Source organism: Cuculus canorus, chromosome 11, assembly GCF_017976375.1.
Source record: "Cuculus canorus isolate bCucCan1 chromosome 11, bCucCan1.pri, whole genome shotgun sequence".
In the NCBI taxonomy this organism is placed as follows: domain Eukaryota; kingdom Metazoa; phylum Chordata; class Aves; order Cuculiformes; family Cuculidae; genus Cuculus; species Cuculus canorus.
Window position 1 is genome coordinate 6628395 of NC_071411.1, and position 236007 is coordinate 6864401.

The 236007-nt window shown below is 44.2% G+C and overlaps 5 protein-coding genes across 28 annotated transcripts; 1 reads left to right on the top strand and 4 right to left on the bottom strand.

The window, feature by feature from the left end:
- Positions 1 to 18837: 18837 nt before the first annotated feature.
- Positions 18838 to 30757, bottom strand: SEC61A1 (SEC61 translocon subunit alpha 1). Its single transcript, XM_054076915.1, has 12 exons — positions 30641 to 30757; positions 28912 to 28979; positions 28186 to 28251; positions 28016 to 28094; positions 26964 to 27095; positions 26081 to 26190; positions 25711 to 25864; positions 25312 to 25472; positions 24475 to 24672; positions 23865 to 24056; positions 22160 to 22236; positions 18838 to 21222 (listed from the first exon to the last, which is right to left on the bottom strand). The coding sequence occupies exons 1-12, from the start codon at positions 30645 to 30647 to the stop codon at positions 21036 to 21038; spliced, it is 1431 nt and encodes a 476-aa protein (XP_053932890.1). The 5' UTR covers positions 30648 to 30757; the 3' UTR covers positions 18838 to 21035.
- A 1341-nt stretch (positions 30758 to 32098) lies between these two features.
- On the bottom strand, positions 32099 to 98032 carry KBTBD12 (kelch repeat and BTB domain containing 12). Of its 14 annotated transcripts, none has more exons than XR_008451602.1 (10): positions 97909 to 98032; positions 92549 to 92635; positions 91097 to 91267; positions 73570 to 74704; positions 72393 to 72663; positions 69032 to 69182; positions 58761 to 58958; positions 43386 to 47519; positions 41868 to 42060; positions 32100 to 33339 (listed from the first exon to the last, which is right to left on the bottom strand). XR_008451602.1 is itself a non-coding variant. In XM_054076143.1 (6 exons), exons 2-6 carry the CDS (start codon positions 74637 to 74639, stop codon positions 47350 to 47352), a joined length of 1860 nt encoding a protein of 619 aa, XP_053932118.1. In that variant the 5' UTR covers positions 74640 to 74704; positions 91097 to 96888; the 3' UTR covers positions 42131 to 47349. The 14 variants fall into 14 exon arrangements, 3 of the variants coding, with proteins under 3 accessions (XP_053932118.1, XP_053932120.1, XP_053932122.1); XR_008451601.1 differs by having other exon boundaries at positions 91097 to 92364; XR_008451597.1 differs by having other exon boundaries at positions 91097 to 92635.
- Positions 59090 to 161164, top strand: MGLL (monoglyceride lipase). 8 transcript variants are annotated; one of them, XM_054076152.1, is made up of 8 exons: positions 59090 to 59208; positions 98980 to 99118; positions 119779 to 119885; positions 144962 to 145098; positions 146596 to 146706; positions 151215 to 151304; positions 157022 to 157237; positions 158211 to 161164. In XM_054076152.1, the coding sequence occupies exons 1-8, from the start codon at positions 59190 to 59192 to the stop codon at positions 158334 to 158336; spliced, it is 945 nt and encodes a 314-aa protein (XP_053932127.1). In that variant the 5' UTR covers positions 59090 to 59189; the 3' UTR covers positions 158337 to 161164. The 8 variants fall into 8 exon arrangements, with proteins under 8 accessions (XP_053932127.1, XP_053932129.1, XP_053932131.1 ...); XM_054076154.1 differs by lacking the exon at positions 59090 to 59208 and adding an exon at positions 97332 to 97465; XM_054076156.1 differs by lacking the exon at positions 59090 to 59208 and adding an exon at positions 97664 to 97806.
- Positions 161165 to 168518: 7354 nt separating this feature from the next.
- ABTB1 (ankyrin repeat and BTB domain containing 1) lies at positions 168519 to 196513 on the bottom strand. Of its 3 annotated transcripts, none has more exons than XM_054076148.1 (12): positions 196342 to 196512; positions 194591 to 194653; positions 193442 to 193497; positions 192371 to 192515; positions 190294 to 190453; positions 189328 to 189373; positions 188192 to 188308; positions 183123 to 183280; positions 177754 to 177852; positions 177100 to 177267; positions 173872 to 174072; positions 168519 to 172045 (listed from the first exon to the last, which is right to left on the bottom strand). In XM_054076148.1, the coding sequence occupies exons 1-12, from the start codon at positions 196395 to 196397 to the stop codon at positions 171839 to 171841; spliced, it is 1476 nt and encodes a 491-aa protein (XP_053932123.1). In that variant the 5' UTR covers positions 196398 to 196512; the 3' UTR covers positions 168519 to 171838. The 3 variants fall into 3 exon arrangements, with proteins under 3 accessions (XP_053932123.1, XP_053932125.1, XP_053932124.1); XM_054076149.1 differs by having other exon boundaries at positions 168520 to 172045; positions 183165 to 183280; positions 196342 to 196511; XM_054076150.1 differs by lacking the exon at positions 173872 to 174072 and having other exon boundaries at positions 196342 to 196513.
- Positions 196514 to 196998: 485 nt separating this feature from the next.
- PODXL2 (podocalyxin like 2) lies at positions 196999 to 229275 on the bottom strand. 2 transcript variants are annotated; one of them, XM_054076142.1, is made up of 8 exons: positions 229055 to 229275; positions 217933 to 218226; positions 209204 to 210096; positions 208277 to 208351; positions 205168 to 205324; positions 203541 to 203602; positions 201695 to 201874; positions 196999 to 201343 (listed from the first exon to the last, which is right to left on the bottom strand). In XM_054076142.1, exons 1-8 carry the CDS (start codon positions 229104 to 229106, stop codon positions 201134 to 201136), a joined length of 1923 nt encoding a protein of 640 aa, XP_053932117.1. In that variant the 5' UTR covers positions 229107 to 229275; the 3' UTR covers positions 196999 to 201133. The 2 variants fall into 2 exon arrangements, with proteins under 2 accessions (XP_053932117.1, XP_053932116.1); XM_054076141.1 differs by lacking the exon at positions 229055 to 229275 and adding an exon at positions 221683 to 221779.
- Between the last annotated feature and the right edge of the window lie 6732 nt (positions 229276 to 236007).

The window sequence follows — 236007 nt, forward strand, 5'->3', positions numbered from 1 at the left end:
CTTCTAAAACTAATGTGTAAGCTCAGTCATCGTCTTTCTGGGGGAAGGAATCCAGCTGCCAAAAACCTCTGTCCTCACCCCATATGCTCTAGAGACTGTCTCTTCCTTGTGCTGACATGCTGTTTGCGGAAATTGCTAATGATTTTTCAGCTCCCAAACTATGGACAGGACAGCAGAGACAGCTGTGGCAGGGGGGGAAGTAAAGCTGTAAGGAAGCTGGATGGTTTGGGTTTAATAATGCTTTGATCACATTCTACCATCTTAGTCATGTAAAAGCCTGTTCCATCCTTCAAAGTAAAATTCAGTACTCTGTCAGCCAGCCCTAATTAGCTTTTGTACTTTAAATAATCTATCTGCTTCTTTCTCTGCATCTGCAACTGAACAGTAGTGACAGAGAGATTTAATGAATGATTTTTGGTTTATCTGTGAATATTTTTGGCCAAGGAGCAATCCTGCTTTCAAACCTAAAACCCCTCTCCTCCTACTGACTCCCAGTGAATGCAGATTGGAACTACAGCATCAGACTAATTTCCACCGTGCTTCTAAAATCCCTTTTTACTGCAGCAGGATGGCAACGTTCTGCTCTAGTGCTGCAGGACGATGGAGAGACACTCTGGATTAAGGTGCTACATGGTCAACATTGAACCTTTTTCCTGTTGCAGTTTGAAAATCCTTCTCGGCAGTGATGTATGTCCTTCTGTGTTTTCTGAAATATCTAACCAATTTATAAAGAAGTTCGAATAAGCCCTAAGTAATTCTGAATGCCAGAGTTGTTCAGAGTCCCAATCTACGTTTGATGGCATTGTTTTTTTTTCACTGCTATCTGCTCACACAGCAGCAAAAGCCCTACTGGGGCAGTGAAGGGTGGTACCTCCTGGAATACTGAGATCTTATGGACACTATTCCCGTGTCTACCATCAGCAGGAGAGGGCAGAAACTCTAGTTTCTCCTTTGGCAAATCAATTCTTTCTTTGCTTACAAAGTGTTCTTTATAAAAATAGAAGCTCTATAAAACCGGGAAGAAATAGCTGTTCTTACAAGCACTAAAACAAGCGATCCTCTCTAAAACTCAAGCTAGGCAGCCTACCAGACCTCAGAGAGTAAGGAAAGACCTAGGAAGAAGTGTGCTGAGTGCCCCACACCGAAAATCAGCAGTTCCATCTGCCCCGAGTTCCGTAGCTGGCTTCATGACGGATGGTACCTGTCACTAGAGACTCACTGTAGGTACGGAAATGTACGTCAGGAAAAAAACAAGATCTCAAAATACACATGGTGGAAAAGCAGCAGCAATCAATCCAAACTGGCATTTTTCCCCAAACTCTGAGCATTTTTTTAAACAATAACTCATTGCAGCATCACATAAGGCCATCCTTACATCCGCCAACCTAGCTCCAGCCACTGCTTGTGGCAAATCGGTGGCTGGTATCAAGCAAGTCCCAGGAAGGATCAAGAACCCTTCCAATGGGCAGTTGCAGAATTGGCTGCAGGCTCTGCTCAGGTCTCATTGCCACCTCCACATGTGCTCCTCTTAAACCCTCAGTTCTGCTGCTGAAGGACTTGACTTGGTGCAATCAGCTCATGACAAGAAGGGCCTGGCTTTTCCATGCTGTGTGTTAATGTTCCTACAGCAGCAAATAAACCCCTGCCTCACCTCTGACCATGCCCAGGTCCTGAGAGCTCTCCTGCAAGGGTGCCATCTCTCTAACAGCCATTAAGTGCTTATGAAAGACGTAAAGCTGTGATATAAAGGGAAAATCCTTCTACGCTAAATGGCGAGCGAATGTTTATCTAGCCTATTAAGTGACGTCCAGCAGACTTATTGGTGTCAAAGCTTTGCCCATGAAAATAGTCTTTCATATTACTGATAAAAATAGTTCTGTTGGAAGAATCACTGCACTATATAGAGCTGCTGCTGCCGTAGAAGCTTTAAAAAGAGTAGAAATACTTATTTGACACAAAGCTGCCCCTTGAAGGAAGAAGGCACGTGCAGCAAGGAACATTCCTACCAAATAAGTTTGTTGATTAATATTAAATGTGAAAGAACAAACTATTATTTTAATTCTTTTTCTTCCTATTTTCTGCAAAGGTTGCACTCAATGCATTAATCTTCTAAGTGAAGTTTTTACGACTGATTGCCTGCACACTATGAGAAGTTTCTCCATCCATTACTCGCAGGGAAAGGGGCCCTGCTGTGTAGGAAAATATTTGTTACATCTTATCAGGGTGACACATAATCTAACAACAATTACAGCAAGCCCATATTTTGTACTATTTCGGTTTCAACGTGAAAAATAGTTCTAATATTAAACCTGGGTGGGTGGGGGTTATAGAAACCAGTTGAATATTATAAGCTGTGATTTCCTTTCAACATGGAGCGGTGCCACGCTTGGATCTTGGTCTGAGACAGTGGATACACATAAATCCAGCGTACGTGTCTCCTGTGCAGATGCCACGGTGTGGTAGCACCTGAAAGTTGACTCCCCTTCTTTATACATACTGAGCTTAGAAATTGCCACGACTTTAGATTTCATGTGGCCAAAAGCACCCAAAATACGATTAACCTTTATGAGAAAAATGGAAGTACTCCAAAAACTGACCCAGCTAGGAGTCCAATGACGTCAAGAGAACTCAAGACTACCCACATCCCAAAACCTTTCCGCCTCAAAAATTGGTCCAGATGTCCTTACTGGAAAAACTTCGTGGTTCCCTTCTTGCATTGGCCATTACCATCTAAAACTGAGGTACCAACAAAGAACAGCACCAGGGAGCGCACAACAGCTGACGGCAGCATTAAGGGCTTTGCTGATGGGCACACGCCTCACCTCAGGCAACTGAACTGAGCCTCAGAGCATTACAACAAAAATGAGGTGTATTACAAAAGATTTTTAAGGCTGTCTGGTAACCTTGCATCTCGCCCGAATCAGACATCTGCCACGCACATGCGATTTCCTTGGTTTGTTTCCTGGTTGTGGCTGGAGGTCCCAGCTGGGGCCATGGCTCCGTTGCCCAGGATGCTACGTGTCCACACAGCAAGGGATGATTTCTGTCCTGGAAAGCTTCCAATCTTTACAGTGAAGACGGGTAGTATATTGGTGTCAAATATAGCTCTTAGCAGGGGATATTCCTGGGGACTCGCTATCCTGGCTCCTGAAATGGACCTTCTGAGACTAGAAAATATGGTACACATTTTGGGGAAAGAAAAAACCAAAACTTTGTAGGCTGAAGAATCTTGTTTAAAAACCCCTGTGGTCTCCATGACCTGGTGTCATGCTGAATTTTGCAGTGGGCTTTCAGTTCCGACCCCTGCCAACCATCCCATGCAGACTGCAAAGAGGTATGGGAGGTGCTATGAAAGCTTTGGAAGGGTCTGTGCTGACCTTTGCTGGAGAGGGAAAGTAGGCAAAGTAGAGAGGGAAAGTAGAGCTCTGGCCAGCTGCAGTATTTCAAGTTGGGCCAGGAAAAATTCAACTACAGTTAAATTATTTTCCACTGTCTCACAGGGAATTTGAGCCCCTCTTTAGCAGGAAGGGAGCAAGAGTGGGATCAAAAACACCCCACAGGGCAGCTGTGAACAGCAGTGCACAACCTGTGCACAGTTCAGCTCCTGCCACACCAAGAGCTGGAGAGGAGCAGAGGCGATCACTTGGGGTCTCTCAGCCCTACCAATATCCAGGAGGTGTGGCAGGGCTCAAGGGCTTGCTCTGCATGCTGCTGGGGAGGAGAAGAAGAGCACTAGTCAGCAGACAGTGAGGGTGGAGGAGGGGCTTGCTATCCTGCGACCTTTGGTGCTTTAAGAAGTTATAAAAGCCAGAAGATTGGTATTGTCTACTGGTAAGAGCAGGAAACCAAAGACAGAGTCATTTCTACACTACAAATTCAACTACGTTAAGTAGTTTCTCCATTTCATTAAGATGTTTGCAGACAGGACCAAATTGTTCATAATCATCTTAGTGGAATGGTGCTACAGCAGCCAGCTTGTAACTTGATTTCTTTAACGTGATTAAGGGACAATTTTATTCCATCTGCAAAAGCAATCAAAATACAGCAATGTATCTGTGCTCTGCCATAACCATAAATATGATGCAAACATGATCTCATGTTTAAATGCATCTTGCCCAAGGTGACAACCTCTCCAGTTAAACTTCATGCCATACCTGGGTTTCTGGTGCAATATTTCAGAGTTAGTTAGCAAGAGATTAACCACATGCCACGAAAGCACTTCAAAACCTGCTTTGTTTTATAATTCACCCGATTTACATTACGAACAGAGTTCTGGCTCCACTTACATCATTACAAACCTGCACTGATTGCAGTGAGGCTACTGGGCAGTCTAGACGGTGAGGATGGACTTCCTATAATGTCATTTTTGGCCTTCTTGGCTGAGGCCATTGGGCCTGGCTCTGCCTCTCACACTCTGTACCTGTCCACGCAGCACAGCACAATATCTAATAACAGCTTCTCAGCATCCAGGTTGCACTGCCTGTGTTGCACACCAACATCATCATATATCATATCCTAGCACATATCGTTTCAAGGCTTGTTCATAAACGGGATGGGGCACTGTTCCCCTCGGTAGCACGTAGGATGCTTCTGCCCCCAAAGGTTGGTATTCAGGCCAAGTCTAGAGAGCAAGGCCAGCATAAATCACAGAGAAACTCAGGCTTTGGTTTAGTTTGTAATATCTTCTCAGGTGTTTGAGTTAGAGGTCTCTGCTTTTACAGCTCCAGGACATGGAGACACCAGACTACAGACCACAGGAAATGCTACCAGGCAAAAGCATTTATTTTCTCATTTTAGGAGCAGCAAATCACATCCAATTCATCTTTGAAGAGGATATGTGAAGGTTTCATCCTTTAAGCATCCTCCGAAGCTCCTGGATGGACAGACTGTCCAGGACCCACTTCCTCCTCTGTGTGTTCTTGCTGAGGAGGTCTACATGGAGACCAGAGGTCCACTTTCCTGCATGACCTGTGCTTATCCATTCTGGGTTCAATTTTTCTGTATGGATGAGGGAAAAATTCCTCAAGGAGTGTTTTCAGCACCACTTATTACCAACATTTATCCCAGCCATGTGGTTCACACACCCATCAACTACTGTCTGCACAACTTATCTGTTCTCATGGAGAAGGCAGAAAGTAATCACCACTCAATTTTTGCAAACCATATAGAACAAACTACTTCTTTCAGAGTTGCTGCCTAACCCTCCCTGCTTTCCTTCTGATCTGCTGGGATTTGAGATGATGGACCGCAGAGACCAGCACCCCCAGCTTTTACAGACAAACCTGTTTGATCCAGATCTGCGTATAATCCCCACTTTTATTAGGATAAAAATAAAAACAGATGCAGATTAGCAAATCAGTTGTAGGTACTAGAGGGTGAATGAGCAGAAAGAGAGAAACGACTGCCAAATGCTAATGCTAAAGAATTCAAGCCCAAGGGCTTCATCTCAGGGAGGGACTGACAACCACAGAGCAGAGCTGGGCAACCTGGAAAGCTGCTAAAAACCACAGGAGATAACCGCATTTGAGGACGTTGCTGCTTATCCTTTAAATTAAAATAGACGTGTTTCTTAAATACAACAAACACAAGCCCCTGCCATGCCTCCTGCAGATGTATGCGCCTGTTGCTCTCTCCAACCTGCTAGAATGGGGCTACCAGCATCTCTTTTACTCTAGGGGTGGAACATATCCCCAATGGACTTCCCCAGCTGACCCCCTCCACCTGTGGGACTTCTCAGAGGGGCTGATGGGTGTGTGTGGTACTGGGTGGCAGCAGTGGGAGCCCTCAGGCACCTCCTGCCATGACCCGGGCACAGCAACACATCCACAGACAGCAGCTTGGAGCAATGCAACACTGCAACTCAGTCCATAACTCTACACTTTGGGGGATCTCCAGGGTTTGAGCTATCGGACAAGTATCTTTGACAAAGGCAGAACCATCAATGCATGATGGGCCAGTGGCCAGCCACACTGCAGCCTGGGGCCAAGGGAATTATGCCCTGAAAGGCAAAACATCCTTTGGGGAAATAGGGAGTTCCCACACAGCGCAGCTGAGTGGGACGGGAACCAAGTTTGGCTGGATCCAAAGGATGGAGTCCCAGCTACCAAGAGTAGGACACAAGTATGTCCCTGCTGCAAGGAAACTCCCAGGACTTGTAACTACAATCTTCTTTCTCTAGGCTGCATAAGCAAAAGGAGTTCTCTGTTCAATGTAAATCCATTGCACACAACAGAATGATACTGTTTTACACCAAGGACTCCCCAACAAGAGGTGACTCCCCCGTCCCTCCTGTCATGACCAGCGATGCCGCATGGGAACACAGTAGCTTTCAAAGTTGCTCCTCTCCAAGGGTAAGTGAAGGATCCCTTTCTCTCTCGCTTTCTCCACCAAGGGCACCCCAAAGCACTGCAGGCTGGGGAACACAACAGGAGCTTCAAACCTGAAGCTGGCTCCCCACTGGAGGCACGGGCGTGTTGAGCAGCCAGCATCACCTCCAGCTTCACTTTTTGATTAATGTTCTTCCAAACTTTCCTTGGCTCCCCGCGCTCCCACTTTCTGTCACCCTTCTCATTACAGATGTATCTTTGCATCGAGGAAAGCGGGAGGAAAAATTGTTCTTTCAGGGTGACAGCTGAGCGAGGGCTATATTATTAAAGGTACCAATCATAGGTGCCGAGCTATCATCGCACGATGAATGCACTTGTCAGGAGCCCACGGCAGCCGGGGGAGAGAGGGAGGGAGAGAGGTGGCGGGACGGCGGCACTCACTTCCTCGCTCCTCTTCTCCCACCCCCAGCTCTCCGTCTCCTTTAATGCTGGCCACCTCTGCTCGCCTGAACTTGGACCTTCAGCGGCGACAATTTCTCTGGCCTCGACAGCACGATTAATTTCTCCTGCCCTCGGCGGGGCCTCCGAGTGCGGTGGAAGTCCAGCTGGCCTGCTGCTGATAAGATGTACCTTTTGATTTGTTTTGTCTTTGATTGCCTTTTCTGTCACCTACAATGGCTGGCCGCCTGGAGACCTCCACAGCGCCTGACTGACGGATCTATTTATCTATAGGCTGCTCCCCGGCTTCTCCTCCCCCTCGCTCCCCTCCTCCCCCAAACCACCACCTTGTACCACTGAAGTCCCAGTCTAATAGAAGCCGTGAAGGCTCATCCACCATAAAATACATCTGCCATCCTCCTTCTCTCCAAGATAAAAGCCTGTCAGTGTTACTTTCCAATTCCAGGCAGCTTGATTAATGGTGAAAAGCCACTGCGAGATCGACTTCTGGTTTTTACAAGCACTGTCAGCCGGCCCAGGGTTATGCGAAACACACACTCATAGAAAACAAAACAAAATGAGAAAAGGTTGGGTGGGGAGGGAGGAGAGGGACAGGAAAGAGGGGGCGAGGGTAACCAAATCATATTAGGCTCAAGACTAAATAAAATAGGAACCTGGAGCCATCAAATCCCTGTCAGCCGGGTGCAAAAACACACTCCACAGCTCATTGTACCAAGGCAAATTATGGCAATAATAAATCATTGTTGAAGGAAGATTGTTGATAATTTTTTTTTTTGGATGGTGGCATTCAATAGGGGCGCTGGGACACCTGCCACTGGGCTTGGAGCGAGAGCCGGAGCAGGTTATTAGCCTGTCACTCAGCCCTCCTCCCCTCACCCCACAAGGGATCACAGACAGTGGGGCTGGAACAAAAAGTCTGGAAAGAGAGATATTTAAAAATAAACATTAATTAAATAGCAGAAATACTCCAACAGGAAAAAAAAGGGAGGGAGGGGGGGTCAGGAGAATTACAGCACTCTTTGCAGAGCTCATTTTTGATAAAGAATATTTTATGGTGGCCCAGCCTAGTAGTGCTTCAACTGCTCCACTTCATCTGTCACCAAAAGACAGCCATCTCGGGGGGTGGAAGACACAACTGCCTGATGGGGCAGAGTAATGCCGCTCATTCTGGAAAAGTCTAGAAGAACACACAGCCCAAAGAGAGAAGCAAGGAAAATTCCCAAACCACTGGAACCAGGGTTGAACGTTCAGGAACGGGGTTTCTTTAGGCTCAATCCTACAACAAGTGACACCAGGATGTGCGGGGCTGTGAGCACCGTAATGATGGGTTCCAACTGACCCACGGCACTTCTCGCAGTGCAGGACCCACACTGCTGTACTGCTGTATTGTCCACTTCCAAAAAGAATGAATACTGCCCTCAGACAAGTCACTTACTGCAGCATCTTGTCATCTGCAGCAAGTTTTCCGTCTAACCTGATTAATCTCAACATTTCTTGGTCTGACTAGATCATGGGAGAAGGTACAGACTGCCTAACAGAATAAAACCATGTTCCCACTTCCACCACACCGGAGTGGGCAGGGCTCAACATCGCTTCTTCTAAACTAGAAGGTCAGGCTGATTGACAGATACATTCTTAGTTCTACCAGTGTGAGAAGAAATCCAGCAAGGTAGACATAATCTCCAGTGACTTCAAACATACAACTCCTCTGCACATTCACAAGGGTGCTGAGAAGATCAACACATCAGGTTTGATCATTTAGAACATATGAAGTTGCCAACTCAGTTCTCAGAGCCCAGCACCACGCTATTTGCCCATCACACTGGGCAGCACCTCTGGCCTGGCCATGGTGCTTCGGTTTACCCCTGTAGACTGCTAAGAGATCACCCACATGGACTTTGAGTATCATCCCAATCCTGCAACCCAGTCACACAGCATCTCACAGGGTAACAGCATCCAAAACCTTATCTTACACCTTGGCTGGATGATGCTATTTAAACGGATAAAGAAGCAATATCTCATATACCTCAACTCTTTTCTCCCCTATTGTCCTAGCTGCTGGGGGCTGCCCAGGGGGAGATTTGCCACATGAAAATATCAACAGTCAACTTCTCCAGCCTCTGGTAATAACCCCACAAGGGACTGCTGCTCTCCTGTGATGCAGGTGGGTCACTGAGCCAGCAAGCAGTGTGCCTGATGCTCTGCTGCTGCTGAGGAGCCCGAGCAGAGGAGGTCTGCAGTGGAGTAACATCTGTTATCTGTGGCAAATCTGTTTGGAGCTGATGACCAAGGAGGAGAAGTAGCAAGAGAGGATGGCAAGCCAGCAAGGTAAGAGGAAGAAGAGAATGGAAAAAAAATAAATAAATCCCCAAAACAGGAGAAGAAAGTGTGAGGAAGAAGAAAAAATCTAGAGAATTGGGAAGAAAATAGGAAAGGAGGAAATACGCTAACAAAAGGCAAGAAAAAGCATAACAAGAGAGGAGGAATAAACCTTCTATATAGTGGATGCAATCCCAGAGATAGCAAGAGGAGAAGCAGAAGAGAGACAGTGTTTGAAGGAAGGCTATGCGTTACAAGAGACAAGAGAAGGGAAAGACACCGAGGAAGAGTAGAAAGGTAAAATGGAGAAGGCAAAAGAAAGAGGAGGATCCCTGACAGGATGCAGCAGGCTCTCTGGCAACACTCTTAGTTGAAAGCTGTTGCCAGTAAAAGAAAAGAAAGAAAAAAGCATTGAATATAGAAGCAAATCCACCAAAATGCCAGGCAGAGACTTTACTTCAAGTTATGAATTAAATCAGTTTGTATTAGAGACCTCCACAGCCACATGTTTTCTAAATCAGAGTGCACAGAGGACCCCAAATCTGGCATCCGCTTTTATCACATTGTTTGCTCAGACAGCTTTGTTCCTCTCTACTATCTCACTAACCAAAAGCCATCACAATTCACTCCCACTAAAACCTCTTACACCTCATCCACATGTCTGCAGCATCAGACCCACGTCACTGCCAGGTAGCAGGGATACGGGACTCTTGCTATGAGGAGTCTGGCACATTTCCTCTGCTGTGGTGCAGAAATGCGGGTACAATGTGCCCATTGTCAGAGTGTCCTTGATCTTCCTGACGCGCGTATCAATGATGAGAGCCTCGGCAAGAGCCGTCAGCGAGGCCCGTGCCCAACCCTGCGCTGCGCAGATGTGAGGCATCGCAAACAAGAGATGACAGAAGACACTAGTGGAGTAGGGCAGAGCGGAGACAGAAGAAATGGGCCAGAAGGTCGGCAAGTGGCAGCAGGTAGGGCCACCACTGCGTGCACTCATCATGCAGAGGAAGCCATTGTAGACTCCCTTTGGAGTGGAAGAACAAGACAATTTTTCCATCTGGACGAAGTTAATGACTTCCACACTTAACAGACTAACTGATGAGACACATCCAAAGCCTACAGAAATCACAGGGAGGCAGAGGCTGCCATTTCCCCTCCAGTCCTACCTGCAACCAGACAGGGCCTGCAGCCAGGCGACAGCTCTTCCCAGTGCTCGGGTCAGGAGCTCTGCCCTGGCATCACCCCCAGCTCAGGCGATTCCTGCCTGCCCAGCTTCAGTGGGCACCCCCTGTGCCCTGGTTTCCAAACTTTCTTGGGTCCAGTGCAGCTGGAGCTTCTACGCTGCCACGTGTGGAGCTGAGCCCCTGGATCCAGCTGGACGATCCCTTCCCCAACAGCAGAATTGGGAATGGGAGGTGTCAGAAAGAGGGAAGGTGTCAGTATGAGAAAAAATAATTACAAAAACATGATGACATCCTTTTACGCATGTTCATTTTTAAAGTGCTAATGTTACTTCAGTATTCCATTACTTGAAAAAAAGCTTTCTATAAAATGAATAAGTATTTCAATTTGAATTATTTGAAGTTAAAACAGTAGGTAACTATAATTCTCATTTATTGCTGGCCAATCTTACTGTCAGTATTAATGCTGCACCCTGTTAACTACATTATAATGAATCTATATTGACATCTCATATCCTTTTCCCCTCAGGCTGTTCTCTAAACCAGAAGTTTCTTGTGTATCTGCATTATTATTTCTGGATTTAAGTTCTACTTTGGAACCACAAGATACAACCTTCTTTGCTGTACGCACGTTAGCATTACTGATGCTACTTATTTTCAATATCTTATCCCCCCCCCTATTTTAGGGATGGAAGTATTTAATTTCTCTGACAGTGCAAGAATCTTTGCATGCAATGCAATTTCCTTTCTAATGTTGGCTGTATTTTGAATACGACACAGTAAAAGAAATAACAAGTATTTCATAAACACATCTGCTTTCCACATGTCATCTAATTGTACCAAACACCATTTTTTTTATTGTCAGAAAAGCAGACAAAGTTTAGCTTAAACAACTATGGGAGATATTTCACTTTTCCTAAGAAACTCAGGGGCTTTCTTCCATAAACAAGAGTCTGCTCGCTCTTTAGTTACCTTCTCTGTTTAACAGTTTTTTTTTCTAAATTCAGCATCTTTGTCTATAATAATCTCCTATGCAGGGCTTGAGTGCCACGTGCATTCAGACCTGGCAGACTTCCCTGCTAAACTAGAACATGGGAACACATTCACCATTGGCTTTGAATTTGGCATAAAGGGAGTCAGTCGAGTGTCACACATTGCACCACATTCACACAGCGACTCACATATTCATGCGGCGAGAAAGGAAAAAAAAAAGATCTGCAAGCCTGTATGCGCTGCTATCACACCTTTTTTCCTCTCGATGAGTGCAACTCATTGTGCCAGCCTGATGTAGAGCATCGGCTTTGCAGTGTCACTGCACGCAAACTCGCTGTCTTGAGAGGCAGACAGAGATGGATAGCGAGAACCGCCTGATCAATAGACCTTTTGTCCAACCCTTTATCACAAACAATAGGAGCTGCAACAATCCAAAATATATTTAGGTAAATACTAGGAACGAGCTAGCCAGCTGCTGCCAGAGGCCAAAGACCATCCCCCAGCACCAGAGAAACATCTTTTCTGGGTCCCAAGTGGTGACTGTCAGGATCCCCAGTCCTGCTTCAGCCTGTCCTTTCTTTTATTATCCTGAATGCTTTCCAGGTCTGAGCCCTGCGAGTGGTTTTCCAGACCCCTGACTGCAGGAGTGATGTACTCAAGCTCAGTATTAATGTAAAGAACTATAGCAGCAGCTTTATTAAATGGCTCCGGCCCCTCTGGACATCTATATTGTACAACTTGGATACAGGTGATAGGCACCTAAGATTAGAGAGACTGATAACTATATATTCCTAAAGGGTCCTGTCCTTCCGGATAGATTTTTTCAGAGGATGAATTTGCTTTGTCCAATCCAGAAGGCAAGATCTTGCCAGGACTATCCACACATATCATCACTTGTCTTCAGAAACAACAGACAGACTCCTCCACCCAGAATCAGAGCAGGGTAATCCCATCCCATCCAAACTGGCACAGGAGGTAAGCAGTCATCAAATTGCAATTAAAGACCCATGGAACATGCACGTAGCAGAAAGCGAGAAAATTAAAAATATACATAGAAGAATTACTAAGCTTTTTAGATAGAAATAAAGTCAAACAGTTTTACATAAAGTGCTCTAGCTATTGTTGGAAGATGAAAACAAATTGTGTGAAGCTCACCACGTGCCCTGTAGGAGGTCATGTTGCACAAACTCACAAAGTCTCCATGCCCCATCTGACTTGGGAGTCAAGGGCACCAGGATCTTGTGCCATCCAGCAGAAATCTGTGTGAGCACAAAGCTCCAATACACAGTGAAGAAATGCCATCACTGACCTCTGCTGCCCATCTCTCTGGGCATTCTTCCTGCTTCTGAAACCCCTTCCTACCACTTACGAAGTTATTTGGCAAGAATCACAGCGGGCTCCTGCCAGAGGATTTACAAGAGAATGACAAAGCCACCCTGTCAGATGCGCACCTTATTGCTGCAGTAACGGAAGGAAGCAGCGTCTTCCCAGAAGACAGAGGTACCCGACGGGAGGGCTCTGGGCTGGGAGATGCTGACTTGGAGCACCTGCATGTGCAGGAATGCTCCAGCCTCATGGGTGGGCAGGGAGAAGAAATGACTTCTTGAGGTCTTTACCCTCTACCATGCTTGCACTCAGCTCTTCCAGGCTGTACAATACCCACACACTTTCTGAAAATGCAGCAGCAGGCTGCACGCTCCAGCTGAGCCTCCTGTATCCATTTCAAGGCTGTGCTTAGCACAGGTGGTTTTGATCTGGTTGAGTCTTCTCAACGCATTTGTGAGACAGGTTACACAGAAAACCACAAGGCCAGCAGGATGCTATCCACTGTTCAAGGGAAGAGGTATCTTAAGGAGTGTTATTGGTAACAGAAACACTCAATGGAAGGACATGCAAAATCCATAGAAGTGATTCATTATAGACTGCACTGCTCTTCTGTGAATGTTTTTCCCCATATAAATGCTTCAGAGCATTTAACAAATCCTGATATGAGAAAGATGAAATCTAACAGGGAGCCAGAGGACACTTAACTGAACACCAACTATAAGGCAACATAACTACTCTGAGGCAGGGATAGAGCATGTCCTCACTCACACTTTTCCTGTGCCAATCCCTTCATGAATCCATCTTCCTGTTACTGTAGAAACAAGCAAATTTCATTTCCAGCTACCAGGGAACATAGGACACAGGCAGAAATTTCCCAGGCACAAACAGGTACCTAGCAAGGCACTGCAAGTCCATCAGGACCTGCCACCCAGAGCCCTCTACTCCCCCTACTCCAGCAGGAACCAGAGCACAGCCAGGCTCCTCAGGAGCTGAGAGATACATCCATCAGTGGGCTGCGTGCAGACGAGTTTTCCCTTCTTACCTCCCCTCCACTCAAGTCTCATATTTAAATGCTAGAGGATACTAGCTACATCTTAGTTCACATCAGGGATGTCCTGGTAAACTACAACCACAGGAACAAGTTCAGTTCTGTCCTGTTTAATTGCTCTTTCCTCCTTTATTGCCTCATCCTCATGGACACAGAGTGCGTTTACTTTTGGTGCAGCACATTATCAGGGGAAATCTGAGGTGCAGATAGGGTCACTTGCACAGAGGGACTGAAGCTCTGACATGAGCATTACCTGTTTCATGCAAGAACCTCCTACTATGGACCCATCTGTGGAATACAAGATAGCAGGACAGAGGCATTTTATTCAGGTCTTTCAAGTTGTGGGCTGGAGCCCAGGCTAAGTAGTGATCCTTTCTCCCAACTTCTAGAGGGTGCTTCTACTTCAATATACTCATACAAAGCTCCCTGTTCTGTAGCAATATAACAGCCTTCAGGCAGTTTCATTATTTCCCCAATAACACCTTCTAGAACCCTAATAGTATCAGTCACCTCTGCTTAGGGAAGTGATCCAGATTCGAGTTGATTTTGCAGCAATTATTTTTAACAACATAGAGAAATGGTTTTGTGTTCTCTCACAGTAAATGTAAAGTGTTAAACTTGATGAATTTCAGGCACTCAAAGCTCTTACACCATCACTTAATGGACTATGGGTAAAGGAAACACTCTCTAGAGAAGAAGAGAGATTCTACAAGGATGAAATAACATCAAGGCTGTGATCTCTCAGCAATTCTGCAAGAACAAAGGAAAACATGACCATGCTGGCCCATGGACCACTCAATTCTCTAACCCTCTTGTTCCTACAGGCAGAAGCTCACAGAAGACACATTGAAGTTGGGGAGTAAAGACAGAAGTACACTACTTCATTAATGAGCTTCTCAAAGTTATGCTATAAAAACATACTTTATATACATACACGTGCAATTTGGATCTGCATTTCACTCTCTACAGAGACAGATTTCTTTCTAGTACTTCAAGAACAAACAACAGTGGAAAACGCAAGTGCAGAGATGGCATGGTACAGACACTGTATTTGAGTTGGGACTCTTGCAGTCATCAGCTCTATGACCAGGGACGAGTCCTGTCCCTCTCTACAACATTTCCTTTGCCTGTGTTTTTTTTAAAGATGGTTTTGTTTTGTTTTTATTTAATTCAGACCGTACAGTCTTGGGAGCCAAAAAAAAAATCTCTTATGTTGTAATTACAGCCAGTACCCACTAAAATGGGTGCTCTCAGGCAAAACAAGCAACTCCTACAATACAAATAACAGCTGAGAATCCACTTCATGAAAAGTGTTTGAAGCTAAATAAAATGATAGCAACGTATCTCAATTGCAGAAAGTTTTGTCAGGCCCCCTTGCTTGTGGTACTGTGTTCCATTATTAACTAGATAAGCCTTATCCCAAATGTTGGCTTGCTTCTGCTACTCTGTACTGCTTAAGATACGGGAGACACTGAGCTAAGGGGCAGCTCTTTTCTCCCTACCTAAAGATCAACCCTCTTCCTCTGTAAATCTCTCCTCCTTTAAAGAGTTACTCAAAGAAAGAGGGTTAAGAAAATGCTGCTCTTGTAATTTAAAGATCACCAGTTCAAGCTCCATCCTCAAGCACCTAAGAGAAAAGTACTTTAAAAAGGAATTAATTTAACAAACACATTTCCCTATCTTACGAGTTTCTGTATCTGCAGAATATGAAGAAAACTTTGTAGACTGAAAAGAGAACACCAGGTCAGGCTAGGATACCACGGTTAAACAAAACATTGATTTCTATAGCACACAGGTACTCTGGGCTTTCTCTTACTGGTGATCTGGTAGGCAGCTATCCCTTTGTAATTTTAACCACCACCCCCATCAGCACAACACACTCACAATTTGTTGTCAGCAGTCGTGAAAATGTCAGAGTTCAGGAGCATTCTTAGATGGAATTAAGTACAGGCACATCATAACAACACATCCTGACTTCATAAGGATGCATCTCCTCACTCCTCCTCTTCCCACAGTGCCTTCATGAAGCTATGGTTTCTCGCCACACACCCAGCAGTTACTCTTTGCAGCTGGGCTCTGCAACCCAAATCATTGTAGAAAGACTGCACCTGTGGTCCTAGCGAGCCCTTACTCCACGTGCATTAAGCATAGTTCTGCAGCACTCAGGAATCCAGCACCAGCAACAATTCCTTGTTCTTGTGTTGCCAAAAGATACAGCTATTTAAACAAAAATAAAATGCATGCTTATATAGTGAAGTTAATAATGCAAAATGTTCTGCCCAATGCCTCCTTCTCCTGTATGCCTGGAGCTGCCTTTTTCTTTTATAAAGCTTCACACCACAGGTGTACAGAAGAGACACGTTAAGAGCTGTCAAGAACATCAAATAGCTAAAGACACGTTGATGATTAAAGCAGGTAATACTCATCTCAGATTTCAGATAGATAATATTGCCCCAACAATGCTCACACCATTTTTGTAACTGTCTACTTCAGCCTTAATATACAAGAAGGGAAAATTTTCTATGTGCCGTGTATTCTGATTTTCTCCAAAGCAATACAAAAACATCTGAAACAGCTTTTTGAAAATTTATATCCTAACCGTTCTATTTGTTCCCTCTATTTTCAGCTCTCAGGTATTTAAATTGCTGGAGAATTAACTGTCCCAGTCTTGTTCTCCAACAAGAAATATCTCAGAGCAGGCATCCCATCTCTGACCTTGACAGCCCACTCTGCGATGACAAAGAATATCATGTCTGTGCTCATTCAGTCTCCAACCCCTCCGGTACAACTGCCAAAGGAGGTGCCAGCTGTCAGGGTATTTCCTTTCTGCCAAGCGCTGCCAGCTTGGCTAGCAACACATTAGCAATAGCCAGAGGATTGCTAGAACCTGGCCCACAGAAGAGTCTCAATTTTAGCAGATCCATCCAGTAGCACATTATAAAACAGTAGCTTAAAGTCTAGCTGACTAATTAGGTCCCTAGCTTAGGATATTGATTTTGCTTTTAAATGCTGCTTTTTTTTTGTCTTCTTTCCAATCCCATAGACTGCCTCAGTTTAGCTGTAAATTCTATAACAATATTCAGCAGACGAAGTGGCTGTAACAGCAACTGCTCCTTGAAACCTAACATGCTTAAAAAATATTAAAACACATTATAAATATTATGAGCTCTCTAAAAGGAGATCGTTTTCAGCACTTCACCTTAAAACAACCTCAATCCCGGCCTTGATTCTAGGCAGTACAAATAAATATTGGTGAACTCTGTTCCCTGCTTCTTACGCTGTGTGACACTCATCAGCGTAGCAGCAAAGCAAAAGAAAGAACACACATTTGGAAGAGATTTAATACACATTTCACTGCTCCATTCCAAACTGCCTTGAACCTGGTGTGTTGAATTGCAGTGTAACATTGCCACCAGGCGGGCAAACACTCCTTTTGGCCTGCCAGCGGCTGTCCTTCAGAGAGGTTTGGCGAAGCTGGAGGGGCCCATGTTGCCCAACAAGCAGGCATTGTTTGAACACCTGCACATCTCCCTGTACAGCAGCTGCGAGGGTGCCAGCAGTGCCGCTTGCTGCTGGCCACAGTTCAAACTGTGACCTTTTCAGGCAGGAAGACAGCGAAGGCTGTAGTGTCATGTCAGAAAGCTGGCAGAGGGAGCAGCAAGAGACAGGGAGACGGCAGGCGGTCTAAGTTACATACCAAATAAAACAGTTTCAGAAATATCATTGGTCTGCCTCTCCTGCATACTTCTTCTAAAAGTGCTTCTTTACTGGTGATAAAACCCTGCAGCCACCAGGTATTTTGAAAGACGTGCACTCGTCATGAGAAAGACCTTAAAGTTCATTCAGCAAACAGTGATACATCAGGAAGCAGTTTTAGTATTCCAGGCAGTGAGAGCTAATTGAGGCCCTGTCAGTTGCGTCACACCACGTTGGCAAGCAAACAGCAGCATACAAAAACCTACGCAAAGCTCCCCAAAGCTGTGATAAAATTGAAGGCCACCTAAACCTTATTATTCCTTGCTGCAAGAGAGAACAATTAGGAAAAGCAGTTACTGGACCACTCTGCTTCTTCCTTCACTGAAAGCTGGCTGAGAAATCTGTTTCAAAAATCAGTTTGTTTTACAATACAAAGACAGGGTTATCCCCAGAAGTAATGAAGGGAGCACAGCCATGAAACATCTCACAGAGTAAGGCAACAACATTTACGGTTGCAGCCAAAAGGATTTTTTTAAAAAAACAGAAGTCCAAAACCAAACAAAATACTTGACAAATTAGGGAAAAAAACTCCCTTCATTTGCCACCTCAAAATTATATGGAGATGAGGTCTAGGAATAAGTGGACTAGAACAAACTAGATTATTTTTAAGGCTTCCTGAATAACGGTGATGGGATAAAAATCAAACACCCAGCACTTACGTGCTATGGCAGACTTTCACATGAAATCTGCAGTGCAGAAAATGCTATGCAAAGAAAATATTACCAGTGGAAAAAGGATCTCAAACTTTGCCTTGGTGTTGGTATTTCACCTGGCTGCCTGGCAGATGACTCATCACATCTACAGCAACTTCAATTACTTTTGTGATCCTGTGTGATTACATAATAGTCCTACAGCAACCTACATGCAACTTCCTGGGGAGAAATAAAAAAGCAAGGGATAAATCGGGCTGTTATTCAAAACAACTTCATACATGACCAAAATCTTGGCCAAAATACTCGCATCCAGTATCACCGTTGCTTTTAAGTATTATTGTGTTCCTGTTCAGGCGGAAGATAAAGCTTTTTCTTACTCTAAGTGAAGTTTAAAAACTCAGAGAGCAAAACTCGGCTTTGAGTTTTGTTGTTTCAATTAATACCCTGTTAATACAGTCATGCTACAAAAAGTTTGGCACTGTATTTGATGTGGAAATAAAGGTTTTGCTGAACTAATTCATCATTACTTCACTCTCCTACTATTTACCCGTGCAGCATCTTTTGAATTGCAACCCATCTGGAAGAGGAAAGTTCAAATGAATGGTTAGGGTTCTGTTATTCTGGCAGCCTATTGTTGAGAGAAGACTTTAGAGCAGATACCATTTGTCTTTATTTCATATCAATACCATAAACAACTGTTTTGAGAGGGATTACTTTCACAGTCTTAGGTAAGCTTCTGGTCTGCAAGTGTTACAACTGTAACAGTATTCAAAACACCAAAAGACAAGCATTAGCTCCAAAGATGTACTTTATTTCATTATAAAGCAGATTGTTTAGGCATTATTTCTTTTTGTGAACATCCACTGTACAATCAGCAGGTCCTGCTCCGAGGACATAGCTGCTTGATAATAGACAAATATTCCGGCAGTAGACAACAAAAATACAGATGCATAGAACAAGTGCTGCTTAGACACTGAAAAGCTAATGGTCTAAACTGCAACCAGTTCAAACAGATGATATGACCAAAAATACATTACAGCTCCAGCCCAGCCAGAACCGTGTGCCCGAAAGTAGAGTCCTTTTTATGTCAAATCAAAATTTGTATTTGGCTTCTTGGAAAAACAACATCAAAATCCCCAAAGCAGAACCACCACACCATGCTCCTTCCCTCTCCTTTTCAAGTCACTTCTTAACTGTCCCTTATTTCACATCACAATTGTGCTGTGGTATACCAGGACTTTATGAAAGACAAAAATTATTGAATGTAGTGTGAAACAACTGTGGATGTCTGGTGGAGAGCATTTCATGGATACTTTATGCCAATACTTTTATTCATTTCCGAATCGTGATCCTCACTCCAAGACTTTCACTTTTATTGATATGTGTATATCTCATTCCAAATTTACAGATTTCTCACACATTTGGTATTTGAGTTCAGTGCAGTAACAAGGGCTTCTGGATGTCATCCATGTTCCATGGGTACGTAACAGAGTCCCATCACTCCAAACACAAACAGTACTTCATATACTGTCAGCCCAACATGCAAAAATGCACAGAAGGCATGTGGATGCAGTGTAGAGAAACATTCCAACATAACTCCTCATTCTGGTTTCCATGTTGTCCAATAATGACTGAGGAAAAGTGTATTTACAAGACTCATACAGAAATATTTGCATTTGGTCCTAGGCACCTGATTAGTACTGACAATCTAAATAAAAATGGAAAACTAAGTATTCTTCTGGTCCATTAAAGCCTTTTACTGTAACTTCTCCAACTTGAAGGCATGATCCTTAAAAATAAAGGAGTTTCAATACCTTCTAAAAAGGTACTTTTCTATGCATCTTTCAAGTCAATAAGATTATAGGATGGAAAAGCCTTTTACATAAGTAACTTACAAGAGTTATCGGACAAGGTTCTCATATCTATAGAAACAGACATGTAACATAGATTCTTTCACGCTCCTTTGTGGTAATGAGATTCAAAATTCACTAGATATGAGTAGTCAGATAACATCCTGATTGCTACAAGACCAGAATTTATTATCAATGACAGAAACTTAGCTTTAGCAAAGAGCACAAGCAGATTTGCATCTAAGCAGTCACAACATCCATTTCTTCCTGCTAGCATCAGAACTAGAGGTTCTACCACTAATTGCAATGAAAACTAAATAAGAATTTTTAACAAAGCTGCCAGTATGACCAAGTTTCAAAGTTGCAGCTCTTAGGCACAGACTCTGGCAGAAACTAGGTTGACCTGAGTTTTCTGCTTATGGAAGAAGGATGGTTGGAAAGAACACATTCCTAGCTCTACAGAAACCTGACAACAGTCTCAAGCCGATATTCAACATCTGACAAAGCCTAATGCCACAATTACAAAACAAGACATTTGGAATTAGAGATATTTTGTAAAAAGAAACAACTGCCTCTCATATCTGCCATACTGAAAAAAAATCCAAACACAAACCTGAATGCATTAAACACTGTTTGTGCTTTCAACCATAATTATGGAACTTGAGCATTAGAAGGAGAGATATTTCTCACCACTACTGCAAAGGAGCTGCAAAATCAAGTTGAATGGAAAAAAAATAAAAAATCCCTTCCAAGCATTCAACCCTCCCCACAATTACTTATTAAAAGCTGTAAAGGCTTCAGGTATACTAATTTTGAAAGGGGCTCAAAAAAAATTTCATTCTCATTGAACTAAATCCAATTCAGAAAGCTGATTTCCCTAATACAGAGTTAAAAAACTATTTTCTTAAAAAAAACCAAACTTTCTGTACATTTTTCCTTATCAATTTATAAAATGCAAACTGTATACTAGAAAAGTTGGAACATAAGGGAATGCGCTTTGGAAACATTATTAAAACATGTTCCTACAGAATGACATTATCAAGTTTACGTTATTTCCTTTCACCTGACTGGCTATATTTTAAGAACGTTCCTCCCCTCTTTCCTGGGTCTATGAGAGGCCAGGTTTAGAAAAGAAGAGCGCCCATACTGCCAACTTCACTCTGTTCCTTTACAAAAATTTCAAAGTACTGATAAATGATAGTGACAGCGAGCAAAATTCCAGTTCCAGACCCAATTGCCCCAAGAAAGTCTGCCAACACAGACAGGGCACCAATACAGAGACCACCAAATGCAGCAGCTGTGGGGATGTACCTGTAAAACACAAAATGAGAACACAAAAGATGCCTTTAGAGTTTGCTCAGGATGTCAACAAATATATATCAGGGTTAGTGATATGTGGGCCTATGGAAAGTACTAAAATGGAAGGCAGTGTTTTCCTAGAAAACAAATCCCACTAAGAATAGATAAACTACAGAGATTACCTAACCAAGTGGTTAAAAAAAACACATGAACAGAATTACACGAATGGAAAAAAAAAAAAATCAGCAGCAGAATACTCTATTCTCTCATGCCTCTACAATCCAAGATAAGGGATGTGTAATAGTGCCAGTATACTGGGTATGGAAAAGCTCAGCCTGATTGGAAGGTAAAAAAATAGCAGCCAAGAAAAGAAGGTATAACAGTCTACCATGTAATTAAGCACCAAGATTCAGCTTAGGCCTACCAGCTCTTCAAGTAATTTGCAGATGACTGCAATAAGTTACGATAACATTTCTGCAACATGAAGGGTGCACAGGTCCTACCCTGCAATTAGAAAAGTTAGAGAGACCAACCCTTGTCTAACCCTGTGCCTGGCAGTTTTAGTAACTAGTCATTTTAGAAGCAAGGTCTGCATGAAAACAGTACTCAAGACATAACACTTCAAAAATTACAGTAAAAAATACTTGTGCATCAGTTTGAAGTACACGCAAACGCTCATTAGAGGCTTTCCTATCAAAAGTGTAAAAATGAAAAGAAAATATAACCTGAAAACATAAGCTCCAGAATTTAAGGCACATTCTCTAATTATAAGGCAAGTATATGCTGTGCTGTATAAGTATTCCATTAATGAGAATGTTCTGTCTCATGCACGTCACATCGAAGCTGAAAAAAATATGTGCTCTAGGATCTAGAAAATGGAAGTCAAAGCAAAATTTGCCATGTGTTTCACAACACTTTCCATAAATAGCTCGTGAAATCTGTAGCTCACCTGTTTAATTCATGTACCATTGAAGTTTCTCTGTGGCCTCGCATTACCATTTGTTGTTCTTTCAATTGTTTGGCAACCTGTATTCAATCAAGAAAGGAGCGAGTATATTAAACACCATTTGCCAAGGCCATGGAACTCAGTACCACAGGAAAACGGATGGTAAATGGTGGTGGATTTGGAGTTTCTTCGTATTATCTGTGGTTTTGGTTTTTTATATTATTAATGAATTTAAAATATCCAGTATTTTAACTGCAGACAGACTGCAGCCACAGGCACTCTTCCACACTGTCAATTAGGCAAAGCTTTTTGAATAATTCTAGTCTTATTAAAGAAAGGAAAATCTGGAAATTGATAGCCCCATCTACGCTTCTCCTGGTTAGCATTTACTAAACATTCACAAAACCATTTTATGAAGTGTCCGCTCCACTTTCAGTTTCCCACATTCAGTTGAGCTAACTATTTATTTGTGGAGTCCTATTAGAAACTGCATGACTTAGAAAGAATCACTTTTTGCAGCATTATTCTTAAATTGGATTTCTGCAATTGTACAGGGTTACAACACAGCCCTACAAATGTTTTACTAACAAACGAGGGAAACTCTAGTAGGGGAGCTTCTTAAGGAGCTTCTCAGTACACTGGATTCAGTGACAAAATACACTTTCAGATGATTAAGCTACCAGTTTTCCACTATGCTGTGAACATTTAAGTAATGATTTATCAGTTCTTATTTCTGACCTTGTTTACATGAATTTAAAATAATTCTATTCAGTATCGGGGAAGTATAATAAAATGTTAAAAGCTGTACGTTGGTTTACACTGAAATAAAAATCTGGCTATACATGGCTGTGAGTGCCTCCTTGTACGCCTGACAAAAACCAGCCAGATACAAGCCCAAAACAAGAGAGTGCTCATGCTGTTACAGCAACTGTGCAACTATTACATATTTGTTAAAGAATGGATTAAACCATTCCATATGGCTGCCAAACTTTATTTCCTACCGAAATCCACACAATACTAACATACCACAATGACAACTATTTTCCATCTTGTTTGCCAATTCCAATTTCAGAATGATAAAGCTGCTGAACATCAAATATCCCATAGCAACAGAAATCCAGAGAAGCTAGGCTCAGGTACATTAAGGCACTGCATTATATTCTCTGTTGTAAATGCTCTCAAGTTAAATGTAGTAACCCTTAGTTAATCTTCCCCAAAAAGAAGTTGAGAACTCTATGCCAGGCATGGTTATTCAAGATTTACCTGGAAATTCTTAAGTGACAACTGCCTTGCACACTCTACAACTGTGACTTGGGATTGAAAGAGCTTCCTGTTACCTTGCGTGCCCTCACATTAATATTTGAGCATCACAACGTGCAAACTTTCTCAATGACAATGTGTTCTGGTTTGAGCTAAACTAGAATCAGTTTTCTAACTCCAGCCAAGTCCTGTCTATGTAATTAAAGCAATTATTTAAGTTCCATTTTTGTTGGTTTTGAAAAAGTAGAAAAAAAATAGGAAAAAAACCCACCCCATTCTCTCCTCATCTTCCCCACTTAGAAAAAGACAGTCGCTGTTTATACACATGATAAATATTACCAAGATTACCAGCATAAAAGCTATTTCAGAAGAAAGTCAGTCTTATTCTTACAACAGCCCATCTGTTTTCATCAGGTAAGCTTGGATAATTTAATAATTTTAAACTCACATCTTTAGCAGATGAGCCAGAGACTTCAATCCACGTCTTGGAGAAGAATGCACAGGACCCCAACATAAATACAATATAAACAACTGCATGTACAGGGTCTTCTAACACTGAAGAAAAGGACTCTGGAGGTGACAGATAATAACAAAGTCCACCAACTGGATAAGCACGAGCAGGGCCTCCAGATGACGTGTCCTAGAAGAAGAAAGCAAGCAGTCACCAACTTTCTCACTATTTCTTAGCCATTAAACTAAACCTGAGTGTATATCATCTTCATGTCACTGTGTATCATCACTACTACAGTGTCACATAAAGATTCAACTTCACTATCACAAGCAGTTTCTGAAGTGGCAATGGACTACAATAAGGAATAGTAAAAATACCTAGGACAGCAAGGAACAGCCCAAGGCAAAAGGTAAATACAGACTTAACATCTACACTCAGCACAGCAAGTTTTATACTCTATCATTAATTTAAAATTACTAATTTGGGAGTTTCAGACTACGTGGCTGTCTGCAGAAGCATGCCTTAATATTTAAAGAGACAATCTCTTCAACCAAGCATCTTAACGTTGCTCTTTAAAGCTGTATACGAGAACGGAAGGAATACTCACAGACCAAGTGCCCAGTAGGCTAACCAATAAGTTGCCACTGAAGCGAGCAGAAAGCATCTGGGAGATGACGTACAAGTTTGACACCAGGGCAGACTGAAGAATAATGGGAATGTTGGAAGTATAGAACAGCTTGATAGGGTAGGTGTTGTACTGGCCACGGTAGCGAGCAGATTTGATAGGAAGATCCACTCTGAAGCCCTGAAAAGTTTTCAAAAGAAAGTTCCTCATTATAACTGGCCATGAACCCATACCACACGTCATACACTGCAAGCGCAAGTCTTGGCAGCAACAGAAAACAACCTGCAATCATTTTGTGCAAGTACACGTACTCTACCCAGAGGGCTATCCATGCGAACACTTCTGCAACGGGCCTGGAAGCTTGCAGAGCTGTCTAAAATCACACATATGAGAAGGTATGAAAGATGTAGACATCGAAGAAATCCGAAGTTTCAAGACTGAACGTAGCATCCAGGAAAAGAAACATTAAGACCCTCTGTATTATTAAGCAGTTTGCTTGAACAAACAGTAAGAGACGTACAGGCTGAAAGAATTCAAAGTATTTTCCAGCATAAAGCAACAGCATTTGGGTTAGGCAATATCTACACATTCATCTGTTTTTTCTGCAGAGACCAAATTCGTTCAAGTCTTGTGTTGCTACAGTAAGTGTGCAAACTGATTAAAAGAAGTCAGTCTTAAATGAACATCCATATGATGCAGGTACAAAAATGAGTCTTCTGAAGGCACTAGAAAGTGAAAAGATAGTTTCCTATAGAAGGAAGTGGATTACAGATCTACTTCCATACATGCAGTTTTACAGTCCTCTTTATTCCAACTCACCTGGAAATAAATCACAATAGCAAAGACAAAGATGGTGGCAATCAGATTCATAAGGTTGGGAAGATTCTGACGGTAAAAGGCTTCACGAAGAGCCCTGACTTTGTCCGTACGAGTAGCCAGAAGATGGAACAGAGCAATGATGGCTCCCTCAAATTCCATGCCTTGCAAAGGAAAAGAAAAACCAAGTTAGGTGTGCTGTGATTGCCTCTAAACTTCAGTTGTTTGCCTCACTAGGAGTACTTCTGAGCAATAGGATTGAGAATGGGGTTTCTACCAGTCTCCCTCATTTTGAGCATGTTCTTGGACCTTCACCACTGTCATCCTTCATATCAGCTATCTTCCATTTGATAAATAACTGAATTCTTATGCAAACAAAGAAAACAGACTATGCCATATTACCTCGCCCTGTGTTCACGGTGGTGGGGCTGAATGCCTTCCACACAATAGTCTCACAGATATTGGTAGCAATGAAGAGAGAGATGCCAGAACCAAGACCATAGCCTTTCTGCAGGAGCTCATCCAACAGCAGAACTATCAATCCAGCAACAAAAAGCTACAGTAAAAAAAGAAACAACGGCATTAGACCCATCCCTTTTTAAATTTTGTTAAAAAAAATAACTTGTATTAAAAGATAAGGAAAGACTATGTATGTGAGGAAACAGACACATTTATCTTTTTGTCTCTGCATGTAGGGCAGGCAGTTTATAAGGCTGATTTTATTTTTTTTATTCTCTCAGAAGGAGAACGAGTAGAGAGGAGTAGAAATTACCTGAATTGTGATAAGCAAGCAGATACCAGCACCCATCTCAGATGGGTCTCCGTACATTCCAGTCATTACATAGACAATGGACTGTCCAATGGTAATGATCATTCCAAACACTGTAGAATAAAAAAAAAAGTATGTATTTTTCTGGAGATTTATGTCACTTCAGAGAAATATAAATCACTTCTTTGGAGAAAGTTGGGAAAGAATACATAAATCACAGAATGTTTAAACTCAAAAGCAAGTTAAGTTTGTTGTCTGAAATCTGGCACTGAATATACAAATACACACACATGCTTCACAACAAATACACTTAGAAGCAAATGTTTTTTTTACCAAAGAATGCTTTAGATATTGAAAACTCTGAGGGTGTTAAGATATTACCTTAGCAATTTATGACTCTTTTCCAGTAAAAATAGATCAGCGAGTAGTACAGTATAGCACAAAACAGATAAAGAATACTCAATTTTTCTCAAAGCCATTTATCAAGCTAGCACCGAGATATCTTAGTGCTGAGAAAGAACCATGCTTGAAACTGCAAGGTAAAAAAAACTAAAACAAATGCATTAATAGTAACTTTTTTAGGTTAACACTAACCAACAGAGTTGAAAGGTTGGATCCCCACAGTCTACACATCGCTTAGTTTATCCAATGAGATTACAGCAGCAATGCCAATCACAAATATCTCCTTTACAAACTTATCTGACGCTTAACAACTAACAAGCCAGACAGCAGTCACTAAAAGACTAATGAAATCAGGAATCTGTAGCCCAACATGAACACACAGCATGATAGAAACCCATATATCTGACTCCAACATTCATCACGTGGTAAGTTTACACTTCCTATTGCTAGGGTTAGATATGGCAAAACATCCACTGTAACATACATTTCTGTGCTCCGTTGAAGAGAGCTCTGTCCTTTGGGGTGTCACCAACTTCAATTATCTTGGCACCTGCCAAGAGCTGCATGATAAGCCCAGAAGTGACAATAGGTGAAATACCCAGCTCCATCAATGTACCTGCCAGACACACAAAGAACAATGAAAGAAAATAAGGGGGTGCACCATACCCAGGTATCTTTGAGGTTTAAAGTTTGTATTTTCCACCCCTTACATCATGATGGAGAAGACACAAAACTCCAAACCTCCATACTTATAAAATATTACAATGATAACAGAAGCTTGTTAAAAAGTCTACTATTAAGTAATGCAGACTTCTCAGTGCCTTAAAAACTATGTTTGCTGAAAAAGACTTTCGCTGTCAGGAACAGATTTACTCTGCATACGATAAGGCAGGAATTTGCTTTCTGCCTTTGACAATAAGTCACTCTATTCATAATTTTAAACAGGAAAAACTCAAACTTTTTTCAGGAGTGTACCAGGTTGCATGCATGCTTATATGCACATCTCATTATGATATAAACTGACAGACAGCCCAAATGATATGTAATGATAGAGTGAATTCAGGAAACTGTCTCCATTCTTCAGTCATACCTGCCTTAGAAAGCCTCTAGAAGGAATGGAAATTTATACAAACTATCCTGAATTTTAATCTTCTGTGAGACAGACTCAAAGACGTCACCCAGCAAGCTGTAACACATGTATAATATGGTTTGAAACATCAATCAAAATGCTTGAAACACATGCAGAGAACTGCAACAGCAGTGATGCAGGTGATTAGGAACTATCTCTTCCCTAACTCTTTTCCGTCCAAAATGCTCCTTAACTTTTGCACATAACAGATTGCACGTAGACAACCATAAACAGATTCTGTGCACAAAGTTGTGCATTTCCTAATGCCACACTAGTTTATGATTTTATAAAAAATCTGAAGTAGGGAGGAAAAAGTTACCTTCATTAAAATAGAGCGCAATGAAAGAACAAGCCAAAACCATTTGGATCCAGGCTAAAAAAATTCCCTTCTGAAAGACTGATCATACCTCTATTTGATGCCAAAATCACTCTCATCCAGTAGAAAGGATCTGCTGAGTCTGATGACATGATACCAAATAAGGGAATCTGCATTTACAACCAATGAGATTAAATGAGAAACTTCATAATATACTTTAAACACGACAGCTCTTCCTTAAAACAAGGGAAACAAACATACCTGGCAGCATACTAAAAAGATGAAGAGTGTAATAGCTGTCCATAGTACTTTTTCCTTAAACTGAATCTAAAGAAAAAAAAAAATGAACCACAACAAAGATGATAAAGCTGTCAAGACAATAACATCTAGTCAATCAGGCAGACTTTCATAGTAGCTAAAGTGCACTGGATCTTCTTGTGAAGGGACAAAGGACAACCTAAAGAAAATAACTCGCTCTTCATCCCTTTTATACTATATAAGGCCGAAGAAAATGAGAAAGCTTTACTGATACTTTAATCCAAATAAACAAGCTTACACCAATGGAAAGTAATTCCAGTACTTGTACAGAAATGAGTCTTAGAAAGAGCTTCTGGTGTGAAAAAACCTACACAGAAGTTTACCTTAGTAAATAACCTTAGATTAGAACTTAAGCAAAGATTTTTCAAGCTGCTATTTTAAACTACTCTAGTTAACACTCCAATATTTACTCCTTTCAATACCTTACTGCTCAATGCTATGGCACAACCATACCTGCACAATGGCATTCACCAGCACGTATATTCTTGTGTGATCGTATCATGAGTGCACGATGTACTAGAAAGCACTCCACTAAAAACAAATGTGCCTGAAACTGCCATTCTTCCCATGAAGAAAAAAAAACCCCAAAAATCTCACAAATGCAAACTAAGACGTAAACATTTCATACTACATAAATAAAAACCTAAGAAGAGAATTTTACTAACTTACCTTCCGTTCTGGCTTTTGGATTTCAGGTAAGATAACACAGAAGGGCTTGATTACTTCAAGAAATTTTACTGTAAGGAAATTAGTTAAAAGACAGAGTGAACACACAGATACAAAGAACACTGGGGAAAGCTCAAGTAGAATTGGTTTTGGAATTGAATTTTTGTATTAAAAGTTCCAGTTAAGGACAAAGGTTTGTTTGTTTTTTAAATTAAACATGGACTGTGACTAGGAAGAAAAAAAAGGTGAAGAGTTTTCTCCTTTTACCAACTAGGTTGACAGTACAAAAAACCCTTGCCATTGTTTTGCACAAGCTTATCAATACACTTGGACTTCTATTTCATAAGAGCTTCCCCTCTAGCTTGATATTTGAGAAATACAATACCAAAGACAGTTCTAACACAGGGCTTAATTTTGGGCCATACAGCTTAACTATTCCCACACTGTTCATAAGCAACGATTCAATCTACTCTACAGAACATCCCATGCAATGATCACTTTCTAGTCAAAAGGCTGTCTCTTTAGATCACAAAAGTCAAAGCTGCCTAAGCCTTAGGAAAAGCACACAAAAGAAGGTGATATCTCCAAAGTCACAAGCTCTCTTACAAGCAGAGAGATGCGATTTTGAACAGAATTAATGTTAAACTTCTTGAGACAAATCAAGGACTGCAAATGTATTTTGCACTGATTTGAATTAAAAAGCGTATGGCAATGCAGAAGAACCAGAACTACTGGTGGCCCTTCCACTTTGTGGAAGGCAACAGCTTTATGGTCAATTTTGTAACAGGTGGAGGCTAGCCCATAAAAATTATTTACTTAATTTCAAACTATTAATTGCTTGAAAAGTTTCACTGGATTGTGGTTGTAAACTGAAACCAAACTGTGATTCTCTCCTACATCCTCAGCAATATACAGACTGATTTAGGTGCTTTTCAAGCAGCTCTTCCTCAAGGCAGCAGACTCCGAAAACTTCAATCTACTCAGGTTGCTTACACACCGCGGATCATCATTTATAGTTTATTCTGACAATTGATTTTTTGGCTTAAGACATTGCCAATGACCAACATGACTGCCTGCCTTGGTCCCACCCCAGCCACACTCGAGTTAGAGCAGTTGGGTCGCTGGGCATCACAGACCAAGCTCTCTCTCTTCCCTGGAAACGTCTGCCATAACCAAGAATCATAGAATCACAGAATAGTTTGGGTTGGAAGAAACCACCCCCTACCATAGGCAGGGACACCTCCCACTACATCAAGCTGCTCCAGACCCCATTCAACCTGACCTTGAACACCTCCTGGTATGGGGCAGCCACAACTTCCCTGGGCAACCTGTGCCAGTGTCTCACCCCCCTCACCATGAAGATGGTCCTCATGTCTACTCTAAATCTTCCCCCCCTCCAATGTAAAGCCACCTCCCTCTTCCTATCACTCCATGCCCTTGTAAAAACTCCCTCCCCAGCTTTCTTGTACGCCCCTTCAGGTGTATGAAAGGGGAAGGGCGAAACTTAGGGGGAGCCTGCAAAGCAGAGGAAGGGAAATCGGGGGCGGGCCGGGCACGGCGGGAGGGCCGCGTCCCACCCGGGGGCCGCGGACGAGGCAGAGCCCTGCAGAGGGTCTGGGGGTAAGGAGGGCCCGTCCCAGGTGTCTGCGAAAGGGGAGCCGGCGGCCGGAGGGGGGCCGGAAAAGCCCTCCTTTTCCCTTCCCTTCACCGGCCGAGGCGTCCTGGTACTCACTGCCCATGGCGGCCGCGGGACGGGAGCAAAGAGCGAGAAGCGGCGGCGGCAGCGATGCCTCAGAGAGACACGTCAGGCTCTCTCCCGGCCACACACTTCCGCTTCCTGCCACGCGCCGCCGCCGCCGCACATGCGCAGTCGCCCAGCAAGAGCCGCCGATACGGCAAAGTGCCTACAACTCCCATGATGCATCGCTACCAGAGAGCGCCACACCCGAGAGGGGAGGGTGGCACTTGCTCTATTTTTATTGGCTCCCCGGTGGTCCAGGCAACCAATCAGATGACGAGCATCGCGCGGCTTGCCGGGAGTTGTAGTCTTAGCTCCGGCCACCATCTTAATAGTGAGTGAGGGTGGCACGTGGGAAGGGACGTGGCGAGGCGTTGAGGTTGTAGGTTGTATTGAAGAACGCAGGCTTTGGCTACGAGAAATCGTGGCGTTGGATTAAGAGATTTTTGACAGCTAAATACCTAGTTAAACACTTAAAATGTGTTTAATTGATTCAACCTTGTTGAATCAGCATTGCCTGCCAGAAAAGATGTTCTGCAAGAATTTCTTAATTAGCTGCAACCTCACAGGCCACCCACACCTTCACAGGTGAAAAAGTGGGATGGCAGCGTTCTCCCCTCCTTTGACAGGTGTGTGCCGTGCAGGTGGACAGGACAGCGGTCAATTATGCAGAATTTAATGCTTTTCCTTCACTCTTCTTGTAATAGAAGCAAAGAGTCATAGAATTACCAGGTTGGAAAAGACCTCTGAGATCACCGATGCCAGGAAAAGCCAGACTCAATAACCGATGCCAATTTGATTATTAAGTAAGGTATTCAGTGTGACGCTGGGCATGCAGGTGGTCGTTCCACCTAACGTGCAGGCAACTTCCATTACAATTCACAAAGGCTCTGTACAGTCAAAGCATCAGTTTTCCTGGACAGGTGTGTCTATGATTACCAGTTCCCAGAATTTATTTACATAAATAGTCAAATGACTATGGTAAAGCCATGTGAGACACTGGGTCCAATTTTGGCCTGATGTGACTCCCTGACTTTAACAGTTTAGTTTGGAGAATGATTTTGGCAGCCAATTGCAGATGGAGTGACATAAATGGAATTTGATACACTAGGGCTGATTTTTACACTGTGTTTGGGAAACATCTACTACTGCAAGAGGACTCAGTTTAGAGTGGTGCCAGCTGGTACAACCGGAATGGTGGTGATGATAAGGGGGAGGATAGCATACAACTAATAAACTGCTCTTTAAAGAACAGCAACATCAGAGAAGCAGACATAGATTTTAAACAGCTTGCTCTTTTCCTGTTTTGCTATTCTTCTTTGCACCAAATCAGCCCCTTGGATAATCGAGCTACTCCTGCTTCAGAAATAGTGTAATTTAGGACCATAAAAAGCATTAATATTCACTTACTGACCCTGAAGTCTGTTAGCCAGTGTGTTCCACTGTTTCACGCAGTGGAAATCTTCCGCATTTATGGTTAAATTGTATATCTCAATATACCTCTATTGCATTAGTACAAAGTTGACATTTAATTACTGCTTTTGAAATCAGGCTTCACTCTGTGGTGACTGACTGCAGACACTGGACCCAATCATGCTGAATTGTATCTTGATGCAAACAACAAAGACTATATGATTGCTTCCATAGCCGGAGGTACAAAGCAGAAAATAGGGGTGAAATGAGCAGAAAAGCATCGATGAATTTTTTTCTTGCCTTCAAATGGTTCCATTTTCATTCTAGAAGCATTGCTAGCAGAAACTGGCTACAATCTATTTGAAGAGATCACGTTTTCCACAACTGTGACATGCTCACACTCTGTTCCCACACCAGTACATTTTATCAGTGTGTCAAAGCTTGCACATTGTATTAAATAAAGGCCTTTTTTTTTACCAAGGAGGCTAAACAAGACACTCCAGCAGTTGTTACACTCAGTGTCACAGTATCCATGGGCTAGGATCACTGGAGGGCACAACAAATATATGCATTTGTAGATGTGTGTGAGTATGCACGCACACACACACACAGATCTTCCCATTACAAAATAAGACTAGTTAATATTTGCAGCATTAGCCTGCAAGATAGGTCCCATGCTTTGTGCACTGGGGCTGTTTAATGGCTGTATTCAAATGCAGTCTGTGATTTTTACTGTATTAACTCTGTCAGTAGTAGTCTGTCTAACCACAAGGTGGAAGAACTGCTTTACTTATGATGCTGCCTCAGCTTGCATGAAATGTACACAGCTGTGTCAGCAAGTTTTATTACTGGCACTATTTAATTCTTATAATGTGTCAATGTCCAAGGGTCCCATTCAGGACCAGAAATCCTTGTGCCAAGTGTAATATGGATACAGTCTGCAGTTCTGCAAGGAGTTTCTTGCAGATGGATCCCAGTGCTCATCTATGCAACACTTCAGGAGATCACTGTGATCTCTTTCTCTGCATAGTGTAGCTATACCACTAGAGATCCCTTGGTTTCAGTGAAGCTCCTCCAAGAGATGAGCACATGAGCAGCTCCATGCAATTGTGCTCTGGTGTAGCTTCTGTGTGTCCAGTGGTCTGACAGAGCATTCCTGGAAGCAAACACAACTGTGACATGCTTTTCCTCCACTTTGCTTGCCACTCCCATGCTGTCTCTCAGACTGCTTGACAGTTGCTTGTCAGATGTCTTTACTGATTTATCTTCGTAGGTAAGCTCTACAGAAGGTAGCACGCGTGAAATGATTCAGGTCACAAGTGGAAGCTCATGATTTGAATGACAGGTGAGCATGGCCATAAGGATAACATTCAGGGAACCCTGAGTAGACAATACTTCTAAAACAAATTTTTTACTACTGTGGTAACCTAAAGGAGACTTAACTGCTACCTCTTTTAAGGCCAACAGCCAAATTCCATTGATTTCAACAGAGCTGGAGTAGTCTGTGCTTGGGACATAATTTCCCAGCTGGCCTGAGAAACCTGAAGCAGCACGCCAAAATGCAGACAGGAATCCTCTGCGGTGGGGAGATGCTGAGAGCCACACTTCAGTTGAAAAATCATGGAATTATATTTTCTTACATAGATTTGAACATTTACTTTATTACAGGGCAATGGAAGATGCGATGTGAAAACATCTTTCTGACTAATTAAAACAAAGAAATGAGTGACTTCATTGTTTTTCTAGTCCATAAAACCCTTTGGTTCCTTAGTAGAAGGGGCATTAAAAAACATAAATTTCTTCTAGCCTAGCTTATTTGCAGTTGAAGAAATACATTCTACAAGATGAAACCTGCAGTTTCTCTAAGGCATGAAATTCATCTCTCTTAAGGGTAAGAAATGCAAAATTTGATCCTGTCCTGAAGATCATAGGGTGTTTCATAACTGTGAATATTTGCAAAAGGTTTTCAATTTAGAGATCTAAAATGAGATCCTCAAACCACTGATTAAATAGAAATGCCCTAGATACATCAAAGAAGTAAGCTTAGCTTCCCCACCAGGCATAAGTCCAACATTGCGATGCACAAAAAGAATTTCCAACATCGTTTTCAGGGCATGAGAGGTTAACTGAATATCTTTGTACTGCTTTGCATGAAATGTTTTGAATCCTGAACTCCTGTTATGACTCACACCTCTATTTCTCCAATTTGTTCACTCAGGCGCTCCTAGAACATCACTTTATCCAGTGCATTTATGGCAATACTTAATAAGGCATCTAAATTACTTTATAATACTGTAACTTTAATCAGCCATGCTTTTAGCTGGCGGTATTACAGCACTGCTTTCTCAATAACTAGGATCCTGATTTCTGGCTCTGATAAGACAGATCTTCTATATAACACATACTTTGTGTAACACAAAGAGCCAAAGGCTAAACCCTGATCTTGTCAAAGAACAACAACAGAACTTCAATAGGACCAGCACTTCAGCCCGTATCTTCAAGTGAAGACTCCATGTGTCAAGTAGAAACAAACTGTAATGTGTTTTTGCAGTGACAGTAGTGCTGTTAAGTCAGAATAAGCTCTGCAATAAAGCTACCTTCTATTTGCCAAAATGTGCCATGAAGGGACCAAATTATGGTAAAATTATGCAGAAAAGCAAACAAGGTCAGGCTGAGACTTGCCAGTGTATGCAATACAGACAGTTGAAACATATGCAAGAAGAATGTAGAGGTTTTACATCCTTTGGCATGGGATGCAGCTTTTGCTACTGCTGGCCACAGAACTCCAGCCTAGATTGATCGTGGCTGGTTTCCAATTGACAGCCTACAAATTACACTGGTTCATGGTGAACCAACAGGTGAATATTTCAGCAACACTGAAAGGCCCACAGCTAATACAAGGCTAAAGTCTTTTTTTTAATATCTAAGGGCTTCCCGCATATCATCTTCCTGCCTTTTTTAAAGTTTTTGAAGTCTTCAACATCTTTTTTTCATGTAAAGAAGCCCCCACAGAACTGTTATTTTTCATGTCCTTCTTGTTTTACTGTGGCTTATCAAATTGGATTCAAAAATTATTATAATTAAGAATTATAATAGAGCTGATTAACCCAAACCTGTTCATGTTTCTAGGCATTAGGAACTGGCTTTTGCTTAGATGATGTGTTCTTTAATCATCAAACTACTGACCTGGAACCATTGCTTAGAGAAAAAAAACCAACCAACCAACCAAAAAAACCCAGTGTTTGGAACAGTAAGGAAAAAATTGCTTCTCTTGGAAATATTGATGCCAATTTCCCCTAAGTGCCAACAGTCTAGTAACCAGATACGTATAGTTCTGCTAATGGACTCATTTACATAAAAATGAGTGTCAGCTTGATTGTAACAGTCACCACATGGAAGTTGGCCACATTAGAAATCATTGCTGTTAACCTTCTGAAAGAGCCTTTACACCTTTGCAGAGACAGCTTCTGGCACAGAGCATTGATTTAATCTAGAATTTTATGAGGCATTAGCAAAAATACCTTTCATACTAAAACCACATTGTATCTGTGTTTGGGAATGGAAAAGTGTCATTAAGAGGAGGCTGCCTGGTTTTCAAACCATCAAATGTTAAATGATGCTGGATCCCTTTAGTCCAGCTGGGATGTTCTAGGGTAGTCAAAACCATAACATGAACATTGGACTTCTGCATCTGCACAGGCTGTTGTTGTTCAAATCAGTATTTGCATATTGAATTTGAATAACCTCATGCACACCGCGACATAGAGTTACACCCTTAATTCATACATGAACGTGTACTGTTGTGGTCCACACAAAGTGGGGGCTGAGCTTTGCTTGTAATTGCATAACATTTCCATGCAAATGAAACATTTAATACTTTAATATTTTTTCATGCAGTAATTATCATATGCACACTTGAAAAGAAAATGCTGTGTGTGTGAAATCATGCTTTTGCATAAAATGAATTCTGCTTATTTTATGGATATTTGCAGCTTGCTGAATAACTCTTCAAGTCCTTCAATTTGATCTCTTGACAACATCAGCTTTTAAATCCAAACGGTACATCACCTTTTAAGCTATTATCTTTTTCTTTTTTGGGGGGTCCCCTGAGCAGCAGCAGAAATTCATCAAGTAAATTCTCTTCCTGGCTTTAAAAACAAAGCTGAAACCTGAGCTGTTCTGTTTGGTATACAGTGAATGAGCTTTGATTGGATTTTTATTGTATTTCATTCAAACTTTATTATAGAACATCTCCCAGGGACACTTGCATGAAAAACACTTTGCAAGTAAAACCAGCATTGTATTTCCAGTCTCCAATTTTTAAACATTATTACATTTTTATCATGCTTGCTTATCTCCGTAATACACTACTGCATGGCAGACAACTGCAGATGTTGGGTAATAGAGCTAGATGTCTCTGTAGGTTTTTCTAATGGATTTTCTTTTCCTGTACTACAAAAGGGTTTCACAGTGTCATTAACCCAGTGACCAGCACTTCTGCAACCTGACTGTGGGCAGTCTCCAGGCAGCCGTATTTCCACTGTTCTTTGACTCCAGTTTTGTCTCAACTGTTACGTTGACATTAAATTTGGTGTAGATTTTTTAACAAATGCTCCTCAAAAACCTACTGTAATTTAAATAGAGCAGATGATCTTTGTAGACGGTTCAACAGTGGGTTTTATGCTATGATTTTTATACTGTTATTCCCAGTAGCTGGTTCCTTCTCTAGAACTGATCCGCTCTTATTTTTCCATGGAACAACAGTGACTTTCAGCAGCTGGATAATTTCAGGTGTGTATTTAGGTTGGGCATACAAAGTATTTTCCTGATAAATATTTCCTTCTAAAAGTTGCAGTTTGAAATCAAACTAGATGTAAAATACTCACAATGTATCACTTTTTTTTAATTTACTTTTGATTCTATTTATCTCTCGATTGCAGAGAAGGCTTTTGTAATTGCTACTAGGATGACAGGCTTGGTTCTATCCTTCCTCTACTACAGTCAGTGGCCAAAAATCCTGCGGGGTCACATCTTCTGCATGGATCACATCCCTCTGGATCTCCTAATGCACTTTATAAAATGTATTCAGTAAATCCAATAGCAATAGAAATATCATTAAATACAGAGTGCACAGATGGTTCCAAAAAAGGTGAGCTACAGCTTCACTTTGAAGTTGTGCTTATAAAGATTTACTTTCCTTATAAAAGTAACCCTTGTAAGTCTTTATCAAGATTTACCTATCTCAGCTGGGAAAGTAAAACAGTAACTACAAGGTGATTGTGCAATCTCGTGGTAGTAGAAGCACATTAAAGGCCTCCTTAAATGCAAGCGAGCAGGATCCTGGCCAACTGGAAGAAGCAAGAGAATGATTAACACGCCTGAGTTTTAGAGACATGCCAAGTGGCTTAGCAGGCTTTACTGAACATTTTTGTTATAGTGGCTTGCCTGAAATAAGAAACAGAGAAATCAGATTAAAGATTTAGCTGCTTAGGACAGCAGCAGAAGTACAGCAAATTTCCTGGCAATATAACTATTGTTTTGTGCATCAGATGACTGCTCCATGCTGCAGCGCTGAGCAGGGGTGGATTCTTAATCCATTTTGAAAAGTACTTAACAAAAACCTTTAGGAAGGTTTTATCAGCTGTGAATACTGGAAAGAGGGTGAACTTCCTACCGCATGGTTTTGCTCATATGCTGTTTGGCATCTTTGTTTAAGAGCATGAGAAGCCATCAAGCAGTAAGCTATTAATGCATGAGTCATGACAAGGCTTTGCAGCAATTATCAATCTTTGTATAGTCTTTGACTATTTGTCCCCTTCAAGCCCTCCGAAGAGCAGGCTTTGCGGTGGGCTGACTTCAGAGCTGAGGTGAATACTGGTGCATTAAAGCACAGTTTGATGAATGAATTTTCAAGTGGCAGTGCTGGCACAAGCAGCTGCCATACCACATGCCCATTAGTGGGCACTTGTTCCTGTCTCTATGCCTTTCTTTGTGCTGTGCCAGTATAGGCAATTTTATAGCTTCATGACAACGTGGACTACAAAACGATCTGGCTGCAAAAGACTTTTTCAAGTTCTGCAGCTGAGCTACAGATTTAGTCTCTTTCATACAGATTTAAGAGTCCTGTCTACAACATGAGTGAATACCTTAGTTAGCTTTAGTTGAGACTGATAATTAATGAGAGCAGGGAGCACGTAACAGCTTGGACTTCGGCATGTTCTGTCCAAGCCAGCTAGAGATCACATTGAATTGCTAGGGCAGCTGGCACCTGGACCACTGAATTTTCATTGCTAATCATTAGATCTGGCTTGGGTACATCTGTTGAGCTTAAAATCACATCTCACAACAGCAATATGGCTAGAGCTTTACTATCAACATACAGCTAAGTGCAGATGCATCCCAGGTGACAGAAGAGAGGTCTGGAATCTATCAGCCACCTTTAAAGACCACTTTTCTTCTTGCTTTTTTTTAATCTTCTTACCTTTCCCTGTGCACTGTGTGTTGTTCTAAACTCTTTAATAGTTAAGTGGGCAAAACAAACTTAGAAAGCATCATGACTGAATGATGCTACAACAAACAAGCGTATTCAGAACCTTTATATAAGCTGGAATTTGAGACTTTACTGCGGTCTGGAAATACCTATGCTACGAACAGCACACAGCTTAGTACATCTCTATGGGAAAAGAACCATGTAGAGTCCTTTGCTCTGATCCTTCTTAAGGAAGGAAAAGCCCATGCCATCAACTGTCACAGAGTACGATATTCACCATTGCAATTTTAATCTTGGCTGTTTAAGAGAACTGTGAATTTAGGTGCATCATTATTTCTGTATGCATTAGAGCAGTTATAGCCATCTATGCATATAATACTTAGCAAGATCTGTCCTTCCATTGATTTACCTTCTAGGAAATGCAAAGGGTTTCTGTTTTTTGGGGGGAACCTGGTTAGGTAGATGCTGTATTATTCCAGGTGACCGTCATTGTAATCGATAGTAGAATTCAAACAATTTATCTCAGACAAAGCTTACAGAGATAGCACTCTGAGCATCTAGTCTGTCAGTCTGGGGACAAGTAAAAAAATGTACAGAAATCATAGACACCAAAGTGTCTGATACGACATTTGAGACCTGTACTAAATATGGGGTCTATTCCTGCAGGATGTGAACTGACTTTAAATAAAGAACTGCTCCCTTTTTCTTTTAAATGAGGTATTGCTTAAGTGAATTAACTGTGAGTAGAGGCAGAATGAAAATAAATAGAACAGACACATCTGAAATAGTTTTAAAGATGAGGTTGGTTTGGGAGTTCTTCCCCTTCTCTTTACCACCACTTGGGTTTGACTTCCCTTAAAACTTTGTGGTACTGCTCCTAGTTATGGGTGTAGACAAACCTAGTGCAAAATTACTTTGTCTAGTATCTTTAGCATTGCTAAGAGGAATCATCTGGAGACTGGAAGGTGAATATTACAGGTTATTTGGATATTGATCTTGCTACTCAGTGTTGTAGCAGAGAGACCAGCTATGATAATGGGGTTGCCATATAGTAAGACACTTGGCAGAGGTCAGTAGACAGCCATCTACAGAAAGTAACTTGCAGCAGCTCTTGACCTGCACTCTATCTGACCTCACAGCTAGAAAAAAGTCTAGGTCTCCCTGGCTTCATTGCCTTTTCACCCTCACTATACGAGTGCAATCTAGCACCGTGAGCCTCCCACTGAGTGAAGAGAGATTTCTAGTTGGGTCTTAGATCTGAGCATCTACTCACACCTTTGTTTCATCACTGAATTAAAAAACAGTTATGCTTGACTTACACTAGTGTGCGTGAGAGAAGAATTTGACCTATTTTTTATTTTTATTGTGTAACTCTTTCTGAATTGATTTTTTTAAAGGTTGCCAACTAGCTGTTGCAGGCAGTCTCCCAGTCTAACATATTAAAAAGAAATGAAGCAATTAGGCAGCTTTCTGATCAGTGCTGTCCTGAAAAATGACTGCGTTTACTCATTTTGTTGTTTTGTTGGGGCTTTTTAAGTGCAGGGAGATGCCAATATATCTCACTGTTTGCTTAGTAACAAACATTCTCTACCCTGCAAAGCTTGTCTTCTCCTAAAAGATTTTTGGAATCTCAGGCCTCGTATATTATAAATTACCTGCCAGTAAGTATTAAAAATTACTTGTCTGTTCAACTAACATTACTTACTTATGCACACTAGTGGGGAAGGCAATACAATCCCTAGTATCAATTCAGTAACTTGGTGAGTAGATGCCACATTGTTTACACTCCAGTAATATTCTAAATCCTTTTTATGCATGTTCTGTAGGTGGTTTCTTGGATGCAACAGTGCCTTTTAGTGGCCAGTTAAATGCATCACAGATTCATTACGGGAATCCCCTGGGAGTTGAAGCTTTTCTACCAAAACTATGGTAGATCATCTAAATTCGTGTTTCAGTTATCCAGTAAATCCACTGCACTTCTGTAAAGCGCCTTCTCTTTTTTTCACTTTGTAGCAACTGTGGCTATCTAAGCAGCATAATTTATTAAATCACATCTACTTTGAGAAAAATACGGTTCACTCATTCTTGTAATTACTACTGTTCAAATTTAGCCTCAATTGGTGACCTCTCAATTTGCTGAGATTAGTTCTGCTTGTGTAGAAGTGTGTCTAGCTAGAAAGGCATGTGCAATAAGACTTGCATTTCTTCTACTCAACATATTACTCAATTACATTTCTCTTATTGCTTTCCTCTGAGGGAATAAACAAAATACCCTTGTTAGCTGCAAGCATCCAGACTCTCCTTTCCCAGGAGCACTCAGTTTCTGAAAACTATGGGCAAGCATGTTTCCAAAAATCAGGGAGATGACAGCAGTGCAATGATGGTTTTATTCTACCAATGCTTTTTGATCTCTGGATGTCAACATAACACTACAGACATCTGTGAGCCACCCCTTCTGAAAACACAGCAAGGCAGACCCACAAAATGAGCAGAGATGTAGTGTTATAACTGTTTTAGATGGGTGAGCCCAGGCAGGCTATAGAGAGCGGATACCCAAGGCTAGTAAACAGAGTAATTGAACTCAAAACAAACCCCAGAGCTTCAGATTTCCAATCTGTGCTCTAGTTACAAGACATCTCCCTGTGCTGCTCCTCCTCATGCTGGAAAGCCTGGAGAAACCTATTGAGTGGGTATCATAGCTTCTTGTATTAGGATTCACCAGTTGTTTCAGCCACGTTTGAAAGGAATAAGTCAGGAATTTGTGTATGTGGGAAGTGGTTTCCTCTCACATTACTGTATGTATGTATGAAACACGTTTCCTCTACTATAAAGCTGCTGCATGAGAAAATAAAGTAGTGCAGCTGACTGGCGCTATCGTGGCACTATTCAACTCTGATAATGAAAAGCCAGTGGCCTCGGGAGGGCAGTTGGGATAATGCATTTTGTAAAAAAGCTGGTGAAGTCACTTGCATTCTTATAAAGAGTAACTAGAAAAGAACAAAGTGGACAAAAAAATACCAATACTAAAACCTGATAAATTAGAGACCAGGTTCTTTAGTGAAATCTGGCCTGACTGAAACCGCAGGATAAAATCTGGCTTTAAGACATGAGTTACAATGCAGTAATGAAGACACCTCCCTCTGTGCTTCAGACAGTTTTTGTATCAACTAGTGGTCGGGAATCAGAGATAATGATAATGGCTTGTGCCTGCAATCATTACAGCTATGGCACACACAGTATGCAAGGCATTTAATGTCAAACGTACGAGCGTCACACAGCAAGACAGCAGCAAGGCTAAGTAGAATGCAGGTCACCTACCTTCCAAGCCTGGGCGTAAGCCAGGGGACCAGCAACATTGCAGAGAAGGCAGGTTTTATTTGCAGTGAGACCGAACCACAGAATTTGGCTTGGGGCTAGAACCTCCTCGAAGGTGAGCGTCCTCAAATTCAGGGAGCTGCTATGGTCTTCCTTCTGTCCCACAAAGCCAGCCTGTTGCTGGAGCAATGGGCCCCTGAAAAGTGTGGAGACCGGTGAACACCCTGGGTGGCTGTTCCCGTCTTCTGAGGAATCAAGGGGTAAAGAAGGAGTTTAAGGGCTGGTCAGACAAGTGGGCTGAGACAGAAATGGAGTTAGAGGGAGAGAAATAGAACAGATTTGCACAAAGCTTTCAAGTGGACTCTGAGCCTCTCAGGGGAACACTACAGCCAGTAAAAAAATGGACAAGGAAGAAGACATAGGCAAAACCTAAAATATTTCCCATATATTTAGCTCATGGATTTGAGCTAACCTTAAAATCTTAGCTCAGCAAGGATTTTAAGGTTCTTTTTGACTGGAAGCCTGGAATTCTTCCATGTATTTAAAGACCAGCACTTTTTTCGAAGTACTTTGATGAGCTATGCAGAAGACAGGATTGCCAGGTATGTGTTAAAAAGGTATCTTATTGCTGTCAGTAAAGAAATTCCAAAAATAATGTTATACATTTGTGTATAGACCACATAGGATGATACACCCTGGAACAATTAAACGTGCTTTCATTTGAAGGTGATTTCTCATGGCGAGGCAGGCAGCCCGGCAGGAGCCACAGCTCTGCACCACGCTGGTTCTCTCTGCTTTGGCAGCATAAACACAGAGCCCCAGCACGGCCTTCACCATGGCTGCAATCATGGGTTATTAGTAAATCATTCCATCAGACAGCCAGGCAGGACAGTAAACACAGAGGAGACATTTCACCAAGAAAAGAAGGAAAGTGTACTTCCACATACATTCTATGTGTATTTTAGCCATTTTCCAATATTTCCTTTACTTTCAAACTCTACACGTCAAATGATAGCAAAATGCAAATGTACTTGTTCCAGCTGAGCACAAATGGGGGTGAAATAACTTTTCTTTGAAGCTAAAACTAGAGCCCACTTGAAAAAACTGTAGGGAGAGCCACAGAAATTTGCAAAAGAGTAGCTGAAATTCTGACCTGGTGAGTCAAAGCATTGTGATTTATGAAATAAATTTTCAGAAGAACTACATAATCCGTTAGGAGAATAGCCTGTGAAGGAGACCATCACTGCAGCTAAGATAACAATCACTAAGTAAATAGCTTATTAAAAGAATGTCATTGTCTTCCAGATCAGCAGAAAACCAGAATAGATCTTCGTGAATGCATTTTAACATTTGAAAAATTAAATGTATTGTTCTAACACTTATTTTCATTGCTTTTCAGGTGATCAAGGACACCTTTACACATTTCAAGTGGAGGAAGAATACAAGGTGAAGAACCAGTGCCAAATCCTTTTACATCTGAACGCTCTCGAGGAAAATTTGGGGGGCATCATTCCACCTCACCTTGGCTCCTCCGCGTGTGATATCATTCTGGAAGCAGCTCTCATCTCTGTTGCCAGTCTCTTGGTTTTGATGCTCCCTCAGCCTCTTTTACCTGGAGCATATTTGGGAATGCTGGTAGAGGAGCTGACAGCTCTGTGTGCACCAAGGCAATTTTCTGCTGGCAATTCAAGGCTTCTTGAGTGGCCCAATACAGCTGGAACACAACGCAGAAACTGCCACATAAATTTTAATATCGCATGCATGCAAAATGTATGTGTGTGTTTGCCTGGAACAGGCAGAGACAGAGCCCCGGGCAATCCCAGTAGTGGTTTGAGGATGAGTGATCAGGTGTCTGATGGTTTACATGTGTGGGCAGTTCCTGTGACCACATGTATGAAAACAGATGAGCTATGTACAGGAATCCTTACAAAATCAGTTATACACGGACAATTTCAAAATAAAACATTAGCTGGGGATAAAAATGGAGAGCTTCTAGTAGCTTTCTATAGCATTTCATTCACTGCTCTACTCTGTGTCATACGTGACCAGCTACTTCTCCAATGTTTTTCTTTACTTGGCAACTAGTGATGTACTTCAGCTTTTCAAGTGAAACTGAAACGTATGCCTTTGCTTAATAATCCCCCCATTCATTTAAATAGTAGGTAGTTCACCTGCGCTGCTTTGTTTGCATTTTAGAATTATGGATGATGTCAAGACAGCCTTGATTAAATGCTCAGCTAAGCACTGCTCAGATAGAAAGGGGCTGAAGTAAACCATTATTTCAGTGAAACTCACAAGCTTGGAGAACACATTTTGTATTTTTTTTTTTGTTTTGCATCAGGATTTGTAATAGAAGAATTTAAGACTCTTAAGGACTTTCCCAGCAATGTAAGATTACCCATAGATAGATCAGACATACAGAATCATGTAATCTCAGAAGAATTTTGGCTCAGCTCTATACACCTCAAACATGCTTTCTGCTTCTTATTTCCTTCTTCAGACAAGCTTTCATTTCCAAGTATTGGTTTAGAAATTGTAGTCTCCCCAAGGACAAACCATGAACTACATGAGGCCCCCACAAAATTAAGAAGATAGAGCCCCCGTTCTAGATAATTAATCCAGAAGAAAACAATTCCGTGCTTGATATATAGTGTTAGACATTCAGATATGGGCTGAAACTGAGACACATGGACACAGAAGATTCCTTGCTAGCCATTGGAATTCCTGTGGACTGCAGGAAACAGGATGCTCAGTGCACATGAGGGCAGCTCACTTGCCAGTGGCACATGAAGAAAAACCTGTTAACTGCCCACCACAGCTTAATCTAGCTGACTGCAAGGCCAGTATACAAAACACATACAGTTTCTCTCCTTGGTTGTAAAGACAGACCTTCTCAGAGTACATACTTTCCTTCCAGATTAGTAAGTATCAGTTTAAAAAGCAAAACTCAGCTCTCTACTGGAATAAAAATTTAATAAAGGAGTCTCAGCTGTGTTCCATGTATATGTTCAAATATGACTAATGACAGCCTGCAAAAGCCTCCCTTCTCCCCTTGAAATATTCCAGACAGACTGTATTTCAGACAGTGAAATCCAGTAGATTAATTTAGGCTTCAAAACACAGGAGGATTTGAATTGCCAGAAATAGACCACGGAGCAGAGATTGAAGACAAACCCCTTAAAACATACTTCCCTAAACCAAAAAAAGGTGAAAAAAGCAAAATCGGTAGATACAATTGCAGAGTTTGGAGTTTTGCAAGGAAACACTTAACTGATGCTTGAGAGCATTGCTTCCAGCTGCCTTGAGAGCTCTGCAGAGAAATTAGAACTACATTATCTTTACTTTGCAGTAACGTTGAAAGTTAAAAAAAGAGTTTCCAATATTGAATAGTTAATTGGAAAAGATTTCTACTAATTTGGTTTAAAAACATACTAAGGCAGAATTTATTGCCTCCTTGATCTTCTATCTACAACTGCATCTAGCAACCAGACTCTTTTGGTTAAGACTCTTAACAGGTTGATTTGTACCAATGAGCTTCATGCTTGTCATAACTCTCTTCTAGACAGATGATGACCTATGTATGAACAATGGAAAGAAAAATAACAATGACTGGATCATACAGAAATGATACAAACACAACGGTACGTGTTTAGGTTGTGCTGCTCATTCTCCCTGGGAAACATAAAAGGAGAAACCAGATTAGCTGTATGTCTCACAGATCTGCTCCTTTTCTTCATGTTTTCCTTAGCGTCCTCTCATCAACTCCCTTAGTGCTTCAGGGTGGTACTGCAGTTATCACGCAAACTTTAGTGACCTTCCTGCTAATTGTTTCTATATGACAGCTTAATATTCCCACTGGATATTTTGGAAAATAGTTCATGAATCAGAAAAGTCAGAATTGGGGAAGGTCTTTTGGGTCGTTCTCTCCATGTCTCTGTGCCATAAATATTGCAGGGAGATCAAACCAAAACAAAACATCTGGCATTTTTGCAGCCTAAAATGCCATTGAAAACAAAAATGGAGATGCTCTGAAGTGCAAATCCTGCGAGTAACTACAGATCAACTACCTTATTTATTCCCTCATTTCTTTGCCCATTATTTCCTTCTCATTTTGTTGGTGCTTTTGTAGCCATCAAAAGCAACTTCTTGCTGACAGTGATCATTCCTGAACTCTATCAAACTCTTGGTGTTTACCTCTGACATTCACTCTGCACTGCAGCATATTATTATTTGCAATTTTGGCCCAAGAGCACAACTGAGATTTCCAGTTCTCTTGTCCATACTGCCCAGGCAGTGAGAGGCAGATATACCATAAGGTGAGCACGAGGCAGCTGATGAATAGTTATCAATAATTCAAATGGGATAGCAGCACTGGGCACTATTTTCTCTCTAACCTATTATTGTCTTAAAGCCCTTTAAAGGCTAACGCTGTCTTAAGAAACACTGTTTGAATTATTCCTCTTCCCTGTGATTATAGCCAGTTCTCTTGGTTTAGAATTTACCTTATGCTACTTCACATTTAAGCTACTTCTATAAAAACAGCTACTGTTATATGAAGATTTACTGTTTAGCACATCTATCCTTTCCCTGTGGCTGAAGAGCAGATATGAAATGCAGATAACACTGGTCTCATTTATTAGTTTTTAGTTTCCTCTCAAAAGAAGAGGGTTTTCTAAATGAGCTTTAAGGTTCTGGTCACACCAAGCCTCGTAACAGGTAGGATCTATATGAAAGTTCAACATTCTTCTTGTCTTTGGTACAGGCTGCCTACTAACCCTGCTGGAAGACTTGATTGTGACTTATTGCCGAAAGCCTGGTTTTCTACTAGCAGAGGCTCAGCTCTGTTGGCAAAAACAGGATCTCTTGACTGTCCTGTCTGTGAGTAAGATAATGTTTGCAGTGGCTGGTGGGCTTTGCTAACGAACCTTGGTTTTTTTGTTTAAAACAAAAGAAGGCTCTTCTCTGTTTTCCCTCTGCTCCTGCATCAACCAAGTATAGTCTGGCCCTTTGGTAAAGCTGGACTTCTTTAAACATCAGCTGACTTCATACATCTCTTAGCCTTATCGGTATCTTAGTAGAACCATGTAGGATGAACAGCAAAGGAGGGATTTCCCTTGCTAGCGTTCTCCTTCATATGTCCTGCTCTGCTGTGAAACGAGCCCTGGCCTGCCACTGTGCCCGTAAGGCAAAGGGCCACAGAAACCCCAGCTGCAACCACAGTGGAGCTTGCACAGCCAGCTGGAAGACAAAGAACCATACACAAAGGCTGGGCAACCTTGACTTTCAGTTGCAGAAGTCCAGAATACCAGTACTAGCAAATTAAGCATTGTCTGAGAAGCACAGCTCAAAGGCAATTCTGTCCTTAAACATGTGTTGCCAACTCCTCTCCGCGGGACTCAGCTGACATCCAGAATGAATACAGCATTTTTCTCTCCAATTTCTTCAGTTTCTGCAGAATCTGGAAGCACTGAGACGCACTGAACTTCTATTGATCCACTAAATCCGGGGGAGGAGGGATAAGATCCCGCGGGTTTAGCCTAGCAACAAGACAAACATCGTAGCTGTCATGCATGAGGACGTTGATGGCCACCACGTTCCACTGGTTCTCCCACGTATCCAGCTCAAGGATCTCTTTGGTGATAACTTCGTGACGAGCTGAAAAACAGAAGCAACAACAGCAGGCATCGTGTGTCAAATCAAACAGCATAAAAAGAGTTTGTATGCAGTTATTATTACGACTCTTCTGCAAGGTGGCAATGAAAAGATATTTTATTGTGGTAGTAACAGCTACACTGTTTAAGAAGCATGTGAGTTGTCAACATACAGCAAATGAGGTAGTGCAGAGATCTACATAGTGTATTCGGTCCTCACTCTGGAGTCCAGGTGCGGCTGCAGGGACAAAAGAATCAAGTGCTTCATCTTGGTACAAGTATGCAGGTGGCATTTCACTGTGCAATCAGCTGTCAAATGCTCATCTTTTAGAAACAGAGTATTGCCTGTTGCAGCTCTCAGGCTCTGCAAGCAGGCCAATACTGTGGCTTTTCCTGGGTGTGAAGTCTGGGCATCCTGTGAATTGAGGAGAAATAAAGACAGAAATAAACCTTCAGTGCTTTAGCTCTTCTGAAGGACTGATGAATTTCTGGGTAGGTGTATTAGAAACCAGGTCTTCCAAGCACAGAGATTTCACGGGTACCGGGGTAAGAACCATGACCGCAAGGAACATTGAATATTCCACACTTAAACATTGAGTCCTGAAATGCTGAAATGGACTTTATGGGTCCAGACTGAGGTTCCCATTCAGCTCTCCCTTCTAGAAAGATTTTCTTTTCAAAACCAACCAAACAAAACAAACAAACCTGTTCATCACATAGTGACTACATCTCGTTCTTTGGACACTATCCTTTTGCAGAACCAACAGCAAAGGATTGAAGAAGTGTTAAAGAGTGACATACAGGTAAGCATCCAGAGACATATGTTGTTTCTCATGTTGGAAACAGAGACTGTCACAGAAGACAGTAACCCTGAGGGTTTAGTACGTTATGGTGGTGTAGTGTCATGGGATTTAAAACACTCCCATGACTTTAAAAGGGCTCCTCTGCAAGTAGCTTCAGGGTGTTGGGAGATCAGATGGAGATGGGACTTCCAGGACTGGTTTCCTCACTGAGCTGATTTGGGCCGGTTAACTGCAGGTCCTGCACACACATGCGAGTTGTGGATGCATCAGCTTTATGGAAGTTTCTACACTTTTTTGTCATGTTTACGTAAGGACACCACTCACCAACCATTCACAATCTCTGCCACGTCTCTCACCTGATAACAGAGCGCAGCATGGTGTTTCAACCCGACAGTCCACAGCCTGTACTAATTTTCCCCTCAGTTGTGTCACAACTGGGACATAATTTTTGTTGGTCCAAACCCGGACCTCTGGGACTTCAGTAGATCTCTGGGAGCTTACTCGAGTAAAATTTGAGTAAGACTTCATGACTTAGCCTCATCTAAATTGTCCTTGTTCCATTCCTTTCTGCTGTCCACAGAAAGTGATACAACAGTGGTGATGGTTCACTTATTGAATCTGCATATTGAAAGTGAGTAATAACACATAGGAAGGCAGCACCCATCCAAGAGAGAAGATGGCAAAAATAAACCAGTTACACGTGAAGAGAGAAGGCATGACTGACAAACTTCAAACAAATAACAAGTGCCAGTACCAGCAAAGATTTCTATATGACCCCGAAAAAGCAAACAGTTTTTTCCTAAGAGGCAAATATGGAGACATAATCAGACAAAAGCTGTGACACGGGAGGCTCAACTCCCTGTGTTTATTATATTCTCCTTTATGCAATAAATTTTAATGCCTGGGTTTTCCTTGGCTTAGATGATGACAAAAATGAGACAATCGGAGGGGGAAAAAAAAATATCAAATACTGGAACTGCCTGAAACTTTCTGTATGTGACTGCAACACTTCAGGAAAAAAGAAAAAGTCCTAATTAAGACATTAAAGGCAGATTCAGCAACCCTGCCTCACAAGCCTTGCTGTGTTTTTTCCTGACCCTGGTGACTCAGAACCTTTAGTGTCCCTTGTTTCCCTTTTCTGTGCGATGTTGTAACTGGTTTTGTTCCACTCTACGAATTCTGCTTTCTAGCACATGGAGTGTTAGTTAACTCTTAACCCTTGGGAGATAAAAAGAGTATGCTGCTGGAATAAGGGAAGCAATCATTTCCCTAGTCTTATCTTATTTAATACAAAAGGAAGCAGCACCCTTTGGATGAGAAAATGAGGAAAAGCACTGCTCAAAACACAGTCATACTTCAGAAAAATATTAAATCCTTCCCTTTCTTTTAAAAAGAGAAATGAGTTAAAACACCTCAGCTTTTTCTTTTTGTTTTGGACAATAGAAAAGGATATGTTTTTCAAAGAGAACAGTGCCTTTGATTCTAGGCTGGAATGTTGGATTTGGGCTTTAATCCCAACAAACATTGTTAAGCCTGAAGCTGCAAATAATTCCAGATTCTGCCTCATTGGTTCACCTTATTTAATTGCAGTTTTTTTAAAGACAATAGCTTAGCAGCCAATTTGCTTACAGGAGAATAATGTGACACCTGCAAAAAGAAACTGGCTGTTACACAGGCTACGAGTTTAAAAAGCCAACCCACAACTGCCTGTCATACCTAGCACTACTCTGCATCACTTACCACACAACCTCAATGAAAGGATTTCACTCCCTTCCAAATACTTTAATTTTTTTCTACAAGATGCGGCAGTATTTTTCTTCACATTTTTGTTTAACTATCAGAAGTTCTAAGAAACATCCTCTGCACTATGTTTATCTGCATAGGAGTTAAACCACTCTGTATTAGAACTCTTCCAGTAGTACAAACCTAACCCAAGATCCTTTTCAAGCAGTAAAACAGTGTTTATAGTACTATGGTTTATTCTTATGCAGGAAAGGAAAAGGCTAAACCAGCATGGGGCATATATAATGCCAGCATAGATTTGTCCCCACAAGAAACTGTGGTATTTTAAAAGGAAGTCAGAGCTCTTTTTGGTACGGTTCTGCCTTTTTACATTACAAGTGAAGTCTGAAGGTTAACACTGAGCCTACTAACCCATCTTTTCCCAGTGGAAGAACTTGAGTCTTACTTGAAAATATTGAATTCATAAATGTTAAAAACATATTGCATATATGCAAATATAGTAGTCTGAAAGCAAAATTAATTTAAACTTTAAATTATCTTATATTCCGACCTATAAATAAAACAATTTTTTCATATCAAATTTTTTTAATGGGCAGAAAAAACAACAGATATATTAATTTTCACTAAACATTTACCTGCGCTCTATATACCCACTCACATTTTCTCTTTAAAAGGCTCGTTTTTCAAATCTGATTCACTTTGCAAATATGGCCAGGCTTCATTTTATGCTGTAAGTTTTCTCATGTCATTTGAAACAGGGTTAACCATAAATCAGGATGAACCATCCTTGGAAACACCCCCAGCATGACTGCAGGCAACATAAATATTTGATCTGCCTTTTTTCTTTTTTTGAACTGCATTCCGCTTGTGGTTTGGCGGTTGGGGGAAGGAACAACTACTTTGTGTGAATATAGTATTTATTACCACTTTTGGTCTTTATTTGACCTTGCTTTCTCTTTCCTATTTGGAACTGAACATTCAGATACAATTATTAGGTTTGGGGTTGGCAGGGTTAAAGGGAGGCAGATGTAGAAGAATTAAGCAACATGATTAACAGGTAGAAAAATCTATAGGTCATCCAGGACTATTAACCATACAGCTATTAAGTTGGTAAGCCAATACAATGAAATTCTCTCTACTATGTCCTGTTCAGTGACCAGAGCATTGACCTCAAAAAAATTCATGCTGAATTTTAGTTCATTAGAGTTAAATCTATGGCAAGTTTGCTGAACTGTGGTCAATAGTTAATACTTCTTATAGAAGCCCATTGACAGCTGTTGGTACATATGCCTCCAGCTTACAAATAGAATTACGGAGATACTCAGTGTCACAAGCCGCGATGCCTCTGCATCAGTGAAGGGCAGAGATACCCAAAGCAGTTTTGGGCAAGCTCCCCTGTGCTAGCTGTGGCATAGCTACATTGACATCCCGTTACATACATCAGAATCATATTGTGCAGCAGTGAGTAGACTCAGTGTCACATTTGCCCTTCCCATGAGCTCGGTGACCTGGAACATCCTCACACAGCCAACTTTCCTGAGCTCCCGCTGATGTCGGTGCTGGCACTTCTCAGGTTGTCACAACTTATTTTCCTTTACACTTTGCAGAGTTTCCTGATGTGCTCTATCTTTTTTCACCATAAATCAGTTTATAAGATAAAAAGACATCAGAGCTCTAGCGGTTAAACTATTAAGTGTCTGCTCTACTTTTTCCATGGAAAAAAAAGCACTTCAACATCGTGAAGTGTTTGCCAGTCCCCAAAGGGTCCCCAAAATGTTTACTCAGGGGCTTCTTTCTCTAGCCTCCCCAGTCTTTGTCACCTAACAGACATCCCAGAGCTGCCTTGAAGCCGCTCAGCCTCTGGTGCTGGTTTGTACCTGGTTTTGTGTGCTATTAACTGTACCAGAGAACGATTTTAAGCATATGGGATTAGCCTATGCTACTTATCTTCTTGCCACTAATAGCTGCTTTCATGGTTACGTGATGTGGAGTTAGGCAACTTGGGAATTCACGTTTGTGTTGCAATGGGATAAAAGTGCACTTAGATCATTATCACCAGATGTCCTGGCTCCTCATTTGCAGTAGGAAAAGGAATAAGTTCGTCAAGTCTTTGGCCTCCAAACCCATTTGTGTATGTGAACTGCCCCCTAACTCTACCAGCCTCGCTAACATAATGCAGCAAACAGCCCTTGTGGGGTCAAGCACATCCATCATCTACGCCTGTGGGCAGAAGCAGGCCGAGAATACACAGGAGAGGGAACTTGGCTTGGCTGTTTAACATGCTGGCCAGCCTTCGTGATGTTAAGTATCAAGGCAGTGTATCCTACCAGACACAGCGAAGGCTGGGAGGCAGGTTGAGGCATGAATTTACAACTGTGGCAGCTTACTGTTTTCAGAGCACCTGCGTGGAGTAAGGTAAGACATTCACTCTGGTAGGCAGGACCTCTATCCTCTTGCTCTGCTCTTAGTTCTTCAGGACCATAGTTTCGTGATCCACCCATCTACTCGCAAATCAATATGCGTTAAAGTGAAACGTATATATCTAAAGTATGGGATGATCTACAGAAAGGAATTTCTAATTCAGTTATTTCAACTGTTTTTCTTGGGATTGATCCAGCTACTTCAGCTTTTAGAGTCTTTCCAGATTTTGCCTGTTGTTCATAGGCAAGGGGCTCTTTCGGACATACTCTTGCAAACATTAGCCCTGCTCGTGCTGTGGTGACAGCAGGATCGTGGGTTACAGTGGCAGCAGGGTCAGTGCTCTTGAAGTCAATGTACCATTCATAAGTGTAAAAGCTGCAAAATCTGAGTAAGAATTGCTGGTCTCAGACCATCCTGAGATGCTGTTTCTAAATGCCTTGCAATGGGTTAATACATTATTAATAGAGGATATAAAGCATGTTTAGACTGCGTGCGTGACAGGCAGTTATGAGCACAATAGAAGATGTCATACGTGGCTACAAGCCATGTTTCCAAACAACCTATTGACCTCTTCGGCAATTAATTAAAATGCATTAAAATATCTTTTAATCATTCATTAACCCTTTCTAAACTATCAATGAGCTTTAATAAGAAGTATGACTGAATTACTAACACTGTGCTATCCGCTATTAGGTCAAATGTAGATCTGAAACGAGCAGGTGCTGCTCCCGAGCAATTCCCCTCGCCTGTATTGCCCTTATTTACGGTGGGAGTTTCTAGCAGGGGCAGCAAGCTGAGGAGGTCTCTCCCGCACGCTGGTTCCCGTGCTGCCTGGCAGCTCACGCTGGTGCTGGGGAGAATCAGGCAAAAGGTCAAGCAGGATTTTTCAGGATGGACTCAGCGTGTGAGCTGGGGAGATGTAGCAGTGCCTGCGGCACGGCGGGCGGCCGCACACCGATTTCTATGCAGAGCGAAGCACAGGGACCCTGAATCCTTTTCATTGGTGGGAATATTTATTCAAATGGTAACAACTGTGGGCAGGAGAACCTTAATTATTCATTTCTGCCCAGTAAATTCTAACAGAGGGAAATGAACAGTGCTGCAGATAGGCAGCCCGGGGTTTGCCCCTCTGCTTTATTTAGCCGGGAACATGAGAAGGTGCTGAAGAAACAGGTTTTGTTCCAATCCCTCAACCCCCAAACTTCACAAGTGCAGTATTTACTGTGCCAGACTTCTTAATATGCCTAAATTTAATTTGATTCCAGTAATGTTCCATAACTACCATAATAAAAAACAAGCACTAGAATGATTCTCCATCTAAATCACATAATGGAGGAGACCAGGGAGAACAGCCTTTATGGGAGATTAGTCAAAATAAATAACTATTAAGCTAGTCCACTGTCAGGAAAGGATGGCTTGGAGATACAAACTCATTAGCTCAGCTGGAATACAGTAATTACTACATGGTTCTGCACTGCCGCAAGCAGCACCATTTCTATTCCAACGTATGGATTGCAGTTTATGTAAATGAGGAAGAAGAGGCCAGAAAATGAATCTAGGGTAAGTACATATCTTTTTTCTTTTCTTTTGGAATTACACAGCTGGTAGGACTCTGTGACACTATCACCTACCTTGGCTAACAGCTGAAACCACAAAAATTACATTCTTGCATTCCAAGTTCATAGATATTTCTTCTCTATCCCCTTTCTCTGACTGTAACACCACTTAAGTGAAAAATTAATTTCTACTCAGTATCCGTAAGTAAATAACAGAAGTAGGTTGAGCAGCTCTAGTCCCACACATGATGCTAAACGTATTACAGAATTTTTCAACATACATTGTAGGGAAGCAGTACATGCACCACCTCTGCTGGGAACTACATTGGAGACAGCAAAATTGCCAGTTCAGAGGAAGACAGTTCCACATCACGCGTGCCATTAGCTAATGAAATTATAAGATCTTTTAAGTGATGCATAATGCTAAGAGCAGACCTGTTAAACATTTTATTATTTCCTTTTGTGGTGCTTGTCCCTTTACTTTGCACATCAGCTGGTGTCACATAGGTATGAAAATGGCATTCTCATTAAAACCATCAAGTTAAAAAAAATCAACTCCAAATCTGAATTTATTAATTCAAATCTGTGAGGCAAGCGGTTGGACCAACATCTATAATCTGAAACCAAAGCTACAGCCCCCAGATACAGGCTCGGAGATCTGTATTTATGCAGCAACAATGCAAAGTCAACAAACATGTGCCTCCGCAAGCCGACAGTGGCAGCAGATGACACAGTCCCAGCAAACAGTCGCACTTCATTATTTTCAACAGAAAAAATATTTATAATGCTCAAAGCAGTCAAAAAGAAAGGGAACCCAAGCTGGCAGGCATTTCATAAGCCTGTAATGCTGCATACCTGACGAGCTGCTTCCCACCTCCTTCGGTGAGGCACGCTAATGAGGCTGCTTCTGCCATGCACAGGCTAACGTTAATAGCTGTCAGCCTGCGCAGGTGGCAGGTTTGAGTTCTATGTAAAGACAAAGGAAATAAAATATGTCAACAAGACTATTGTACAGTCAGGCTGCAAAAGCTGGTTGAAATCCATAGTTACAGCAGTAAATGTGGCAACACGTTTTAACAATTAGTAGAAAGCTGGCTGGCTACTGCACACTGAGTCCTTCAGCATATTCAGACTACGGATAATGTTTTCCTCTCTGTGTACAACTATAAGCTAATGGGCAACATCTTAAAGATTTCTGGGTGTCTTGATGAAAGCTGTAACATTGCTGACAAATGACAGGCGACATTCACAGCACAAGGCTACATGAGATGGAGCCGAGTGCCAAACAAATTCATGTTTCCTATTCACCGTAACAATTTTAGCAGAAAACTAGTGAATTCGTATGAACTAGCGGCTAACAGATGAAGTTTTGTAAGTCTTAATAAGGAAGAAACAAATGCAAAACAAGCAGAAGTGATTTTTTGGGGCACTTATCATGATTGTAAAACATAAAATGTTTGTCAGCTGGTGATACAACAGAGATCTCAGAGTGGTTTGTACCATCTGACCATAGCCACTATGCTTCTGATGCGTTTGCCTTAGGTAAGCCAGGTTAGAACCCATCACCTCCTGATTGAAGCACAGAGCATTAAGAGACAAGAGTTTCTCAGGGTTCTCAATTGCCTTCTGGTCTTTCAGAGCAGATTTAAAGCAACAAGGACATAAATCTCCCTCTAAGAAGTACCAGTACTTCTCCATATGCTGCAGGGAGCCAGAGGTCACTAAGATCTTAGTCTTAGTGTAGGCACTCCAGGTAAATGTCTAAACTTCACCTGAATTAATCGCCTTTACCCTTTCACGGCCAGACCTTGAGCAAGCATCTAACTTGAGGAAGCCTCAGCAAGGAAAGACTTAGAAGCTGTGTTTACCAACACAACTCAAAACTGAGTAGCGTGCCTTGCAGTCCAGAGGAAGCCTGTTTCTCTGTTGAAGCCTGGACACACTGTGGAGTCTACTCATCCTTTAGAGAGACTGTGCCCCCTTTCGAACTCTACTCTCAGCTGGCCAAGTTGACTTCCATCTGGAGATGGAAGCTGCAATTCCTCTTCCTCTGTTGCTGGGGATGTTGTAAGAGCTGCTCCACTTGTACTCCCCTCAAGCAGACGAGGATGAGATATCCTGCCATCACAAAAACCTGGAGTGTCTTATGGGACTCAGAAGCTATAGTAGCTGTGCAGTACTTAGCTTGTCATCCAAAGTTAAGGCCCTTCGAGCAGTTAACAGCTGCTTTTCAGCTTTGTGTTTGTGTACAGCATCTCTAGTGTCCAATTATCCGTTTAGGTCAATACTTGTACAGAAATGTACATGAACCATGGTGCATACATCAGTAATATGAAGATGAAACAACATCCTTAGTTGGTCAACTTCCTGGATCAAAAGTGAGTCCAAGCAAATGCAAAGACAAGTTGAGGCTGGGGAGTTTGGGGTAGATCTATAGTATGTAGGGAGCTGGTTTCAGACCCTTATAGACCTTGGCTAACACTTTCAATTGGAGCAGTGCTTTTGGCGTTTTTTTTTTTTTTTAAGAAGCACTCATTCTTGAATGTTGACAGAAGCCCTTTAGCTTTCAGCAGGCGGAAAACCCAGAAGCTACAGCTGTGCCTCCAGCTTGTTCCAAAAACTCCACTTGGTCGAAACTAAATTACAATGTTTTATGAAACTAGAATGTCCTCCCTTGGTTGCATCCCTCACGAAAATCAAAGTGACATGCCAAGAAACCCAAAAGACCAAAACCAAACAAGCACATTCTGAAATAACCCTATTTGCTATTAAAGCAGCAGCAGCACATGCTGTTCTGTGAATATCTTGAAGCTGCTGAGCAGCTGTCATTGTGAAAGAGAAGAGTCAAGCCACCCACTCCAAGTACCCATATGACAGTAGTAACCCTTTCTCCACCCTTGACTCCCAAGGAATAAACCAGGTAAGAACTAGCATGCAGAGAAGATGGGGCCAGGGAGAGAGGCCAGCTAGATAATCTCTTCAGCTTCAGCATATGGACTCTCCCCATCTTTTTCTCAATTAGAGCAGCTAGAATTTGTTACCGTTACTAAGATTTAGAAAACCCTTTTCCTTTAATAATTTGAAGTTCACATTAAGACATCTGTCTTTAAGGCACAGCTTCCTCTCAAGTGCTCAAATACTTCAATACATCTGATTTACAGTTTACAGTGAGAATCTTATTTTGGCTCCCTTGTTAATAGGCCTCATAACAATGCCTGACAACACAATCACATACTATTTCTTCCCTGGCATACAAAACGCATGCATAGGGGCAGAGTTCAGGTTGCACAGGTAACTGCAACACTGGCATTTTCTAGCTCTGATTTCTTGTTTTCCAATCTATTAAATAACACTTTGAGTGCAAGGGAGTTTTATACGTAATTATATAGATTGCAACAGTACAGTCAGGAATCGAGACCCCATTGAGCTGGTTTTTACACAAATATACAAAAGATGGCCATCTAGAAATCCACAGGGGGACTTTCAACCTCTCCCACTACCACCACTCTTTATACATGACTCAGTGACCCAACGTGGTGGTATTGTACAGAGATAGGTTTTTATAGCTCTGAAGCTACCTCATTCAGAAAATCTCATGCTAATCTGTTAGTCATCTTGAATGAAATTGCTTTATCTCCCAGTGCAAATAATCAGCCTTTTGAGATTTGTGCCTGCTAACTTTAGGCTTTTTTCCTAATATTGCCATGAAAAAGACAAATAAGATGACACTATGTTTTCTATGGAAACTCAGTGATGTATCATAACCATAATCGCTCTGAGGTCACAGAACTTCCATCAGAGATGACACAAGAACGTGCCCGTTAGGGAGCTGCTATACAATTGTTTTCAGGATGCAGCTTTCTCAAACAGTAGCAAATGACAGGAAGGGAAGGCGATTTGCAAACCAGCTGATGGAAATCTTTATTCTAAAGTAACAGCAACTTTAAGTTTAGAGTTCGTTATACAAGTGAAAGTCAACACAACTGGAGTCAGTGTAATATGAAGGACACTTCACCCAACGTTACCACATGTCCATTCCTGGGCAACAGTGAGCCTGACATGATATTTATTGGCAGGGATAATGCATCTCTATTACTGCTTTCTCCTAGAAAGGAAATTGGGTGGCAGCTGTATGTAGCAGGAGAGTTTAAGTATGCATGTTTTGGTAGATTCTTTGCCTTTATAATGAAAAAACCAACAGTTTGCAGTACTGGAGATTTCGATAAATCTAAGCACAGCTGGGAGGAGGACTACTTAAAAAGGAAAAAGGTGACCACAGGACTAAGGTTATTTGAAATCACCAGATCTGGAAATTTTGTCTCTTTGTACCTCATTAAATACACAAGTTTTTTCAACACTGATTATGAAAAGCATGTAAACAAACAGGCAGAGCCAGAGAGCTTGGCTAAGGAAAAATATGTCCAAGTTCTTTAATGTCCATAACGCTAACTTCCTGATCTCAGCGGTTAAGGATGTAGATTTGGACAGATTTAGCGCAGATGAGAAATGCACTTAATTTTTCAAGTTTTGTAAACAGAAAAAGCAAAGGACAAACAGAACAATTCATATTGACATTAGGAGCCAGCAGTCCAAAGGGCTGAATCAGCTCACAGCCCCAGGACATGTCGGTGCCACCTGATAGGGCTGGGCAGTCATCAGGTCAGCGTGTGTACAGCAAAACTGATTTCAACTGTGTACAGAACATCAGACTCATTTTAGTACCTGCTCCATGAAATCCTCCACAGAGGTACAGCTTCCCTTCCACGACGCCTGCACTGGTAGAGTTTGTTCGTAAGGAGAGGAGGGGAGAAGGCATAGGAGGTCCATCCCTCCAGAAGTCTCCATCGGGGTTATAAATCTCCACTGCATCAAGGCATTTCCGTGTCTGTCCCCTGTCACGACCAAGGCACCCAATTCCTCCTGCAAAAGATACATAGGTCAAATGTAGCAGTCCTACGTTCTGTGGAAAAATACATTGCTGGCTGCATAATTTTTTGTTTATTTCTCCTCATGTCTTTCCCTTTCTTTTCCCTTTCGCAGCTCCAGAAATTTGTTAGACAGTAAACTCAAAGCAGAGGTTTCTGCACATTATCTACAGACATTGAAGCAAGATTCTTCCTGAAGTCTTGTATCAAAGGAAGGAGAAGCAGCATGTCTTCAAAACGCAAAGGTAATTCGTCTTGTTTTCTGCCTATGTAGTAGGCATTGTCATAATTTAACTTGCTCTGCGTGCTGGACTAATTGCTTTCTTATTAAGTTGCAATGGATCTAAAGTTGTTCTCCAATCACGTTAGTGGATTTGACCCTCACTCTTGTTAATCAACAATCAGTTGGACTTCTCTGGTGTCATTTCTAATAAAAGAAAAATATTACACCCATTTCTTAAAGGAAATGAACTTCCAGAAACAAACACACCTAAAATGCAGGAATGCCAATCGAGTTATGTGCAACAAACCGTATTGTTGAAGGGTTAATCAGGATGCCTGAAGTTGGTGTGCAGAATTGAAACAGATCCCATTTTTCATTTGCTGGGACATACCGCAACAGGCTGCAGACATATCTGAGGTCTCAGCACACGTTTCAAGCACTGTACTCTGAAATCACAGTGCAAACACTGCCTTTCCAAATCCTTTCCAGTGACCAAATCCAGATTTTGAATTCACAGCCTTTGGTTCTTGAGAATGAATATGCTGATGTAGCCTCGCGGGTTTTCCATCTGTGCCAATGGACACAATACCCTGTAATGAGCGCTGATGGCACGCTGAAGCAGTTCTTTTGTGCATGTGTGTGTATGTGACCACTTTTAAATATAAAATGACTGCAGTACGCAAGTAATTTCCACATGAAGGCTTGCTTTCCAGATACACGTGTAAGGCTGCAAATCCAAAATGCATTGTATGGTATGTAATTATGCTCTTGCATATAATAATATAGGACTGCAAGTATAACCTAGATAATCTTTAACTAGATGATCTTTAAGGTCCCCTCCAAACCTAACCATTCTATGATTCTAACCTGTGCAAGGTTGATGAGGCTGCTTTTAAAACATATTGTCCCTAGTGCTCTTAAGCTGTTCTGTCACAGAAATGAGCCCCTAGTGCTCGAAGTTTTACTTGCACGTGGTTTTCCGTCTACCACTTAATACAGACTGTGTTACCTTTCTGCCTCCTCCAAAGGTAATAGCAAGAGGAAGCAGTGGGGACTGTAATGCTTCAAATTTGCTACCACTGTATTCCTGGTCTGTATTTTAGAGTCAGGAAAAGACAAGATCAGTTACGCCTGTGTGAGAGCAGCAAAATTGGAATCAAATTCAGTCTCTGTTATTATCAGTAGGATTTTTTTTCCTGTAACTGAGAGCAGCAGCATTTGATTCAGTTCAATATCTGAATTTTAAAACCTTCACTGGGTTTTTCATGCACAGCAAACCTTTACTTGTCCTAATCCCTAACTAACAAGGTCCTAGCATTCAGTAGTAGGCTCCCCTTAATGTGCATTTAAACAAGGCTGGCATCCAAATGTTTCCCCTACCAGCTTAACACCCCTAGCTAAGCAGCATTTGCTCTGAAGGGCTCCTGCTCTGAGGCTGATTCACCTAAGAGAGCTGAGGTGTAACAGGAGGGAGTAATTGTGGTCATGGAATTTTGCTAATCATTTCCATGCCAAAAAGGGAGTTGTATGCATCATCACGCTGAGCCTTTCACGATGGAGTCTCACTGAGCTATTCCTTAAAACCATCCGGAAACAGGAATAAGCTTCAGAATTCAAACATTTCCTTACTGTATTGCATTTTATGCCAGGAGCATTACCTTCTTCTATGCAGTGTTCTCCACTACTCCTTAATGGTTTAAGAGAGGTGCCACTCTAAGGACAGGACACTATTCCCCTAAATTTACTAAGAAATCTTTTAAGGGTTACTCTTTTTTTTTTTAACTGATAAGGCTATTTAATCAATAGTTGATGATGTAGTCTTTCTGATCCTACAGCATCCCTTGACAGAATCAGAGTATAGCAAGTAAGACAATTTGCCACTAGGGTACATACAGACTACAGAGTGCGGCATAGCATAGAAAAAGATATTCAAGTCAGTTTGAACTGGGAGCCAATAATATTAAAGCCCCCTACCGACTAATTTGATCTGTTCAAAAGACATCTTTGTGGTGCCAAAGACAGACTGCTGCTGGTTATCAAGCCAGCTGTTTTTCAAATTAGCTCAGGTGTTTCTGTACACCAGTGAAGAACGTGCATTCACCCAAAGGAAAAGTCTGCATAGGAAGAATGAAAGAGCATCTTATTCAATCAGAGGAATGAATGGTACCAGTTAGGGAATGCACGCAGCGTCATTGCAGAGTCAAGCAACAATAGCTTTGCTGATTGCATCAATATCTCAAGGGGGCAGTGGACAAAATGCCCTGGAACGCTTCTAGAAGAGTAACTGCTGTTTATTTCTTAGTGCATTTTTATTGTCATTTTCTAAATTGAGTGACTAAATTGAGGGCATGGTAACTTCAGAAAGAACAAAAATAATCAGATGCAAAACTGATACGGCACAGTCAGTGGCTGCAAAAGATCACAACCATTACCAGTTAATAAAGATATTCAGCTGCCAAATCAGAGTATCCGCCTCCAAACATTTTCCCTGTGTGGTTATTAGTAAAGTAATCTTTCTTGACCTATTACAACAGCTTTTCAAAACTTTAAGAGCTACCACGTATTTTCAAGCATTTATGAAACCTTTGTTGCATAGTTTAAGCAACTTAAATTTAATATCTGTTAATCCTGTCATTATCACAGACAGTCCTGAAGGTACAAAATATCTCTATATTATATACAGCCTCCACAGCCATTTCTGATAAATCCAATTTCATGTTCAATTTACAATAACGGCAAAGCTAAATTCTCAGCAAATAGAAAGTAAAAAGGAAAAATCAGATGGTAGTAAAGTCTAATCTTCAAGCTTAGAAAAAGAGTATTCTGAAAAAAGCAAGAAATCAAGAATTTCCATCTCCTCTTCTAAAGCAAAGTTAACACTGAAAATATTGCTAACAAAGGAATCTGAGGATATTAGATTCTACCAGCGCTGTTTTGCTATGCTCCCAGATGCTATAGCTGAAAAATACTCCTCTGACACAATACTTTCTTTCCTCTGTGGAGACCGATGCCTCAGGCCTCTTCCCAAAGAGCCAGATACACAAATCAACAAAAATGCTTCTCAAACTTAAATCAATTCACATCTGCAATCGAGTCAACACATCTCACGTTAACCAGGCTATCCATCATCTACAATGTGTATACCATGCAAGATTTCAAATGGGCAGAAAAAAGAAACTTGCTGCATCAGGCAATTCGGGCTGCTTTGTGCTCCATTGCTCACAGCTCCAGATCATCCTGTCCCACCGCTTCCTTCATTCAGATTTATGAACCCATTAGTAGTGCAAGTGGAGACATACGGAATTACAGTTAAGACCATGAAGACTGTCTTTATTTCACGTTCTTCGAGTAGAGCGGCTGAACAACTGAGTTCATGCTCTGCTCCAAGAGAAGCCTTTACATCAAATGGAGATAACCTTAAAAAGTCCAAGAGAGAGTCCAGTAAAGAAGGCAGAAGGCTGCAGGTCATCTGAGGGAGGCTTTTGAGCCAAGTGAACCACCAGCAACACGTGGATCTGTACTTGTCATTGTACCTTAAAGCACCCAGAACTGCAAATGGGGTCATGGGGAATCCCAGTGGGTGTATGAAGGGCAGCGGTTGCTATTTCCATGCCCACAGGCGGGAATGGCTGCTTGGGAGAGTCCTTCATTAATCTACACTCATCACAAACAGAGTGGGTGAATTCAACACCAGCTGGCTTAGTTCTCTGCATAAAGCGCTTTGTGCAGGGAAAGCTGGATTTCTCACTGGGAGTTTTGAGCATTTCTGTCATTTTCACATTCATCACACCAGAAGATTTAATTCTAGAACCCAGTCTTTCCCCCACCTCCCTTACAAATACACCCTTTCAACATGTTAGGCTTTTTACATTGTGTGCTTTCCCTAGGAGACATTTCAGATGCCGCTGAAGGACTAAAAAAGCCAGCGAAGCCACCTTTGTGTTCCCAAACCCATTAACGCTTGAGAGCTTTCCATACCACGCTTGGATGATTCAGCAATCAAACGTAGTTTTCAAGGGTACTCTGTAAGCAGTTCTAATGGACTTTAAATTTAATGTGAAGCTCCATTAGTAAAATAAATATATAAATAAAATGCATGATCTTCATTAAGAAATCAGGATAGAGAAGACAAGCCTTTGATGCAAGAAGGCAGAGCAGGGTAGGTGATGCGATTAGCACATCTTCAGAATTTTAATAAGGTGCAGTTCTGTGCCTGAAAAGAGCTTACGCACACCACCGAGAGCGGCAGGATGATGGGCGCCTCTGAATATCAGACTTCAGACCATTTAATTTGGTTCCTTCACTAACAGACACCTGACATTAGACATGAACTACAGTCTCTCAGCAAGGGCAGTATATCTCGGAGCAACAAGAGCAGAGATGCTTTCAAAGAGAAGGTGACCCAGGTAATGACCTCACCATCAGGGCACGGCTCCACAGGACAAGAGGCAAGTGATTGCAGAAGATCCTCCCAGCAGTTGCCGGGCAGAGACACAGTGACAAGAAAGCCCCAACACACCAAGCCTGGGTTTAAATTATGCTCCTGAATTTATAGGATGTGGGTGGGGGCCCCCAGATGATGCTGGTTAGGATGATGAAGACCTATTAGCACCCTCAGGGCACTGACACTGTAGTTCTTTATCATATAATTAAGTCCTCAGATCACAACAGCAAGTAATGTGTATTCTTACTAGTGCCTCCTTGAATTTTTATCAAAGAACTTGGGAAATGGGTGGAAAAAACGAGTAATTCTCCAACAAGCAAGTGAAATCTAAGCTTTGCCTCCCCAAAAATAATTCACTATTAAATTGATCTCTGGTAAGCACAATGGATTTAACAGCACTATTCTCTTATGTAGCATTTCCCTTCATTACTTTTTAACAGTATTCGAGCTGAGACTGTCAGCGTTTACTCTCACTCTCTGCAAAGCAGGGCTGCATAGCTGATTTCTCAGAGAAGTAAGGGAGCAATAAAGCGAGCCCTGGCAGGCACTTGCAAAGATGAAACTGAGAAGCACTCTCACTCTTTACTATCACCTAAGCAAAGCAGATGAGGTAAGGTGGTTTGCAGAAGACATGAGGGCAAATGATTGATTAGAAGCAGGGCTCAAAAAGCAGATTATTTTCTTCTAAAACATGGTCAACACTTCAGTTCCTGCTCTTTCTTTTCTCCTTTGATGCCTTGTTCTCCTTTCCTTTGATAATCCTTAAGTGAGTAGAAAGCATTTCTGATCTTCTCTATCAGATCAACTTTTTGCCTTTTTCGTTCCACCCTGCACAAAGGCACCACGGAGGCTGTTGCACGGGTATAACTGAGCAGAATCAGGCCCATAAGCTACCACTCGTCAGAAGCCAAAAGCATATTTATAAATAGACATGTTTATTTTAGAAGAAGGTGTTATTCAAATACAAAGTTAATACTCAAGCATGAAAGCTAAAACGTCTACTTCCAGCCCCTCCTACACACATTTTCCTTTCCAGAGAGACACTCCCAAAGTACATATTCAAATAAGTATTTTATGATCAAGACATGCAGTATTTAATCATTTAACTGCTTAAAAGTTTTATGAGAAGCTCTCAGGAGGAAAAAGCAAGTTGTAAGAGGTGGGATGCCAGGCGAAGGAGGATAAACAAAAATTCTTGAATTGCTAAATCTTCCCTAATAGGATTTCTTGCTTAAGCCCTGCTATATGTTCTTATTTATAAAGCTGGAATTCTATAACATAAAAGCAACACATGCTTAAAGCTGTCATGGTGATACAACTTATTTTATGAGTGACCTGTATTTCAGAGACAATAGTTCTACTGAATGTGTTTTAACGTAAACTAATGAATATGGCATTCAAATGGATTCATTTGGATAAAATTTCCTAATTTGTCCATTGGCTGTAATGAGTTTTCAGAGGCTTAGCTGGAAAGGATATTTTTTTTAAGCAAGAGATTAAAATGCATGACCTTAAATAGAGCCCTCTCATCTGGTTTTCTTCCAAAAGTATCTCAATTGCCTCTGTCATTAAGAACACAATACTGCTCTTTCTTGGGCTTTCCAACGAATATAGTTATGTTCCTGGGAAAATATGGAAAGAAAGAGCTAAGATCAGTCAAATGGGATGAATAGGTGAAAGGAGTTTGAGCCTTAGGAAGTGCTGTTCATTTACTTATGAGGATTATGTACACTGTATAAATAGCATAAGATTCTCTAGGAACATTACACAACAAACAGACAATTATATTGCGGGTTTGCTGATTAAGACTCATAGTACAGGTTCCTGAACTATGCTATTACTCGGACCAAAACTTCTAATCTATGTCTCATTTTCCTCTCATCATTGTGACTCTAAAGTAATTCCGTTTAAGGCATTAGGGTTTTACATGCTGGAGCTGGCAATTAGGCAGGAAAGAGTTTTTGGACAGTGACTATGTACTCTCTGTTCTGTGCCAATAGGACTTCTCAGAAATTAACACTTCAAAGGCTAAGTGACAGATTCTGATCTTGGTTAGAACAAAATGAGTCTGACGCAACACGGCGGAGATCAGCAGACTACTTACTATAGATTTTCACCTACATGGATGATAGCAAAAATTAGACTTGTATATCAAAGATGCTGCTGCATCTTATTCAAAGCTAGTGTTCTGTCTATGCTTTTTGCTTCATATTTATGATAGAAATTGCATTCACACATCAGAGACAGTAGAGAAGATCGGCTTTTAGTGCAGTGATTTTCCATTTATGCCTCAGAGTCCCACCTAATTCTGAATATGCTGGCACCTGTATGAGCTGTAGAGGAAGAAAGAGATCTTGCCTGAAAGAGCTGATAAACTCACTTCATTTAAGGATTTTGTTTTCAACAGTTGCTTGAAAGAAGTCTCATCCCTCTGCAGCACTACTTTATGTATCCAACTAGAGCTATATATTTCTTTATTACATGTTTTTATTTCTGGAAAGCAGGACTTGGTTCTCTTGCCATACAGAAGTTATCTTGCATTGCGCCTTGTCTCCATCCCTCTCCTTCCTCTGCCCCCAACAGCCCACAGTGGATCTTCCGAGATGGGTGCAGATTTCATGAAGACTGTACCACATAAGGAACAAGTATGATAAAAAAAGTGGGTGATGCTTGTGGGAATCCAAGCATTGACATCCAGCATGCTGTTGAAGTTCTGCGCACACACGCTTCACCATGAGGAACCCCCATCTGGCATGAAAGGGGAATAGAAATGGCAATTGTACGAACTGCATGGAATTCTCTCGCAGTTGTTGCACAAAAGATTAGGCGTTATGCATGATCATAGATGTGTCTGAGGTCACTACATGATGACAACCTATGAGCTGTGATCCTCTTCAGAATGTGTCTTTTTGCACAAATTGCCCTTGACAGTATCTTTCTGGACCCCCACAATGACTCACATGCCTTGCGAAGCAAGGTGACATCTGAGAGATCCACAGCTTTGAACAGCCTGCAGTGATTTTACTGTACTCGTGACAGCCTCCGTTCCTTCCATTCCCATTCCCCTTCTCTCCTGAATGTCATCTGCATGATCAAGTCCCATATCAGGCAGATTAAGAGCGCTTTCACTGTCTTCCTTTCAATGCCATGAATTGTCCGTTCACCCTGATGGCGTTACCACGGCAATTGTTTCTAAAGGAAAACTGTACCACCTCACAGCTCAACAGCCTGAGAACTCATAAGGTAACAAGAACTTGTCACCACAAATAAAGCGTGGAATGTAGCTTTTCCGTGTGAGGTTTTAATTACAGTTGGCGAGTGTGAGTATACAGCTGGAGGTGAGGCCGTGTCTGATATGAGCAGAATAGGATGCCAATATCAGTGATTGTATCACTGTTTCCAAACAGAATGTGTTTGGAAATTGCTTCATCATTTTGAGAGGTCTTGGAAAATGCTTTAATCTCTTCCACAGAATTTTTAGACCTTGATGGTTAACATTTACCGTTATCTTCCCAATTTTAACAGATAAATCTTCATTTCCACCCATACAGTTAAAGGTGGATTTAAACCAGCATACTCAAAGGTAGAATTTGTTGACAAATAATTTTTGGCTGAGTGTCAGATTTGTCATTCAATTAAGAAATTAGTTCTAATATTATTTGATTTACTAAAGAAGTAAGACTCATGTAGTCGCCCTCACTACATGTGTGTTCCGTGTCTGTGTTTACATTATTTGGCCAGCTTTCCATAGCTTTTGTACCCGTTGGCCAGTTTCAATCAAATTTTACACATTTATGGATATTTAAGTCCTTGCAAGGTTTGTGAAAATTGGCGGTCATAAGTTTGTGAAAACAACTCAGATGTCAAAATGTCTTCCCTGCAATCATCATTTGTGCTGCCTGATGGTAACTCGTTCATATCTACATTTGCCACAGTTACACCTTGAGTGGATGGACCATCAACACAGAGGCAGGTTCGGAAATACAATGGCAAAAATAGCACAATATTTCTCAAAATTCCTTTCCCTGTGGTGATGTGTGTGCTTAGTTACTTTTGATATAAATTACAAGCGAGTTTGTTCACTATGGTGAAATTACCCCAGATTTACACCATCAAAGATGAGAGCAAACACTGCTGTATTTAGCTACATTTAGTAGCAAGAGGGAAGGGTCCAGTACAGCAAATTGTTAATCACAGGATTCAGTACGTTGAGCAGCCTTAAGACTGCTTGAATAAGGACTCCTCATGGGAAGGTGTGTGAACCAACAAAGCGATGGAGACACAGCAAGAGCTTGTTCTGGCCCATGTGCTAATCCGATTGTTAGCAAAGATTTTCTCACAAAAAAAATCATTGGTACTGGCTGGCATGTAAAAAAGAATTCAAGTCAATGTTCAGCTCCCCGAATACTGCAGTGTTGGCAGCTATACATAATAAAATGATGTTTTTTGTATTTTTACATTAGCAAAATGCTTACGAAGGTCTGTGAGACCATGAACTTCCCTCAATGCCATTTAAACAATCACTTTTCAGATTTAATACCGTGCTTTGTGTTCAATCTGTACATTTCCTTACTGTAATCACACAGATATGCTGCTTTCTTTGTGAGATTTTGAGGGAAGAAAATGGATTCAGTTCCCCCTATTAGCCACTCCTTTTTCTTGTCTCAGTGTCAGATTTGCTGTGAAGAAGACTTGAAGATTTGTTTTATCACATGCATCCCAAGGTGGCTCCTTTTTTGTTCTCCATGACTGCCTTGTGGCATCACAGTATTCATGGTCTTGATCTCAGAATGCTTCTTACTGAAACACATGAATACAGCCTTTCTCTTCCTGACTATTATGGGTCAAAATACTGTTTTGAAACAAAAGAAAATTAAAAGATTCATTCTAAACATTATAAAATTAAAGACCTAGATTCCCCCCAAAATGAGGTGGGTGGAAGACAATGATCCGTTGAATTGTATTAGAATCCACAAATAATATTTGTTTTGACTGAAAGATCCAAATTCTCCTTTTCCCTATGGCCTTCCTTCACGGCACTGGGTATGTACCTTAGCTTTCCACTGCTCACTTGTGAAATGGCACTAGCAAGGCTTCTTTACCCAACTTTTAAAATTCATTATTATCTACAGCCCACACTGATGCTCCAAAGAAAAGTAGTTTTAAAAGCGCAGTATCTTTCTTACACTAATCTAGAACACTAAACAGTCACTTAATCTAATCTACAGGAAGGAAGAAAATATGTGGGGTAAAATAACTCAATGAAAAGACTATCTATTTAGTCCAACATACTTTGTCCCACGTACGTAGCACAGGGTGAGATATTTCACTTCGCCGGGGCAAAGAGCTAGAAAGAAGAAAAAGTCACGGTACTATCTGTTAAAAATCTATTTCCTCTTACCCAAGACATAAATCTCGCTGTTGACTACGGCTGTGCTGAAGCGGTATTTAGAGTACTTCATTGGTGCGCCTTCTGTCCATTTGTCTTGGCCCGGGTCATACCGAAACGTTCTGTTACTTAATCGATCCGGCTCATCGTCAGGCAAATCCATCTGTATGAAACATGACAGCTATATAATAATACAACATTTGGAGCCCTCTACACATGCCCGTGTGCAATTAATCACAGCAGACAGCTGAGCAGATAAATAACGCAAACACATCGATTATAGCTGCAAAGTGATTCATACTCAGTAGAGTTTAATGGCATCCATGACTTGTGGGTGGGACTACGCTGTGGAACGCAAATGAATAAGAAGGCATCTGAATTCTGCAGCAATAAAGCTGAGGATTTCAGTAATAACAATACATTCATGGGCCCGGCTCTGGCTGAACATAACCTCTTTCTCAAGGCTGCTGTACAGTCCTAATAATAATAGAGGGAAACCAAATCTATCTGACACATTTTCTTCCCGCTAAAGGTTGAAATCTACTCCCACTGCTAGTCAGACCGTACGGTGAGTCTCAGTGAGGTATTTAGCTGGCCTTTCTCAGGCCTGAATATATACATAACTTATTCTCAAGCCAACGGCACATTTATTTAGTTAGCCTAACCGGAGTAATGTTGTTCAACTGCTGTAACTTTTCCTTCAAAAGTTTTCATAATAATCTCCTAACCCCCGCTATATCTTTGCTGCCATAATACTCTTTTTATACTCACTCCTACTCCTCTTGTTCTCTCTAATCTTCTCCCCCTTTCTCTGCCTGTCTAGTGTGTGCAAGGAACTCAGATTATGTTTTCTGGGTATGACACCCTGAATATAAGCAGTAGGCTGTGGGGGGAGGATCCTGAAATATTTCAGGATGAAAGGTTTCACGTAGAGAAAGTGAGAAGGAGAGAACTACTTTGCTTACTTGTGATCTTGTTATATGTGTTCTTGCTTTGCTTGTTATTTTTCTTTCCCAAAAGACCTTTCCAACACTGATGCAATAGACAAGACAGTAGGAGGCAATCTAGAAAGTAAATACATAGCCCCTTTGCTATCCCCTGTAGGTGTCTAGGGGCATGCTCTTTCTTCACTATTAAGCATGAAACACAGATTTACTCACTGAAGGAGGGGTAAGCTGTGGATTTTCAACACAGAGTAGGCACATACTTAGGAGCAGGCACCATTTGACATACTGTAAATTCAATTCCTACCTCATTTTCATGGTAACGTTCACCTCGGAGTGCAGAGTGTGCTCTTTATGTACAGCAAACATAACACCCAGCAGCCCTTCAGGGATCTGAAACCTTCTTCTCAGCCTCACCACACACCTTTGCCCATTTTTAGATCCCCGTTACCAAAGCTGCAGTTGCTTGGATTTTTAACTCTGCTAGCATCAGTGAGGCGAGACCAGCACTGAGTCAAAACAATCCTGCTGTGGGTCGAGCCTTTGCCCTCCTAAGCTGTCTCTTTATGTCCTGGATTGACTTTGTCTTGTCTTGTTTCAATTGCAAAGGCTGAGTGGGAAGAGAACGTGTATTTATCTCTGTCCTCTAATAGACAGATGCATTTACAGTGCTCTATCAATGCTGCATCGTCAGTCAGGACTGACAGAACTTCCAGTGCTCCTTGAGCATCGGGACAACTCCTAGCTTGATGAACTAATTCCTTTCACAGTGCAGTTGTGGTAGCCCCACCTATACAGTCACTGCATCTGACAGGGGAGTGTGGGAGGTGTACGGTACCAGAATAATTCAGCACTCCCCAGTGCTGGTCTTAAAGCACTTTCTTGAGAACTTTAGCCAGTTCGTTCTGATCTGTTCAAGTACATCCTAATCTTACAGAGCTACGGCTTTTAATCAGCTAATCAGTGTTAAAATGCTATTTATAAACCTGTTAATACCTAAAATCAGAATCTAATGTATCGTTACTGGTACTCCTGGTCAGCAGGTATCCACTTCAGATGTTTTCTGGATCCCTGTTGGTTTTTTTTAAAACCCTCCTTGGCTCAATATTCCTTTCTCCCAAAAAATCTTTTCTGGAGAACTATTGAGGAGGACAAAGCTGGTTGTCTGATTTAACGCATCCATCTTTGCTACATGATATATCTTTCTGTTCAAGTTATTTTACAGACTGAGTGTTCTACATGAAGTATATTTTCATATTTTCATTCTTTAAATTCTTGCTGCATTGTTTCAGTATAAGAAATACTCTCTAATCTTTCTTTTGTCTCCTCTGTGGACTCCTGCATTCAAAATACCCGAAGAGGTGGAAATCTTGTTTGCTGAATGCATGTCACTTTTAAATACTGCAAACAGTAATTTATTTCAAGAGAACACAAACCAATGAGATGTGATGACAGTCTGAACATATTGCTGTCAGCAATAAGGATTACAGATGCTTTTCTTCATTGTCAAGTAAATGTGGGGCTTTATCTTGAATGCTGAAATTTACACTGCATCAAGTAGTAAATAAGAATGTGCTACGTTCTTAAAAAAGATCTTTCACACTGGAAGCAACTGGAGAGAGCAAGCATGTTCCCAACATCCATCTTCCTTACAGCATCGTTCTGTATATTCTGTATCTGTGGCCCTGCTGAAAATTCCCATTATAGCTCTACACTGCCAAGCAATGCAACTGAAACAAATAAATGGCTTGATTCAACTTCTCTGCTTTCCAGAGAATGCTTTGACTTTTAATTTAAAACATAACATAATGAAAATCAAATAAATGAAGTAGTTAACCAAGAAAGTTTCCTGAGAAATTGAGGTGAATTTTAAATTTCAGATATGAATCTATCCCTGAAATTTACCTATGTACACCTTTTTGAAGACGGCTCAGTTAAGGGCTGCTGTATTATTTATATACCATTATTTACTAATACCCAGAAAAATAAAGGAGATGGTATATAAGGAAAGGCAAGGCTGCAGTTAATCCATTTCCTCAACCTGTAATGCTAAAAAGGAGCTAAATAAGAACTAAATATCATCCTAATTATCTCGAGTTTTTTCCGAAAAGTAGTTGTTTGAAGTGGAACTCAGGCTGACATAGGAAATGTATTTTAAACTCTTACTCACTATGCTTGTCTCTATGAAATAGCTGCCCTTCCTGCAGTTGGTATTAACAGTGAGGATGGCCTAAAATGGACATTATTCCTTTTCCCTCTGTTCAGTTTTCCTACAAAAGACTTTTAATAGGAGGAATGTTAGCAATTCTCTTATCGCTAGTGTAATTTTCCTAAGCAAGAAGCACCGTAAAATTGCATGTCATATAAACCAAGCATGGCTCTACTTGTTAGTACACGAGGAAAACAAAATTACTGGCATGTTTGTTAACCTGTGGGGTCCACCCCCCAAGCACGTAGAGCTTATTCTTCACTGTCACCACCGCATGGCAGGCCAACGGTACTGGAAGAGGCGCTGTGCTTCTCCAGGTGCCTTGCTCCATGGAATACTTCTCCACACAGTTTGTGACAAGGTACTGATTTTTCACTTTCATTTGCCCTCCTATTACATAGAGATCATTATGGATAGTGCCCAGTGCGTAGAGTTCACGGAGCTGAGCTGTGCACAGGCTGTGCCAGAACTGGTTTCCTCGTTGGTGGTATCTGTAGGAAAATCCAAAGGTGTAAATGCTCTGGTTTGCTGAGGTCCCGTCAGCTTGTTTTGAAATGCCACCCCCTCCATCATCAATGTTTATTCAGACGATGGTACAATGACAAGAGGAGTTTTCTCCTTCACAGAGAAATTATAAAATTGAGCCCAATGTTTGCAAGATCCAGCATTTTTAGTAGGAGTAATCCTAGGCATCCTGTCAAATATTAAGGTAAGAAGTCCCTAATTTCTGCATGTGCTGCTCAACCACGTTTTCCACTGAAGTTAGTGGGAAGAGCAAGAGCTCAACACTGCTGAAAATAAGGCCACTTCATCTGCCTCAGTATGGATTTAATTCCTTAAAGTTAGGCATCTGTATTTGAGATGCTGTCACCATTTTTCAGTTTTGTCTTTAATCCGGAAATGTCTAGTTTTCTTTAAAATGAGTGCATCTGAAAAAGACACGAATGAAAACAGAATGGGAGTTTAAAGCTATCAATCATTATCCTTAATCACTGAATTACTATCATCAACAGAGAAGTGTGTTATCTCTCTCTTACTGGACTCCTCAGGTCATTTTTTGCTTGACTCATTTACCCCTGTTAATGACCTAGAAAAGAGCAGCCTAGGAAAATGCTGAGATTTGAATAAGGAGAATATAAAATCTGCATACCTTGATTTAGGATCTTATCAAGCTCACTTAAACCCTCCTTCTTTCAGGAGAAAAAGCAACATCTGGGTGCATGTATATAATTCATTGTGCCATAAAGAACTATTGTGACAAATTGATTAATCAGAATCTCCAGTAAAACTTTCAGTACAGAACACTTTGTCCAATGATTTTTTTTTTTGTCCCCAGAAACATGATTTGGATTTAAAATTTGTAAATAATTAGGGATTTTCTGACAGAGGGTACACACCTATAAATTTCGATGTTCCTAGACTTTTGCCTAGACATTTTGGTGGCACTTGCCTCTCCTGCCACAATAATATCATTATTCTCAGTGACAACACCAGTGCAAACACTTCCTAACCCCTCTCCATACTTTGGAGAGGAAATGAAGTACGTCTTCCGTGTTGCAGGAGCGTAACAAAAACTGGCTTCTGCATAGCTACCATGTCTTGACCTAATGCCGAGAGAATTGTTGCCGATACAGAGTAAAAGATCAGTAGTCTCCATGCCATATCGCAGGCTGAGAGAAGGGTGACTGGATAGCTTGATGGTTTTCAGTGCTTCCTCAAACATATCATTGCATTCTGAATTGCACAGAATCATGGTGTTCCTTTTCCGGGCTTCCATGAGAAAGGAAGGGCTGACAAGTACCAGTCTCACTTGCTTCAGGAGTTCAATAAGGTGTTCTACACGTGATGCTCTGCTGTGTTTGACCCATCTAATGACAAGGTCCAGAATGCTTTCCTCCCTGGAAACGTTCAGATCATCTGATTTTATAAGAGTTAACAGCTGCTGGAATTCAATCTCTAATATTTCTTCCTGTAAGCTCACCTCGGCAAAATGCTGATATAAGTATTTCCTTGCTTGATCAGATAAATCTTCTGCTCCAATGTGGCTTGCGAAGTAGTAGATACCCACACAGTTGGAAGCATCCATATGGTCCATCATGTACTTCTGACACATACTGAAAACATCTTCCATCTGCATGAAATACGCAGCAAGTGCCACAGTCTGCACATTCTGATTAGTGAGGTGCAAATCTGCACTGTACATGTAATTGAGTATGACAGACACACTCTCTGCAGAGATATCATACAGCACCACTTCTCTTTGCGTGCATTCCACCAAGCCACAGGTAAACATGGCTTTGAAATAGGGACTGAAGGCAGCCAGCACCAATTTATGGCAGGGGAATTTCTCACCTTCCGCAACTAGCACAACATCAATTATCTCCGTTGATTCTTTCATTCTCTTTACTTCTTCCAGTAAAGTCAAGCTATGGCGTTGCTTTCTTTTCTCCTCAGCCTTATGATCCATAATTTATCTTCAAACTTCCTATTTTTAAATCTCTTCAGAATTCAAGGTCTTCATCGGGAATGTTTCTAGAGGTAGAAGCATAACATTGTCCAATAAGAACAAATTATTGGGCAAATGAATATTGCTGTTAATAACTAAAACTAGTTATTCTATAGGGCGTGATATAAATCAGTAATGCATAAGAAGTCTGTAAAATTATGGTGAGGTCTCAGGCTCAAGGTCTCCAAGACACACGAAAAAATTAACACTTCAAGTGATCTTAAATATTCAGTAACTCCCCACAAGTTTTGTGATTATTTTAAGAAAATTACACGCTTCCCTTCAAAAAAGGCTTTTCCAGCTGCCTTCTCCCTCCTTTCCCTGATCCCAGCCCAGAGCCTATTAAAATCACGGGAATGAAGATTTCCACAGACTTTAACAAACTCTAGGTCAGGCCCTTAGACTTTTGGCTACTCAAGTTTTGTTTCTCACATGCACCCGAAGAACATTAGCCCTTGTGTAGATGCTGAAAATACTTCATATTTTCAATAGCCTCTTAGGTGAGAGAGCTAGAATGGAGTGGTGCCTTTTCAGTGCTCACAGCTCCTCTTAAACCAGGAGTTATGCCTTAGTAGAGACTTCAGAAAAGGGTTTTACAAGGCTAAAAAAAAAATAATGGAAAAACATTAACCTTGCTTCTCATTGGTTTTTATAGTGATCTATACTTCTGCAAAGCAGGTGGGAAATAAAGCCACCAGTACAACCCAGTTCTCTGCCGTTTTACTGAGCCATAAGTGTATGTGTGGATGTTTTACACCCTGCCTTACCGCTAGGCTTGGCTGCCAATGTGCAGGACAGTTTTGATTCAGAAGCCCTGTGCGAGTTACACTCTTGCAAAGCACTTAGGAAGCTGCTGCCCCATTACTCTACTGATGGATTTATCTCTGCCCCATCAAGCCCCACCTTACCAGTAACTTTCCCCCCAGGCTTCAAGCTGAGAGACTCAAGGCAGTGTTGTGGGCAGAGGCAGCTTCCACCCCTGAAGTACGGTGGAGGAACCAGCAGAAGCAACTTGGTCTAATTGGTCAGATTCTCTTTCGTACCAAAGTGTAGGTCACTGGTTTCTACAGAGTTACTACTGGTTAGCTTTGGGATAAATAAAGGATTAGTAAATAGGGGCCAGCTTTCAAGCCGTCCTCCCGCTTCTCGGCAGGATGCTTAAGTGCTGCAGATTCACAGTGTTTTGGTTCCACTTACTGTAAGCTCAAATGGGATTTTTAATTAAATTGTAATTATTCACATGCTCCCTCTGGTTTTATTTCTAGGGAAAACAGAAGGAACTTCATGGTCCTATTTCTGGAAGTTTTTTTGTGTGGGTGGTGTGGTTCCTTTACTGAACCTCTCAGGCTTTCAGATCAGCAAGGTGTAGAACATGAGGGACAGTGGCAGAGCTGTCAGTGGGACAATGACATTTGTCCGTCACTTGAGAGATACCAGTCCTGAGCACAGTTCTTGTCTCTGATGTGGTACTGAGATAGTTCTGTTGTGGAAATGCTTGAAGGACTCATGTTATGAATAACCAACGCACAGATAAGTCGTCCTAAAGCTGTGGTAAACCCATGTTTGAAACACATTGTAAACATGTTATGAATTGCTTAATGGGACTATTCGAATGAGCAATATTCCTCACCAGCTTAAATATTTGCAGGATCAGGGTCTTGTATGGCAGATTGAAATGTTTTTTTTCAAATCCTGGAAGCACAAGGAGTAGCCTTAGCTTCATTAAAGAAATACTTATCAGCATTAAATAAAAAGAGTATATGATATTCTTTGAAATCCACTTAAAGGTGTTTTCACAAACAGTTCAGATCCCTCTACATATCTAGACAGAAGGATTTTTTAATAATATTATAGCTATTTCCCAGGTGAAAAGGAAATCCAATCTCAGACCTACTCTTTTAGCTGTTGAGTTGTTTTTGGAAGTAGTCATGATTCTGTTTTAGCAAATTACATAATTTGTCATTTTGGGTGCTAAATCAAAAGCCAGGCATGCTTGAAGAAAAGCACTTCCTTGATTTTATTGATTCTTTCCATATTCCAAATCTGGAACTAGGAGCAACACATCTAAGAAATGAATCTGGGTTATTACCAGATTTTAAAATGGATTTGGAAGACAAAACATTAACTTCATCGCATGAATGCAGGCCAAGCTCTGAACGCTTATGGTACTTTTAAAAAATCAATCAAAGGCAGTAAGTTTAGTACAAAAAATAAAGCAATGGTATTTCCAAAATCTAGATTATTTTTTTTTTTGCTGGCACCATTTGAATGAAACACTGCATTCAAGAAAACATAGTTCTTAGTCCTGTGTCAGCGAGCTCTGGAGTAGTCTTTACAGTCAGTAAAAGCTTTTATGAGAAAGAAAACGGGGGGGAGGTTAATCCTATGCAATATGTAGATGGGCAGTTTATAGTTTTCCTCTTGTGCTACTTCATCACCTTGTAATAGTTGATCTTAACTGCATTTTGATGAAGGTAACACACTGTATCTCAAAGTTCATGTATTATAAGCACATGTATCTTACAGAAAATGAGCTGTACTGTCTTTAACCATGTTTTTCACTCTCCAACTGGATGAAAGTGTTCATAACTGCAAACCAGTCCCCCAATCCTGTTTAGCAATCTGACTAACAGGGGTTTTTCCTCCAAAATGATCAACTTCTCTCCTTTCTCTTTTCTGATGTCAGACCTTCACGCATCCTCCAGCTTTTCCATAATGGACAAAATGTGCATTTTTAATGTGAAGAACAAGTAAGATGATTAATCATCATCATCTTTCCAGACTTTTGTGCAGATCAGGAAGAAGCAGTGTATATAACTGAGTTATGATTTCACTTCCCTTGCTGGTCACCTTCAAGTTTTCTTTCACTGTTAATTTAGCTTTCTTAACAGCAACACTTTGTCTTTCACTACACTGTTCGGCATATTTGTGAATTTTATGTGTTCATTTAACAGCGATTAGGCTACCTGGTAAACATGCTCGCAGACATTTTCTCCTCTCTTCCTTCGTAAAGATGTTAGGAATAGGAACCTTAGAGCACAATGTAGCTCATGCCGTTTACGTACTGCTTTAGGCACAAATTATCTGATGGATAAGTTCTACACCCACCTGCAACCCTCCAATTTCCTCTTCAACCACCTCACTGAGCTCTGCAGAGCAATGCTGCTTCCCCAGCCAGAGCTATGGACAGAGCTTGATTACCCTCCACTTCCAAGAAGACAGCATTTGCCTTTCCTCATAAGAATGTGCCTTCTTCACCTCCTTGTTTGTACAGCACACCAAACTCCTGACTGAACTGTACTCAATAAAATCATGCAAGTCTAGTTCTCCATCCTACAGCTGATGAAACTGAAGCTAAAAGTTTAAAAACAAAACAGGATTAAAACCCAGGGGTGAAATCCTTTCAATAAATTCAGAAATTCATCCCTGTGCATTAGCTACAAACTTGTCACTCCCTTCCTGGCTTTTAGCAGTGCTTAGGTGAGGTCATTGGAAGGATATTAATATCCTTCTTTATATCACTGGAAAGACTATTAAAGGGTAATAATGAAATGGTGCTGCTTTGCTTTCCCCTCTGGGTTGGAAAGGAAAAAGATGGTATGTTGATATTAAAAGAAAGGATAAATGTAACACAAATATAATTTGCAGTGAGATACTGTACTGAGATCGTGCCAGAGGCTGGTTTGTCATTATAAAACCTCCAGTGCAAGGCTCAAATCCTTTGCAATGTCACCGGGAGCTGAAATCAGAGTTATTGCCTTATTCAAGAGGGTCGGATATTTTTTTCTTCTATTGTGAAAAATGGATTCTAGTGCAAATCTTCATTTGATATCACTTTATTTCAGAACTGGGCTGTTAATTTTCCTCCAGTTCAGGCTGCTACTTTAATTTTTATATCAACTGTTTTGTTAGTCTAATTACTTTTTTTTTTTCTGCCTTTGTGCCTTGAACCTTATGAAGAGTCATATATAATTTTATGCAGGAGCTACAGTACACGTTTGCAAGGCAGTAGGGTGCTGCATGAGCAGTTCAAAATATAAATAAGTGTACTGCTGTGAGCTCAGCTCTAAAGCTTTTATGAGGCTATCAAACTATAAATAAATGCTGTCCTCAATTCTCAGTTACATTGCAGCTTCTTTGAACTGCCCCAGCGCAAAGAGACTACAAACCAGATGGAAGTATCTCATCAGGAATTTCCCTTAGCCTCTGAAAAAAAAAAAAAAAGCAAGCTACCTTGTAATTAGAGACATTATTTTTTCTGTATTTTGTCTGTGACCTAGATTTTCCTGGTCTTTTCCCCTAGTCCCAAGGAATTTGCTCTTTCCCATGCCGTGGTAGGAGGGTGGGAGCTGCAGGACCTGGCCCAGAAGAGGTCACAGCACACAGCATGGGGCAGTGGGCTTCGGCGCAGGGGGCACCTCTGCATCCTCCTCTTCCTCCTCTGCTTTCCCCCCCCCCTCCCCTTCTCTGCCTTAATGAGGCTGCTCTGTCTTCAGCCTGCCTCCCTTCAGGTGCTGGAAGGATCACAGTTCAGTCACATCAAAGAATTGGTGCCTCTGCCTATGAATTATTTGTGCTTCCTTTGTTATCAGTAAGCTGAGAAGCCAATCAGTTAATTGTATGCATTATGACATTTGGCTGACAGCCACGGTGTGGCAGGAATCAGTACCCAGATGATAATAATGCTATAATCTCGGGGTTTAATTATGAAGGCTGTGCTGGCATTTAAGATCAAGATTTTAAACCATGCAAAAGATCCCGCAGTGCTCATGAAGGGCAAATAATTATGCTAAGGAAAAGATTTAATAAGAACAAGATATAGAAAGGAAGCTTTCAGGGATTTACAGATGTTCCTGTATCTATAGGATAATAGGAACTAATATCTTAATTCTGATACCTGGAAAGATGCTAGAAGAAATTATTACATGATTGAATTGTAAGAATTTAGAGGGTAATAAGGTGATAAAAGCAGTTATAGCACCTATTTATCAAGATCAAATTGTGTTAATCCAGTCTAATTTTCTTCCTTTTTCCAGGAGTAATAGGGAATATATTGGATACTTTGTCTTGAGTGAAGATACTGATAGGGTTCCACGTTACAAGTAGAAACAAATTGTGATTAAATCAACTGACTACATCAACCTAAATTAGATGCCCAGCTGCCTGAAAAAGTACATTCAAAGAACATTTATCCATAATCAGACTGGGAAGCATTTCTAGTCTGTACGTAGAGATCTGTGCTGAAATGGTCACCCACAGCACTTTCATCCTTTGACCTAGATAGTATTTCTTGAATGAATTTCCCCAATTCTGTCCAGATAAAATATACAAACTAGTGGCAAAACATTTAAATGGGAGAACATCCAATTCTTTTTATGAAATTTATGCCTATATTGTTTGAGAGGGCATAGAGGTAAATGTGTCTAATAAATGGTTCTCTGTGACAATTAGACATTTAGCGTTCGGATGTGTCTCAAGTATCACCATAGCTACTAGCAGCCAGGGTACCTTTCCTGAAGTTATCTGCATTCTATCCATTGCTAGTTACTTGGAGATCCAGGATTTCCAGGTTTTCAAAGGCATCTAGTGAAGTTAAAAGTCTAAGTCCTACTTAAACTCATTATGTGACTTAGGAACTGAAGTGTCTGCATTACTTTTAAAAGTAAAACTTCAGCCTTAAATTGCTTAAGCAATTTTACACGATTTGCCAGATGACATAATCTCCTTCCCATTAAAGTCAGAGAAAGAACTTTTCCTGCTCAACCCTATCCGTCTCCCAGGATCAGTCCCATAGCAGCTATGTTTCAGGTGGTCTGAACTCATTTATTGCTGGAAGAGAATGAAGAATTGTAAATTTTTGAAGCTGTGAACACTACAAATCCAACAATTAGGTCATCCTATATAAAATAAAAGATTACAGTCCTTCTGAGAGAGATTTTAACTATTTTTTCTCCTTCATTCCCTGTGGCACCTTGTTTATTTTCACCTGCCATCTGATACTGAGGAGCCTGGGTCAAGGCACTCTGAAATCTCATGCTATCCAGGCACGGGCCAGCTCCTGCCAGGGTGCTGCTAGGCATGCTCACGGGAGCTTTCTCAGCAGTACAGAGCTCACAAGTGGTGTAAAAGGAAGCTCTCAATGCAGAAAGACAGGCTGCTGATCTGCACGTGGATCTATAGTAGATGTAGACAGTTGCATAAGCATTGTGCTCCCCTGTGTACATCTCTGCATCCCCGGTGCCGTAAGCATCCCACTGCCAGTAGTGACTGGAATCATCTCCACTCAGACTACTATAGACCCAGCCTATCCTTTCTTCAGTAGTTTATTTGTTTTCTTTATCATTTTACTGCTCTTAATTTAAAATAAAAATAAAATGAGACTTAACAAGGCTCTTTGGTCTAGGAAAGCTTGACACCTTACAGTGAGATTTTAAGCAGCCTGCAAAGCTTCAGAACCCATGTTTGGGAGCACGTTTGACCATCGGAGACCTGAAGATGCTTTGATCAGTTTTCAAAGCCTTTGGGTAGTTTATGATTCTGGAAAGATTTGACAGTTTGAGCTCCATTTATTGCCAAGACAGAGGCCTAGATGTGGGATTGGATTAATATTGATCCTATCTCAGCAAATACCAGGCATATTTTTTTCTTTAAACTGTTATAGATTCATGAAAAAAAATCAAAGCAGCTGAAAATGAAAGGCCCTGTGGGCTATCTTTTCAAATATGCCTTCAGCTGACCTTAATCTTACTCAAAGCTCAGTGAAGTCAGTCAAAAGAATCCTATGATTTACGAAGAAAATGGATGTGGCTCTGTTCACAAACAAATGCCTATAAACAAGTCCTAGTCCGAGCCAATCATGTGCATTAATTGCATGAGAAGAATAGAAGCTAAATATATATGTAGAGCCCTTTTCTTTTACAGTTTACATGTGCAGATCATTTTCTCACATATCAAAACTAATTGAAATGGCAAAGTGCTCATTCACAGAAAGAGGATGCAGAAGGTTTTTATATACGTAGTGATAGATGCCTGCAGAAGGAAAATATATTTCTAAAATGTATTTCAGTAGCTCATCAAGCAGCCTGGCAAAGGTCTTAGAGGCTTCTCTTTATGTATTTATCTAAACATATGGGTGAGTATAGAAAAGGCTTACTTTCTGGAAGAATTACATAATAGTGTGTACATTGGATTGTATCACAATTAAAAGAAACATAATTTAATAACTTGGTGAAAACTAGGCTCTATTTGCAGTTTTAAAACAGAAAAGACTGGACAACTCTAACTGCTAATATTTACATAAAACTCTGAAGTATGTATCCATTTGGTGAGCAAATGCTAGCATGTAAAAGCTTTAATATCCCTGTCACTCAGCAGTGAAATTAAAACAAATTGCAAGTTGTAAATCCTAATAACTTGAATGGAATGTCAGCATTCCATTAGTTACTGTTCGAATCCAGCCTTCCCTATAAATTTCTCTAGCTTCAATATCAATTGCTACCAAGCAAATATCTGGGTACGTCCATACCCGTAGAAAAGTAAATTCATAGCAACATGGCAACAACAAAGCACCACCTCCAAAACATCCCCTGCACTCCCACACTTTCAATACCTACTAAACCTGCAGTCCCCACTGAACCCTCACCTTCAAAATGGTCATCAAAAAAAGGTAAGGATCAGTCTCAGGCACATATAGATAACTTATGGGAGAAGCAAGAGTTTCTCTGAGCTTCCTTAGTGGAAGTAAGTCTAGATGTTTGCAGGATTGTGGAATATGCAAAGCTCCCCACACGCAAACCTCAGACACTGAAATTTCTGCATCTGCAATTTGATGCTATTCCCACCCTGCTGGCAAACCCGATATAGCTGCAAACAGACCTCAAGTCTGATACCGTTTGGAGGTTCCCCTCCTAACTTCATAATTAATCTCTTAAAGATCCCTTTTCGAGCTGGGCAGCGGGTACTGTAAGGAGCTGAGAGGGCTTCAGTTTTGCACCGACAGTGGGTCCTACAGCCTCCCCACCACGTAGCTGCCTTCCAGCTGACCCTGCACTGCCCTGTACAGACCCTCTACAGCATCTTTAAAGGCTCCCCAAGACAGATATTTGAGTACCCCTGCCCACAATTTTCCCGTGAACCCAGCCTGTCCCCAGCCTTTCCGTATTGCCCATCAACCTCAGTGCCAAACTCCCTTCTCTTTCCTGCTCTGCGTGGGGAAAGGATTTCACATATACCTTTCTGACGCCAGGAGCAGCAGGTGCCTGTGCGAGAGTGCGTGGGAGAGGGAAGCAGAGATCTCACACAGCGGCACAGAGCTTCGGGTGAGCAGCAAGGTGTCAGGGTTATAAATAGCCCACACCGGGCTCCTGCCTGGCAGGAGAAGCTGCTTTAATGTCACGCACAGGGGCACATTAGGACTCAAATGATTGGCAGTGGTGCTGCCCTCCTTCCCCTCTGTCCGTATGCCGCCTGGCCCACCGCGTGCCAGACTCAGCGCTAAAACACAGCAAACTCCTCTGGGGGGTGGCACACCTGAAGGGTTACACGTGTGTCCCTGACTTTGGCACGGGCAGGTGGCTCTCACCATTGTTTCTGGGCAGCTGAAGTGGTTCCAGCACAGGTGATGACCAGACTGACTCCCACCTACCACTGAGGTTTGGGTACCACACCAGAGGAGATCCTGTTGCTCGTTGATCCTATCCAAGTCACTCTCAAAAACAAATCCACTGCCTCTACGGCTGAAAGCAATTTCCCCAACTTGTTCCTCCTGCCCTTCAATGACCACTAAGAGCTGAAGTTGTGCACAAAATTGGGATTCCTGACCAAATTTAAGTGTTATCTTTATATTTTTAATCAGACTTAAGGCCTGATTATCTTCTTGTTTGTGTTGATGCAAATCAGAAACAGATCTGCTAAATTAGTCCAGAATTGTGGGGCCACGCTGATTTACATCAGCTGCAGATGTTGTACTCTGTAAATTAAAGGGGGATGGAGAGGGCCATAACACACTATTTATATCTCCATTTGTTTAAGCAGAGATGGAAAAAAGATTAAGCAAAAATTAGGGTTATAAAATTGATCAATGTTGAGCCTATACTTTTAGTTGAGAAAGACATTAAAGGGCTTTTGGAATGTTCTTTTTTAAATGGCATTAATTTATTTATTCGCAGTATTAATTGGTTGATTGATCATAATAGCTTCTGAGAAAATTTAAAATGAAGTGTGTTTCCTTATCTAGATTCTTAGTCTGATGGGTTTACTGCAGTGTTTTTCCAAAAGCTGGGGGGGGGAGCGTTCAGGAATGTTCAACTGTTAACAGCAGTTTGTTGGTTTTAGGGGGAAAAAAAATAAGATGTACACCATTTCAAAAAGCATAATTGATAACATTTGTGACCAAAACCAGGAAAAAAAGACTCAAAAGGGATTAAAGTTTACTCATGTCAGAAAATATGATACAACAGATTACAAAGATGCGTATTGTCTAAAATCCCAGATTGTTCTTATTAGAAGTTCCGCTTTATCTTAGAAAGAAAAATATCCACTCTGATACTATAGTTTTCACAGAAGCCAAGATGGAATGGTGAACTGATGAAATGCCACATCTGTGACGGAAATGGACCACATCCCCTGAATGGCCTTGTTCTCCTGTTACGTGGAACAATTTATAGTATAGTCATGGCTAATGTGGAGTGTTTATGTAATACATTTGATTTACGTGAAACCACTTTTCTACCGTAAGAATCATGATTCTTTTATGGGTATATTTCTTCAGCTAATGCCTATAATAAGCCTGTTTCACAAAAACACTAACGAGTGTTTTTAAGACATATTCTGAATATTTTCTTGCATTTCACTGAACTGACCTGGACACCTCACCTTGCAGCGGGGCGCTGATGGGCGGCTCTCAGCAGCACTTTGTAATTACACAAACAGAGTAACACCACGGTGAATCAGGTCCCTGATATTTTTGCTAGAATTAAAAGCTTTCCCTGCTGTAAGCCAACACTGTTTTCACCTTCTTCATGTAATTAAGCCGTAATCCTTTCATTCTGATATCACCACCTGTTGTCATGGTGATTTTAATTATAAAAATGAATGGCTGAGAAGTGGGCGAAGACAAAACTTTTTGCTGAAGTTAATGACAAAGGGAAAAATATCTATAACAACTACCTGATCTTTTAATGCAGTGTATTTTGAAGCAATGATAAGAAGTAGATGCCAGAGACAGAAGAGACGCATTTGATGTGAATATTTCAGCGTGTAGTAAATATGTGTTGAATTCAATGTTACAGAAAAATTTTTGTGTGACACCAGTCATACAGTCCCTTCTGGAGTTACATGGACAAAGGAATTCCCTTCTAAATCTCAACTGCAAGTGATTCACCTATTGGAAAAACACCCTCTTTTTAGGAAAAAAAATCTGACCAGTTTCCATGAGTGTGTTTTTCTGAGTACAGACTTCAGGAACATCGGTGCAACATTTACAGTTCATCCGAAAGCAGAAAACCTGTTTTGACAGGTGGGCACACACAAATTGTCCATAGGCGAAGCTACGCCACAGTTTGCAGTGAGTGGGCCCAGAAGCCACAGTCAGTTACAACTTCAGAAGAGATCTCCCTCTGCTCAGTTGAACTCTTGGTGGTAGCAGGACATGTTCTTTCTGTGCCGCCACTGAAACATTGCAGCCAACGTGCTGAACTAAATCCCCTTCCTCTGTCACACTTGCCATGGTCCTACAGTTCTGCCCTGGCTCATTCTCCACTGTCAAATACGTACTTTAACACAGATGTGTCATTAAATGGTGGAAGAGCGTTGTAGCTCGGGAGAGCTCCATCCTTGCCTCCGTGCCAATAGGTGACTTCCCGCTGTGGCCACTGCTCTTCGCTCCTCGCGGTTCCTCACGGTGAGGCACCCTCTGCTCTGGGGACTGTACCCCACACTTGCTTAACTCCCTGCCTATGAGCAATTCCATGATGTCTGTGCATCCAGTTGGCATCAGCCGTGTGTGGAAGTGCCTCCAGGCTGGCTGCAGCGGTGATGGCACCGCTCGCCGCCACAGCTGCTCCTTCCTCCCGGCACATCCCACGGGGGCAGCTTTGGCATCGCCCTGCTTGGGCAGCGAGCCGGAGCGCGTTCGGGCCCTGATGGGGGGTTTGCGCCACAACACACTATCTGCTCTGCAAATGGGGATTACTCTATTTGTATCATGTTAGAAGCAGTAATGATATTTTGGTTATCACATCCACATACGCAGCGCCAGTTCGGATACACAGGGAGGGCAAACCCAGAAACATATCTTACATATTTCCAGTGTAATCCTGTTATCTGTTGTCTTATATCAGTCCAAACACAACGCTGTTATTTTTTTCTTTCTTAGGGTAAGTGTTGACCTTTAGAGCAGACCAAGAGCAATCTCGCACTCGCCTGTGACCACAGGTCCGGGGGGCAGCACTCCTGCTGTCCCTCTGAATTGAAATCTCTTTCTGGCTCTATCAACCTGATTCCCAGGTTGCCTGACAGATAATGTGGCAGGCCAGCATCCCGCTGGTTTTTCATTTAAATAAATGAGAAAGTTGTGGCGAAATTAACACTCCAGCGGAGGTAATAAGGACCGACTCAGCAGCTGCCACGATGTATGCAAATTGAAGTTTCACACATTAGGAGCTAGATGTTGCTTAATTTGTAGGTCTTTCTGTCTTTGAGATGAAAGGCCCTCCATCAAAATCAGATAATCTTAAAAAAAAAAAAAAAAGCCAAAAGAAAGCCCCCAAACTCAACTACTCATCAATGTTTCTAACTGCATCTACAGCGTTTCTTCTGGGGTTTCCCCCCTGTCCTCTGACAGGCGGTTATTACTGAGTTACACTGCACTGCTGGACGCTTTTAGGCAAAATATCTGCTGATTTCCAGTGAACATACGGTCTGATCAAGGAGGTACCGCTGGCCCTTTGGTACAAATAAATCTGGGGGTTTTTTTTGCAGTGATGCCACAATTCAAGAGCTCAACACCCATCAGGATCTTTCCCTCAGAAATGAAACTGTAATAGCTCCAGTTAATCAGACAGAAGGAATGGGCTGATAGGAGAGCATTTGTTCTCCTTTTAGATCAGTAGAGATGGGAATGGAGATGCAAAGAAGCATGTAACTGGATGGGGTTTGTGGAAATGTTCTTTGCTACGTTAATTTTAGTGCTTTTTAATCGCTCTAAGAAAATTATGGCTGTAACTGTGTTAGGGTCAAAAAGATTTCTAAATGGACACCAAACCTGAAACTCAGGAAAGGAAGTACGTATTTAGAATGGCAGAATTTGGGGCCGCTATGACCACAGAAAGTAGAAATAACTGTAATGTTTCTCAGGGTGTGTGTTGCAAGAGGAAGTAAAATATTTAAAACATTCTAAATCAGATTTTAGCTGGCTCAGAAATGCTGCAGCCACAGGATATAAGGCTAAATAATTCTCAAGACTCACTCAGTTTTTCCCTGGTTTTATTCAGAAATGCAGAGGTTTCGTTCTAAAATAAATCACATTCAAATGATTTGGGGTTTGCCTATCTTTTTTGCTCTCCTGACATACACGGTCAGTCCTCAAAAGCTATTGCCACAGGTCTTTAAATTCCTTTGAAGGAGATGTTACCTCCTCAGTGTTCAGTTATCCCTGCTATAACCTAGGGACATCGTAGTGACCCTGGCATGCTCTTAGCAAGAAAATAACAGGAACTTTCCCTGTCTAGTCATTATTTAACTGCATGTGTTGAAACACTGTCACATGAAAATTCAAGTAAGAAAGCTACAGTGAATTTGTGGGCAAGAAACACTCAGACTACAACTAAAGCACAGGGTCTGAGAGTACTTCCCAATTCCCAGAAGTGAATGCGAACCCGGGCTGGTTTCCAGCTCCCTTCTGAAGGCAGAGCTGGCAACCTCCTCCTCATCACTCTTATTTCTTCTGAGGAAGGGAAACCCGAACATTTCAGAGGGACGAGAGATGCAGTCTGCCCTGACCTGAGGTATCGGGGACAGGGATTGAGGGAAAATCCCTGAAGTGCTTCCATCCTGCTGTTCAGATGGAGTCTTCAAATGCTTGGCGATTTATTACTCAGGATACCAAAGAAGACCATAATTCTGCCTGCTGTGACTTTATCTGCCACTCAGTACAAACCCCTGCAACTCTCTTTGGTCTTTGTCCTTCATCACTAGACCAGGATCACGATGCGTTCCTCCCAGACAGGGAGATTAATTAATATTCACGATGCTGCAGGGCCACTGTGCCAGTTGTGCAAATTAAGAAGGATATCCAGGTCTGTGTATTCTAATAAAGTCTCCATTTGCTGCAGACCCCCAACCTGGCGCACAACTGTGCCATTAAAAAACTCTTACACAGTGCTTCTGGTGCATGAATTACCAAATATGAAGCAAATTATGCATCGCTTTTCTGACAGAGGCAGTAACTCTGAGACGTGGGGACTTCTCCCATCATGAGGCATTTGTCCCTAATGTGGTATGAAGACAACGCTGGTTTGTACACGCCCAGTCCTGAGCATTGAGCTGGAGGTGGCTCCCCTCTCCCACGCCCTGCTCCCCCAAACGTGGCTGGCATTTGTAGTGTAGTGCTGGAGCTTCAACACACATGGTGGAATTGTGTCCCAAAGGCAGACAGACAGCCTGAACCATCTATCCATCCATGGGTGTCAAGGTGATGGGAAGACAGATGGTTATAGGGAGCAAGGATGGACCACCTAGCAGGGCCTTATATGACCTCAAAGACTGTGGTAAACGGCACACATCCTGACTCAGGCCAGGCACCACATATCCTCTCCCATTCCATGATCTGAGTCACCAGGCTGTAGCTTTGTGAGTTCATCTGCAAGGGATCACATCAATTAGGAGTTAAAAACTTGGAAAGGTCTGCAATACTGTCAACACTTTTAATTACCCATCTACGGTTTCCCTTAAATGTGCAGCTGATTTTGCTCAAATCTTGCCAGTGGGCATAGTGGCTTACTTTAGAGCAGCAGTACATCACAGAAAAGGAAATGGGAATTAGGATCCTTCATAAAAGTAAAATTTCTTCTACTTCTGTCCACAAAAGAAGGATGAAGAAATGTAGCATCCTCAAAGTTACACCCCATGTGGCTATCTTCCAAACTTCTTTCCATATGTTCCCAAGTGTCAAAAGCCCAAATGTTCCATATCTTGCTGCCAAATTCTCTGGCTCACTCCCAACAGCTCCTACAATACTGTTGGGTATTGCCTAGTGAAAAAAAAAAGTCACCTCCAATTGATAATTCAAAATATATTTGATCATCAGATAGATATGAATGGCCAAGGGATGCTGTGCTGAGTGAATTGTTCACGCTGACACATTTCAAAGCAGCAGGGTATCTTTCTGGTCCTACTGAAGTTACCCCAGAAATCCTTGTTTGTCGTAGAACGTATTGCTGAAGAAATCTGAAACTGGAAGCAGAGGTGGAGGCAGATGAGCCAGAGCAGAGCACTACGCTGCCGGAGGGCAGTCTGGGGTACACGTTTGAACTGGACTGCAGAGAGAGGCTTTGGACTCGGGCAGATATTGTTGGAGTGGATTCACCCCTCTCTGAGCCCCACAATATCAAAGGATAGGAGTCTGCCGCCTTTTAATCTAAAATCTAGATATTGCTGAAATCCCATCCCTGCAGGTGCTGAGGTGCTGGGCACGGGTCTTGGGATGGGACTGCGGATACACGCATCGCTTGGCACGCCTCGTACACATTTCACAGCACGGGAGGTGAAGAGACGCTTTGTGCTCTTTGGCTCAGGATTCCTCTGCCATCCTCTTCCTCAAAACTTCCCAGAGTCTGGGAATAATGCAGTTTCATACGGGTATCTACATCTAGGAGGTGAGCGTTTCCTCTTCAGCCTGAGAGGGTCGTATCTCCAAACCTTAGATTTCCATTTAAGAAGTCACCGTAACTTCAGGGAAGATGCAGTAATGTACAAGTAAAAATAATAAAGACGTGCTGGTATCAAAGCATAGCACTGTGGATGTGAGATTTCCTATGTGCAGGAGTTCAGGAAGCCCTACCAACAGGTTTGTAACAGGAATCTGCACGGGCATTCCCAGCCCACAGCAACTGCAGATGCTCCCGAGTCCAATGCACAAAGAAACCCACAGACACCTTTGCTACATGAGAATCAAAGACCGTAGCCAAGACATAATAGATAACTTCTGTTGGAGGAAACAGGATGAGAGTTGCGGAGGCTGAACTCTTACATACCATAACTTTTGATGTTATTAACAGCACATGCTGCTAATTTACAATAAGATCAAATACAAAGGGTGTTAAACACCTTGAGGATTGAAGATGTCCATCTCAAGAGCACATGAGGCTCTGGTAATAATCCTGTATCGTCCTGAGATGCAGCATTGTCATTTTATACAGGAAATACTGTGCCTATGGATGCTTTGTCCCCTTTTTCACTGCAATGCTCCTCATTTGATAACCCCTTTCTCAAAGCGCACTTCTGAGTTAATTATTACGTGCATTAATTCAGTCTAAGAGGAAAAGCAGTGAGTGCATTTTCCTTCACTGGAAGGTATAAAGTAAATTGTCACATGTACTGTAAAAATTAAATAACTGAGAGGGAACAATTACAAACGAGATGCAAACAGTAACAAATGTGGTCCTCAGTACAGAATATGTCCCATGTGAATTCATGGTCTCACGGTACAACACTGAGCACAACTGGCCCTTAATTTTGTTGGCCACTTGGTGCTACCACAGAACGTACAGGAGAGGGCTTCCAGGCATGAGCAGTGGGTTTGGTATAATGTTTCTGTAAGACATGAAGATACCACCTAACGCCTATACAGATGGCAGAGATCTGCTAGAATTCCCTTGCTGTTCCATACTATAATGCTTACTTTTTCTCCAACATGAATTTTGCACTAGGGATATTCTTTATCTCTGCTGCTCATCCTGATTTACATCACTGTGAACAAGAGCAGAATCAGGCCTCCAGTTAAGTAACTAATGCAGCTGTTTTGCTGAAACAGCTTCCTGGCTGGGAATGAATCCAGTCAGCTGTGGATAACAAACCCCAGTAATAGAGATTTCAAAGATTTCATACATTAATTTTTTTCTTAATATTTGCAGAGTTACTTTTCTTACAAAATCTGTTAGGCAGATGTTAGGAAGTAATTACTGTACATGAATCAGAAAGAAAATGCATATCTTACACTGAGTATGTGTGAGTGGACTGAAGAAACCAAAGATAAATGAGGAAAAAAAAGCTAAAATATATCTAGGCAGAATCCGCCAGAATTTGCTGTGGGGTTATACGGAAGAAACAGAAGGCGAGTTATTCTCCTGAGCCATACATTTATTGTATATCCAAAAAAACAAGCCTGCTACCTTCTCTAGCAGCAGCAGAATTATGCTCACCATTCATGGGCAGAAGATGAAGTTAGCCTTGGCTGGGCAGGCACAGTTTCCATCAACATCCATGAGCCTTTCAGGCGATTACATCAGTAACCAATGTGATGGGCAGAACTAAGATATGGTTACATACACGCTCACGCTCAAATATCTCACAGTATCCTTAGATCACGGCACCTTAGATGGAAGTAGGACTGATTATAAGAGTTAAAACTTTTGCCTCTGTGTACAGAATTATTGTAATTTTTTACATATAAATACAATCAATCTTCAAATGATGGTGGCAGCAGTAATAGCATCCAGGAGATGAGTACATAAAGCAAAACTGGAGGGAAATTTTTCCCCTGAAGAATGTGGTTATCCAGGCCATGGATTCGTCCAGGACACAATATTACCTATCCTTGTAAATCCAGGTAATCTTTAAGAATGTAAAAAGTAACTGCTTCAGTTGTTCACAGTGCTCTGATGGATGGAGTCCGAGATGAGATGAAAATTAGCAATGGTACGATTTGTTAAACAAAATCAGGAATATTCAGAATGGATTCCGCCCTCCGCTTGCATCCAGCATTGGGCCCTACTTTGCTCTGACTTTCCCCTTGTAAAATAAAATTGTTATCCTTCCTCTATGAAGTGCTTTGAAATCTCAGGTTCAAAGGACTAAATTAGAGTTAAATAGAATATCTCAGTAAGCAATAATAAAAACACTGTTTGTGTCCTACAGCATTTTCTGTCACTGGCAGTTAATGCACTTCATAGACCAGGTTGGTATAATTACCTTTACACTGCAGTGTGGCTGGACCAACTGAGGCCAAGTAAGGACATGATTCACCTGTACCACAAAAGCTCCCTCAAGACGCCTTTCAGAAGCATAAAACAGACCTCCAGATTGTGCTCATCTTCACACACAAAATCAATTTAGTTCAAAAAATAAATTGCACATCAGTAACTACGGCCCTCTAAAATTCCATCTTCGCGTCTATGAACCCATGATGACTACAAAAAGATATGTTACTAAAGAAGCCATTAAAATTACAAACCAGAAAGGATGTTTAATATCTCAAGTCTATAAATTACAACAGAAAATCTCATTCTGAGAAATACTATGAAAGCATTGGGGTTGGGTGAGCTTTAGAACAGCATTTGTCATAAAAGAGAGCTTGAACATTTGGGTTGCCAAGGCAGAAGCAGCACCACAGACACATTTTACCCTTATGGGGATTCATCAAGGTTGTGCAGTGCAGCTGTTGTCTTAGAATGAAAGTATCGGTCCCTGGCTGAAAGAAACAGAAACATAATTATGTTATGATGAGCTGGAAAACATGCAAAGAAAAATTGGAATGCAAAGCATGATAAATGATGTTTGTCAATTGCAAAGCAGCAAGAAAACCAGGCGGCACAATAATAACTCTTCTCCAGTCAATGCTTCCAGTTTGGCTACCAAAATAAAGCACCACTCACCACGACAGAAGAGCTGTATCTTTTTTGCCGTATTATTTAATCCCAAAACAATGATGCTTGATTTGTAACGTGGATTATGCAGTCATCCTTAGTAATGGAAATGAGAAAAGCAACGGTCAGGTACATCTCAAAACCAACACTGTAATTTCATCCAGAGAAAATTTATGATGTTGTCTTATTCTGATTTTTATGCATGTCAAAATTCACAGCTTAGGACCTTTTCCCTTAAGATGCCCTTTAATTACATTTTCTGCTGTAAAATACCTGTTTCTACTGAGGTGACCACTATTCTATCAATAGAAATGTGGATACATGCAGTCATATCACAATAAAATAGGAAATGCCATCGCGTAACAGACTCATTAGTCTGTCTGTCCTCACAGGGACAAGGACAGGATTCCCCTTCAAGTGTTGCATCGGTATGCTTGGCCAGGGTATAAACCACTGAAATTTATTCTCGTGATGTGAGTGAATCCAGAGGGGAAATTGGACTAATTATACAGCAGCACAGGAAACTTTTATTTAGAAACCAATACTGGGATGAAGAGATAAAAAGGGATGTACATTTAAAGAAAACCTTCTCGTGATAAAAGGGAAAATGATTCTAAAAAATAAAAAAATCAGGAGGAAGGGGGCTTGGAAGGGGACAGCAAAGCAGTGGCTCTGCCCTCTACTGCCCAAGAACTGCAATTCCTATAAAGCAGGGGTTGGGGCACCCGAGAAAATCCACCAGGGAGCTGTTTTCCGCAGCACCCAGTGCGGATCGGCTCCCTTGCGGGGACACTGCTAAGGTTACACAGTTCCAGACTTCTATCAAAATATATATTTATCCCCAAGGCAGAGTTATACTCGAGGGTTGCTATAATAACTTTATCGACTTCCCCTCTGCAGACAAAACTAAAGGGCAGAATTTCCACCTTTCATTTTGGATTTCCTACCTTTGGATGATGCCTTTTATAGATTTCATACTAAGAATGCCTCAGAATATGGTATTAATATTCCTGTGGGCTTTTTAATTAAAAAAGCCAAATGAACCGCCAAACAAAACACATATTGCCTCTGTAATTATAACCAACCAGCTCTCAAATTAGCATCTATGTAGGATGGGTCATCTTCTATACATCAGTTTAAAGGACTGAAACCTTTCTAGTTTTTTAAGTGTATTTTTAAGTGTGTAATTTTGGTCCTATCAGAAAAGGAGCACAGGCAAGATTAACTAATCACCTATATAACTACTGTTTGCAGTCATAGCTTTGTAAGCAGCTTCTAATGGCAGCATGATTTGCAGTATTTTTATTACCTATTAAAAAAATTAGGACTATTTTTACCACTAATTATTTTCATTTACATGGTAAAAATACTTCATCACTTGACTGTAGTTTGCATCTAGGGGTATTAAACCACTTGTAGCTTAAGCAAATAATTCTACTCCCACTGATTAGGGAAAGTGAAATCACTGATGGGCAACAAACCAGTGGAAGGCTGCAGACAATTTCTGTGATACTCAGATGTTGCCACACTAACCCTCCAACCTCTCTCCATTTCAGCTGGCACTGATTTGTGAAGAGGTACATGAGACTGCAGAATTGCAGACCAATGCCAACCTAGTTATAATTTCTCCTGATGTTGCTAAGCTTAACCTGATCAGTAAAATATCATCCTTTAACATTTTCTTCCTCACCTCAGTTTGCCTGACACCGAATTTATTTTTTGGCTGCAAGGCATTAAAATAGATATTTTACATTAAAATGAAAGCAGCTTACCCCAGCCCCCACTCCTGGCTCATCCCTGTACATGTCTTATTCAGGAATACCAACAGGCAAGAAAAGGCAAATTACACAAATAAGTAATGCTGAACACCTGGACTCTGGCTAGGGATAAATGAAAAAATAACCTAATAGAAGGGCAAATCCAAAATAACCACTCTAAACCGACAGCTTTAGTGGCATTGGCTTCTTTGCTTTTCACTGGATTTTAATTCTTCCTCTTGATGCTTTATCTCCCATTGTTTCCCACGTGCTCTCTTGCTTGCACTGTTTGCAGCTCTCTCCAGCTGCTCCCTGACTACTGTAACTTACAGCATTTTTCTGTTGGAACAGATTCTTTGCAACCACACACTTCTTAGATAATTTATTATTGCATCCTCCTTCTCTATTATTTATTCTTCCTTCTTGTCAGCAAATCTTCTCTTTGTGGTCCTGGTGAGCAGAATCCCAAATGGTTTAGCACCCACACCCCATCAATTCCACTTCTCAAAGGAAAATACTCCTTTGCAATTTAAGAGCATGATTTCATCAACCAGGAAGGATCTCAGAAAGTCTGTTTATCTTTGCATTTCAACAGGATACGACCCATTAAAAACCCATTTTGTGAATGAAAGCCTAACTACAAGAAAATCCTACCTCACCCCCTTACCTCACCATCAGAATTACACACCATTCTGCCATCCTGTCTCTCATCCCTTCTACTCTCCCTTCTCTCCAACCCATTCGCTCTCTCCCCTTGCTGTGATAACTTTTCATTATATATTTCCTCTGTCATTCCAGCAACTGATTCTTTCCCTAAAATTTGCTTTATTTTAGGGTGTAGTCCTTCTCTCTGTACTCCCATGGGTACCTCAGGAGTCAATAGAGATGCTTAAACTAAGCAGGGCTCAGCCATTAATAAACCAAACACCTTTCCCTACACGGCATAAGCAATTACTCAGTCAGTGTAAAGATTCACCAAGTGTATTTCTCTGTTTTATTAAGAAGCTGATTTAGCTCAAACTGTATTGCCAAAATATATTTCACTCCACCGAGACAAGAGAAGATGTTACAGTCTCATAAACACTGCATTCTCAGGCATCCCTTTGATTTCTCACAGGGAGCCTAACATGCAATAATTGCCCAGCTAAAGCCTTGTATATCGTTTGGATATCAGCTAGGTGAGTTCTTCAGACCCGATCCACTTTTCTCAGGTGGCTTTTCATTCATGGCTTAAACTCCATAACCATAAGGTCCATAACCTGCAGTCAGCAGTTGCTTCTCATTCATTTTATGATGTTATCATAAGACGGGGGAGGGTGTGCTACTGAGGAGAAGCCACGTCCTCAAATTCCTGGAGGCTCAGGGAAGCTGAGGAAAAGGGAAGGAGCAGTTGGTTGATCCTCCACCCTTGCGCAATGGTGAAAATCTGGGCCTAGCAGAAAGAATAGGTTGGACCATAGTCCTTCCGCACGGAGGTTAATGGGGTATCAAGGGAATCATATATCTGGCCTGACCAGGACAAGCTTTCAAAGACAGGATCTCATTCTTGTGTCCCTAAAAAGGTCATTTTCTTTGAGATGCTATTTTTATCCTGAACTCTACAAAGAGATTTTTTCCTTGTCTCCCCCACCTCTCTGTGGCCCTGGGAACTCGGATATTCCCAGCACCACAGCAGGAGAGGAGCCTGTTCCTGGCATCAGGTTTCATGGATGGCTGTAGGGAAGCAGTAAAGTGCTCCTGGCAGATAAACTCTGGGAGCAGGGGAAGAGGCTTCTTTCCCTATTTCTTTTCTTCTTAATCCAGTTATTATCTGATCTGTATCCTTTAAATAAATATATATACCCTTGCTTCTCCCACCTCAGGAGCTGGCTTGTGATATCTCTTTAATTCCACCCATCTGTGTTTAGACAGTAGCTGGCCTAGCAAATCGTACACCTCTGACTACAGTGCCCAGGGCTCTGGTTAAGACCCCATCTGACCTAAATCTTATTCATTACAAACAACCCTACATGCTGTTTAGGGCTTTTTTTTTTTCCCCCTAAACAATAGCAGTGACAGGAATATTTAATTTTGCTTATCCATTTTACAACCAAAAACCCCTCTAGGGCATTTAATACAAATTACACTGAAAGAGGAAAAAGTCTGCTTTTGATTTCCTTTTTATTTTTACATGGGTCATCATGGAGGTTTTGCATTTATTGTTATTATGGTTAGCATACATTCCTTTCCTCAGCCTTTGTTCCCAGGTTTGGGCTCAGTAAGCACACTGCCTAGCTTTAAAAAAACATCAGTCAATAGCAGCCTCTTCTTAAAAAAGGGCTGAGACCTCTAGGTACGTGTAGGCATGTAAAATTGAAGTCTAGAATGTTATCCTGATGAAACGTAAAAGATATTACTCTGTGCCCTTAATACAACATAAAAGTGCTCAATAAATGCTAAGCACTTACCAGTATTAAATGACAGAACAGAGTTTCTGGATGCCTTAAGGGTGGGAAGCTATTTTATCATCGGGGACCCTCGCTGTGACAATTTTTATAAGCAAGTATCGTATACCATCTACCAGATCTCAAATTGCACAGATGCGACAAATGCTGTGTATGCCCTATGGTGATTAGGTGCGGTGCTGGAGAACGCGCGTATAAATCATAGAACCGTTTGAGTTGGAATGGACCTTAAAGACACCTCGTCCCAACTCCCCTGCCATGGGGAGGGACATCCCCCTAGATCAGGCTGCCCAAATCATATACCCTTATTTACAAATCGCCTTTCCCACGAGTAAGCGAGCAGAGCAAGGGGCCTGGGTGCTCCTCCGAGGGAGCATCCCAAAGCCTCCATCATCAATCATAGGAAAGGTCATTGGGCACTGGAACTGCCCAGCGAGGGGGTGCAGTCCCCATCCCTGGAGGGGTTTAACAGACGGGCAGACGAGGCGCTCAGGGACGCGGTTTAGTGGCAGATAGGAATGGTTGGACCCGATGATCCAAGAGGTCTTTTCCAACCTGGTGATTCTATCATCCCCGCGCGGCTTCGAAGCCCGGGGAGCCGCCTCGCTCCGTGCAGACACTGAAGTTGGGATCTGGGACTACAAAGGACGGCTCAGCCCATCACCGCCGCCCCGACGCCGCTCGGAGCCTGCGGCTGCCGCTCCCGCATCCCCGCGAAGCCGCCGGTGAGACCCCCCCCGCCCTTCCCCCCGCCTTGCGCCTCCCTGGGGAAGGGGCAGCGCTTTCTCCCCGCGGCCAAACACCTCGGAGGGGGCACCGAGCGGCTCCACCTTCTCCCCGGGCATCGCTGCTGGAGCTCGGCGAGCTCCTCGCCCAGCCGGGGGGCAGCACCGCCCGCTCCCTCCCCGCGCTGCAGCGAGCGCCGGAGCCGCCGGGAGGATGCGGGGACCGCCACCTGCCATCGCCTCCCCGCTTCCAGCCCTCCTCCTCCTCCTCCTCTCCCTCGCCTGGGGGGTTGCGCTTAAAGACGAGATGGCTTCGCAGCGGGGATCGCTTTGAGAACAAGGTCTCCCTTTTTTCTTCTCCTCCTCCTCCTCCTCCTCCCCCCCCCCCGCCGCCGTGGCCTCCGAACAGTAAGTGGCAGGAAGGAAGTAAAGTTGCAAACAACCTGCAAGCGGCAGGAACTTTGTGAGCTGCTCCAGCTGCGAGTGTTCAAGGTGCCTTTGATGGGGGTGCGAGCAGCTCCTTGCAGAGCGGACTGCAGCTTTCCCATCCACCAGCCCTCCCTCTCCTCTCCTCCCCTCCCCTCCCCTCCTGTCCTCTCCCCTCCTCTCCTCCACCTCTTCCCAACCTCCCCTCCCACCACTTCGAGCCCACACGCGCAATTTGTTTGAGAAACGGGGCGGGGAAGGAGGGGGGGGCAGATAAGGAGAAAAAAAAAAAAGAGAAAAACAATCAAAGTGATGAAATGAAGAAGAAGTGGTGAATTACCCCAGCGACTTTCTTCCGAGAGAGGAGCTGCGGCGAGGGACCCGCCGGGCTCCCCCGGGGCTGCGCGGTGCGGAGGGCGAATGCGTCTCCGCAGCGAGATGCAAAAAGCCTTCTCCGCTCGCTTTTGACTTGCGATGCCGGTTCCTCACTAGAATGCAAAGCATTGCACAGGATGAAAACAGGTTGGTTGCAAATTCGCCTGGAAACGTTGCGTTCCCCACCGCTGCCACCTTCCTGCTGGAGGCGTCGGAGATCCTGGCGATGGCACTGGTGGCAGGTACCTCCGCTGCCTGCCCTCCGCTCCTCTTTGGACACCTTAAGGCAGAGGGAAAGCTTCCATGCAGCTGTCTTTTCGTATCTGTGGCGGTTGCTGCACAATCTGCACTTGATGGCAGCTAAAATATTCTTTTTTTAGGAGCTGCTTCACAAAACGATGCAAAATAAACACAGATGGGAGAAGTGGGGTAGAGAAAGCTGTAATGAAGTAGTGATGGTGGATTGATCTTCCCTCTTTTCCTCCCCTCCAGTGCCCTTTCCCCAAACATGAGTCTTTTCTGAACGCAAAAGGCTGTATTCCTGTTTTAAAGCAGTAAAGATTATAGGGGTTCTTTGGCTGGAGTTTGGGAGAGAGGCTCCCCTCAGTGCCTTACTGACTGACTCCCTTAATGTTTGTGACTATCAAGCCCATCAGCCTCTATATTACCTTCACCTGTTGTAAAGTATGCCTTTTTCTTCCACCGCCTTGCAGGTCAATCCTCCAGAATGCCAGAGGAAAGTTCACCAAAGCGGAGTCCTCAAAACATCCCATACAAGGACCTGCCCCATATCATCAACGCTGATGGGCAGTATCTGTTCTGCAGGTACTGGAAGCCAGCAGCAACTCCCAGGTGAGTGCTTTCACTTTTTACTATCAGTAAATAAGATTCCGTTTGTGTAATTATTATTTATAGCTTGTCTGGCATTACAGGGCTGTGTGCATGGAGCTTTACAGAGCCAGTAAGAAAGACTTCTCTCGTCTGAGAGAGCCCCTGCTGTAAAGACCGTGTGCTCCAAGCCTTTACTCACTCAAGTCAGCCTTACAGGTGTAAAACATGTAGTTACTTTAATTTCGTGCACAGCTGGCTTTGTTGGCAATCCAGTGTGCTACTGAGTGGCACGTGCAGGTGGCCGATTCCTATCAGCAATAAACAACTATCTTCAAACTAATAGCACAGGCAATCGGGGAGGAATGGGATACAGGCTTAGTGATACCGACTCTTTCTAATTTTCTTAGTGTCAACAACTTAAATATCAGCATCTGACTTTGGTTTGAACGGTAGTAGTTGAAATTTCAGGGCAGCAGGCAGGATTTGGTTTGATTGTGCTGGGTTTTTTTTTGCTGTCGTTTGGGCTTTTTTAATTATTTATAGTTAGTAAATGATTTAGGGAGCTCTTTCACTGGCAACTGCAGTTTCGAAACTGGCCTCAGTGATAAACACAGAGGAAGAACTGGGTAGAGAAACTTAAATAGTGTGTTTTCTTTCATAATTTAAATAATCCTTTTACTGTAATAGCTTTCTATGCTGATTGTGTGCCAATTATGATCCTTTATAGAAAGCTGTCTCTGTCCCATCATTATGATCTTTCTTCTTCCTCATAATATCTGCTGTCTTGGCACGTATTTATGCTGCCACTAGTAATACCGGTGGCTACTTCATAAAAATCTGCGTTTTGTTCTATTTTTCTGCAAAAAAAGCTGTTTTGGCTTCTATACAGCTAGAAAACAGTCACAGAAAAAAGTTGTTCAAACTAGAGTCAGGAGTTAAACTTTTTCCTTGGCCACCCAACAGGTTAGACATCATCCTGTGTTCAGATCAGCCTGAACCTGCGCTGTCAGATGGATATGGGTCCACGTTAGCTGGCCCTGAGTTTTATGCCTGCCAATCTAAGGGGAATGACATGAAGCTGGGAGATGGGCACGCATTGACATGCACTGTCCCTGGAGGAGAAGACAGTGCAACCTCCTCTCTATGGCCCTATTGCACTGGTTGGGCTGCAGGACATGGGTCTTGGTTTAAGATCACCTGGTCTACAGAGCATTTTATAGTTACGTCTACTTACTGCCTTTCAGAAACAAGAAGGGAAGTTTTTGGCACTGGTGCTTGACGTAGTCTTTGCGCCAACCTGAAGATTTCCTCTACAGAAAAAAAAAATGCTATCAAAACAAACTTCTACCGTGAAACCAGGCTGTCTTTTATTATAATGCTAATTATTCATTAGCTGCCCACAATGTTCTTCACCCAGTTGTAGAGTTGCTTTCTTTTCTCATGCTTAATTTCTTAGCAAATTAGTAAGGAGCGGATGGGTCTTTGATCAAGAAATGAAAGGATGATAAAGAACCGAGAGTTGAAGCTTGGTGTGTAAGTCCTCTGGGTAGTTAATTTTTTTTTTTAGGTCTCTCTGTACCAAGCAGTTAATTGTGAGAGAGCTTGCCCTAGTTTTGGGACAACAAATGTGGATAGGATCAGTGTTGCTCATTTACAAGTGATTCCTAAATGCATGCATGTGTGTGTGTGTGTGAGTTTGCGTTAGCATGTTTGTGTATAAGGAGAGGGCGTACTGTTTATTATTAGCTCTTTTTGCATTGTTATGTAGGAGAGAGATGGTAAGTGACTGAATAACAAGTTAGTGCCTGGATCGTACAGTCAAGAACGCTCTTGAAGTGCTTTGACTAACAAACCAAAAATACTTCTTTTTTCTCCCCTCTCACTTTTCATAAGTAGCTCAGCTTTTTCTGCTTCATTTGTAGAAGCTCAGCAACTTTCATCTAATTTTAAATGTTCAGCAGAAGTGATCTATGTATATATGTATAGGGAGAGAAAGAGAGACACCTCAGGAGACTTTTACAGGCCTGTTACAATTACGCTGTTTCAAATATTGAAGGCAATTCTTTCAATCTTCTAACTCAATTGTTGATTCAGCTTCAAATCTTAGCGCTAATGAATGATGCTATAACCGTCAAACCGTGGGATCTTTCATTGATCCATTATGCATCTAATCCCAGCCAGGGCTATAGAAATACCTCTTCACTGCAGATGCTCAAAGGTTATCATTGACTTGTCTTCTGTTAGAATAGAACTTATCATCCTTGATCCCTCCCCCAGGGAGGGGAAAAAAAGAATATCTGCCAAAGGAAAAATTAAAAAGTAGCCCTAGCCTGGGGTGGAAGAGCAAACAACGGCTAGACAGGCTCAGAGAGTGGAGCCAACTGACAGACATCGCCCCTTGGAGCTGGTGCTCCTCTTTTATCTCCTCAAACAGGCCCACAAAGGTGGATAAAGGCTGTGGCAGACTAACGTGCTGTAGCATATTTTTATTAAGACACACAATTTGTCAGGAATATGGGGAAATTTTGTGAGGCTCTTTTGCTTCGTGGTCACAAATATCCAGTCTCTGATCCTCTGTGGTGTTGATCTGACTGATCAGCCCATACTGGTGCACATATGGAAGCTTTGTTGTAAGTGCCACCGAGGCCAAGGTTGTCTGTGCAAGTGAAAGGCACCTATTGTGAGTTCCTCAGCAGGGTCCGCTTTGTTTCCAAGGGCGATTTAGGTGATTACTTCACAGGAAGCTGACACACAAAAGCACTCAAAATGTCGTAATGATTAGATGGGGTAGATAGAGTAGATAGTAATGGGACTAAGGAAGGAGGATGACAGTATTTGCCACTCGTTTTTCATTTTTGGGGTGGGAAGTCGCTCCCAACAGCAGAGCTGGGGATTAGGTTTCTTCTTCTATTGCTATCTGCTGGCAGCAATGCGTGTGCGACTTCCCCAGCCAACAGCCCCACAAGCTGCCCAACTTTTTGAGCCAGTGTAAGATGTGCTCTTCTTGAATGCAGCATGGAAGAAAAAGCAGTGTATTCTGGTGTCATTTTCATGTATCGTGCCAGCAGCAGGATTTGTGGAGCATGAAAACAAGTAGCTCTTTGGCACTGAGCGCTCGCTGGTGGGGGCAAAGCTTAAGATCTGTGCAAGGCAGGGCATTTTCAGGACCATGTCATGTTGTTTGGAGGAAGTAAATCATTGGTACCAAACCAGATTGATCTCATGCCTATAGTGTGTCCCAGTAGCAGAGGAAATCCTACTTAATGAGAAAGCAGCCTTTATGTAAACAAAACCAACAGGCTCCATGCAAGGTTAAAAGCTCTGCCACCACGCTGAACAGTCTGAGTCAAAATATGAGGTAATAGGAGGTGAGGAATTAAGAAACCATGCTCTTTTCCCAGCTCTCCAACAAAGCTGCTAAGAATAGAGGTGGGGTGAGGAAAGGGAAGGCAAGTTGGGAGGAGAAGTCAAGAATTTCCTTTGAGGCCCCTAAAGGGCCAGGAGAAGTTCAGAGATAACCTTCTTTTCCTCTCTGTTCTGTATCCCCGTAGCCTTTTCTGGATGTTTCAGCTGTTCCTGTCACTGCCTGGATAAGCACAGTTTGTTCTGGGGCACTTTCAGCCCCTCTACTTGACCTCAAATACACCCTTTGAGATTTATTGACCCAGAGTAGTTTTTTCAAAGGTGCTAATTACCTGCAGTTACCATTGACTTCAGGTAGAGAAAGTGATGCTCAACTCTCTCTCTGCAGATCAGCCACTCTGGATTGGACACTTGAAGCAGTTATAGTTGGAGGATGCTTTTGAAAATGTGAATTCCAGGCATCCTTGTATGTGAGCTTCCTTATCTATCAAACAGAAATAATTATGTGGCTAGTTAGCACGGTGTTTGTGTGTCTCTCCATGTAGCGGTCGCTCAGCGCACTCAGATGATTGCCAGCAGCCTAAGTGGTGTGCCTGCGGAGGCTGCCTGAAGCTGAGGAACACCTGGGTCACAGATGCGTTCCTGGTCAATTGTTAATGTGTGCTAAAATGGGTTGGCTCAACTTTAGACATCATGACCATGGTTTAAGTGAACAGAGTTGCAATTGCCTAAGTAAACAGTGTCCTTGTAGGAGTTCTTTCAGTTCCACACCTGACAAATTGGATTAAAAATACAAAATTAAGCAAACAAAAGAAAAGCACCCACTTTTCCATTTACATTTTAAATTACATTTAAAAATGCCTGTCCTTCATTCTGACTTGTTAGCAATGAAAGGCCAGGCCAATAAGGAGAAGATGTATTTCTTTATTCCCCCAAAGACTTTGCAGAAGTGCCTGGGATGCAGAAATACAATCTGCCTTTACATTTGAACTGGCCCTTAAATTGTGAATATTGCTTGCTGGTTTTGGCACCTCATTACGAGTATTTCCATGTCATTTCCAGAAGAACAGCACAGCTCCCAGCATGAGCAGATGACAAAGTTGAATTTTACTTTCAGACCCTTCTAAAATGAATAATCATATAAATAAACAAACCAAGGTGAATTCAAAGCAAAGGGCATCAAGTCACTAATTATAGTATCTTTAATTATGCAGTGCGGTGTTAGTCTTTAGACACACTCAAAGAAATTTCTAATTCAGTATCACTCTGGAAGAACAGTTTTGTTTGTGTTAATGAGGTCAACTTCAAACTACGGCACAAGGGCCAAATTTGTATCGTGCAGAGTGACTTATGTCAGCACAGTTTGTTGTAGGATGAATTCAGCTCCCTCTGTACACAGTGCTCAGGGGAAATAACAATTACCATTGTCAACTCAACATTGCAGGCTTTGCTTGTTGCATTGCTGTTGCTTGAGTTTCTAAAGCCTCCTTTCTATTCATCAGCCATGTATGTGTTCCTTTAACGCTTATGTTTTCTTTGCTCCATGTGACTGTTTTACTCGCTGTGAATGAGAGCATCCTTTTATGATTTCTTATCTGTTTCCAGGGGGTGGGCAAATTAGCAAACCAGCTTCACATAAGAGGGACTCTGACAGCCAGGAGAGCAGCTTTGCTTCTTACTGTAGAAGTTTCCAATAGGCTTTTTTAGTAGGATGAATTTTTTTTCAGTCCCCATGGAAATGTTGAACAGAAGCAAATATGCCTTTTTTCCCCCGCAGCATCCAAGGAAGAAGGTAAATAACAAAGGAAATAACAATTGTGATTACACTATGCCTCTTGCTCACTGTGCTGTTAGGATTGGCTTCTGAGCACAGGTGCGCAACTTTGTGATGCTGGTGTGTGGGAACAAGGGAACTTTAGGAGTTCCCTATTATGAATCTCAAAGCAATAACTTTTCATTCTGATCCTGAGACGACAGCAAAGGAAGCAAAATCAGTGTTGGTTCTCAGTGTGACGCGTGATGAACTCATGGAAATCGTGCTGTCCAACACTGTGAACATTAGAGGCAGAAGCAGAAATATGAATAAAGAAGTGTCGAAAAACCCAATTTCTGCTTATGATTCTGCCAGAGACTGCTGGTTAAGCAAACCTTATAATGGGATTACAAGTGTGATGATCAGTACTGTCTTTGTACCATGACCCTGATGGATCCTCTAGCTGATCAGCAGTTCTGATGTCCCTCTGTGTCCCTCCAGGTCTCTGTCCTGAGCAGACCTTGCCCCTTTCCTCTTAGGTGCTGGTGCCTAAGTTTTCTTCAACTCATTAAACTGGGAGCACTCTAAACTAGTTATTTGGTGAAAGTGGCACGCAAACTCATTGACATTATCAGGGTTCCAGATGCAAGACAACTTAACTTCACTGGCCCAAAAAATGTGTAGCTTTAGTCAAAATACTAAAACCAGCTGCACACAGTTCCTTGCCTTGATTTCTTCATCACCACTAAACACCCTTTGGGAACACACAGCAGCTCTTTTAGATCACCATGAATAGATCTAAACCCAGAGTTGGCTGATATAGTGGTACTGGCTAGAAGAGGGTATTTTTTCTAGAAGGGTTGGCCTGTGTGTCCTTGCAAGTTTTCTTCAAGCTGCTGTGGCTTTGTGCTTTTCAAAGCCAGTATGAACATCGAATCTCTTTGTTCTTCTAGGGAAATTGTATTGTTCCAAGAGCTGTCCCTGCAGACGCATTTGGCTGAGCTGCCTTCCCTAGGTTCAGGCGTGCCATTGTCCGAATGTGCTTCCACTTGAATGGAAGCCATCAGTATTTAACAACCTTTTATTGTCCCTTATCCCTGATAGCAAATGGCTGATTCTCTTAAGTATCCAAGGAGATAGTATTGCATCCTATCCATGAAATTCCCTAAAATATGCTTAGGCAGATCCCTTACCTCATCACACCCTAGAGGTGTCCTCAACCATGCCCATAGGTCCCTGCCCTGACTCTACCAGTACAGACGATCAGCATGGCTTGTTATCCTGTAGGAAGGACCTTAAGTAACAGCAAACTTCATGAGTATTTCTACTGGAAGGAAGGAGGCTCCCCTTCTACATGACAGAGGCTTGCTTTCCAACCAGGAGTTATCTTTATTTCTGCTTGGCAGTCACCCTCTTGATGATGGGAGTCTCTGAATCCTCTCTTTCTAAGTGACGGCAAAGGCAGCATGCTAGACCTAGACAATTCAGTGTCAGAAAACAGAATAAAGAAGTCAATGAGGAGCAGAGATCAGGCACAAGAACATGGTCAAGACAGTCTTTAGGCAGTGACCTAATGTCCAGTGACTTACAGAATCAGACCCTTAGTCTCTCTGTGCTTTGGTTTCCTCATCTAAAATTGCATGTAATCATCCAGGCAACTCATTTAAATTAGGTCTGGAGTCCCTAGATAAAAAGTGAGAGAGAAAGTAAGTTATTCCTTGAGGTTTTGGTGGTTGAAGAGTACTTGATGTTTGAAGAGAGATTTAAAAAAACCATCTGCTAAGTGATGCATTAGTTGTTCTCTGCTGTTCAGCTACAAGTAAATTGTCTCAGCAGCAATCCATTAAAAGAAGGAAAAGAGAGAGAGATTAAAAAAAAAAAAGGAAATAAAATATTGACGACTGGGCTAGAGCCAAATATTCAGTGGTAATAGTGACTGTAGTAATTGTTTACTCCACTATTGTGTATAGATGGGTAAGGAGAAAATGTACAAACTACTATAGATTTGGTAGGCAGGAAAGATTACTGATCTTTTTCAGCCCTCTATCTGACCTGTGATAAAGAGGCTTGCTCTGTCTCCCTGTTTTCTCTCTTCCTTGATCAAGATTGAAGCTTGCAGAGTGAGGGAATAAAATTTAAATCTGTGGGCCTTTTTTTAGAACAGAACATTGGTTTAGTTTGCTGTAGGTGTCAGCAGGTTGGCTAGTTCACCAGCTGGCAAGATAAGCTTATTTATATAATTTTTCAAGATATTTTTTACTTTTATTTTTCAAAACTATGAGGTTTCAAATTCAACTGACAAATTCCAGAAATCTACAGTGGCTTAATTTGCTGGGCTAAAGGCATGAGGAGAGATGAGGAAGCAGTCAGTAATTAAATTGCTGTAGAGATAGCATCTAGCTGGATTCATGGTTAAGCTTTTTCTTCATTTTTTCAATTTTGCGTGAGAGGCAGCCTACAATATTTGAAGAACTAAAACTATATTCAGAGCACCGCTCATAATCTCATTTTATTCAAAAGATATTCAAGCAATCAGCATTCAATTGTCCTCATGGCCCTCTGCAAATTATTTTAGCAAGGAACAGCAAGCATCTCAACCAATGTTGTCCTGAGAGTGCACAGCTCATCTCGCTGATGTTATTAGTTGCCCACCAGTTCATTAGGACAGAAAGCTTTCTAAAATTGACTTTTTCTTTCCAGGTTGCTGTGGCCCTGGGTGTGTAGAACAGGGCTGGAGCTCAGGGAACCCATGGTGACATCTTGACTCTGCTGTTAAACTCCTGCCGATTGCAGGATTTGGGGTCAGATTTTGGCTCACCTGTGTGCCTATCCTTGCCTCTGGCAGCTGTGTCACCGTGGGCAAGGCTTTTTACCTCTTGTGCTTCCTTTTAATTGGCAGTGGAAGGCAGGTTGATCCTTGCTTGGGACAGGGTAATGGATCAGAGGACCTCCTGAAGGTTCCATTAAGCTCTGAATTTCGTGGCTGTACAACCAGCCTAGCTGCACCCTTTGTAAAGCATTTTGGGGTTTTGTGAATGATGAGCGTTGTACAAAAGCCAGATGTTATTATTTATGCTATTTACTTACTGGTCACATTTCTCCAAGCTGGGGAATGGGAAAAAAAAATCAATCAGCAGATTCACTTTGTTTATATTTAACAGGGATGTTCATTCGTTAAACATGACTCCTTCCTCTAAGCCTCTGCTGCCTCTGCGCCCCTGCCAGCTCTCGGACACCATGCGGGGCACACGTATGGGTGCTCTGGTGTTCCTAAATCCCATCACACCGGTAAAGAACAGGGGTCTCTATTCCCACATGGTACATGCAATGGTTCAGCCCTCAGCTGGGAGTCTCCGATGCTGTGAGCTGCCCCAGTGTCGCACTGTAGCGATACAGCTGATGAAGCTCTTCCCATTCCCGTTGCAGTCTGCGACAGATGCACCCCTCACACTTGATGCAACAAATGGTGTATTGTAAGTTGGCAGAAGAGAAACTCGGGAGGAAAGACAAAACATCTTCCCTGCTGCTAGCTCAGGCATCAGCTCCGACTCTTCCTTTGCTGGCAGTCAGAGGAGTCGTAGCCGACCTGACAGTAGCAGGGCTAATAACTGTGCTATTGGAAGTATTTGCTCTTGATATTGCTGAGGCTATTTAAAAAAGGACAGAAATATGCAGTACTTCTGTTTCTGGTAAAGCACTCCACATAAAACACAGCGTTCCTGCAGCAGAAAAACAGCTTGTGGTTTAAATAAGTGTTGTTATTTCTGCTCTGCTGTAGGTGTACATGTATGTTTTGGTTCAACGACTGCCAGATACTGTAAATGAGTATTGATTTCCTTTTCTATTTTAAGCTTTTCTGCAGAAAAGGCATCCCACATGCCTTTAGCTTTCTTTGCCTATACCTAAAGTGACTGCAGCCAAGGGTTTATCTAACTAAATACTCTTTTTATTGTTACCACTCATCCGTATTTTAGGAGCTGCACCCCAAGTTGGTCAGCTCCCCGCTTACCTTTTGGAGTTTCAATCTATTACATCTAGCCCTTTTTGAGAGCAGATCAACAAGACAGTGTTTAAAACTCATAGCAAGTAGTTCCTTATTTACATTAGCATAACGGCCCTCACTGCCTTGGTGTTAGAAATGAAAGAACATTTTAGGAAGCAAGCCTTCCATAGCTGAAGTCTTTGGAGAGCTACCTTAGCTCAGTGTAGCCAAGAAATAATACAGACCTTGATTTGGCAGCTGTAGGCTGAAGTCTCTTACCTGTTTGTTAACTTTTGTGTCATCTGTAGGTAAAGCGTTGCACCTTAGCCATGGTTCAAATTCACTTTGTTTCAAAATGTGAATAAACATTTCAGCCTTTAAAGCACATGTTGTAGCGATCGCTGTCTTAGCGTGATTCCCCTATCTCACATTTAATTGCTTACATTCAACTTTCATTCCTACCTCCGGTCTATCGCAAACATAGAATAGTAAATTAATTGGAATATACTCAAAGCCTTGGCAAATGCTTTGCCTGTGACATTACTGATTTCCCAGAGGAACAGCTGCTGATATTGATTTTTGACAGAGCCTGTAAAGCCTCTCACTGCAAAGATTCCTCTCATAGCTGGGCAGCGCTGAAGTGCAGCTCTGGATGTGACGAGATAGGATTATTCATTGGAAATTAATGTACTTAATCTCAAAGTGTGTTAAAATATACGTAAGTGCTTTATGATTAAGAAATCAGTCCTTGAGCTTTTGTCTATAAGTTTATGGGATAATTCCATCTTGGCTTCTGGAATATCACACAGAATAATATTGGCTATTTGAGTCTCATGTTATCGGTGACATCTGAACTTTTTACGAGTTTGTCAGTTTGCTAAAGATAACCAATTAAGATTTCTGCCAACACCAAGGACCACAGACAAAATTGGATCAGAAAGGTAAAAGTGAAGATGGGTAATTGAGTCAGTACAGGAAATAATGAAGAGTTGTACATTATGGGTGGAATTGCCTGGTTACAAACTGTCCTATCAGATCTAAGTATTTTAGGGAATTGAAGTTATATGTTTTGCTTGAAACCATTGACATACAATTGAGAATTGAACAGTCAGTGCTTTATTAAAAAGTAATAATATCATGCTATCCTGAGTTCACAGAACAGGTAAAGTGTCATCCTCTTTCTTGTTCCTTACTTATTCACAGCTCTCTCCAAGCTAGTGAAGATTCCTTACATAAGCCCAAAACGCCTGATCAAAATATGTCTGTTGTGCAGTTTTTATCGTAAGGAATGGCTTGGAATGCTTGTGCCAGATATGTGGGTTTCAGCTTCTTCCCTACACAGGTACTAGGGTGATAAGCTGAAGGGTGATAAGCTGAATTCTTTCTTTAATAACCTCTTCAGTATTGCTTGTCGTAAGTTGTCTGTACCATCCACTCACCAAAATAACAATTTGAGACTGGAGGTGATTAGAACCGTGGCTAGAGTCTAAAACATGCACAATCCTACTTCTAAGAACCATTGATTTTGCAGGGGACTGACCATGAAGAACCTCTGGTTAGCCCAGGTTCAGACCACTGGTGATGTCCAGCTCCTGCATGAAAAATAGCTTGTGAAAAACGTGAAGTCAGAAAAAGTCTGCAGATTTGTCTTAGAGAACTTCAGGAAGCACTGCATAGCATTTAGATGTAGCGTCCTCTGCACCACTTCAGGATTTGTCTCAAACTATTAGCACTTCTTAGCAAACACTTGAAAATGACTGAGCAAGCAAGCGTGTTACTAAGGACTTAAAAGTCACTGAGTACTTGTGTGGATCTGACCAGAGGGATGGCTTTTTCTGAGTAATTCCCATCATTTGAAACCTACAGGAACTCAACTAGAACTCGCTTCGATATAGCGATACTGCTGTCTAATTCCATCTTCTGTGCTATACAGAAAGGTGAGATTAAATGGTCAACATGGGGCTATGATGACATGTAGGGAGCTTTCTTGCATGGCTTGAGCTGATCCCTTAATCAATCAAACCTTGTTCCTTTCTAAGGAAGCCTGCTTGGTCTTTTAGGGTTGAGTTGGTTTTGTAAAGCTATGATTTTATAGCAGCAGTAAGTAGTGATTTGTCACTGAACAGGTACCAGTGTTTTGAATATGCCAGGACTGTAAGTGAACTAAGTAAGAAGGAGCTGATTTTGCACAGCTACTTTGAAACAGAGACATACTTTTATACAAAAAAAACGCCTTGTTTGGTGAACAGGTTAATCCTGAAGTAGTGAGTAGTGCTGAACTGAAGCAATAGTGACTCTGCAGAAGAAAGCTTCTGGCCCTTTAATTGGAGCTTTCTCATGCTTTGAAAGGATTGTCCATCTAATTACAAAAGCCTTTCTTTTTCCAAGGCTTTGGCTCACCAGGCAGTGCCTGCATTTTGATTTCGAGAAGAAGCTGCTACATGACTGGCTAAGCGGTAATTTTGTCCCTTTGGAAATCATTAGAGGTTCAGCACAAGTCCATGAAAGAGGAGGGGGAGGTCTGTGAAAACTGTTCTGCCTCTTACTCCACACTCATTGGCTCTTCATTGAGAATCATGGTCCTGCAGCCACCTTCCATCTACAGTGGCTTTGCTTCCAAGTGAAAATTAACTGTTAATAAAATAAACAAGAGGTATCTTATTCTTCCTGATTTCCAAAGACTTCTATGCCAGGAACTCTTATGCTTTTTTGATTATTCTTCCTCCACACCATAAAGCGAATCTAAAATTGTTTGGTGTGATTTCAAATCAACCTGAATTTTGCAGCTGGTGTCTTCTATTTAAATAATGCTTTGCACATTTCTTAGAATTTGCAATTTTCTTAGAAAGACGCTGACTGTTTCATGCATTCATCCTTGTAGCTCCCCTTGGGAGATATGACCTCCATTTTATCTCTCTTGTAGCTGTTGTACCGAGGAAGGGCTGAAGCAGAGCAAAGCACAAACCCTGACTGTCCGATTCCAGCCTCGCTCCCAGCCAGATCTGAGGGCAGTTCCACCCAGGCTTCCCCAAAGTCATCCCTTCCTCAGTCCTGTGTGTGTGAGCAACGCCTACACCTTGCCTCTTTGGAAATAGATGGAATTCTTTCAAGAATTCCTGTGCTCTGTAGAAGGGCAGCAGCAAGGGGAAAGTGCAGCTCCAAACCCTGAACCACTCGTGTCTCCAGAGTGTTTGTCTACTACGCAGATTCAGAGCCGGAGGTGTGGAAGTCGGTTCTGCTGAGGAAAATCCCCTCTCTGATATCAAAGTGGAGGAGTGTCTCCCCGAGGCAGTCCGTGTAACCCTAGAATCCCTTCTCTTCAGTTTTATCCAAGAAAAGGGTGGGAAGATCCGGCCCATGAATTTTAAGCTACACACTGCACGTTTCACCTCTGATCTCAGCCTTCTGTTCCTTAAAATGCTATTTCAAAGCTTCCTTGAAACAAAATGCAGCTGGTCTCAAACGTTAACTTTGCAGAGATTTGTCTAGAGCTATGCAGTTGCCAGGTTCCAATAATTCCTTCCCTCCACCCCCACCTGAAGTTTCCTTCCTCTCTTTTCCCTGTGTTAGACCACGCATGAGTTATTCTCAGTGAGGGCTTTGCTTTTCAAAAAGCCACAATAAATCAGCAGAAGCTGTTTCTCCACATTGTTTTGTGCTGGCTCTGGCTAGATCCCGTTGAACCTTTTGCTTTGAAATGTATCTGTACTACCCAATTCTGTCTCTGCCCCATCGATTTATGGTGTCTACGCCTTCTGGTGTTGTTGAATAACCTACCCGTGTTGCTCCTTCTGGAAGTCGTGGCAGTTCTCAAATGCCCTCCTAAGTCTATGCTGATGAGGGACTGTTGTGATTTTGAGATGTGTGATGAGACCAGGCTTTCAGACACATTGCAAGCGAGTTGCTCATGGAAGCTAGCATAGATTTTAAGGCTGAGCCCATACTAACAGCAGTCCCTTTGGGCAGGTGTGAATGGGAACTTCCAAGCCAGAGTAAATGAGGAAAGGATGTAGGAAGCAGAGTTTGCTGGAGGGGGTTATTTTTTAATTGCCAGTTTTGCCTGGACAGGAATGAAACTGCTGATTCTACTAGGCTGGGCCAAACCTCATCAAACAGAAATGTGCAGGATTCTAAATGCTATAAACCCTATAAAATCAAGCAGAAATTATGTAGTGGGAGCATAGTGTGTGTTCTTTGGCATATGCTGTGGTGCCCAAGGGTTTTTCACAGGCTAAACTACTACAGTCTTGAACTACTGCTTACCTCAGTGTGTCTGGAAGAGGCAAATTCCTCCAGATCTGGAACTCTGTGAGATATCCATGCTGATGCTACACAGTTTATGATAAAGACAGAAGGCTGACAGAGACTCAACTCCAGATTTTTGCTCCTCTGACTTGCTTTTTCTCCTGAGCTGGGAAGAGCAGTCGTAGAACTGCTAGTTTACCATAACATTGTTCAGCTTCAAAGATAGCTGATAAACGAGGTGGCTACTCAGATTATGGACCTACATGGCCAGTAGGGCAGAGGCTAAGAATGCATTTCGCAAAAAAACTAAGCAAGAGAGCAAGCAAAGCTCCTTGAAACATGGCTTGGAATTGGGAGCAAAGTCATTGCCAGGGACATAAGTCTGCGTGTTTCCCAGAGACGGAAAGATGGCATGCAGGGACACACCTGACTGCACCATAAATATTCCTGTCTAACAGGAACCACCAGGCTCGACTCTTGGCTAACTGCGTAGGTCACAAGCATGCACAACACAAGAGAAATTGCCGTAACTATTTGTCATCCCTGCCCATGGCCCGAGTTTTGTCAGAGTTGTTTCAGAACACAAAGTACCTCAGGAAAAAAATAAGTGCAAAAGTTGAATCAAGAAGCAGATAAAGAGACATGCCTTTTCCAAACTTTAGGTCTTGCACACAAAGCAAGAGGCTTGAGAGCCCTCCGGAGAACAGGTCACCAACGTCTGTTACAGTGACGAAGCAGTTCATTCTTCATTACCTGTTCTTGGAAATGATTAGCTGGAAATGTAAGAAAGAAAAAAAAAAAAGGAAAAAAATTAATCTTTAATCAAATACCAAGGGTAGAAAATTGGAATGACAGAGCTCAACAAAGTTACACACTGCTTAATACATAGTCTGTATTACGTGAAAGATAACCTTCATAATCTGCAAGGACTACTAACCCAGGTAACACAAGAATGCGTATCTCTAATTATTTTCCATTATAATATATTTTGGAAGCAAAATATACATACATGACATTAAAGTCTTAGCAGGTTAAAAAGGTTTGTGGCCAGCTGTCCAGTTCCTTGTCCCAAAGCGCTACCAGTGAAATGGTTTTGATAAATAAAGGTTAATTGTTCTCTGTGGCTATAAGGCTCAGGCTGATGCCAGCTACAACGGAACTGATAAATCAGCTCAAACAACACAATAAAATGTGATACCTAATTTCAGTAAGGCAGTCAATTTTTCTGGCAGCCTTGCTAACTCAAAGCTTTCCTGTCGGTTGGTTTTTAAAAATTACTTCAGGAATTTAGTGTCGAGTATTCAAAACTGTTCAATTCAGATGTTCTTTGTTAGAGTTGATCTGGTTCTGGTAACAACGTACATAATGCCAAATGAAAAGCATAGTTGCCTTACATAGAATAACATGTTATTAGCTTAAATTGCAATGTCTTGATTCAGGAAATCAAATCCATCTGTGATTGGATCAGTCCTTATTCAGGACAGAATTTATAAATCCTTTTTAACTTTTATGTTGTAGTTTGTAAGTTTTACTGACTTCCATGAGTTGAAGAAAGTTTGCTCGGATTAAGCAAGTACTTAAAAATTGCTCTGAAGAGGGATGCTTTTGAGTGGGGTGGGGAAGATTGCATTTTTCATATATGCAGTCATAGGAAGCTTGTTTTCAGCTCTTTGATCTAGTCCTATTAGTTTTGGGTTATTTTCTGGCAGTAAAAGAGCGTCCCACAAAAGTGCCTCTGTCCCCAGAGGACACAAGATGTTAAAATCATACCATCCTGCTCACAGCCCTCCTTGTCCAGTTCAGTTTCAACATGATTTTTGTTAAAAATAAAGCAAGAAGAAAAAGTCTTTAAAGAATAAAGACTGGCCTGGAGGCCAGTCACAAGTGGAGTTCCTCAGGGCTCAGTACTGGGTCCAGCTCTGTTCAATGTCTTTATCAATGACCTGGATGAAGGCATTGAGTGCACCCTCAGCAAGTTTGCAGATGACACTAAGCTGGGAGGAAGTGTCGACCTGCTGGAGGGTAGGGAGGCTCTGCAAAGGGATCTGAACAGGCTGGACTGCTGGGCCGAGACCAATGGGATGAGGTTTAACAAGACCAAATGCCGGGTCCTGCACTTGGGGCACAACAACCCTATGCAGCGCTACAGACTGGGGGAAGAATGGCTGGAGAGCTGCACAGAAGAGAAGGACCTGGGGGTGCTGGTTGACAGCCGACTGAACATGAGCCAGCAGTGTGCCCAGGTGGCCAAGAAGGCCAATGGCATCTTGGCTTGTATCAGAAATGGGGTCACCAGCAGGTCCAGGGAGGTTATTCTCCCTCTGTACTCGGCACTGGTGAGACCGCACCTCGAATACTGTGTTCAGTTCTGGGCCCCTCACCACAAGAAGGATGTTGAGGCTCTGGAGCGTGTCCAAAGAAGAGCAACAAAGCTGGTGAGGGGGCTGGAGAACAAGTCTTATGAGGAGCGGCTGAGAGAGCTGGGGTTGTTTAGCCTTGAGAAGAGGAGGCTGAGGGGAGACCTTATTACTCTCTACAACTACCTGAAAGGAGGTTGTGGAGAGGAGGGAGCTGGGCTCTTCTCCCAAGTGACAGGGGACAGGACTAGAGGGAATGGCCTGAAGCTCCGTCAGGGGAGGTTCAGGTTGGATATCAGAAAAAAATTCTTCACAGTAAGAGTCATTGGGTACTGGAACAGCTGCCCAGGGAGGTGGTCGAGTCGCCTTCCCTGGAGGTGTTTAAGGAACGGGTGGATGAAGTACTTAGGGACATGGTTTAGGGAGTGTTAGGAACGGTTGGACTCGATGATCCAATGGGTCCTTTCCAACCTTGTGATTCTGTGATTCTGTGATTCTGTGAAGAACACGGGTCTTACGATCAGCAGGGCCCGAGTCCTGAGTTGTGTTTCTCATCTGCCAGATTTCATAATGCAGCAGCTTTGTGAGTGTTGTTTCAAGGTGTGTTTCTTTTGATGATCGAGTCCTGGTTTAAGAGGCCTCTTGCTCATTTGTGTAAGCCTGGTGCTGCAGTTTATTTTTCCTGCAGTTCTTCTCCTGTAATTGATTGTGGAATTGCGTCTCTAAGGAATTGTGTTGGCATGACAGAGGGGGCAGAGGTGGCAACATGTGCCCTGCCATAAAGAAGGTGGGAACTTCTTCAAAGCTGGTTCTACTCTTGCACCTAAAGCTGAATTCCTTCCCTGCAAAGCTGTTGCCCATACAAGAAGTGAACTCTTAGAGGATGTGAAGTTACAGTGAGAAACATGGAAAAGTTGTAAACGGCTAAAGCTTAGATCAGCTGGTGACCTCTCCGAGAGGCAAGAGAGAAGAACAGTGTGTTCATATGGGTTTTTGCAGACCAACTTTGTGATGTAGCTTGGCCTCTACCACTCCCAACCTCCCTGATTCAAGAAAGGATGGTTGCACGTGGCCTGTACATTGCTTACAACACAGGAGGGACTGGTGACAGCCACAGGTGATCAGCACAGTGGAGATGTGGGAGCAGAGGCTGGTCCCTGGTATATACCATCACTTCCTAATGGGAGATAAGTAAACACAGCCAATAGTTGATTTGGACAGTAAATGCAAATATTGTCTTGCTTTCTTTTTGTAATAAGTAACTACATCTGTTTACCGAGCTGTGCAGTACCAGGAGGCAGAAGCCTGCAGAGGGGATGGAGGAGGAAGTGGTGAAGCTATGGGGGGGGCAGGGATCTGTGAGAACTGGCTGCTGCTTTTCTAAACAACAGTCAACTGGTTTCCTTTAATAGCCATAATAATCACACTGGTTAGGTGAGAGCAAGCACGTGGATGCTTACTCATGCTCAGCTCACACCTTGGCTTTGTGTGGAGAAACACCTGCCGAGTGTGGGGAAATCATGCTGTTGTGTGATTAGGTGCTTTCTTGAGCAAATGCCAAAGCAGTGCTGTTTCGAGATGTTCAGCAATTACAATTCTACCAGCCAAAACCAGCTGAATCATCCAAAGATACATCAGGTTTCCCTGCCTGCAGTTAGAGCAACCTGAGTTAGCGTGGGTTTGGGTACAGGTCAGTCTCCACCAGAAAGCTTTGCAGGCTGTTCACAGTGTTTTCTCTCTGAGATGTGCAGGTTTCTGAGGATTTCACCAGTGCAACTGGAAGAGCTGGACATGAAAAAATTTCTCCCCTGGATCAGTTAGATACATGGGCAATATGCAAACCTTGTTTAAACCTAACTTCCATTGAGGTCGCACACAGAGGCACTGCAGTCCTGCAAAATCTTAAAGCCTGCAGGGTTTCTCTGATTAATTTTAACCTGTTCTGTCGAAAGCAGTCTCTGATATTGTGTCATTCCAGCCACTGCAGTAGGGAAGAGCAGGCTGCGATTCCAGGGCAGGGTTGTCTGCGAAAATGTTTACATACAGTAAAGAACTGCTGTCAGTCAACCTCATCACTTGGTGTTTTTTCATGACGGCTTGCTCGTGAAAATGTGTTGAACCATGTATTTGTTATACTGCCTTCAGGTATTATTTGCCTAATCTAAACTTGTATTATAATGGAAAATGGGAGATAAAGTGAAAGAGCCAAATTCCTCAATCCTTGCTCAGATGATACTCATACTAATTTCAGTGCTGTTGTGTTTTTTGTGTGACCCCTTGTGCTTAGACCTTGAAGCTAAAGACCTATGTGACCTAGTTTTCAGTCAGTAAAGCCACTCTCATTTTTCCATTGAACAACAAAACGAGCTATTTATGTTTTCACCTGACAATTCAGAAATGTTACTTCTTGTTTATGACTATTGATAGGACAAAACTTTCTTGACAGCTACTGCCATTAGGGCTCTTAAGGCACAAACAGCCTCTGGAATTTTATTCAGCATTTTGCAGGCAAATAATAAAACAGGTCTCTTCCCTATGGTGCCCAAAGGCTTAGTTCTGCAACGCCTGGCAACTGTTGGGCTAGATGAGAGGAGAGGCTGCAGGAACACCTTGCCTTTCTGAAGCGTTGAGTTTTTTCTTCTCTCACCGGTTTCACAGAAGATGAGGGGGCTGAGCATCTAGCAGGATGCTGTCAGGCAAAGTCATGGTGCTGCATCAGTGTGAATGAAAGCAAAATTAGGGCTTTGCTGTCGGGGGGATGAGATAACAGCAAGAATTTCCTGGCAGAGAACTCTTTGCCGGCTTCCCATTAGGCTTCATTCACTTGATGCATTTCAGCGCATACAGTCAAATAATATTTCTCTGAGAAATAAGGGCTGTATTCGGTCAGCCAAGTTGCACCTTAACCTGTGTGTCTAGTCAGCAGAAGAAAACCATAGATCCTCTAAAGAGTAACTGTGGGCTTACGCCGAGCAAGTAAGCTGTCGAGCTGGGGGACAGGAGGTGTATGGCAGAGTCTGTTGGAGGGTGGCTGGGTTTGTTAGATATCAAGGTGATGGATACACAGGAATTTTCTCTCACATTTCCATAGTTTCTGCATTGGCATCCTGTGCACACAGTGCCACTGCTTGCTGTACCCACAGAGTCCTGAGCCTGTGAGTGAAGAGCCTGCCTCTGCTTCACCCCCTGCTGCATTTCTGTATGTTTGGCAGATAGATCTGCCAGCCGCAGACTTAGGGCCTGTGATGTGCGTTCTCTTTAGGTGACCCGGGACCAGGACTGAGATATCTGACCGTTACACATAGGTGGAAGCAGAAGCTTTTGGATGGTGCCTCCAATCTTGAGGGGCATCTTGCTATTCCAGCACTGCCCGCAGTGTCCCTACTGGGCTGCTTGCGTCTAGGAGAGGTGAGGCTCTGCCTCAGCAGAAAGTTAATATTCTCTGCTGTGGAATGAGCAGGCTCTTTATTTCTTCAGCATTTGGAGTTGTAATAACAGACTCGACTCTAAAAATCAGGCTGTCTGGCGAGTGCATTGGTAACCTGAGAAATCTATTGACTGGGAAAGAGGACGAAGGAAGAAATGACTGCTCCACGCTAATCGTTTGGAAACCTTCAGCGCTGCTGGAGAACATTTGTAAGGCACAGCAAGTTAAATGTACTAGATGACCTAACCTCACCCTTGCTAATTAGTATTAGACAGGTACTAGAGCGTCTTTGCATTGCCACTTTTGTGTTTGCTGTATGCTCTGTTAAATCCTTCTGGTTTCGAAGGATGCTCTTTCAAGTTGTCTAGCATGAGCAAATACTTTGAAGCAGGTGCTAATCAAAGAGCTAGAGCAGGAGTTTCTGCATCAACCAATGTATTTTTTAAGTTTAAATATGTTAAGATCAAAGCCATTCATTGCAATGAACACACTGTCTAAAAACTTACTCAAAACCTCAATCAAAATAAAGTTGAATTCACTAGCTGTAAACTGCTGTCGTTATTTTATGTTATCAGTTCATTTAATATTTCACTGTTAATGTACTGAAAATGTCTGACTTTTAGTCTTTGTGGTTGCTGATGTTGCAATGACAGATGGTACTTCGAAACGAACAAGTTATGTTCATGTTGCTAAAGCTGGATTTTAAATAGTCACCTGTTGAATTCAGCAAAAAATCTGTAATTTCCTAGCTACTTCTGCTATAGTTCTGGATCAATTCTGTGCCAACTTTGCCCATTAAAAACACTGAGAAGGTTCATTCAACTTCAGCCACTCTCACTTGATGCTGTTCCAGTAAAAATAAAAGCGTCACTGGTAAAATTGAAATCTTTGAAGATAAGTATGCGTATGTCTTTCAAAAAGAAGTGTCTATTAGACTGATGGTTTTTATGGTCCCTGTCTTTAGTTGTATGTTGGGTATGTCAGAGTCACTTTAATAACCAACATTAAACAACTGGTTTGGGGTAGAAACTGGAACGATAAAATTACCAGAATTCAGGGAAAAACATCCTCTGTAGCATCAGACAGTGTTGTAAGGTATAAAGGTCAAGACAATACTTGCATTTGAAATCACATTCAAAGACCAACCCTAAATGAGATCAGTGGCAACATTTCCACTGTAGGAGCAGTATAGATGCCTCAAGCCCACGATACAGTTATCCACCTTGAGGACTGATGCTGGTGCCTATCTGAATCTTCCACTGGCAGCAGACCTTGATGGCAGACAAATGGGAAAGAGCAGTGTCTGTCCCATGAGCAGCTGACTTCCATGTGGTCTGTTCTGCGAACACCCGAGGAAGCCCAGTTCAGTGGCAGGTCAGGATGGCAGCTGGTTCTTCTCTGTTAAAACCCACCTCAGCCATTATATACTTTCCTTGTGTTTGCTGATGTCTGAAATGCTGTTGCTAAATTGAATATGCTGTTTTTACTTGCAGCTCTGTAGCCTTTGTGGGTTGATTGCCAAGTTAATGATTTATACCTTAATGCTCCATTTAGGGCCCTCGTGTTTATCGCTCATGGCGCTGGGGAACACTGCGGCCGCTATGATGACTTGGCCCAGAGGCTGACAGAACTTAACTTGTTTGTTTTTGCCCATGACCATGGTGAGTAGCCTAAAACAGTACTTGATTTACAGCAGCTCAGGACTTTACTGAAGCAAATGCCATTAAAGCTATTCAGCAGTGAGAGAAGAGTTAATAAAATATTTATAGCTCAGCGTAAATGAGAAAGGGATAATCTGTTGCTTTGTAAAGATCTGCATATTGAATCTATAAAAAAGCTATCCCTGTTCCTATAGTTTTCCTCAGTCTTGTTGTTGATAATTTCTGCTGGTGCTATTTTAACCGCTGTGTAAGGGGTTATTTCTCTTTCACCCATCTCTTGGGGGGGTGAGGAGTTATTACCCACTGTGGAAGTAAGACTAGGAGCCATTTCTGTTGGATCCACGAGGGGAGGCTGAAATGAAAACACAGTTTTCATACACAGATGCAACCACACCCTTGGGACATGGAGACCTTGTGATCCTTTCTTTGGACACATCTCCAGAGTCCAGCAGAGAACCTGGAGCTGGCTGTACACATCTCAGCTCTGATGAGAAAGCAGCTTGAGTGCATGCAAGGCTGTGATAACACAGCAACGCCACTCCAGCCCTCAGCCAGTAGGTCTGGGCAATACTGACCATGTGGACTTACTGTCCCAGCCTCTTCTGGCTTGAAGATCTCTGTTTTGTGCTCCATTCTGTGATACAGATGTGGTGGGTATCATCAGATCTCCTGCAGCACGTGAACTGGGACATCCTGATAATGGGTTTGATTCACCTATCCTGGTTCTTTGGTATTCTCCTGTCACACCTGATTCCTGCAATGTCATTACGTCCTTATGCTTGCAAGTCTTTGCTTTGTTTCTATCATTGCCAATCACTCTACCAACCTGCAAGAGAAACTCTAGATATTAGCAAAATGAATCAGTGGGATTAAATGACGGCTGTGAACCGAAGGCGAGGCCAAATTCTGACCTGACAGGTTGAAATGGGGTGCATCTCAATTAGTGCAAATCTGATCTCTTCTGGCAGATCTGCCCCTGACATCACAAAGTGTACTGCCATACATTGGAAAGTATACTGTAATTTATTTGGCTGAAGCTGAGACTCCAGCCTGTCCCTAGATCTCCTCAAAGACAGGGCTGATTAATTTTAGCTCGGAGATCCTGAATTGCGGTAGAAGTTAGAGGATGTGAGATGTTGCATCATATAGTCTGAGAGAGAAAATTTCAAACTTTACTGAGAGGAAATTTCAAACTTTACTGAATCCAAGTGACCAAGCCTTCCCCTTGCGCTTGCTTCATGACTCCCTTCCAATCACTGCACTGCACTTATATGCAAAAAATTAACCCTATATTTCCCCTGAAAAAGAGAATACCCAGTCCTCAGGACAACTTGCAAAAAATAAATAACAAACACATAACTTTTTTCTGGATGATTGATCACATGTTGTATTCAGGGCTGGCTTTACGGAGACAGATGACTCGTGCAGAAATATTGTTGCTGACCGCAAGAGTCTCTTTCTCCCTATGTAGGCACAATATTTCTAAGTGTTGATATATTCATTTCCAAACACTTCCTTCTCAGCTGGACGTCGGCTAGCAGGAGTCTGCAGTAATCCCAGTAGAAAGTGTCTCCATTCCTCTCTGTTTATCTGTGTGGCATAAAGCTCATGAGAAAGGCGGTGGAAGAGGCCACGCACTGTGCACTCTGCAGTTACTGTGAGGAGAGTACAGACAATATATACAAGAAGTTAACTGAACTCCAGGACACACAAGCAATTTTTTTCAGTCACCACTGGCCTACAAGAGTCTGTGATTGCTCGCTGTGCATGCTTAATGTCGTGCCTTAGTTCCTCACTCCCTTCAACCTTGATAAAGATTTTAAGAGGCAGAGTTCAAATAATAATATTTGAAGCAAGGAACCTAGAAGAAATGATAAAACATTGTATTTATTGCCTAGATTTGATATGGAGAATGCCTCTTCTGTTGATGGAGAAGAGCCTTTGGGGTGAAGGTTCCCATCATGCATGTTTTGGTTCTGTATGAAGAGACAGTTATCCACTCTCTTTTTCCTTGACCATATTTTTGACTAGAGAAGCGTAAATAATTCATGGTTGGTTTTTTTTTCTATAGATTGATGTTGCTGGATTAATTAGTTCACTTCACTTAGTACAAATCTGGTTGCTCAGACCAGTTAACAACTTCATTCTCCCTGTCAAACATACAATTTTCTTTGTAAAGTCAGTATGTTTTTTCTTCATCAGCAGTGGGGAGAGGGTAAAGAGGAACCTGAAAGCAGAACAATGGAAACACAGTTGGGTTGCACAAAGAGCTGATTTAGCTGAGCCTAGATTCACTGTAAGCTAGAGAGACAATTAACATATTTTATGCTCTGTAAAATAAGCTTGTCACTTAAAGAGGTAAGGATAAACTTTGTTTGATGGAATACAGGTCACAGCCCAAGTTGGATGCCAGTGAGAGATGAAGGACATAAACACCTCGATTTCCAAATTTACTCAGATCATACTAGGAATTGTATAGCTTTCTTCCACCATTTTGTCCCTTCCAAATCACTTCACAAGTGTGTTTTCCATTTGCATTCTGTCCTTTCGATATCTTTGGGTAATATTAATTATTCAATTGTGTTAGCAAAATAATTGCTTTCCATTCCTCATCTCCTACAGTGATTCTTAGTCTTACAAGCTTGCTGTAGATTTCCTGACCTAGACATTTATTCTGATTCTGGTGTTCTCATGGATAAAATTCCTAATATAGGCACATTATCCATGAGATTATTAATGCAATTCCACATCATGGCTAGCATGATTTCCCAAATGAGTTGGGAAGTTACTAGGGTTGCAGTATGCGTGACTTGACTGATTTATGTTGCGTCTATCCTTTAGTCAAAGGAATGAAAAATAATTTCAATTTATATTGCTGAGTCTGTAGGACCTTACTCACTAAATCTTGCCAAAGGCTGCTCTGCAACACTTTCCTGTTATCCTGCTATCACCAAAAAGGTTGGCTTTTCCCAGAATAACAGAATTCAGGCAAATTTATGTATCAGCAATGCCCCGTAAATTTGTCACTGGCTCAGTTCTCTTGGTGTGTCAGGATTCATACATTTTCTCTTTAGGGTATTTTGTAGTAATCCCAAGAATCCTGGACCTCAACGATGTGTATTAGAAATTTTCTGCAGTGGTGGTGAAAATTGTAATTGCAGAAGACCTCTTATCCCTACCTCACATCCAATATTATTAAGTTGCTTTGGTTTATATCAATCCCATGAAAGAGGAAAATGGTGTTTCCTTGTAATACAGCATTTTCTTCTGTGGTCTCTTACATGGTGTTTTTAAAAGGCAGGTAACAGTTTTCTGAGATTTCTGGGTTTACTTGGAGTGCAGCTTCATGAAGGCAGCGATAAGGCTGCTGGGATGACCTTGCTATGCATTTCTGCAAGCCTTAGGTATGTGAAATGTCATCTTGGTTTTTAAATTTCCTTTCTATATTACTATTTTTTTATTGTGGCAACATTCTGATGACAGAAAAAAGAAACAGACAAACATATTAGGTTATTGGCAATCAATTTAGGAAAGCCCTCTCAGAAGGAATACCCATGGGAGATGCATCAAACCAAAGCGATATTGTAATTCTTCAATCAGTCACGGCAGATTGTAGCTCTTTTTGTTATAATGGAGTATTTTTAGGGATCTGTAAAGCTGGGAGCCAACGAAAATTAGAGTAAAGGATAGAGAATGTGGCTTTGTTTTCTCATACCAAGCATTTTCAGTTGGTAAAGCACATGGTGTTCCAGCTATCCTCATCTCTCTTCCTATAACACCTCATTTGCTGAGATCTTAATTTCCTATCGCTGCATTACATGGCCAGAGCCTAGAACAACCGCAGTTTTACCTTCAAAAGTACATGTCAACTAACAGCAGATACAAAAGCATTTCCAAGATGCAAGAGCCACAAAAATGTATTTACTTCTCTCTTAATGCTTTTTAACAGTAGTAGCACTGGCCCTCTTCTTCACTTGGACTCATTAGTGCTTCTTACAGGTAATGTGTCTGTCTTATGTGAAGATGAGGAGGGTGAAATACACTGCCCTAACCTGGCAGCAGTTCCTAGCCCTTAGATTTGTTTAAGAGCAGCCCCCCCAACCTCCCTCTCTGTCCAGACAGAATAAACCCTCTACCTGTCCTACTACATGGAGACCTCCGACTCTTTGACCCTCTTTGAAGCTGTTGAATTTTCCACTCTCAAGTTATATGTAACGTCAGATCAAAGCAGAGGGAAAGGTTGCAGCTCTAGCGGCTTATTCATATTCCTTAGATGTTTCTAACTGAAGTTCAGCTTTCTTTTTCAGCCCCGCTGCTATTTAGTGTGTGGCGAGCATTTCTGATGGGTTAGCAGGTCCCTCTCAGCCACCTACTGCTGCATGTGCTCCCCATCAATTTTCTCACTGTTTTCTCTATTTAACTTATTTCTAAAAACTAGAAAACAGCTGAGCAGAGATTTTTTAAATGCATCAAATATTTGCTGCTTTTGTTTCTTTTCCAAGCGATTGCAGTGTTGTTCTTGCAACTGTTAAAAGACCATTTTGTTGATAAGAACAGAAGGCTTTTATTTATTCATTGCAGTGGGAAGGATTGATCTACACAGAAAGGTTAAAAAGGACTAAAGAGGGTCAGACTGGAAGGGGGGAAATTACTAAGAAGGATGTCAGCATTAATAAGAGCAAGAATTAGTGTAGCACTGCGAGTGAGAAGTAACAGCTCGGGCACAGCAGCATGAGGGAATGTTCCTGGAGAGCAGTGATCTCTGATGATGTGATCAGGCAGACTTCGGGGTGATCTCCAGGGATGGAGTCAGGAAAGCCTTGGCAAATGTTGTTTGGAGCTGATTTGCTTGCAGAGCAACACAACTGTTCCTTGGTGACTGTTAGCAAGGCTGGCTGTGGGCCCGCTTACCCGTTCTCTTTCTGCTTCCTCCAATGGAGTCTTCCTTGGTAGAGCAGGAAAAGTTTAAACTGCTTTTCTGCAGAGACGTAGGAAAGATTGGCACTCACTGTATTTCCTTTGATAGGAGACTTACAGTAGGTTGTGGGCATTTTTATTTATTTTTTTTTTTTTCCGGAGAAGGGCTTCTGGTCTTCAGCTTAATACATGAACATAGCTGGGAAATAATGTCTTCCATATGCAGGACTGGAAATAGCTGAGTATGGACACATTAGCATTTGCAGGAGCACAAAATGACTATTCTCCCCGTGAATCCTGTTCTCTTTCACACAGAACTAGGATCTGCTTACATCAAAGATGCGCTACCTGAACCATACCAGCAGCCATTCTCTGAGCAGCTGGATTGCTACTGATGCACTCATCCTTAGGCAGATGCTCTCTTGGGCTAAGAAAGAGAATTTAGCAATAGCTGTGTACCTGTATTAGTGCATCTTCTTTCAGGCTTTTTTAGAAGTCATAAAAGTTGTTTTCCTAGGAGAAATTCATAGTCCTGCCCAGCCCCATGTATAAAAACAGGTCCTAAATCTACTGAATGCTGTAGGCGGAGGTCCCGTAGTAGGGTCGCAGGGCTGGCAGGCAGTGAGATCTGCAGGTGTGCAAAACCAGAGTGTTTTCCTACACACAGGTGTCACAGGGGAGGTGGAAAATGCTGTTAAAGTTCACAGGCTGGTGTGGTGACTCCAAGGGCAGGAGGTGAGTTGAGCCCAGCTGTCCGGTTGCCTTCCTCTCTCTCCCTATGCATTTCTTCTGCATAAAACTGCACTCTTCAGGAGTCAGGAAAGCTTTTTATTTTAATATTTTTATTAACGGTTTCAATTTGAAGATTATTAGCCTGTTCATGTCTGTCAAATGGGGACTGCTGCGGGGGCATTTACCACTGATAGTTTGTTGGAGTTGCTCAGCAAAGGAAGTTCTTCAGAGCTTCAGATTAAACTTTGAAATTGTATTCCCTATGGGGAAATTAGCGCTTTTGCTCTTCAACTTATCTCAACTTGTCTATCTTTCGGTCTTCTATAATAATTCGTTTGGAGTGGAGAGAGAGCTGCAAAGGGGTGATTAATCTGTCCCACCATGATAGGAGTGCATGTTCTGTCTGGAATTCATCCATTCTCCCCTTTTAACCCAGGCGAAGATTTAGTTGTAAACATGGCTGTGATGTCAAAAGCGGGCAGTGATGTCTGCTGCATGGTGTGTGGGCAGAGGCAGAGCCTGAGGGGATGTACCAGAGAAGAGTTGTGTTGGTCTGCTGCGCCTCTCATGCTCTCTCTTGCAAGAATCCGCTGTAGGCTCCTCTTAGCAGGAGGGCCACAGAGGAGATGGCTCTTTGGCCTGACTGGCAGAGCACTGCCAGTGCCGTTTTATCCCTGTTTTGACTCCGTATTCTGTATGGTCCCAAGCCAGCTTAGCTTTCCCTAGCAATTCCTTCCCCAGATGTTGAATGAAAGTAGCAGTCAGGCTTATCTGCCTTCCAGAGCAGCCGTGAGGAATGCTTAGCATGTGTGGGGCACACAGGAGGTGAAACCACAGTGAGAGTTACAGATACAGGGTGAGAGTTCAGATATTGCAGTACACCATGTCATTCCTTAGGCAGTGGAAAAACTGTAAGAACCTGGAGCAATGTCCTCCTATGAAGCAAATAGCTAATGAGTAAACTTCTGCCACCGTTTTCTGACTCTGCTTCGGTTGTGGGGATTCTCATGTAAAGCGGTGCTACAGTGTGCACTTCTCTCAGCACAAACGTGAATTATGAAGACCGAAAAAGCAGCATTAACTCAAGATTAACTGGAAGACCAACCTGCCCACCACTGATGAGCTCCAGCCAAAGTGATACCAGTTGCTTCTCACCTCCAGCTCTTCTGGAGTGACAACTGGTCTTACAAGGCTGAATCTCAGCACTGCAGTGATGTCTTGCTGAGGAAAACAGGTCATTCCGTTTGAGATGCTCTGAAATTATAGGCAAAGTGATTCATACTGCTAAGCTGTAAGTTTCCCCATTCACCAGACAAGCTCTTGAACTCACTCTTTCAACTAGATAGTGTATTTTCTCTTGCTTTCTCCCAGATTGCTGCGTGCAGTTGAGCCCTGTTGGTGGTCATGAGATAGTACCTCCCAGAGGGGCCACACGCCTCGCGTAGGAAGAAGAGGTCTGGATGCACCTCTTACAATACAATGGTGCTGAAATGTGCCTATAGTTGTATCAGAATGCAGCGTAGCCCAAGGGGAGTATCTTGTGACACAACAGGCAGTTGTAAGTACTTTGAAATGGGTTTTATTCAGCTGACCTGTGTGCGCTATTGCTGTTATTTTTTTTAGAAGCTCATTACAGACTTCTGCAGCCCAGCCTTGCTCTGGTGAAGTCATCTCCACTGTGATTCTCTTCACTTTACTGCTCGCCCTTCATTCACACTGGGATCATACAGTCCTGAGTTTCTGCCTGCACTGCATGTCATCTTTCATAGTAGTAAGCAGTGGTTTTGTTTGAGGAGAGCAGCTACAGAACAGCAAGAAAACACTAGGTGAATCATGAAAGTAAATAACCTATAGCATCTCGTGCTCTGGAGGAAGCCACAAGCTGGGATTTGGAAATGCAAGTGTGGTTTGTTTTTTTTTTTTGTTGGTCCTGTGAAGGCAGATGAAACAAAGCTGTTGAGCCAGGAAGCAGCTAGAGCACAGCAAACTAAAAATGAAGAGGCAGTAAGGCTGCACACAGCTGATGTATCTGTCAGTGCACACATAGGCTGCAGTGGAGTGTTCTGCTGAAAATGTTTGGATTGGAAAAACTGAGCAGGAGATTCTCAGAGGTGTTTCCCCTCCGCTCTGGGGATGAGACTTTCTTTGTTTCGTGAATACTTGAGTACTACTTGAGCCATGCTGATGTAAACGTGGGGGAAACATAGTCCTGCACCTATGTTTTAGGCAAGGGGGCTTGGAAATTGTGAGGAATGGATATACCTTCAGCACAGACACATAGAAACAAGAACACATGAAATGTAGTGTCATCTAATGTGTGCTACAGAAACACATCAAACCAAACCTGGACTGCTCACAGCAATCTATTTGTTTAGTCAGGTTTAATTGTGGTATGATCAATGATAAAAGGCAGATAAGTTCTGTTCTGTAACCCAGAGCTGGACACAGGCATTGTTTGAATGGGAGGAAAGACGATGTAGATGCTCCTTTGTCACTGTTCCTACATGTGGACATCACTATATGAAAATGTTGGACTGCAGTAAAAAGGTTGCAAAAGAATGGTTATGGTTTCCTCAGTTCCCCCATTTACCCTTCTCCTTCCAACTGCTCAACCATTTCCTCACTGCTGTAGATCCACCCTATAACAATAGACAATTGAATAAACAACAACATATCAGCCAGTCAAACAGGATCTGTGGCTCAGGTCCTGGCTGAGCTGAGCTTGCTCTTCATGCAGCTCATGTGGTTTGAGCTCTTAAGTGAAGTGAAACTGGGGCACTCTTTACTCCAGCCTTGCCCTGTCTACCTTCTGGCACGTGCTGTTCTCTTTCCACACTCCATCAGGTGATGAGAAGAACGGGCTACAGAGCCATCTCCTCTTGCTTTGCTGCAAGCCTGCTTTATGAGGGAATCCCTTTTGGGACACACTGGGATCTGAGGAGCTGGCTTTTTATTCTGAAAGAAATGGGCCGTGCAATCCGCCCTAGTTCTCCTAATAAATCACTGCTTACTAATGAACAGAGGGAGAAATGTCAGTGGGTCATTCCATGAGATAGTACATCTTCTTAGCAGCTGCTTCTTGAACAAAGCCTCGCTGTTGGCCTTCACACAAGAAGGCGTGAGGCTGTAACAACGGGCCCCAGTGAGAGGGGACACAGCGGTAGAAGGAACAGAGTGCTCCCTTTTGAACGCAATGACTTTGAGCGTGGAGCCGTTGGCACTGGCCACTTTCCAGACTGTGCTCTTCAACCTGTCACTGTTAACTGTTAACAGACAGACTGCGTGACAGAGGAAAGATATGTCATTCATTTGGAAAACTTAAAAGGCTTCCTTCTTCCCATGAGGGTTGAGTCCTTCTGGCTTCCCTTCCATGATCCTGCCTCTCAGATGAGAGGTACCCTCCATGATAAAGAGGAGTGAGCCGCTAAATTTGTGTGGAGTGCTGATAACGTTGTGACTAAGTGATAGGAATTTCAGATGAGTCCTGATAATCAGGAATAAAACATCCTTCATTTGGACAAAGGGTTCACTTTGGTGAATAAGAGAAACTAAAGAGGGAATAGCCTTGGCGGAACTAAGTTCATCTCAGTTTACAGCCTGTTGTTTTGCTCCTGTTTTTTCAAAGATCTGTGCAATTGTCGTCTGTACTCAGTCTTTACATACATAAATTAATCCCCACGTGAGGGGTTAAATTGCACTTTCATAGATGCTTGGGTTAACCCAGGATAACTCTGTCACCATGTCAGAAAGCAGGATCAGGTGTGTGACTTGGAACTGTGTTTCGTATTAGTGAAGGAAGGTTGGCAACCTCATGTAATGTTTTCAACAGCTTACTTGTTTGTCCATTTGTGAGCTGTAGGCGTACGTCTGCATGCAAGATGGTTGAGGGTGGAAGGACAAGGACCAGATGGTTATTAAAGAGCTAAGGCTGAGAAAACAGAGAATTTCATGTTGCTAGCTATATCTGTTATCTGGAGCTACCGAGCAGATATCAAACTTGCTTCGAACTTTATTCCAGGGGTCATTTCCTTTACTGACTTCTGTGGCAGGGCGTTAGTTCAAATCAGCAAGGACTTTGGCCTCTAGAGTGTCAGAGGAGTCTGTATTCTTCAAGGGAAAAATAATAGATGTTGCATAAACTCCATGAACCTTCTTCATTAGTGGCATGGAGAGTATTTTAAACACGTTTGCAGGGGTACCAAATTGTGGAAAGTCAGCATATGCTGGAAGGCTGCTATTCACAGGGACCTTGAAAGCCTGAAGAAACAGACTGGCAGGGGCTTCATGAAGTTTCAACAGAGGCACCTGTGAAGCTCTGCATCTGGAGGGGAGTGACCCTATTTAGCATTAAAGGTTGGGCATTGGATGAATAGAAAGCAGCTTTTCAGAAAAGGACCTGGGGATCCTTGCCCACAAGTTGAGCACGGGTCAACAGTGTGACCTTGTGGTGAAGAAGACCACCATGTACTGAACTGTATTAGGAAGGTTATAGCTAGAAACTTGAGAGAAGTGGTTTATTCTCTTCCATTCAGCATTTGTGAGACCACATCGGAAGCACTGAGTCCAATTTGCATTGGGCATTGACATTGACATACTGGAGCAAGGCCAAAGGAGGGCTGCCAGAACAATTAGGGGACTGGAGAAGAAGATGTACAAGGGGTGGCTGATAAAACTGGGTTTATTTAGCCTTAGAAGAGAAGGCTAAAAGGGGATCTTATTGCTGTCTTTCCAAGTCTCCAATGGAAATTGTTGAGACAGCAGAGCCAGGCTCTTCTTGGAGGTACATGGTGGTGGGATTTGAGGGCACTGGCACAAGTCACAACTTGAGAAATCCCAATGAGATACAAGGAAAAATGACTTTACCATGAGGGCAGTCAAATGCTGGAGCAGGACCCAGAGAGTTAGGTAAGGCTCTAGTCTTGGAGGTATTTGAAGCTCAACTCACCAACACCCTGTGCAGCCGGATTGAATGGGAAACACTTTGAGTAGGGGCTTGAACTTGATAATGTTCACGTGTCCCCGCCTCAAGTATTCTTTAGGAACTAAAGAACATCCTAGCTGCTAACACTTGGGGTGTTGCTTGGGATGTTAAAGCACAGGAGACTTTGAAATGTGAAGAAATGGCCCTCTTAACAGCACACTTTAAGGGTATCTACAATTAGGAACAGCTTCATCTTTAGGGAGATACTTTTTGATGTCTTTGCACATCGAGAAAAAAGGAAGCATGTTTATTTTCACCTTTAGAGGGACAATTTTTCCATAGCAACAGCATTTCATTAATGTGACTAGCTTTCCCATTGTTTATTTGTCAGATGTATCTAATTTGAAGTAAGTTGTTTCAGAAGCTAATTACTGATGATTCCTCACCCATAAATGTGTCTTCATACAGATGTGGAGTTTGTCATCCTATTGAATTACAAATAACTGTTCCAAGATACTGAACACCATTTGAAAAGTACAGAAGGAAACTATTTTGTGTATAAAACTCCTGATAGATTAAAACATAGTCTGGTTTCCTTCGGTACCTTTTGAGAGAACGAAAGTCAAAGGAGCACAGCCCATTGCAGGTTAGTGTCTAGTTCACCTCTAACCTGGAGGAACAGCCTTGTTAAGGAGTGTGGTATTCAGAAAGATCTTACTTGCACAGAACAAAGTCAAAGGACAGGCAGCTTTACAAAGAGAAGTGAAACATGTAACCAGTCAATAAATGGCCTAACAATTCCATTTCATCTTCCTTTTTAATACACTTTGTACCTTACCTACATTGGAAACTACTGAATGAAATTGCTCTTGCTGAACTGAACAGCTACTGTATCAGGGGAAATTATTCACTAAAGCGAGCAAAACTTCTCGCAAGTTCAAGTGAGAGAATTTATTTTCCTTATAATGTAAGTAGTGGTCTGAAGTCATGGGAAGGTTCACTTAAGCTGCCTGCATTAGTGTGCATTGATCAACACTGTGGCATTCTCATTCCATTATATTTTTTACTGAATGTGCTATTAGCAGATTCCCTGGGGCTGCCCCAGGCAAACCTACTGCACTGTGTTTAGAATCATAGAATGGTTTGGGTTGGAAGGGACCTTAAAGATCATCCAATTCCAATCCCCCTGCCATGAGCAGGGACATCCTACTGGACCAGGCTGCCCAAGGCCCATCCAACCTGGTCTTGAACACCTCCAGGCATGGGGCAGCCACAGCTTCCCTTGGTTGTTAGTGCATTGTAAAATGCCATGAGCTGTTAGAGGGTCTGAACCAACAGCAGGTTCCTTGCAAGTGTGGTATCAGCCCCACACACTTTCACGTTCTTCAGTGGATGTCCCTTTGTGGCCCGTGCTGTTAAATCAGGTTGAGGGTTGGGGCTGGAGTTGTGCTTCACAAAAAAAAAGGCACAGGAACAGCCCATATATATATTTCTTTTATACTTTGTTTTTCTAATGTTCATTGTTTGATTGTTTATTTGCTCATTCATTAAGTGTAGGCTGTGGTATAGCTCCTGTGCCGGATTCATATTGGTGGATTTCCTCCACAACTACCTAGCCATGTTGATTTTCCTGGGAATAGCTCTGTTTGTTACAGACGAGGAGCCCTTTTAGGAGACTGTCTCACAAGTCCTAAAACTAGTGGACATCTTTCTTATTAAAAAAGATTCAGAGACTTTTTTAAAAAAACAGAATGTTCTGTAGCAGTGACTGCAAACACTACTTTGGATACTGCTGGAAGCCCCAGGAGCAAAACAGACAATGAACAAAGGGAAAATTCATCCTTTTTTTTTGATTCACGTACTTGAATTCTTCCCTTTTTAATCACTGTCAGCGTTGGAGAGAAACATATTTGGTTAGTGTTTCATGTTTTCAGTTAATCATGTTCTTCCTTTTGCACATTCATTTTGAATGTGAAACAGGACGTTTCTTTGTTTATTAAAACATCCTCTTATTAGAAGCACAGACAGGAAGACACTCCCTGGGTTATCTAGTCTTTTGTTCCTGCAAACAGCATCCCTGGGTCTTTTTTACAAATGGTCAAAGCTCAGTTTTTAACCAAGTTTGGCTGCTAGCAAACACTGTTCCCACTGAGCTGGCTGTTCCAGGCTCTCGCTTCTCTCACTCTTAGAAACTTCTCCCTTTTTGTCCCTGTGTATTTGTGCACACTTTAGGGCTGTACGTTTCAGTGCCAATATTTTTCTCTCCTCCATCTAGTGTTACCCACAACATGTTATTTAACAGCACTTCTCTTCTGGTCTCACACCTTGTCCGTGGAGCCTGACAGAGTGTTAACTTTAACTTATGTCTCTCACCTATATACCAAGTAATCCTGGGACCTTTCCTGGCTCTGCCTCTCCTTCCTCTGTGTGGCATCGGGCAGATCTTGTATGTGCCAGGTGCCCTCAGCTTCACCTCTTGCTCCTTGAGACAAAGTGCCGATGTGTGTGCTCCCAGCTCAGGACTGCAGCTTCTCTTTAATTTCAGAATGCCTTTAGTTTAAAACCACTTTTATAATGTCATTCTTATGATTTGGGTGTTTATCTCTTAATTCCTTGAGCTGTGTTTCCACACACAGAATACATGCTTGCACCTTCTGAAGGCGGCAGCTATATCATACTGACTTCAGCGGCACTGGGATTTGATTCATGGGTTTTAGGGTCATTTTTCCTATTTTAGTAAAAAGCAAACATGTCTTGGACTATTGTTTTAGAGAAGAAAAGATCATTTTAGCTGATAAAGGAGTATACAGGGAACTATGAGAATGATTGTTGGTGATTTGGAAAAATTATTTCAGAATTTTAATACTTAATCTTCATCATTGAAAGCCTCTGGCAGTGTGATCCTCTTTGTTTCCAAGCCCGTTAGTAAAGCGAAGCAGAACATCTGGTAAGCCTCTAGTTCATTCTCCAACCCAGATGAGGTTTTCCAGCATCACAGTAACACTCCTTTCAGCCTTGAGCATCTTCCTTTTCTATAAAAACAGAATGAGGATTACAAAAGATCTCATCAAACCTATGGCCGGCTGAAAGAATTCTTATCCGAAGGTGTGTGTGGAGCCTTGTGTGCATTCTGGTGGTCAGGGGGCCAGTTGCAGTGGAGGTATTTCAGTTTTGTAATGCACTAAGGCATTGAATGAGAACTCAGCATCCCGTTTCTGTAGCCCCAGGTGATAGCGTATCTCGGTCTGTGCCAGCTGTGGCCAAATGTTAGTGACGTGAACTAGAAAAGCTTTTGTGCTCAGTATTCTGAAGACTTCCCTGGCCTTCACGTAGCTTTGAGGTCTAGCCTATAGTCTGTTATGATTTAATAGAGCAGCGGTTATTCATAGCCATGGCTCTCTCTGGCAAGTAGTCCATCCCACTAATCATTTGATCGGTCCTGTATGATCATTGTTATACTAGACCTGGCTTTGTACTAGACTGTGCCAGAAGGTGTTTGGAAAACCACATTCAGCTCTGCCACAGGTTAATCGTGGATCTCAGGAAAAACAGTTCACCTCACTACATCTGAGGTTACTCATGGCAAAACCCAAATGTGATACCAACCCATTTCCAGAGAGCTTGCAGACAAAAATCCCTGATCTCCAAGAATGCAAAACTCCTGCTGGCTAAGAGGACGGCTCAGTGAAGAGAGCAGCTTAGAATAAAATATCTCACCATTATTTAAAAGCATGAGGCAGAAAAATAACAAAGGTTAAATTGCAACTGCGTAGTGTTTTCTTATGTCCAAATGCTAAGCATTCGCTTACGGAACTGCTGAGGGTTGTGGGTGGAAAACAAACAATCGTGTCAAATAATTACATGCTGGCTGGCTAGTTTGGTAGTTGCATATCTTTTGACTGAATTTGTATTCAGGGTTGCACCTGGAAAACCTGACCGCTTCACAAACAATGGAGCAAAGTTATTCTGTACCAGCTAAGCCTGTGCTTTACTCCACCCTCTGTCAGCACTGCCCCATGAGGTGGAATAACCTGTTTTAACCACAAGTTGAGATTTCCTGCCACGTTAAAACTGATGCCACAGAGCCTTCTCTGTGGCACTCAGGGGTTAATTTCTCTGAAGATGCTGTCTCAGATTCAGTTCATGGGGAAAGCTGTCATACCCACAGCATCTCTAATGCTGGGATTTATTCAGGGCTTGGCAGTACTCTCCAATTTGAGAATCCTTATTTAGCTTCAAAAATAAATAAAAAAGATGCTGAATTGTAGATCGTACAAAGACTAATGATCTCAACCTCAATTCCTTAAAATTGACGTTCTCCGCACTGCACTTATATTCTGGCTCTGAATTTATCGAAGACAAAGCATGCTGGGAGACCCTGGCAGTTTGTCTAATGCTAAGGAGTATGCAGCCTGATCCATACTGGTGCCAAGTTCCTGCTCAGTTTGGTGGAGGTTTGGGGGGAAGGGAGAGGAGGCCAGGGGCTGTTCTGAACCGAGATTGCCTGATACGATCTGTTAGTTTGGCTACAGTCCTGTGCCTTTTTCTGAACCCTGCACCTCTTCTGCCCAGATTTTGAAGAGAGCTTTCTCTGAGCTGCTGACTGATTGCAAAGCAGCTCATACAGCCTAAAAGCAACGCACAGGTCCATAACCTTCAACAGCTCAACACTTGTACCTGTGCATTATTTACTGAAGGGCAGACCTGCCAGTCGGTATTCATTGTCTACTGTCAACCAGCCACGGTTTGAAATGAGTGATAGGGCTCAGAAAGCAATAACCTGCCTTTGTGATCCTCACTTGTTTGGTAAATATGTAGGCAGTGAGGTTTTCAGAGTTGCAGGGAGGAAAGTTACAGAGGAAAGGGTATCAAGTGCCAAAGAGCAGCTGAAACAGTGATGCTGAAATCAAACTCTACCAACGAAGGACAACAGCTTTTGCTGCAAGACGAATTTAGTAGAGTTATTTTCTGCCGTGCTGCTTTCCCCGTGACTTTCCCTGTGCACCATCTAAATACCACCCAGCCATGAGCCAACTGGCAGCCGTGGGATTCGGCTCTGGCATACTGGGTAGGGTTGTCCCACCCAGGAATGCTCCCTGCCTGACCTTAATCAGAAGATTTTTTTTCTTAATTGGGTTGCTCCCAGCCAGGTCTGTTAGGGGTTGAGCTCTGTGCGGATGTACGCTGTTAAGAAAAAAAAAAACAAACAAAAAAGCCTACCCTTATTTCAGTAATCCACCTGCTGCTCACCCTTTGAGCTTGTGCAAAGTGGGTATAAAAAGCTGTCAGCTCTAGAAGAGTGGTATTTCCTTCATGCCTTGTCAGGAACGGGAACAAATTCACTCTAATGAGGGTGGCACTGCCGTGTGGCAATGCAAAAGAGCAAGGCAGAAAGTGAAAATCTGTTGAACTCTGTGGGAAAGCTCCCTTTGGACAGGTTGGTTGAGAACTGGAAATGCAACCCATGGGGAGAACTGTGCCTGAATGCAGGAGTTTGGGAGCTCTGGTTTACAAATGATCTTTTGTCAGATTAATTGGTACAACACCTTGCTGATGTTTTAGAACATGATTCCCACTTTTTAGAAGCAGGATTATTATTCATTTACCAGTTGCTGAAAAAAATTATATAACCAAAAAATCTGTGCCAAGATTGCTTTGGAATAGAGAAATGTTGTACTCTGATGCCAAGAATCTCACAGACTAAACAGCACCCACCGGGAGCCCTTGCTCTATATGGGAAATTGTGTTTATTTTAACATGTAAATAAATTGGGTGAAAAATGCCTCTTTTAAATTCCTTTTTTTGTTACTGATGTGGGTTCCCAATGGGTGGTCTGCATGGAGGGGAACCTTTTGAAGATAGCTTGAAAGGAATTTATGCCTGTCCCCCAAGAGATTTGTCAACAGCATGGAGGGAGTTGCTACATGATCCAGCTTTCATCCTGTTTTCTTCTTGATGCCTAATCTACTGTTAGCAGGGAAGAATTAGACTGTCTTTCCTGAGATGAATTGATTCAATTGTTTTCTCAAGCATAAAGATATTCAAGGCACACGTATGGATTTTGCGATGTAACTAGCTCGCTTGGTGCTGCTGCAGTGTGCCGGGCAAGGCTCCCTGCTCAGGGATCAAGAGGTGGGTCATTAACTTGCAGCGCTCTTTGGAGGGGAACAATCAGGCGGGTTGTGCAAACTCTCAGGCAGGGCAAATGAAACTGTCTTTAAGCAAATAGAAGAGCAAGAAATGAATGGCCTTTGTTAAGGAAAAAAATGGAAATGTTTTCTAGTTAAACAAGCTGTCATTTAGGACTTAATAGCATGTGCGTGTTGGAGAGCCAACCCACATGCCAGCCGTGCTTTGGAATAAATGGGCAGGGAAGGGGAATGTGCAGTTCCTCTCCAGCGCTGGCTTTTTCATTGAAAACCCTGACATTTGGAATTGGTGTCCCAGCTGTTTTAAAGCTGGAACTTGGATCAAAAAAGTTAATGCAAGTGGACTTTCATTCTTGTTTTCCTCTGAAGGGGAAAAATAAAGTTTGAGTCCTTTTGGTTTTTTATTTTATGGTACTAAAACAGGAGAGGAAGATTATATATGTGTTTTTAAAGCTAAATTAAAATAGCAGCAAGATCGTCGTTGTCTGTTCTCCTCTTCCAGTGAGTGTGAAACTTTAGGTACCGTCAGTGGTGTCTTAAGTTGTATGTGGAGAGGAGAAAAGAGGCCCTTCTGTGTTCTTAAAAGATCAGCAGCATTTAGGTCAAGTGAACTAGTGAGACCCTGGATTAACTCCAGGAAATCGATGCAGTTTTTCTGCAGTATCTCAAAACTGATACTGGGTTCTATGTCATACCAAAATAAGTCTTTAAAGACCAGCTCTGGTATTAAATAGAGTCACATCAACTATGGTTCAGGAAATTATCTGCTCCTCATGAAAGGGCAAAATGTCAGTGCAACACTGCAAGAATAACAGTTAAAAATTATTATAGGCTTTAAATAAAATCACTTGGTGCCAGGTTATAATACTCCTTAGAGGCACTATAAATTGTCCCTCAATTATTGTATATTTTAGATTTATATTGTGATTTTCATCCCATAGGAAAACAGATTAGATAGGAGTCATTTCGCCCATCACCAGAAGAAAGTCTTTTGCAGAGGAGCTCAACAGCTGCTCAGCCATCTATGCCACCTTTGTACAGCATTTTCAAATCCATGATCCCGGCAGCCTGATAGAGAAGGGCATTCCCTTCAGCTGTCTTTTGCTTCAATATTCTTGAGAGCTGGCTTGGGAGGTGGCATCGCAGAAGGAGCTGAGGAAAAAAATGGAATGCTGTTGTGTATGAGCTTTGTGGAAAAGGAACCAGGTTCCATATTCCTCTTTCATGGGCCTTAGCTTCCACAAGCTGTGCTGCAGCAACATCCTGATTTTGTGATGGGAATGACAAAGCTACTCTGCCCGGGCAGTGTGGGAAGTGACTATGGCACGTGCAGGTTTCCATACTGCCTTTCCCCCTTTCATTACATGACGTCCCAGGAGACACACATGTTCTATTCTGGCCACAGTGACTGCTGTTTGAAAATGCAGCCTATGAAGAGCTCATTATTTTACAACATAAACACTCAGATGGGTTTTTTCAGCGTGTTTTCATGAGCAACATGGTGTTCCAGGAAGACTTTTAAGGAACTGTAGTTCAGAGCCAAATTCAGCAAAAGCATAAGAAATGGGCAAGTCTTCCAAAGCCAAAAGAGCCATGTTTGTATCCATTAGACATGAATTGGCTCTTAACATTGACAGAAACAGTTTGCCTTGTCGGACAGAATTAACGACTGCTCTGATATGTACCAGGTCATTTTGTTTGTCATCTCTGGAGTACAGAAAAGATTCCAAATGGCTTCAGCAAGATGACTACTTCTCAGCTCCCCAGCAATAAGGCACAAATAATTTTAGTATAGAAAATTGCCTGTTTCTTTTTTTTTTCCCTAACCAAGACAACAAACAATATAACTCTGTGTATGCACTATTCTAAAAATATCTCAGCTCAGCAAATGTGTGTCTGATGTGGGAGGAGAAGGCTTTCAGTTTGCTGCGCTCTTTGTGTGAGGCAAGAGAATAAAAACTACCCAGCAAATGCTGAAAGAAAAGTGATTCTCCTAACCTTGAGAAGGAATAGGGAAGCTGACAGATTTGTAAGTTCAGGATAAGAGTCCGTTGTGGTAAGAGAGAGGCAGAACCCATCTGTAAGTCCTACGTACATGCTCCATACATAAACCACCAGGGGTGGAGATGTGCTTCTATTGGGTATCATATCTAATGGTTTTATAATGTACCTGTTGACATGGAAAACCCGATGGAATCACTGTATCTGCACAGGTGCTCTGAAAGAAGGGATGCTGAGGACTACCTGGACAGAGAAGAGTGGACAAAAGTTACTAAGCATAAGCATGTGTTGAGCTATACTTGAAATGCTTAAGGAACGTAAAGGTGGAACAAGTGGTGAGGGTGAACTCTCTCCTTTTGGTTCATGTTGCTTCCCATCTGACATGGAAGTATTACTCCTGGAAAAGCCGTAGACCGTAGGCTTGTGTCAGATATTGACAGTGTAAAGCTTGCCAACAGTGGAGAGCAGGCTTACTGCTGTGCCTCATGGTCTTCTTGTAGAAGCCAGCTCTGTGGGAGAGGATGAGAGACATGGTGCACAGCTAAGGGTTGGTCAGATGGAAAAGCTCACCTCCAAGGTTTCCTACAAAATACACTGCAGCACAGCAGCTGACCTAGGTGGCAACTTGATCCGAGTCAAGGTAGCCTCGCAAATCCTAGGACAGCTTACCTTCTTTCTCAGGTAGCTCCTGTGCTGCCTTTGCTCTCCATCTGCATGCACAATGAAGAGTACCTACGTGTGGAGGGCAGACATTACTGAATGCCCTCCGTGCATCAGACTTGATTTGGTTAGGGTATGGAAGAAGATAGGGGAAGAAAATACTGAACAGGCTCCCTTGCTGTGATAAATGTGTTCTCAGGGCAAGGAAGCCTCTTTGTTGAGTAGGAATCTGCACCATGCACTCGGAGGTGTTTCCTGTGTGTATTTGTTCTGGAGTGGAACATTTGCTTTACATGTTACTGACAATACAGGCACAGTCTGTTGACTTTTCCAGATGTTGATTGTCCTGCTTTGAAGCTTCTTCCTGTTATTTTAGTTGTTTGTGTGTCTGAATGGTGGATTAGATGTACTGCTTGTTAAACAAATAATTAAACATTGGGAGCTTTGAAATCCAGTATGTTTAATTAATGAGCGTTGCTGACTTGATGAAAAGGATGTGTACTTGATCCATTACAAAACAATTATAATTTTTTTCAGTAGTGAACTGTTATGACAATTTGAAATGTTTACTAGTTCAGTAATATTTTTTTCATTAAACCTCAAAAAAACACCCAAGCAGAAAATCAAGGCTTCACACAACATTTGCTATGTAAACCCATTATTAGTGTCATCTGTGTATTGTCTCACCCACATTCTCCATCTATGTGCTTTCTCCCATCTCCTCCTCTGCAAAACTGTGCTGCCTTACAGTCTGGGATTAGAGTTAATTATTACTTTTAAATCTTGCAATTCCTTGGACCAAGGTCTGTGATGACGTCCTGTGGTGCTGGGAGCTGTACAAGTGAAAAAAAAGCCAGTCCTTGCTCAGACAAGTTTCAATAGATGCCATAAATACAGGCATCAGCTGTAATGCCTTGTGACACCACTTAACTAACTGCTGCTCTGACTTCCAAAACAGTAACACTCCTGAAAACTCTATCTGCTTCATCTTGTGCTTTTAAGTTTTACCTCCAAGTCTGAAATGCATTTCCTAAAGGGCAGACGGGAAGGTGGAGGCAGACGAGGCTCGCTGCCTTCCAGTCCATGGGAGCTGGATATTAAAATGAACTCCTGAAGTCATTCCTTCTCATAGCAGTGGGATTGTAGGGCAGGTTGTAGAGCACCACAGTGAGGGCCCCGCCTGAGCAAGCTGCCACACGCTCAGGAAGATTGCGGGAGAGGGATTAGGTTGGCACGTTTGCATCTTGCGCACTCAAGAGCCATCCAAATTTCTGTCACCAGCATCTCCCTCCTGTGGGCTCGAGACCCAGCATTGCTCCTCCGTGTGGGCCATCTGCAAAGTGAAAACATCTATGTGATTTTTTTTTTTAATTATAGGGTTTTTTCCCTAACCCAGAATGTTTAGCAGCAGGGAGGATATACTATTTTCATGTCTCTCTCACAGTATCACCTGCTGGGGGGTGAGAGCCAAAAAGGTTGGGGGATATGTAGGCTCACCTTCACGTATGCTGCGGAGTCCAGCACCAGTGGGGATCCCATCCTGGCTCTGGTTTGGGACAGAAAACAGAGGTAGATGCCTTAAATCTTTCAGAAGGCTAATAGACAAATAGTACTGATTTAAATCCCTCCTTTTACAAAAAGCATCTAGGCATTTGCTTCAAATGGACTTGTTAGACTCCAGTAAGCATTTTGATGATGGAGGCAATGAAATAAGAGGGTCTTCAGCCTGAACTTGGTGTGGGCTCTACCAGAAATCCTGCCTTTGCAAACCTCTGCCTGCACTGCAATGTGCTGCTGCCACTGCGGAGCCAACACTGGACCAGTAAAACCACCTTTTCTGGCCTTCGATGGCTCTTTTGGGAATTAATCGCACCCATCCTCCAGCTTGTTAAATCGGACAGTACAGCCTTGCCAGTGGTCCCCTCTGACATAATTAAGATGTGTCATTTTGGTGTGGGGCTCTGCAGTACATCCTCAGCTGTGTTTGGTTAATCATTGACTTTGCAGTGGTGGGAGTTCTCACCTGTAACTACTTCTGAAAACTCCTGGTGCTCCTCTGTTAGTGCCATTGAAATTCCAAATTTATTTATGCTGAGGGAGTGGTAAGCCTGGAGTGCCTGACCATCTCCCCATTCTCCCTGTTCTTGGTTGTCTCACTTCAAAATATTGGAGTTACTTATCTAATAAAGAAAATAAACGCACAGTGTGATGGATCCTGAGGCAGGAGTCAAGCCCTGCATTCCTCCTGCTTGTTTCTACCATCAGCTGGTTAGGGAGAGCATTTCACCCCACAGATGCCTGTGATGGTGTTCTGACTGCAATAAAAATGGATCCAAACCGTCCCCTTTCTCCCAAATTTGAAAACCTCAAAATATGTGAAAAGTCAAGATCCAGATTCTGTCTGGAGAATTACTGCTCCCCAGGCAGATTTCATATGTCCTCTCTGTCTGTTTTATGCCTTTTCCATAATAAATAGGGAGCAAAGGCTGAAAAAACTGCATAGCCCATAATTTCTGTTCTCCCATGACTGTAAGCTTTAACAAACACCATTGAAATTGGTAATTTTACAGCAGCATAGCTAAGTCAACATCTGACCCTGCCTTTCCCCCGTCACCTCATCTTCTGTACCAAAACATTCCTGCTGAAGCTCTGAGGAGTGATTCAGTCCACACCTGAGCGTGCAGGGTACGGCTGTGTCAGGGGGGTTTGGCTCTGGGAAATAGAAATGGGTATGGTGTGTGGGTTACTTAAAAGTTGGTGTTTAGAACATTGTGCAAATATCTGAAGGTGGACAAGATGTGCTGCCGCACTCCACAGGCACTGCCAGGGTCTCCTCTTTGCCTCGTGCTCTCTTGGTCTTAGTGTATTCAAGGATGGATTTCTTCAGCTGTGATGTGGCCCCACAGCCCCAGTACAAAAGCATCATGCTGGTGGAGACCCAGCACAGCTCCTCTTCCTTGCCTGAATTAATCTGCCCAGCAAGCCCAGAGCTGAGATGCGTTTCTTCAGGCAGTTCTCCTTTGGCCTTTACTGAAGGGAATGCAGTGCTGAGTTGCTCTGTGCTTTTTATTTGCCTTTTTTTCCCCAGCACATCTCCAATCTGACCAGGATGTCACATTTTTTAAGGTGTACGAGCCAGTGTCAGCTGACGAGTCTGGCTTTGGGGCGGTTTTCAAAAGCAAGCCCCACAACACAGGAGAATATGGAATTTGAGAAACAGAGGGACTTGTAGAAGTATGCATTTGCAGGGCCACAGGACCCATTATGCAGGCAGAGTGATACCTCCATGGTAATAGTGCAGTCCCAGAGCGCTCACACCCTCAAACACTTCATCACTGAGCCCTTAGCTTTGTCTTCCTGCGCAGCCAATCAGTATTCTTCCATACAGAGAGGTGTGTAGCTTTAGAAAATCTATAATCATAGGTGAAATCATGCTCCAAAGTCATGCTTTCCGGCAGGATTGACTGTTACAAGTTACTGTTCTTGTCTCTAAGGTGGCAGAGCTGCAGTTTGAGCAAGCTTATGCACAAAATACAGAGGGCAGAACTTAATAGCATATTAGGTCAGATCATTGCAGCCTTTATTGACTGCTTGAGCAAAGTGTGTTATTTAGCAGTGGTGTGTTTGGTTGGAAATGGAGACTTAGACTTCCCAATTCTAGATGTGCAGTTTGAAAAATAGTGGTTTGAATTCTCATTTTTAAAGACTTACATGTAGGAAAGGGTTCTCACAATTATCTCAGTACAGGCAACCTGAAATGGTGATCACTGAGCCACTACAGATACATCATACTAGCAGCAAACCATGCAAGCTGGGTGTGAAGACAGCCAGTTACGAAATGTGTTTGACGGGTTTTGAAAACCAAGTGTATCACGTGGATGTGCATCGGCAATCGCGGCTTTTTACAGATGAGTATCTCATGATTGTAATTGCCCTGTTGAAACCAAGGGCCCCAGGGGGAACGCTGTAATGAGGAACTTGTGGAGTTGTGACACTTCTCTGTTGTCTTCTTTGGGTGTTGTGTCACTTGAGTGTGGAGCAGCCTCTGGTTACGTCCAGTTCCTGGGTGCAGGTGATTCACCCCTCTTGCACTGTGGAACCACTACGTCAGATTCATTCCCAGCAAAACTCAAAGCTTTACATCAAGGATGAACCTGACCTTTCATTCTTAATAACTCTAAAGGCAAAAGATCAAGGAAAAACAGTCAATATTCTTGACTGTATTGATGTTTGGTTGTTGGAGTATGTCCATGGATATTAGAAACAGTAATACATTGTCTGTGATTGACCAGTATGATATCTGAGTTTGGTGCTGAGTTTATCTGGCAGACGGCGTGGTGGATGGCAGTCTTCACTGCCAAAAGGCCAACTCTGGAGAGCACCTGCTGGGACGAAAGAAGAGCAAGTTTGGATTTCACTTTGTCTTAGATGGAGTGTATTTAGTCCAGCTTTTTATTAGAACTTCTTCCTAATTTGGAAGGTGATATTTCGGGTGGCTTGCAAGAAAATTAAGTTTAGACGTACTGAATTCTTCTGCTGTGACTATTGCCAGCAGATCTAACCAAAAAGCCATTACCTTGTGGGATGGGTAGGCAATGCTTTGCTGATGACCAGAGGGGTGCGAACAATTATCAGGCACTTCACAACATTGACAAGTCCCTTTCTGCCTTTAAGTATGCCTCAGTGCCTACTGGAGGAGGCCTAGGGAGACACACAAAAAGAGGGAGATGGTATCTGAAACTGCCTGTACACTATCCCATATGGATCCATCCATATGTGTTTTCCCTTTCAGAGTGTTTCTTAACAACCTGCATGGAACATAAACAAGCAAGAAGACTGTTTTTAATGAAGAGTCCTATTTGTGATAGATAAAAAATTGTGTGTGTGATCAGATAAACATGCAAACCACTTCCCCAAGGTGGTTATTGATTTCAAGCCTTTGCAAGCTCAAAATTGCCTGGGACTGTGTGGTGATGCTGCCTTCACCTCTGCCAGGGATGCCGCTGTTCCCATAGCAACTCCCCATCTCCCATTTTAGTCTTTCCCTTCCCTTTCTTCAGACCTAAATTCCCAGATACAGAATGAGCTAACAGCATCCAGGTGCAGTACACTTTGCATTAATATTTGTTTAGGAGGAGCGTTCAACTTGATACTTCCATCCTATGGCCTCCTCTGCTGAGAGTGGTTCACCTGTAGCAGGGAGAGCTTCCAGCCCCCCTCGTGCTCTAGAGCAGCCGTGAGAAGAGGCAGGACTGCAAAGCTCACAGACACCCAAGCACTACAAAATGCTGTGTCCGTGGCCCATTAAGTTTATAATGACCATAACCAGTCTTCAGAATTTTTCTGTTTTCTTGCTAAGACTCTACACAGGAATTATCTCAGTATAGTGAGCCATCAGCCTCCGGTGGCTATGATCCCTGGGGCAAGAGATTATATTCATTTTGAAGAGCAGAGAGAAAGACAGGAGAATGTAAGGTCATTTTTTTTAACTAGATCATAGCCAATATGATATTTTTTAAACTGCTCTGTGCAGCTTCCTTTGTATTTCTGCAGCACTCTTTCTGTTGAGGGATGACTGCAGGAGGTGGTCAGGTTAGGACAGTAACAGTCCAGCAGGCGTGTTTCTGCTAAAGCCTTTCTTGATTGTAACCACTGCTTCGAGTGACTTAGATGCATGTTCTCTTTTTCCCCTACAGTTGGCCACGGGCAGAGCGAGGGTGATCGTATGGTTGTCTCAGATTTCCACATCTTCATCAGGGACAGCTTGCAGCACATTGATCTCATGAAGAAAGAGCACCCTGAGCTGCCCATTCTCATTCTGGGGCACTCCATGGTAAGCACTATCCCTGACCCCTCCTGGCAGGACCAGGACACGTGCTGCAGCGTGGTTGTACTCTTGTGGGTGGCAAGAAATAACTCAGCCCACAGCAGGAAAAGCAAAACTGCAAGAAATCTCCCCTTCCATTTCGCTCAGTGACTGATTTGCCAGCATGCCTTGCTCCATGAGATCTGTCTTCAGTACAGTTGGTCCTTAACTTTTCTACCCGGATCATGGCCCTAATTAATTGGTGTCATTTGCAACAATGGGTGTATTTTTTAATAGAATAGTTCATTCACACCAGGTACATGGTAAGTCCCACCAGCAGCATGGGGCTTCTCCTTTCATTTTAACTAGTAACCAGGAGGTTAAGCTCTCCAAAGCTAGGGGATGAAGAATGAAAATACGCTGTAGCCTCATTTTGTTAAACAACCTAACAGGAAAATGTACCAGGGATTAGAGCTGCAAAAACAAAGGCACTGATTTGGTGGACAGATCTGAGGTCTGATTCTGACAGCACAGGCCAAATCCCTTTATTCAAGCTAGCAATATTCCCACTGATGTCATTGATCTGCTCTCCCTGCAGTCCCAGAGGAGAAGAAAAATGAATAAGTACTTTGGGATTCAGGCCGTGCTCAGATGAACAAGTGTTCTTGCATAAGAAGGCATGGCATGCTCTGAAGTGCTCACTGCGCTCCAAAGCCACTGTGACAAGGAGCTAATTTCCCAGTGAGTTCTTTGAGATGTTTCTCACTGCTGCTGCATTTAACAAGCTTCTGGTTCTCTGGCAGCGTGGAAGTTCACCAAATATTTCCCTTGGCAACTAATCCTCTGCAAACTTCCCCGAGAAGCCAGCCAGTCCCGTCTGTCCCCCACCCCTCACGCCATCAGCCGCCTCATGCAGGAGGGCTCAAGCCTGGCTGCTGTTTGGCTCTAAACCATAGGGCTGGGTGTTCACTGTCAGGCCCCGGACACAGCGATGCAGGGCTGGAGGGGATGGGGACACTAAGGAGAATATTTAACTGCCAATAATTAGTGAAGATTCTCGCGTGCTGGGTGGCAGCATTGCGTTGCCCAGGTTACGAGTGCCACAGGCACGGAGCAAGCCTGGCTTCACGGCATCTTCCCAGTGCAGCATCACTGTCACACTGGTAGAGCCTCAACTTACTTTTAAAGTCGCACCTGAACTATCAGTTCTGACATTTTTTTCTTAGTCCTTTTAACTGAGGAGGACGCAAAGGCATCCTAGGGAGCTGATGGACACTGCATGGAGAGCTGAGTTCAGTGTGATGTGAGGGTTTACAGCATGAGAGAAGAAAACAAATGTCTTCTCCCCCACAAAACCAAGCCACTTCTAGTGCTCCCCCAGCTTTCCTTGCTGACCACACTGAACTCTCACTGGCACAGAAATCATTTGCTTGTTTGGACTAAAACCCATGCAGTAACAGGATTACTGTACACAAGAGATGTTGACTTCTGTTTTAAGCTGTGAGTTGTTATTTTGCGTTGCAGGGGGGAGCCATCTCCATTCTGACAGCTAGCGAGAGACCCAGCGAGTTTTTAGGCATGCTGTTGATCTCTCCTTTAGTGGTAGCCAGCCCAGAAGTCGCCACTCCCATCAAGGTAAGAGCAAACCTGTGTTGCACCGGGTCATACTTGCTTGTCCACGAAAGGAACAGCATTAATACCTCTAGCCTTAAAATGCAAAACCTTGCTGAGATCTGGATCACCTGGATGCCGGTCAATACTTTTCACAGTGCCTCACACACGGTCCCACCTACTTCGCAGAGAGGAAGTGAATCCTGAAGTTGTCCAGGCAAACCTACTTAAATGAGAGTCAGATAACGATGCTACCTCAGGAGGTGGTGGCAGGCTGTGCTTTCTTCACCACACCCTGTGGCAGCCCACACAGTGCTGTCCTTTCCCTTCCTCTCCTACGGTTTTCTCCCTGACTCCGCAGAGGCTGGTGCGGTTGCAGCACAGGCCGCTGGCTAAGTCAGGACAGAGTTATTTTTGGCGTTTGAAGGATGACCAATTTCTAAACAAAACTGGTGTTTCTGAGTCCTAGGAGTCTTTCGTGATCCTCAATGACTGCTACCACCTAAAGCATCTCTGCCCTCACAGCATCCTGTTAGGCTTGACACCAGAGCTAGTTCTTGTCCAGAACCTCCTTCAGTTTGCATTTAGGCTTTACCCACCCTGTCCCATCCAGATCACCCTCCCAGAGCTATTTCTGAGCCAAATTTGCAGTGCCCGATTCGCCCTTGCCCTGCTGACCCTCAGCTCTCCCCTCCTTTCTGGATTTTTAAAAGAATAAACAACAAGCCTAAAAGAAACTGGAAGCAAAGGGAAGAACCAGTTAAGCCCTCAGGAAGGACAGGCTATCTCATTCCCATAGGACTCATTCCTTTATCCTGTCTCCCTAGCCTCTTCTCCTAGGGCTAACTTCTTGTTTTAATCTACTTCTAAGCTATTTCTCCTGCTTTTCTTTGTTTCTGAGATAAAGGAGACAGATTTTCTTGTTGTAGCTTCTGCTGTACCCGCAGCCATCTACTGACCCCACAAATCATTACAAGCACCAAAGGGTGCTTTTTAATCACCTCACTCTGCCTCTTTAATCTTCTCACTCTGAAGGAAACACTTAAAAAATTGCAAAACACCTGGATGCCAATTAATAGTTTCCTCCCAAGTACTTCCCCCATGGTCCCACCTACTTTTCAGAAGGGAATTGAATACTGAAGTCTTCCAGACCAGGAAAACTTATTTAAATAGGAGCCAGTGCACCAAAGGATGCTTCTAGGAGGCTGCCAGCTGATTCTTCACAGGTGAGGCTGTACCTGACTAAGCATAAAGGTCCCATGAACCTTTTTTATTTCTTACTTTGGAAACAGAAAAAGCATAAATATTAAGAAAAATATAGTATAAGATCTGAATCTGAGAGACACTGTTAGCCTTCTCTTTCTAGTCAAGTCAAGGAAAATGTGGAAAGACTTTCCTTCTTCTAGAGCTGTACCCTTTGCTAGAAGCTAAAATCTTTCTGAAATAAGGACTTACCAGTTCTGTGGGAGCTAGTATTACCGTAATCTGTTTTTTTGCAGATCTGTACCAGATTGTTGCTTAATTTCAGTGTAGGAAATCCTAATCTCTAACTGAAATGTTTGTGGAGGTGTTTCTACAGTTCCTTTCCTGGAGTCTCTTGCGTGTAATAATAGAAATGCACAGCAAGTTTCTTTCTCTTTCAAATCTATTCTTGCTTCTCAAAACTGATAAAAAATTAATTATTCCTGAAATATCTCTGCTCTGTCAAATTCGGTTAAAATCAGTCCTGGAGTTGAAATGGTATTTTCAAGAGGAAGGAGTGAAAGTAGACAGAGTAGTCCCACATAAACTATGTTTTCCCATAAAGCAGAGCTGAAAACACTTGTGTGCTTTTTTTTTAACTCTGAGAGAAAAAAAAACATTTCATTGGTGTTTGTGCCTCTGCAGCACAAAGGCTTTCATTTTGCCTTGGAACTGGTACGACTTCTCGGCCCTGGGCCATTTCCCAAGGACCATTGCATTCATCCCTTTGCTGGAGAAGTTTCCAACTGAGCAAGAATTTACCTTGGCCTAAACAAACAAGAGCTCATGGCAACAATAACAGTGGGGCAGATTACACTGGGTCCTTCAGTCTGTCTTAAAAATACCTCCCCTTGCAGCTGAACCAGCTCTGGCAGCCGCAGAAACACAGCACGTTTGCAGACTAAATGCAGGAATATCAAATTCTGTTCTTTTGCAGAAACACAATTTCATCAATGCCTCATAAATCCCGTGTCCTGATAGAAGCATTAACCTATTTGTTGCAAATCCAGTGAAGAGGGATGGATCTTGCTGCCCTCCCCCTTTTCTTGTTAACTAATCTGGATAAAATTCAGTTCTGAATCTTCAGCATTTCAAAGGATGCAAAGAGATAGGAGTCACGTATGCTGGCAAAGAGCTGAGTAAGGGTGAAAGAGTAACTCTCACTACGGTTCAGCTATTGAATACTTTGAAATTGGCCTTTTGCTGATCTGTTGCTTTGTAAGCCAACAGGACGTTGTGCTGTTCCAGTATTTGAGGGTTTCCTGGTCACTAGCCTGAATCTGCACCCAGTAACAGTGCAGAAAACTGGTTTTAAATATACAGTCAAACTAGAAGAAAGTATTGTATTAAAAATGGATGGTTTGGCTTTGCTCTGGTCCGTCCAGTTTAGCAGAGGTGTTAGTCATCACGTTCAGAAAAACATACCTAAGGTGGCTTGTTATCCAGGTATGAAGCCACCAAATCTACTGTCCCCTTGATCATATATCATATCGTATCTTATCACAATCACTGATATTGTATCTCCCTGATAAAACTGTTCAGTTGCTCTCAACCTGGTCTCTGTAGACTTCCAGAGACTTTCAGCTCAAATGAGCGTGGCTAACTTAACCAGTTCAAACACCACATTTTCATTAATCCAGCTCATTTGCAGCTGAAGTGAACTGAAGGGCATTCACACAAGCAGTTTGGCAAGCAGAGATCACGAGAGAAAGAAATAAGCATGTCAAGGTGTGCAGGGAACACACTGTGCTCCACTCAGAAGAGTCTCTGTGCTGCAAAGCGCCCGAATAGTTGAACTCACGCAAAAACCATGAAATAAGCTATAAGTTATACTTTCAGTCAAGAGGCAATGTTCTGTTTCAGTGTTCTACCACTGGCATTTCCAGACCATTGGTTGGATGTTCAAGGTGTTCTGGGGGGGTTATTTCTCTCACTCTCCATACTCTGTAAAAGAAAGCTTAGGACAATTACACCTCTTCTAAGTTAAATTCCTCAGCTAAGTGTCAAAGTTATTACTTGACTTAAGTGGGACATAGTAAGTGGTTTCAGAGAAGCAAAACTGCTACAGTGTTGTCAGCACGGAGTGCATAACTTTGCCTGGGATTCATAAATATGCATTCCCCAGATCATCACAACCTGGAGGTAACACAAAACAAAGAAAACCCCATTCCTGCATGTTTGTGCCATAAGCTTATACTTGCATTGGTGTGGATATGTTATTTTACTGGTCTAATTCCAGAGACCTCAGTAGAAATTAATTTTGCTGGCACAACGTTGTGGGCAGCGAGGGGCTCAGTAGACTGGTAGACAACGACACCAGTTCCTATCCACCCCAAGGTACATGCATTTTCTCAAACGTGCTGTGAGTCTTCACTGCTTTTTGTTCCAGGATGACGTTGACTTCAATCTTGTGTTATTCCTCTAATATCATAATTACTCTGTCATGGATCATCCGTGATCTGAAATGTCAGGGAGTACTTCAGAAGTGATTATGCATCAGCAGAAACAGAACAGAGGTGACAACCTACCTACAAGTGTTAGCTGTGAGCATGAAAGGGCCATAAAACAGACCAACAAACATGAATTGCATGTTTTCTGACTTAAGTGGTGATATTTAATTAAAGGCAGCTATCAAAGATCAGAGCAGAACGCTGGTATCAATGTGCTTGTACCTCTGTTGAAATAAAAGATGTTACCCTTTCTTCTGCCAGTGGTTTTGAGCCTGGGCTGCTGAATGCTTTTGTGTTTCGTGCTCAGGAGACAAGTGAGCAATGGATTTCCTTAGCCAATCCATGCACATTTCGCTGTTGTCTATTTACAGGTTCCCTGGAGAATATATTTATCAAAACAAGTGCAGGCTAGGCTAATTGCACCAAACATCACTTACTGCAGACTGAAACCAGAGCTGTGGCAGCAAGGAAGGAGTGGTAAAACAGCCCTTCTGAGGACTGGAAATGGCTTTTTCCTTTAGAAGTGCTTAACTGAGGCCTTTTTAGAAATTAACTTGAGAATGAGCAAAAGGCGAAGTACGATGAAGCTGTGATGTTGCATGTGGATAGACAGTTGATGTCATTTCAGACTAGCACACCCACTCCTTGATGGCTGGAGCAGTTTAAACACTTTCTCTTTAAGAGAAATGCTTTAACTATAGGGCAGATCTCTCTCCACTGTCAGCTGGCACTTCTCAACTGCTTAGCTTCAGTGCTGATTCCCATCAGCTCAGGATTTGGCCCTCCGTGCTCTCTCTTGTTCTGACTAGCTCTTTAATTGCTTGATTTTCTCTCCCACAGGTTTTTGCAGCGAAAGTGCTCAACTTTGTTCTCCCAAACTTGTCACTGGGATCGATAGATCCAAATGCAATTTCCCGGAACAAGAAGGAGGTAAGGACCTTAATGTCTTTTAAAGTCACTGGATAGTTGGTATCTTGTCTCAGTCCTGGCATTTCTCCTCTTTTTTTTTGAAAAAAAGTGGTTTGTTAAATCATGAGGTCAAGATCTATCCTGGTTTGAAAAGGTGAAGCATCTCTGAAGTTCATGGAATCAACTTTGCACACAGCAGAAAACTAGGGAGATCAGCTGTTCTTCTATTTAGTGTGCCTTCCACCCCCCTACAGCCACTCTGGGTACAAGACTCAACAGAGACCTGTGCTGCAGGTGTGGTGGAAAGCACATGGGAGCAGCGTTTGTCTCTGCTGCACCACCAGTGCTCATTACAGCCGCGAGAGCCAGCTCATGTGGGTGGCAAACACGCTGCCAAAGTCAACTTTTCCAACCCTGCTCTTTGCAGTGAGACCATGACAAACCCTACAGTCCTGGAGATTTATTTCCCTGCTTACAAACAAGGATCATGTTGTGCAGAATGCATTTAAACAGAGAAGGAGAGCGTGCTTGCCCCAAAGACCTACCAGGTCTCCTGGATTACCCCCTGGCTCTGCTGCAGCTTTTCCAAACAGATGATGTATTCTTGCTGCACCTGAGAATAATACTTAAACAAGCTGCAATTGAAGCAGCCCTTGTAATGACCCAATTCCAGCTCCACCACCACAGCTGTGGTTGGAGCTATTCCAAGATGACGTTTTTGTGGTGTCACCATAGCTTGAGACTCTTCTCCTGTTCATACCCACTCCTCACAATAACTGTTGCAGCTTGTTTATGCCGTCGCTGGCAAAACCAGATGTCATTGCAACTGTTGAAACAACACACAATGAGGAGGTTTTGTACCTTCTCACTGTTGTGGGACGAGTGAAAGGAGAGGGACATGAACTGTAAGTTGCCTTGTCTGGAGAGGGGAGTGCCCCAGAACTTGATCTATTTTAGAAATTAACTTGAATGATAGAAAATGGCATCTGAAGGTGTGTCAAAAGCAGGAGAGCTTCGCTGGTGCAATCGTCAGTTGTTCCTGTGCCTCCACATCAGCTCACATCTCACTGACAGATGCTGTCATTTTTCCTGCTGTTCATGCAATGGTTCATATCTTAAGTGGAAGTTAATAAATTGCCTTCCTCCAGGGAGGCAGCTTGACCAGCATTAGAACTGAAGCTGAACGGATCAGGAGCAAAGACAGTATCAGCAGCTGTGTGAGTGCAATCCATTCAGCCTCAGCGAATCCCATCTCTTTGACTCACCCATTCGGTAAACTGGAAAGCAAAGAGTCTCCCAGAATAGTCTCGAGGCTTTCAGGGTTGTTTCTTGGCTCTGCCAAAGAGGGTTTTGGTCAAACTACTTTCAGTTCACTTGTGCAGAACAGAGCATAACATTTCAGTAGGCTGAAGGCGGAAAGATTTGAGGAGCTGACAAAAAGAAGACAAAGTAGGTTCTAGGAAACTGTCAGGATGAGCATAGAGCGAGTTCATCTGCATCCACTGATACGCCATATGACATGTTCTTAAGTACCATATGAGGCTGCACAAAATATATTCTTGGGAAGAAGGCTGATTCCAGTCAAGCTATAGAAACCTGCTCTTAATTACATTCAGCTGCCATAACTTGTTGCATATAATTCAGAGAAAAGGTTTAAATTAGAGAACTAAGTCACTAAAATCACACAGAGGAAAGTTTTTGCTGCTGCATTTGCGTTTAGAGGACAAAAGCAATCAGTGTTCTTGAGGAGGGGAGGAGTTTGAATGTTAGTCCCTACCTGAAGAGTGAGCGTGGCTGGGGCACGTGGGTCTTTCCCTGCTTCTGCACTGATTTGTGGCTGGGACACGTGGGGCTTCACCTGCTTCTGCACTGGTTTGTCGTGTGGCACTTGAACTCTGTGCCACAGCTGATCCTTAAGGGCAGAGGTTTGAAATACGCCTCTGACAGCTGGATCCTCTGCTGGAGCATGCTAGAACGGCACTATCTAGCATTACAGGCGAAAAATGCTGATGTGGGAACATCCCAAATAATAATGCATTTGGAAAAGTGTCGGTGAGCTCCCTTAATTTGGTGCACAGTGTTGACCGGGTATTTCCATGTAGGCCGTTGGGGTGATGTTAGGAAGCACCACAGCAACCGCTGGACACAGTTTATATTAATGCTGTTCTGTTGACTTTCTACATAAATATTTGCTGCTCCTCCCTCTGTTCTATGATGCTCCAAGCTTCCTTTGAGTGTTATTGTTTTTCCTCTGCCCTTTCTCTTCCCGTGGAGCCAGGGAAAGCCTTTTGCAGTGAATGAAAATGTAGGTCTGCTTCATCAGAGTCTGTTTATAATGGAGTAGTCTTCAAAATGAGACAAGAAGCCCCTCCTTGCTATGCTGCCTGCACACTGCAAGTGAACACACAGCTGATATAGCAGCTATGGATTGTGATATAAAGTGGTTTCCTGACCATCCTCAAACACCAGGATTTGAGGCTTCAGGCACTTACGGAAGACAATACACCATCTTGGTCCTCTGGCTGCCTCTAATGCACACTCCACCCTCCTTTTGGACTCAAGATGTGCAGCTTCAAAGCACACTATGTGCTGGAAACATCCATTATTTATATGTCAAACCTATTCTCCTGCCAGACCAAGTTTATTTTATCTAGAAATATTTTTGGGACGTCATCCAAGAATTTCCTGATGAGTTTGTATTCCCAGCAGGCTGTCCTGAGGGTGTAGGGACTGAAACACAGGATGATATGGAGATATTTGTTTGATCTGCTTGCTGTATCAAATGCAAGAGACACCAAAGAGAGCAAGAAGCAACCCTAAAATCCAAGGAGGAATAATATCACAGGGGTGGGCACCCCTTTATTCATCTTCGTTAGCTGCTATTGAATTCAGTGAATAGTCCCCCTGACTTTAGTCTTGTTCCTGCAGAGTCCACACAGGATGAGGCTGTAATTGCCTTATAATGAATTTATTGCTCTGCAAAATGCAAAGGGAAGATACAGACCTCTAAGCAAGGCAACATAATGCAGCAGGAGCTCTGATGGTTCCTTCTGCCATGGCATTACAGAGAGAGAAAAGAGCTGCTGTGATTTACTCTGCAGAGCCTTTACCGGCCTGTGGCTCGAAGCCGTTGCAGGTTCTCCTGGGGCTCCCGTCACTTATTGTGCCTGCTGTCCTAGAGCTCCGTGTGCCCGTGGGACCTCTACACTTGCAGGGTTTGTAGATTACAGCTTGCAGAATAATAGTTGATTCCCTATCTTTCTGTGTTTCCCTAGCAAGCTGCTGCTTTGTGCTCACCCCATGCACTGAACATTAACTCTGTCAAGGATTCCTGTTCATTTGCTGGGAACAGGATCTTCCTCCTGCAGTCTGGATCGATCTAGGTGATGATCGGGTTATTATTTTTGCCCTCCCTCCCATCATCTACACAAAAATATTTGTTGGCTATTCAGTAGCTAAAAAATCCATGTTCTTTCAGAAAAGAACAAGAGGAAGAAAGAAATGCATTGGGTCATTCTCTTAGAATTTATGGGGTGGGAGGGGCAGCTCATATGAATTGATCAACATTGTTTTACTCCATGAGGAGGGAACTTCTGTCAATCCATCCACCTACCCCTCCTGATTCCACACCCCCTCTGCAAAGTCCCTCATTTGTTTCCTTCAATTAAAAAAAAACAACTAAAAATAAAAAGAAACCCATCTTAAAGCTGTATTGCTTTAACGCAGCGCTGTGACATAGATCCAGACAAGTAACTCCCAGATTAGGCTGAAGCCAGTTGCTAAGTAGCCAGTGCAACACGGTGGTTTTGCTTAAAAAAAGGAATAGTCAACACATTTGGCTGAAAATATCACGGCACAGCGAGGAGTCAAAAGTAGAACCAGCAAAATTAGAGGCAGTTGGTGTTTTGCAAGTCAAAGCTGAATTTTCTCCATGAGCACATTCACAAGAGGATGCCTCTTTCTGAACGCAGGCAGCGTCTTAGAATCATAGAATGGTTTGGATTGGAAGGAACCTTAAAGATCAACTCATTCCAACCCCCCTGCTGTGGGCAGGGACACCTCCCCCTGGATCAGGCTGCCCAAGTCCCATCCAACCTGGCCTTGAACACCTCCAGATGTTCAAACAAACAGAGGTTTCCAAACCCTTAGCGCATATGGGCACTTGCTTGGTTGAAAGGGAGATGCTAGAGGTAAGATCCTGTGGGGAAAGACAGCTATGTTTGCCTCCCTGCCAAAAACTACTCCTCACTTCAGAGTGGCCATGATCTTGCAGTGAGGCCAAAACACAATTATGGCCTTCATCAAATGCTGGAAACATCTGCTGAGTATAAGGATCCCTATATGAGCGCTACAAAGGCTTGGATCATCGCCCTCGACTATCTTCAGCACTGTGAGCTGGAACTGAAGGGTGCCAGCTGCTAATAGTCCCAGATTCCCACCTACCGCCTTCCCCTTGCTGCCCTCAGGTATAGGAACCATGGGTCTAAGCAGCAGGAGATAGCGGGGACTGAAAGAAAGTGATGGGAGAAGACTTAGGAGCACCAGCATGCCTTGCTGCCAGCTCTATTTCCAGCGCTTTGTGCCCCAACACATTTGAGACCATGAGGAGGGAAACAGGCTTTATGTCCTCTGGCAAATTAATCTCCCCAGGTGGGAAAGTCCCACCGTGTTGTTTCCTTCTGTCCCGCTGATAAATCTCATCTCACCTCACAGGGAGATGAACACAGAATCTACCCGATAGCTTTACAGCCCTCGGGTGGGCTCGTGGGTCACCTCCCACCTGTGGCCCCCCTCAGTGCAGGCACGTGCAGCAACAAGAGGACCTCACATTTCTGCAAAGCAAGGGAGAATTAGAACAGACCCCGCTGCCTGCAAGGAAAGGAGACTGTTTTCGGCTAACCTATAAATAACCATCATTTCTATAAACATCTGCCAGGGTTGGGAGAAACTGGAGGCTGTGCCAGAGACCAACCCATAATCACAGCATTCTGGCAGATACTGAGATGGCAGTGGCTGTGTGGGCCGTCTCCATGTACAGTATACAAATATTTACTGTAGATTTTTTGCCTGCTGCAGTAACTACTCTTTCTGAGCAACTTTCTGCACTAGCTCTTGTACGTTTTTATCCTTTCACAGTCTGGCTGAGCAAGTCATTGACCGGGTTTTGTGGTGTTCTTTGCCTAGCACCTAATATCATCATTTGCTGCCTTGTTTGCGCACGCTTTGCACCTGGAGAGGACCCCTCAGCACAGGAGTGCTTTGCAATCAGATGTGTCAGTTGTCTGTAGGTGTAGGTCATGGTCTTCATTCCCAGAGAGGGAGGATGAAAGAGAACAAACATCAGCTTTCAAGTAACACAGTCTGAAGAACCCTCGGCAGAAGAGACTGTCACCTTTCAGTGATAGAAGGACATGGCAGAGCAGAAAAAGGCAAGCAGGTGCCTCCATGGAACAGTCTTTGTCCAGCACTGGTTGTTTGCCTGCAAAAAGATCTTTGGCTTGAATATTTTCTAGTGGCATAAGAGAGGAACACACAGCGTGGGGTTAGCCAGGTTGTGTGAGCGGTTCTGGGTAGCCATAGTAATGACCTTGACATTGACTCTGATGGCAGGATGTCCCGACAGAGTAGGAAATTACCTTGCAAGCCAAGGGAAGAGACTCCTCAACGCTAGGCTGACCTGCTTTGTCTTTTCTGCATGAAATATTGCTGACCTTAAATTACCTCTTTCTCCCTGCCAGATGGAGTCTTACACGTCTGATCCCTTGGTGTACCACGGTGGCATGAAGGTCTCCTTCGTCATCCAGCTGATGAATGCCATTGCCAGAATTGAGCGAGCTCTGCCCAAGCTGACTTTGCCCATCCTGGTGCTACACGGCTCTTCTGACAAGCTCTGTGATATCAAAGGGTCCTATTTACTGATGGACACAGTGCAGAGTCAGGACAAAACGCTCAAGGTAATCTTGCTTGATTGATTTTTAAGGTGTTATCCCGTCAGTGTTGGCCTAAGCATGAGTGACTGTGAGGTGTAGGGAGCTTGTGAGCTCCAAAGAGCTGGATGCAAAGCAGGGCTGATGCATTGGTGAGACAGAGCAGGTTAAGCTCCTTTCACTAGGAGGTAGCCCTCCCAAGGCATGGTGTGGTGGCCTTTCACCAGCTACAGCTGGGCTGTGGGCAAGGGCTGATGAGTGATCTCAAGACTTGGTCCGGGGGTGGCTGTGTACCTAGAGAGTCTCTTTGACATAAATCAACTTGGCATAAAATTAGAGTGAGGCTCATAAACAGGTAAAGTCTTGACCCCAAAAGTTCTTCTGAACAACGTAAACTGTGTCAGCACTAACCTTACCTCATGCCCCAGCGGGTAAAGGTACAGGGGCTCTTTCCAGAGCACCGAACAACAAAAACCACTTCACATCTGTTCATTTCAAGAGAGCTACAGCTGATTAACCAATTGTTAGCACATGAATGAACCTGAAAGAGAGACAGGGAGACCAAGAGAAAGCTTTTGTCATTGGAAAAATAACTGGATAGTCAAGGCATAAAGGGAGTAAAATTGCACAAGGCATGATGGGAACATCCCCCATTGTTCTTTAAACTCCAAGGGCATGATAAGTATTTCCGCCTTCTTAGTGGAATAGGAAGCAAGAAATGCATGGGGCTGGGACATGCATTATCTTCCTGAAGGGCAGCAGGGTGCCAGGTAATGTGCAGATGTCAAGCTGCAATGTCAACACCTTCCTGCTCATGGAGGGCCAGCACCACCAATGGCATCTCTTTGATTTCATAACCGGCCACATACAGGAGAAAAACCTGATCAGGTGTGGGCAGGACTTGTTGGACACGTGGGTGTTGACAAGAGGGGACTGAAGACTGTTTTGTTCATGTAGATTCTTTTTTCCGTGCTAATCTCCTCTCTCTCTCTGGTTGCAGGTGTATGAGGAAGCCTATCATGCCCTCCACAAAGAGCTGCCTGAGGTCACTACCTCTGTTTTCATGGAAATAATAACATGGATTGGCCAAAAGCTCTCAGCCGCTGGGGAAACCAGCCATACTTAAGAGCAATTGGTTTTGCAGCTCTTATTGGGGTTTTCTGGGAATAGATGCTTTTCTTAATAGAAGTCTCTCTGAAAAAGATCTAATGTGGAGGGACTCTTGGGATATTTTATCATGCACAGCGTAAGGGAGGGTGGGGGGAGAGGCAGAGGTTTAGGGCAATATTTGCTGATATAAATGGCCATGGCCCTGATCTGGGAATGAAATGATGATAGCTGTGGGAGCAGCTGCCAAAGCTTTCCGGGTCGGGCGATTTTACTGAAATGCCCTTCACCCACCAAACTTCCCCCATCGTTTCCCCGTCTCTGCTTTTGCTGAGGTTACAGGGGTGTATTTATACTGCAATAATTTTTGCTATGTTAAAGAAGTCAGTATCTTCCGCATCATGGTTTTGATTCCAGGTGCAGACAGTCCCTATCGTCCAGTACCTTAAAAGCCCTGGTCCTTGAGAGGAGAGCAGTAATGAAGGTGCTGGCTAATGAGAAGCTAAAAATGGAGCTGACGGCTCCCTGAAGGTGAAGGGCTGGTTTGCAAGGTCAGACCCCTTTGGATACTGCCGTCATAAGCCAGCCAGGGGAGAGCATAAACACAACCTCCTGTCACCGCCCTGAATGCCCTCTGTGCGTTTGCACTCAGGGAAAGCATGTTGAACAGCTCTTGAATTTTCATCATCAGAGCAGGATCCTGGAGGGGAGAAGAGGAATGTGGAATCAAACCCACTTAGCACATTCAAATCCCATGCTTTTCCCAATGCCAAACCCTGTCTCCTCTGCAAATATTCTGTAAATATTCCTGGGGGGCTGCTTTTTTTTGTTCTTTCCTTTTTTTTTTTTTCCATTTTCTTTTCTTTTGGAATGAATCATTTGCGCTACTGAAACTGAAAAGGCAAAAATCAAAGTTATAAGAGAATATAGTAATATATTATATGATGTATATGGAGGTGGATGGGAGCTGGGGCAGAGATGGAGGGAGAGTCTAAAGAAGGGGTTAAGTGTTCCTTCTCTTGGCATGGAATAATGTTGTCCTACTAGGATCCAGTCCTCTCACCGTAACTTTACAGTCATAATCTGTTGTTTTGCTTCATCAGTTGGAAAAATATCCTGAAAATAGTGCTAGAGAGAGGCGCAGAGCATCTGGTGGGTGGGGGTTAGCAGTGGGTGTCCTCATGGTCCACTGGTTTAGCAGGAGACCCACAGCATGAACAGAGATCCCATCCAAGCTTGTCCCAATCTCCTTGTAGTCAGCACAGCCACTCCTGGGGCAGAGCAGAGAGCAGGGGGCCCGAGCTCACCCCTTCAAATCACGTGAGGAACTGAAGGCAGAATATAGGGTGCAATTATCCATCCAGCATCTGCCTTTCTGCAGTGATACACCAGTGCTCCTGGATGCCTCAAGCTGCCATGGAGGAGCTTGTGAACCGGTCCATTGGTGCAGACAAGCTAAATCCTAGAGTTACCTGGGTCTCTGGTAGCAGCAGGGCTAGAGGAAAGGTTTAAGACCCAGTTATGGTGCAAAGGCATTGTGCTGGTGTAGCAAAAACTGCATAGTAATTACAGAGTGTCTGTGCAGCTCAATTTGTCCAGGGTGATGGCCCTAATTCTGAATACACTTTTCGGCGCCAGCCAAAGGAAAAGGGTTTAACCCGCCCCTCTCCCTCTAATTTTGCAAGAAGAAAATGCGAATGTTGCACAATGAGAGTGGGGCATTGCCCCCAGTGACGAAGCAGCCCCCTTATGGCCTTTGCTGACTGCAGTGGGAACCATCGCTGCATCTCATGCCACTGCCCCCAGGGCTGGATCCCACTCACAGCAGGCAGAGGGGGGTCACCCATGGCCCCTCCCACGAAGCTAGTTCTGGCGAGATTCAGGAAAGGGACCTTTGTGCAATAACAGTCAGAATTGTGTCTTGATCCCATTTGGTCCCAGCAGTGTGAATGGATGAAGGATGTGTGGATGCAGGTTACGTCCTTGGAATGGCCCTAAGGGACCCAAACCAAGAAAGCTCTTTTGTACAGGTTGATTCAGGCACTTTGATACCTGTATTTTCTTTCCTCTAAGAGAGGAGCGAGCTGTAGTTCTCCCAGCAACACCAGCTTTTGATTCCTTATTCCAGTGCAATCAGCTATTCCCACAACTCCCTGCTAAACCTCTGGTGACCCTTGCTTGGGGAAGGAGGCGATGCACAGGGCGTCTGCTCCAGATCTTTCAGCAGCCTGGCTTGCTGCTACTGCTTTTTCCCCAAGCAAGATCCCTCCTTGGCAGACGCTGCTGGGGAAAGACAGCAAGAAGAGAAGCACTATAGCAGTGAGAAACCTCACCTGCTGCTTCAGCTGGAAGGGGAATCAAGTAGGCGTGATCCAGTGGTGACAGACGTTGTGGGGGTAGTAGCAAGATGACAACTTAAGGATGGGATTTTTGAAAGCACTTTTCCCAAGGAAGTCAGGAGGAGCCAATCAATACCCACATTCTTTACCTTGCTTCCCAAACTGACAAGCACTTTGTGGAGGGGAAGGGAACTGATCCTCCAGCAGGAAGGTCAGAGCTCGTCTGCTCCCTCCAACCTGGCTTAAGGCAGAGGAAGGTCCGTGGTCAGTGCCTTTGATTAAATGTGTCCTTTCACCCAAGAAACATCTGCAGCTCAGCAGAAATAAAAGGAAACCAATTCCATTGAGTTGAGGAAAGCTTGTCCCTCAGTCTAGCTGAGCTCAGCAGTGGCAGGTGGCCTGGGGAACCTGTGTTTGAAAAACCATATTAACAAACGCAATGTTGAAAGACCAACAACAGCACCAAAAAAAGCCCCAAGCTCCTGGCACAGCAGGGGTTACTGCCACCTTCAGCCAGTTTTCTGAAGAATTGCCTTCTGAGGAAATGTAACACTAAGAACCCCCCAAGAAAAGGCTGGAGGGCTCAGCATCCTGCTGGCAGCGCACACCCCCAGGCAGGCTGCTGGGCAGAAAGGGAGCAGCCTGCTTACAGGTGAGGAGGGAAGGAGCCAGGGGCAAATCCACCTGGGTCAGTTGAGATGCTGATTTGCACCAGCTGCAGTTCAGCCTGCGCATTTCAGCTCTCCCTGCTGTTCCTGATCCCTTACTCTGCCTGTAAGCTACTTTATATTGACCCAGTTAGGTTTCTCCATGTCCCGGAGGAATTCTTCCTTCGCTGACCAGATTAGTAATGAGCAGAGCTGCTGTCAAGGGAAATGTAATTAAACTCTTATTTTCAAATGGCAGGTACCGTTTGCAGGGAGCACAGCCAGCCTTATCAATGTTGCTGTGTGGAGCTGCACCAGATACCTGTCTGCCTTTGAGAATAGGTGGCACTCATGACTGAGCAATAGCAATGTGTAACTACTGTATATATCACCACCTGTAGCACTGAGAGACCTTTCCTCGCTACCTAACCCATCTCATTTTCTATTTAGCCTGTTCTTTTTATACCACTCACCTCCACGCACCGCCAGCACAAACCCATTGAGATCACACTTAATTTTCCAAGTAATTTCTGAGCTTGTCTCTCTTGTTCCGTTGTGTTCCAGTTCAATAAAATACATTTATATATATATATACACATATATAAAAACATATATACATACACATGTATTTTCAGTGGGAAAATCCATATACAAGTTTAGGATTCTTAAAGGAATACAATGTATATTGCCACTAATAATAAAGTTATGTTTTCTGAATGGAGCGTGTTTGAGGGCATCATTGCTGACTGCTGTTCATCCGGAGGGTAAAAAAGGAAAGGCAGAGAGATATTAAATTCCCATTCAGCTTGTAGAGGAGGGGCTGCAGCCCCCAGCTGCTGTTGAATTGCTGGAATCTGCCAGCATCTGCTCCCCAGCTGCTGAGGAGCGGGGATAGCCCGGGCTCATGGAGGCCTGAGCTTGCTTTTCTCTGTCACATCAAGGTTGGCTTTCCAAAGAGCCCTGAAATCCATGACCTTGCGCCACTATTTGCTATAGCCTAAAGCAGCACAATAAAAAATTAGCCAGGGGCACTGCAGGTGTGAGATGTCTTTGCATCCAACTTTGACCTAGCAGGGCTGACTGGCTGGTTAGTCCCAGGGAAAGATTCCTCTACCCTCCCTAGAGTCAAAGCTTGCTTATTTTTTTTTTTATATCGTAGCTGAGGTGCTAACTTAAAAAAAGATAATCCCCTGGCCCAAGTGCTTCCCCACCCCAGACAAAACAGCAGCCTGGAGCAACAGGCAAGCTCAGTCTGTTTTGAAACCTGGTTCCCACGCTTTTACAAGCCCATTAAAATAGCACATTGGTCCTGAACCGTACCCAATTCAAATAGGAAGCATCTGCACTGTGGCCAGGAGTGGCTGCTGATTAAATCCTACCTTTTGGTTCCAGCTGCGACTCCAGAGTGCAAGCAGGGTTTGCTGTTCTCTGAGCTCCCAGGCAGTGCTCAGGTGCTGTAGGAGCCCTCGGTTCATCCAGAGTTGGGGTTGGTGCTATCGGGGTGCTCCAGGCATGGGAAATGCCCCTCCTGCCTGGAGAGCCGCAGAGTCCCCTCCTGCCATCCCCCCCGGCACAGACTGCAGGACAAGCGGCTGTGTTTGCAGGGGCTCCCCAACCACCCTCGCACACCTCGAAACAGGTGACAACGGCCACTGCCATGGTAGGGACAGACAGAACAGCACATCCATGTGCCCGTTCCACACCTGGAGTCTCTAGCAGCGCCAGATCTAACCTACAACCTCTGGGAACTCATTTCATCCTCACAGTTCTGCTCACTACATCAAGAGAATAATATTCTCTTTCTGCGGCCCCACGTGGGCTGTGTTTCTGATCGCTGGGTCCAAAGCTCTGGCTGTTGACTTTGATGCACCTCAGTACTGAGAGCAGAGCCAGGGCTTTTTGCCGAACCGGCGGACTCATTGTGGTAGTAATGAGCTTTATGGGTAACAAGACTTGCTTTAATACCAGCAATTCCCTTGCACCTGGAATTTTCGTGGCGCATTAAGTTCCTTGCAGCTCCGAGGCCACTGGAGGGTGCACACCATGGTGTTAGGGCATGGATCCAGCCCAGGAGGGAGTGGACGGGCTAGCAGGAGCAGCGCTGGCACAAAAGAGCCTTTTTGGCGATGCAGTTGGCATCACCACTCAGTGCCTGGCAAACTATCACGCTGTAGGTGGCCTTTCTGTTTTTAGCATGTTCTTCTAGAATGATCCTGTGAGTCTGCAGGAACGCTGAAGTTTTTGCCTATTTCTTCTACCCCAGCCTGCGCTCAGTCTCGTGTTATCCAGAGCTGGCGGTTCCCCTCAGGGTTGGTGCGAGGTGGAGATCAGCTGATGGCAAAGCAGGAGCCAGAGCAGTGCCAAGTGGTGGGGAGAACTCCTAAGGAACCCCCTCCAGCCACTCTGGCAGGGATGGACAGCCTGGCCTGCCGTTGGGGTGTCACACTCTGTCACATCGCTGCAGGGACTGGGCCTCTGTCAGACCTCCAGGACCACACAGCCCATCATCCAGTCCAGGCTCAAGCGCTGGAGAAGAGCCAAATGCTGCAGTTTCAGTCAGTGGTAGGGAATTTTAATTCAGAGGGTCTGCTCAGCATATAAACCATCAGTGCTTTGGTTGCATTTTCTGCAGGAAAACAGTTAAGCTCGGGATTTGTAGCCTATCAGAGGAGGAGGGAGAGGTGGGGCTGTAATTCACTCCCACTGCTGGTGGGAGCGAGGAGGAACTTGTACCTCTCCCGTTGCCTGGCTTTGCCCAGCCTAGGGGTGATCTCCATCACAGGGAAAGCGGGATGGAGCCGATGGGGCCACGCAGGTGCCACCACACCATCACAGACCACCTCTACCACCATGCTAGCGGCCCAAGTCCTGCCGCCTCTGCTCCTGCTCACTCCAGGCTCTCAATAGTCATTTTTTTTGAGAAGGCGTACGCTCTTCTCTCCTCGTAAGGGCACACAAGTTCCCTTTGCACAGAACAACGCTCTCCCAGTTTACCACTCTGGGATGCCTTTTCTCCACCTGATGGGGAGCTGCTGATGTAGAGTTACCATTCACCTTCCTGTTGCTCTCCTAAACAACTGCCTTATCAAACCCTACAGCCACGTCCATGAGCAAAGACTGCAGAGCCCGCACCTCCTTACAGGAGCAAGACAAACTACTGGCCTTCCCGTGGCCACCACTCCTCAGGAAGGAGGGACCCGGGATTAATTTCCTTTCTCTCTAGAGAAAGCTCTTCAGCGTCTGGAAATATTCCAGGAATTCAGATGAAAAAAAGATTCCTAAGGGATCAATTAAGAGTTTAGATGGACCACATGATATGCACTGATGTCTAAACAGAGGAAACTTGGCAAAGAACGCTGCTTGGCCTGGGAGGAGGCTGACAAGAGGGCAAGACATCCAGCATGGAAAATGCGTGTCTGGTAAGAACACACACAGAGATAAGAACGGCAGAGATGAAGCAATGGCAGCTCGGGTGCAAAGGATGAGCAGTATCTTCCCTGCATCAGTTTAGGAAGGGTCCATGACCAAAGGCAAGCAAGCCTTTCCCATAAGGTCCGGTGGCCTTATAGCAGCCTTCCAGTACTTAAAGGGGGGCTACAGAATAGCTGGGGAGGGGCTCTTTATCAGGAAGTGCAGGAATAGGATAACAGTTTTAAGCTGAAAGAGGAGGCATTTAGATTAGATATTAGGAAGGATTTTTTTTCCTATGAGGGTGGTGAGGCGCTGGCACAGGTTGCCCTGAGAAGTCATGGCTGTCCCATCCCTGGAGGTGTTCAAGGTTGGATGAGCAACCTGGTTCAGCAAAAGGTGTGCTTGCCCATGGCAACAACGATTCAAATGGAATGATCTTTAAGGTCTCTTCCAATTCAAACCAATCTATGATTTTATAATAAGACTCTACCATACTATGGTAAACCCCGTCCTCAGCCAGAGCGCCAGGAAAAGCAGAGCTTTCCGGCCTGCCCAAGGTGAGCAGCCTTCATATGAGACTGGTGCCTTCATTTAGATGAAAACCACGCAGTGGCAACACCAACAAAGCTCTCCTCAGGGCAACTCAGTTAACCCTGAAGTAGGCGGGATCCACATGTTAGAAACAAACAACTCTGGTTCCCCATCCAGAGAACAAAACCAGTTCTTTCCCTCAAGCTGGAGCGCAGGGTCAGCTTTGTGCTGCAACGACAGCAACAAGCTGGCTGCCTGCAGCACAGGACAGCCCTTGTTATCCCTATCAAAAGCCGCAACGGCCCTTCCAGGGCTCACCCCATGCACTTTAACACCAAGCCCTCTCCTCCCATGCCGAGTGTGTGTACACCCCTCACCGCACAGCTGCTCTGCACCAAAACCCAGCCTTGCGTGACTGCGAGTCCTGGATGCCCAACAGACTCTGACTTTGCATGCAAGACTGATCTGCTCTGTTATCACAGCCAGCACTGTGAGCACTGCAGTGAAACAGAAGTGCTTTCCCCTGGTGTGCTTTCAGACCTAGAAGACGTTTTTAATTGCGTGTTTGATTGGAAAAGGACACATAAAATCAGGACACAAGAAATACCATCTCTCCTGGCCTGGGAAGGGAAGGAGTGGTCACTCCAAGAGCAGCATGGCCAGAGCTTTGGATGGCTTTGAAGACGTTGTGCCCAACAGGCACTCGGACCAGAGAAGAGGCACAGCAGAAAAAGCTTCTGGGACTATTTGCCTGAAGCATTTTCAGCTTCTTAATGACAGCCTTCGGGAAAAGGAAAGAGATTGAACTTGCCGCCAACAGACTTGTTCTAACACTCCTGGATAAAAGTTCAGTTTTAGATCAGGTAGGAGGAGGGTGAAAGGAGTTCTAGAGAGCAGATTGCTGCCTCCCATTATGGAAGCAAGCTTAATAAAATTCATAGAAATATTGGTGGTTCTGCTATGCTGTGCCAAGTATGTGTTAGAATAAAACCTTCTGAGCAGAAGGGAGAGATAGAACGTCATCTCAGCCTTGATATGAAAGATCAGCCTTCATCTCTGAAAGCGTATCTCAGGCAGCAGTAACTAACACATTTACTCCCCTTCCCTCCAGAGCAGGTCTCTGCTCAGCCTTGTGCGAATGCTACTGGGATGATCGTGGCTCACAAAGGAGGAGGATGATAAAAAGAATAAAGAGGGAGGCATTTTTTCTTACCATGACATCCCAGTGCAACACAGACCAGCTCAGTTTCCTCTGCGGGAAAGCTACAAGTTACTTTGGATTTGTTTACAAAGGCCAACCTCACCCTGCCCTGAGCCCATGAACCGATGCATCTGGCTACGCCATAGCACAGCCTCCACCTTCCTCCTTCCTAACACTCGATGCCTCAATGTTTTGCAACACCAGCTAACAGAGCAGGTGCAAAGCAGACCCACCAGCAGAGAGCTGCTGTCAGGAAGAAGCAGATTTCACTTTCCTGTCTTGCTCCTTTTCCCCTCAAACTTGCTCCGATGGCAAGAGGAGGAAAAGGAAAGCTCTCAGACTCAGTTCTCAGCATTTATTTTGGGAACTGAGCAGCCAGACCCTTGGGACCAGAGCTAGTTCCTTGCATGGGCACAGATCCTCTTCCAAGGCTTTCTTTAGCCTCCTGAGATGACCTTCAAACCTTGCTGGCTTACGAAGTTAACCACAGCTAGGAAAACTGAAAGACAAGCATTCCTGCCCCCTTCCCCAAATGCTGATCACTCATAGCTTGAAGCTCACAGCTTGGCTTCGGCCCTGAGGATCTGCACGTCCACAGCTACACCCAAATGTGGCTGCTGGCTCCTCATTAACACTGCCTCTCTGCAGCCCTTGCCTTGGTTATTGCCAGTAACCCATATTTTATTTCCAACCTAAAACCCTAGAAATCATTTGCAACCCTAGAAAAGGAATTGCCTGCCTTTCTCCCCCAGCACTTCTTCGAGGCAGACAGCAACCCCGGCTGAGCCAGCCTGTTTATTCAAAACAGATCCCAACTCTAATGTACCATCTGCCACTGTGGCCTCTCTTAATAAATATGTTATATCAAATCCATTTTAGCTTAGAAGGTAAAACAAAAATGTGCTCTGCCAGCACCCCCACCCCTTGTGAGCAGAGAACCGAGCCAAGCCTTTGTTTCCTATCATCGGCCCTAGCTTTGTTCATCCCAGGGAGGTGAGCACAGACACAAATCAACTCCCCAGGCTGAGCCGACTTCGACGGGCTGCCCACAGCAAGAGAGAAAAACCCAGCGTCACCCTGAGCAGACAAGTCTGCCAACGCACACCAACTGTGAGCTGTTACGTGGGAAGGTGCTATCTCCACAGCTTGACCATGACTACCAACATGAACAGCTTAAGCCTCTTAAAGAGGTTTGTCGTTTACTCCAGGCTCTCACAGCACAATAACTCCTTATAAACACTGTTTTATCAAATTCCAGGAGTCTGATTGGTACTTGAACTTTTCCAAGCCCAGTCCCTCCCTTCAATAGCATTAGGCATCCAGATGCTATTGGTCTAATCCTCCCATCAAAATCACGTTCTTCATGGAGCCATGAGGACGCGTTTGGATCCTCGTTTCCTGAATGCCTGTCACGCTCTGAAGTCAACAGAGGCGGCACAAAGGCAGCTCAGTGATTGCCACTGAGACTATTGCAGCCACCCAGACATACAAGAAGGCAAACAAGAAAACAAGAATCTGTGTCTTAAGAGAAAAGAGGAAGGACTTGCCTGGGCAATTCAGCAGACTTGAGGTTTTGGAGAAAACCCATGCTTCAGCGGCTGTCAGCACACTGAACAAGTCAGAGTAGTTAAGCACAGAGGCTGAGAAATTTCCATCCTTGGATTAAATGTACAGTCAGCAACAACAGAGGCACAGGGTGATGGGAGAGGGAGGGATAACTTACCTGTCAGGGGCTGCCCAGAGCAACCTTCCGAGATAAACACCACCTCCCTGACACACCACCACCACATTGACCACACCTGTGCCACAGCACTGCTAATGGAACAGAATAACCCTGGTAGAGAGGAACCAGAAAAAAAAACCTTGGAGCTTTACACCCATGTTCTGGCAGGACAGTACAAATGGGTCACCAAGGGAGGAGAGCAGAGCCATGCTTCCCTCACTGCTTGGAAGCCAGGTGGTGCAGAGCCAGCCCACGGCCTATGTGCAGGAAAATAAGCTGAAGGAGCCAATGTCCTCTCAGAAAGCAAGGCATCGGTAACAGAGGCCACAGCAGGAACAGATATAGTGAAATATACTATTTTATTGCTGCACACATGCTTACACATTTCTTCTTAAATATATTGTTCCTCTGATAAATTTTTACAATCTTCTTAATTCAACAAGTGGCAAATAAAATAGGACAGAGGTAACAACACAAAAAGGACAATGGCAACAGAAGAAAAATCAAAAGGTTTTTATTTTGTGATGAAATTATTTGCAGCAAGAGTAAAGTGAATTCAAATCTAAGTTTTGACCTGGCTTATCTTAATTAGAGAGCTTGCCTGAATGCTGACCATCTGCTTATGCATGCTTTTCGATAGCCCTGTTTCGCCAAAAACGATGGGGGAGTTAAAGGACCCCAAGTAATTGGACAATCTGAGAGGGCTCACAGAGGTGACCACTAAATGCACACAGACAGATGAGGCATTTGCTTGGCAGCCCACATGGAACTGCGCTACTGGGGAGGCAGATCAAAAGGCCACACTGACCTTTCCTCCCACGTGTACAACTGCAGCCTCACTTGCTCCACGATTAAGGACGCAGGAATGGAATTATTCAAGAGCAGCCATATGGAAAATGCATCCCAGCACCTCTGCCCCTCCTCTGCCTTCCTCCTGCTTTGCCCACCACCAGTATCCATTTTGCCTTAGCAGCTGAGGCATGTGCAGAGAAAAGCATTAGCACATTCCTCAGTAACCCTCTTTCTGCATCTCATTCAGTACAAGCAGAAGGCAAAGGCCATGTTCTGTTCTCTGGTGGCTCCGTGCAAGCCTTGTGCAAGGCTGTCATAACCCCTGCTGTGGAAAGCCAACTACTAAGATGTCCAATGTGGAATTGATGCAGAAGGAGCAGAGGGTACATGATAAACTAAACATCCTGCTTATGTTCAGCGTCATCTTCAGCCATAAGGGGAGGAGAAATGCAGGGGAACTGAACCAGCTGGGTTAAGCTATCGGTTTCTGTAGCAGGCTTTCATGAGCCTGACACTCCACTGAGCAAGAAAACAGGCAGTTCTACTTCTACCTCTCTTTCCCTAAAATATATGGGACTAATTATTAAAGCTTTCTTGATAGGCCTTCCCCTCCTCAAGTTCACCGAGATGTCTTCATCAGTTCAAGTTGTGCTAGGCTCTTTGGCAGTCCTGTCAAAGCCACACCAAGTTTAGAGACAGACATTGAAGTACATCACACAAATCAAACAGCTCCTTTCCGCGTCACCACTCCAAACAGAAGCACACTTCTGCCACTCCCTGCTTCCATACAGCAAAACACCCCTGCTGGGACACATCCTCTTCCCTCACCCTGATATGGCTGCAGAAAACAAACCACAACAACTCCCTGCAGTTCAATTTTTTCGATACAGAAAAAATTGAAGCACACTCTGCTTGAACAGCCCTGCAGTCACCATCCCCTGCCCAAAAGGGACTTGTTGTGCAAGAGAAACCAGTTAAACACAGATGACACATGAATATCTGGGGTCCAGTTAAGCCAATGCACCTCATTCCTGTGCCACCAGCTCTGGCCCCAGCTTTCGTTGAGTGCAATTCAATCCTGACACATGATTTTGCTGAAGTCCAGCTTCCCTTGAGTACAGCGGCCACATCCCAGCACCCTCTCCTCACTGCAACGGAATGCAGCCTGCCTCGTGCAAGGGGTGTCCAAAGCCTGCCCACGCACATGCGAACAGCTTCACCACATGCCAGGTACAGGCAGATGCTCTGAGCAAGGGCACCAAGGCTGCAGTTCTCACATGGTGTGAGAGCATCAGTCTCTTACCAGGTGAGATTTAGCAAAGAAGAAAAACCCATCCTTCCAGTACATCCACACCTGAAGCAAGTCCCTGCTAAACACTGAAATCTCCAAATACCTTCCTTATCCACATGAAGCACCACTACCATCACAGAAAACAACACCCTGAAGCTGCAGAGGATCTGTGCCCAGTTCCCACCTCAAACACTAAAAGCATGTCTGACATATTACTTCAAGCTCTTGCCTCACAAAGCGACCAAAGTGACAATATGTGTTAGTAATGGCACCCCAGTAACGGCAGTGCAAGATTCTCTATGTCCTTCACCTCTTCTCCCAGCTCACAGCACAGCAAAGTACGCTGGCCTGTGCCTTGGAGACCCAAGACTCTCATAACACACCATTCTGGAGATGAACAGCTCTGAGGACAGCCTATCTGGCAAGGCAAGCTTTATGCAGGGGTATGCCTGCTGATTAGTGCCAAGGAGAAAGAACATTATTACCCTCATTAGCAGTCTAGGGAGACAACACGAGATAACGCGACCTACTGCAGAACACAGATTCAAAAACAATCATTAGTACAAACAGTGAATTTCCTGGAGAACAATGAAGCTACAAGGCTCAAGGCTGAGCGAAGCCAGAAGGTTGACGAGTGGGACAGCTGCTCCATGAGAGACCCAAAAGGCCCCTTTTCCTTTTAAAAAAGATTTCTGGTGACCCCTCCTCCCTGACCCACCAGCAAGTCAGTTTTGCTCTACCACAATGGACATAAAGAAAGTAAAAGTGCTATTTCCAAGAAGAAGGTGTTTCATTCCTCTGTTCGGAAGAAAACTGGTGCTCTCCCTTTATTATGCATTGAAAGCCACTGCTTTCTGAAAACGGAATGACTCTGGTCTCTATTGTATTCCCAATGATGTTTGTTCAGAAAGCAAAGCGTTTAAATTCTGAGCACTTCAATGCAATGAAAAGCTAGGGAAGACCTAGAATTTACTTTGGGGTTTTTTTCATCCAGAAACTAGAATAGCAGGTGAAGACAGTGCTTTCCACATACCTAGTATTCCTGTATTCCTGTTAAGGAAGCACTGCACATCTTTGCTAATCTTATAATGCTGACAGTGAAAGAAGGGCCACCTTCCTTCCACCATACTTACTTGGAGAGTTTAATCCAGTTTTCATCCTCTGCTGGTGGCTATTCAACCAATATCCTGGCATGAACCAGTTTCAGACGTGCGTTCTCAGGCTACAGAACAGGATGGGTCCTAACATCAGGCAGCAGCCAGTGCCCCAGAGCAGCTCCCTTACCACCCCCAGCAGCTTGCAGTCTCCTGTGCACATCCTATCGCACAAAGGAGCAGCTATCAATCTGCGCTGAGCTTGGGGAGCTACTTCTGAAAGAAGCAACAAAAACAAAATAAAACCAAACACAAACCAGACATGCAAATGTCCAGATATAAATAAATTAAAAAGAAACCATGCCTGAAAGTGGATGGGAAGCAGGACAATGAAGGGGTAAAGAGACATTCAGAGACTGGGATGTTCTTGCACTCTGATCCAACCCAGTGTGGCCTACGCAGGCTGCATATGACAGGCAAGGTTTGCACACATCAGCATTCGAGCCCTATACTGGCCAAGAGGTTTTCCAGAGCTTCAAGTTTCTGGTTGGCTTCCTCGATGGCACTGTAAGTCTGCACATTGCTGGTGATGTGGAAGCGGATATCATCGACCAGAGGAATGGAATCAGTCTCCTGCCGTTCCTCCACAGCCTCTGCATTCTCCTTCACAGCGGCCACAAACTCCTCCAATTCTACCAGCTGAACAGGGGAGAAAAAAAGAGAACCATTAGGAGGAGAAGGTAACAGGTAAAGGGATGTAAAAGGCTGGGATAACGGGCTCAGCCACTGTTGAGGGATCCCACAGAAGAAAAGGGAATGCTAAAGGTACATGGAGATCCAAAGCTTCTTCTACAGACACCATTTGGAGATGCATCCTGCCATTCATCCTAAGGAGACAGTAATACCCCAACAATAAATGACCATAACTGTAAGCAACCTGCACATCTAACAGTGCACTGTGATACTCACTAACTAAGCATTCATACCTCTGGTCTTGGGGCACATGAATGTACACAACATTCCCTCCAGAATGGCTCTCCAGCGGGAACCAGGAGATACTGCCAGACACTTTTGAGAAATGTTTTTCAACAGGCAAGACAGCAGGTGCTCATGCCCAGTTCAGAACTGGGAGGCACAAACTCTATCCCCACTATGGCTCTCAGCCACACCACCACCAAGAGCCAACCAGCAGATCACAGCAAAGCAGCTGCTCTGTTCTGCACCCAACTTGACAGAATCAGGTCACTCATGAATGATTTTGCATCGAGTTCCCCAGGAACATGTGGTGTGCTGAAGGGTGAGAGGCAGCTTCTGTCTGTCTATGCTACCAAACTGTGCCTGGGACCAGCAGGTTGCCGAGCTGTGCTCTATGCTATGCACACTGCCAAAATCTCTCCCTGTTGCCATCATCAGTGCATCTCCACAGATGCTGGCAGCTGCTGATGTTTAAACAGCTGGGGTGGCTCCATTTGTGTCAACACCCTCAGGAACGCACAGCATCAGTGCTGGGTCCGAGGCCTCCCACTCACACTAGAGAAGGGAAACCCAAGGGGAATACACAAGCAAAGCTCTACCCTGCCTGATCACTACTTGGGATATTCATCAGCTTCCAAACCAAATTCCTCTTTCAGATGCCAGAATCTGGGTGCATGCTGATGTGTCTATCATCCCCAAGACATGCATTGAACACAATAACAGCCCCAGAATCATTTCCTTCGCTGTTTTCACAGGACAAAAAGAATTTCACACCATTCAAGCTGCAGGTGAAAATGTTACATTCCCACATGAACTGTACAAGCCATTTATAAAAAAACTGTCTCAAGATAAAAAAAACACCTTATAGATCCTAGTTTATCCTTCCATATAACAACTAATAATTCTCCACAAGTCCTGAAAGTGCAGGCTATTACTCAGGATTACACTTAAATGGAGCCCCATAAAGAAAACTTCAGTGTTAGATTCATTACTTCTAGTTGTTCGACGGCCAAATTTCCCCTGTGGAAACCCCTGCTGGTAGATTTGTCATCCTGGAGGAGTGCAGAGATCACATTGATTACTCTTTTATACATCATTATGCCAGGACAAACTCCCTCCAACAAACACTGAAAACCAGCTCCTGCACAGCTTCCCTGCACACCCCGTTAGGTTCTCCAGGCTGCAGCTGGTGTATTTAAGCAACACTTTTGTTGCTCTGGGCATGGCAGCTGAAAGCTCAGTGAAAGTCACCTGCCCACGGCACTTCCCAAACTTTTTGGGCAGTCCATAGGGATGTGCTAGACAGCCACCAGCATTTGGCTTACTGGAGCAACATCAGATACTGCCATGCTGCTCATCCTCTGTCCTAACTCACCCTGTGCTTTTCTACTTAACTGCTGCTCAATTTTCAGGATGCACATTAAACAAGAAAGGGCAACTATTTATTACAGACCAAAGTACAACCATTAAATCTGTTATATCTATGGCTCACTGTGCAATTAGATTTACAGGCACCTGTGGTAAGGAACAGAAGAGAGTGTTTCTGCTACCTTCTCAATGATCTTTGCCATGTATTCCGTGCACTGGTCCTCCAGCCGGGTCAGCTGGAACAGCTTTGCAATCCTCCAGATGCTGACAATGTTGTCCTCATCAAGGATTTGAGCCAAGGTCCTGCCACAAAGGCGCTTGAGCCCAGGCAGCAGGTACATGTCTGCCACACACAGCACATCGTAGGCATTTTCTGGGGACAGCTGGCAATGGAGAGAGAGGAATTACTGTCCAGTCCTACCCACTTCACTTGTCCCTATCAAACTGCCTTCTTCTCTTCTGCTTTAGCAGAGATTCCCTGAACTGTTGTTTGGTCCATTACCAGACAAGCGTTAGCAGTACCGTGGAGAGACAGGAGCTCAATCTTTCAGGGTTAGGTCTTCCACCCAGTTACCACAGAGGATGTTAAAATGCTGTGGAGGTAGCTCACTCAGTGCAAAATAAGTTTGCCATGCTGCAGCTAACCCTCTAACTAAGCACAAAGCAATGCTCAAACACTAAAGTGCAGCTGAAAGCTGGCTGCTAAGAAACGTTCCACCGTGACAGCGGAGGGAGACAGATAGCTTCTGCCAGAAGTACTCTAAGTCCTTCAAAGACATAAATGGATCAGGCTGGCAGAACAGAGAACCTTGTCCCCACCAGGACTCTTCTCCCCATTTTGTGCTGCTGGACTTCCATTTTGTGAAAAATGTGCAAAATTCTCTTAAGTTCCTTCCTCAAACAGGCTCTGCTAACTCAGCCAGCAGAACCTCACTGGCAGAGATACATTCAAGGACAGAAAACTGCACTGCAAATAAACCACAGGTGAGGCTCAACTAGGTAAGGAACAGACTCCACATATCAAATAATACTGCAGCTTCAACACGCATTCAAACTGAACCGAATTAACATACCAGATGCTTGAGCTCACACTGTTCTGACTGGCCTTTTAACATTTTCAGGCTCTTGAGTTATAGAATCACCTTCCCATTTCCTTCTTGGGTACTTTTGTTCCTTATAAAAGATTTGAGGATAAAAAAATGCTGTAGGTAATGTTGGAGACACCACCTCCAGCTTCACTCAGTCCCCTCCCCTGGCTGGGCAAACCCTATTTTAGTCAGCCATCTGCATCACTAACCTGGAACTAGAGCTTCTCTCTGCACAGTTCTGTTCCTGCTAATGTGAAGTGCAAAGAGCAGTTACCCAGGTTCATTTTAACAGTGAATCTGCAGGATGCAGCATACCTTGCCTGTGGAGGAGGCGAGATCACTTGCAGCTAGAGACCAATCCACACTAGTCTAGACTGAGGAATGGTAACTCTCATATGGCATAATCTACTGCTCTGCTAACTGTTCTACAGCAAAACCACTGCTGTCCACATCTACACATGTGGTTGCTCACTCTGACAACTGCAAAAGGCTGCATTATTTCTTCTACAGCTGTCCACAGCAGTGTTTGGAGAGACTACTCACAGCAAATGTCTCAGCTGTGTAACACCCTGCAACAGCTGTGTGGGAGGATGCGAGATGTATTAGAGGCACGCCATCAATGCTATAGTGCCACAGTGGTGTAACAAAGCTCTTGGAGTTATTAATCAAGTGCTGCTTTGTCCTTTCATAAGCTAGAAGAATTTCACAAGTTGGAGGCATCTAAGTCAGCAGTATTGATGGCAACAGCTCCCAACTGCTTCACCAAAGACAAACCTGGCAAATATTCCTCCAGAAGCTCCCCTTGAGCCCACACAAACACTGATCAGCAACTTCTCTTTATGCCTGGAACCCTTTCTGTCCTCTGTACAGTCTTTCCTCCAGCTGCAAGCGCTGTCACTACTATGTGGCAAAGAAAACATTAATGCTTCGGAAAAAGAGAAGTGGAATTGGGAGTGCTGACGTTTTGCTGGAGAAATTCAGGTCAGGGAGAATATTCCACGCATAAGTGTGGCACTTGAGCTACTTCTCAGTTTTCCTGTCCATTTTCCCTGGTAGTTTTTCACGACAGATGAAGTCTCTGCAGAAGCTTGTAGCTTGGCCACTCAGTTTGAAATCTGAGATACTTTCCGTGATGATACCATCCTGCATAGAAAACATACGGCCAAGACCCTTTCAACTCCTACACACCATTTTTTGTTGTCTGTTTCCTGTTCCACATCTAGGCGGGGCAGCTGAAACAACCCTTGGAAAGGGATGTCTGCTTGGGAAATATCCTTTCTGTGAGCCATCATGAGATGAGGCAGACTAGAGAGGTGCAAGGGAACAGGACTATGCTGTAACACAGTCACAAGGTCAGGAGGGTCTATACAACCCCATGCTTCCCACTCTGCCTGCCCTTCCAGCACATGCCTGAGCGAAGAGTGCAGGCAAGTGATGGATCTGCTTTCCAGCATACCAGTGGCAATGCTGCCCTTGCTGCCTGCTAAATACATCTCTCCCTACCGCACATTCTCTGCTGCTACCCAGAGGTGAACAGATCAGCAAAGACAAGGTCACAGCTGTGTGCACTCTCCGTATGTGGCACCTAACCCGGAGCACAAATACTGCTTGGGGGAAGTGACACTGCCAGGTGCAGCGGCATCTCCGATCGCTGCCCTAAGGCCAGAATGTGTTCTGGCCTCTTGTAGCTAGACCTGCTGAAAAGTATTTGCCACAAAACCAAAGCAGGAAGCTGCTTAAACATTGAGACCTACCATTAGGCTGAAAACTAGGTGGGTTAGGGCCATTTTGTTACTGCTTACAATACAGAGCACAGCAAGGTATTGGTCTCCCAGCAGAACCTTTACCACCTCAGCAATAACTAACAGTGAAAATAATAACTTGCTACAAATGGAAGAGTGGGCTATGATGCCAAGAGTAAATAAGCAGAATCTCTCAACCTTTCCACATTCTCCAAATGTGTTCAATATGCCACCTACTGGCAGCTGCTCACCTTATCCTTCCACAAAGCCCAAGAGGGAAATCTGCAAAGCCCTGCATTTATCATGCCAACATACAAACGTGTAATCTAATTTCCACAGTTTTTTGCTAGGGAATGAAAGATTATGGATTTGCTTCCTGAACGCAATGCATGTAAACTAGACCCCTGCCTGGCTAACAACAAATCTCAGTGTGTGGGTTCCTTAGACAGAAGTGAAATAGCAGAGTAGGACAGCGGGATTTAAGAAACCACAAACTCCTCTCCAGATGCTGTAGGTAAACAGTGGTGAACACCTCCAGAATGAACCAGCACAGGAGGAAGGGATCGATGGCTGGCCTCACCTCTGTATCATCACTGTAGATGTAGTAGAGGACCCGGATGAAGATGTCTTCTGAGATGTTGTGAAGAGTCACCACAGGGATGCTGGGCTGTGTCTGCAGCTCCTCACTCTCACTGAAATGGTCTTCAAGCAGGGCTTTGAAATAATCACTGCGACCACAGAAAAATGCCTGGAAATTAAAAACAGAATACTAACATCTTTCTTATTACACCAAGCCAAACAGCACTACCAACCAGCTGTCAGAGCAGCTCAAAAATATTTCGGAAGTTCAGACTCCGTAACTAACTCTCCCTATATTTTGAAGCTGCATCACCAACGTTTTTCTATACCTTATTTTTGACCATGCCTACCCTCAGAACAAAACCAATTTGTAAACATAATAGATTGAAAAGTAGCACGGCATTAGGACAGGAGTTTGAGTTGAGTTTGGATCTCAAAATCCATTCCTACTGCTGTTTACTTGCAGATCAAACATTCCCCTCTCCAGACACTGAGCTCACAAGTGCCATTTTGTTAAATACTTAAATTTAGTTTTTCAGCCAATCAAGCAATGCTGTGTCTGCAGAGTGTATCCAGCACTGGGGAAGTGGGAGAAATGGGTAGACTAGGCTCATGGCAGAAAGGGAGGAGAAGAAAGTATAGCACAAGCACATACCTTATGGCACAAAAAGTTGTAATCTGCCACCCGGAAACACACATCAGGACAACTGTTAAAGTTGTCAGTGCTGTCAAATGGCAACTCTCCAAAACCAACCTAGAAAGAGAAATAAAAAAAACCCTTAACATTCACACTTTAAACACACTCAGAGTAGCAAGTTTTGACTTCCTGGCCTTCCCAGAAGCAACTAGATATCTTCAGCACAGTGCAGAGCAGCAGAGATACACTGAACAGATTCTAACGTGAGGAACTGCAGCCCTTGCACTCCTGATAGAGATATTCCTGGTGCAAGTTACAGCTGCCTTCCTCACCCATGGGAACTTCCTGGCCCTTTGCACACCTCTGGAAAGCATTTCTGGACCAACCAACAAAGTGGATAACCAAGTGGAGGTGAAATTTACTTCGTGTAGAGGGTATTATAACCATATGAGACCTTAGGACTAAACCTCTACCTTGTAGATATACAGGTAGATGTAGTAATGTTCAGATTACACAGATACATACACTGGTTTGAAACAGTTTGGCTATAATTACTGCCTCATTCAAATAATCCAACATTTCTAAAGCACATTTTAGATTGGATTTGCAGCCAAAGATAGTTCTGTTGCAGTATTAATATTCTAGTGAACTATTTTAACAGCAACACACCTCCTCCCCATCCCACACGCCAACAAAGACAGCACACACACAAAAATCTGTTGGCCTTCTGTTATTTTAAAGTGATACTTCCAAATATTTTCACTTTCAACTTACTCTGCATACAAGGTAATTAAATCATAGAAAATTTTATATTTACAGTTATGTAACCAAGTCAATTAATCTCTGTAAATAAAAGCTTCCTCTGGTTCCTGCTTTCCCAACACTGAACAGCCTGATCTGAGGAGTTTGTTACCGCTATCTCTCTTCCAGGAAAGTGACATCCCAAGTTTGCACTTGGGAAAACCCTGGGCTGGCAGTGAAAATCAGTCTCCCAGCCGCAGGCTACCTAAGCACCATTTCCAACATGCCTGCCTCCTTCCTAACTGAAAGCAGTGGACTTTCAGCTTTACTGAGTAGCCAGATGACTCCTCCCTCCCAAACTAAACAAAGACACAGACGGCAACACACTGGGTTGGTGCTCTCAGCCAAGCTCAGTTCACATGCAGCAGGTTTCTCTCACAAAAGTTCTAGGATGTGGCAAAGCACCAAGCTGGCAAAAGCTCATATCACCACTGAACATGGCAATCTGGACGACTTTGCCAGGCTCTTTGTCTGTCCACAGCAACACTTGGCAGTTTCTGGTACTAATTACAGCAGAATAAGCCCAGTGACATTCAAATTGTGCGGATGGCTGTCACAGTAGTGCTGTCTCTCCATAGCACCTCTCCCCTCTTATTCCTTCCCCATCAGAGAACTCCTCTCCCAGAAGAGACTGGGCAATTGAGGGAGCACTCCTCACCTGATCTATTTAACACAAAGAGTGCTTCCAGCATTGAAGATGAGCTCAGATTGTCCCATTTGTAGACTCTTCAGGCTACTATTTTGCTGTTATCCGTGACTTATGTTTCAAGTCAACGAACAAACTTTGGTCTGGAATCTGCAGCCACACTCTCTGAGGCATCCTATTACAAATGCCAGTAGTCATGATCCAACTGCTCACTCTGTTTGCTTTGCTGCTATCTCCACCTTATGCCCACAGCTTCCACGTCCTCTCCTATAAACTCTGACATGATTTTCAAGGCTACAACTTTGCAGGCACATTACAGGTAAAATAAACCTGGAAAACAGAGTTCAATAAGATGACACTATTTGTAGCACAAGAATTTTAATTGAGACAAACTCCATATCTAAATGCATCCATTCTTTGCTCCAAAGGTAAATCTTTAAAAGGAGTTCATCCCTCTGGAATGGATGTAGAGTTTCATTTCTCTCAGAGTTTGTCTTCTGAATTACAGACTCATCTGTGCTCAATTTCCTGCTTTTAGCCTCGTCTGGTCCCCACTCAGATGCTCAGACCTACAAGGTCATTTCCAATACCTACTACAAAAGCAGGTTCATGTCTTTGTCTCTCCTATTCAGCACAAAGTGGCTTTGCACAATTTTCCCATTTACTCTTTTTTTAAAACCACTACTACTTCTACTCTCCTTCCTTATCACGCCTGAGGAATTTCATCTGCTTTTCAGGGTCTCCCTGCAGAAAACTGGCTTATCCTTCCCACCCTCCCATTCAGGCAACCTCCTCAGCATATCCCTGTGCAGGCAAAGCACAGCTGCCAAAGTTAAGTATGTTGCCCAGGAAGGACAAGCAGTCGAGCCTACAAGGCGCAAACACATTCACAATATCTCATTCACCATACAGAAATATTCTCAACACCTCTGTAGCATTAAGACCGCTTGAACATTCACAGGATCTTCCAGCCATCGCATGTGGAGGACCACGTCTTTGTTGCTATGAATTTGCTATTAGCACTTAAATAGAAATGTCGCTGGAGGCAAAGACATACAAAACAAATCATCAGCAGCAATTTGTACCTTGGCCAAGAAAACTGTAAATAAATTACAAGGCAAAATACAGAGGTTAGTGATCCAAGAGAAGATTACCAGGACACAACCAGATGCAAGTAGATTGGATAAAAAAAAAAAAAAATTGCAAGCATGTTATAAACAGTTCAGTTAATCTGCCCCTGCTAAATGGCCAAAGCAAAGCACAAAAATGAATGCTGTGGACAACCACACTATACAGGTGCAGAGATAGACAAGACGGAACCCATCTACTTGTTTCCAACTATTCTTTCTACACCTTACAAGATTTAGCTTTACTCCAAAAGTGACAAATGGTCACATTTTTCTGCAGCTACGCCAAAAGTCAATACAGATGGAGAGAACAGTATTTCTTTCATGGCAAACTCTGATCCTTTTAAGTCTGATCTCATCTTGGTTTGGAAAAAAAGGTTTCAGTTAAAAGGTAATGAAAAACTGGCTACAAGGAAACGATGTGCCTACAGTCTCATATACTGGAAGCCTGGAGTCTCTAACTCAGAGGTCATCTGGCAGACAGGAGATGAAGAGCTGGGCAGACAGACAGTGGAAAGCCACATGGTTTTTGACAGTTGCCTGGCTTTTGATGGTATTTCACTTAAATCTATCACTGCTAAATTTTATTGCAGCAAACAAAAGAAGCAGCTGTTGTGGTCAGGAATATCCGGCCATTACTAGCTTAAAACAAAATAGAGACAACAACCACACTTTCAAAAACAAACACTGAAAAAGCTTTCAAGTACAGACAGGAATAAGAAACAAAATACCAAGATTATAAACATGTTTATGAGTTCAAATAATAGATACTAATAAAGAAATGTGACTGGCTATCAAATGTTAATTATTATTTTAGTATATGAAATATTACTGAACTATGAAATTAAGGTGCATAGAGTTTTCTGCATCTTTCAAGTATCAAAGATATTACATGCAAACTGTTTCTAGTTAAACAAAGTCGTGTAGATCTCCATTACACGTAATATGGCATTACATGGAGTGAAGCAGCTCAGCACAGGCTGAAAAAAACGCATGATTCTCTCGAGAAGACCGATGTTCCTATGTGACCATTCAGTTGTCCCTGACATTTTAGGTTACATAGTTTGTAAACTATTCCTTAAATGGCATCAAACTCTGCAAGAACAAGGATGTGCAATTCCTCTGTCCCAGAACAAAGATGCTTAACTCAGAATTTAACTATTTCCAAATATTAGTATGAGATACAGATAGCAATAAGATGAAGAGCTTTGTTCACATATTCTTTGTAAGTTAATAACAACAAAAAAAAAAAGACCTAGAGAGAGAAAAGGAATCTTTTAGGATTTATCCGGCTTGCACAAACCACTCACATTTGTGCAAGGCATACAAATTCTTTAGTGAACAGGTATGTGTCCATGCTCTATTCACCTTCACAGCCATAACAAGTCTAATGCTGCCGTAACTGCCTTCGTTTTGACCTATGAATATAGCAAGAAAACCACAGTTCACAGAGGAATTCACGGTGCTCTCAGATGACTATATTATTCCAAGTTTGATATTTTTTGTTCCACCTCCTATTGTGTATGAAAGCATTAAAATGAGAGCGTTTCTAACCCTTGAGAAGAAAAGCTTAACCTGACAGGATTCTGCCAGGAAGGTCTGGCAAGAAACAATCAAACAGAAAGCACTAGTCTTATTTGTGAAGTGACTTAAAATTTATGTAAATCTCACTGTTTTGGAGCTCATGATCCTTTTTTTTTTAATTCTTGGGGAAGCAAACCTGAATCTTACCTATAATATCACCTCCCTTTAAAGCCTGCAAACATACAGAAAAGCATATGGAAAGCCACAAATAAATGCATGGTTATTTGGGGGAGGCAGGTTACAGAGGAAAGATCTGTGCATTGGTAGACGGAACCTCAACAGAGAAAAGCTCCCTCTATAAAAGTGCTCAGCATGCCTGCCTAAAGCCAGCACAAAACACATTGGCTTATTACAGGTAGAAACTTTACCCACACACAGGCACCTAGACACGCTCTCTGCACGAGGCAGGTCTCTTCAGCAGAGGACAAAAAGAAAAAAGGCAATAAACTTTGCCACATCACTCAGTCACATAACCTCTGGGTGCAGCCGCCACCTAAAATTAGTTCATGTTATTAAATTCAGTGGTTGATATGACAGAGGAAAAAAGGGACAGACATAAGATCAAAGTGAATCTGCTGATAATTAATAAAAAAAACAGATATGGGGAGACTGAAGACAACTAGTGTTTATCCTGCTTTCTTGCAAGTGGGATTGAAGATTCACATATCTTAGCCTAACTAACTAATAACTTTGACGGTATTCTAATATAGTGATCATCAGCCTGTGGGCGATTTCTAAGGGTCAACAAGATGCAGTTTTGAAAAAGCAAATCTATTGCCAGTCAACTTAAATTTGCTTTGGAGGGACTCTCGTATCTGCTGGAAATATTTTCAGGATTTGAAAGCACCTCTCACTACAGAGTGTCAGTTCCTAGCAAGCAAGCTCAGCAAGCCATCTTCCATCTCTACGTCCCTTTGGGTACCAATGCCTGCTGACAAAACAATTCTCATACTCAAGAAGGATGGCAGAGAGAAAGAAAAAGAGTTGGGCCTCACTCTTGTCCCACTGTAGTCAATAGGGAAATGCCCACCAACTGCGTGGAAATGCTTTTGTTTACAGAGATCCTTGCTGTAGGAAAAAAAATCCAAGGGAAAGGCACTAGCAGCCTCATTAAACAATTCTACAGTATTTCAAAGCAATAAAAGGTTTTTGGCATTTGGAGCACCAGCGAATGAGCAAGCACTAAACTCAAATGGAGAAAACGTATCTGAACGTGTGTGAACACATACCACAGCCCCACAGAGTCCAGAAGTAGTATAAATGCTCCCTACCCGCAGTTCAGCTGGCAGGGCGCAGTCTGCTAGAAGAGCCAGATCTTCCTGCAGCCGGCAGTTACCTGTGGGCTCAATCGTCAGCACTTTCACACAGGTCCCTGGCTTGGAAGAGACTGGAAGAAGCAAAAAAAAAACAAGAGCAAAGATGCCTAAATTCCTCTACAAACATTCTCTTCCTCTTAGAGAAAAGAAAGACACTCCAGGAAACACCAGTACTATTGCTATTTAGCTTCTTACTGCAAAACACACGTGATTCCTACAGGCATACAGCACCCCTCAGTACAACTTGTGAGCAGGGCTGGAAGCGGATGCATGCATTGTTGTCTCTTCTCAAACCTCCACTTGATTCCTTGTGTTGGAATATCAGCTGTGGCAAACACAAACTTGCCATAGGCATATTTGAAGCCCAACATGCTCTCCGCAATCCTTGTCATCAATCACAGTTGATGAACACTGATCAGGCTGCTCCTGATCCCCGCAGGAGCCACTCATACAATGTCTTCCCCAGCCAGACATCCCTACCATTGACAGTGCCACTTAAGGTGAAGCCCATGCCAGGAAGCATTCAGTTAAAATAAAGCTGCTTCCATGCCTCTCTGCTCCGCCACATGCTCTCATAGATCCCATTTCAGCTGTGCCATCCTAACTTCACTCAAGGGAACAAAGGGATTTATTCTTGTTTAGGTAATAAGTTCTGTGCTAGAGTCTGTCCTCTACTCTCTTACCTGTAGAACCTCAAAGTGCAAAGATCCCCCAAAACACCTGGACTCCGGAGCATGCCTGTGTTCTCTGCAAATAAGCATCACTACCACCAAAGAGATCAAATAAACCATACAGAGATGGCAACTTCATTTGCCTTTGTCAGATCTAGCGCATCAGAAAAAGTGTCTTGCCTACACAGCCTAGACAATTAATCAGCCTAATAAAGGGGAGGCAAAATACACAATCATACTTCTGTGGTCTTGCTATGAGCAAAGTTGCTGTGGGGGTCAACAAAGCCAAGACCCCTCACTTCAAACCAGCGGCAGCCCAAAGCGCTACCAACTATCATGTTACAATACTGCTACCAGGGCAGCATTTCCTCTTTCTGGCCACCTCCCTCCCACAGTTCACTACCCCAGGTTTGTTTTCAGCTCAGCATGCTTTGGAGTGAGGACTGGAGTGTGTAAGCCATTCAAGAGTCTCTGGCATATAGGGAAGCATGTGAAAAATGCAAAGTGAGGCAGGCTCGAGATGCTGTTGGGAACAAGAGAGACGCAGAGTTAACTCTCAAGGACAAAAGAGTTAAGCGGCTTCACGCTGAAGCATTCAGAATTTCTGACAGGCATGATTCACCGCATTAAACCCCTCGCAGGTGAATCACCCCACCCTAAGACTTCATTTTTCCTGACATTTTGCGCGGCTTTACATGAGCTCCATCAGATGACTCCATTGGACCGTGGGCGAAACAAGACCACGATGTGCCACGAAACAAGTTCTCCGCCCCCTCCTCCACATTGCTGCTGCACCCTTCAGATCCACATCACTTTACCTCAAACAGGCTGAATATCCCAGAAAGATACTGGAAAGGGAAAGATAATCTACCAATATAAGACAGTAAGGTACCATCATTACTACACACGGAGCTACACCACCAAGGAGGCAGGCTGCTCCATTAGCACTAAATGCTACCTTCAGATAGATGACTTCCAGTGTAAATAAGCCTAGAGGAGACCTGGCACCAGCACAAACAAGACTGAGTGTGTTTTCTCAAAGAGTCCCATCTACTTACAGATCAGCGTGAGAGAAGGAAATTTCTCACTGTGCAATTAGAAATTCTTTACGGCAGAGAGAATCATTTATATTTGTGTGATGCCTATTATAACAGTCACCAAATCAATCAGGCTCTGTAAGCGCTAATGGACCTGGCAAGTTTTAAGCAGCAGTCAAAGGAAAGAGTTCTTCTCTTGGGATCTACAAAGCATCATCTGTGCACTTTTGTAGTGAGAGGAAAGAAGAGATATTTGTCCAAAAAGCACATCTGTATCGTGAGACATTTCAGACACTGCATCTCTCAAATCCAAGAGCACAGCATTTGGCATCACAAGCAACTCTCTCCTAACAGAAGCAATAAAAATCAAAGTGACAGAACAGGAATAAGCTGTCTCTACAAGCAAGAAGGGACCATCACCTTCTCCAAAGTAGAAATGAAGGGTTTTCTGAAAAGTGCAACATAAACAAAGCAAGAAGCTGAAGGGGACAACGCAGCTACAGTTGAGAATGGAGAATTTTTTCTTTCTTCCCAGTCTAGCCCAGCTGTACAGCACTGAACACCACCTACCAATTCATCAGCTGCCTGCATTTCCACTGCTCAATACTTCTTTGTAGTCTTTCATTTCAATTGATCCAGTGTACCACAAAAAAATAAAAGCCACAACCCCCCCATCAATCACCCAAACCTTTCCAAAATGACGTCACATTTGAATAACTGCTTTGCTTTATACATCCTCCTCTCAAAGCCACAACTACGTCTAACCACAGATTCCGTACATCCAGTGGCTCCACAATGAAGGCAAGCATCACAGAACTTGCTCTCAATGCTTTTGACCTAAAACTTGTAGAATTAACTGCAGAACATTTCTTTTTGAACACCCCCACTTCCAAACGAAGTATTATGGATTAATAAGGACAAACCCTGTCTGAGCTCTTTCAAACACTGCAACATTTTTTTTTCTTTTATAGCCACAATCTACACATAAGGGAAAATACGCAAGCATTCACACTCAAGTCTATCTCAGGTGCAACAGAAGGCACTGGGTCATTCTCTTCAAGGTTTCCCTAAACTACTGTCTATGCATGCCAAAATGCTAAGTGCTTTTAAAATGCTGATTAATTCTAGATAATGAGATCGCAGAGACTGCAATTATCCACTGGAGCTGCACAGACTCGAGTTCATACCATTTTATTAAGCATGTTTCAACCTTACACTACAGATGCAAGATGTAACCCTGCCCTGCAGACCTGAATCAGATGTCTGTTCCACAGAAAGCACTTTGCAAAAGCAGAGATTCCTAACACACTAGAAGGAACAGCAATGCTTCATCAAGTGCTAGACATGATGTGATCTAAGACCTATTCCAATTTTTAATTTCTATAATTCTTGTATGTATTATTTTCTGGAGAATCAGGTTCCACGAGATCTAAAATGAGAAACAAACATTTAACAGACCTACCAGCAGTTCCATCTATTCACATGAATCCAACTTGTCTAAATAAAATCAAGTCTAGCACTTCTATCAGTGCTTTACACCATTCATTGATTATGTCTTCTGTCAGACCTTAGACATGAAGAATAACTGCTCCCTCTCAAAGAACACAGAAGTAAAATTAGTTGACCGATGCCATCCAGGAAGTCTGTATCATCACATTTGTGGCACTCGTATCTGAAACTTCCAACCAACCTGAAGCACTGTTTCACCATTTGCCAATTTTGAACTCAACCGAGAAGTCAGCGTTTTTGCAGTTCACAAATTTAACCACTGGACTTCACGACCTTTAGGTCACCAATGACATCCTAGGCAATGACTTCAAACAGATAGTAAACTATCCACCTAATTTGCCTCCCACAATCTAATATGAGATTTTAACTTGATGTATTGAGATGTAACGGTCACCTCCAGAGTCTCTGCTAGACCTGAGGAGAAAACATGAAAAAACAGGAGGAGAAAAAAAAAAAATCTCTGGCATCTCAGTGTATTACTCTGATATCAAAAGAGCCACAAGATAATACTGTTACCTGTTTGTCAGAGTAGTTTTTACTTTCTAGTCATGGTATTCACTACCACTCCCCTTTTCCACCCCTTATTTAATACACAAACCAGTATCTTACACTACTTGTAGCAAGAAACCAAGAAATGCATTTCTCATCTCTTCAGAAGCAAGCTTACATTTGTGTGTACATGGCTAAGGTAAGACGTATGATACAGCACCCATGATATAAGGGCTTCCACCCTGGTCTACATGGGAACAGCTGTACTACAGTAACCTAGTATTGCTCCTACAACAAAACATTGCACGTTCCTATGGGGGGACATACACATGGCAATATCTTCCCTGTGATTTGCAGATGAGGAATTTCTTGAGCCAGAAGTATTGCCTTTATCTGTCCTGCAACTTCAGGAGGCTGAATAACTGGAACTCATAATTCAAAAGTGGAGCTACATCCTTACATCTTAGATCGAGGGAGAAGCTGCTATTGACTTAAAAGCTATAGACTTGATATTCCTCTCAAACAAAAATTAACTTGACTGAAGTGAAAGAGTTAACTCAGAGCATGAAATGAGAATCATATGTTTTCAGCCTGCAGGTTTTGTTACCAGATAATTTTTCCTACTTAATGACTAACACTGTTTTGCCCTGCTTGTACTGTTTTGATTCTTCTTCACATGTCCTTTAGCTTGAACTAAAGGAGATGAATGATTAAACTCCAACCATTTGTTTTCATGCAATAAGCTGATGTCATGATTAGATCACAAGCTCTTTATATAACAAAAAGCCCTTAAATAAGAGGATTGCGTCATTTAAGGTTAGGAATATACATGTGTTATAAACACACACGTTTTCAGAAATATTTCTCTGCCATTAAAAAAAATGTTAATATCTCTTTCTGCATCCATTTTGAGCCAAATATCAAACATTTTACTTTGCTTAAGGGTCAAATAAACGCAGGAAAGGACTTTAATTGTAGATATTTTATCTCCCCAGAGACTTAAAACAAGCTCTCTGCTGAACGACCCGTCCTGCTGCCATGGCTGCTCTACTATAATGAAAACAGGCAATATAAATGATAAATATGCACATGTTGGAAATGGCTACAGCTACCCTACAGAGAGCTAATGACTGAAAACTACCATGCAAATACAGGAATTCCATAACAGAATCATTTTCTGGAAGCCCCAAGGGCACCACGAAACATCCACCATCACGCTTTCCTCTTTGGAAGCACACACAGGCACAGCAGAAACAACAGTAAGTAAAATGCTTACCGAATTCATAGACTTTTTTACATTTGGTCTCCAAATCATCTATGAGGTCCTGCAGACGACATTGCTTGGCTAACCTCTTGCAATCATTTACATATTCTACGTCGATATCAAGACGACCTGCCAAGAAGAAATGCAGCCAGCTCTTTTAACCCATACTACTTCGGTGTAAAAATGGCAAAATCCAAACATTGAAGACTTGACGGTACAGAAATTCAGTAATTAGACACTCTGCCTCACTTTTCATCATCCAGTTACAACTCAGTCCAAGAAGCTAAGACCCAGAACCCCACCACTCACCACTCTGACGAATCTCAGCTTGGCATCTAATTCACATTGCCACCTTCCAGTGCCTACCCTAACAGCTTCATTCAAGAGACCAAAGACTGAACGGGTTTATATAAAGGACAAGTAATTCCCTCAGAAAAGAAAAAGAGAGTAGCACAATTCCAGTATGCATGACTGTCACCACTGGCTGTCTAGCTTAGGATGAGAAAAGTCTTTAGGCTCATGAGCTGTCATCCCAGAATCTTCTACCATCACAGAAAACGTGGCAAGGAACATTTCTGAAAACATTGGACTAGGGAAGGAAAGCCTCGAAGATAAAGTTATTTTCTGGCACCACCTCCTGGCCTGAAATAGTTCAGCACTTAGTATGTTCCACAACATTTGGCACTTTCATAGAAGGTTTAGGACCAACTTCTGTTCAGGAAAAATATTAGAAAGTAGTCAAATCATTCAGCACACTCTTCTTGGGTCTGTCAGACTGAAAAAGTCTTCTTACATGGGAAGCTGGCTTTTTACCAGCTCAGGGGACTGTTATCCTAGATGAGAGATTTACCTTCCTTAAGTTAAAAATACATTCTCCACATCCATCCAACCCATCAACCTAAACTGACTTTTTTTTAATTGACTGTGTAGTTATTGGCAGGACAACAACTGGCAAAAGGTACAAACAACTTGGAAGAGCTGGGGATTGTTCACATTCTTCCCTTCTGCCAGCAGAGAGGAAGTGTTGGCAACTCACGCACCCAAACACGGCTGTCTGCAAGCCTTTGCTACCCCAACAGTGCTATAACAGAGGCACAGACAGCTGCCCACCAGCCATGTATACACACACTAGACAGTAAGTCGTTTACCTGTGTACAGATACTGCAGAAGAGAGCCAAAGGCTGCTGGGTTAATCTAAAATAAAACATAAGAAAATTACCTTTAGAATTCCCAGGCACTTAATAATAACAAGCCTGAAACTTGGCTGCATATAACATGATCCTGAACAACTTGAAAGAACCACTTGAATAGCAACTCAGACACTGCATCTGATTTCCTTGTTCCTCACATAACTAATGCTGCCACTCCACCTTACTTAGCTCTTGAAATGTATCAACTGACACTAATCCATGTGCCTAGGGGACACGACCTGACTAATGGAGGTGCTCCAAAGACACAGTTGTAATAGGGCCCTATAAATCCAGTCTTTCACTGATTGTAAACATTTCCAACCCCTCTTCTTGATTTAAGAGGAGAAGGCTGTGTTCTTGTACAAAGAGAAAGGAAAGACATTACTTAATGTCCTCAAAACCTGGAAGTATGTTTGCCATGAGAGGTTCTGCACAGCCACATTCAAGCTACAGAAACATATGCCAGAGCATTGGTGATTAATAGATGGAATGCACTTATGGCCTATTTAGTTCCTGCTGCAAAGGCAACAAAAGAGACTCAATTAATGCCAATTATGGAGGTGGTGTCTTTACTACAGACCACCTGTCCACCAGGAATTAGACAGACTCAACTCATCCCACAGAGGAGCCATGATGCAGCTGGCAGATGGCAATAGCTACTTGCCACCACAATTAATTAAGATACGTTTGAGCCTGTGACAGAGGGAACAAAGGGGAAGTACGCAGTCTACAGCCTTTTGTTATCCAAGTAAAATGTTATTTTACTGCATAAAGTGCCTTCACAAGCCCCTCAACTTCACTAGGGTCATTCTAAACTTCAGGCACTTTCACTGTGGAATTTAACCCTCAAACTGTCCTGCCTATTCACTTTTCTCACCCAGATGAAATAGGAAAAGAAAGATCTGGAAGCACAGCCTTGCTCACCAGCGGATGCTTCAACACTATCATGTTCTTCCCCTTCCATTTGGTCTCAAACATTTCTGCAAAATAGGCACTGCGAGCGCTGAGAATGCAGCGGTGGGCACAGAAGGATTTGCCATGAACAATGAAAACAATGTCGCTTCGGTAACCCTGTTCCAGCAACCTGTAAGGAATAGAGAGGACATTCATTGGAGAGTGAGAATGGAGAGAATGGAGTAAAGTGAGTGGGGACATGGTACAATTAGGTCTAACCGAACAAATACCTCTGGACATCTCAGCCTATCCCTGCTCAGTCACAAGGCCAGCACAGGGGCTGGCACTTTGCATCCCAGACTGGGATCCCTCACTCCCTCCAATGACTCTAAGAGGTTTCCTTAGTGCAAGAGGAAAGCTGGAGAATGAAACCTTCCTGCCTCAGGTGAGCCCCTGAACACAGGAAACAAATTTTGAGAGGAACTGGTTGTCCATGAAACACATCTCTAAGGATTGATCTTGCTTTTAAATAGTCAGATGACAAGAAGCCCTACAGAAGTACACACTTCCCAAAATAATTATCCCACTACAAAGTAAGGTATAACCTTCCTGCTCCATGGGCACTGTCAGTGCACGGTTTAACCATGCAGCAAATGGGAAAGGACTTGGTGTCACCCACCCTCAGAAGAAGGAAGGATGCTACAGGCATGAAATGCAGGCAATTACCACATCAGAGAAGAAGCCTTGCTAGCGATTGCATGCCTATACCTTCATTCTCTAAAAGGGTAAAAAACAAGATTGCTACTTCTAGAGTTTATGGCAACTGCCACCAGTGTTTCCTAATGCCCATCACCCCTTGCATATACATCCTTGAAAACATCCCCAAGAGGTCAAATCAAGCAGACATCAGGCATCATATTCCTCCTAGAGAGTAGGACCGGTGCACAGAAAGGTGTGGGGTCATACACGGAGATGATGTCAAGAGCAGGGTCTTGGACACTGATGTTAGTCTCCTGCCACTAGAATGTACTTTCGACTGGTGTCATGCCCAAAACAAAATAGAAGCAGTCAGGTGTTTATTTTTACACATACACATTGCTGCCTTTTGTTTCAATTTTAATGTTAAGGTCTGTTTGGAAGGAGAAGTGGAAAACAGCACATTTTAGTTTTCACATGCACTCAACCCTGCATCATCTGAGCCACAAACTCAGCAGAGGAATGATAAATTGCCCTGCAAAATTCTACTTCCCTTGAAGTCCGAATCTGATTTTACTCAGGTAAATTAGTTTCCTTCCTCCTTTCCCTACAGCTTCAGAAATTACAATTCTCTAGTAATGGGAAGATTGTCAAATCTTTCTAGGACTTATTCCCTCTCCAATTTTGAAGACAGAAAGACAGATGCTGAAACATTGTCTGTGGGTTTTTTTAAGTCAGTCCAATAGGAAGGGAAAAAAAAACAGTCTGTGTAATAGCATCAGGGTAGAAAAACCACAAGAAGAAAAGACTGACACTTCCTTTACTCCTAGAAGAAGTCAGGCTTCTGCTCAAGCTCCAGGCTAAGGCTACAAGGTCTGACAGGCAACTTTCAGAAACATTTTAAAACTGACACATTTTAATGAATAAAAAGAAAGAACCAAGCACTGTCCCTATAAGTCAGTTTGAGGCTTGCTAAGGTGCTCCTTCTCAGAAACAAGACAACTATTATCACTGCTAGAAACCTCAGCTTGCAGGCTTCGCTTCAGGCCTGAAACTTAATTTCAGTTGTCATATTATCCTAAGTCACTGATTTGGTTTTAGTGATCTGATTTGGTCTGACAGTCAAGTATGACAGTCTAATGCTTCTGCATTAGAAAGATCAGCCTTCTGTAGGCTCTGGTGTCTGTATCTAAGTCACTGAAGGCTATATTTTCAGTACCACATACCTGGAAGTCATTCCTTAGGGCACAAAGGAACATCCCTTAGGAAGCTCTACGTTCCTAGGAATGAGATAGGGTACTGGATGAGTTGCCTTTCAAATCTGTCCTTAACAGAGAGTTTGAATATCCAGGTTAACAGCTAAGGAAGGATGACAGAATGCATTGCACTTGGAGCTGCTTCATCTGCTTACCGCTGCAGGAAGACATCATAGTAGTCTCTCTTCATGCACTTTGCCGTGATCTGTTTGTACTCCTTTAGAAGACGTCGTATGGCATCACTCAAAGCTCCATACAAGCAACGTTCCCCATCAAAAGTGTTTGCCTCACATTTTGCTCCTGCAAAATGATCACAGGTACACGTTCGCAGGAAGAGTCACATCTTGGTCGCTAAATAAGTATGACTTCTGCTTGGTGACATATGACTGTGATCCCCTATGCTACTGAGCATATTCAGAAAAACTCGGCTCCACTTACATGCGAATAACCTAAAGCTATTCTCCCACTGCAAAATCCTTTTCTGAAGAAGTCATGACTCATTTAAACTGATCCTGGTAATAAGCCTCTCAGTATGGTTCCAGCAGTGCTCTGGGAAGAAGAGTCTCACTGTACAAGGAGTGCAATCACTTATTGGACTTTTAACAGCTCCTCCTAAAAGGCATTTCCGTCTTTCACAACGCAAGAGATCCCTCTTTAGGTTAGTCTAGTAGAAATTTGGATTTTACACTTGCATTTTACTATTTTAGAATCACACAAGTGGTTGATTAAGATGCTCTGAATGCAGTGGAAGAGACAAACCTTTTGAGATCTGACTCTGCACTCTGATTCCTCCGGCTGAACACAGAACACCACCACTACGTAAGGGAATTTATGTATTGGGAACCAAATGGGAAGGCACTTTGCCCAAAGAGTTTGTCTTGCTTTGTCTAAGGTTAGTAAAAGCCCTTGCATTTCATCTTCGAGTCCTGTTTACAAAGCAAGGCTGTGGGAAGAGTACAATAAAGTTTTACACAGACAGTTCTTCCGATGAACTACAGTTCTTACATCGGCATATTCCCAAGAGCAACACACCCTTGCAAAACATCAGCTCTGATCTCAAGACCATGATAGTGTGTCCAGGGCTCCCACTGCAGCCTGAGATCACTGATCAGATGGTTGGTTGTAACAGAAGAAGTTTCCACAAGGGACAGCTAGAAGGATATACAATCCCTACAGAGCAGTATGGAGAAAGTTATTGCACCCATAATCAGGACAATTTGGCTCACCATTAGCTAGAAGATAGCGTACAAGCTCCTCATGTCCACAAAGGCAAGCATAATACCTGACAATAACAAAAGAAAGAAAATTAGAGATATAGTAGGAAGCAATACTCAGTGTTTGGGCACACCACAGCACGCAGACCTCAGCACTGAGCCAGCCCTGATAAGCCTGGAAGATGACTCCTCATAGGATGAGGAACTCCTGCTGAAGAGCGTAGAAGTCTGGCCGCAGCAACAGACTAAGAACAGCACTCCTAGGCACTGCTGTCCTGCAAGGAGATCTCAAGGTCCCTGCATCGTCTCAAGGTTCAGCATATTCTGTTGTACCACCAGCTGCAAAATCCATCCTCATTTTAACAGAGTTCATTTCATGGGCACTCAGCAATTCCACTGAATTCTCAAAAACACTCTCTGCTCCTTCTGTTGTCAGTCTGACTGCTGCACTCTATGATAACAAGGGAACAGCACCCACGCCAGATGTAGAGCAAATCCAACCCACAAAGCCCTGCTTACAATGAGTTTCACTTTCTATTTCACAATCTAAGCCTTTCATGATTCTCTTTCACAACGACCTCAAATTGTCCTACAAACCAGGAAAATCCTGTAACCTGCACTGCAACAGCAAATGTTGGTCTGCCTTTACTTCACGAAGTTATTTTGTACTCTAAATACACTGCAGATGTCTAAATACGCTTTGGAATCAGTATGTGAGGAGGTAAAAAGCTCACATCACCTTCTTCAGTATCAACTTGGGGATTCCTCATTACCTACTGTATGTTCACAGCCTTCCCAGACAGACCATGAGCCCACAGCCACTTTGCACGTCATCGAACCAAGTCATGCTACTGTGCCAAAGACTGAGGGGCAAAAACCTAATCAGGCCAAGAACAGACTGCTTAATCCAGGTAATTTGGTCACAAAAATAACCACCCTCCTGAGCACTGCTACAGCAAGCATCAATCAGATGGGGAGAGAAGAGAGACTTAGCACAGCACCCACAGAAAAGAGAAGCAGAAATACGCAGCCAAATTTCACAAAAAGCAGAACCTGGGATATTTTATAACAGTGCTCCTAGCTGCTGATGCGGAGAGAGCAAAAGAGCCCTGAAAGCCCTCCCCTCCCACCCAGCAAGCCCTCTTAGGCTGCAGGACTCACAGAGGTGTACTGTCCCATTTATCACGGACATTAATTTCCACATCTCGCTGTTCAAGAAGGTATCTGGAAGAAAAGGAAGAGCAAAGTTATAACTTCATGCAGCTGCTCACTCAGTCACATTCTCCTCTTTCAAAAGATGCAACTGAGTTTGTAGTGTAACTTCCATAGGTATGACAAGATCTTGCATTCCACTTGGGAAGCTGTCAGCTATGGCTGGACGAGCAGCAGTCAAATCCTTGACCTGAAGAATGACATTATGCAACGCAGCTTGACAGCTCCCTTCAATCTTAAGTGGGGCACACAGAGAAAGAGGGGAATCAAACACACCTCCTACCGACCTCTTACAGGGCGGCAATCACAAAAGAAGCCTGAGCACTTCAGCAGCACTTTCACATTCTCCTACAATGCTCACAGCATTAAGTTTACAAATAAGTGGCCAAGTGTACAAGGCCAAGGCTCGATTCCCATCCTGCTTGTAGCTTTTGCTGCCACAAGTAACAAAACAACATCAGTGTCACTTTAGACTGCTCTTGATTTCTGCCACTTTCCTGTCCTGCACATTTAGGCTGTATCAAATGCCACCAACACTCACTCTTTGGCACCTTTAGAAGCCTTGCACAAAAACCTCCTACATAGCCCGGGTCCTATTACAGCCTGTCGCCAACTATTCAAACAAACACCTCTCCTAACTGACGTAAAAGTCTCAGCCTCTGCAAAGGTTCTCCAGAGTTTTTTTCTTATCCACATCAGTTGTCCCTTTTGTTCCCTCTATCCTTCCTCCTTCAAATTTCAGCTTCCTCTGACCACATGACAAATCCCAAGCAACTCAGCTCCTTTCTACTCACCTCCACATGGACAACTTGTCCTCTCTGCTTTGACAGCATCTCCAGACTGATCATTTCTCCACCACCACTTCTAGGCTGATCATCTTAAATCTCTGCAAGGCCACCTCCTTCTACAGCAAATCTGCAATTTACTGCTTGCAATAAATTAACCTAACATCAATACACAACTGATAACAACATTCTCCAGATTTCATCCATCTACCTGTTCATCCTTCATCAGCAAGCACCTTGAAACAGAGGCTCTTTGGTCATTTGGGAAGATCCACACATTGGGAGCTAGAAGAATTAAGTAGGACCAAAAGGTGAAGAAAAGTCTTATCATCTAACTAGGAGAAGCAGCACAGAAGTCTGTTGTAAACTCTGGGCCTTTGCGTTACAACATGCATTCACGCTGCAGACGAGCAGCCCAGCTGGCTCCTGATCTGAAATCGTTGCAGCTAAGCCACACTGCTCCAGCGTCAGCAAGATAACCTGAAATTTATCAGTCCAGCATTTCTCAGAGATATTACCACAGTTTACAGCACAAAGTCTCTAAATATTTTAATGACTATTACTCTTGTACTATCGCTTGGAGAAGAGACTGCACACGATCGATGGAGATCACTGCCTCGTGCTGCCCAGCCCTGATAAAGGCTGCTCGCTTTCTAAAACTCCAAATAAAGTCTTAGAGACTTTATTTCTTAGAGACTTTATTTCCCGGCACTTTCGGTATCACCGAGACTGCTGCCTCAGCGCCCGGGGGAGCCCGGGCAGGGCTGCTGGTAAATAAACGCAGGACGCGGCACGACGAGGCCGGGCTGCCCCTCGCGCCTCCGGACCGATTAAAGCGGTTCAGGCTCACGGGGGGGCGATACCAGGAACTACCCCCGCCCCCCCTCTTCTCCCCCCGAGCCCGTCCCGTCTCACCGCACGCGGCTCACGTCGCCCTTCTTGCAGCTGGTGAAGAGGTCGCTGGTGTCCATGGCCGGGGCAGGCCGCGGGGCGGCGGCGCCGCATTGACGCGGAGAACGGAGCGCGGCCGCAGGGGATCGGTCCGAGCCGAGCCGGAGGCGGAAGTGGCGCCGGATGTAAACACGGCGGAGGGAGCGGCACCGCCCCGAGCACCACCAGAGCTCGCGCAGCGCAGCGCCCCCTCCGCCCCTCGCGGCCGGGAGGAGCAACTGCAGCCTGTGGGTCGGGGTCCCCCGAGACCCGGGAGAAAGGGGGATCCTGTTATGGGACGCAGCGGGATGGGGATGCTCCAGAATGTAAGGGGAAAGAGGAGTCTGGGACACGGGAAGGGGCTCGTGTGTGGAGTCTGGCTCTGGAGCAGGCGTGGGATGCAGGAAGCTGGTCGGGAACACCTGCTCTGGGGCACAGGTGGTGGGGACACACGTTGGGGCTTTGATCTGGAAGGCAGAGCCGTGCTCAGCCAACCCTGCAGGGACCAGGGGTGCTGGGCTGGTCCTGTGGGCACCTCACGGTGGGGTCAGGGCTCCTGCATCAACCTGTGGATGCTCTCCCCGGGGGACCCCAGCCAACATCACATCAGCAGATGGTGGACATCAACAGCTGGACATCAATTCAGGCAGATGCAACCAAAGGACTCTGGCCGGGTCAGTGTTCAGACACCCAAGGAGGTGCTTTTTATTGCAAAGAAAACAAAACCACAACCCTGTCGCTCCCAGGGCCAGACGCAAGTGTTTCCAAGTGTCCTCCAGCAGTGATGCTGAGCAGCGGCCAGGGCTTGCAGACGGTTCAGGTACAGCAGGAACCGGGGCCTTGAGAAGAACAACTGGGAGCCTGGCTGTCAGCTGAGATGAGCCCACGCGGCTCTTGGAAGCCAGCACAGATGAAGGTGTGTGTTGTCTCTGACTGAGCTGCTCCAAACCCTCTGTGAAGCAGAGATGTGCTTCTGCGTGGCTGTGAAGGCAGACAGGAACAGGCGAGCTGCTGACAGCAGTGGCTGCGGTGGGATCCTGCTGTGATGCACCAAGGCTCTAGTGCAGCAATCCGTATGATAATGTACCTCCATTTCACACGACATCCTTTGCCCGAAGGGATCCTTATGGTGTTACCTTGAACTCCATTCTCAACCTGCATTACATACTCCACAGCAGAGCCACTGGGTCAGTTCTTGTTTTTTTACATCCTACGTACCACGAGGCGGTCTGCAGGATGCAAATTTCTAGCACATGTTGGACTCCACATTATAGACACCATTCTAGATATGCAGGCAACATCTCTGAGTAAGTTGCAGCTTGGCCATCCCAGACCACATCTGGCCACTGTCCCATGGAGATGGAGAGCCACTCTGATCTTGGCTATACATCCAGCCGATGCCATCACAGGTGTTCTCCAGGGCACAGAGCTCCTCACACCAGCACCTGATGCTCTCTCTGAAGAACCACCTCCATTTCAAGCCAGAGCTTCTGCTTTCTGGCCATGTCCCCTGGGAGGAGAGGGGGAAAGCGGAGGAGAAAGCAAGGAGATGAAGCCAAGACCCTGTATTGTGCTACCCAGGGCCTCCAGACCGGCGACTCCAGGACAGGTCACAGGAAACAAATACCCAGAGCTCAGAGGGAGGAAAGAAGTCCTTTTTTTTAAATTTTCTGTCTCCAGCTCCCAGGAGCCACCAGGTGTCAGTGAAATCAAACGTTTAAGATGGGACTACAGCAAAGTCCTAGTGGGTAGAAAAGAGTTTTTCAGGAATTACTTTGACTCCTCTATCTGCTCTGTTGCCTGGCATACCACTCCGAGAGATCCGGCTTTGACAGTTTTTGTTAAAAAGAAGTTTAACTACATTAAGGTGATAGAAAAGCTTCCTGTTACAAATGCTAAGACAAAGTTTCTCTTCCTCTTTAAATCCTCCCTGTGCAGAGCTGGAAACCCAAGCACTGAAGAACAGAGTAAGTGGGCTATGACACCCTCTCTACAGCACACCCCAGCCCACAGGTCCACGGAGATGATCCATCTCTCCAAGGCTGGTGGGAGAAGGACAACAGTGCAATCGACTTAACAAGATCAGCCTAGTGCAAAAAAAAATTATACAGAGAAAAAACAAACAGTAAAGGTATAAAAAGTATCACCAGACTAAAGTGAAATGCTATTAACCAGTAGATTTCTGGAGCTCAGCTGAGATCATGCAGCCAAGCGCACCTTGTCAGAGACAGCAGAAAATTGTTCTCAGCCTCACAACAGCCACCCTTAGGTACTCTCATGATCATCTGGATGCTCCCGTCTCAGGAAAGAGCTCTACAGTCTCTGCAAAACCTTCAGGCCATAAGAATCCAGAAGAGCAAATCAGGAGAGCTTGCTAGCTTATTAGTAAGCCCACATAGTCCACTTGGTTTCTTTAAAGTTCGAAGAATTTACATGAGATTAAGAGGTGCTGAGCCCAGCCAGAAGCACTGCTTTATCAGCACCTTGTTGTTTCTCTGAATTCGTGAAGTGGAGTGAAAACAGGGCAGCAAAGCAATGATGTGCACCAAGGAGGTGTTTTGTGGATGAACTGATTCACATCTGATCAGTGGCATTATCTTTTCAATAGCAACTGGGCATTAAAAACATATTTAATGAGCATTATTGGACTTAGAAACATTTATATGGTGAAACTGCCTAAAGGCCATGACCATACCAGGCCCCATTATGCTAAGTGCTATACAAACTCAAATTGTAACTCCATGCTTTAATTTACTCACCATATCATAACAACAACTTGCATTTAATCCTGTGAGCTTCAAAGTGCCATCAACACAGCCACTGAACTTGTGTAACTTCACTGCACAGACCCATCAAACTCAGCAGGAGCCATCAAGTGATGGGCGGTCAGAGAAGGGCCACATGTGGCTGTCCATGGACTGTCCCCTCTCACCAACTGCTGGGGCAAGAGAGGGAACTCCTTTGTGCACCTCTGCAACGCTCCCAACAAGATACAAAAGAAGCTGATGATCATCACCTCCTACATAACACAGTGAAAAGTACGGAGGCAGGGTAAAACCACTGAAAGCTTGAACGTGGATAGAAAACCAAAGGCTATCACCTTTCTTGAACCCCTAATAGACCGGTCCTACATCAAAGTGATCTGTGAATCAGTTTGTATGCAAAGCGCTATGCAAAATGAAACAACAGACTCTTGTACCTTGACTTTAGGCACTCATATCAGGGATGAACATGCTAAAAGTATCTATACACACAGGGACAGATTTACAGGCTCAGCATCAGGCTGCGTATTTGGGGTCTTTCTATACAAAGGTTCCCTTAAAGAGCAAATGCAAAGCTGCATCTTGCAGTAAGCAAGCGTGCAGATCACTGTAACAGAGAATACTGTTGCCTCTGACCAAAGCAAGTCCCTCAAGCCCTCCAAGAGAGAAGAAACAAATGGTCTGGGATTTCAGGCTTGACAGTAGTTCTGAGTCTGGGTTTAGGCAGGGCTCAGAGAACAATTATGCATATTCACGTTCCTTTTATCACACCTCTTCAGGGAGCTGGAGCCTCAAAGTTGCCTCAGGCATGCCTAAGAAACATTCATTGGGGAGCTCTTCAATCCAATTCTCATCTGAACTTGGTTTTACACTTTCTCAAATACAGTGATTTTAAAGATTTTACCCCGATTTACACCTATGGGACATTAAACGCTTGCCCCTCTCAGAGCAAGATGCTGGAAAGGAAACAAAAGTACCAGAAAATTACCTGTTTCCAAGCTTTTACTTTTCTCCCTGTTTAAAAAGTCTCACAGAGTCTTAACATTTACCTCACAAAGACCAAGTGAAACCAAACTATCCTGGAAAATAGAACAGCAGTGGAGAAGGCCTGCCAGTCTAAAACTGAGACTTAGACAAGGGATACTTTTGCTGCTGATTTCACAGCCTGCTGCAGGAAAGAGGCAGGTAAGTGTCTTTTTAAAGAAACTCTCCAACCTAAAGCAAATTTCAGCTAAGATGCTGCACCATGGCACCAAATTCTCTCCAATGAGTCAAGCAAGGGTAAAGCGCTCAAACTTTGCAAACTCAGCGTGGAGCTGTGGAGCAGAAAACCAGAGTGGGGCTGTTTGTGGTGTGAGGGGAGAAATGGGATGACAGCAGGATATTTTCCCCAGATGTAAACATCAGTCCATCTAGTTAGCAGCTGACTGCTAAAGCACTAAAAAAGAAAAATTAAAATCTCTTCTCACACTGGAATGCAAACTCTGCCCCGGACATCGCCTGAGTCTTGGCTCCCCTCCATGCAGAATGTACAGGTTTTACTGCACCTGCAGGGATTGAACATGATCTCAAGGTCAGGATCTGTCTGCTGTAGCTCCAACTGGACTCCCAAAATTAACTTACTCTCCAAAGCCAGACTCTTGGTGGCAGGCTTCGACTGATCACCTTGCTTCTCAAGCCCAGCCTCTCTCAGCCACTACCAGAGAGCTACAGTAAGTGCATTCAAAAGTGATGAAAGCATCGGTGCTACTGATAGGAAAGCATTGGTGCTACTGATAGGAATACACACAAAGAGACCTAGACACCCATCCCTCCCGCTTCCCTCTGTTCACTGATTCTCCCGACTCTGAGCCTCAGACACGGGCTCAGGACTTCTATCGGGAAAACTTGCCCAAAGATTTGACCTGTTCCAAGCCTTTAAGAAGTTCCTGAGAAGCCACTTCATCCTGTGGTCCATCATTCAAGACAGAAGAGACACAACTGCATTTAAGGAGGTGGTTCCCTCCCTTCCTTTTCTAAAGATGCGTGTCTTCCTCAAACACATCCACATCCTCGCTCGCCTGCTTATTGATCAGGACATCCCAGCTGTCGGGGCCATTGATGGTGTTTCCACCATTCACGCTTGGCTTCTTCTCCTGCATTTCTGACTGGCTGTCACTGGCCACATCCAAGGTGGGGTTGTCATGGCAGCCGTTCTCAACAAAGCGCAGCTCTTCGCCGTGCGACTGCAAAGGATGAAAGAAATACAAATGGAGACAAAGGAGGACAGGTTTTAATACTGCTGAGGAGCACAATCAGACCAGGATATAAAGGTCACCCAAGACTTTGCAGGGTCAGTGCAAAAAGGTAAATTTACTCCTACCCCAGCCCCTGCAGTAGAAATGAGCTGTCCTGAGCACAGCAAGAGACAGGTTTGCACCCCTCTTACGTTGAATGGGCTCCCTTGCTTCTCCAGCAGCATATCCAGCTACGTTTGATAAGTGGACAGGGGAAAAGAGTCTCCCTCTTAACTTTTCAATCCCCTCTATCCCAGTGGCTCAGAATCCAGCCACTTTCTCCTCCTGTCCAGCGCTCACCATGTTCTTCATCTTGGGCAGGCGTCTCTGCCAGCAGTTGTATATGAGCCCCAATACAATGATGATGGCACAGATGGAACCAATGATCACCAGTACCACAAAGAGTTTCCCATAATCACTGCGTGTCTGGTTGGGGTGCGACTGGCAGCTTGTGGTGGTTGAGTAGTTCTGGATGCCAATCTGGAAGGAAGAAGGAGGTACACTGAATCCCTTGCCTGCAGTGGGACCCTGTTCAGACTTTCAACGATTCAAGTACAGGACCATCACTCTGGGCAGAGGAACTAAGAACCAGGGTTGGGGATTCAGGACGTACACTACCTCACATGACTAGAAGGTACATAAATAAATTTAACACCATAATACATGGAAGCTGACGTGTCAGCAAATGACAGTAGGCACAATCTTGTCTTGATTGCCTGCACAAGGGTCACACCTATGTGCAAGACAAGAAGGCTTTCATGGGAGAAACTGCCCAAGATTAAGAGCGCCCAAAACAAACTATGGACTACTGATGGGTGCTGAGGCTTTGGTGAATGTTTGACAGAGAATGTAAACGTAGGTTTCCATTAAAGCTCTGGTCCTAAGAAGGCAGCGCAGTCTTTCCAAGTTCTTGAAGGTGGACAGCTGCTTGCTGATCCAAAAAGCTTGGAAATAACTGTCCTAGAAACGGCCCCTCTGTGGCTGTCTGCAAACAAAGCCCAACGCCAGACCCAGTGACTTGGCAGATTTCAAACAGGTTATGTATCAATTCAACAGAAAATATGATGAGTAAGAGAATATTCTCCCTCCTCCTTCCAAGCTCATGCTAGCCCAAGGTCAGTGCAATGAGCGCTGTTTCATTATTGATGGAGCCGGAGAGTCAGAAGCAGGTGGCGAGGCTGCTTTGATAGGATGCACCCTAAAAGGGTCACAGTTGCACAAAGAAGTCAAACCTTGTACCAACACAAATCCTTCTTTCTAGGCAGCTCCAGCTGCTGAGACTTCAACCACACAATTTCTACAGGGTTGTCTTTTTGCACTTTCTCTGGTGTAAGCCAATCAATACAGCACTGAGCACTTAATTTGCTTTGTCTAACTGCACCAGTTAGATCAGGGAGAAAACAGAGCAGACAGGCAGCAAGGCAGTGCCCCAACTCTGCTGCTAAAGTCAGCAGAATTACTCCAGTAGTGTAAAACCAAGCAGAATCAGGCCCTCAGTGCCTACATATCCCATAGGCTTAAGGGGCAAAGTCAGAGATCAGAGAACTAATTTGCCCTAATCTCTACCCTCTTTCAAGCTGTCCAGGATTAGAGGGGAATACATAAGTGCTAAAGGCAGCTGGCAGTGGAGTCTGACATGCTTCTCCTCTGGTCCTCTGCCTGCCCTTGCATAGGCAGATGTCTAAAAGAGTGAAATGCAGACCTTGGGATTACAGGAAGGTGTGTGAATGTGTCCTATCTAGTACAGGCACCTCTCCCACAACCTTTGTCAAAGCCTGAGCAGCCAATGTATGTAAATCAGCTATAGGGTGAGCAGGGCCAAATCTAAGGCTCTGCAGCACCCAAATCACCACAAAAATAGCGTAGAAGGGATGAGACCAAGTATCCCAACAAACAGCAGCTTCACAACCAAGCCAGAAAAGCAAGGAGAGAATAACCCAAATTTATTCTTTTAATGGTAGCAGATATTTGATGGCCTGGCAATAGCAGAGAGCAGAGAAGGGAGATTGCCAAGTGTCTGACTCATCCGTTTGCCTGCTGTGGGTTCAGCACTCCGTTAGACTGAGATATAGTCCCAGTTTTCGAGGTTCTTATTTTAATGGTATAGCTAGTCTTAACAAATGGATGCAGGCAGACAGGCTCTTACCTCGGCTAAGCTCCTCTTAACATCCCCCAGTGCCATGAGGACATCTTTTGTAGGGATGACGCCTGTAAAGAAGGAGAGGGAGAGATCAGTGCTGCTCTCAGCTCAGGTTAGCTCAGATAGATGTACTCATCACTGTGAAATCCCCAACAGAATGGATGCAGACAATGCACGTTTTTGTTCACTGGTATTTTATGTTGGAGGCTGAAAGAATGCAAGGACCACAAGCTGGGTCCCCTAAATGTTCGTTAAAGGGTGGGGCAAGAGGGAATCCAGGCAGGTACTGACACAGAGGCACCTAGGTGCTCTTCCCACAGCCACAGGAGTTCTCAGGATCTGTGTCTGCTCTGAGAGTGAGCAGCAACACCTAAAAAGTCATGGAGGCAGTTGCCTCTGCTGCCTGATCCAGCCTCCCTGTTCAGCACAACTTGATCCTAAGCTGCAGCGCTCCAGATGTTCCCACAATGCTCCATGTTTGCCTATCACAACCTGCAGAAGGTGTTTTTTGCTCTGTTGGGCAACGTGGCAAGGTAGTGTGCCTGGTTCAACAGCAGAGGCTGCGGGAGATGTGCTGTAACAGCTCCACTCCCAGCAGGAGACACCTTCAGCTGGGGAGCCACCAGTCCACGCTGAGTCACCACTTCCTGGGACACTCCTTCCCTAACAGCTTCCAGACAGGAGAAGAGGAGCAGTCAGGGAAGATTTAGAGGCTGAGGCCTATTTCTCCCTTCACAGCAGTAAAAAGAGGACGCTTGACTATTCAAAGCAGAAAATACTTGGCTACTGAGGTTTCTGCACTCAGGGATATCTCCCAGTCTGGCTGTCTTCGGACCCGTTTTCTTCTCCATGGCCCCTCTCATAATGGCATGAGGGTTTTAGTTTTGAAGACCAAATGATCCCCAAAGCCTTTTCACTCCCAGTGCTCCAATCCAAGGGCTTGAGAGAGATGCAATGATTTAAGGCATCAATACAGCAAATAACACTTAAATGTTAGCTCCATTTTCCTGTCACTGTGGGGCATTTTAGACTCCTGAAGTATTTTTTTCGTACAGGCCATAACGTCAACATTAGAGGCCTCTGTCACTAAGGGGGCAGCAGCAGTACAGGAAGAGCACTCCCTACCAAAAGGGGTTAAAGAGATGGTAAAATATTAGAGCACAGCCTGCCTTTCACTGTCATCTCTTATTTATTTGGGAATGCAGAGGAGGCGCTGTCAGGACTGGCCCAGTTCAGACCAGACTTCAGAAGTGTTAAGTAGTGAACTAAGAGCACGCTGCTGCCCTGCCACCGCACTGCCTTGCCCATGGAGCAGAGAATATAAGCACCACAATAAAGCTGATGGATGCTCAAGCGAAGGCTGTTCAGGGAGCGAGCAAAGCAGGAGGCAAAGCACAGAAGATGGAGCTTCATGCAAGTGGTAAAGGACAAGCCAGAAGGCAGATGTGAAGAAAAAGGGTCTTATGTCCTCAGTGCCCCTCCATCCCTCAAGACCACTTAGCACTGGGAACTGGTGTGATTGAAACGGACTGAAGAGCAAAAGCTCCTTCCACTATGGCTGAACACTATGTACTTTTGAGAGCCCCTTAAACACACGCCCCACCAGAGGAAGTCTCCTGCTCCCAGCACTTACCCTGTTCCCCTGCCAGTGTCATTAGCAAGTGCTTGTCGTTCTCATTGGGTTTGCTCAGAGAGATGAGCCAGCGGTCCTGTGGTCCATCTGCCTGTCTGGAGAAGGCATCCTCCACCAGTGCCAACAGCTGGGGACCCCTCTCCAGCCGAAACTCCTCCTGCCACGGGAAAGGGACCTTGGTGAGTGCATTGAGGAGACAGGGCAGACATAGCACTGCAGGGCTGGCACAACTGCGTGGCTGAGACCCCTGAACCAGGTGTGCGCAAAAGCCAGCAATGCTAAACCCGGTGCAACACTCTCCTGCACATCCCCAGTGTCTCGGGACAGACCCACGTACATCATCTGACACATCAACACTCCTCCTCAGCTTCTGCAGCCACCATACGCCCCACACCATGCCAGCTCCCCCAGCACACAGGGATCCTGAAGTGACATTGCGGAAGGCAAGAAGGGAGCAGCGAGGCTCTTCCCTGCAGCCAGAACTCGGTCAGCGGGTGCTGCTCAGCCTGACATGCCCCAGACATCCCTGGGCGGGCTCCTCTGCCGCTTTCTCACTCCTGTGTTTCTATTCTTATCTCCAGTTGCCATGCCAACCTGAAGGCCACACAGATGATTAATAAAATAGAGAGCTCTTGTTGCCATGGCAATTCAAAACGCTCAGGGCAGGCACAGGCCTGTGCTGAAAATGGCCTAATTGGAAAAGACACCGATGACTGGGGCCTGAATCACAAGGGCCTGTCAGTGCCTCGTCTCATCAGGTTATGGGTTTCAGCACGAGGAGGCAGGAGGAGCAGCGAGGATGCAGGGCCATGCTGCTCAGCTGCAGCTCCAGCTCACAACCCCACTGCCAGCCTGCCACCCTGTTTTCAGGGATGCAGAGAAAGGGGGAGCGGCAGAGCTCAAGAGCAGGACAAAAACAGAGGAAAGATGTTTCTAGTGACGGAGAAAGTAGAGGTTGCAGAGCACTGGTAAATTCTTCACGGCAGGGAAAAGGGGGCTGTGAAGGAGCCTGATTACACATGAGCCGAGGTGGAGGTCACCTCCTGATGTGCAGCCAGGTCAGACCCTGCAGTCCTCACCTGGGCAAAATTCCCAGGTATATTGAGTGGGAGATGTGCCCAAATAGAGACTGAAGTGACTGCCCTGCCCAGAGCCCATTAGGAAGATAAATGGGCTGCCAGCTTAACCCAGCAATACAGACATCATCCCTGCAGCAGGTATAAGCCTGGCGCTATAATGAATATTCAAGCTCAAGGTACAACCGTCCAGGAGGGGCCAAACACCCTCCTTGACCGTTGGCTTTTCAGTGGGATGTGGGAACACACCAGACCAGGGCATCAAAACATTGGAAATGTGTGGATTACCCAGTCGCACTAATTTAAACCACAGTACTTGCAACACAGGCTCTCCCTTGTAGCCCTGAAAATTCAAATACCACAGTGCTCAGATACAGAAACAGGAAAACAAAAGGGACAGACAGAGGGTAGGGTAAGTTGCCCAAATGGAGCAAATTACCATGGGTAGGAAACAAACTGCATCAACAGCAGTGGAAAGAAGAGCTTGACTCCAGCTTCAGCCATGCAAAATGGCAATGGGAGACAGGGAACGATGTAATGTTCATTTTAAATATGTATGTTGACAAGCGTCCCTTTGAATAAGGGGGAGGACAGCACAAACCATCCGCTAGGAAATATGTTTTGAAACATGAAATCAAGTAGAAAAACATTTCAGTCCTGCCTATCCCAGGGCACTGTCTTCTTGTAGCAAGGCAGAACTGAGGAATTAGCAGTAAAGACACAGTTTAGTCAAGAAATATTTGCACATCTACTTTTCAGTTCTTACCCTCCCAGTGGTTTAAACAACACAAGTGCAAGTGACCACAGGAAGGAAGCTACTAGGTATTACAAAATTAACCAGCATTTAAAACTCCACAGAAATGGGAGACAGAGCAATGGGGGCTAGAACATGGAGGAAACAGGCAGCAGGACTCTGTTTGTCATGGAATCATTTTCTGAGTTGCAATTTTGAACTGTAGCAGAGATACTCAAAACCCTCCAATGAGCAAACTGGTTTGCCTTAATCAGTAGGAAAGAGACTGACTTTTCAGCTACTCTTAAAGCAGTCAGCATGCTTTATTGTGTACAGGAATTCCTCCGTTTTCCCTGTCCCTAAAAAGTTCAATTAAAAAAAAAAACCAAACAAATAACTCATCAGTAGTGGAAACAGCCCAGTGCCACAGAGCCTCCCTGCAGTAACAAAACCATCCAGCTCTGCCCAGAGCAGGAGCTGCAGCAAGAGTGCAGACACACAAGGCCAGCACAGTTCCCTCATGAAACATTTCGGTCTCAGGCTGTCAGGCTCATAATAACTTCTTAGAATTATGAAATGCACCTTGACCCCAGGCCTTTCACAACTGGTTTTCAAGTGCCTGACAAAAGGCCAGCAGAGGCGAATGAGCCCTTTTGCCAGGGAACCACAAGGGGCTTTGGGCTCATGAATTAACTGCAGCTTTATGGGGATGGATGGACAGGCACTGGATTACCAGAGCGTGGCTGGTTAACAGACCCAGATAACACACAAGATAAAAGAGTGGGGAGATGAGGTACTTAAGGAAGACTTAGTGACAGCTGCTTGACATGGAACCATTCACACTGCAAATGGGGAGTTCCCATTCCTTTGAGCCACCAGAGGTACATTAGTGTATCCTGGAAGGAGGGGAACAAAAAGAAAGAGAGGAAAGGAGAATCACCCTTCACTCCTGCCACATTTCCTACCAGCAAGAGCTGCAATATTAAAAGCTCTCATGTCTCATGACAATCCAGGTACTGACTGGCACAGACTAGCAGCCCGGAGTTAGTCAAAACCCAGTATGGGACTGACATGTGCTAGACTTTGAGCAAAATCTTCTCTCTCCACCCACTCTCTCCCCATTTGGAGAACAGGAATATTTCTGTCCTCCTCCCCTTTTCTCAACAGCCTCTATAGGGACTTTGAGATTTAGCACTTTTAAAATGTTTTGTAGTGAAAGCAGACAGCAAGAGCTGTGCCTGCCTCCACATCCTTAAGCACTATTCTCCCCTTGCCATCAAATCTCTTTGGACGAACTTACACAGTCAATGTTATCCGACATATTCAGGATGATGTAGTTTTTCCCTGCAAGGTTGCTCCAGTCTTTGCAGATCACCTGGAGAGACAAGACAAAGACAGCTGTGTTTGAGTACTGAGTGCAGCTCTCCTGCTGAAAGCACAGGGTACACAAGGGACAGGAGTAGAGGACTGTGTCATACTCCTGAGAAGTCCTTCTCAAAGGAGCCTCTGTGGTCCTTAAACAAATTGGTGAGACAGAGCAGCACTTTGCAGGCAGGACTGGATGCACAGAGGGACCAAGTCACTTGCTAAGGGTGCTGAGTACTGTCAGGCAGAAAGCGAAAATTAAAAGCTTTCCCTGGTGCTTTCTCACCAGCCAGCTCCTGCTACCTGTATTTCCTTAACCAGATGCCAGTTTGCTGGATTCAGGAATGGCAGTTCACCTCACACTTCCTCTCCATGGCCTCTCCTAGACTAACATCCTTGCAGATCACTATACCGTGCTCCACCTGCTTTGCATCTGGTCCCTGCAGGCAGCAGCAGCAGCAAAAATAGCTCTTCCTTCTCACTCTCTTTTCAGAAATCCTTGGGGCCATTTTTGTCCTGACACTTCCAATAATGCATGCTGAGGAAACAAGGAGCTTTCACTGCTGTACATGCCCCAGAGGGCAGGTGTTTATTAGAAGCAGGATTCTGAGCAGCAGTTTGCTGGGGAAGATGTGAGGGGGCAGGGCTTTCACCAAGGATGATGGACACCCTTAAGAAATGCTATGAAAAGCATCCCTCAAAATTCAGTTTTGGCTGGGTGAACAGAAAAAGCTACTCGTACCAGTTAGACTTCAGGGCATGTGTAAGTTTAAGGGGTTAAACACCACCCCCCTCTTCCCAGGGAGAAGTACACAAACATCTCCACTATAACCTCCCACCCACTCACTGCTCCCAGGGCTACCTGTGCGGAGTCCCAGGGCAGCTCTGTTGGCAGCATGGCCAGGCGGGCATCCCCAGCCTGTGGTGACAAGCTCCTCTCTGCTGCCACAGTCTCAGTGGCTGACTCGGTGTCATTCCAAATGGGATCCAGCACAGACTCGTCAGCCCTGTCCCATGGAGATGCAGAAGAACTGGGGTGCTGCTCACTGCCAGGAAGAGTCTGGGGGCCTGGGGAGCTGTATCCAGGAGAGAGTGTTCCCACGGGCATTTCTGCGGTCTGCCCCATTTCAGTTAGCACTGTGGGCTCCAGCATTTCCCACCTCACCGTAGTCTCCAAGACCTCCTCTCTGGCTGAATGTTCTTCCCCACCAGCCTCCACCGTGGTCTCTGCAAGCTCTGCTCCTGTGGTAGTCACAGTCAGCTCCAAATCTGCTCCCCCAATAGCCCACGTGTCCCCAGCTGTCACCTCAAAGGGCTCTTCTGAAATACTGGAGGACCTTGCAGCAGTAGTAGAAAAAATAGAAGACACAGGCAGAAGACCTGGTCCCATGCTGCTCCCAAGGTCTAAGCCTGGAGGAACAGAGTCCTCTTCTTGCCCTCCTGTGGCTGCCTCGGTCACAGCACCTGGTCTGGCAGAGAGTGTCGAAAAAAAGAGGGAGAAGGGGTCCCCTTGGCCCGTTGGTGCAGAAGATGTAACCTCTGGCCCAGAGGTCCGGAGGCTTTCCACTCCTCCTCTTGAGTGGTCTATAGGGAGCAGCCCCTCCTCTTCCTCCAGTGTGCTGGAGAAAGGGGTGTGCAAGTCAGACTCAACAAATTCTGCTGGCGGCTGGACAGTGGCTGTTTCCCAGTTGTCTTTCACCTGCGTCCCATTCCCTTTCAGCGAGGCCTTCTGAGATGCAGCAGGAAAGCTGTAATCTAAAAAGAGATCCAAGAGACTTCATGTTATCTCCTGAATAACCACGAACACTGAAGGGCAGAGAGCTGACCCCATTATATGTGTCTAGTTATAGATGGGGTAAAACACCAGAGACCGTCTAGGAGAGGGCAGCCTGCCACTGAAAAGAACAATCCCGCCTGACAAGTGCAGCGCGCCCTCCTTCGCTTCCCTAGCTCCCTGTCCCATCCCGCTTTCCCTAGCAAATCCACCTTCCCTAGGGATAACTCACATGTTCATCCTCCCTACTCCGCTTTGTTCTGAAAGTGTTTTCACAGACTTGCTAGCCAGGAGATCTGCAAATAACAGCTTTGATACCAAGGTGAGGTTATGAGTGTTTGGAATGAAGCTGGGAGCCAGGGATTAATTTCGCATGGGATTCAGAAAGACGGTGGGTAGTCGCAGCAGGCAGCTACAAACTAAATAGGAAATACTCTGGAAGAGAAACAACAGCACAGCAAACCAAACCCTCCCTGGCACCACCAAGTAATACCACCGAAATCTGAATCAACCTGGGTGGCTTCGAAATTCAGAACTTCAGTTTGTACAGCACTTCACAGCAGTGAAGTCATTCCACAAACATCTGCATTATGAGTTTTCCATGTCATTAAGGAACAGTTTTGCTGCAAGGAAACAGAAGCCAGACCTTACACCCCTCCCTCCAACATCAGCCCCTGGTTGTTCTGTGGCTCTGACCATGAATGCGTGGAATGTCGCCAGACAAACATAGATGCTGAAGGAAAAAGATGCACCTCATAAATATAAGGTCAGAGCAGGCAGTGGCTTCTTCTGGAAGCCCAACAAATTGCTGGGATCCCAGGATGAGGAGAGTATCTGTAAGATCATGTTAAGCTCAGAGTGGCAGGTCTAAGTCCAGCAGGCATAAATCAACCTTCATCTTTGAGAAACTGCCTGTACCCAAGGAGCTCTGTTTCAGGAGTTTGGGTCCCATTTAATTCCCTTTCTCCAAGAAGAGCACAGCTCACATTCTGACTGAGAAACGGAAGGAAGAGGATCCCTCCAGAAACAAGCATCCTGCCCTATCTATGGTTATTGTTATTAACTAAGTGACTGCCTGAAATCCCCAAGGTCCCCATCTCTTCTCCTACCTGCCAAAGCGGATGTTCCACTGAGCACAGTGGGCAGCAGCTGTCTGGATGTCTTGCTCCTCTTTAAGGATCCTTCTCCCATCTGGTTCATAAGACCCCACTGATTATAACCTCAACTCTCCTCAAATCTTGTGAGAGCTGTTACTCAGATTCACGTGGAGAACAGTGAAACTCAAAGTGTTTTGGCTAGAGCTGTGATGGTTTGTGCTCCTCAAAACAAGGAGCTCTCCATACAACCCAGTTCCCCAAGCAGTTCAAATTGCTTTCTTGGTTTAGAAGTCAGGGATGGTGAGCCAATCCCTCCTTCCAGACTTTTTAGCTAGACACTGAGTTCTTGCCTGGAATCATCTCCTACTGTCTCACTACCAAGGGTGCCTGTTCACTTCTCAACACCAGATCTCTTTAAGGCACTCATATTTTCTTTTAGTTTACATCCCTCTTCCACGACTTGAAGGAATTTTTGCACCCTGTCCATTTCCTTGATATGATCCCAGCATCTTCTTCACATAACTCCTTCCAGACAAGCCTCTCTCTGTAACTCGTCTGTGCAATGCAGAGCTAAGAGCTTCCCTATTTGAAGAGTCTTCTCAGCATTCCCTTGATTCCCTTCCCTTCAACCCCAAGGGAACTCAAAGGGCATCTTCCATTTTCAGTGGTTCCTTCCAAAATTCATCTAGCAGTTCTCCATCAGCAAGCGGTCTTCCAGACCCTACAACCCACTGGCCCACCTGGCTGTCCTCTACCTTCAGCAGACCCTCGACACCTGGCACAGGAAATGCACCCACAGACCTTCCCACCTACCTATTCCAGTGCTATCCACTCCCATCCCCACCAGCTTTTGCGGAGGGAAACAGCAACCACGGAACAGAGCAGACAGACTCAGGTGAGCTGTGCTCCTGCTGCAGCAGTCGGGCAGGGTCTTCCATTAAAGGAGACAGGTATTATGGAGCTGGCTGCAGTGCCAGATTAGCCAGGCTCATTTATCAGCTCATCTAATTTCAGCAAGGAAGCAGGACTCTGCCAAAGAGGGTGGCTGGAAAGGGAGGAGGTAGTAACTGCATGAACGATCAGCTCCTTCCCTGCTAGGGTCTGCTCTGCATGTCTCCCACCAAAATCATCAGTAGGTTGGAGCACAAGAGGAACTTGTGGCCACACACAGAGGCTGCATGTGCTACGTACCCCCTCCCAGACAAACCAGAGCAGCTAAGCCATGACAAAGCCAGTCTGATCACCGTGGGGACAGCTCAGGAGTACTGCCCACTGGAGCCACAAAGCTGTCTCAGCATCGCTGGCCAAACAGTCTAACAGGGACAGACCTGATGAGCGTAGCAGGCACCCACAGCTCCATGTCATGTAGTCTCTCAGAGCTTCTCAGCCACACCATCCCCTTGGGAGTCTGGTTCACTGATATGAAATTCCACACCTCAACCTCACCTCTCTGCCACCACATCCTTAGCTACGCCCCTTAATGCTTTCGATCAGCAGCAATATTACTCACATTGCAGCATCCAGCTGTCTTTGCCTCCCTCAGGCCCCTCCAGCTTTTCTCTTCCAAGCTCTCATACAAAGACCTTCAGGCATTATTTGCAAAAGAAACCATCTCGCATAGCCCTGCCATCACTCCAATTCCTGCCCTTTGCATCTCCCTGCAGACCTACATTCCCTTTGCCTGGGGAAATGATTTTGCGCTAGGAGAGGTGAACGTGAGCGCCAAACCTCTGCAAGAGCTGCTGTTTGGGAGATGTCCTGCTACCTCTGAAATCGATACCAAAACCCCCATGATATCAGATGGGCCAAGACTTGACACCATGCCAAGCACGATTCCCCTGCCAGGCATTTCATTCATTACATTTCTGCTGCTTCTTTATTCAGAAGAGCTGGTCTCAGTTACTCCCCTTCAAGGTTCCCTACCCTGTATTTGCCTCTATTAGCTGTCTAAAGTAAATGTGACAGCTCAGAAAAACGGGTGACCCTCATTGTTTTTAGTACACATAACCTGACCATAAGGTCTTTATTGGATTAAACTGGAAGATCATGTTAACCAGTGATTGAATTACTGATAACTAGAAGGCACTGTAATAAAGACAAGAACATTCCTGGGCTCCCACCACCACAACACAGCTTGACAGCTCCATTCACACCAAAGCACCTGCCAACTTTGAGAAGTGCAAAGTGCAGTCTGCTCACTGCTTAAAATGCAGCGAAGCCTTAGGTGGTATCTGCTCACCGTTTTGCAGTACAGAGCGGTGAGGCTTACTGCAAAAAGGCATGCTCCATCTGATTGAAACTGCAGAGGGATTTCAAAGAGGGAAAATGCAATTACTGGTGCTGGAATTGAGCCAGTTGGGGCTAATATCCTAATCTTCCAGAGGAGCTAGAAGTTACTATCTGTGATTCCAAGGCTGCTCCGTACACACAAAAGAGATCATAGTTAAGAGAGACCCAGAGTAGGAAAGCTTCTAGGTCTCATCATGCTTGGAGTTTTTGTCAGGTAAAGACAGGGCACCAAGCGCTACAGCTATTCCCAGATAGCTCCACATCTTCCTGCTCAGTGTATGAACTGCAATAGGGCTGCAATAAGCCACACTCACCCTGAGTCAGAGATAGCTACACCAGAATAACACTGCACAGAATAACCCTCTCTGTCACAGGCCAGCCTTTCCCAGCAATGTCTCAGTAGAGACGACTTGTCCCGAGATAGATCACCTAACACGTCAGCATACACTAAACCGGGGCATAAACAAGATGCACCCCGGGAGCCGAGCTCAGGCAGGGGGCTGCTCAGCACTAAGCTTCTTATGTAGACAGTCTTTACCAGGTGCTTCATTTCATTAATGCTTGCGTTGAAGACGGTATTAAGAACTGCAGATTTGCTGTCAGTCTGGATGAAGAGGCAGCAGATTTCCGTAAGGCTGAGAGAGACTGGGATCTCTCTGGCCAGAGGCAAGTACTTCATCACAGAAAGAAGTGAATCTCACTGTTAGAGAACAGTTGGGGATGGAAGATATTTTATCCCATTAGCTGGACAGAAAACTTATTTTTCTTATAATATGGTCCTTTTAACTTGTCTGTCCTGCTATCGCTCATCCTAGCTCTCCTGGGAATCCCTTCTGTTAATTATCATGAATAATTAAAAGATTACAGTCTCCCCCAACAAAGCACCACATGCCATCCTAGTGAGTCACCAACTTATAGGACTAGATTTCACAGCTCACAGCACAGTTATGCCTTGGTCTTCAAAGGCACAACCTTGGAGCTAAAAGAGCAGACCCTAAGCTGCAAAGAAGCGAGCTTCATGCCAGCCCCCCATCAATCACACTCAAAGATGTGATGATGTACTCCAATCCTTGGAGGCTCAGCTGTTGGGCAGGGAAGGAGAGGGACAAAGTGCCTTCATTCACCAGACATTCACAAGTCTTGCATCAGTTTTCAGGAGCCTGTACTTCCCAGAAATTCATGATCAGGCTGCCTCAACCTAAAGCCTGCACTGAAGGGGAACATCTAGGACACTGCATTCCAGCTGAGACAAAGGAGAACAACAAGAAGAGCCAATCAGAGAGCACTCCAGAATGGATATGCCACCATGTAACTCTCAGTAAAAATCAGAGACTCAAAAGGACCTGCAGACCTAACGTCTCCCATCTTCTACCCCTAAAGCTAGAAGAGATGTTGCATCTGTTGCCCAGAAAATCCAATGTGACAGCAGGAAACACGAGGGATTGGAAGCCTCTAGGCAAAACACGATGGGGAAGGTAGGAAGAAGGAAAAGGAGGACGAGAAGGGCCAGATGCGAGTTCTTGTAGGTCCACCCTATCCTCGGGGTCAATCTGTGGCTCAGGCCAATTTGATACCAAAGGTGAAACTAAGCAACCAAATCTAAACGTCAGCCTGAGAAGCTTCTGGGTTCCCTCAAAGCCTGAAGACAGTGGGATGCAGAAGTAACAGGTTCACAGCTCTACTGACTTGCTTCACGCTGCTTTCTTCCATAAGGATATTGACAGCAGTGACCGGACTCCGAGATTTGTTTCATTCTGTCTGAGTGTGCACAGAAGCACACGTTTGTGTGTGTGCCAATCCATGCATAGCTGCTACCCAGTGGAGCTGCACCTGGAAGAGACGGATTAGGTCTGTTGGGAATGTAGAAGCCATATCATAGAACTCTCTGACAGAATGAGACAAAGCTCAAGGTCCTTGCATAGGCTGGTGCTCACTGATGTCAATATAAATTTACTGTTCCATAGCATAAATCAGCAAAAGCACATTAACTGGGAGAATCAGAGCCCCAGGCTGAGCCATGCTCTGTCCGCGGGAGCTTGTTCTCACTTTCTAATGGACTAACAGGTGGCCCTACATGCCACATGTTTTCCAGAAATATTTTTAAAGGATGTTCAAGTGCATTTAAAAAAAAGAGCAGCAGCTGCAAATTGTTATTACTTTTTATCTCTTGCAGCCTTGAAGTTCCACAAAGGCAGAAGAGTCTCCCCACACAGACTTCTGAAGGACGTAAAAAGAGGAGAGATGACTAATACAGCTTTGAAATCACAGGAGACTCAGCCTGCCTGCAACAAGACCACCAATTCCAGGCCAATATCTTTACACCAATCACAGAAAGAAGCCAGTACTCCATATCGCCTTCACAGCAAGGAATTTTCCCACTCCAGTAACAGAACAATCCTGGTTTGTGCCTCGATTGACAGAGGGTCTCAAATCTCTGCCTGGGACAGAGCTCTCAACTATGCCAGGCTACACTTCACTGTTGTTCACAGAGAAATCCCACATAAGGAAAACTTACACCATAAACTTTTTTTTTCCTTAAACAACAGCTGCTTGAAACTGTTTAATGGATTTATATGTTGAAAATAACCTAACAGATGTCATCACACAGTTCCACAAGGTATCATATGGCATCTGTCACACATGCAGCACGTAAGATCCACTGGTTGTGTGTGTATCTCATGCACAGGCTTAGCATGACAGGAGAAGGCTGCCCAATTTAAGGATGCTATTCCAATATCCTTTATTGTATAATGACACACAGCAGGTTTCTAATTAAATTTTAAGTAGAAATGCGCTCCCAGTTCTTGAATAATTCAACTGTTCTATTAACCAAGGTACTGAAATGCCACTGAGACACAAGCTCTGGACACAGCAATGGCCAGGGGAAAATAACAGTGCTTGGAAGCACAGAAGTGGTTAGCTGGGCAGTGGATAGGGAAGGGTACGCTTAAAGGACAGCTGAAAAAGCACATCTGTTCATGGAGGAAAGCCCTGCAGGCAAGAACGGAAGGAGAAAGGAGTGTGTTCTGCATACAAATGGGCTAAGGCACGTGCAAGAGGCAAGGCTGGGTTTGGTACCCACTGCATCTCGCTCTCAATGCACAAGCACATGCTGTTCTCCAAGTCACGTCCAGATCTGTGAGTACATGCAGGTGCCTGCTGGCACACAAATAAAAGCGCCGCTGAGCATGCTGCCAGAGCATGAGAGCAGCTAAGCCAGAGCATGTCCCAAAGATGCACTGGTGGGAATATGCACCATCCGCCCCCAGCATTGCCGTGGAGGCAGCATCTGCACAGCTGCCCCATGGCCAGGTCTGCAAGGGGCCACACAATCCGCAGGGCAGCAACAGCATGGCCAGATGAGTATCGCAGCAATTTGAGTGAGCAAAGGGCATTGGAGACCTAAGCTGGGACAGCCCTTGCCCCACACAGCATGCGCCGTGCCCCGGTGGGCAGCCTGAGCCACGGCACTACAGCAGCCCTCAGCTCTGTGTGAGCACAGGTCTTTCTTGTGCTTTCTAATTGCACAAGAATTAGACTTGTGCTTTCTAATTGCAGAACAAGACTTGTGCTTTCTAATTGCAGACCTCAGTCAGACTAGTTGAGAGGAAGGCAGCGATACTAGATAGGGAGGAGGGATAAGGCTGAAGCCTGGCCCCTGGGTAACATTTAATATATGCCTCACATGACACTTAAGAGCAGGAGCATGTGGAATAATCTCCTAAGCTACAGGAAAACCTGTAATGCTCCTCCTCCTTCTTCTCATCCCTCTATCTGAGGGCATCTCAGAACCAATGATGGGTTCTGGAAGCAACTCAGTGGTCTCAAAATCTACAGGGGAAAGCAAGCTCAAACGCTAACGAACTTATTTTGGCCATGGCTCCCATTTTGGGAGCAGGCAGGACAGAGTAGGTAACACAGCAGCTGCCCAAGGGTGAAAACCTGCTGTGTTCTCTCAGGCCAAATCCCCACTGAAGTCACAGGGTGAGGAATCCAGGATTTGGCCCAGGGAACCCGGCTTTGACTCAAATCCCGAGATGGCCTTGATCTCTGAGCCGCAGTCTTGAGACCTTTAGGTTGTGCTTAACTGACAGCAACAGAAAAAAGGGAGAGAGAAGACCATAAAAGGGGGAAGTAGAGAGAGAGAAAGACAGGCATGAGGCAATGGGAAGCAAGGTAGAGTCAATACTTTTCCCAGTTCATAGGAGCTCAGAAATAAAGGCTTAGCTGTAACTTGGTTTCTAAAGCCTGTGCTTGCTCAGGGTTCACTGGGGACACGTCAGGCACTGAGGTGAGAAAATAGAGCTGACGTTTAATCTCAGGCCCTCTTAGCAAGAGTTGTGTCAAAGCAGAAAGACAGATCCCTGCATCCTTCCACCTCCCCAGAGCTCCAGCAGAGCGGGGAAGAAGAACAGTGTAAAAATAACCTACCTGTTGCCGGTCCCAAGTCCAGGTTGGAGTCATTGAGTTCTCCCCCATCTTCCCAGAAGTACTGTGGGGGCTGTAAGATCTTGGATTCCTCATTCTCCTCACTGGCAAAGCCCGATCCTGGGGCAGCATGCAGAGAGCTGGGGGCAAGATCAGGCTCCGCAGTTTCTGGGCTGGTTTGCTCATGGGAATTCATGGCCTCCAGCTGGGACATCATGGCAAATTCCAGCAGAGAAGTTGATGTGAGGCCATCGGCAGCTGGGTCCTCCGAGGAGGCAAGGCAGAGGCATAAGGTCCCTGTAAAATGACAGTAAACCCATATCAGAGATAGGACTGACACCCACTGGGCGTGTCTTCTCCTTGCAGCCTGCTCCTGCCAAGCCAACCTGCTGCACACACTGCCTTTGGGGTAACCTGCCCCTCAGAAGGGCCGTGCTCTCGGCTGATGAGGGGTACCAGGGCATTTTAGGAACCATCCACAGCCATGCAGAGGGTCGGTGCCAAGCAGCCATCCAGCCTGGGGCATCTCTCTTCAATGGGGCAGCGATGGTTCACCCTCTCTGAGATCCTCTGCCCTTTTGAAAGGACAGGATGGGCACCTTACTAATGATCCGTCCTGAAGAAGAGGTGGAATGTCTTATGCTTCAGTCATGAAATTCTGGCCCTGTGAAGTCAATGACAGTTTCCTATCTGACTGTCCCCCAGGCAAGATTTCCCCCTAGCGCTCCTGATCTGCACCTATGTTATATGTAGGGGGACCGATTTAAACCAAATTTATTTACAACACCAATATTAATCATGTTTTAAATCAGTATTCTGGAAATCTATTTTTAAGTCATTGATTCGAACTCCATTTTGCATTCATATTTTTTGTCTTCATAAGGAAGAGCCGACTGTCACAGGTAAGAATTAAAACCTACCAGGAGCAAACACCTACCTAGAGCTAAGCAGGGAGGCAGGTTGCATTTTACACTTTTCTTTCAACAATTAAATCCTTGTTATTTCCATTTTATCTATGAGAGGGTTTGACTGACACTTCTTCATTCCTAGATGAGACATTAATTGTGATTTGTGTCAAGGTACATTCACATGCATATTGAACTTCAATCAAAATGCAAGAAAACAGCACCTGGAACTTGGCTTTATTCAACCGATAAATACCATCATAAATATGGAGGCATAAGGAAAAAATGAGATTACCAAAACATGTTTTACATTTAAAACAGTTTTGTTAAGCAAGCAAAGTAACTAATTTGGGTGAACTGAACCAATTGCTTCCTAGCCCTCTGTTCTTCAGCACATTAAAACTAGAAGATCTCATCCTTTCACAGCTGATTTTTATTCATGGATTAGAAGAAAAAAGGACAAGTTTTCCCACTTTCTCATCTCATACTCAGTTTCTCAGTTCTTAATGAACTAGTCACTGAACTGAACTAATTGAATAAGCTGAAATGAAGACTAATTTGGTATTTTTCTTTGATAACTGATTTTCTAGACAAGAGAGATACAGCAGATCTAATCCATATGGACTTCAGTAAGATATCTGATACAGTGCTTTCAGAATTACAAGAGAGGCAAGAAAAGACACTGATTAGCAGGAAACGTGCAAGACAAATATAAGGCGTTAGCAATAGGAAAAATGACAGAGGCTTGTGCTGGAGGGAGGCTATCAGTGGAATTCCTCAATGTCTGTCCTTGGATCTGCTGTACTTTAATGTTTTCCTAAGTGACCTTGGGACAAAAATTAGGAACACGATAATGAAACTAGCCAAGGACACCAAGCGAGGAGATGTCTTCACTGCACAGAAAGACTGTAGGTACAGCTAGGTGATCTCAAGAATGGAAAAGCAGAAATACTATGAATATAAATATTACAAAGTGATAATTCACCACCTTGAGAACGACCACCAAATATTTCTAATACAAGATAGGAAACCCTCCATTAGGAATATCTTAAGAGGAGAAACTCCCGTATTGGAAACAGCTCTGAGGTATCACTGGAATGCAGATGTGAAAATGCTTGCACATTTCTAAAGCATCAGAAATAAGAGAGCTTTTACAAAGCACTATCGAGACATCACCTGGATGCTACAAGCAGATCTGGATAGACATAGCCTGAAATGATTTAAGCAGAGCTGAACTGTCTCCAGGCAAGGGCAGAGAGCAGTCAACCTCCCCAGGCTCCTTCCCACCACTGTCCTACAACTCCACATCCCAGAAAGACAAACTGCAGTCAGCGCAAGTGCCAAGATGAGCTATGGGGCAATGCCAGATGGGCTGGCTCTGGTGCTTTCACCAAAAACATTGGCTTCTTAGCACAAAAAAGGTCTGGGAGTTGCTGCTTACTTGCCAGGCTGCTTACCAAACTTGTCCTGGCAACGCAGTAAGCCAGAAATGCATTTCTCGAGCCTTCTGCCTCTCTGACCCCCTCCACCCTCCTCCGCTATTCTCTGAAGTGAACAAAATCCAATACCGATTACTCTTCCCCATATATGCTTAGGCCAGGCTTCAGCACTTCTCAATCTTGTGTATTTTGTTCTATCGATCCAAGGCAAGATCGGCTGAGGCCAGCACAGCAACAACAGGGAACGGCAACAGGGGCAGAGTATCAAAGGGGAAGGAAGCTACTGCAGCATCACAGAGCCAACCAGAGCACCTCTGGGCATCCCTGGGCATGGGCCAGCTCCCTGGGAGCTATGCACACACAGTGAAGCCAACAGCTGGAAATCAGAGTTCACACAGCTCTTGTGCACAAGCATGGATCTGGAGAGACCTGGCCAGGCCAGCCCCGCACCAGTTCCGTGGTGCTTAGCAGGCTCCAACGGGACAGTGCCCGGGATGGGCTTCCCCAGGCTGACAACATCGAGCCCCGGGCAGCCCAGTGGAGAGAGCGCTTGTCTTGAGGAGCTTACAGCTTAAACAAACATGACAGAGAGCAGCAAGGGGGAGAAAGGGAACATTATTCTCAGTTATCCAGAAAAGGGGAGCAGAAGGATGGGCAGAAACCACAGCAGGTCTCTTTTCCACATGGAAAATTTGGTGTCGTTGGGATTGCACCTGACTGCCTGGATCCTACATCAGCTGTTTATCCATCCCAATGCCTCAGTTTCTCCCATCTCCCATTAGCCGAGATGTGGCTGCTGTGGCACCTTGACTTTCCAGTCATGCTACGACACTCTTTCTGGGCCTTCCAGCCAGCTAGGCAAAGCCTCAAAACATAACTCTAAAAACTGGCTCAAGCCTCTTGGCTTCCATCAGCTACGCCCCGTTTGGGCTGCCTCCAGATCTCAACCACAGCCCATCCAACCATCTCTCCAACAGAGAGCTCACGGCAGGTGAACCTCGGTACCGACAGAGCTAATCCCATCCATGTGGAAAGCTCATATCCCAGGAGTTTGTTTACCCTCAGTTAACTATGAAGTGTTTATCCAGTTAAACCCCCCTAAGCTGCATTATCTTGTTTACTGGGATGCTCTGCTTTCCTCAGCCCAAGATAAAACTATACCACCTCATCCCTAAGAATGAGTCATTAACAGACACAGCCTAAGTAAGCCAGGTTTCTCCCTGGGCAGATCTGGAGTTTCTACTCCAGCACAACAGCATAGGGTCTGATGCACAGGCCCAGGATGCAGAGGCTGGCCTGAAGGAACCCTCCACGCCAGCTCCAGCCCGAATGCCACAAGGCTAGTGGCACCATTACACCAGCATACAAATCTGTCCTTCTCCAGACAGCAGCCTGACACCACTTCCTACCTTCTGCACCTCCAGCAGCAACGACCCAAAGGGTTGGGGTATCACGCAGCAGACCCAAGATCTGCCACTCTCTTCCAAGCATCTCATAAAGGACCTCAATACAGCTGTCAACTCCAAGGCAAAGAAAGAATCAAAGCACGAGCTGAGAAGCAGGGGAGCACAGCCAAGAGAAGAAATCTAACGCCCAAGACATCGGTGGGTAGCCGTTTTCCTCCAAGGATGGGGAATGGGGATTAGACTACTACTATCAGCCATCAGCCTCCCAATTTTGTATTATAAAAGGCAGATCAAACGATAGGAAAAAAGAAACATGCATGAATAAAGCCCTGCGACTGTAGGTGGGAGGGAGTAGGGAACGGAGCCAGGGCTTGCCAGCTGCTTCAATGGGGTGTTTGTCTCTCATTTCTATTTTTGCGGCACCTCTGCGTAACCTGCAGGAGATGAGGCTCTGCATGCTAAAGAGGGCAGCCAGCCTTCAGGGACCCGGCAGGGCTGTGAGCACGGGAGGGAAAACCCTCCCCAGATCAGACAGAGGAGGGGCGAGAAAAGAGAGAAAGTGGGAGAGGTAGGTGGAAGGGGAAGAGGGAACAAAGGCGGACAGACAGCACCAAAACCAGCACACGAGCTCCGAGCTCTCCAGCTGCGAGCACCCACAAAGGTGACACGCGGACGTAACGCTGAGCTTGCAAAAGATGTTTCACCATCTGCAGGGAGCAGAATGGGGCAATTTCAACAATAGGGAATAATACTGCAGTGTTACCTTTCAAAGGCCTCTGGAAAAGAGCCAGCCAGGAGGATACACGGATGAAATGGGTTTGCTACTTGCTGACCCCAGAAAACTGCTCCAAGTCAAAGCAGTGAAGTTTGCTCTGCTCCTATCAGCAGAGGATTCAACACAACCACCCCGGACAAGGCAGATGGAGGAGTTTTGCTCAGCAGCAGAAAAAAAAAAAGTCTGAGGAAAGAACATCTGCCATCTCCCTCGAACTGCTGCATGTAAGAGCAGTTTCACATTTCTAAGCAATTCTAAAAGAACCCCTAAGTATTTTCCACATGAGCCAACCAAGAAACACTTTATCCCTTTGCCACAAGGAAAGCCACCTCGCCACGGGATAGGGCAGCTGTTTAAAAGCTCCCAACTGGCCTATTGAATAGGACTAGAAGAGAAAGAGGAAATAAGTTGTTCCTGTATCCAGTTGAAATGAGAGGAGGGATTTGGGGAGATGAAATGGAATCTGGCTGTGACTGTGTCCAACAGCCTTTAAAATCTTCTTGCTTTTAAGTTAACAGCAAGCAAACCTCAATTTCCTATCCAAGGAAACACACAAACTTCTTTTAAGATGCCATCACATCATCTTGACCTACTGAGAAGCTGATGTGCCCTTCTGTTCACCCAGCTGAAGGGTGGCTTTACCTCTCTTTTCTGGGTGCTGTGGCTACACCACACTGCAGGATCAGCCTGCTGAAGGGAAAAGTACTCACTTGGAGAACATACTCTGACGTACCTGCCTCTCGCCACCAACCAGCACCATCCAAGCACAGGTACACAACAGGTACCAGGGAGCAGGGTCAGAGCACCTCGGTACTGCCAGCGCAGGAGCTGCAACAACATCCATCTGTCCCTGCTACCGCTGACCTTCCTTTCAAACCCACTACAAACCAGAAGTTATCCAGCAATGTTATTTCCTAGGAGGGCTGGGTCAGCAACGGGTCATTTACTGATAATCAGTTTGGACAGAAACACAATGACCAGATGAGGGGAGCATCTGCCAGGGATATTGCCTCCCTCCGCTGTGGAAGAGCGGGAAGCAAGACCCAAGGACAGAGTAAAGAGAGGCCCCAGAGCAGAACAGCCAATGCACAAACCACTTGCAGAACATAATAAAACACAGAGTAATTTAAATAACAAAAAAGGATCCCAAGCTCACCTGGAGCCTCTGTTCCCCAGATCCTCCATAGCTTGCACAGCGAAGCATATGAGATGAGTGTATATCAGACCAAGTCCTTTTGGTGCTAATGCAGAGTCACAGACCATACCCATGCTGGGATGCTCCAAGTAAGAGACCTCTCCCAGCCCTGCAGCCTTATTGCTGCTCTCACATGCTGCACTAGACCAGTTAAAATCCAGCTGGGCCCCTAATCGCTGAGATCATTTCCAATCAGGGCTTCAGAAAACAAGATCAGGCTGCCATACTCCTCTGTTACTGTCAGCAACCAGGTCCTTCACCAAGTGTCAATCTAAAACCATCCACCTTCCCGTGACTCCGGTACATTTTACAAAGCAATGGGAAAAGCACTTGGCTCTGCAGGGAGCACACACACTTACCAACGTGTACTAGCTGAAGGAAGGGGGACAAGGCACAACTGAAGAAGACCCTGCAATGGGATAACTTTTTAGAGGGGGGGTCCTAGAGCACACAGTAGCTGTGCCAGCATCTCTGAGCTTTTACAGATCTTTACAGCTAGCGTGATCAGAGAGCTCAAACACTGGGCTACAGGGTGCACATGTCTGCACGTACTGAGCGGGCGCTACTTTGAAAAGGACTGCCAGCATTTGCTCCTTTGGCATTTCAGCAGAGAACATCTACAGCATGCAGACCCAGATATATCCTTGGGAAATGGCAAGGCACTGCCAGAAGATGCACCTGCTTTTTGCAGATACTTGCAGATGTGCCCTCGTCAGCACGTGTGCACCAGCAGCCCGACCTTCAGACATGCAGGGCACCCTCAGCCCAGCACTGCGAGGAGTGAGGTCTCCTGAAATTATGATCAGTAACATCAGACTGCTCTGAGCACCACCGCCTATCTCCACAGAAGAGAGTCCATGCAAGCAGGTCACGGCAACTCAGACAAGCCTGTCTGTCCTTCCCCCTTCATTCAACCACTCACGCCAGGAGTCACAATCTTTCCTGGTTTCAGTCTCCCAGACTGTTTGCCTTCACTCCCTCCCCAGATCGTCTCGTAGCCTTCACACCTCCCTCCTCTGCTGCTGCAACGTCTGCTCTCCTTCACGCTTCTCGCTATCGACAGTGGCAGTTCCTAGCTCGGGGGGAGATGCAGCCCCTGGAGAAACAGCATTGGGTACACAGTTGTATACAGCAGAAGTGAATTTCCTTTCCTCCGTTACCTTTCGCAGGCCTCCTCAAAGCAGCCCACAGGCCTCCAGGGGTTAAAAGACCACAGGATGAAAACCACTGATCTAAGAAAAACCACAGCTCACAGATTCCTTTGCCTTCTCACCGGCCCAAAGCATTTCATCTGTCTGTTAAAAATCACCCCACCAGCCCTGCGCTTCCTCTTCTCTCTCTGTCCTGACCGGGACCACGTACCCCACAGCACTTAATTTGATATTCAGCACATCAAATAAAGACATCATTTAGACAATAAAGACATCATTTAGACAATAAAAACATAATTTAGACAATAAAAACAGCTGCTTCATCCTCAGAGCCTCCCTGCCCAGGCAAAGCAAGCACTACTGCAGACACAGGAGGGACTTAGCTTGAGATACGGTTGCCCACCAAGTACAACAGAAGCCTTTTACACCCTAAAAGGTCTTTAAAACTCTTTGGATGCAACACAGAGCAGAAAATGGTCATGCTGTGCTCCATTCTGGGCAGTAGTGACAACCACCCCACCACAGGCTGGCATGCTGTGCAGCAGTCTCAGCCTCAAGGGGCTCTACTCGCCAAACAACCTCAAGCATCCTAGGCAAAAAAAGCTTGTGGAAAGGTTTGGTAGTCCCAGGGCACACGTATGGATCCTGACTTCAGCAACAGAGATCAGGCAGCCTGATGTAGTGGGATGTCCCTGCCCATAGCAGGGGGGTTGGAACGAGATGATCTTTAAGGTCCCTTCCAACACTAACTATTCCATGATTCTATGAACGCACGAGGCAGGACAAGAAGAGCTGAGAGTGGTTGCAGCTGTCATACAGAGGGAGAGCTGCAAAGCTGGCTTCCCAACACTAAAAAAAATTATCCCCAGAACAAGAATGGACATCCAAACCTTGGTAACCACAACGGGGCTTAACCAGGCACGGGGATAGTGGGGGTCTGATTCGAGGCCCAGCAGGGCGCATCTTCCTTGCCAGCATCCCTGGCCTTCTGAACAAACCAACACACGTGCTTGCTTTGCCTCTGCGCAGGCTGCGCTTGTGTGGCTGACAAATAGCCTCTTTCCATTCTTCTGGGATTATGTGTTTCAATAGCCAGCAAGAAGTGGAAGCAAGTTCCTCTGACTGCCAGCTGCGGGCTGTGATGCACCTTCCCCGCAGCCCCTTTCCCCTCTGCTGTTACTGCTGCTCGCTCAGGTACCCACAAAATGCCGGAGCTTCTTCCCACGCTGAGCAAGTGGAAAAACTTTTGTGCGCTCTGATCTGCAGCTCGTCGCCGGCAGCTTCCCCTTGAGGGCTTAATGTACTTATTTCTACCCCTGATGCCTATAATTAAATGAACATTTCCTTATGGCACTGAAGAGGCCAAGGAAAAAATGACTACAGGGAATTTTCATCCATTCTGATTTACACTCCCTCAGCTTGGGCTCATTCACACAATGCTAACAAGGAATATTCTAAGCAGGCAGAAAGGGGGAAAAAAAAGAAGCCTTAAATAGCCACATGCAGACAAGCACCTGCAGAGACAACAAGAGGGAAGAGACCAATCCCCGCCCTTCTACCCCTGCTTTTAACCACATCATTTTCCTACTTGCAAAAGCAAAGGGTTCAGATACCTTGAAGCCTGGAGAGATGTTTCAACACTCTGCCAGCAGACCTGTGTGCCCAGCACTCAATGAGAAGCAGGTCCTATTTCAGCCCACCCCACAGGTCTGTAGATGCTCCTGATTCTGGCAGGAATCTTGCCCAGTGCCTCCAGCTCTCACTCAGGTTTTAACTCTTCCTGTCCTGCAAGACTGGAGGAGCACGGCGGGAGTGCACCGAATTATTCCAGACTGGAATAACTAAGCAAATCTACTAACCAAAAGGGGGCTTGACCTATAAATTCCCAGCAGTCTGCATCTCCACTTCTGACCTCCCATCTAGGTAGGAGTCCAGGTGTCCGGAGATGCCTGGCCAACTGAGTCCAGCCCTCTAGAGCTACCCCAGCCCACCAGGATTACCAGTATCACTAGATTAGGAACTGAGCTGCCCCTCGGAGCTGCCACTCATCTCCCACCTCTATGCTTCTCCCTGGTAGGACCACAGAGAGGATCACAAGGAAAGCCAGGGACCCAAATCCTCCAGATCATCACCAGCTGGACAGCAACACTAGAAAGTTTCCAGCAGCCTCAGGAAAATAGGAAACAAACCCTCAGTACAGCAGTATCAGCTGGGGTCCTTGAGACCATCGGATTTTAAAACCACTATAAGGTCCATCTCCTTCCTTCCTCTGCAGAGCCAACACAGCTTTCAAGTGACGGGGCTGGGGCCAACCCACACCGCAGCTCACTGGCGTGGGAGTGTGGCATTCCCCACCATGCACCCTGCCCTCCTCTGAGGAGGAGGTCCAGCAGAATTTTGGAACATAGGTCCTCGTGCTGAGACATGGCTAGAGGACCTTTGACAACTGTGCCTGAGGTATTCCCTAACGTGGACAACCTGCCTGGACAAATCCCCAAAACTGTCTCCCTGCTCAGGTCTGGAAAGGCTTATCGCTTCTGTGGCACAGAGTACTGGCACAAAACCCCAACAGGTTTTCTGATCTATTTTGCTCTTTAAACTCATTATTGTTTACAAACCTAAAAGGCTTTATCCCTTCTCTTTAGGGAGCCCCAGACAACAGGGGCAAGGCACTGTACGCACAGCTCACAGACAGAGCAGCTCCTCAGATGACACATCCCCCCACCCAATGAACATTTTTGGGAGATTGGGGTAATAAAAGCCAGGATGTCACTGTATCACAGCTCGGTCGTGCTGGAAGACAGCGACCAGTTGGGAAATCAGCCCTTCCTTCCCTGCCAGAATGACTCAAGACAAAGACTCCTCTACTCTTTAAATGTCCCCGTTCAAAACTGCTGTTCCACACTAACCAGATTTCTGTACAAAAGGGATGGGGGTAGGGAGGGAAGGGGCAATCTCAGCCTCACAGGTCTTTGGGGGGATCCCTTTGTTGAGAAATTTCCCCAGACTATTTAAAAATAGAAGCAGAGCTTTGGTAACTATTCCAAGTATAATTATTCCTGCACTTAATTGCCTTTCCCCGGCACCCTACCTCTCCTCTAAATTTCGAGAGGAGGCTCTTGGGGAAATGGAGAGCAATTTGTAGTTCCCCCATCCTTTGTGCCAGTTCGCGGTAGCGAGTAAAATCACCACAATGCCAGGAGAAGCCATCAAGAGAAGAGAAAGCGGTTCTGGGCAGCCCTGGCATAACAGGGACTATGAGGACCACGGTGCCGGAGCGCTGCAGCGGGCTCCGTCCGAGGCGACGTCCATCCTGCTCCCCACATTACAAGCATGGCCAGTGCTGGCCCCTGGGCTGTGCACTCCGATTTTGAGGCAAGAGGCTCTGGGCAAGCCTTGACCCTGCAGAGTGAACCCCACATACATCCACCCCATCACACCAAGAGAGTTGGGGTCCCCTGCCACCGCTCGGGGGTCCCGAGGCTCATAGCTGCGATTCCAGAGAGCTCTGATGCCCAGGTAGAGATAGTGCCTGGTACCCAGGGAGTGCGCTGGGATGCCAGACAGGGACCCCACATAAGTCCTGATACCCGGGGGGTCAGTGGTGGGTGCGGGGGGGATGATGACCCGGCTTCCGCAGAGGTCCTGGTGCCCCAGACCCATTGCAGGGCACAGCTCCCCGGGGATAGGGGACCCGGTAACCCGGACCCATTGCAGGGCACAGCCCCCCAGGGATAAGGGACTCGGTAACCCGGACCCATTGCAGGGCACAGTTCCCCGGGGATAGGGGACCCGGTAACCCGGACCCACCGCGGGCTGCGGCTAACGGGGATGGGGGGTCACGGTGCCCGGGGAACCAGACCTACCGCGGGGTGGAGCTCCCCGACGGTGGGAGATCCCAGTGCCCCGGGGAACCGGACCCACCGCGGGCTGCAGCTCCCGGGGATGGGGGGTCCCGAGGAACTCGATCCATCATGGGCTGCAGCTGCCCAGGGACGGGAGATCCCAGTGCCCCGGGGAACCCGACCCACCGCGGGTTGCGGCTCCCGGGGATGGGAGATACCGGTCGCCGGGGAACCGGACCCGCCGCGGGCTGGAGCTCCCGAGGATGGGGGGTCCCGAGGAACCGGACCCACCGCGGGCTGCGGCTCCCGGGGATGGGGGCTCACGGTGCCCCGGACCCACCGCAGCCGCGGCTGCCCGGGCGCGGGTGGTGCCGCCCGGAGGAGATGCCCCGCCGCCCCCCGCACTCACCGGCCATCAGCAGCAGCAGCAGCAGCGCCGGGGCCCGGGCGGAGGGCTGCATGGCGGCGGCCGCTGCCCAGCCGCGCCGCTGCTTCACGGGGAGCGGGGCCGCCCCGCCGCAGCCCGGCGCCGCCTCCGCCGCCGCTCCGGGGATGGGAACTGCCCAGACCGAGCGGCCGGGGCGGAGCCGGGGCTTTGCACTTAATGCGGGGCTGCGGAGCCGCTGCCCACACCGGTGCCTCCCGCCCCCCCCCGCAGGACCCCGCACGCCCGGTGACCCCCAATGCAAGACCCAGTCCAGCGACACCCCGCAGGATCCAGCACGCCCGGTGCCCCCCCGCAGGATCCAGTATACCCCGGGCACCCCCCCCCCCCCCGCAGAACCCAGCCCAGCCCGGTGCCCCCCCTGCAGGATCCAGCACGGTCGGTGCTCCCCCACCCCCGCAGGACCCTCCCCAGTGTCTTCTCACACCCACACCCCCCCCGCAGGACCTTTCGGATGCCCCTCCTGCAGGATCACACACACACAGTGCTCCCCCAGATGGATTTTACCCGGTGCCCCCACCCCCGCGGGACCCTGCCCGGTGAGCCCCCTGCTGAACCCCGCAAACCCGGGGTCCCCCCTCTGCACAGCCCTGCCCGGTGCCCCCCAGCCGCAGGACTCGCCACCCTACAGCTACCACTTCACTTCATAGAATCATAGAATGGTTTGGGTTGGAAGGGACCTTCAAGACCATCCAGGTCAATCCCCCTGCCACGGGCTGGGACACCTCTCGTTCGATCCGGTTGCTCACAGCCTCATCTAACCTGGCTTTGAAAAATCTCCATTTCTAAAATCTGGTTTCTTCAAAACTGAATGCAATCAAAAATCTCTCTCCCATCCTGGAAAGATTCTGCCCCAGGGCAACTTCATTTCCCACTTCTGCAGGTCACCGGGTGCGAGCCCCCTGCTCAGGCAGGTTACCCACAGCCAGTGGCCCCAGACCATGAGCAGAGGGGTTTTGAGTATCTCCAAGGCTGGAGATGCCACAATGTCTCTGGGCAACCTGCACCAGCACTCCGTCATCTTCACAGTAAAAAAAAGTGTTTCCTGATGTTCAGAGGGAACCTCCTGTGGTTCGGTTTGTATCCATTGCCTTATGTCCTATTACTGGACATAAGGAAAGAGCCTTGCTCCATCTTTTTTGTACCCTTCCTTCAGGTATTTATATCTAACACATCGATAGTGTCCTCCCCAAGCCTTTGCTTCTGCAGTCTAAACAACAGTCCCAGCTCTCTCTGCCTTTTCTCATATGTGAGATGCTCCAGTCCATCATCTTTGTGACCCTTTGTTGGACTCTCAAATATGTCCATGTCTCACTTTTACCGGGGAGCCCAGCACTGGACACAGCACTCCAGGTGTGGCCTCACCAGCAATGAACAGAGCGGAAGGATCACCTCCCTCAACCTGTGGGCAATACTTTGCCTCATGCAGCCCAGGATACCATTAGCCTTCTTTGAGGCAAAGGCTCATGGCTGACTGGGGTTCAATTTGGTGTCTACCATGACCTCCAGGTCCTTTTCTGTCAAACTGTTCTCCAGCTGAGTGGCCCTCAGCATGTATCAGTGCATGAGATTGTTCCTCCCCAAATGCAGCATTTTGAATGCCTTGTTGAACTTCATAAGGTTCCTGTCAGCCCATTTCTCCAGCCTGTCAAGGTGCCTGTGGGTAGCAGCTTGACCCTCTGGTTTATGAGCCATTCATCCCAGTTTTGTGCTATTAGCACGCTAGCCAGGGGCACATTCTGCCCCACCATCCAGATCATTAATGAAGATGTCAAACAGGACTGGACCCACTATTGAATCTTGGGGTACGCTGCTAGTTACTGGCCTCCAATAAGACTTTATGCCACCACACCCACTGGGATCAGCCTTTCAGCCAGTTTTTCAATCCAACATTGGCTCATCCAGCCCATACTTCAACTGCTTATCTATGAGGATGTTGTGAGAGACAGTGTGAAAGGCCTTCCTGAAGTTCAGGTAGACCATATCCACTGATTTCCCATCATCTACCAAACCAGACATTTTGTCAAAGAAATTTATCAGGTTGGTCAAGCATAACTTTCCTTTGGTCAGGTCACTCTGACTACTCCTTATGATTTTCTCGCTTGTGTGCCTGGAAATAGTTTCCAGGATTAACTGCCCCATCACCTTCCTGCGGATTGAGGTGAGGCTGGCTGGCCTGCAGTTCCCTGGGTTCTTCTTCTTACCCTTCTTAAAGACAGGACTGACATTTGCTTTCCTTCAGTCTTTGGGCACTTCTCCCGGTTCTCATGACCCATCAAAGATTATTAAGACGAGCCTAGCAATGACACTTGCCAGCTCTCTTGGTACTCTTGGAAGCTCTGTGGAGAGTGAGAGATCTTTGAAGGGACGATATCTGTCTCTTCTTCAGCCTTGAGCCTGATGAATATGTTTTGCAGTTTTAAGTCCCTATGGAGAGCCGGAGCCTTCCTCTTGGTGTTAGAAGCTTCCATGCTTACCATTCTCCAGAGGTTGCATTTAGTTTAATATTAGGGGTGGGCACTGTCTGCTTGTCTTCTTCACCTGGGGTTGGTGGCTGTTTGAGCTGGTTTGTAGTAGGTTTTATAGAATCATAGAATAGTCAGGGTTGGAAGGGACGTTAAAGATCATCTAGTTCCAACCCTCCTGCCATGGGCAGGGACATCCCACTAAATCAGGCTGCCCAAGGCTGTTTGTCTCAAAGAAGATCCTATCTCCTATTCACCTTTTGAAGCTGTGCAGCCTGCTCATTTCCTCTGGTAACTCCTCCATTTGGTAGCACAGCTCTTCCAAGGGAGAACACCTCCTGCAGGACAGAGGGCCATTTCTCCTGGCACCAGAGAGAAGTCCCTGCAGTGTGGGGCTTGGAGGGCTGCATCTGCCCTCCGAAGCTGGGTCTGCATCAAAGCCTCTGCCCCAGTAGGGACAGCTGCCTCAACACCTGCCGGGGAACCCATTGTGTGCCATCACCACCACATCTGAGACTGTCACGGTGATACTGATTCAACTGATTCTTCCCCTTTCTTTGTGTCCTGTGCAAACTGCTGCATCTGTGGAAAAAAAATATAAAGGACTTTACAGTGCGGCCGTTCGTGGATTCATAGCTGTGAGGGCAGTTCTCCGTTTTGGTGGATAGCACAGCAAAGAAACATGCTGAATATCATGGCAAAAATCATTTTTACAGCAACAAGGCAAACCGCTCCAATTATATTTCATTTCCAATTAAATACATCTTTAGTGGCCTGAGGGCATGACATTACAGTAAATGACTCAAGCAATGCCTTTGTCAGACAGATGTCCATGAAATAAGGCTCAACAGGTCCTGGAATACCACAGCAGTCAAGAGGGACCACCTGCCAGCTCCCTGTGCCTCAGTCCCTCTCAACAGCCTTCTCGCTTCCCTCTCGTGAGCCTCCAGCTCGTGCCACCTCAGAGGAGCCGTGCAGCTCCTGGTCCAGCCTCAGCCAGACTCTCAAGAAACCTAGTCAAGCCCCAAGCGTCACGAGGCTGCAGACGTGGTATGACTCCAAGCTGAGGGACCAAAAAATGTATCAGTCCCTTCCCATTAGGCATTCAGCTCATGTTTTCTAGCTTTCCTCAACAGCAGCTGCTAGAAGCCTTTTTCTTTGGTTTCAAAACAATTTTGTCTTGTCACACAACTCTAGGAGGGCAGGAGATGCTAAACTCCAACACCGCAAGCTCCGAGGAGACAGCCACGCTGTCAATGCCTCACCGAGTGTCTTTGCATTTGCAATGTTTGTAACGAGTGCCCAGTGTGCTGCGTCTCCCATATGGCACATCACTGAGATGACAGGATGTAGGTCTGAAGGTGATCGGGATTTTTAAACTCAAACATCCTTATTCTTCAAAGAAGTGTTCATTAAAAATATTCCAAAGTCTTTTTTTTTTTTTCTCCCTAAAAGAATTAAACCTTTTTTTTTTTCGGTTGAAGAGCGAATCTCCTGAAAAAAACTATTGATGGTGAGTTTTTTTCTGGCATGAACTTGCTGATCAACAGCTGAAGAAAGGCATCATGTGCCAAAGCCTGCTGAACCCTCTAGTGAATCAAACAGCCACCCGAGGGTACTTGGTATTATCGACACTGACCTTTAGAGCTCCTACCAGACCAGCACCGCCACACATCACCCCTTGGTGCCTGCCTCTTTTTGCCAGCTCTTTCCTTCCATCATCTGCTCCCATGCAGCAGCTACCCCGAGCGTGATGGGGGGACGTAACGGACTGGCTGATCCCGTTAGCCAACGCGGCAAGGCGAAGCCAACAGGCTTGAACCAAAGAACTCACTTCTGGCTTCTTTTTGACGAGGTCCTTCCAATGCTCTGAAAGCCCTTTTTATCCCAGAATCAATGCAGCCCCCAGCCCCCGCCGAGCAGGAAATGCAGCGGGAACTACCGAGCTGTCGCTTACCCATTAGATGAGATAAAAACACTTCAGTGCACTCAGATTCTAGTCCAGGCATAGCATTTAATGAATGCTCTTGTCATTTTTCACTTTGCTGCTGCTAATTTGGCTGTCTTAGCATGCAGGTGGCTTAGTACAAGTGGGTAAATAAAAGCCTTTCAGATTTCCTGACCCTGCCACATCCAGCTCCCGAATCTTAGAAACTGGATCCAGTGTCTGAATCAGCCTAATCACATCAAAGAAAGTGACAAAAAACCCACCCTCGTGTATTACATGGCCTCAAATCACAGGGAAGAAAACCACACAAGCACGGCAGTGAGCACACGTTCTATGTGGCTCATGGTACTCCCTGGATTTATTTTGACATTATTTATCAATCTCAAACTAAGCAACAAAGGGGGAGTATGTGAGGAGAAGACACATCTTCGGCAAGAAAATTGAATAAAATTAGTGGCAACATCGATCAGGTAGGTCAGTGCTGCCAGCAGAGCAGAACACAGCCAGCAGAGATGAGCAACACCCCTTCTCTTTACAAACGGCGCAAACCGAAACATGGCACAGCCCCCGTGCCTTCATTTTCCACTCCCTGGAATAGGTACAGCCGGCTCAGTTCTCTTCTGAGGTATTGACAGCTTTATAGGCAAAGGTTTGTTGTTTCTCATTTGATCTCCCTCAGCCCCTCTGCCTCATGTATATTCTCCAGTGATGTTCAAGGCACTGGTAACAGGGGCTTTAAAATTACACTAAATGAGTTTTTATAGCTGTTTCGAAGCTGTTGAGACATTTTCCTCAGTATTACTCTTATCTGTGCTTTGCTGTTCTTCCCCAAAATTGTTCAATTTCACACTTACATCTGTTAGGCAGAATCAGAAAGCAAGCGTGTATTTTAGGCTGACAAAACTGAAAATCCTTCTGCCGTCTCCCTCTGTAAGTTACCATAACAGCTTTTGCCTTCAGGAAATTCAGCCAGCATTCACATTTCAATTTAAGGGTCACAGTTTGTTCCAAGATACTCACAAACAAATACTATTGACGTAGAGGAATGAGGTGAGAGCTAAGGGAAAGAATTTGGTGCCTAGAACTTGTTAATTAGAAAGAAATTATCCACAAAGCCTAATCTCAACAGAAACGTAGCTTATTTTGAAAATCCGGTTAAAAAAAACAGAAGCAACACATTAACTTGAAATATGCTGGCGAGATGGTTTATTCTCCTAAATACAGCAAAACTGAATTCGCCTACAAGGGTGAAAGTGATCTATTGCCCTTACTCCGCAGAGCAGGAACATAAACAATAAGCAAAGCACATAATCAGTCAAACGTTAAGTCCTTGCAGCGTTAGAAAATGCAAGATGTCACTAGTAGCAGGAAAAAAGGTATAACCCTTCTTCTTCTGCACACTGACAATTGTCCACACAATGTAAGGTGATCTGTGCCCATTCTTACATCAGAAGGAAAAAAAACCTGCTCTCAGGCTCTGTCCCCTTAGGATCACTGGCTCTTTGGGACAGAGACTGAGCGACACAGCAGCTTTGTGGCACACCAAGCAATTTAACCCCATTTTCTATGAAGTTGCGCAGCCTTTTGGCATCTCATTCCCCTGCCCAGCTCCTCCTTCCTTAAACACGATGAAAGATTTAACCTCCCTGTTGTACCGGCATACGTGAATTTACTTCAGAGCCTCCAATAAGCTTTATACAAGCTTATTTGCTGACTTAGCCTTTTGTAACGCTGGGACGCTGAAAGGTTTTTACTGCACCAAGCAGCAGTGGGGACCTGCTCTGTTCTTGCATAGCCCAGGCACACAGCCCTTCTCTGGGCAAAATGCACAGCTGCTGCTCTCATCCCAAAACCTGCTGGAGGAGATGTATAATAAACGCTTCAAGAGGAGTGACCTGGAGCAATTAGTGCCTTCTAGGGTACACTAGAGGAGAGAGGAGAGAGGAGAATCTACACTATTTAGAGCCCAGGAGCTGGAGCAAAATTTCCTGTATCACTTTGAGCCCTTTTTCATCTCTGTGCACCAGCTTGCTCCCCTTAGGTAAGGGCACGCTGCCCACCTGGGACACGGTGCTGTTACAGCCCTGCTTGTTTCCCATCCCCTGTTGTAAGGCGAAGCGCAAGAGCAAGAGTAAATATAAGTTCTGCTTTACTTTTCCAGTTTCTCCATGCCCCTGCTGCCTCCCATCCCTCAAGCTTTACATTTCTCTCCTCACTAAAGCGGAGTTGATTGCTGCATTAATAGCCACGCCATTCTCCTGCAGGAGGCTCTGACAGCAAACCTCAGCGGACTCCTAGAGGGCAGAGGAAAACAAAGCTATATTGAATTTGATTAAGGAGCCAGGATAACCTTTAACGGAGACACCTGGGGCAAGGAAGCAGACAGCTCTGCAGCTGAAAGCCCAAGTAGGTTCCTTAGTCCAGGGACAGGGTTCCTTACTTGAGAGGTCAACAGCAACTCAGTCACGTTGCTGTGTCGCAATTAGCATGCAGAGAAATGGTCG

Coding starts and splice junctions, on each gene's coding strand:
- SEC61A1 (XM_054076915.1), bottom strand. Junction 26,191..26,963: donor CTTCAACGGAGCACAGAAAT/GTATGTTACAGT, acceptor TTTATTCTACAG/TGTTTGGAATGATCATTACC. Junction 22,237..23,864: donor CTGGCTCATCTGCTAAAGAT/GTGAGTTTAAAA, acceptor GATTGAATACAG/GTTGCCAAACAATTGAAAGA.
- KBTBD12 (XM_054076143.1), bottom strand. CDS start 74,639: ATGGATCATAAGGCTGAGGAGAAAAGAAAGCAACGCCATAGCTTGACT. Junction 72,664..73,569: donor AGGAACATCGAAATTTATAG/GTGTGTACCCTC, acceptor ATTTTCCTACAG/ATACCACCAACGAGGAAACC. Junction 58,959..69,031: donor CAGCGAGATTTATGTCTTGG/GTAAGAGGAAAT, acceptor TATCTTTTGCAG/GAGGAATTGGGTGCCTTGGT.
- MGLL (XM_054076151.1), top strand. CDS start 98,385: ATGCAAAGCATTGCACAGGATGAAAACAGGTTGGTTGCAAATTCGCCT. Junction 119,886..144,961: donor TGTTTTTGCCCATGACCATG/GTGAGTAGCCTA, acceptor TTTCCCCTACAG/TTGGCCACGGGCAGAGCGAG. Junction 146,707..151,214: donor AAGTCGCCACTCCCATCAAG/GTAAGAGCAAAC, acceptor TCTCTCCCACAG/GTTTTTGCAGCGAAAGTGCT.
- ABTB1 (XM_054076148.1), bottom strand. CDS start 196,397: ATGGACACCAGCGACCTCTTCACCAGCTGCAAGAAGGGCGACGTGAGC. Junction 194,654..196,341: donor GGCGACGTGAGCCGCGTGCG/GTGAGACGGGAC, acceptor CTTTTCTTCCAG/ATACCTTCTTGAACAGCGAG. Junction 172,046..173,871: donor TGGCAAAGATCATTGAGAAG/GTAGCAGAAACA, acceptor TCCCCTGTTCAG/CTGGTAGAATTGGAGGAGTT.
- PODXL2 (XM_054076141.1), bottom strand. CDS start 221,764: ATGCTTGGAAGAGAGTGGCAGATCTTGGGTCTGCTGCGTGATACCCCA. Junction 218,227..221,682: donor TGCTGCTGGAGGTGCAGAAG/GTAGGAAGTGGT, acceptor GTCATTTTACAG/GGACCTTATGCCTCTGCCTT. Junction 203,603..205,167: donor GACACTGGCAGGGGAACAGG/GTAAGTGCTGGG, acceptor CCTTCTTTACAG/GCGTCATCCCTACAAAAGAT.